The sequence below is a fragment of the Lithobates pipiens genome, unplaced genomic scaffold (genome assembly GCF_037356315.1).
Source record: "Lithobates pipiens isolate NorthernLeopardFrog02 unplaced genomic scaffold, aLitPip1_a1.2 Scaffold_18, whole genome shotgun sequence".
Taxonomy (NCBI): Eukaryota; Metazoa; Chordata; class Amphibia; order Anura; family Ranidae; genus Lithobates; species Lithobates pipiens.
The window spans coordinates 465,740,627-465,984,540 of record NW_027507758.1 but is presented as its reverse complement, the minus strand read 5'-3'; the positions used below and the strand labels follow the sequence as shown (position 1 = coordinate 465,984,540).

Sequence of the window (243,914 nt, the reverse complement as noted above, 5' to 3'; positions counted from 1 at the left end):
TGCCCTATACTGCAGCAGTCCTTCAGCGGTATAGGGACTGACGTACAGTCTGCTAAACACTAATACACAACCTGCTTGGTCCACAAAAGTTCTTATAAGGACTGGTAACTTGGTATAGGGTGCTACGGTACATAGGCTTGAGTGCGGTACAGTCTGCTGTTCTGTAAGGACCGCTATCGGTCCACAATAGATAGGGTTGACGTGCACCACTGCTGACCGCTGCCCTATACTGCAGCAGTCCTTCAGCGGTATAGGGACTGACGTACAGTCTGCTAAACACTAATACACAACCTGCTTGGTCCACAAAAGTTCTTATAAGGACTGGTAACTTGGTATAGGGTGCTACGGTACATAGGCTTGAGTGCGGTACAGTCTGCTGTTCTGTAAGGACCGCTATAGGTCCACAATAGATAGGGTTGACGTGCACCACTGCTGACCGCTCACCTATACTGCAGCAGTCCTTCAGCGGTATAGGGACTAAGAGTTTTGTCACAGGGTCATTTAAAAAATGACATGCAGAGGAAGAGGCAGGCCCTTCCGCAGGGGTGGTAGGGGTAGGGCAGGAGCAACAGGCTTGAGCCAAAGTGGGAAGTTGCAGAAGGTGCGTTCAATTACTTTAAAGGATGCACCAGACTTGGTTGAGTGGCTCGCTCAGCCTTACTCTTCTGCACCCTCCTCATCCTCTCGATCTGCACCCTCTTCTTCACTCTCTGCTATGTGCACCCCCAAAGACACTACCACCAACAACACGACCACCACCACCACCACCACATACCTTCCGCTTGAGTCACTGGAATTATTTTCCGATCCATATCAAGAGGACATTTCTGATGCGCAGCCACTCTTGGTATTGGATCAGGAAGAGGAGGTAGCAACAAGCGCTACTCAGCAGTCTGACGCCAGTACCCAGATCAGCCCAAGGAGGAGGTTGGTCCCCGGTGTTGCTGCCTACTCCGAGATCTCTACTTATAGCGGTGGGGAAGGTGACGTTGATGATGACGTGTCTAGTGATGTCACGTGGGTGCCCACAAGAGAGGAAGAGGAGGGGAGTTCAGAGGGAGATATGGACCAGCAGATAGGGAGGAGAAGCAGCAATGACTTACATTGCACAGCAGGGACAAAGCAGACTGCAAATGTATCAGGAGCGAGTCATCGACCATGTACGGTCACATCTGGCGCTCCCAGGACACCGGCACATGGCTCCGCAGTGTGGGCTTTTTTTAACGTGTCCGCTGCTGACAATAGCGTTGCCATCTGCAATCTTTGCAGTCAACGCGTTAGTCGCGGTAAGCCCAATACTCACCTAGGGACGACCGCCTTAAGAAGGCACATGAGCAGCCATCACCGAGCCCAGTGGGAGCAACGGAACACACAAAGCCACACTGCAGGCTCTCACCGTCCAGCCTCGTCTTCTACTTCTCCTTCTCCTCTCTCCTCACAATTGTCCTCCACTCCACCTTCCATCACGCCAAGCTCACATTTTTCTGCAAAAAGGCAGGCTTCCGTGGGCCTAATGTTTGAGCGTAAAAAAATGATGATGCCGGATAACCCTCTTGCCCAACGGTTGGCGGCTGGCTTGTCAGAACTCATAGCCCGCCAACTACTGCCATATAAACTGGTGGACTCGGAGGCCTTTCGCAAATTTGTGGCCATTGGAACACCACAATGGAAGGTCCCAGGAAGGAAGTATTTCTCAGAGAAGGGCATCCCAGAGCTATATGGCCATGTTCAGCGGCAAGTGAATGTATCTCTGGCACACAGTGTCGGTGCCAAGATACATCTGACCACAGACACGTGGTCTAGCAAACACGGGCAGGGAAGGTATATCAGTTTTACTGCCCACTGGGTGAACCTTCTGACGGCCGTCAAGCATGTAACCCGTGGCACCCGTGTAGATTTGGTTTTACCGCCACGGATTGCATGCAGGCCTGACTCTTCTTCTCCTCCTCCTACTCCATCCTCCTCCCTCTCCTCCTCAGCTGCCTCCTCCTTTTCCGCTGCTAGCGTCTCTTCCACTGCACCGCCCAAGCTCCCCAGAACCTATTCCACATGCCAGGTGAGACGTTGCCATGCCGTGCTGCGTCTGTTGTGCCTGGAAGCAAAGAGCCACACTGGCCCGGCACTCCTTTCAGCTTTGCGTTCACAGGCAGATGAGTGGCTAACACCGCTCAATTTGACAGTTGGTAAAGTGGTGTGTGACAACGGTGCCAATCTGCTTAGCGCATTGAAACAGGGCAAAATCACGCACGTGCCGTGCATGGCACACGTCTTAAACTTGGTCGTGCAGCGATTCCTTGTCAAATACCCTGGGGTCCAGGACATCTTGCGGCAGGCAAGGAAAATCTCGGCCCATTTCAGAAGATCTTACACGGCCATGGCTCGCCTTGCTGACATTCAGCGGCGACACCATCTGCCGGTCAGACGTCTTATTTGCGATTGCCCGACGCGATGGAACTCAACCTTCTATATGCTTGATAGGCTGCTCCAGCAGAAACGTGCAGTTAACGTCTACCTGTATGAACTCTGCGAAAGAAACGGTTCTGGGGAGCTGGGTTTTTTTTCACCGCGCCAGTGGCTGCTCATGCGCGACACATGCAGACTTCTGCGGCCATTTGAGGAGATCACCAAACTGGTCAGTCGCAGCCATGGCGCCATCAGTGACATGGTACCTTATGCCTTCTTTCTGGAGCGTGCATTGCGTCGTGTCATTGATCAGGCTGTGGAGGAGCAGGAGCGGGAAGATGAGGAAGTCGCAATGCTGGATGAATTCCCAGGGGGGGCTACTCTATCTGAGACAAGTCAACAACAGGAGTCTGATGAGGAGTCAGAGGAGGATGGTGCCGGGGCGGATGAGCAGGAGCAAGAAGAGCATGCTTTAAACCTTTCTGGGATCCCTGTTGTGCGAGGATGGGGAGAGGAGAATGAAGAGGACGACATTATCCTGGATGATGAGCAGGAGCCAGGCCACCACACCGCTTCCACTTTAGTGCAAATGGGGGCCTTCATGCTCCAGTGTTTTAATAGGGACCCCCGTATAAAAAGCATGAGGGTCAAGGACCAGTACTGGGTGGCAACGTACTTAGACCCCCGGTACAAACACAAAATGGCGGAAATGTTACCGCCGTCGCAGAGGGCTGTCAGAATGCAGCACTTCCAGGCCTTGCTTCGAGAAATGCTGCATTCTGCTTTTGCGTGCGCTGGCAGAGGAGCAATTCCCACTCCCAGAGAAGGATTTGCGGGTACCAATCCAACAGCGCCTGCAAGAAGAGGCCGGTTTGAAGATGTGTTGGTGACTTCGGATATGAGGTCATTCTTTCAGCCGACCCATCGACAGGTGTCATCCGGATCCAGCATCAGGGAACGCCTAGACCGTCAGGTGTCCGACTACATTGGGTTAACGGCCGATGTGGACGCTCTGAGGAGTGATGAACCCCTAGACTACTGGGTGGGCAGGCTTGACCTCTGGCCAGAGCTTGCCCAATTTGCAATCGAACTGTTGGCTTGCCCCTCATCCAGTGTCCTGTCCGAAAGGACGTTCAGCGCAGCAGGGGGGATTGTGACCGATAAGCGTACTCGCCTAGCTCACCACAGTGTTAACTACCTCACATTTCTAAAAATGAATGAGGCATGGATCTCGGAGGAATTCAACACATGTGACCAGTAGACCATGTATATGTCTATAAACTATTTTTTTAATCAAGCACACAGACCTTCTTAATTCATTTGGCTCACTTCCTTGACCCAAAAAAGCACACCGTACTATATGCCCCTACCCTCCTCTTTGAAGAGGTTGAGCGGTGTCATATTTCTACTGGGGCTGCTTATGATATCCCTGTGCTGTGCTGACTTCCTCCTGGGGGTTCTTATTATGAAGGGATCACACTATCCCTGTGCTGTGCTGACTTCCTCCTGGGGGTTCTTATTATGAGGGGATCACACCATCCCTGTGCTGTGCTGACTTCCTCCTGGGGCTGCTTACGGTGCTGCTGTCAGTGCTGTATGTCACGGTGCTGCTGTCAGCGCTGTATGTCACGGTGCTGCTGTCAGCGCTGTATGTCACGGTGCTGCTGTCAGCGCTGTATGTCACGGTGCTGCTGTCAGCGCTGTATGTCACGGTGCTGCTGTCAGCGCTGTATGTCACGGTGCTGCTGTCAGCGCTGTATGTCACGGTGCTGCTGTCAGCGCTGTATGTCACGGTGCTGCTGTCAGCGCTGTATGTCACGGTGCTGCTGTCAGCGCTGTATGTCACGGTGCTGCTGTCAGCGCTGTATGTCACGGTGCTGCTGTCAGCGCTGTATGTCACGGTGCTGCTGTCAGTGCTCTGTATTACGGTGCTGCTGTCAGATGCCTCTATCACGGTGCATGTGTCATTCCGGTATGTCACGCTGCTGGTGATCATCTCCTGCACCCTCTTCTTTGCCTACCCTGGTCCCTGACCTTCCCTCTCCTCCATTGCCTTCATTAGCTCCATAGTCCTGAATTGTTAGAACAATTTCCCAAATAAAATAAAAATGCTTGTAGTTATCGATCCCAAATTCACCTCATACATGTATTATGTCATTGTCCAGATGGTGGGACTACGTTTTACCCCCTAATAATTACCACGTGGCCGCAAATTCGACATGAAGGTTTGCAAAGTTCGCCTCCCATTGAAGTCAATGGGGCCCGCGGCGAACGGTCGGTTTCGCGAACGTTTGGGTCCGTTCGCATTTCGCGTTCGCGAAACGTCCCGTCGGAAGTTCGTCCATCACTACTCAGTAGTAATCTGAGGTAATTGCCGTAATAAATTGAGACAGATACTAAATAGATTGGTGCATAAGTGACACTCTGAGGTGCTCAAAACAGTACATATAAATAAACAATCTATGCATGGAAAAATTGTGCCTTATGTGATAAACAATTATATTGCATGAAGTTCATATTCACGAGCAAAGATGCAGCATGTGAAATCTTTTCCGAAAGATTCCTGCATTAATCTCCTATGCTGAAAAGCACTGACATTTTGCAAGATGTCTGCTGGATTCCACTTGTAAGTAATCTCCAATGACTTGAAATATGATGTTTCATAAAGTAAAGTTGGCCTCTTACCAGATATGGTGGATCCCTATTACAGAGATCAGACTCGCTGTGGGATATGGCCGCCTGTGTGGATATCACTCTCCTAGGTTTTTTCACAACCAAACACCTCCAAAGATTGAACTCTGGTGATTCAAAGAACAAGGAACTGACTCACTTCCATAGGCGTTCAGCTCATCCACATCACCGCAATTAGCCAGTTTAAACTTCTCAGGTGCAATGATATCTAAACTTTCGCATCTGTTTAAATGAAGATGGAACTCCAAGAATCAAGAAATTATATATAAGGAAAGAAAAAGCCTCAGAGTGATGTGCTGCTGTAACTGTGTTCGCTTAGGCCCCGGAGTGACGAGCAGATTTGTGCCAACCGGCTTGCTTTTATGTTCGATTTTATCTGCTTAATTGTAAGTGTGCTACATTTTTTAATATTAACCACTTTCAGACCGGACCATTTTGCTGGTAAATGACCAGAGGTCTTTTTACACTTTGGCACTGCGCTGCTTTAACTGGTAATTGCGCGGTCATGCAATGTTGTACCCAAACAAAATTTGCGTCCTTTTCTTCCCACAAATAGAGCTTTCTTTTGATGGTATTTGATTGCCTCTGCGATTTTTATTTTTTGCGATATAAACGTAAAAAGACCGCAAATTTTGAAAAAAAATGATATTTTCTACTTTTTGTTATTAGAAAAATCCAATAAACTCAATTTTAGTCATACATTTAGGCCAAAATGTATTCAGCCACATGTCTTTGGTAAAAAAAAGTCAATAATTGTATATTTATTGGTTTGCGCAAAAGTTGTCACATCTACAAACTAAGGTACGTTTTCTGGAATTTACGCAGCTTTTAGTTTACGACTGCCTATCTCATTTCTTGAGGTGCTAAAATGGCAGGGCAGTACAAAACCCCCCCAAATGACCCCATTTTGGAAAGTAGACCCCCTAAGGAAATTGATAAGAGGCATGTTGAGCCCATTGAATATTTTATTTTTTTGCCTCAAGCGATTGAATAATGACAAAAAAATATATATTTTTTTTTTTTACACAAAGTTGTCACTAAATGATATATTGCTCACACATGCTATGGGCATATGTGAAATGACACCTCAAAATAAATTCTGCTGCTTCTCCTGAGTACGGGGATACCACATATGTGGGACTTTTTGGGAGCCTAGCCGCGTACGGGGCCCCGAAATCCAAGCACCGCCTTCAGGCTTTCTAAGTGCGTAAATTTTTGAGTTCACTTCTCACTACCTATTACAGTTTTGAAGGCCATAAAATGCCAAGATGGCACAAAACCCCCACAAATGACCCCATTTTAGAAAGTAGACACCCCAAGCTATTTGCTGAGAGGCATGTTGAGTTCATGGAATATTTTATATTTTGCCACAAGTTGCGGGAAAATTACAAACTTTTTATTTATTTTTTTTTTTTTCACAAAGTTGTCACTAAATGATATATTGCTCATGCATGCCATGGGCATATGTGAAATGACACCCCAAAATAAATTCTGCTGCTTCTCCTGAGTACGGGGATACCACATATGTGGGACTTTTTGGGAGCCTAGCCGCGTACGGGGCCCCGAAAACCAAGCACCGCCTTCAGGCTTTCTAAGGGCGTAAATTTTTGAGTTCACTTCTCACTACCTATTACAGTTTTGAAGGCCATAAAATGCCAAGATGGCACAAAACCCCCACAAATGACCCCATTTTAGAAAGTAGACACCCCAAGCTATTTGCTGAGAGGCATGTTGAGTCCATGGAATATTTTATATTTTGCCACAAGTTGCGGAAAAAATTACAAACTTTTTTTTTTTTTTTTTTCACAAAGTTGTCACTAAATGATATATTGCTCACGCATGCCATGGGCATATGTGAAATGACACCCCAAAATAAATTCTGCTGCTTCTCCTGAGTACGGGGATACCACATATGTGGGACTTTTTGGGAGCCTAGCCGCGTACGGGGCCCCGAAAACCAAGCACCGCCTTCAGGCTTTCTAAGGGCGTAAATTTTTGAGTTCACTTCTCACTACCTATTACAGTTTTGAAGGCCATAAAATGCCAAGATGGCACAAAACCCCCACAAATGACCCCATTTTAGAAAGTAGACACCCCAAGCTATTTGCTGAGAGGCATGTTGAGTCCATGGAATATTTTATATTTTGCCACAAGTTGCGGGAAAATTACAAACTTTTTTTTTTTTTTTTTTTTTTTCACAAAGTTGTCACTAAATGATATATTGCTCACGCATGCCATGGGCATATGTGAAATGACACCCCAAAATAAATTCTGCTGCTTCTCCTGAGTACGGGGATACCACATATGTGGGACTTTTTGGGAGCCTAGCCGCGTACGGGGCCCCGAAAACCAAGCACCGCCTTCAGGCTTTCTAAGGGTGTTACAGTTTTGAAGGCCATAAAATGCCAAGATGGCACAAACCCCCCCCAAATGACCCCATTTTGGAAAGTAGACACCCCTAAATTTAGGGGTACACTAGTGAGACTAGGTAATAAATGGCGGGTGCCCTGAAACTATAAAAAAATAACTAACCAACCAGCGTCACCTGTAACAGTTATATGGTGATCACTGGTGAAAGGGTTAACTAGGGGGCAATCAGGGGGCTTTATGCGGTAGTATATGGGGGTCCCTGGCGCTATAAAAAGCTGCGGCGAACCTAAATACCTACCTGCCTAACTAGCGTCACCTGTGACACTAATACAGCGATCAGAAAAACGATCGCTTATTAGGCTGGGTCCACACTGGAGCGATGCGGGAACGCCACGAATCCGCGGCGGGTTCCCGCATCGCATGCCTCCCGGCGGCAGTTCGCACTGCCCTATGCGAACTGCTGGGAGTGTCAGTGAAATGTTAATGACACCCCCAGATCAGTTCGCATATCGCAGTGCGATCTGCAAACTTGGATCGCATGGTGTGAACACCCATGCGATCCGATTCTGCTGCGGACCAAAAAAAGGGTCCCGTGCGAGTTTGCGGCGGGTGCGACACGAATTCAGCCATACTATCTGTATAGCTGAACTCGAATCGCACAGAGATCGGATGTGATTTGCACTGCAGTGCGGTGCGAATCACATTCGTTCTCATAAACCGCTGCAATGTGAACCCAGCCTTAGTGACACTGGCGACGGGGGGTGATCACGGGGTTAAACCTTTATTGGGGGGGTTAGGGGGGTACCTTAGAACTAAAGGGGGCTAACCCTAACTGCCCTAACAGTTATTACAGTCACAAATGACACCCGCCGGGTGATCAGGGGGTTAAACCTTTATTAGGTAATAAATGGCGGGTGCCCTGAAACTATAAAAAAATAACTAACCAACCAGCGTCACCTGTAACAGTTATATGGTGATCACTGGTGAAAGGGTTAACTAGGGGGCAATCAGGGGGCTTTATGCGGTAGTATATGGGGGTCCCTGGCGCTATAAAAAGCTGCGGCGAACCTAAATACCTACCTGCCTAACTAGCGTCACCTGTGACACTAATACGGCGATCAGAAAAATGATCGCTTATTAGGCTGGGTTCACACTGGAGCGATGCGGGAACGCCACGAATCCGCGGCGGGTTCCCGCATCGCATGCCTCCCGGCGGCAGTTCACACTGCCCTATGCGAACTGCTGGGAGTGTCAGTGAAATATTAATGACACCCCCAGATCAGTTTGCATATCGCAGTGCGATCTGCAAACTCGGATCGCATGGTGTGAACACCCATGCGATCCGATTCTGCTGCGGGCCAAAAAAAGGGTCCCGTGCGAATTTGCGGCGGGTGCGGCGAATGGCTGAACTCGAATCGCACAGAGATCGGATGTGATTTGCACTGCAGTGCGGTGCGAATCACATTCGTTCTCATAAACCGCTGCAATGTGAACCCAGCCTTAGTGACACTGGCGACGGGGGGTGATCACGGGGTTAAACCTTTATTGGGGGGGTTAGGGGGGTACATTAGAACTAAAGGGGGCTAACCCTAACTGCCCTAACAGTTATTACAGTCACAAATGACACCAATGCAAAAAAAAAAAAAAATGACATTGGTGTCACTGTGACTGGGGGGCAGGGGTAATTGGGGGGGGTGATCGGGGGGGTGTGAGTGTGCCTGGCATGTTCTACTGTGTAGTGACGTGTTGGTGCAACTCACCGATCCTCTCTCCTCGGTGTCGGAACGAAAAATACCGACACGGAGGAGAGAATACATCACTTCCTCTCCTGTGTTTACATTACAGGAGAGGAAGTGATGTCACGAACGATTCCTATTCGTCGGGAGCGATCGCGAGGGGGTGGCCATGAACGAATGGCCGCCCCCTCGTCCGGGATCGCTCCCGCACGAATACCGACCGCCGCAGTCACCGGGCGGGGGCCCGATCGGGCCCCCGACCCACGGGAAGGCAGGGACGTACAGGTACGCCCATATGCCTGCCCGTGCCATGCTGTCGACGTACATCGTCGTGCGGCGGTCGGGAAGTGGTTAAAATACACAAAAGATTTTACGCTCTGGAAGCTTTCATTTCTTTTCGGGATCCTGTGACATTATGCCCTCTGTGGGGGATGGAAGCTTATGAAGACGCTGTTGCTGTGTCCATTGAAAGGCCCTGGCTGGGTACAAAGCCGAAAGTGCTTGTGATCCCCTGTAATAAGAGATCATAGGGATTCTGTAAGCAGCTGTGAAATCAGTGGTGTTATCCCTTTACACATCACGTTTCTTGGGTGTATTGTCATTTATTGCCTCGTTGATGTCACTTCACCGGATAGACTTTATTAGTTGTTATCACTCATTTATATTTTGTACTCACAATTTTGATCATTAGCACAACTTTTTTTTTTTTTTTTAAGTGTTTATTTGCTGTGCCTATCTCACAGGAAGTTGCTGCTTTTTATGTACTTATTTCAGACAGCTCAGTAATATCCCTTTCTTTTATGTAAGTACTTGTATAAGAAAGTATGCTGTTCTCTTTGTATTGCTTTCTCTGTGTGAAATCCTTGGTGTACCTTCCAGTCCTTCTGCTTTCCTATTAAAAACTGACCACACTAAGCAGGAAGGCACACAGTGGTCAGTTCTCTAGCTAAGCTAGGAACACGTGTTCTCTCCTCCAATGATCAGACTTGTCCTGACATGCCCCTGCTGCAGAGCCAATCACTGGGAAGCTCAATGTGCTGTTCCTTCTCCTCCCCCCCAGCTCTTATGCAGCTGAGAACACGGGGAATATGATTATTTATTTAAAAATAAATTTAAAAAAAGGGTATTTATAATGTTTTTTTTATATTGATAGAAATGAAATGCAAAACATTTTTGTATTTTAAACTGAATGTGTTGATTTACAAGGTGATCGTTTACAATCACTTTAAGCCTAGTACAAACAGGCCGAATGTCGGGCCACATCGGCCTGTGTGTACTGCAGCTGGTCCGACAGAAGCAGAAGGGCCATGAATGAAAAGGTCTCCCGGTCGGGTTCTGATCAGCACTCTCAGCCACTGGCTGAGAGCGCTCACCAGAGTGTTCTGGCAGGGGGGCAACTAATGTCAAAACACAATAGCACAGCATGGGAGATCACTACACTAACATTGCATAGTTCATACAGTGGTTCCTCCTGAGCTGTCAGGTTTTTTTCCTTCAGCCCTGCTGGGTTGAATAAAAAAAAAACTAGTAGTGTGTACTAGGCTTTAGGCCCCTTTCACACGGGACGGATCAGTAATGATCCGCCCCGTGATGATCTTCTCCCTCAGCGAGGATCGCTCTATTGTCCCCGCTGAGCCGGCGGCGGACAGGGCGGTCTCCGCACACTGTGCCGGGACCGCCCTGTCAGCTCTCCGCTCTCCTCTATGGGGATCGGATGAGCACGGACCGTCTGTCCGTGTTCATCCGATCCGCTCTGCAGACGTATAGAAAAATAGGATTTTCCTCCGTCTGCAGAATCGGACAATAGCGGAGGCGGACGATATCGGGTGTCTGCGGATGTTCAAACGGATGGATGAAATACGGACATACTGTCCGCATGTGTGAAAGGGGCCTTAGACGATAGTTAGACAGATCTAAACGAATGTTACTTCTACGTGGTAAGTCCCTCCAAGTCTGAAAAAAAAAAATGTCTGCGCCCTTTTCCATTTTTATGAACCTAAATGTGACAGATGGGAGATAAAAAAAAAAGGATGTAAATGCAACAACATTCACAGATGCCCTGTTGATTAAAACAGAGGATGGTCTTGTGAAAGCCAGAGTAAGAACCTCGGCCAGGTTTTTATTGTTGTTTGTATTCCTGGTGGGGAGCTTCACCCTCTTTGTCCTGATGTCCACTGTCACCAAGGCAGAAAGTGACGGGAGATATAGACATTTTGAGAAAATCCTCCAATTGGGACATCTGTTCCTATGACAACACATTAATCTTGGATACACATTTTAGCATGAGAGTTTTCCTTTTTCATTTTGGAGCAGTTTTTTTGTGAATTTATATGTGTGTTTTTCAGCCATTTTCAGGCTTGAGAATTTTTGTTATAGCCAATAGAAAGTTGGTTACTAAGAGGAGCACATGGTTATTGGGTGTGAAATTCCATGTATGCACGTTCTTCTGGTGGTACCATTGACATCTTCTGGGGCCAAAAATGTGCAATCATGCCCCAAGGAAGCTCTGGTATGTTTAGTGAACTTTGAGTGACAAAAAGGGCATAATAGATTACCAAAGAAATCTGGTGACATCTTTAGGCCGTTCTCAACACCATTGCTGAACTTTGCTCGCTTGTCCACCACTGAGTTCCAGCTTGGCTAACTTGTACCACACCATAAATCTGAGGAAGTTTGGCTGCAAAATGCGTCATTTGGTGTCCCGTAAACACTTTACACGACAACCAAAATTCTACTAAGCCTTATCTTTTACCATCCTTGGGATGCCTCTGCTGTCCAAATTTTTTTTTTTATCCTCACCCTAAATTTATTTTTAATATCCTAACTTTTTTTCTTCAAGACACCATAAAATGTATGTTATTGGCTTTCACTGGAGTAAAATTAAACATTGCTCTCAGTGAAAAGCCCATGTCAAAGCAATCAGTAGAAATCACATGTCAAAACAACCAGCAGATAAAGAGATTAGGCTTGGAAGCCATATGCAAAATTTGACTTTCATGCGGAATTCAAGCTTAGCCCAGACTCCCGCAGTTTGTTGCTCTCCACTATCAGTTGCTGAGCTTGCTAATCAAATTCAAAGACCAAAAAAGAGGTTCAGGAGGTAGGGCAGTGTCAAACTGAGCTTTTATAAGAAATTCAAGATTTAAATATAACATATGCTGCCTGTGTCCCCTAATCTTTGTTGACATATGGTACTATGTATTTTTGTATTATATGCTTTTGATCACTCAGGTTTTCAATAGGTTTTGTTTAAAGCTGTCTCTTTGCTGAGTAGTTGTGTATTACTGAGCCTAATACACCTTATTTACACCAAGTGTCATGGAAACCTCAGTGGATATCAGGAATGTGTTCTGTGATTAGCATACACTATACTGGGTAGGTACATATGAAAGTCCGTGTATGATTTCACAATTTCATTTCCTGACATTTTTGTTTACAGCAGCAAAGCAAACTCTTTCAAAAGTGTGGTGGTCTTCCAGTCCCATTTTGAGCATGGTCTACTGTACCCGTGCAGCTGGGGTCACACCTTGTCCAAAGGAGAGCTCACCAATGCCCAGGACTAGGCAGAGGCTGTGGTCATGTAAATAATCAAACATTAAGGCAGTCCTCAACTCAGAGATGAGCCACTTCCGTGTAGCAATAATGTGCAGAGTTCCTCAGTGAGATGTCTTTCCCATAACACTACACAGTTATAACTGATGTATTTTTTGCATTCAGAGGGATGTGCAGAGTCTTTGCCCACTCCACCAATCCAGCGTACCTCTGTTACCTCACTCCCAGTAACAGAACGGGGTCCCACCAAGCACATAGAAGGCCCAATGCATGCTCTTTAACTCTTACCTTCCTGTACCTAGTGATCAGGCCTTAGATCTCCATAACATGAATCTGCTCCCGGTGACCACACGAGACAGACAGTTAGGGAATGAGTAAAGACATCGACCCCCTCGTTACCAGAGGACCGGTCACCTGACCAGGTACCTCACCGACTGGTTGCTGTAGCTATTTCTTCTTCTGGTTACCCATGGCAACTACCTCCTCTTCCTTGCCTTGCGAGTTAACCTTTTTATAGCAGTGTTATACATACCCCATGGTACTATTACAGACCCAGGTTCTTTAGAAATATACCAAGACCCAACATGCACCTCTTGAATAACTTCAGATCAGACTTAAAGCAGTTGAACAACTTTTACTGAAAACTCAGCAGAACATGTATAACATGAGAAAAACATCCTTTCCCTAAATATCTTTAGTTGTGGCTGCCCCAGCATACCTCTATAAGTAAAGTCCTTTAGGGTAAAGTCCATACTTGGAAAATCTTGAGTGGCAGTGTCCATAAGTACGGTGTCTTCTTCTTCTTCTGCAGCAGCTCTGTGAAATAGTTGAAGATTACATGCTGTGTCTTGTCTCTCTTTTCCCATGCAGACTGCTCACTGTGCAGTGCCATTGTCCCTTTTTATTTACAGCACAGGTTGAGAGGCAGAGCCCAGAAAAAGCACAAACTTGCAGAAACAGGTTTCTCAGCCTGGGCCAGCCATGACTACCTAATGCCACGTACACACGACCGGACTTTTTGACAGCAAAGGTCAGACGAAACGAGTCCGTCGGACAATTAGATTGTGTGTGAGCTCCATTGGACCTTTGCTTGCCAAAAATCCAGCGGACTTCAGAAATAGAACATGTTTTAAATTTTCCCACCGGAACTCCGACAGACCGAGAAATCCGTTCGTGTGTCTGCTAGTCCGACAGACAAAAACGGACTCTAGGGCAGCTATTGGCTACTGGCTATGAACTTCTTTATTCTACTCCGGTCGTAGGTCATCACGTTCAAATCCGTCGGACTTTGGTGTGATTGTGTGTGGCCAAGTCCGTTCATTCGGAAAGTCCATTGGAACTCCCCCGAAAGTTCGTTGGAAAGACCGTCGGACCTAGTCCCTCAAAGTCCAGTCGTGTGTACGTGGCATTACTGACAGTAGGGAACCTACATACACCATGATTGTGCAAGTATAGCATATAATGATGTGGTTCTTAATCCATGAGAGAATAGCTGCAATTCTCAAGAACTTAGTATAAAAATGCGGATCTGGACCACATGATTTGAACACAACTTCCTTAGAATTTTGAACGGTCCTTGTTGGCCCATTGAGTAGATAAACCCTACAATTGACCCATTCTGTTTTGACTGCTAGCATGGATTCATCCCCTGGTTCCCTCTCCAACCCCTACATTCCTTAATATTAACCTTCCCCACTTGAATCTTTCCATTTCCTCTTTTCTTCTCCATTTTGTCTATCCTTTCAACATTTTAACCTCTTTATACCACCACCTATAACCACCTTCTTCATAGCTTTCACTCCATGGGAACATACGGTAGTCACAAACCCAACGTTGGGACTGTGTGAAGTGTTGGGCCTATGTTTGACAAGCTTATTGTATATGTAAATACAAAGCTATGTATCTTTTGTTCTAATTATGTTTGCATAACTGAGTTTTAAAGATGGTATAGAGATCCGCGATTGTATGTTTCAACTTTCTGCCAATACACTAAAAAGCTTACATTTCTACAATATTGCAAACTTTCAGTGAAACAATATTGAAACAGAAAAGTCTTCTCAATATTCCTTTTAATGGCATTTCGCTGTTCTATTCCTTTAAACTCCCTTATATATCGGATTAGTATTTGCAAATGAAAAGCCTAACCTCTTACTCAGCATTTAACCTTGTAGTATCAATTAGTCTAGGTTTACTCCAAAAACAATTTGGTCTTAAAAAGAGATTGGCAGATAGTTTATCTAACTACTTGGAAGAAGATAGACAGCAGCAGTGTGTGATCTCATTTGGGACATATGTTTCCACCCAGTGCTGTGGTCACTTCTCATTCATGCTTGCAGTTCCAGGAAACCATATTCGTCTGTTAAATAAATAACTGCTAGATGTCCAAGTGATTCACAGAGTAAAGCATGAATCACTTTCTTGACGATGTGAAGAAGATTGAGTAAAATCTGTAACTGATTACACAGTGCTTATCAGTAGTGATCACAAATTTAAACTGTTCTTGGACATGACTGGTGAATTAGTATTAGCAAATTATTGGATCCACTAACCATTATATATACAACAGGAGTTTCCAGGAGTGTACGCAACCGGCAACCCCAATAGGGTCACTTTGCAAACATACATATACTTCAGAGTAAGAATATTTAAAGTGGAACTTTAACGTAGATTTCCAGCCTAACAGTAACAAGTCCTAAAACAGTTCCCTCTTCCTGCTACCTATACTGCCTAACCTGTGTTGAAAAGATCTATATACTTACCTATTTTTTTGGCCACTCTGGTTCGCTCATGTGATCCCCTATGTAAGTTAGCAGTGGCTGTAGGGGAGAATTCCAGGAGACAAAATTCATAGGCTTCAATGCCCCAGCCATTGTTGACGCTCCTTACTCTCCCCTGCAGCCGTCGCTGACTGACACAGTGGATGAAAAACAGGCTGAAAATAGGTAAGTATACACATCTTTTTTACACAGGTTAGTCAGCATAGGTAGCAAGAGAGGGGGAGGGAAACATTTTAAGACTAGTGGAAATCTAGGCTAAGTAATTTTTCTAAAACAATAGACATATTATACTTATCTGCACTGTGCAATGGTATTGCACAGAGTGGCTCCAAACCTTATCTTCTGGGGTCCCCCAATGGGGCTCTTGGCTCTTCCTTACCTGTCTGTGCCCCCATATCAATTTGCTTGCCTGTAGGCTTTCTCATGATCAAGGCTGTGTGCATCCATAGGCACATACAGTGTGGCTCTGCACATGGCTGCAGCATAGTAGGTCAGCATTTTTGTAGTTTAAAACAAGTGGTGAGGAGGTGACATATTGCCTGTTATCGCCTGTCAAACGCCCCCTGAAAAGTGACCCACCATGGATGCAATGATAGAATCGCATTTGAATGAGCCCTTAGAGTCCTTTTCGGTCCCCCTTCAGAACCCCCTTAGATCCATTTAGTTCCTTGCACTCCCCAGAGCCCACCTCCCAGCTTCCATTCCCTACTTCATTCCACTGACATAGATGTCAGTCAGTCCTCCTCAGACGACCCCAGCAATGCAGTGGCATTTTTCACCACTGACACTGATACTGATTTTTCCTCTTAGCAGCACCCTCAATGCATGGCCCTTTTCTCCTCTAGTGACACCATCAATGCTGGGGTATTTTTTCTTTCAGTGACACCACCAACACTGGGGCAATTTTTCCTTTCGGTGACATATTTTACTTTCACTGAAACCACCAACGCAGGGACACTTCTTTCTTTGAGTGATACCAACAACGCAAGGACATTTTTTTCCTTCTAATGATACCACTGATGCAAGGAAAATTTTTCCTTTCAGTGTCCACAGAGAGAATGTGGGGAGATGGGGAGAAATAAGAGTAGGATTGGGGGAATGATGAGGAGGCTCCCACTATTGCTGCCCCAACACCTGCTCTGGAGCTCACAAAGACATTGTTATTTGGGTTCATTGAGTTTCTCTCAAGTTCAAAGACATTGTTTGCTTCTGCCTGCAGTGTTCTCCAGTGGATAGAGATAGAAGATGCATTGTATTGGATTATGAATATTTATTCAACCCAGTGATATGGGCTGGAGAAGAGAATAAATATTTGAGAACTTTCTATAAGAATTTGTGACCCCCAGGTTTTGCCTGGTGAGGATATGAGTGCAGCAGAGTCCAATCCTTACCTCCCAGGCTTCTGCCTGTGAATGGTGTAGCTGCAGAAAGAGTTCAGTCTTTGCCTCCCAGGCCTTGCCTGGAAGAGAAGGTCAGAGTCAAGAGGGAACGCATTCTCTCCTTGAAATCCAGGCTAATAAATAAAAAATAAAAAATAAAGATCTGAAGGAACCTGAAGTCTGTTTGGTCGGTGAGTGGCTGGGTACAGCTACAGGGTAGGTCACCATTAGGAAAAGCAAGATGACCATTAAAATCCAGCAGTTCTTTTGAGGGTCGTTGGTACACACATATTTAAGGTTTGTTGCTACAGATGGCAATATTTTAGTTTCTTGCTCTTTATAGGAAAGTTACTTGCAAGTACTGGAAATTCCACATTGACCAGATTTACGGGGTTTTTAATGATTATATATCTAGATTATCTGTCGTTAGTTCTGCTTTAAAGGAGCCTGAGTGAAATATAGACTGCCATTGCTCCCCTCCTTTTGAAAATGTTTCTACCTGGCTGTCAATTTACTGCATGGAACTGGAACATATTTTACAGTAGGCAATACAAGTCAGAAGGGTTCACTAACATAGTTACATAGTTAGTAAGGTTGAATAAAGACACCAGTCCATCCAGTTCAACCTGAGTGAGTGTCCACAACTGTCCCTTGCACACTCACATTGGTCCCTACCCTCAAGGAGCTCACAATCCAAGGTCCCTATTCATATTTTTGGACAGAAGCCAATTACCATACCTGCATGTCTTTGGAGTGTGGGAGGAAACTGGAGTACCCGGAGGAAGGCCATGCAGGCACAGGGAGAACATGCCAACTCCAGTGTAGTGTCGTGGTTGGTATTCGAACCAGCACCCCCTTTTTACTGCTAGGTGAGAGTGCTACCCACTACACCACTGTGCTGCCCTAACGTTTATCAAATGCAATATTTGCACTTTATAGGAAATGGTACATGCTTGAAATGTCAATGCGCTACAATTAAATACAGCATTTGTGAAAAATATCATAATTATTTGCAGTAAATATCACAATTTATTTTTATTGTACATTAAAATTAATTTGAAAAAAATAAAATACATTCGATAATTATCTCACTGTCTAGCCACTCAGTATTTAATGAATGTACAAGATTAGAGCTGAAACAGCATGACAACCTAGCAATTAGCTTCTCTAGAAGGAGATATCACCATTCGCAGACTTAAAATTTCTCCCAGCATGTATGCTTTAAGTAAATCACATCTCAGTAACTGACATTTCCAGCACAAACTCATGCTATTATTATGTATATTCTCAAAAAGCATATGTCTGTTTTATACATTTTCCTATCAGCCAGGAGAATGATCTCACAGTGCAGAGTGATAGTTTTGTTTAGTCTTCTGTGAAGCCTAGAAAAAATACTGAACAGTGCAATGTACTGCAAAGACAGTTGTAGACCAAAGTACCCTACGGATTCAGAGTTAGAGGATAAATCACAGCTATATTCAGATGTTAAAATAAAGCTGTGTCAACAGTCTTGCTTGGAATGGATAGATGAAGATTAGTAAAATCTTTACTGCCAAAATGCTACAGGCTCTTTTCACTACTACCATATGGCCATGGGTGTAGGACAATGTTTCTCAAACTTTTTTGTCTTGCGACGCACCGAAAAGATCAAAATATTTTGTGGTACACCTGAAAAGATTTAACCATTTTTGTGGTGAAGAACTTATTTATTTCTCTTAAGGTAACACTGTAGAGTAGAGTCTGAGAATCACTGGTGTAGATAAAAGGGGACAGGTGCCTCTAAAGCCCTATACACACTATCAGATTTTCTGCTGATTTTTTCCTTCAGATTTACCAAAACCATATAATATGAGGACAAGCCTTAGGAATTTCAGTTTGTATGCAATCAGGCAGGCCCTTGCACTACATGGTTTTGGTAAATCTGAAGACAAAAATCAGAAGAAAATCTTATAGTGTGTATAGGGCTTAAGTCTAATGCCCCGTACACACACAATCGGATTTTCTGACAACAAATTTTGGATGTGAGCTTGTTGTCTGAAAGTCCGACTGTGTGTATGCTCCATCGAACATTTGTTGTCAGACTTTCCACCAACAAATGTTGGCTATCAGGTTCTCAAATTTTCCACCAACAAAACTTTGATGTCGGAATTTCCGATCGTGTGTACACAAGTCCGACGCACAAAGGTACACGCATGCTCGGAATCAAGCAGAAGGTGCTGCAATGGCTATTGAACTTCCTTTTTCTCGGCCCGTCGTACGTCTTGTACGTCACCAGGTTCCCACGTTCGTAATTGTTGGCCAACATTTGTGTGGCCATGTGTATGCAAGACAAGTTTGAGTCAACATCCCTTGAATAAAAATCCACGGTTTTGGTGGCAGAAAGTCCAATCGTGTGTACGGTGCATAAGACTCTGTAGTAGTAGTATCTCAAAACATTTAATAATTAAAAGAATCTACTCACACGAAGGAAGTATACAGGCACATCATACATAGAAGGTGCTTCCGTGGTGCTGGTGAAGTTGGTAGAGGCTGATAAAAGGCCCATACACACGATCAGGCTTTTTGACAACAAACATGCAAATTAGCTGTTTTGAGGCAACATCCGTCCGTGTGTACGCTCCATCGGACGAACTTTTTCGCTTTTCATCTGACTTTTGTTGGCTGTGCGAACGGACAAACTTTTTGACAACATAAGTCCAATGGAGCAAAGTCTGATCGTGTGTACACAAACCATTGGACTTTTGTACAAAGTACAAACCCGCATGCTCAGAACCAATGCAAAAGATCAGACAACAATACAGAAGATGACCAAAGGTGGTGCTGGAGTAATTGAACATCCTCTATTGAAGAGTCGTTAGTACGTTGAAACGTCACTATGTTCATCTTTGTTGCCTAAAAAGTCATATCGTGTGTATGCAATACAAACTTACGGCCAACGGCCTTTATACAAAAGTCCACGGGAAAGTTTGTACAAAGTCCGATCGTGTGTATGGGGCTATGCAGGTATAGAACTCACACTTTTGGAGAGTTTGAGAAAGGAGAAAGAAGCTGTGCTCTGAAAACGGGCTGTGTCATTTCTTCCCGGTGATCCACTTTCCGACGGGCACTGCGTGTCACGCTGCACTCCAACATTTTCAGACTGCCATCAAGTCCTTCTACCATGGCCCTGTGGGTCTGATGTTCTGACCGCTGTTGCAGTCTTTGCTGGCGGCTCCCGAAATATCCCATGGCACACCTGCAAATCTCTTGCGGCACACCGTTTGAGAATCACTGGTCTAGGACTTTTGGCTAATAATTTCTGTTAGTTATGTGAGCAGGACGGGAGAGAGCCTGTAGCATTTTTTCATCCCAGCAAGGCTGTTAACATTACTTTTGATTACATTTTATTATTGTTTACAATAGTAGTTTTCATCTGTGATCTCTCAGCCCTATAGTTTCTATGACTCATTTTATCAAATTGTTCTTCCACAACACTAAATTAATGATTGCTGGGAAAAGGTCACAAAGATTAAAAAAACTCAAATGGGAAATGTGGTGGGATTTCCTTTTCTTCTTTTTTATAAGCAAGCTGTCACTCGCAGAACCCATTGGGAAAAGAACACAATCGCCTACTAAGTGTAGCATGTACTGTATTTAATAAGGTTTAAAAGGAGTGTTACTCACAAAAAACACAAAACCATAGGCACATAGCACTGTCGGTGAGGGTCCTAGATGGCCTGAAGAAGGAACGCATGCTCCCCAAATGCGTTGCTTACGTCCATAAATCACATCCAGGAAGTGACATCACAGCCGTTCTGCTGTGTGTTCCACCGGTAAAGCCTACAGCAGGAACCCAGCTCTATACACCTGAAAGAAATACTCTGGGATTGTGTTGCCTAGAACCCTCACCCACAGTGCCATGTGCCTATGGTTTTATGTCTTTTGTGAGTAACACTCTTTTAAACCTTACTAAATACAGTACATGCTACACTTAGTAGGCGCTTGTGTTCTATTCCGAGTTGTCCCCCAGAACTGCTTCTTGCTTCAACACTGAGCTGCTACTACAGAGAGCCTTTCTATGGACATTACACTAAGGACTTTCCATACTTCATCATTATTGGGAACTCTTGTCTCTGTAAAGCACCTAAATCTTGTGCCAATATTTTATTTTATTATTGCAAAACCTATTGCAATAGTTTATTCCTCACCCCATGAATCCTTTTTACAATTTGTGGCATGAGGTGTGGCAATATATTTTAAGGATACATTAGTAAATGATTGTGTAAACTCAAAGGGTACTCCAAACTGGGAAATGTACACATGGCATGGAGTAATGTGGGTCTTGCAAGATTCCTAAACCACTACATGTTGCATTTGGCTTTAGTGGGTCTGGTCCTGACTACTACTGGAAAAGCTAAACTTGGTTCTTAAAATGGAACTTTGGTCAGAAAAGTAAGTCCTAATAGATCATTTCAGGCTGGCCCTTTTGCAGGGATAGCTGTAAAACATTAAAAATAAGTGCCTATACTATTTAATATCCACTGTCTCTCCCTGCTCTGCACATGCTCAGTTGCTCTCTATTATATTTTTGCAATGTGCCTAATTTGTACCACCCAATCTGCTGACAGCCTAAAGATTTACTGTTGCTCAGGGGCTCTGGACATTTAGAAAAATGGCAGCCTCCAGCAAGAATAAACATGAACCATGCTGGAGGCAATTTACAGCACACATTCATTTTGCATAATCGTTAATGTGGAATGTATGTTCCTTGCTAAATAACATTATTTTTAATCAAATTGTTATGGGTAAAGTAACATTTTAACCACTTCAGGACCGCCGTATTGCCAATGTACGTCAGCACAATCACGTAGATGTACGTGAATGCCTTCCAGCGGGTGGGGGGTCCGATCGGACCCCCTCCCGCTGGATACGACGGTCCGTTTCCCTCCGGGAGCGCTCCGTGATGAGGGGATGGCCGTTGGTTTTCGGCCACCCCCTCTGGATCGCTCCTGGCCAATGAGAAGCTTCCTCTTCCTGTGTAAACAATACACAGTGGGGAGGAAGTGATGTCATTCTCCTCGGGGCGGTCTTTTTGACCGGACTACGAGGAGAAGACTAATAGTAAGTGTGCACCAACACTACACTGACATGTAGGTACACACAGGCACACAAACCCCCCCGATCCCCCCCGATCGCCCCCCGCCCCCCCTCCCCCCCCAGTCACAGTGTCACTGATTGCATTGATCATTTCTTTACTGATCAATGCATTCAGTGTCAGTTGTGACAGTAAAAACTGTCAGGACAGTTAGTGTTAGGTCCAGCGTAGCCCCCTATCACCCCCCAATAAAGATTTAACCCCCTGATTGCCCCTAGAGTTAACCCTTTCACCCCCTTTTGCCAGTGTCACTAAGCGATCATTTTTCTGATCGCTGCATGTGTCGCTAGGTAGCTAGTTATTTTTTTAGGTTCACCGCCAGGTTTTTATATCGCTAGGTACCCCGATATACTACCCAATAATGGTTTTAACCCCCTGATTGCCGCTAGTTAACCCTTTCACCCCCTTTTGCCAGTGTCACTAAGCGATCGTTTTTCTGATCGCTGCATTAGTGTCGCTACAGTCGCTAGGTAGCTAGTTATTTTTTTAGGTTCACCGCCAGGTTTTTATAGCGCTAGGTACCCCGATATACTACCCAATAATGGTTTTAACCCCCTGATTTCCGCTAGTTAACCCTTTCACCCCCTTTTGCCAGTGTCACTAAGCGATAATTTTTCTGAACGCTGCATCAGTGTCGCTAGTGTCGCTAGGTAGCTAGTTATTTTTTTAGGTTCACCGCCAGGTTTTTATAGCGCTAGGTACCCCGATATACTACCCAATAATGGTTTTAACCCCCTGATTGCTGCTAGTTAACCCTTTCACCCCCTTTCACCAGCGATCACAGTATAAGTGTCACTGGTGACGCTGGTTAGCCAGTTAATTATTTAGGTTCCCCGTCAGGTTTTTATATAGCGCCAGGGACCCCCATATACTACCTAATAAAAATTTTAACCCCCTGATTGCCCCTAGTTAACCCTTTCACCACTGATCACCGTATAAGTGTTACGGGTGACTCTGGTTAGTTTGTTTTTTATAGCATCAGGGCACCCACCATTTATTACCCAATAAAGGTTTAACCCCCTGATCACCCGGCGGGTGATATCAATTAGGTTTTAGGGTCAGGGTCTGCGTCGCCCCAGGCAGCGCTAGGTTAGTGCCAGTACCGCTAACACCCACACGCAAAGCATACACCTCCCGTAGTGCTATAGAATCTGAACAGATCAATATCTGATCTGATCAGATCTATACTAGCGTCCCCAGCAGTTTAGGGTTCCAAAAAAACGCATTGTTAGCGGGATCAGCCCAGATACCTGCTAGCACCTGCGTTTTGCCCCTCTGCCCAGCCCACCCAAGTGCAGTATCGATCGATCACTGTCACTTACAAAACACTAAACACATAACTGCAGCGATCGCAGAGTCAGGCCTGATCCCTGCCATCGCTAACAGGTTTTTTGGTAGCATTTTATATTTAAATCCGGAAGGCAGTGCTTGGTTTTCGGGGTCCCGTACGTGGCTAGGCTCCCAAAAAGTCCCCCACATGTGGTATCCCCGTACTCGGAAGAAGCAGCAGAATTTATTTTGGGGTGTAATTTGACTTCTGCCCATAGCATGTGTGAGCAATATATCATTTAGTGACAACTTTGTGCAAAAAAAAAAAAAAGTTTGTAATATTCCCGCAACTTTTGGCAAAATATAAAATATTCCATGGACTCAACATGCCTCTCAGTAAATAGCTTGGGGTGTCTACTTTCCAAAATGGGGTAATTTGGGGGGGTTTTGTGCTATTTTGGCATTTTATGGCCTTCGAAACTGTGATAGGTAGTGAGGAGTTAAATCAAAAATTTGCACCCTTAGAAATCCTGAAGGTGGTGATTGGTTTTCGGGGTGCCGTGCGCGAGTAGACTCCCAAAAAGTCCCACAAATGTGGTATCCCCATACTCGGGAGAAGCAGCAGAATGTATTTTGGGGTGTCATTTCACATATGCCCATAGCATGTGTGAGCAATATATCATTTAGTGACAACTTTGTGCAAAAAAAAAAAAAGTTTGTAATATTCCCGCAACTTGTGGCAAAATATAAAATATTCCATGGACTCAACATGCCTCTCAGTAAATAGCTTGGGGTGTCTACTTTCCAAAATGGGGTCATTTTGGGGGGTTTTGTGCTATTTTGGCATTTTATGGCCTTCGAAACTGTGATAGGTAGTGAGGAGTTAAATCAAAAATTTGCACCCTTAGAAATTCTGAAGGTGGTGATTGGTTTTCGGGGTGCCGTGCGCGACTAGACTCCCAAAAAGTCCCCATACTTGGGAGAAGTAGCGGAATATATTTTGGGGTGCAATTCCACATATAACCATGGCATGTGTGAGCAATATATCATTTAGTGACAACTTTTTGTAAAAAAAAATTTTTTTTTTTTTTTTTTGTCATTATTCAATCCCTTAGGACAAAAAAAATAAATATTCAATGGGCTCAACATACCCATCAGCAATTTCCTTGGGGTGTCTACTTTCCAAAATGGGGTCATTTGGGGGGGATTTGTACTGCCCTGCCATTTTAGCACCTCAAGAAATGAGATCGGCAGTCATAAATTAAAAGCTGTGTAAATTCCAGAAAATGTACTCTAGTTTGTAGACGCTATAACTTTTGCGCAAACCAAAAAATATACGCTTATTGACATTTTTTTTACTAAAGACATGTGGCTGAATAAATTTTGCCCTCAATGTATGACTAAAATTTAGTTTATTCGATTTTTCTTATAACAAAAAGAAGAAAATATCTTTTTTTTTCAAAATTTTCGCTCTTTTTCCATTTATATCGCAAAAAAAAAAAATCGCAGAGGCACTCAAATACCATCAAAAGAAAGCTCTATTTGTGGGAAGAAAAGGACGCAAATTTCGTTTGGGTGCAATATTGCATGACCGCGCAATTACCAGTTAAAGCAGCGCAGTGCGAAATTGCAAAAAGACCTCTGGTCCTTAAGGTGTTTATTGGTCCGGAGCTGAAGTGGTTAAATAATAATTTTACATTTGCATAAAAGAAAATGATATAACCGATGACATTTCTAAAAAAACAAAAAAAATCCTTTTTGTAATTTATTGTTTAAAAGGTAGCCTTTTTCAGCAGCAAGCTATGGACTTCAGAAATGGGCAAAAACAATTCAAATAGAGCTTGCTTGCTAGTGAGCATTCTGTACATTGTTGGTGTATATTATTCCCTCACTTATTCCCAATACGAACAGCAACAGGTAGGACTATGCAATAAGATTTTCTAAAATTTTTACAGTGTATGTGGCTGTCCCCATTGCAGTGTCAACATCACCACTACACAATTCTATATTCTTCCCACTGCAGTGTCCACATCTTTACTACGTTTTACTCTCTACCCACTTCAGCGTCTGCAGCACTACCATACATTACTCTCTCCACACTGCAGTCTCTATATCACTACTACACAGTGTACTCTCTCCCCATTGCAGTGTACACATCACTGCCTCACACATTACTTTCTTCCCACTGTAGTAGTACTCTGTATCACAGCTACATAGGCTACTCCTTCCTCACTGCAGTGGCTACATTACTACTACAAATGATGCCATTCTTTTCCTACTGCAGTGTCCACATCACTACTACACGTTACACTCTCCGCACTGCAGTGTCCACATCACTACTACAAACTTTACACTCTCTCCACTGCAGTGTCCACATCACTACTACAAACTTTACACTCTCCCCACTGCAGTGTCCACATCACTACTACACATGATACACTCTCCCCGCTGTAGTGTCCACATCACTACTACACGATACACTCTCTCCACTGCGGTGTCAACAGCACTACTACACATGTTACACTCTCCCCGCTGCAGTGTCCACATCACTACTACACGATACACTTTCTCCACTGCGGTGTCCACAGCACTACTACACAACATGATACACTCTCCCCACAGCAGTGTCCACATCACTACTACACACTTAACACTTTCCCCACTGCAGTGTCCACATCACTACTACAAACTTTACACTCTCCCCACTGCAGTGTCCACATCAGTACTACACGACATGATACACTCTCCCCACTGCAGTGTCCACATCACTACTACACACTTTACACTCTCCCCACTGCAGTGTCCACATCATTACTACAAACTTTACACTCTCCCCACTACAGTGTCCACATCACTACTACACATGTTATACTCCCCCCACTGCAGTTTCCACATCACTACTACACATGTTATACTCTCCCCACTGCAGTGTCCACATCACTACTACACGTTACACTCTCCCCACTGCAGTGTCCACATCATTACTACAAACTTAACACTCTCCCCACTGCAGTGTCCACATCACTACTACACATGTTATACTCCCCCCACTGCAGTGTCCACATCACTACTACACATGTTATACTCTCCCCACTGCAGTGTCCACATCACTACTAAACATTACACTCTACCCACTGCAGTGTCCACATTACTACTACACGTTACACTCTCCCCACTGCAGTGTCCACATCATTACTACACATTACACCCTCCCCACTGCAGTGTCCACATTACTACCACACATGTTAAACTCTCCCCACTGCAGTATCCACATCACTACTACACATGTTAAACTCTCTCCCCACTGCAGTGTCCACATCACTATTACACATGTTATACTCTCCCTACTGCAGTAGCCCATGGGGGATAGATGAAGAAGAAGAGGAGTCTTTAAACCGCATCCTGCTCCCCCACTTTTACAGGAGAGCTTCTTGGGATTGAGTGAGCTGAGCAGGAGCAGCAGCGATTTCTGCCATCCAGCCCAACTCTTCACCTGTTAGCTGACACTGTGGCTGCTCATTTATCCTTTCCCTGTGACTGTGTTGTGCGTTGGGTGGGCTCTTTCTCATGGACTATATGCGCTCTTTCACATTTTATTTTGTGAGTATATAATATGTTGGTTCTATGAAAGCCCTTTGATCCTTTTACTACACCAGGAGTCTGTGCCGTTTTCTTCCTTTCCTTACTATTTTCACCAATAGACATACCCTGTTTCCCCAAAAATAAGACAGTGTCTTATATTAATTTTCGCTCCCAAAGATACGCTAGGTCTTATTTTCAGAGGATGTCTTGTTTTTCCATAAAGAAGAATACGGTACATGTTTATTGATTCCCCCCTTCTGATCCTCCTGTGCCATTTTGACCCCCCCCCCCCCTCAAATCCACCCTGTGTCATTTTAAGTGAGTCTCCCTCCCCCCACCCCTGTGCCAGTGGACAGTGGATTATTTAGTTCTCCCCCCCTCCCACCTTCAGACATTTCACCCCTTTTTATCAGACATTTCACCCCTGTGTGTCTGTGGCGGCCAGATTCTACACAATGTGCCCGTCTCCTACCCTGCGCGACTCTCTCACTGTCTAATTGTGAGTCAACCAGACTCTGTCAGGGCAGATCGAGCAGCAGGCGGCAGAAAGTGGTGGCGCCGGATCTCTGATGACGGGTGACGTCCCCCTGCGCAACGTTTGATTGATGATTTAAAGAGACCTCGCACTGCCTGAACAGCTCCAGCTGCACTGCAGCCAATTATGAGCTGCACGGCGGCACCAGCTGCTACGGTCCAGAGGAGTCAGCCGTCTTACGGTAGCTTCGGGGGCCTTATTATTGGGGAGGCTTTATTATCGAGGCCTTACATCTAATGTATTAAGCATTTGTGGTACAGAAGACTGATTACATATGCACACTTGTGGTGCTATGGTTATTGCACTGATAAATGAAGGCCTATACCTAAAGATTGGCCAAGTCCTGTTGCCATATCCTGGCTGTTTGACTTAATGGGAGTAATGAGTGAAGCTGGCTATACAATAGATCAGGGGTTATGCATTTGATATGACTATCTAAAATAATGAGAACAAAAGTTTCCAGATAATATAGTAACCCATTGAATCTACATTTTAGCAAGCACAAGAGCTTCTAGGCTATCTGTTGTCTCATTAGTGATATATACACTCAGAAATCATTACACAGACTTCATTGGTACAGTAGTCGGTCAGCTGCGGGTTTTCCAGCATGCATGTTCCACGTACACACGGCAGAATGTTGGCTGTTTTTTCAACTGTCCAATGTCATCTGATATTTGACTTGTGTATGCCCGGCTTAAGTGACCACCAAAAAGAAAAAGAGAAAGTTACCACCATGAGCTATTTTAAAGTGTTTAGACACATTTGAAAAAAATTTTTGTTGCTGTTAAGAGTGTCATTATAATGCTCTGATATCCTAATATGTAGATTGCGAATAGTGTATCACCCATACTTACATACCATACCATATATACTCTACAGTTATTACAATCAATTAGATAAACAATCATCTTTAAGTTACAATTTATATAACTTTTAACTGGATATGTTCTACCTGTTGAAAAAGAAATAACAGACTTGCTTTTTCTGTGTCTTTTACACTGTTTACAGGTGTTGTTACCACAGGGATAAGAGCCCACTGTCCCTAACCATGAAATGGAAGGGGGAGTGCTACAGGGACAGGACAAAGAGGGGGAAAGCATTGTACCTAGAGTAGGAGCTTTCCTACCAGAAAAATTGCATCCCTGTCTTAAAATATCATGCAGAGTTTTGTCTGCATATAAGAGAGGGAGGCCGTGTTTAATAATAGCAACAATCTGGTTATATTGTTGGGAGTATGCAGTCACAAAATGAACACCTCCCCTCCCACGGGACCATGTCCTCTTGCTAGAGGCAGGAGAGTTCTCAATCAAATCACTACGATCTCTATTTTCTGCCAACATTCTACCTCTATCAAGAGTACACTATTCCCCATTCTCCCAACCTGTTGGAAACAATGTTACATTCTTTGGCAAAATCCTCATGAGTGGAACAATTTCTCCTTGTTCTAATAAACTCACCTGTTGCCAGCAGAAGTGAGTTACCTGCACATTGTTTAATATAGGCTTTAGGAGAGACTAATCCCCTATCCACACATCCCACCAAAGTCAAATCCAAGTAGTCAATGTTAACTGGATCTGCAGTGTGAGTTAACGCCAAATTCAAATGATTGGTATTGAGATAAGCAAAAAATGAATCCAATGCATGGGCTGACCCTTTCTATAAGAAGATCAAATCATCTATACAGCGACAATACCAATCAATGAATTCTCCATATGGGTTAATTTGGAAGAACACTAACTCACTCACTGCCCAAGAGATTACCAATCACTTCAAAGACAAGATTGATGCAATTCGGGAGGACATCTTCACAGTGCATACATCTTTTCCCACCCAACATACATTGCCTAACAGCACATTCAATACTCTCCTCTTTTTAATTGGCTACTACTGTAGAAGTTCCAAAACTTTTCTCAGATGCCCACCTAACCAATTGTCCCTTGGATCCTGTTACCTCACAACAACTATGGTCACCCTCTTCCTCTATCCTATGCTCCCTCATTCACATCTTCAATCTCTCCCTCTCTAGTGGCACCTTCTCCTCCCCTCTAAAACATGCACAGATCTGAACAACTTGAACAACTTAAGACCCATCTCATTGCTTCCATTCACCTGTAAACTTCTAGAGCACTTAGCCTACAACCGTCTTAGTTCTTAACTCAGTGAAAATAATCTTCTTGACCCCTTACAGTCTGGCTTTCACTCGCAGAACTCCATTGAAACTTCCTTACTAAAACTCACTAACGATTTACTAACTGCTAAAACCAACAGCCAGTATTCCATACTCCTACTACTTGAGCTCTCTGCGGCCTTTATACTGTTGACCACCCGCTCCTTCTCAATAAACTACATTCCTTTGGCCTCCGAGATTCTGCTCTATCCTGGTTCTCTGCCTACCTATCACAGCGCTCCTTCAGCATCACCTACAACTGTCTCCTACTCTCCATTGCCCCTTTCTGTGGGGATCCCCCAAGGCTCTGTTCTTGGACCCCTTCTCTTCTCTACATCTCTTCCTGTCACGTACCTGATGGTTGAGCCCACAGATGCAGGGAGTGGCTTCTCGTATTCCTCTGGCTCAAGAACTCCTGGTAGAGCAGACAGATGTTCAGGAGCACAGAAGGGGCACAAGTGCCTGGCAGGTCACAAATGCAAGGGCTGGTCCAGACTCCGAGTAGCAGACAGGGAACCAGATGCAGGCGGGAAACGGGATCAGCGGAGAGCAGGAGCAGCAGGAACACCGGAACAGAGGGGAAGGTGTCTTGTAGATCAGGACACTAGCAGATCTTCAAGCAGGCTGAGTCGGATGCTGGTAGGCAGGAACAGCACCAAGGCGGCAGGCAAGGAGTAGTCGGAGACAAGCCGGGTCATACACAGGCAGACTGGATAGGTACCAAGGCAGCAGGCAGAAGAATAGTCAAGACAAGCCGGGGTCGGTGGCAGGCAACAAACAGAAGGTATAGCAGAGGGGTCTCTCAGGAACGCTGTAGACCAGACAGCAGGGAGGCAAGGTGACAGGTCCCTTTAAATAGCCCCTTTGGCACCAAGATCCGTCATACTGCGCGTCCGCTCACACGCACGCCTGTGCGCACGTACGCATACTCGTGCGTGTTCGCACACTCACATCATTAGCGCGCACCCGCGTGCGCCCATTAGCATTAGCGCGCACCCACGTGCGCCCGACAGAGTTAGAGCCCACCCGCGTGTGCCTGACAGCGTTATCGTGCGCCCGACAGCGTTAGCGCGCACCTGCGTGCGTCCATATGCGTTATCGCGTACTAGTGTGCGCCGGTTGGCTCTTCCGCTGGAGATACTGCAGGTAAGATTTCTGGGAACAGCCGGGCGATCAGAACGTCCTTCTTGACATTGCCCCCCAAGGGGCAGCCTCTGGATGCCCAATTGAGCCATCTTAGTTGGGTGGGCTCTCTTGAAGGACAGAATTAGTCTTTCAGCGTGAATGTTGGACTCTGGCTCCCATGAATTATCTTCTGGGCCGTACCCTTTCTACTTCACCAGGTACTGAACCTGACCACGTCTCTTCCTACAGTCCAGAATTGATTCCACCTCAAACTCAACTTCTCCATCAATCAGAATAGGTTCGGGCGGACCGGTGTTTCTGCCAATGAAGGGATCTGGGACAGTGGGTTTGAGTAGAGCCACATGGAAAACTGGGTGAATCCGGAATGATTCTGGCAGCTGTAGTTTATAAGTCACACTGTTGATCCTCCTCTTCACAGGAAAGGGACCCAGGAACTTAGGACCCAATTTTCTGGAAGGACATGCCAACTTCAGGTTCAGGGTTGATAACCAAACTTGATCTCCAGGCTCCAAGTTAAGTTCCACCCTCCTCTTCTTATCAAAGATTTCTTTATAGTATTCCTGGGTCCTGGACATTGTTTCCTGGAGAAGCTTATTGTTGGCACTGAAAAAGGCTAAGGTCTCTTGAGCCACAGGTACCGAGCATTCCAGAAGGCTATTTGACAGGAACAAGGGATGAAATCTTGGTGGCAGAGTGGACAGAGTTATTGTATGCAAACTCAGCAAGAGGTAGGAGCAGAACCCAATCATACTGAAAGAAAGATGAAAAACATTGCAAGTACTGTTCCAGTGTTTGGTTCTTCCTCTCTGTCTGGCCATTAGTCTGTGGATGGTAGCCTGAAGAAAAGGAGAGATTAATCTCCAGGGAACCACATAACGCCCTCCAGAACTCTGAGGTAAACTGCACCCCTCGATCGGAAACAATTTCTGCAGGGAACCCATGAAGTCTCACAATCTCTCTGATGAAGACCTTGGCTGTTTCGGCAGCAGAAGGGGTACCCTTCATAGGGAGAAAATGCGCCATCTTAGAAAGTCTATCCACAACCACAAAGATGGTAGAGTGGTCTTCAGAAGGAGGCAGCTCGACGATAAAATCCATGGAGATCATCCTCTATGGTCTTTCAGGAATGGGCAGAGGCTTCAGCAGACCCCAGGCTTTGGATCTGCTGCCCTTATTCTGAGTACAGACAGTGCAAGACTCCACGTAATTCCTGCAGTCCTTTGCTACCTGTGGCCACCAAAACATACGCTGGAGCAGTTCAGATGTCTTGTGCACCCCGAAATGGCTGGCTAACTTGTGATCATGGCAGGCACTGAGAACAGCAACTCGCACCTCCTGGGGTACAAAAATGTTATCCTGATGCCACAACAGATCGTCCCTTGCTTGCAGCGTGACATCAGATGGAGGAGAGGCACAAGCAGAAGCTCATTTGATCTGGACCAATAAGTCCTCCTGAAGCAAAAGGAAGTTTCCTGGAGACAGGATGGTGTCTGGAGACGAAGAGGCCTCGAACTCGCTGAACATTCTTGAGAGGGCATCTGGCTTGGTGTTCTTTGACCCCGGTCTGTAAGTAATATGGAAAGAAAATCGAGTAAAGAGTGCCCACCTGGCCTGACGTTGTTTCAATCTCTTCGCAACCTTCAAATACTCGAGATTCTTGTGGTCAGTGTAGATAAGGATTGAATGTGCTGCTCCCTCTAGAAGGTACCACCATTCTTCCAGTGCAGACTTGATGGCCAGTAGCTCCCGGTCATCCACGTCGTAGTTCCTCTCAGCTTCAGATAATTTACGGGAAAAGAACGCAACAGGGTATAAGAGAGCCTTGGGTCCTTGTCTCTCAGAAAGTACTGCCCCTACTGCAATCTCGGAAGCATCTACCTCTAAAATGTAAGGTAACACCGGATCAGGATGCTTGAGGACTGATACAGATGTAAACAGGTTCTTGAGGGCTACAAAGGCTTTCTGGGCTTCGGGTGATCAACAGAAATGACTACCTTGCTTCGTGAGTTCTGTGATGGGGGAGATGATAGCGGAAAATCCCTTAATAAACTTCCGGTAGAAGTTTGCAAAACCCACGAAACGCTGGATGCCCTTCTTATCCGTAGGAGCAGGCCAGTCCAAAATGGCAGAAACTTTCTGAGAGTCCACCTGGATACCCTCCACAGGGATGATTAATCCCAGGAATTGAATGCTCTGCTGCTCGAACACACATTTTTCGGGTTTGGCATATAGACCATGGCATCGCAGTCTTGTTAACACTTTCTTAACGTGTTCACGGTGCTCGGGCAGAGAAGGAGAGAAAATCAGAATATCGTCTAGGTAAACAATAACAAACAGGTCAAGGTAGTCTCTGAAAATATCATTCACAAAGTGCTGGAACATGGCAGGGGCATTACACAGTCCGAAGGCCATGACCAGGTACTCATAATGTCCGAACCAAGTGCGAAAGGCAGTCTTCCACTCGTCGCCACTCTGGATACGGACTAAGTTGTAGGCCCCGCAAAGATCCAATTTGGTAAATATTGCTACCATCCCCAGTCTTTGGAATAGTTTGGGTACCAAGAGAAGAGGATACCGATTCTTGATCGTAATCTTATTGAGCTCCTGATAATCCACGCAAGGACGCAGCAAGTGGTCCTTCTTCTCTACAAAAAAGATTCCTGCTCCTGCAGGGGAGGTAGAAGGCCGGATGAACCCCTTTTCTAGGTTGTCGTCAGTATAAGTCCTTAGAGTACCCAACTCCAGTTCTGTTAAGGGAAAGATTCTCCCAAAAGGAATTCTGGCTCCAGGGAGGAGCTCAATCGGGCAGTCATATGGCCGGTGAGGAAGGAGATTATCTGCGCCCTTCTTGTTGAAGACATCCAGGAAAACGTGATAGGTTTTGGGAACAGATTGGCGGATCTCTTTGTCTGCTTGCAAACATAATAAGGACGAGGGATCTTCAGCAGTCTTTAACAGGCAGTGTTGGTTACAGTAGGGAGAAGGGAAGCTGATTCTCCCAGTAGACCAGTCGATCTGTGGGTTATGGGCCCTCAGCCAGGGCATGCCAAGGAAGATGGGGAATAAAGGGGATTTGATAATGTCCAGGCACAACAGTTCTTGATGATTCTTGGAGATGGTGGTTAACAGGGGCATTGTTTATTGGGTGACTGGCCCGGATTTAAGAGCTGAACCGTCGGCCAAGTGAACAGAAAGTCCTTTTGCTCTGGGCCGCAAAGGAACATGGTGTCTGGTGGCAAAAGTCAAGTCCATGAAACCGCTGCAGGCTCCAGAATCAATAATTGCGGTGACCTGGATATTCCCTCCTGGGAGCTGTAAGAGAGCGGAGACAGCCAGGTGAGAAGCATTGTTAGACAAAGCAGAAACAGGAACAGAGGAAGTGGCGAGGCACTTACGGAGCTTGGCAGGACAGGTCCTCACATAGTGCCCAGGTTCTCCACAGTAGAGGCAGAGGTTGTTAGCTCGTCTGCGTTGCCGTTCCTCCAGTGTAAGAGAAGGACGCAGAAGGCCTAGCTGCATCGGCTTGGTGGAGTCTGGAGTAGAAGTTACTGGAACAGGAGCGGCTGACTGCAGAAAACTGGGTACACGAGGGAGCATCCAGATTGGGCGAGAAGGACCAGCAGAACGTTCAGATCTTCGCTCCCTTAGACACCTATCTGGATGGATAAGTTAATGGGGGCGTCTAAAGTCTCTGGAATACCCACTCGGGCTAATTCATCCTTCAGGGATTCTGAAAGACCCATGCAAAATTGGTAACGCAGAGCGGCGTTGTTCCAGTTGGTATCGGAAATCCAACGCCTGAACTCTGTCACATAGTCCTCCACTGGTCTGCGGCCCTGCTGTAGAGAATGCAGAGTCGCTTCCACAGTGGCTGTCAGTTGCGGGTCTTCGTAGAGCTGAGACATGGCTTGGAAAAAAGAGTTCAGATCATTAAGCGAAGCGTGCTTCTGCTCCAGAAGGCGGTGGGCCTAAGACTGTGGTTCTCCCAGCAGCAACAAGATGACAAATCCTACTTTAGTGGATTAGAGCGAAAATGTCCGGGGTTGCAAAGCAAAGAATAGTTCACAAGCATTGCGAAAAGTACTGAATTTCCCCTGTAAACCTCTCGGGTGTGCGGACCCTTGGCTTGGGTGGCAGCATTACTACAGAGGGAGTGGAGGAAGTCCCAGATGAAGATAGTGAAGGTGCAGACAGGGCCTGAACTCGCTCCTCCAGTCGGTTGTAACCTTCTTGCAGGTCCTTCACAGCTTGGGTAAGGCCGGCAAGATGGCGGCACAGTTCATCCATTGGAGAGGCTCCCTGCAAGGGCTCAGACATGGCTGTCCGGTACTGTCACGTACCTAATGGTTGAGCCCACGGATGCAGGGAGAGGCTTCTCGTATTCCTCTGGCTCAAGAACTCCTGGTAGAGCAGACAGATGTTCAGGAGCACAGAAGGGGCACAAGTGCCTGGCAGGTCACAAATGCAAGGGCTGGTCCGGACTCCGAGTAGCAGACGGGGAACCAGGTGGAGGCTGGAACCGGGATCAGCGGAGAGCAGGAGCAGCAGGAACACCGCAACAGAGGGGAAGGTGTCTTGTAGATCAGGACACTAGCAGATCTTCAAGCAGGCTCAGTCGGATGCTGGTAGGCAGGAACAGCACCAAGGCGGCAGGCAAGGAGTAGTCGGAGACAAGCCGGGTCATACACAGGCGGACTGGATAGATACCAAGGCAGCAGGCAGAAGAATAGTCAAGACAATCCGGGGTCGGTGGCAGGCAGCAAACAGAAGGTATAGCAGAGGGGTCTTTCGCACGCTCACATTATCATTAGCGTTATTGCGCACCCGCGTGCGCCCGACAGCGCTATCGCGCACCCGCGTGCGCCCGACAGCGTTAATGCGCACCCGTGTGCGTCCATATGTGCCCTCGCGCACCTGCGTGCGCCCACCTGCGTTAACTCACACTAGTGTGCGCTGGTTGGCTCTTCTGCTGGAGATTCTGTAGGTAAGATTTCTGGGAACAGCCGGGTGATCAGAACGTCCTTCTTGACACTTCCCTTGGACACATGATAACTGCCCACGGCTTCCAATACCAGTTATACGCCGATAACACCCAAATCTATCTGTCTACTCCTCACTTCACTCCTTCAGTCTCCTCTCATAATACTAACTTACTAACTGACATATCAGCATGGATGTCGCCCCCCACCCGTCCCCCCCTCCCTGACTTTTCCATCAAAATCAACAATGCAACTATCAGTCACTCCCCTCACGCCAGGGTACTAGGTGTAATCCTAGACTCTGACTTGTCATTTCAGCCCCAAGTCCAATCGTTATCAAAAGTTTGTAGAATTCACCTCCGTAACATCTCTAAAATTCACCACTTTTTAGCAAATGAAACCACCAAGCTCCTCATTCACTCCCTTGTTATCTCTCGCCTTGACTATTGCAACTCCCTTCTCATTGGCTTGCCTCGCCATAGGCTATCCCCGCTTCAGTCTATAATGGATGCTACTACCAGACTTCTCCACATTACCAACCACTCAGCGTTTACCAACCCTCTCCTCCAGTCCCTACACTGGCTCCCAATCACCCAGCGAATTAAATTCAAAATACTAACCACAACATACATTCACAACTCTGGCCGAGCTATATCACCAACCTTGTCTCCAAATATCACCCAAATCATCCTCTCCACTCTTCTCAAGACTACCTACTCTCAAGCTCTCGTCTCCACTTCCCATGCTCATGTCCAGGATTTCTCCAGAGCCTCTCCCATCCTCTGGAACTCGCTACCTCCACCGCTCCGGCTACCCCCTACTCTTGTTACCTTCAGGAGATCCCTGAAAACTCATCTCTTCAGGAATATCTATCATGTCTCCAACTAATCTTTTACCACTTCCATCAGCTCATTCCCCACAGTTACCACCTTTTGTACCACCTGCCCCACCCTATTAGATTGTAAGCTCGTCTGAGCAGGGCCCTCTTAATCCTCTTGTATTTTATTGTATTATAAGTGTATTGTCTCCCTTTTATATTGTAAATGCTGCGTAAACTGTTGGGGCTATATAAATCCTGTATTATAATAATAATAATAAGAGAAAAATATCCTCTCACTAACCCATATACAAATTTGCCAAAGAATGGGTGAATTTTGAGCATATTGAGACACCACGGCACTGTAAATAATATTTAGAGTCAAACATAAAATGAAAAGTTGTATTTTAACAGGAATTCTATGGCCATGCACAGAAATTCACTTAACTCCTGCTTATAAAAACTATAGCGTGTAAGGTGATATTTGGCAGCTTCAAGTGCCAGGTGGTGTGGTATGCAGGAGTACAGTGCTTTAACATCCACTGTGATCCAACAATTATTGGACGACCATTTTATCTCGTTTATGTGCCAGATATTCAATAAAATAAGATTAAAGCTTTGCCTACACCAGATACGCAAGGAGATACCTTATATGTCACTGATAACTTGAATGTAAAATGCATTTCAACATATCTAAAAAAGATACTACCACAAGAATTATATGTGTGGAATTTCCTCCTATAACATAAAATAATGTAAACATTACATAAAGGAAATTGCAAATTCTATGTCTCAAATAGTATTAGCTAAAACAAAAAAATGTGAATAAACATGTAAGCCAGTTACTAGCTATCTCAATCATCTTAAAAGGGAAGGAATTCTTCACATATCACTAATAAAGCAGTTGATATCAAATTCAACATTAAGGCCTCCTGGGGTAAGAACTTTATTCTCATAAATCCAGAACGATTCCCTATGACTTAATCATCTGATACAATTACCTCCCCTATGGGGAAAAAATCAACTGCAGCAGAACACATACCAGCAATACTGGTGACTAGTCTATTACCTTCCGATTACTTTTTAGGTAAAGCTTCCACACCACAGGTTCTCTTTAAATCTCTCTAGGATTCCAAAAGCAATATTTTTGCTAATTACCTGCCAATATTATTATAGGGGTGCCACAGTTCAATTTTCAATCTATTTACATCAAAGGGAGCGCAGCAAAAAGTCTAAAATTTTGAAACTTGCCATAAATTGGTTTTAAAGGAACATTGAAAACCTAAAAGGTTGAGAAGCCCATAAACCAATCATTTGGGGTAAGTGCATTAGTGTAGCCACCCACTCAAACATTATAGGCGTACTTGCCTACAGGAACTCATACGCAATTTTCATATCTATTGCACTTGACCTTCTAACCCGATGACAGCAAGCAGACTTATAAAAAAAGGTGTACACGGAATTATATTTGCTACTGGCAGAATCAGCTGAGAAAGCAGTACATTGCTCTAATCATACATATTTTATAAAAAAAGTCAACAAACCGGATATGCAATCTTGATTAGGCTCGTAAGCAGAAACTACTCAAAATCTCGAACTCCACCTACACCAGCAACCTCATTAAAGAATTTCTCACAATTTTCAGTGCTTTATGCATCTTCTGATACTTTAAGAACAACAAGCAGATGCCCTTCTTATACACTTACATTTGCCAACAGTTATGGCTTCACAACAGGCCTGCCTTGATAAAATGATCTCTGTAACTGAGGTAACGCAACAAACATGTCCACGAGTAACCAGCCCAGCGTGCACCAGTTTGTGACATTACAGGGCCACCAGGTGATGTTGCCAGGTGGCCTCGCCCTTCCTTATTTAAGAACTGTCAAAGTGCAAAGGTACTCCCTACCCATTCACATGGGGGGGCCAGGATCTGGGGGCTTCCAGATTCCAATAAGCCCCTGCCCGCAGACCCTGACAACCACAGCCCAGGAAGAGATCCTTGTGGTGACAAGGTGCTTCACGCAGGGGGGACAAGGTGCTTCGGGTGGGGGTGTTTTTTAACCGACAATTTTTTTTCTTATTACTCAGCTGTCAGCAGGGAAACCTATCAACAGCTGATGACTCATCAGTTGTTAAGGACACCGCAGCTGCATTAATGGCCCCGCTCCTTACCCAGAATGCACTGTGTTTGGTGGGATGGGCACCCTGCACTATGCCCTATGTTTGGTGTATGGCGAACGGTCGAAATTTGGGCCAAACTCATGCTCGGGCCGAACCGTTCGATCAACCTTAGCACTAAATGCCCAGGTCCAGATGGGCTGCCAGCAGTTATAAGAAGTTTGTGGAATGCCTGGCCCCCGTCCTTGCTAACACTTTTAACTTCCTTCTTGGTGGCCATTCTTTTTGGCATGAATAACTAGCAGCGATAGTTACAATGATTCCAAAATCTGATACTGACATCACCAACTGGTCCAATGTTCACCTGATTTCCCTAGTTAATCACAATGTCAAGTTGTTGGCGAAGGTGCTCTCTTTGCGTTTAAATATGGTTATAGGGTCTTTGATACATAAAGATCAAGTGGGCTTTATACCAAAACGGCAAGCCCAAGATTACATACGCAGAATTATGTTGTTGCTCCACATTATGCACTCATGTAACATCCCGTCTATCTTTTGTCACGCAAAATTTAAAAACGTACTCTTGTTTATTACGCCTCCACTTATTTCCACCCCAAACCTCCTCTTACGTCTCGACCCATTTACACGTGTCTCAAGCTTAGAGGTCAATTGCAACAACTCAAGAGCCTTGAATGTCACACTACCCGCAGACGTGTGCCAAATTCTAAGTATGTCTTTCCCATTTCAATCATCTCCTCATTTGCTACAATACCTAGGAATACACCTCACTATTCACCCTAGCTCTTTATTTAGGTCAAATTACCCTCCAATACTGGCTCATGTAACCAACTTGATGTCTAAGTGGTCTGCTATCCCAATGTCCTGGTTAGGTAAAATTTCCGCAAACTGTTCTACTATCTTCGCAATCTACTGTGCATGGTCTCCCAGTTTATTTGGGAAACTACCCAGCACTAGGAATGAGTTCGGTGTTCGAGTCGAACACATGTTCGACTCGAACACTGGCCGTTCGCCCGTTTGGCGAATTCAGAACTTTGTGGACCGTTCGCACCATATTCGTGTGGCACGAACGGCCCACAATGCACTACGCCATCACAGTGCATTGCTGGCTCATGATTGGCCAAGCATGCACTGTGACCACGCATGCTTGGCCAATCACAACGCCGGCAGCGAGGAGAGCCATAATTGGCCACAGTCAGGATGCCTGTGGCCAATTATAGCTCAGGGGGTTTAAGTACATGCCCCACACTATATAAGGCTGCCAGCGCAGCAGCCTTGTGTAGTGTGTTGAGGCGGTCAGGGAAAGAGCAGGATAGGCAGGGACAGTGTCTTTGTGGCTTGAAAACCTAGCGCTGTTGCAGTGGGTGTTGCATGCCTCCAGCACAGTATATACCTGAAGCTACCCCTTATTGCTGATGTTGTTCTGTTTCTGTAACACAGGCAGGCAGCTGCAGTAATTACCATAAGTGTACTGTGTCATCTGTTCAGTGTGCACCTAAAGCTACCCAATTTTCAATTTTTCCCATCTTCCTGCAGGCCATTACTATGTCTGGAAGGCCAACAAGGAAAGGCAGACAGTCACGAGCCAATAAAAGAGGGCAAGCAGGCTCTGTGTCCAGAGACAACAGTGCTGGTCGTGGACACGGTGCATCGTCATCAGCACGTGGCCATGGGACACGCTTGTCCTTAGTTTCGGCAGCTGGACATGTTGAGCCACATCATGCTGAAGACTTGGTAGAGTGGATGACCAAACCCTCCTCATCCTCCTCATCCTCTCTCACCCAGGCTCAGGGTACTAGCAAAGCAGCTGCCAACGCGTCATCTTCCCTCGTTTCAATGTCATCAGTCACTTCTTCCCTAGACCCACTATGTCTTCCTGAGGAGTCCCCTGAACTGTTTGACCACAGTGTTGGGTACATGCTCCAGGAGGATGCCCAGCGTTTTAAAGGCTCTGATGATGATACCCAGCTAGAGGAAGGCAGTAGCGTGAGCGCAGAGAGAGGGGATGCTCAAGAAGGACAGCGATCTGGCAGTCATGTTCCATCAGCTGCAGCATACTGCCAAGTTTGCTCCAGTGATGAAAAGGGAGGGGATGATCAAGTCACTGACTCCATGTGGGTGCCTGATAGGAGAGAGGAGGAGGAGGAGGAGGCACATCTCCAACGAGGCCGGATGCCTTCCGGGGGCCAGCTTAGGGGCAGCACACTGACTGAATCACACCGCAGAGCTCCGCCTGTGCAGGGCGCTGCCTCTGCATGTTATTCCAAAAGTTCTTTGGTGTGGGTCTTTTTTGAGACGAGTGCATCAGATCGCACTGCTGCTATCTGCAACATATGTCTCAAGCGTATCTCGCGTAGCCAAAACATAAGCCGCTTGGGCACCACATGCTTGACCAGACATATGTTGACCTGCCATGCAGCTCATTGGCAAGCGTACCTTAAAGACCCACACTAAAGAACAAAGTGGACCTCTCCTTGCTCCTCATCAGCTGGGATCTCCAACCCCACTAGACCTTCAGTCCTCTCTGAAACCTGCATTGAAAGGAATGAAGGTGTATAATTAGGTGTGTCATAGCCAAGTACTTGCGGGCACTCTGCTAGCAGTACACCGACGTCCGATTGTACCAGGCAAATTTCCCTGCCCCAGCTGCTGGACCGTCGAAAGAAGTTCACTCCCAGCCATCCACATGCTGAATGAATGCTAGCTTGGCTAAATTGCTAGCACTTCAGCTGCTGCCTTTTCAGTTGGTAGACTCGGCCCCCTTCTGTGAGTTTGTACAATGTGCGGTTCCTCAGTGGCAGGTCCCCAAACGCCACTTTTTCTCACGGAAGGCGATTCCAGCTCTCTACCGGCATGTGGAAGGCAATGTCCATGCCTCGCTGGACAGGGTGGTCAGCGGTAAGGTGCATACTACCGCTGACTCATGGTCCAGCAGGCATGGACAGGGACGTTACCTATCTTTCATGGCCCATTGGGTCACTCTTCTGGCAGCTAGGAAGGATGCAGGACAAGGTACAGTAGTGTTTGAGGTTGTTCCGCCACCATGCCTCCAAAATGCTACTACTGGTTGTGACACACCTCTCTCCTCCACCCCCTCCTCTTCTTCTTCCTCCATGGCCTCTTCCAGTGCTTTGTCCTCGGAACCAGCGGTGCTCCATAGGCGTTCAAGGGGCTACTCTAGTACGCAGGCAAAAAGATACCATGACATGCTTGCGCTGGTTTGTTTGGGGGACAGGAGCCAGACTGGGGCAGATATTTTGCCAGCTCTGCAGGGGCAGGCCGAGAGGTGGTTGACGCCACGCCAGCTTAAGCCAGAAATGGTGGTTTGCGACAATGGCACCAACCTCCTCGCTGCCCTCTGACAGGGACAACTGACCCATGTGCCCTGTGTGGCTCACGTCCTTAACCTGGTGGTGCAGCGGTTCTTGGGCAGGTACCCGGGCTTACAGGATGTCCTGAGGCAGGCCAGGAAAGTCTGTGTGCATTTCCGCCGATCATTTAATGCCAGTGCTTGGCTGGCTGAGCTCGAAAAGGAGTTGAACCTGCCCAAGAACTGCCTTATATGTCACATGTCCACCAGGTGGAACTTAACATTGGCCATGCTGCAGCGGCTGCACACACAGCAGAGGGCCATCAATGAGCACCTGTGTGACTACGGCAACAGGACAGGGTCACGGGAGCTCATTTTTTTTGACCACACCAGTGAGGCATGATCAGGGATGCATGCACTGTCCTGTCACCATTTGAGGAGGCTGCGAGGATGGTGAGCAGTGACAGTGCATGCATCAGTGACACTGTACCTCTTGTCCACCTGTTGGAGCATACGCTGCGTGAAATAATGGAAAGGGCACTTGAGGCAGAACAGAGGCAGGAAGAGGAGGACTTCCTTGCCTCTCAAGGCTCCCTTTAACCAGGCAGTGTTCCTGCTGTCCCACCCATCATACAGGAAGAGGACGAGGAGGAGGTGGAGGAGCCTTGTGTCAGCATGGAGGTGGAGCCTGGCACTCAGCATCAGCAGCAGCAGTCTTTTAGGGATGATTTACAGTCCCAAGAAACCCGTGGACTTGTACCTGGCTGGGAGGAGGTGGCTGCGGATCATGTTGTCCTTAGTGACCCAGAGGACGCCAGACCAAATGCCTCAGCTAACCTACGCTGCATGGCCTCCCTGATCCTGCAAAGCCTGCGGAAGGATCCTCGTATTCTTTGGATCAAGGAGAGGGACCATTACTGGCTGGCCACTCTCCTTGATCAATGGTACAAGGGTAAGGTTGCGGGCCTTATCTTGCCGTCACAGAGGGAGCAGAGGATGAGACATCTCCGGGAGGCCTTGCAGAAAGGTGTGTGCAACGCGTTCCCAGAGACTGGGAGGTTACAAACTCCTGGTCCTGGACAATGTGTTGCTGAGGCTTCGGTCAGTCACAGAAGGAGCGGTGGAGAAGGTGGCCATCCAATCGATGCGTTCAGAAAATTTTTTAGTCCGCAGCCCCCGTCTGATTTACATGGTGCAGGAATATCTAGGGGCAAGGTCAGACTTGGACACCTTTCCCACCGAAAATCCTCTGGCTTACTGGGTCTTGAGGATGGATCACTGGCCAGAGCTTGCACAGTATGCAATTGAGCTACTGGCCTGTCCTGCATCCAGCCTTCTTTCGGAACGCACCTTCAGTGCTTCTGGAGGCTTTGTAACCGATCACAGGGTGTGCCTGTCCACTGACTCGGTTGATCGACTGACCTTCATAAAGATGAATCAGTCTTGGATCACCACCAGCTACCAAGCACCTGAAGCTGATGTAACCGAATATTTTTTTTTTTTTTAAATGTCACATCCCTTCAAGACTGCCTATGCTGATGCTGAGTTACTGTCCTGTTATGTTGACTGACTATCCTCTTCCTCCTCAATGACCCTGCTGATAGCTTGGAAGAACATTTTTGGTTCATGGTGACTCCACCAGTGCCTAAGGCCCAATTTTTCAGCCCCTGTTTAATAGGAACATGTAATTTCAATTTTTGATGCAATGCTTTGCAGCAGGGCTCATTTCTGCACTCCAACTAGAGTATCTGGGAGAGGTCGCAGTGTCGTGGCACCAGCACCAGTGCCTAAGGCCCAATTTTTCAGCCCCTGTTTAACAGGGGCATGTAATTACAATTCTTGATATAATATTTCACAGCAGGGCCCGTTCCTGCGCCCACCGAGAGTAACTGTGAGGACTTATAGTGTTGTAGCACCAGCACCACCACCACCACAACCCCCAAAGGCCCAATTTTTCTACCACTGTTCAACAATGGCATGTAATTACAATTTTTGATATAATTGTTCACAGCATGGTGCTCCAGCGCCCACCAAGAGTCACTTTGAGGGCTTACAGTGCTGTGGCAACACCAACACCTTAGGCCCACATTTCTGCAGAGCATATAGGGCAGGCCCCTACTTTCAAACATCCAACTTACAAAGTCTCCTACTTGCAAATGGAAGAAGACAGCAGGAAGTGAGATGAAAAAAGACGGACGGCCAAAAAAATTATACAGGGGTGATAACCCTTCCCTACGTTTTCCAAAAAGCTTAAAAATAGATTTTTTGACTGGAGCTACACTTTAAAAATGCACCAGTTCAAAATTACAAACAGATTCTACTTAACACGAAAAAAACCCTGTCTTGTTTGCACCGCCTGTATACTGCTGTTCTGAGTATATAGGGCCTAGGGACCCCACGCCTTTCCTTTTTTTTTCTTTTTGGATACAGAGTTCCCCTTAATATCTGTACAACACCCAAAGGGGCTGGTAATGGGCAGGGGGGCTACCCATGCTATTTTTTTCTCAATGATTTTCATCCGTATTGCCGGAACCAGACATTACATTAAAACCGCAAGCAGTTGACTTTTTTTCGTTAAATGTCATTTTGTGCAGGGACTGTTCTAAACACGGGAAACACATGCCCCTTCACAGGCATACTATAGACACCCCCCAGGCACGATATTTAAAGAAATATTTCACTTTTTTTTACTTTAATCGTCATTAAAATCAGTGCTTCCGAAAAAACTGCAGTTTTAAAAAAAAAAAAATGGCATTGATCCATGTCCCATGTGGCAGGAGCTGGGTCCCCAAACCCTTTTTAGGGCAATATCTTGCATATTAGCCATTAAAATTAGCACTTTTTATTTCGAACATTTGAGTCCCATAGACTTCAATGGGGTTCTAAAGTTCGTATGAATTTCCGGTCCGTTCGAAAGTTCTGGTGCGAACCGAACTGGGGTGGTGTTAGGCTCATCCCTACCCAGCAGCACTCTGAAAAGACCACACTTTTGAGATCTAAACAACCTGTGGAACCAGGCATCCTGAATTATTTTAAGTACTATCAAGTTGCTCAAATTGCCCCCTCTCCCTAAATACCACATGCAACCCCCCTCTGGGTTGAGCTTAAGGCCCTAGATGTCAAATCCCACTCTATAGACACAATTTGCTATGACTTGTTCCTTGCAATAGGGATAATATTCCCAATCCTTTTACACGTCATTCTTTACATTTATGAGACAGGGTGAAACATAAAGCACACCTAATTTCTCCACACATCCCCTGCTGTGATTTCTTCATAATCCTCATTTTTATACATTGGTGGCCTCAACCTGCTCGTTCCAACATTGGACATGTCTATGGTTTACATGACTACATCACCTGGTTACGTCAAAGAGTTTTAAAAACTTCCAAACCTATAAAGCCAATACATACTCCCCAACTCGGGAATCTTCCTGTACCTTCAAATAAAGCATTTTTACTCTGCAACACCTTCCTCTGACATTGATTTCAAAACTGTCTATGTTTGAGCGATTATCTATATCAGATCCCATGCAAAGGGAGCCATTTTCTAACCTTTATATAGCTTTGTTGTCTGCCCCTCAATCCCCCCTCCTCCATATGTAGCTTCAGGGACTAAAGACTTGATTTTGGACCTCGCACCTGACGATTGATCAGATATTTATCAGGCGACGTACAAAGTATCCCAAAATGTTGCCGCATTGCAAACATCCTATAATGTACTCTCAAGGTGGTATTTAGTGCCTTATAGGATAGCAAAATACATTCTGGGTGACCCATCATTATGTTTCAGGAATTTTGGAGAACAGGGCACATATCTGCATATGTGGTGGATTTGTCGTGCAATCTTTTTGGGCAGATTTTTTTTTTTGTATCCTATCCCACCTATTCAAAACAATCCTTCCACCTAAACCCCAGATAACAATGTTGAATGTTGCACCCTCTAAGCTGACCAGGAATCAATCTCACCTCTCCTTTATGTCACGATCACTGCAAAGCAGACCATTGCCAGATCATGGAAGTCGCCAACACTTTGTACAATTGCCACTATAAACAGGGTTACCTAGGCAATGTAGCATGCCAACATCAAGGCAACCCCCCAAGACATGGAGAAGCAATACACTAATGTTTGGCAGCCCTGGATTGCCAAATATCTGCCTTCTGATTTTGATGCCTTCCTCTTGGAACCCTAGGTTCTCTTAACATTCTTTCCCTAGTCTGCGTTTCCAGGATCATCACAGCTGTGACCATTGGAATCACCCCCCCCACCCCACACTCACCCTTCCCCCCCCCTCTTTCTTTCCTTTTTTTTCTTTTTTCCTGATACTGCATATCTTTCCAACATTGTTTGGCTTCTTACATTTGTCTGAGCTATGGCTGGGGTGGACCAAACAAGAGCTTGCACTTTCTTTTACTCTACCTTTACTGAATTATAAAGTTACCATTGTGTCACCATACAGAACCAAATGGATTTTGACATGACTATTCTCTGAAGGGCTCTCACTCTGATCTGTATTGTCATCTGCAAACTTCAATGCACTTCTTCCTGTGTGGAAAGTTTTGCTTTATGTTACCCATGTATAACTGTATGAGATTGAGGTTTTCTTTTTCAAACATTTTATTGGTTATAAAAAGAAAACCTCAAAGGTTTATTAGTTACTTAGTTGTTGTTAGAGTACAAACATTTCCCAGCATGCACTACAGCTATTCTGTATAAAAAGCCACAGATGGCTATATACACCCTTTTGTCTTCTATGTCCTGCTACACACAGTGGTACTCGGGTTCTGTGCATTGGCATAAACACCTATGCATAATATTTTCCGCTAAACGCAGAATTTCTGCTTTCAGGGGTCACATCATACGTGTATGTACGCCAATGCACATAAGCATTGGGATTTTACAAAACAGCATATTTTAATCCTCAAACCTTCCATTTGACTTATGTGTTAATCTTCAACTTGTTAAGGGTTTTTTGTTATATAAATCGGTAAATACAGTACATGTGAATCAAAGCACTTCTTCAATGCACCTGCTTTTAACCTACAATTTTGAAACTGTTTTAATAGGCTTTTTGTGCTGAGCCTGCTGACGAGCTGGGGTGTGTGCCGGAAATTTTGTATTCTGTGGATTGCCTTGACTGTGTATATATTTTCTGTGCTAGTTATAAACTGATCCAATCAGCTGCTATTCTTGCTTAGTTGGTAGTTGATAGGGCACAGTCTGAACGAATCAGTAAAAGGATTGCACTGCTATAATACCCAACTTGTACATTAATAATATTCTGACTTCATTTTTTTGTAATTCTTACTATAATACCAGTCACATTTTCTTACACAAAGTACATTTGGATAGTAAACGTTTCACTAATCAGAAATCAACGATCTTGCATAAAAACATATGGCTTGAATAAAGGTTTAGATGTGGTTTTGGTCACTTTTCTTGCAAACAATGTTTTGGGATTAGTTCAATCGATGTAAACATGCCAACAACACTATTTCTTTCTATCCCCACAGACAAATGACTCAAAACGAATTTCTCAAAGTAGGAAAGTGTTTTCAGAGGTAAATTAGTAACAGATCACAGAATAATTCTGGGCATTGTCATGTTACACATAGTTTGCATGGCCCAGCTTGGACCAATATATATATGACATACCTGGCTGATGCCGCTGGAAGCTGGAAATCATTTAGGAAGACACCACTGGTCCACATAATTCCAGGTCCCAGGCTGAGCCACCAGCCTGATGTATTGTGAATACCAGGGGTTGGACAGTCAGCATTGCCACCATTCATGTTTTGCATTTTCATGCAAAGAGTTCTCTGATTGGACAAGGTGAAGGGAGGGATGTCACATAACAAGATTAAGAAAAGTATGTGGGGGATGTTAGCAAACAATATGTGAATAATTGCCCAAGGGTCATCATCCCAAAATATATTCACAACCAAACATTTTTAAAAAAAGGAACAGGAGTTCAAGGATAAACGCTAGGCACATAAGCACAATGTCACATTTAAAAACAATATTTAGTACAGATATCTTTCATTAAAACATCACAATAAGGGCCGGTTCACACTGCGGGCGATGCAAGGCAACACGACTTGCCTCGCCGCAATCTGACAAGTCGCCCCCGTTCTGTACAATGGAACCATTCTGAGAGGAGCGACTCGAGTCGCTCCGACTCAGAAAAAAGGTTCCTGTACTACTTCTGGGCGACCTCGGGGCGACTTGCATTGACTTCTATACAGAAGTCATTTGCAAATCGCCGCTGAAGTCGCGGCAGGTCGCGGCGAGGCAAGTCGGTGTCGCCTCGCATCGCCCGCAGTGTGAACCAGCCCTAATGATCATAAAAGCATAAGGTAAACGTTGTGAGAAAGAGTGATGTCACCACCCCGTCTCTCGATCTCTCTCAATCAGAGCATACTGAATCTTTCAGTGGTGCCTGTGCTGAGCAGCTACCCTCGTGTGTTCGGAATGCAGAATAGCAGCCGCTCAACACATGTCCCAGAAGCAAGTGGAGATCACTGGAGTACCAAGTTGGACCATATAACTATGTGTAATATGCCAATGGCTGGAATTATTAATTAATATAACAGTAAGAATGGTGTACACAGGGGGCCTGTCCATTAAGGGCACACGGGTGCTGCCTCCCCATCACCACCAGCCCTCCTATCCATGGGTCCAGCCCCTTTCAGGACGCCGGATGCATGGATTCCAATGGGGTGTGGGTGTTTTTTTTTAGCACCGATTAGAGCCAGGGGCTCCAATAGGCTTTAAAATAGGGTGCATTAAGGGTGCTAAGAATGTGCTTGGAGCTCATCCAAGTGTGTGAGAATAGCGAATGAATATTCCCTATTCTTACACTGAATTGCCTCTCCGCCAATCAGGAAGTGTGGGTCTGAGACCTATTTCCAGATTGCCCAAAAGAAGAATCATTCTGATTGGCCGTGGAGGAGGAGGGAGGACATGGAAGCCGCCAAGCAAGGGAAGGAGAAGCTGCTCATGATGCCTCCAGAGAAGAACTGGTGAAGCCGCTCCCGTGATTGCCCGTCATGGATGGGATAAGTGCACGGACCTAGCCGACCTGTTGGGGGGGGTGGGGTAGTGGGTGCACGGTTTTCCGCCCCCCTTAAAAAATAAATTACCACCACCAGCCGCCACTGGGTGTACAATATGCTGGTTTATGGATAATACTATTAGAACTTGAGATTTACTAATTAAATAGAGGCTGTTCACTTAAAGTAAATATGTACTTTGGAAAGTGTATGTTGACTTAGGCTGAGTAAATAAACTGAAGGTTTGAATACCCAATTGTCTACAAGGGCAAACAAATCAAAGTGTTGAGGTGGGCTTCTGGTCAAGCGGTGTGAGACAATAAGGTGGAGTACAAACAGGTAGGTGAATATCCCAACCAAGAAGAAGCAAGGGCAGATTCTGAGTCAGCATGGTGGGAACTGCCAACCAATGAGAGGGACCCTTACATGTTGCCCACTCACATTCGTGGAGAATGTAAACACTGGAATTCACCATGAGCTACATTGGGTCATTATAATGTAAGATTGACCTAACAAATCAAATGTTTAAAGTGCATTAGTCCACACCTTCCAGCTGTTACTTTATTACATTTTAAGGTTCAATGCTAAAGTGGAACTTTAAGCATATATAAAAAAATAAATAAAAAAAACACAAATTAATGGAGTTATGTATTTATTATGAAATCATTAAATGTATTTACTTGTAGCTACTATAATTACCTGAATTTGATGGTGATCTCTGCCCCTTGTAATCTCCATTACAGCAGTATGGAGACTGGAAGAGGTAGGGACATTACTTGAGGCCAGCCAGGAGCGCTACATCTGCATGTGCTGATAAGGACTGGAATATGCTAATAGCAGGAGAGAGCAGAGTGTGGGTAGGTGTAGCGTGATGCAACCAGCAGACAACATATGGAGTCCAAGTGCAGTAACAGGAATATGTTGTAACAAAAGTCCAGCAATACACAGCAAATCCAGTGGGACAGCCACCAGACCGAGAACACTCACAAGCCTCTAACAGAGGTGGAACAGTAGATTGGATACTCAAAGGTGTCAACGCCATCTGTCTCAAGGAGCGCAATGGGGCCTGGCTGGTCCATACCCAAATGGGGAAGCTTCTAGGAAGGATGGAGTATCCCTGCACTTTCCCTATTCCTCTGGAATCTTTCCCTGATAAGAACTGTTCCTGACAGACAGGTATCCTGTCCCTACACGTCACTCACAAAAATGCATGCCAAAGCAGTGATCCAGGGCCTTAAATAGGCTCTGCCCAAACTCAAGATGGTCGTTGACATCACGTGGGGTGCCAGCACCCAATTGGATAGCTCCCTCTCTGCGACCCAGGAAACCATAGAGGAACAAAGTTCCTCTTGACTTCCTCCCCATCTGCATCGCCGCTGCAGTCGCGTGCCACCTGCAATGGAGATTATAGACTGCACCTGGCCAAACTCCCCCTCCCCCCCTTTCACGGATGCCGTCTGCAGCATTGCAACACAGTAAAGAACAACATGAAAACTGCAATAAACATACTTAAAGCAATTGCAACAACATCTCAAACAACATAATCAACTTTGCAAGCAGTTTCTGCAGTTAACCTGCAGGGGCCCTAAATGTCCTTTGTGGGGTCATCTATTGAGTTTAATCTTTTGCTTGTGATTCTGTAGCTTGAAGTTGGGGGTCAACAGGGTCGGCTATACCCCCTTTACCGAGTCCTCGGAAGAGTCCAGGGGTTCAGCAGGACTGGCAGTCTCCTGGAGCAGTGTCTTGGGACTGTCCCTAGGTGCGTCACTGGTGCTTTCCTCCTCAGTATCAGCAGAGGCCACAGGCTCGAGCTCAATCAGAAACAGGTGCAATTCGAAAGGGACTTCCAGTACTGGTGGAAGATCCACAGGGTCATTGTCCCTTCTGTCTACAGCAGGTCTGGCAGAACAAGCTTCACGCAGTAAACAAACAGAGCCTTAGCAGATTGCGGTGGGGCCAACTTTTTATGGGTTCAGGGCCCTCTGAAAACACTTCATATACAGGGGTCAGTGGGAAAGGTTGTTTCTCCACCCAGTAAGGGGTATGCTCCCACGTGGGCTCCAGTTTCTTGCCTCTTTTGCATTTTGGATACTTCACCAACACCTTAGGCCATGGATGCAGTGGCAGTTCGCCTAGGATGGGGTCTTTGTGTCTATCCAGAATGACTTGCTTGGCCTTTTGCAGTCAGTCCTAATGAGCCTGCACCCACGTGCTGGGCATTCAGGAAGTGGAGTGTTTTGGAGAGTCCAGCAGGAGATTATCAGTTAAACAGCTGTAGCGTTCAAACATCAGGAAGAACGAAGTGTGGCCTGTTTATCTATTTACCTTGTTGTTGTAGGCCCAATCCACAGCCCCCACATGCTCGTGCCATTACACTCTATGTCCCTGGTCAAAAGTCTGTAACATGCCCAACAGGGTGCGAATGAACTGTTCACAAGCTCCATTGCCATGAGGGTGGTAAGAGGTAGCATGTGACTTCCAGATACCACTAAGGCGTTACAGCTCAGACATGATCAGTGACTCAAATTCGGGCCTTGATCCAAGAGTATACGTTTGGGATAGCCATGTGGTTGAACCATGTGTTCCCAAAACAATTTAGTCATGGTTAGGGTCATCTTGTCCTTGTGGGAACTACCGCAGTGGACCTGGTGAAGTGGTCAACAAAGACCAGGGCATAATGATAACCTGAGGGGTACTTAACATGTCCAAAGTGGCCGCACCACCTGCACTGCTGGTCTTCATCCGGATCCCTCCACAATAGATTCTTACCCTTAGAAGGGAATGCTGAATTCCGTTAAAATGTGAACATCTCTTATTTCAAGAAATCCACTTCTTGAGCAGGCTTCCTTATTGCCATCTATATGGCCGACAAGGAAGACGGAGTCAAGGCCTCATCTTTCAGGTGAAGCAGTTCATGCCTCTTTGTCAGCGCCCTGGATGCTTTCACATACTCCAGCCTCTCCTCTTACTCAGGAAATTATTAAACCATTTAAACCTAGGCACCAGGGCCAAGGCAACTCCTAACGGGGCCATGATGATCCCTGCTCCTCTGTCTGCGCCCGCTGCTCCGTCCACGCCCACTGCAAAGCGGGGTAAATCCTGCCAACTGCTGCCAAGTTTGGGTAGGTGCAGTGTGATGCGGTGAGCAGACAACACAGGGAGTCCAGTGAAGTAACGGGAATATGTTGTAACAAAAGTCCAGCAATACACAGCAGACCCGATGGGAAGGCCACCTGACTGGGAATACTCACAAGTTGTAACAGTGATGGAACCAAGTTTCTCTTGACTTCCTCCCCCACCTGCATTGCTGCTGCAGTCGAGAGCCACCTGCAGTGCAGAATATAGACTGCACCCGCCTACAAGAGAGTCTGCTCATTAACAGGTTGGAGGTGGTGGGCTGACCTAGCTGTGTGTCTATAACTGTAGCAGAGAAACATGAGGCCACTACCCTGGCTCTGCTGTTTGGTTGGGCTATATAAACTTCTTGATGGATTGACAGAAATATGAATCTTTTGGCAGATAAGACAGCTCACATACCGTATATGTATTTCAACTGTGTATTATGTAGTTTTTCTGAAGGTTTGCTTTAACCTCTAAAATAAAGGCTGGGTGGGAGCACGTCATATGAAGTCACTGGCCCGTTGCTGGTACCATGTGATTATTGTGGCCAATCACAGCAGATGACAGTTGTACACAATAAAAGGCTTTGTTACATGCCTTTCATTGTGTACTTTTGTGATGAGTTCTATGATTGGTCAGTCATCACATGGTACAGACAGAGCCAATCACAGCTTATCTGTATCATGTGATTAGCTGTGACCAATCACAGCTAATCACAATAGTGATCACTGAATAAGTAGCCTCATTCAGAAAAAATGTTTGCTTATAACTGTAAAATTCACAGTTATAAGCAATCATAATGTAAAAAAACAAAGAAAAAAAACATCCTGATCACCTCCCCAGAGTATTACTGTGATAACACTTTATTGCTCTGGTCACTGTATGTAAAGAAAACTTGGAAAAAAAAGAAGAATAAAAAAAAATATATATTATATATTATATATATATATATATATATATATATATATATATATATATATATATATATATATATATAGTTACATAGTAGGTGAGGTTGAAAAAAAGACACAAGTCCATCAAGTTCAACCTATGTGTGTGATTATTATTTTTTTCCACATTTTTATTTTATTTATTTTATATATATATATATATTTTTTTCCATTAAAGTTTTTATTGAAGGTAAGTAGAAATCGTTTTCCAGGTTGTTAAGATACAACAGTATATGCAAAATTACATTGTATTAAGAATGCAAACATGTTATACAATTTCCAGAATAACCGTAACAGTATCAGCTGTAAGGAGCATATGACATGTGAACGTGTTTACATGAGAGAGTTATCCTGTACGACCAGAGGCGATAATTGAGTGAACAGTGTGGTAGAATCTTTCGCATTCTGTGACTATAAGTATGTGTTCTTAGGCTGTCGGAGTCTCGATTTAGATTCTGATTCAGAGGAATGCGTCACATAAGTCTTTAGAGTGTTTGTGGTAAGGTAGGATGGATAGACATCCGCCTGGGATTCGGTCCAGAGTTTCGTGTGTCTCACGTGTCTCATGTTTTGTAGAAGCATTTAGGTAACCAGTCCAGCTAGTTTATTTGGTTATATCCGTTGGATGAGTAAGGGGGGGGGGAGCTGGGTGACGGGGGGGTGGAGTAAGGGAGGAGATCTTTCGCACTTAAGAATTGGATTTGTAGAAGGGGTGTTCCTATGATTAGAAGGTGGGAGCAGATGGGGGGGGAGGAGAGGGAGGAACCGGACGGGTCGGCGGGGGGCAATAGCCGCCAATCTAGCCCCGGACTTCAACCCGTTCCCCCCATCCCCCCCATGGGTTTTTTATGCGTAAAGTCAAAGGGGTGAGGGGTCACGCCTGTTTAGTTAGTGTTTAATTGCATGGTGCGTGCGTAGTCTGGGGTAGTTTTGAAGTGGGACCAGCAGGCCCAACGTGAATTGAGTTTAGTAATGTTTTCCTGTGAGATGGCTATAAGTTCTTCCATTTCAGCAGTTCTATTGATCCTCGTGAACCATTCTTTGATTGTTGGAGGCCTGGAGGTGCCCCAAAGAACAGGGATGCACATTTTAACGGCATTCAACAAGTGCATTGTTAAGGACCTAAAATATGTCCGTCTAGATAATGTGGTGTGATGTAATAATAGTTGTGCGGGGGTGAATTCCAAAGGGTATGAAGTTATCTTTGACGTTAAGTTGTGAACCTCCTGCCAGAATTTTTGAAGTATGGGACAGGACCACCATATGTGGACGTGGGAGCCAGGTTCGGATTTACATCGCCAGCACAAGTTTGAGGTGGTTGGTGAATATTTGTTAATGAGGGTTGGGACTCTGTACCAGCGGTTGAGAATTTTGTATCCATTTTCTTAGGTGGATACGTTTATTGAGCCCTTGAGAGTACATTCAAATATTTGTTCCCATTGGTCTTCTGTGATGGAAATCGTGAGTGCTTTCTCCCAATAATGGCAGTTTTTGTGTTTCCTTGGATGCTTACTAAAAAGGAGCTGATATATGTAAGAAATTAGGTGTCATTATGGTGCAGACTCCGAGCATAGTGCTTCAAATGGAGTAAGGGATCTGGACCAATGTGGCCTGTGTTTGGGGTCTGAAAGAAAATGCTGTATTTGCAGATATGTCCATAGAGGGAATTTTTGATCCTTCATTTGTGATGCTAGCCTTTCTCGTGATGTGAAAGAGTTTGCCTGAAAGAAGTGCTTTACTCTTACAGTGGTGTGAAAAAGTGTTTGCCCCCTTCCTCATTTCCTGTTCCTTTGCATGTTTGTCACACTTAAGTGTTTCAGAACATCAAACCAATTTAAACAATAGTCAAGGACAACACAAGTAAACACAAAATGCAATTTGTAAATGAAGGTGTTTATTATTAAAGGTGAAAAAAAATCCAAACCATTATGGCCCTGTGTGAAAAAGTGATTTGTTAAAACATACTATAACTGTGGTTGTCCACACCTGAGTTCAATTTCTCTAGCCACACCCAGGCCTGATTATTGCCACACCTGTTCACAATCAAGGCATCACTTAAATAGGAGCTGCTTGACACAGTAAAGTCCACCAGAAGATCCTTAAAAGCTACACATCATGCCGAGACCCAAAGAAATTCAGGAACAATTGAGAAAGAAAGTAATTGAGATCTATCAGTCTGGAAAGGGTTATAAAGCCATTTCCAAAGCTTTGGGAATCCAGCGAACCACAGTGAGAGCCATTATCCACAAATGGCGAAGACATGGAACAGTGGTGAACCTTCCCAGGAGTGGCCGGCTGCCCAAAATTACCCCAAGAGCGCAGCGACGACTCATCCAAGAGGTCACAAAAGACCCCACAACAACGTCCAAGGAACTGCAGGCCTCACTTGCCTCAGTTAAGGTCAGCCTTCATGCCTCCACCATCAGGAAAAGACTGGGCAAAAATGGTCTGCATGGCAGAGTTCCAAGGAGAAAACCACTGCTGAGCAAAAAGAACATCAAAGCTCGTCTCAATTTCTCCACAACACATCTTGATGATCCCCAAGACTTTTGGGACAACATTCTGTGGACCGATGAGACAAAAGTGGAACTCTTTGGAAGGTGTGTGTCCAAGTATATCTGGCGTAGAAGGAACACTGCATTTCATAAAAAGAACATTATACCAACAGTAAAATATGGTGGTGGTAGTGTGATGGTCTGGGGCTGTTTTGCTGCTTCAGGACCTGGAAGACTTGCCGTGATAAAAGGAACTATGAATTCTGCTGTCTACCAAGAGATCCTGAAGGAGAATGTCCGACCATCTGTTCGTGTACTCAAGCTGAAATGAACTTGGGTTCTGCAGCAGGACAATGATCCTAAACACACCAGCAAGTTCACCACCGAATGGTTGAAGAAAAACAAAATGAAGACTTTGGAATGGCCTAGCCAAATTCCTGACCTGAATCCTATTGAGATGTTGTGGTATGACCTTAAAAAGGCCGTTCATGCTCGAAAACCCTCTAATGTAACTGAATTAGGACAATTCTGCAAAGATGAGTAGGCCAAAATTCCTCCAGGACGCTGTAAAAGCCTCATTGCACGTTATCGCAAACGCTTGGTTGCAGTTGTTGCTGCTAAGGGTGGCCCAACCAGTTATTAGGTTTAGGGGGCAATCACTTTTTCACACAGGGCCATGATGGTTTGGATTTTTTTTCACCTTTAATAATAAACACCTTCATTTACAAATTGCATTTTGTGTTTACTTGTGTTGTCCTTGACTATTGTTTAAATTGGTTTGATGTTCCGAAACACTTAAGTGTGACAAACATGCAAAGGAACAGGAAATGAGGAAGGGGGCAAACACTTTTTCACACCACTGTATATGTTTGTGTGGCTACACAGAAATAAGAAAGTTTGGGGACATTCCGGGAGGAAAATCTGGGTTGGCTCGAATTGGGGTCATGGAGCCCGGTATTGTTGCTAGTTGCGAGGTGCAGCATGCTTTGTGGAAGCAACGCAAAGTGGGGCCGATAAGAATATGTTTGGAGGCTGTGTTCAGGATGTGATTGGAGGGTAGCCATGGTGCTGTCGCTAGGGGTGTTTCTGCTAACTGTTCTTCTAATTCTACCCATTGTTTAGTGGATGCATGTAGGTTCCAGTCAACTACTCTAGTAAGCATACAGGCCCTGTAATAATTCGACAGGTCGGGTAGACCTGTGCCCCCTCTAGAAGTGGGTGCTGCAAGGAGTTCAAATTTTATGCGGGGGCGTTTATTGTGCCAGAGGAATTTGGAGCATAAGGTTTTAAGTGTAGCAAAGAATGCTGGTGGTAGATGGATAGGTATGGCCTGCATGACATAAAGAAGTCTGGGTAGGATATTCATTTTTAGGATTGCGGCTCTTCCGAACCAGGAGAATGAGGGATTATCCCATTTATGTAGGTCTCTTTTGATCGTATGTAGTATTGGGGAGAAGTTTAAAGAGTATAGGTCCATAAGTTGGGTTGGGAGTTGGATCCCAAGGTATTATATAGCCTTGGTATTCCAGGAGAAGGGAAAGTTGGCTTGGCATAACGCTATTGTCTCTGCTGGTAACTATGTGTGTGATTATATGTCAGTATTACATTGTATATCCCTGTATGTAATGGTTGTTCAGGTGCTTATCTAATCATTTTGTGAAACTATTTTGAAACCCTTGCTTAAACCACCGCCTGTGGAAGGGAATTCCACATCCTTGCCGCTCTTACAGTAAAGATCCCTCTGCACTGTTTAGGTTTAAACCTCTTTTCTTCTAATTTTAGTGAGTGGCCATGTGTCTTATTAAACTCCTTTCGGTGGAAAAGTTCTATCCCTATTGTGGGGTCACCAGTATGGGATTTTATAAATTGAAATCATATCCCCTCTCAAGCGTCTTTTCCCCAGAGAGAATAAGTTCAGTGCTCACAAGCTTTCTTCATAACTAATGTCCTCCAGACCCTTAACTAGCTTTGTACTCCTCTTCATTTTCAGTACATCCTTCCTGAGGACTGGTGCCCAGAACTGGACAGCATACACCAGGGAAGACCAGACCAAAGTCTTGTAGAGTGGGAGAAGTATCGCTTTATCCCTGGAATGAATCCCCTTTTTAATGCATGCCAATATTCTTTTTGCTTTGTTAGCAGCAGCTTGGCATTGCATGCTATCGCTGAGCCTATCATCAAATAGGACCCCCAGGTAGAGATGGCCTAACGGTTCGCCCGGCGGTCGTTTTGCGGCGAATTTCAGCTGTTCGCCATCCTATTTATTTCCTGTTCGACTATTGCCGCCGTTCGCCCGGCGGACTTCCGTGTTTACTGTGTAAAAGAACTTTGACCTATGATGACACATCCATCATGGGGTACAGGACAGCCAATTGAGACATTACAGCACATGGACATTCCCCCTAACTTATAAATACACCCCGATCCGGCGGCCATTTTACATTCTTTCTACTGTCACTATAGGGAGAGGTTGCTGTGTGGAGCAGGGAGAGACTTCAGTGACCCAAATCGCTAGCTATTAGGTCCACAAAAGTTCTTTTAAGGACTGGTATCATGGTATAGGTGTTAGGTGTAGTTCAGGATATAGGTTTGAGGCAGTGCTGTGCTAGTGATTGTTGCAGCAGCCTGAGTGTCTTTTGTCAGTGTAGAGAAAGGGACAGGATGCTGTGTGCTGCAGGGACAGTCAGTTTAATCATTAGCTGTTACTATTAGGTCCACAAAAGTGCTATTCAATTTATTGTTCCAGCAGCCTCTGTTTTGTCAGTTTAAATAGGGACAGGCAGGAAGCTGTGTGTGAGGCAGTGAGGGACAGTCAGTTTAATCAGTAGCTGTTACTATTAGGTCCACAAAGGTTCTTTTCAGGACTGGTATGGTAATAGGCTTGTACACGTATAATATTCTTTCTTCCAAATATAGAAAGAATATTATACTTGACTGCTGCCCTTCTGCTGCAGTAGTCCTTTAGCAGTATAGGGACTGAGGTACAGTCTGCTAATCATTCACAACCTACTTGTTCCACAAAGGTCCTTATAAGGACTGGTAAGGTCTAGGGTACTACAGTACATAGGGTTGAGTGAGGTACAGTCTGCTATTCCTTAAGGACTGGTATAGGTCCACAATTTATATAGGGTTGAGGTGCACTACTGCTGACTGCTGCCCTTCTGCTGCAGTAGTCCTTTATCAATATAAGGACTGAGGTACAGTCTGCTAATCATTCACAACCTACTTGTTCCACAAAGGTCCTTATAAGGACGGGTAAGGTCTAGGTACTACAGTACATAGGGTTGAGTGAGGTACAGTCTGCTATTCCTTAAGGACTGGTATAGGTCCATAATACATAGGGTTGAGGTGCACTACTGCTGACTGCTGCCCTTCTGCTGCAGTAGTCCTTTATCAGTATAGGGACTGAGGTACAGTCTGCTAATCATTCACAACCTACTTGTTCCACAAAGGTCCTTATAAGGACTGGTAAGGTCTAGGGTACTACAGTACATAGGGTTGAGTGAGGTACAGTCTGCTATTCCTTAAGGACTGGTATAGGTCCACAATACATAGGGTTGAGGTTCACTACTGCTGACTGCTGCCCTTCTGCTGCAGTAGTCCTTTATCAGTATAGGGACTGAGGTAAAGTCTGCTATTCATTCACAACCTACTTGTTCCACAAAGGTCCTTATAAGGACTGGTAAGGTATAGGGTACTACAGTATATAAGGTTGAGTGAGGTACAGTCTGCTAATCCTTAAGGACTGGTATATCACGGTGCTGGTGTCAGTGCTTTATGTCACGCTGCTGATTTCAGTGCTCTCTATCACGGTGCTGGTGTCAGATCACTCTATTACGGTGCAGGTGTCATGCTCTATATCATGGTGCTGGTGCGTGTGATCATCTCCTGCACCCTCTTCTTTGCCTACCCTGACCTTCCCTCGCCTCCATTGTCTCAAGAGTCCTGAATTGTCAGAATTTCACATATAATAAAAGAATGCTTGTAGTTGTCGATCCCAGATTCACCTCATACATGTGTTATGTCATTGGCCATGTGGTGGGACTATGTGTGCACAGCTAGTAATTATTTTGTGGCTGCAAATATGACCTGTAGGTTTGTAAAGTTCACCATCCCTGTGCTGTGCTGACTTCCTCCTGGGGCTGCTTATTATGAGGGACTCCCACCATCCCTGTGCTATGCTGACTTCCTCCTGGGGCTGCTTATTATGAGGGGCTCCCACCATCCCTGTGCTGTGCTGACTTCCTCCTGGGGCTGCTTATTATGAGGGGCTCCCACCATCCCTGTGCTGTGCTGACTTCCTCCTGGGGTTGTACCTCTGCTGTGCATATTATGAGGGGCTCCCACCATCCCTGTGCTATGCTCATTATGAGGCGCTCCCACCATCCATGTGCTGTGCTGACTTCCTCCTGGGGCTGTACCTCTGCTGTGCATATTATGAGGGGCTCCCACAATCCCTGTGCTATGCTGACTTCCTCCTGGGGCTGCTTACGGTGCAGGTGTCAGTGCTGTATATCACGGTGCTGGTGTCAGTGCTGTATGTCACGCTGCTGATGTCAATGCTCTCTATCACGGTGCTGGTGTCAGTGCTGTATATCACGGTGCTGGTGTCAGTGCTGTATATCACGCTGCTGATGTCAGTGCTCTCTATCACGGTGCTGGTGTCAGATCACTCTATCACGGTGCAGGTGTCAATGTTGTATGTCACGCTGCTGATGTCAGTGCTCTCTATCATGGTGCTGGTGTCATTGCTGTATGTCACGCTGCTGATGTCAGTGCTCTCTATCACGGTGCTGGTGTCAGATCACTCTATCACGGTGCAGGTGTCATTGCTGTATGTCACGCTGCTGTCAGTGCTGTATATCACGGTGCTGGTGTCAGTGCTGTATATCACAGTGCTGGTGTCATTGCTGTATGTCACGCTGCTGGTGATCATCTCCTGCACCCTCTTCTTTGCCTACCCTGACCTTCCCTCTCCTCCATTGCCTTCATGCGCTTCACAGTCCTGAATTGTCACAACAATTTCACATATAAAAAAAGAATGCTTGTAGTTGTTGATCCCAGATTCACCTCATACATGTGTTATGTCATTGGCCATGTGGTGGGACTATGTTTGCACAGCTAGTAATTATTTTGTGGCTGCAAATTTGACCTGTAGGTTTGCAAAGTTCACCTCCCATTGAAGTCAATGGGGCCCGCCGCGAACGTTACGGTTCGTGAACTATCGGCCGCGTTTGCGGTCCTTGTTCGCGAAACGTCCCGTCAGAAGTTCGTCCATCACTACCCCCAGGTCCTTTTCCATCCTGGATTCCCCAGAGGTTCCCCCATAGTGAGTATATTGTATTCATATTATTGCCACCCAAATGCATTTTTTTATAATTTTTCTACATTAAACCTAATTTGCCACGTAGTTGTCCACCCCATTCATTTGTTCAGATCTTCTTGCAAGGTTTCCACATCCTGCGGATAAGTTATTGCCCTGCTTAGCTTAGTATCGACGGCAAATACAGAGATGGAGCTGTTTAGCCCATCCTCCAGGTCATTTATGAACAAATTAAACAGGATTGGTCTCAGCACAGAATCCTAGGGGGACCCCACTTCCCACACTTGACCATTCAGAGTATTCCCCATTTATCACCACCCTCTGAACTTGCCCTTGTAGCCAGTTTTCAATCCACATTCTCACCCTATGGTCCATGCCAATGGACCTTACTTTATACAGTAAACGTTTATGGGGAACTGTGTCAAATGCTTTTGCAAAATACAGATACACCATGTCTACAGGCCTTCCTTTATCTAGATGGCAGCTCACCTCATAGAAGGTTAATAGATTGGTTTGGCAAGAACGATTCTTCATGCATCCATGCTGATTACTGCTAATGATACCGTTTTCATGACTAAAATCTTGTATATAGTCCCTTATCATCCCCTTCAAGAGCTTGCATACTATTGATGTTAGGCTAACTGGTCTGTAATTTCCAGGGATGTATTTTGGCGATTTTTTAAATATTGGTGCTACATTGGATTTTCTCCAATCAGCTGGTACCATTCCAGTCAGTAGACTGTCAGTAAAAATTTGGAACAATGGTCTGGCAATTACTTGACTGAGTTCCCTAAGTACCCTCAGGGGCAAGCCATCTGGTCCTAGTGATTTATTAATGTTAAGTTTCCCAAGTCTATTTCTAATTCTGTCCTCTGTTAGCCATGAGGGTGCTTCCTGTGATTTGTCATAACATCAAACACTGCAGTTTTGGTTACTGAAGCCCCCCAATTCCCTTGTGAAGACTGAAGAGAAGAATACATTCAATACCTTTGCCATCTCCCCATCCTTTGTAACCAGATGTCCTTTAATCAGGGTAGAGATAACTGACCCGGAGAGCCCACGTTTCTTCAGAATGTGGGTTTCAATAGCCAAGCCGTTAAATTTAGAGACTGTGAGGAAGGATGGAATATTGGTCCCTGTGAGAGCAGATCTGGCTGTAGTGGGAGGGACCATGGGCCCTCCACTGCCATTTATGATTTCTGCATACAATGACCTTCTGAGTCATGCTGGTGCCCCAGAATTACCGGCTTTCTTTCCAGCTTAAACTTGCAAAGAAGTCGAGGCAGCAACTGAATAGGGGGGAATGCATAGACCAGTGAGAACTGATCCCATGGGGTCACCAACGCATCTGTTATGCATGTGAATGGATCCCTTGTTCTGGCCACAAAGTTGACTAACTTCATGTTGAACTTGGACGCTAGAAGATCTCCGTCCGGAGTCCCCCAACCTTGGCAAACAGCCCAAAATATGTTGGGGGTGAAGAGACAATTCCGCTGGGAATAACTGCTGGCGATTCAAGTAGTTCGCCTGCCAATTCTCTACTCCCGGAATGAAGACTGCCTATAGGCACGGAACATTCCTTTCTGCCCTAATAAGAATATGGTTCACCTCTCTCTGTTCTGAGAGATTTTCGGTGCCCCCTTGATTTATATAGGCCATAGCTGTGGCTTTGTCAGGTTGAATCCTGACAGGACAATCCCGTAACCTGAAAATCCAGGTCTTTAGAGCCAGACGTACTGCGCAAATCTCTAGAATATTGTCAGACAATGTTCTTTTTGTTTCTAGACCACTGTCCCTGGACAGTTGTCCCTTCTAGTACTGCTCCCCAGCCTGAAAGGCAGGCATCCGTCGTTACCACTTTCCAGATGACTGGTCTGAAGGATTTTCCTTTTAACAGATTCTGGTTTAGTAACCACCAAGTGAGGCTTTTTTATCAACTCTTGGGGACAGCTGCATTGGCAAGTCTAAAGCTTGAATTGTTTTGTTCCAAGCAGACAGGATACTGTTTTGCAAAAGTCTTAAATGAAACTGAGTATAGGGAACTGCTTCGAATTAAGCCACCATGGTTCCTAGCAACCTCATACAAAGGCGAATGGAGGGATTGCCATTTGACCTGACCCTCCACACCAACTCTCTAATGGAGTTGATCTTTGCCTGAGGCAAGAACACCTTTTCTTGGGCTGTGTCTATGATCAGACCCAAGTACTCCAGCTTTTTTAGCGGTATTTAAGGAAGATTTCTCTAGGTTGAGAATCCAACCCAACTCTTCAAATAGTTGGTTTGTAGTGTGTATGCTTTGCTCCAATGAGCCACCGACTGATCTATTAGTAATAGATTGTCTAGGTACACTACGACTGTTATGCCCTGTGCCCTTAACCTGGCTAGAGGTGGGGCCAGCACTTTGGTGAACACCTGGGGTGCTGTGGCTAGCCTGAAGGGCAGGGCTACAAACCGGAAATGATGCGGTTCTAACTCGAACATCAGAAACCTTTTGATGAGCGGGAAATATAGGGGCATGCAGGTATGCATCCCTGATGTCGATTGATGCCAGAAGTTCTCCTCCTAGAAGGATAGAAACTTCAGGAACTGATTTAGATTTCTTAGATCTAAAATGGGTCTGACATCTCCATTTGGTTTTGGTACCATAAAAAAGTTTGAATAAAACAACAAACCTTGTTCTTTTGTGGGGATCTGTGTGATCACCCCTTGAGATATTAATCAGTCTAGTGCCTGAAACAGATATTGTCTTTCCTCTGGATCTTTGGGAACACTTGATCTCAAGAAGCTAGATGGTGGAAAGTCCAGAAATTCCAGCTTGTACCCCAAGGTTACCGTGGAGATGACCCATCAGTCCTGAATTACTTGTTTAAATTGGTCCTTTAGAGAATGGCAGATGCTTATTGCACCAACTGCAGACTATGGCACCTGCCATGGAATAAAAGATTTTAACAGGGATTCCAATTCCTTATCTGTTGGATCCTTAAGCATCTTGTGCATTGTCTACTGGTTTGTTTATAGAATAGAATAGTGTTCATTGCTTTTGACTGTTAGTAAGGCATTTGTGAGTTTTAGGAGAGCAGTTTCTGTGGAGTGTTGAGGGCGAAATCCAGACTAATGGGGACCAAGAAGGTTATTCTTAACAAGGGGCTCACTCAGTTGGTTGTAAGCCAGGTGTTCAAGGAACTACAATTCCCATCATGCCTAGTCATGCCTGTGAATGTCTGAGTTTTACAATGTGTCATGGGACATGTAGTACCGCAACAGCTGGGGGGCCATAGTTTGGATATTCCTGTTTTAGAGAGTTGCCAGAAGAGAGGGAGAGATTGAAAATGTGGGTTAGAGAGTGTAGGATAGAGTCAGAGGTTGACTGCAGTATTTGAAAGGGAACTAGATCCAGGGGACAGGTGGTTAGGTGGGCATTAGAAACAAGTTTAGCAACCTAGTCTATATTAGCAGGGATGAATAAGGGGAGTGCTGATTGTACCTGTGGACATGGGGTGTTGAGGGGGGGGGTGTTGAGGGGGGGGGGGGGATATCTCTAGAATGGAGATTTCATCACAAACTGAATCAATCTTATTTTTGAATTGATTAGGGATTTTCTGGGCAGTGAGTTAGTGGGTGGAGACAGTGGAGGTTGAAGTAGAGCGTCAAATGTAGGGAAGAGTTGACAGGGACTAGATGAGAAGGTGTTAATGAGTGCTAAAATAGGCCTGCTTGGTAGTATGGAGGCAAGAATTGTATTTTTGGAGGGCAGATTCAGATTTGTCTTTGTGAGACTTAGTCTTACACCACAGACGCTCAAGAGTACCGCTTAGTTTATTGAGACTTCTGGTGTCATTGGTTTTCCAGGGTTGTAGGGGTCAGGGCCAGATTCTGTGTGTAATGAGGGGGCAGGCTCATCTAGGGTGGAGTACAGGGATCTATTGTAGACAGAAGTGGCTAGATTGGGGCAGGACAGGGTGAGATTTTGTCATAGAGGTGGTCAGTAGCAGAATAGAGAAGAGAAGGGTTGAAATGGCGAATGTTTCTATGGATAATTGTTAGGCAGTTGAAGGGAAAGGTGTTAAAAGACAGGGAGAGAGCAAAACTAATAAGGGTGTGATCAGAGAGAGGAAAAGACTTGAAGAGGTTGCATAGGGTACATAAGTAGGAGAATACAAGGTTGAGGTTGTTGCCATCAGAGTGAGTAGAAGCATGTACCCATTGCTTCAGGTCAAGAGGAGGTTAGACTGAAGTTTAGAAGTAGCAGGGGTGTTAGTATGAACAGGGATGTTGAAGTTACAGTGAATGATTGTGGGAATTTCAGAGGAGAGAAAGTAGCAGGCATGTACTGGCCATCCGGACTACCGGGAGTTTCCCGGTGGGCCGATGGCTCAGTGGGCTGGTTTCAGCGACAGACCTGTCACTGTCAAAATAATGGATGCGTGGCTATTTTGAGCACTGCTGTACTGCCCAGGGCCGGCCCTACCACAGGACCAAAGCGGCAATTCAGGGGTGGTCTCGGTCGGGATGGTGCTTCAGTGTCACTGCTTCTGTTGCCGGCCCACCCCCCCCCCCCCCCACCTGTAGCACAGAGCCGATAGGCTCTGCTGCTGCAATACCTGTCTGAAAGGTCACGCTGGTGGGCGGGGACAGAAGTCCACCAATGGCCACTGCATCCTCCAGAACATCCCTGGTGCCAGTGTGTGGGTAGCTGCTCGGTGCAGCTACCCTAGAAGAGGGGTTCGCACACTGGGGGTTCAGCTGTGAATAAGCCAGCTTGTGACACACATCGCTTCCTGCCCCTCTCTCCCTGCCTGTGCGTTACATCGATGAAGAGCAAGAGGCAGCGGGAAGATTAAACAAGTAGCCGACAGCCACATTAAAGCCCCTCCTGCACCATTCAAGTGAGTGAGTTGAACGCTGTCACTGACCAGACCCGGACCCCTCTCTCTGCCCCCCTCCCTCTCTCTCTCCATGTCCCCCTCTCTCTCCCTCCATGCCCCCCTCTCTCTCCATGCCCCCCTCTCTCTCCATGCCCCCTTCCCTCTCTCTCTCCATGCCCCCCTCCCCCTCTCTCCATGTCCCCCTCTCTCTCTCTCCATGTCCCCCCTCTCTCTCTCCCCATGTCCCCCCCTCTCTCTCTCCCCATGTCCCCCCCTCTGTCTCTCCCCATGTCCCCCCCTCTCTCTCTCCCCATGTCCCCCTCTCTCTCCCTCCCTCCATGTCCCCCTCTCTCTCCCTCCCTCCATGTCCCCCTCTCCCTCTCTATGTCTCCCTCTCTCTCCCCATGTCCCCCCATCTCTCTCTCTCTCCATGCTCCCCTTCTCTCTCCATGTCCCCCTCTCTCTCTCCATGCCCCCCCTCTCTCTCTTTCTCTCCATGTCCCCCCTCTCTCTCTCCATGTCCCCTCCTCTCTCTCCCTGTCCCCCTACTCACTCTCTCCCTGCCCCCCTCTCTCTCTCTGCATGTCCCCCTCTCTCTCTCTCCCTCCATGTCCCCCCCTCTCTCTCTCCCCATGTCCCCCTCTCTCTCCATGCCCCCCCTCTCTCTCTCTCCATGTCCCCCTCTCTCTCTCCATGCCCCCCCTCTCTCTCTCTCTTTCTCTCCATGTCCCCCCTCTCTCTCTCCATGTCCCCTCCTCTCTCTCTCTCTCTCTCTCTCTCTCTCTCCCTGCCCCCCTCTCTCTCTCTCTCCCTGTCCCCCTACTCACTCTCTCCCTGCCCCCCTCTCTCTCTTCATGTCCCCCTCTCTCTCTTCATGTCCCCCTCTCTCTCCATGTCCCCCCCCTCTCTCTCCATGTCCCCCCCTCTCTCTCTCCATGTCCCCCCTCTCTCTCTCTCTCTCCCTGCCCCCCTCTCCTCTCTCCCTGCCCCCCTCTCTCCCCCCTTCCCTTTCTCCCTGTCCCCCTCTGCTCTTTCTCTCCCCACCCCCCCCTCTTTCTCTCTCTCTCTCCCTGTCCCCCTCTATCTGGCAGCAGATGATGTGGCATGTGACACACTGCATGTGTTGGCAAGCGATGGTGGCAAGTGACTCGCGGCATCTGGTGGCAGGCGGCGGTGGCAAATGACATGCTGCATCTGGTAACAGGCAATGGTTCCTACTGATTCTGCATTCTGGTGAGTTGAACTATTTCATTATATATTACAATGTAGTAATAGAAATGTGATTTGATCATCATGACACCATATTAAGCATGATGTCAGGATGTTTTGCTTGCCAGCATCAGCCTTTCACCCAAAAAAATCACCCCCGCCGCTGAATTCCCCATCAACCCTGAGACTACATTCCCCCCCTCGTCCTTGGCAAAATTGTCCCTGAATGGCAGTCTAGAAATGTGGTCACAAATGTGGACAAGGTGTCAATTTTCCCCCGGGTCACCCCATACAAAGGCCACACCGCTTCCCTCAGATCCGTCGCAAACTAAATAAGTATCCATATTGCGCAATTGCGTATAGTTGTATAAACTGTTTTTGTGCATGTTTGCAAAATTAAAGTGGGCCACTCTGGGTGAAGTCCAGGGCCAAATTTTTGTCCCAGTCCAGCCCTGGAAAATAGGGTAGCCAGGCTGTGACGTCATCAAGGAAATCTGATACCAGTCCAGGGGGCAGTAGATCACAGCAATTCTTAAAGAAATTGGAGAAAATAGGCATATACAGTGAGCTTCAAATGAACAGAGAAGGAGGAGAGTGAAGAACCTGAAAGCTGCTCGGTGTGGATAGGAGGATTCCCACTCTACCTTCTTTGCATCCACTGGGTCTGGAGGGACCAGTCCAGAGAAGGCCACCATGGGAGAAGGAAAAAAGAGAAGCAGTGTCAGATTCATGAAGCCAGGTTTTGGTGATAGCAACTAGATTAAAAAAGTTAGTGACAAAGAGGTCATGAGAAGAGGTGAGGTTGTTGCAGAGAGAGCGGGCATTCCAGAGGGAACAGAAGAAAGGGGGGGGGGGGGCTGTTTTTTGGAGGAAGAGGAATGGAAACAAAATTGTATGGATTGTTGCCAGAGGGTACAGGGTGATGTGTAAGTTGGGCAGAGTTAAATAAAGGATGCCCAGAGTTTGGGGATATAAAGTATCTCCAAATGTTAGGAGAAGCAGAAGAGTGAGGGAGGTAATGTGAGAGTGCAATTTACATGTGAGGACATTTCTCAGCATCCTGGGGGTTTTATTTGAATGTGGGTTTAGAGTTAGGAGGAGGTGAGTGCAGTAATAAGTAGAGGGCATATGTGAGGGGGATATATACAGATTGTGTAGTGGAGAAGAGGGGTGAAGAAAATAGTTTGAGAAGAGAGGATACAACTGTGAAAAGGAGAGGTAAAGTGTGCATGTTGCAGAGAGGAAGAGAGCTGAATGGGGAAACAAAGTCACCTGCAGTCTGGTGATTTGTAAAGTAGCTTGTTTGTAGATGTTCGCTTCATACAATCACTGAAGTGCAAAAGCCGAAGTGCCACTTAATTAAAGAACGCCACTTTATTGGAAGAACCCCAGCATGCGTTCCCCTGGCATGTGCCCCCCATAAAGGTGCTCTTATTTTATACTGTCTCTCATGCACAATAGAACCAACATATCTACTTACGATACTGGTATCAAATCTTGCTCAACAGTTTTTTTTATTACTGAGCTGGCTTATTTAAAACTAAGCATTATTGCTACAGTTAGCATAACATTCAAACACAATAACGGTGTAGCCATTTGTATAAGCAGCTAGATTTATCCGAGTTAATGGAGCAGCAGGGTTTCTCCATTTTCGGTTGCAGTAATAGAAATGAACTTATGTTGCAATCCTGCACTGTTAATTGTGCTGTAAAGACCTGTAATTAAAAGTGACAGGCTAATTCATCTATATTCCAATACTGAAGACTTTCACAGCAAGCTCATCAGTGCAAGTCATTTCTCTGTCTTTTGCAAGAAGTTAATTAGGTAAATGAACTGTCAACTTTTCCAATCAAATAACAATTAGTGTTCACACATGGAGGAAATGTGGGAGGCAAGTGCTAAAAGAGGACATTGGCCACGATGAAAGGAAATGCTTATGAGATTGTATAAGTATTTTACTGTATAGAAACTATATGTGGCATATTTATGCATTTGTCTAGATTAAATTAAAGTAGCTCATTACAAATCAATTTTAGTTACCCGTCACTAACAACTGCTATAAATCATAAGTGAATGTTTCCTGCAGAAATAAAGCTATAGTAAATTTCCCCATATTTTTTGTATACCATGAATTGGTATTGGTATTTAAATAAAGTGAGCAGATGCAAGTATCAGTAAATGCCAACTCCTACTATTTAAAAGCGAACTCCAGGCAAACAGCTAAATAAAAAAAATTAGTTAAAAATTAGTTATGACGAACGATCTTCCGATTTTCGGATCGTTAGTATGGTGCTTTTGACAGCCGATTCCGTTTTTTCATCATGCAAAAGCTGGATGTGGAAACTATAAAATTGTGTCGTACGTGAACTCAAGGTCCGATTTTCATTTAATAAATCTTGCCACAGATTCTCAATTGGATTTAGGTCTGACTGGGCAAACCTAACACATGAATCTGCTTTGATCTAAACCATTTCATTGTAGCTCTGGCTGTATGTTTAGGGCCTTTGTCCTGCTGGAAGGTGAACATCTGTCTCTATATTGTCTCTATAATGTTGAATCTTTTCTCTCTATGTCGAATCTTTTCTCTCTATGTAGAAAAATCTTGGACTAATGAGTCTTTTGGGGTATGTCTCTACCAGCTTTGCACATCTAGTTGAGTGACATTTTTGCCCATTCTTGCAAAATAGCTCAAGCTCTGTCAGATTAGATGGAGAGCATCTGTGAAACAGCAATTTTCAAGTCTTGCCACAGATTCTCAATTGGCTGTATGTTTAGGGCCTTTGTCCTGCTGGAAGGTGAACATCTGTCTTTTACCCCAGTCTCAAGTCTTTTGTAGACTCAAACAGGTTTTCTGCAAAGATTGCCCTGTATTTGGCTCCATCCATCTTCTCATCTGACCAGCTTCCATGTCACTGCTGAAGAAAAGCATCCCCACAGCACCATGTTTCACGGTTGGTATGGTGTGTTCAGGGCGATATGCATATATTAGTTTTTTGCGACATAGTATTTTGCTTTTAGGCCAAAAAGTAAAATTTTGGTCTCATCTGACCAGAGCACCTTCTTCCACATGTTTGCTGTGCCCCCCACATGGCTTCTTGCAAACTGAAAATGGGACTTCCTATGGTTTTCTTATGGTCATTCTTCCATAAAGGCCAGATTTGTGGATTGCACGACTAATAGTTGTCCTGTGGACAGATTCTCCCATCTGAGCTGTGGATCTCTGCAGCTCCTCCAAAGTTACCATGGGCCTCTTGGCCGCTTCTCTAAATAATGCTCTCCTTACCTGGCCTGTCAGTTTAGGTGGACAGCCATGTCTTGGTAGGTTTGCAGTTCCATTTTCGGATGACGGATTGAACAGTGCTCCGTGAGATGTTCAAAGCTTGGGATTTTTTTTTTTTTTATAACCTAACCCTGCTTTATGCTTCTCCACAACTTTATCCCTGACCTCTCTGCTGTGTTCCTTGGCCTTCGCGGTGCTGTGTGTTCACAAAGGTTCTCTAACAAACTTCTGAGGGCTTCACAGAACAGCTTTATTTCTACTGAGATTAAATTACACACAGATGGACTCTATTTACTAATTAGGCGACTTCTGAAGGCAATTGGCTCCCCTAGATTTTAGTTAAGGGTATCAGAGTAAAGGGGGCTGAATACAAATGCACGACACACTTTTCAGATATTTATTTGTAAAAAATCTTGAAATACATTTATCATTTTCCTTTCACTTCACAATTATGTGCCACTTTGTGTTGGTCTATCACATAAAATCCTAATAAACACATTTACGTTTTTGGTTGCAACATGACAAAAACATACAAAATTCAAGGGGGTATGAATACTTTTTCAAGGCACTGTAATTCCATAGAAAAATATTGGTATATTGGGCAAATACTTTGAGGCTCTCTTTGTTATATGACCTCAACAGAACAGTTGTTCATTATATGAAAAGGGGAACATTTTGGTTGCGCATTTACAGTGCAAAGGTCCAGTACAAATTGAGTAAAAAAATAAATAAATAAATAAATAAAAAAAGGCCAGACAATAAGTGACCCTATTTCTAGTCCATGGTTAAAAAAAGCATGTTTCTACCAATTTATGGATCAGTCCATAACCTAGAAACGAAGATCTACCACGTATCTTTCTTCCCACACTCCAAAGACATGCTGGTAGGTTAATTGGCTTCTGTTCAAAATTGGCCCTAGTATATAAATGTGAGTTGGGGACCTTGGATTGTGGGCTCCTTGAGGGTAGGGACCAATGGGAGTGTGTGATGTATGTGTGGAGTGCTGCGCTATATGGGTACCTTAAATAAATAATAATATAATAGATGAGCCTCTTAACCAGTTTCCAACCGGAGCACGCTGATGTACGTCGGCAGAATGGCACGGGCAGGCATATTGGCATACAGGTATGTCCATTTTTAAATGCCGCCCTGCCATCGCGAGCACGCCACCAGTGGCACGCTCGCGCACTGGTCAGGACCCCCATGAGTCCGGTCACAGGTCATGCAGACTCGATCGCCGCGGGGATACCCACGATCGTCTCATGGGGAGGCTGAATGGGGAGATGCCGTTGTAAACAGCATCTCCCCTACCAACAAGTGACGCTGATCTCTGCTCCATGTGATTGGAGCAGAGATCAGTGTTCACTAACACAAAGCCCCCCACAGTTAGTAACACACCCCTAGGAACACTTAACCCCTACACTGCCACCCCCGGTTAACCCCTTCACTGCCAGTGTCATTTACACAGGAATAAATGCATTTGTATAGCATCGATTGCTGTATAAATGACAATGGTCCCAAAAATGTGTCCGCCACAATAAAAATGCCATAAAACTATCCCCTATTTTGTAAACGCTATAACTTTTGCGCAAACCAATCAATAATCTCTTATTGAGATTTTTTTACCAAAAATATGTAGAATACGTATCGGCCCAAACTGAGGGAAAAAAATGTTTTTTTTATATATTTTTGGGGGATATTTATTATAACAAAAAGTAAAAAAATTATGCTTTTTTTCAAAATTGACGCTGTATTTTTGTTTATAGCGCAAAAAATTTAAATCGCAGGGGTGATCAAATACCACCAAAAGAAAGCTCTATTTGTGGGAAAAAAAGGCGTCAATTTTGTTTGGGAGCCACGTCGCATGACCGTGCAATTGTCAGTTAAAGCGACGCAGTGCCGAATCGCAAAAAGTGGTCTGGTCTTAAGCCAGCAAAATGGTCCAGGGCTGAAGTGGTTAATGAGACACAATGTACAGGGATAGGGAGAATAATTGTAGACACGCACCCACACTCGCTCAGGTTGAACTGGATGGACTGGTGTCTTTATGTAAGCTTGGCATTGCTGAGCCTATCATCTACTAGGACCCCCGGGTCCTTTTCCATCCTAGATTCCCCCAGAGGTTCGCTCCCTAGTGTATAGATTGCATTCATATTTTTGCCACCCAAATGCATTATTTAAAATTTTTCTACATTAAGCCTCATTTGCCATGTAGTTACCCACCCCATTAATTTGTTGAGATCTCCTTGCAAGGTTTCCACATCCTGTGGAGAAGTTATTGCCCTGCTTAGCTCAGCATCATCCCCAAATACAGAGATTGAACCATTTACCCCATCCTCCAGGTCATTTATGAACAAATCAAATCAGATTGGTCCCAGCATAGAACCCTGTGGGACCCCACTTCCCACCCCTCACCATTCCAAGTATTCTCCATTTATCACCACCCTCTGAACTCGCCCTTGTAGCCAGTTTACAATCCATGTACTCACCCTATGGGCCATGCCAACTGACCTTACTTTGTACAGTAAACGTTTATGGGGAACTGTGTCAAATGCTTTTGCAAAATCCAGATACACCACATCTACGGGCCTTCCTTTATCTAGATGGCAACTCGCCTCCTCAAAGAAGGTTAAGAGATTGGTTTGACGAGAACGTTTCTTCATTAATCCATGCTGATTACTGCTAATGATACCCTTTTCATTACTAAAATCTTGTATATAGTCCCTTATCAACCCCTCCAAGAGCTTGCATACTATTTATGTTAGGCTAACTGGTCTAATTCCCAGGGATGTATTTTGGGCCCCTTCTAAATATTGGTGCTGCATTGGCTTTTCTCCAATCCACTGGTACCATTTCATTCAGTAGACTGTCAGTAAAATTAGTTCCCCAAGTACCCTCGGATGCAAGCCATCCAGTTCTAGTGATTTATTAATGTTAAGTTTCTCAAGTCTAATTCTAATTCTGTCCTCTGTTAGCCATGATGGTGCTTCCTGTGATGTGTCACAAGGATAAACACTGTAGTTTTGGTTACTGACGAATAAATTCAATACCTTCGCCATCTCCCCATCGTTTGTAACCAGATGTCCTCCCTCATTCTTTATGGGGCCAATATGGTCTGTCCTCCCTTTTTTTTACCGTTTACATACTTAAAGAATTTCTTTGGGATTTTTTTTGCTCTCCTCCGCTATGTGTCTTTTGTGTTCTATCTTAGCCGCACTAATTTCACCCTTACATTTCTTGTTGTATTCTTTATAAAATCTGAATGCTGATGATCCCTCAACCTTGTATTTTTTGAAGGTCTTCTCTTTTGCTTTTATATGCATTTTTACATTAAGGCATCCAGGACTTTTGTTCACACTTTTAAATTTATTACCCAATGGGATGCATTGGCTAATGAGTTTATTTAATATGCTCTTAAAGTGAACCTATCTCTCCTCTGTGTCCTTTGTTCCTAAGATTTTATCCCAATTTATGCCTTTTAGCAAGGTTCGTAGTTTAGGGAAGTTGGCTCTTTTGAAATTGTGTCTTTGTATTTCCCTTATATTTCCTATTTGTGTGATTTATACTGAAGCCAATTGACCTGTGATCGCGGTTTCCTAAATTTCCCTGTCCATGATCAAGTCTGTATTGTTGGTAATCAGTAGATCTAGTAACACTTTATTTCTAGTTGGTGAGTCTACCATCTGACCCATGAAATTGTCCTGCAAGACATTTAGGAACCGGCGAGCCTTAAACAAATGGGTGGTTCCCTCCACCCAGTCTATGTCTGGATAATTAAAATTCCCCATTAGGATAACACTTCCCATCCAAATTGCGATAGGAAGTCCATCTCTCCCCCCTTCCTCAGGTTAGGTTAGGGGGCCTATAGCATACTTCCAGTATTATTTTCCCCTTAGCTTCATCCCTTTGGAGCTCTACCCATAAGAATTCCACCTCCTCCCTAGCTCCCTTAGTGATGCCACCTCTCACAGTCACTTGTACATTTTTCTTGATATATAGACATACCCCTCCCCCTTTTTTTACCCTCTATCCCTGTGATAAAGGTTATACCCTTGAATGGTTGCCAGACAATCATGAGAGCTGTTGAACCAGGTCTCTGAAATTCCCACAAAATCCAAATCCTCCTCATACAACAGTATCTCTAGTTGTCCCAGCTTGTCCTCCTGGCATTGGTGAATATTCCACGTAGTTTAGACCGGCCGCATACTATCTCCTTATTGGGCGTTCTGAGATTGCAACTAGGACTTGTTACTATACTTACATTGGGTTTATGTGCTTTAGTCAACCTACCAATAATGACCCCAATACTACCCTCTGGACTATGTTCCACGCGGACTATCTTTGCCTTTGGACCCCCCTGTTGCCTAGTTTAAATACCCCTCTAACTTTTGGCCATCTTTACTCCCAGCAGATCTGCACCCTCCTTATTTAGGTGCAGTCTGTCCCTTCTATAGTACTGGTGAATGACTGAGAAGTTGGCCCAGTCCTCCAGAAACCCAAACCCCCCCTTACCACACCAGCTCCTCAGCCACTTGTTTACTTTCCTAATCTCCCTCTGTCTTTCTGGTGTGGCTCAAGGTACTGATTAGTATTCCTGAGAATACTACCTTCATACTCTCACTGGAGGAGTTCTTCCCCTGGCAGCTAGGAGAGTTTCTCAGCTCCAGCAGTGCGGGTCCCCGACTAGTTTCACCAATGTCACTCAATGGAGCCTACTTATTGGCATACTCCAGCCCAGGATCAGCCTCCCTGGCACTCCCTGCTCTATCCTTCCTGTCACCCATCTACTCTGTTCTGGTGCCTGCACCTCTTTGTCTCCACCCGCCTCTGTGCTGACTCCTGCCGGGTATGTTCCCGGCTCTCCTTCAGTATGGAGGGTCTTCACAGTACTGACAGTTGCTTCCCTAGATTCAGAACCTGGGCTTCCAGGGAAACAACATGCTTACATTTTGCACAGCAGTATTCGCCCCGATCAGATGATCAAGGAACACATGTCACAAGATGTACATCGAGTCGCATCTCCACACCCGCCGGGCATCGTACCTACTAATTTAATGAGGATTGGAGATTATACCCTATTCAAATTACCTAACTAGCTTCCTGACACTGGTACTCAACAAATACACAGGTGCTCACAATACACAGGTACTATTGATCCACACAAACTACACAGGTACTTTGACCCCTGTTACAACCTCCTGTTTTCAACTCTGTTTAACTCACCACTTAGTCCAGTTCCACTTGGTCTAAGTTCCAGCAAGCAAAAAGGTGGCAAGCTCAAAGATGAGAAGGGTCCAAATGGAGTTCTACAGAAAGTTATATAGGACTCAAGCACCTGTGACCAGTAACCACTCCCCTTAAATTAGTAGGCTGAAGGTTGGAAAAAAAAGGCTGTTTAAAAAGTGAGAGAAGGGGTGTTAACAAAGCTGCAAGGAAAACCCCCCAACACACCAATCAAAAGCAAAACTTGTTCACACTCCACTCAAGGTTCCCAGCTTCGAACCAGCAAGTCTGGCAAGTCTTACCCTTCACCCCTTTTATAGTATACTAGTGTATGCCTAAGCCTGGAGTTTAGCAGAATTCAAGTTGTTAATTATTGACATATTTCTTAGTTTACCGAGATGGATTCTGTCTTGGCACTAATCACATATTTTTTATCAGGGGGGCTAAAGTGAAATTCAGATCTGTATTTTGTGTAAAGAAATTTGTTATTACGCAAAAGAGTTTCTTGCTGAGAGACTAATATCTCTCTTGGGATTTTGTCCACTGATCTGGCGCCAGTATTTATGAAAAGAAATAAATAGGATAAGCCAGACCAAAAGTGATATTTCCATTGTAATTGGACTCTAATATCTGGCAAGTTTGTTATGGTTCACCATGACAGATAGTCAGCAATAAAATAAATGATTAAAACATGCAATGTAAAAATGATATCATAAAACAATACATTTTATTAAATCACATGATCCTTCCTCCAAACAGCCTTCTGAGTCTTTGAGAATGTCTAGGTGGTTCGGGTTCATGGTCTCCAGAAGGAGGGTTTCTGAGGAAGTGTGTGCCCATTCAGTTAAAAGACCAATTGTGAGATCAGGTACTTGTATTGGATAAGAAGGACATGCTGACAATCAGATTCATCTCAATTGTGTTCAATGGGTTTGAGGTATGTGCTTTGTACAGCTGATGTTGGCCAAAACATACCAGTGAACAAATCATTCACAGTGGATTTATGCCTTGCATTCCTCTGCCATATCCAGATTCAGACCACTAGAGTTCCTCCACAAAAAACTCATCAAGTTATGTCTTTATGGACCCAGTTTTGCACACGGTGGCACGTTCATGCAGAAAATGCCCTTCCTCAAACTGTTATTACATGGATGGACACGCATAATCGTCTGTCTTTGTACAGTATGCATTAATAGCACCCTTCACTAGAAAATACCTAAACTCAAAATTAAGAGGTGTCCACATGCTTTTGTCCATATGATGTGCCTGGCTACAAAATCTATACTCACCGGATTCCCCCCATGAAGGTCCCTCACCGACGTTTCAACCTGCAGGGACTGCTTATCCCAGTGGCATGTTAACCCTCATTGGATGGTCCCCTTCAGTTCTCTAAGTTTTATATTGGTGGTCTTCTGGATCCTAAGAGAACCCCTCCACTGGAAAAAAAAAACCCAAAAAATGGTGCCTTTAAAAACAGACCTTCCCAGGCTGAACATTGCAGAACATCCCGCACTAAGCCCCCCCCCCCCGCCGACTATGGCCCTTCCCCAATTAAAAAAAAAAGAAGGTCTTGCGGCATGCCGTTCACGCCGTTTCTTTCCCTTTTTGTTTTTAAATCCTTTGGCACTCTTTCCCCGAGAAGAGATGCCAGACTTACTGTAGATCTTGCTGCTGACCAAAGGAAGAGAAACTTGCTGCTTCCTGGACACAAACGTGAGCTCTCTGAGAAGCATGAGAAGTGCTCAATACAGCCCCCAGTGGTGGCGGCATATAGGCATGACAACACTTACTAATTTAAAGGAGACATTCATAAGAAAATGTAAAAAAAAAAAAAAACGTAGAAAACTCCACTTACCTTTCCCGCCGCAGGGTTTTCTGTGGTAAACCAACAGACCCAATCTTCACCCTTCATGGTGGGTTTCATTAAACCTTCAGGAGCTGGGTATCCTTGAGGAAACCCACAATGCTCAACCTGTAATAGCACCTCTGCCAGTAAAACTTTATGGCTTTAAAATCAAAAGTACTGGATCCCAAGGTCCAGCTCTCTAAAGAGAAGCATTACAGGAAAAACCAAGTTTCTTCAGATACCAGGTCCGAGTACCATTCAATTTAGCCAAAAAGACACTTTGAATGGATCTGGTCTGCATGGTCTGCCCCAGCAAGGATTGCTCCAGAGGAGCTCAAAACAGCACATCTTCACTCCTGACCAACACCTTAGACACTGGTGAAAAAAAACTGAGGTACTCCCACCAGTGGGAGGGGTTATTTAGGGACTGCACTTTTTAATTTAGGGTGTGTCAGTGTTCATCACCTGAAGGTGGCCTATAACCCACATAGTAACTACTATGACTCTGTGTCCCGTGGTATACGATAAGAAATAGTGTATTATTTTATTATACTGAACTAGGATTGTTGTTGATGAATACAAATGGCATGTCAGCCATAGATGTAATACCACATCCCTCTCCAGACAGCATAAGGGGAGGTGAATATCCCCAAAGCTTCTCTCTTATTGACTAGGCTAATAAAACTGTACCGCAAATTACCTCAATACTCATTTATTTTATAAAGATAGATATAGAAGTCTAAGAAGAGACACAGCCGCACAGTAAGCAAGACACATTGCTGTTCTGAATTTTATAGCCATCATAAATTTGTCTAATTAGCCCAGGTGGGTACATGGATTCCAGGCTCCCAGCTCTACCAATTCATCATCAGTTCATAAATTCATTCTGTACAATGCCAATGACATAATTCCAGCTGTTGCTGTACCAGGAGTCAGATTTCATTGCATGAATTGTTACTTAGGACTGCATTGGGTAATGAATTGTATATTTTTTTCCCTTCTAGATGCGAGATGATGAGGTGTTCGGGGAAAATAAATGTACTACAAAAAAGCAAATCTATAAAAAAGGACGTTAATACAAGGAAGCAAGTAGCAACTATTGTGTAAGGTGTTTACTTCAATATGATATATAAAAATAATCTAGTAATATTTACATACAACCTTTACATTACAATTAAAAAGGGCATTGCTTAACAATGAGAAGCTTTTTAATTAAATATAACCATTAAACATCTTTTACATACTGAATGACCAAGCACCATGTACCTGGCATTCAGACAACTCATATGAAAAAAGGTTGCAAATTCGCCATCCCTGATCTTTCTTATCAGCATTTTCATCCACCTTCTTTTTATGCTAGAGGCTTGGCTAGTGTAAAGTGTAAGTAAAGTCGAACAATACATTTCTCAGATTTCCTACGGTCTATTAAATATACCAGTGAAAGGGTATTTTATTATACTTGTTCAACAAGTGTAACAAAATAGCTGTTCATTCAGCCAGAAATGTGTAAACAGATAAACTGTATTAGGTATTTTGCACCTTAGGTTTGCCGTCACAGCACTGGGTTTTGTAGTTCTTGTTTTGTCATTTGAGAGTTTTGCATAAATGTCTCTTTTGAAATAGGAAAAAGGACAAAACAACACAGATTACTGAAACACACAGAGAGAGAGAGAGAGAGAGAGAGAGAGAGAAAAAAAAATGGAAAAATACACAAGGCGTTTTGAAAAAATAAAATAGTTTATTACTATACTAACCAAAAAAAATCAAAAGCCAGTGACAAAAAGTTTTTATAAACAGCAAACTTCTGTCACATGTTGACACAAAAATCTTCCGATATGTTGAAAGCCATCTGCAGGGTAGATGCAACCCTCGTGGAATTACATTTATGTGATACAACATATTTATTATGCAGAATAATTTGTGCTCTGCAGCATCTTTTTAAATGACAGCTCGCAGTATGCTGACGCATGCAAGGCCATGATAGAAGATGTATTAGCAGTGACTGGAAAACAATCATGTCATTTGTAAAATCTTTATAGGGTAATAAACATTATGTTTGATATTATGTGGGTAGGAAGTGTAAGCAGCACCCATAAGAGGTTAGAACATTTACAGTGTTTATAACTGTAGCCATTTTGTAAGCAGATCATATATCTGTTTTCTTGCAGCTGGTAACATGGAAGGCTCTTCGGGTCGGGCAGGATACATATCGGCACAGTGAGCAGCATCTAAAACAAAGGCCAGACAATAATAAGTGACCTTACTTCTACTCTATGGTTGAAAAAAAAAAAAAAACATGTTTATACCAATTTATGGATCAGTCCAAGACCTAAAAACAAAGATCTACTACATATGAGGTCTGAAGTATTGGGTGTGGTGCCACACTGGTTGTGCAGAAATTTGTGAATTCTGACTTTTGAGACACCATACACAGCAAATTATTCATAATAAAGTCAACATTTTATTAATACAAATGTGAAGAACACATACAATTCCATAGAAAAATACAGGTATATTTGGCAAATACTAGGATGGTCACTTTGTTATGTGACTTCAACAGAATAGCGGTTTCATTATATGAAAAGGGGAACATTTTGTTTGCACATTTAACAAGATGACTTCTTACTTGTACAGTACAAAGGTCCAGTACAAATGGAGTAATAAAACACTCCTGTCTGGACTAAGATGCCTATTATTCTAATGCATGATAGAATCATAACAATGACCTGTTCATCTTGTTGATTCAACATGGCTGATGGATGATAAAAATGTGCTTATAATTCAGAAATTTTAACATTCCTCACATAGTATCCAAAGATGCATGTAATCTGGCTTTCCAAATTCGCCAGACTTCACTTGTAGAGAAGTGGATGAAGTTTTTCTATCAAATGTTGCCAGTCTGTGATATCAACTGTAAATAGAACTTTAGTGCCCTCCCATTTTTTGTTGGCATGCAAATTATGAAATAAAGCTAGCAACGCTCTATAAATCACTAAATGTGATATAAAATGAAGCAAACATTCTATACATAATAGAAAAACCTCTATATAAAACTTCTATATAAAACTTCTATATAATATGATTCAAAGTTAGGTCATAGCAGAGTTGTTTCTTCTTTAACCCTGGTGTGCAAACCTCCACCCTCCACCTCGGCTTTTTGGGAACATGCAAAAAAAAAAAAAAAAAAAAAAAAAAAAGGTGTATTGCACTTATGGTGCCATTACTTCTTAATGCAGGTGGCAGTCATGCATTTTGTCATGCACCAAAACATGCATTTCAAACACACATGAGGCTCTCTGAAAACAATAGTGCAGGAGCTACTTTGACACATTTGTTGTGCGTAGGGCAGCCCATTCAAGTGGAGGGGCTACCCTGTGCTGTCGCACAAAAACTACAAACAATTTAAAAAAAAACACGTGTTGAGTGGTTGTAAATGGGGCCTTAAAGTGATTGGAAAGGCTTTTTCTTAAAATAGCAAACATGATATACTTACCTGCTCTGTGCAATGGCATTGCATAAAAGTGATTGCTTACCTTCACCTCTGGGGTCTTACACTTCTCTGGGTGACCCCCATAGCAAGCTGGCTGCTGTGTGGGCACTCAAACGGGTGTCCTCCCAAGCCGAGCTGTGTGCATCCATAGACACATACAGCATGGCTCAGAACTGTCCCTCTCCTCAATGAATTTGACTGACAGCCGCAAAAGCCTATGGCTCCCACTGCTCTCAGTGAAGCTTGTGAGGGAGAAAATGGGGAAGCGAAGACCACACAACACTGGGTCAATAAAGAAATATGGTAAGTGTTGAGGGGGGTGGGGGGGTTGCGGCTATTGCAACGTTTTTACCCTCAATGCAGAGAATGCATTAAAGGAGTTGTAACGGCAGAAGGTTTTCTTATCTTAATGCATTCTATGATTTTAAGATAAAAAGCCTTCTGTGTGTAGCAGCCTCCTAAACACCCCCTAATACTTACCTGAGCCCCATCTCTGTCCAGCAATGTCCACGAGTCCCTTGGCCATCTTTGACTCTCCCTCCTGATTGGCTAAGACACAGCTGTGGCACCATTGGCTCCGGTAGCTGTAAATTAAAGTCACTTAGCCAATAAGGAGAGAGAGGGGACGGGGCTGAACAGAAGCTGCATGTCTGAATGGACACACAGAGCTGCAGCTCGGCTCGGGTGTCCCCATAGCAAGCTGCTTGCCCTGGGCAGCACTCGACAGGAGGGGGGGGGGGGGCAAGAGCATCAAAGAAGGACCCAAGAAAAGAAGGCTCTGGGATGCTCTATGCAAATCCAGTGCAACAGAGGAGGCAAGTATACCATGTTTGTCATAAAAAAATAAATAAAAATAACACACAACGACTTTACAATCACTTTAAAAGGTGAAAAAGTACCAGTTACTTACCGGTAACTGTCTTTCTGGGAAATCTTCCAGGACGGCACACCTGAGAGATGAGAGGCTCCTCCCTACAGGAAACACAATCAATCGACAGCTGTTTTAAGTCCCCACCCTTCCCCTTGATCCTCAGTTTGTAGAGAAGTAACTCCTGAACCAGGTTCACAAGGGAAATCATTCCTCATAGGTACTCACCTTCTAGTGTTCTAGAATTTTCCCTCCTCCAACGGGCGGGAAGTAGGCCTGCCGTCCTGGAAGATTTCCCAGAAAGACAGTTACCGGTAAGTAACTGGTACTTTTCTCAAGTCATCTTCCAGGACGGCACACCTAAGAGGATAAACAAGTACCTCAGGCCTACCTTAGGGTGGGGCCACTGCAAAACCCTCTTGGCGAACCTTGGCTCTGCAGTGAGCTTTACCTCCACTCCATACGCTCATATGCTTGATGAAGGCATCTTAGCTGGATCATGCGGCTGATCTGCAGGTCTGCTCCACAGATGTTCCTGCCTTTTCCGCTTCAGATGCAGTATCTAGGTGAAATGGGCTCTTAAAAATTGAATCAGAAAACATGTTAAACTTGTAGGTTAGCAATGTTGCCTATCTCACACATCTAACAACCATGGCCTATTATGCCTGTAGGTGCTACTTAGAACCACTAAAAAGATAAATAAGAGACCTGTGTAAGACAAGGACACTACATTAATCAATAAGAGGGCCTGTCTTAACACTATCCTGTTGAGGGAAATAAAACTGCTTCCTTTTTATCTTTATGTCAGCAAAAGACTAAAGGGAAGCATACTTAAGGGAAATATATTAACAGAAGCTTGAACCCTGGGTTTAAGGCACGCCCAATTTATGTCCTTACTTACGCCTGAGAGCCTTCTTCAGGAGATTAAAGTCCCTAGCAGGAGTAGACTACCCATATTGCTATGTCTAGTTTTGCTAAAAGGGCAAAATGAAGGCCATGCACCGAGCCGAAACCTATTCGATCGGGTATACATCTTTATACTTCATCCTTAGGCCCCAATACTCCTCTGAACAGAACTCTCCAAGTTCTTACTAAACAGGGCGATTCATTATCCCCTTCCTCCAGTGTCCCATAACCCTACAGGGCTTCAACCCTAGGAAATGGTTCTGGCATCCCTGAATGCAAGTGGTCAAGGTTTTCTGACATGTGGCAGCTGCAGCCCGAACTCCTGGCCCCTCCATAGAAAAGAAGGCTGAAATACAAAAAGGTGATACATGCATTATTAATATCACAAATAAAATGATCATAGATTGTGGGCACGGCACAATAGATTTAGACAGAAAGGACACAAGCATAGACAACAATGTTGTGTGCCTGAGTGTGACTAGCTAAACCAATATATCAAATATGGGAAGAGACCCAAATCTGAACCTCAACGTAGACAAACAGTCCTCATAGTCTGGTTTTCTGATGTGCTGCCAAGACGTAAAAACATTAAGACTCAAGCAAACCCTAAATGCTGCGTATTTCTTTAGTGCAGCTAGCTAGGTCATAACTGATCTATAAATACGGAAAGGACAGGAACCCCCTTTACTGTTGTGCTTTACCTATGTACAGCAAAACAAGGCTATAAAGACAGAAAGACCCAAACTTCTATGTTGTGTATTTCTGACAAACCACCACAGTTATAAGATTAATATGAACACCAACTCCCGTGTTGTGCATTTTTGCTATGCCACAGGGAAAAATATGGAACACAAGACAATCCTTTCGGTCATGCACTTCTGTAGTGTAGTTCAGATAGAACCAACACTGAGAAAGAACACAAGCAACCTGCAGCATTGTGTTTTCTGAAACAGAAAGCACCAACAAGCTTCAATCTTGAGTATTTCTGCTGTGCAACAACATAAAAGCAGACACTGAGGAAAAAGACAGACAGCCTTTACAGCTGCAATCTTTCTGGTCTGCTGCAAAATAAAATAATAACATCATGATGAGTATTCCTGCTGTGTAGCAAAACCTCAATCAGAAGGGACAGATAAGTTTAGGGTTCCCACACCCGTGCGACCCAACCTGCGACTTGGGACTGCAAGACGCATGAGAAGTCATATACTATGGCTTCCAATGGGTACCATTTGTGTCTGTGCGACACCAGCAGTCCCTGATTCCTGGATCCACAGACCTCAAGATTACACAGGTCGCAGGGAAAAAAAAAAAAAAACAAATAGCAATTTTCAGGTTGAACAAGTAAGGGGTCCCCAATGCTGTGACTCCCTGGAGGATTGCAGCCAACAAACCCCTGCTGTGTATCCCTAAGATGCAGAAAGGTAGATCCATGAGAAACACTGCTTAGCCTGATATACAAACGATAAGGCAGTAAATATAGGACATACAGGACACAAACATTCAATCTTTGTGTATGTCTGATGTGTAGTAATATACCAATACTGAGCAGAGAGGCCACCATCCTCAATGTGTCTCTCAGCTGAGCAGCAAAAACAAAATCAGAAAAAGACAAGCAACCTTCACTGCTGTGTCCTTTCTGATATGCAGCCAATAAGGCAGTATATGCAAGACATAAAAGGACAGACAACCTTCAATCTTGTATATGTCTGATGTGCAACAATATAACAATTCTGAATAGAGATAGCACATCCATATTGAAGCGATTTGGCCTTGCGACTCAACATGTCAAATCGCATGGCTAAAATCAGCACAACACCACTTTGTGGTGCTACATGGATTACCAAAGGCAGTATATGTACTACACCTGGCAGGGGTTCAATTTGTATTTCTACTATGTAGCCCAACAAATTCGAACCATCAATTTTCACTGCTGCCTTTCTGATAAGGCAGTAATACAGGACACAAAACCTCACAGACCTTAATGCTGTATAAATCTGATGTGCAACAATAAAACACTATGAATAGAGATAGCACATCCATATTGAAATGATTTGTCATGCGACTCAACATGTCAAATCGCATGTTTAAACTCGGCAGCCATTGCTGTTAATAGCACTGTCTGAATCAGCACAGCGCCACGCAAATCAGGACCATCAGACTTCACTGCTGCCTTTCTGATAAGTAACCAACAAGGCAGTAAAACAGGACACAAAGCCCCACAGACAGACCTCAATCTTGTGTATGTCTGATGTGCAGCAATATAACCATTATGAGCAGAGATGTCACCAGACTCAATGATGTGCATTTCTGCTGTGCAACACAAAACCAGAAAGTACAGACCACCTTCACTGTTGTATTTTTCTGATCTGTAGCCAAACAAAGCAGTACCTTTAGTATATAAAGGACAGAAAACAAGCTTCAGTGCAGTGCATTTCTGATGTACAGAAATATAGTCCTTATTAAGCAGAGATGTCACAAATCTCAATGTGTATTTCTGCTGTGCCACAAAAACATCCCAGCAAGCACAAACCTTCACTACTGAGGTCTACTGGTGTGCAGCCAATGAGGAGTCATGGTCTATCCCTTTATGAAATAACCAACAGGCAATTTATTTCATAGGCATAGCCTGGGCTGTAGATACTAAACCTTCACCACCAGAGAAGGAACAGATCCTAAAATGGTTGGACACCCTACTATTAGTAGTAGTTGTTGTCCTACCTTACCTCCATAGACTGAGCAAACGCTAGCCAGCACATATCCAGGTGGTGCTGATTAGCAACTAAAGTCTCAATGAGCCCAGCCCTAGAGACCAATTTAAGACCTCTCTAGAAGAGGTGGTTACCAGTTTAGCCTTGGAGGTAAATAGCTATTTGCAGGCTTCAAACAATCAATTATGTAGCTCTTGCATAGGTTTGCACAGAAAATCCTCAATTAAAAGGATGTAGGGAGCGATCTATGGTGAATCGCCTTTAGATCTGCCAATGAGTGGATTGTAGCCCAAACCAATAAAAAAAGTTTCTTCTTACCTCCTACACTATAATATAAACACAGTGTAAAGGTGGAGTGGGAGGTTGGAGCTTATGAAAGTTAACTATAGCAGGCAACCCCCAAAAGGAGGATCTGTGACAAGGGAACCCCTACTGTGCCACACAGTAGCTTGGTCTCTGCCCATCCTTGAATGTTAGGTCAGCTTTTAAACATTGTGAAGCAACTTCAGATTCCTAGCAGCTGGGCTAATAGGGCCGGTAACCTAGTGCACCTGCTGACCAGGGGAGCTTCTGAATCCACCAACCACTGCCCAATAATAACCTGTTCAGTGGTATACCTGGCCTGTAAGTAACTTTGTATCTACCAGGTCCCCTCTGTACGCTATATTCATCCCTACTAAATGTACCACAACTGGGCATGTAGGGAGAGGCTGGCAACCTACTGCTGCGATAACCACAGTGTCTCTGCTGTAAGAGGGAGCTGTGGCTGGTGGTTTTAGCAGTGGCGTCTGCGCTTTTTTTATCCCGACCCCAAGTTCTGCACTGCACCAGTCAGTATATACACGGGGAAGGGGGAGCAATGGCCTACCTACCTCTTTCTCATCTGAGGTGGTTTAGGCACACTCGTTCCTCTGCACCACCTGTCCACCATACAGCTTCTCTGATGTAAGAGGCAGCTGGTGTTTTTAGCAGAAGCTTAAGGGCTATTTGAATCCAGACCCCAGGTGAGATCTCAAATGCCCAGAAACCCTCTGGCTGGAATTGGGGATTTTGCAGCTAATTTCCCACAGCAAAAGGAAAGTAAAGTACTCACCGTTGTCGTCTTCCTCTTTTTGCCACAGCCAGCGGGCTTGCTTTTCCATCCTTATGGTCCACACGCAAGGAGGATAGCCGCCAAAGTGCTCCCCCCCCCCCCAACTGCTGTCCCCATAGGGAGGTGCTAGGTTAGGCTGTGTCCTGCACTGTACCAGTCAGTCAGTCTATATACATGGGGGGGGGGCAATGCCTTCCATTCCTCATTCCCATCTTCATATCTGAGGTGGTTAAGGCAGACATCCACCGTAGTAAACTGGTGCCTCCTCGCTCTAGAGAAAGGAGGATGTGGGCGCCTGCTCCTACTGACTCTCAGCCTTCCCTCCTGGGTAAGAACGCCGCCGCCATTTTCCCGAAGTTTGAAAATTACGCGGGTGCTTGTTGCCACGCCCTCTCCGGCAGCCCACGCGAGCTACCGGGGACCCAGGAGTCGGGGACAAGATCCCCCTGGAAAGAACCGATGGCCAGCACCCCCGTCTGAACAGCCACCTGTACAGGTAAGGAGGGGGAGACAGGATAATGGCCCCTGAAGTTCTGGGTACACCACTGTACCCAGGGTCCTTCAGCTCTCAGGGGGGCTCTTCCAATTTCTGCTGCCCGCCCTGAGGAAAAGATAGGGGAACCCCCCAGGAAGGACAAGAATATCCTACCAGACCCAGAGGCTTCCCAGGCTTGTGGTCCGGCTCCCAGGGGGAGACCACCAGCCCCAGGCTTCGGGTCATTTGGAAAAAAAAAACTAACAGTTTCGCTGTGTAGGGAGAAACACAATCAAAAACTGAGGATCAAGGGGAAGGGTGGGGACTTAAAACAGCTGTCGATTGATTGTGTTTCCTGTAGGGAGGAGCCTCTCATCTCTCAGGTGTGCCGTCCTGGAAGATGACTTGAGAAAACCTTTTTTCGAATTGCTTCAATTGAAATTACTGAGAATAATTACCGATTACGGGGAGTTCCTAGAAGTGGAAATCCCCCCAAATGGTGTGAAAGCGCAAGACATTCATGGGAAGATTAGAGATGCCCTGTTGCAGTTGTGATCTGTAAAGCCACATGCACAGCCAGGCAAGAGGTAATTTCAGCACGCACTCTAGACAGAAACCAGTCCAAGGGTTTTGTTTTTAGTTTATTAGGGGAATCAACTTGGATGGGAAAAGGGTGGTATGGGATTCCCAGAACTGTAGTAAAACAGAACTTGAGAATATGCATCACTGTCTCTGGTTTCCAGAAAAGGGTACAATGCTGTATTCCAGTAGAACAAACTGAATAGCCCAACTGGGAAAGATCAATCCCAAACTGCTTACTACAAGTACTCTCCTTCCTCAGAGTAGTGCCAAACCACCTGGCTCCTCACTAGAATCCCCAAGCAGAGGTGTAGGATAGCTTTGATGGCTTAAATGGCTTTAAGCTGTCCCTTGTAGATAGCTATCTGGGATTGCTCCTTGCTGCACTTACACTTATAGTATATTCATTATTTTTGTTATGCCCTTGGGTACTCTGTTCCCTTCTACCTACTGTAAGTATCTGGGAACTCCTATGCCGCGTACACATGACCGGACTTTCCAGCAGAAAAGGTCCGACTGAATAATTTAATCAGATATTCCGATTGTGTGTGGATTTTATCTGCCTTTTTTTTCAAAAATTCTGATGGACCTAGAAATGGGAATTGATTCCGTCGGAAAGATTTAAAACCGTTCGTCTGTGTGCTATTCCAAATAGACCAAAAAAGGGCAGCTATTGGCTACTGGCTATTGAATTTCCTTTTCTAGTCGCGTCATACGTCATCGCGTTCTAAATGAACAAACTTTGGTGTGAACGTGTGTAGGCAAGTCCGTTTCAGCGGAAACTCCATCAGAAAGACCGTCAGTTTATTCCGACGGAAAGTCTGGTCGCGTGTACGCGGCATTAGAGTATGTACTCCTTAACTTACACTAGTGCGATTTCAGATGTGACTTGTGTTACACAGAAATATAGGACAATGTAAATCACATTGTTTTCAATGGTGCCCACTCACATCAGTGCAACTCAGCATGGTGCGATTTTGAAAAAGATTACTGTGCTATGTGCGATTCCAGTAGGATTTTGGCAACCACATCCAAGTTGCACAACATAATCACACTGAGAATCAGATCAAAATTGGATCGCAGCACTGGGGCCCTACCCTGGAGAAAATAAACTGTGCTACAATATACCAAAAATATAAAATTCATAACTTGAGAGAAACCAATATAAACGCTTTTTCTTTCAAAAGTAAAAGTCTTGCTTAAGAGCAGAGATCACAAGATGCCTGCTATTACCTTTATTAGTCAGGAAGGATTTTTCTTTGATTTAGTTCCTCTCTATTATTCATTTTGTGGTCAGACTTTCACTGACTTCATGGCTAAATTATATCAGCTATCATCCACCTGTAAAGTGAGGCAGTATTTGACCGAAAATGGAAACAGAGGTGCCACTAAAAGTAAAATTAAATTGGAGGAAACTTTTCCAGCTAATAAATGTGGTCTAATTAAAAGCTATATACTTCCTGCAGTCACTAACAAAGTGAAAAGTCCAAAATGCTTCTAGAACCCAAAGACCATGTGATTTTTGTATAAAGTTTAGGTCAAATGTGGAGCTTAGGAACGTTTAGGCTCTGTTTCCACTACTGCGAGTTGTTGTACAACTTGAAACATGTGAAGTCGCATGACAAGTCAAAATCCATGTATTTTAATAGTCCCCGTTCTAATTGGTGAAACTCAAGTTGCAGCGACTCCCCAAAAAGATTTTGTACTACTTTGTTCCGATTTCGGTGCAACTTGTTCTCCCATGGTTCTCACCAGTCGCATGACATTGCATCAAAAAATTGCAATGTGAAGTCGCACTGTAAGTCGCACGACTTTGGGGGTTGCAATAGTGGAAACCGAGCCTTAAGGGAATTTGCCAAGACTGGAACAACCAGAATATTGAGCAGACGTGCATGGTAACCATTCAGCTTGTAGCTTTCATTTTCAAAGCTTAACCACTTCAGCCCCGGACCAATAAACACCTTAAGGACCAGAGATCTTTTTCCAATTTCGCACTGCGCTGCTTTAACTGGTAATTGCGCGGTCATGCAATATTGCACCCAAACGAAATTTGCGTCCTTTTCTTCCCACAAATAGAGCTTTCTTTTGATGGTATTTGATTGCCTCTGCGATTTTTATTTTTTGCAATATAAATGGAAAAAGAGCGAAAATTTTGAAAAAAAAAGATATTTTCTTCTTTTTATTATAAGAAAAATCGAATAAACTAAATTTTAGTCATACATTGAGGGCAAAATGTATTCAGCCACATGTCTTTAGTAAAAAAAATGTCAATAAGCGTATATTTTTTGGTTTGCGCAAAAGTTATAGCGTCTACAAACTAGAGTACATTTTCTGGAATTTACACAGCTTTTAATTTATGACTGCCTATCTCATTTCTTGAGGTGCTAAAATGGCAGGGCAGTACAAACCCCCCCCCAAATGACCCCATTTTGGAAAGTAGACACCCCAAGGAAATTGCTGATGGGTATGTTGAGCCCATTGAATATTTATTTTTTTTTGTCCTAAGGGATTGAATAATGACAAAAAAATTTTTTTTTACAAAAAGTTGTCACTAAATGATATATTGCTCACACATGCCATGGTTATATGTGGAATTGCACCACAAAATATATTCCGCTACTTCTCCCGAGTATGGGGATACCACATGTGTGGGACTTTTTGGGAGTCTAGTCGCACACGGCACCCCGAAAATTAATCAGCACCTTCAGGATTTCTAAGGGTGCAAATTTTTGATTTCACTCCTCACTACCTATCACAGTTTCGAAGGCCATAAAATGCCAAAATAGCACAAAACCCCTCAAAATGACCCCATTTTGGAAAGTAGACACCCCACGCTATTTACTGAGAGGCATGTTGAGCCCATGGAATATTTTATATTTTGCCACAAGTTGGGGGAATATTACAAATTTTTTTTTTTTTTGCACAAAGTTGTCACTAAATGATATATTGCTCACACATGCTATGGGCATAAGTCAAATTACACTCCAAAATAAATTCTGCTGCTTCTCCTGAGTACGGGGATACCACATGTGGGGGACTTTTTGGGAGCCTAGCCACGTACGGGACCCCGAAAACCAAGCACTGCCTTCCTGATTTAAATATAAAATGCTACCAAAAAAACTGTTAGCGATCGCAGGGATCAGGCCTGACTCTGCAATCGCTGCAGTTATGTGTTTAGTGTTTTGTAAGTGACAGTGATCGATCGATACTGCACTTGGATGGGCTGGGCAGAGGGGCAAAATGCAGGTGCTAGCAGGTATCTGGGCTGATCCCGCGAACAATGCGTTTTTTTGGAACCCTAAACTGCTGGAGACACTAGTATAGATCTGATCAGATCAGATATTGATCTGTTCAGATTCTATACGACTACGGGAGGTTTATGCTTTGCGTGTGGGTGTTAGCGGTACTGGCACTAACCTAGCGCTGCCTGGGGCGACGCAGACCCTGTCCCTAAAACCTAATTGATATCACCCGCCGGGTGATCAGGGGGTTAAACCTTTATTGGGTAATAAATGGTGGGTGCCCTGATGCTATAAAAAGCAAACTAACCAGAGTCACCCGTAACACTTATACGGTGATCAGTGGTGAAAGGGTTAACTAGGGGCAATCAGGGGGTTCAAATTTTTATTAGGTAGTATATGGGGGTCCCTGGCGCTATATAAAAACCTGACGGGGAACCTAAATAACTAACTGGCTAACCAGCGTCACCAGTGACACTTATACTGTGATCGCTGGTGAAAGGGTTAACTAGGGGCAATCAGGGGGTTAAAACCATTATTGGGTAGTATATCGGGGTACCTAGCGCTATAAAAACCTGGCGGTGAACCTAAAAAAAAAACTAGCTACCTAGCGACACTAGCGACACCTGTGTGCCTGTGTGTACCTACATGTCAGTGTAGTGTTGGTGCACACTTACTTTTAGTCTTCTCCTCGTAGTCTGGTCAAAAAGACTGCCCCGAGGAGAATGACATCACTTTCTCCTTCCTGTGTAAACAATACACAGTGGGAGGAAGCTTCTCATTGGCCAGGAGCGATCCAGAGGGGGTGGCCAGAAACCAACGGCCATCCCCTCATCACGGATCGCTCCTGAAGCAAACCGGACCACCGTATCCAGCGGGAGGGGGTCCGATCGGACCCCCCCACCCGCTGGAAGGCAAGCACGTACATGTACGTGCTTGTGCCTGCCTGTGCCATTGCGATGACGTACAATGGCAATACGGCGGTCCTTAAGTGGTTAACTGACCAAACTGAAGATAGTTCACTGATAAATATGCATAGCTCAACCGATTCTGTCTGCTCCAGTTTTAGCAAATTCCCCCATTTTGTCTTTTTTAATCATAGGAGGCCAACAGTCACCTTGTGGATTAATGACAGGTCTACTTTAACCCATTGGGGTCGGCCGCATGCAAATATGCAGCCTCTACACATGGAGGTCGCATATTTGCATGAAATACCATCCCCTAATCGAAAGCTCCCAATCGCAAGCAATAGATCGCGTGACCGCAGTGACAGCCAATCATGGCTGATGATGTGATCTTAAAGCAAGGTTCCACCCTAAAGTGGAACTTCCACTGATCGGAACCCTCCCCCCCTCCGGTGTCACAATTGGCACCTTTCAGGGGGGAGGAGGGTGGAGATACCTGTCAAAGACAGGTATTTACACCCACTTCCGGGCATAGACTCCCATGGGAGTCTATGCCTCTTCCTGTCCTGCCGCGCTGTCTGCTGGGACACACACGGGTCCCATAGACAGCGCGGGCAATTCCTATTGCGCTGCACGACTCGCCCATGCGCAGTAGGGAACTGGGAAGTGAAGCCGATTCACTTCACCGCCTGATTCCCTCACCTAGAATGGTGGTGGCAGCAGCCGAGAGCCGAGCGATCGATCGGCCTCGGCATCGCTGGACCCCGGGACAGGTGAGTGTCCATTTATTAAAAGTCAGCAGCTGTAGTATTTATAGCTGCTGGCTTTTAATATTTTTTTCCCCAGTACAGTCCCGCTTTAAGCCCCACCCCACCTCCCCACGTCAAACCTCTTAAGGGGTCGGGAGGTGCCTGCGTGAAGAGGTTAAAGTGGTAGTAAACTCTGTACTACCACTTGTACCTGCAGGTAGGTACTGTGAATATATTCTAAACTTGCACAGTTTAGGATATATTCAGAGTGCATGCAGCCGACATCATCAGCGAATGCGTTTTGAAAGTCCGGCTTACAGTGCATGCGCAGGAGTGACATCATCGTGGCCCAAGCCTTTATAGCACTGGAGAGCTTTGTTTCAAGGTGAGTATTTCATAATGCACTATTATGGGATGCATACTAGCACATTATGCCATTGCCTTGCGTGTTTTATTTTTTAATCGTCTTATTCACACTTGCACTGAACATTTCTACATGCAAATGAATTCTCGAATAGTTTTTTTCAATGGTGCCATTGACACTGTACATTTACCTATGCTTAAGTGTGGTCAGTTTTGCTTTATTTCGAGAAAATAAAATAAAATCTGGGGGATATAAAAATACTGTATTTACTGTATAATTCCCAGGTGAATTCTGTGTTTAGAAAAGCTAAAATACAGTAGTCTCAGTGCGAATGAGGCCTTACACTTATATGACTTTTCACACTACTTATCATTTTAAGTTAATTTGGCTAAAAGGAGATTTATATAGGACAGTAGGTTTTTCCTTTCAGACCAAGGTTAAAGCGGTTGTAAAGTCTCAAGGTTTTTCACCTTAATGCATTCTATGCATACTGCCTCTCTCCTCACTGGACAGATTGCTAGCAACAGAAGCCATTGGCTCCCGCTGCTGTCAGTCAAATCCTGTGACACAGGAGCAGGGGGCGGGGCTGAGACCTGCTGTCTGTCAAAGGACGCAGCAGTGGGACTCGGATGCGAGCCCACATGGCTGCCTCTATAGAAAGTGGCTTTCGTTGGGGGCACCCAATGAAGGGGAGGAGCCAAAAGCGCTGGCGGGGCACTCCAGAAGAGGAGAATCAGGGCTGCTCTGTGCAAATATCTTGCAGAGAGCAGGTAAGTATAACATGTTTGTTATTTTTATAAAAAAACACAAACCTTTACAAACACTAATGCCGCGTACACACGATCGGAATTTCGGCCAGCAAAAGTCTGATGAGAGCCTTTCATCGGAAAATGCGACCGTGTGTATGCTCCATCGGAATTTAGCTGGCCAAATTCCCACCAGGAAAAATTTGATAGAAAGTTTTCCATTCGTAAAATTGAGAACATTCTATTGAAAATTCTGATTGTGTGTATGCAATTCCAAAGCACAAACACTCACGCATGCTCAGATTCAACTACGAGATGGAAGTTATTGGCTACTGGGTATTGAACTTCCTTTTTCTAGCCCTGTCGTATGTGTTGTACGTCACCGCGTTCTTGGCAATCGGAATTTGGTGTGACCGTGTGTAGGCAAAACAGTTTGAGCGGAATTCCGTTGGAATTCCGACAGGAAAACCATCAGAGCTTTTTTCGACGAGAATTCCGATCGTGTGTACGTGGCATGTTGCTCCATCCAAAAAAAGTTGTGATTTTTTTTTTTCCTATTGTATTTAGTTTGGGAAGAATTGCTGAATTTGGACATAAAGTGTGTTTAAATATCACCATCGAAAACACAGACAGAAAAAAAAAAAAAAAAAAACACCTTACCACCCAAGGAAGACAAAAGTTTGGATAGCATATAATTTTAACACAAAAGACACAACGTGTAAGCTGAGGTATTTGCAGTGTTGTGTTCAGTATTTCTGGGGTTAAAGTTTTCTTCTGTGATGATTAGTTAAAGGATAAGTTTACCTTTGTGAAAATAAATGCACATCTTTTTGCAGGTAAAAAAATAAATAAATAAAAAGTGCATGTATTTATTTTATTTAAATTTTACTATGAGCCTGCAAAGCATTGCACCCATAAACAGCAGATCACGGGTGCCATGCAGGGGCTCTTGCAGACTGTAAGCGGTTTACTCAAGCCTCATACGAGCAGGCAGTTATACACACTGACAGGAAGAATTAATGAACTACCAGAGCACTCAACAGCTCTCTGGTATTTAATTGAGAACATACACCACAGTGTGTGTTTTTTGAAACTGATAGTCCTAAATACCTTCTCTCACACCGCCACTGTGCGGTCATGTGATCTCCCTCTGCCGGCCGGCTGATGTCAGAGGGGAATCTCAGCCCCTCCCACTGATCTACTTACATTGGGGAAGGAGAGCTGGGGGTGATCATGTGACCGTACAGCAGTGGTGTCAGAAAGGACATTTAGCGTTATTTAAATAAAAACACACACACACACACACACACACACACACACTGTAGTTTATGTCTTTATAAACAGGAGGGCATAGCAGTGAGATAATAATGTGACTTTACAACCACTTTAAAGCTAAATAGGAGACAACTGTTAAAAAACAGTATTAACCACTCCAGAAGAAGATTTACTCCCTTCATGATCAGGCCACTTTTTGCGGTACAGGCGGTCCCCTAGTTACAAACACCTGACTTACAAACGACTCCTACTTACAAACTGAGGGAGACAACAGGAAGTGAGAGGAAATCTACCCCTAGGAAGGGAATTTCTCTCCTGTAAGAGCTATTATGGGAAAAAGGTGTCTCCACTGATGCTTTATCACCAAAGCTTGTTTCCACAACAATCCAAAATTTTCACTATCCAATTGTCATTGGGACAGAAAGTGAGATGAAATCTTCTGAACAGGGGCACAGGCAGCAAAACAAACATTACAGGGGTGATAACCATTCCCTATGCCAGTGATGGCGAACCTTGGCACCCCAGATGTTTTGGAACTACATTTCCCATGATGCTCGACCACACTGAAGAGTGCATGAGCATCATGGGAAATGTAGTTCCAAAACATCTGGAGTGCCAAGGTTCACCATCACTGCCCTATGCTATCCAAAAAGCTTGAAAATAGTTTTTTTGGCTGGAGCTACACTTAAAAAATGTACATGTTCCAACTTACAAACAGATTCAACTTAAGAACAAACCTACATACTCTATCTTGTTTGTAACCCGGGGACCGCCTGTACAGCATTGCTTTACTTTTACTGACATTTGCACAGACATGCAACAGTGCGCCCAAATAAAATTTTGGTGGTATTTTATCAACTCTGCGTTTTTTTTTTTTGTTTTTTTTTTGCGCTATAAACAAAAAAAGACTGACAATAATAAAAAAATTAAATATCTAATTTTGCCATAATCCCAAACATATATAGGTTGGTTTACAAAATCAATGTTTTTACTAGAAGAGGTGAATTTGAGTCCCTGCTTTGCAGAAACATTAAATCCATCACTTCTTACTGGTTAGGCAGAGCTCCATTCTGGAGTCTCTGCCCAACGATTAGCGGGTGCTGGCGGACATCAAGTGCCCAGCACCCACAGGTCAGCTTCTTCTATGAAGCATATCCCCTGCAGGTCGAAGTGCTAAATACATATACATACACACTTTCTCTACATAAAGATGGCCTAGGCTACAAGAACATCGCCAAGACCCTGAAACGGCAGCACAGTGCCAAGACCATACAACGGTTTAACAGGACAGGTTCCACTCAGAACAGGCCTCGCCATGGTCGACCAAAAAAGTTGAGTGCACATGCTCGGCATCATATCCAGAGGTTGTCTTTGGGAAATAGACGTATGAGTGCTGCCAGCATTGCTGCAGAGGTTGAAGGGGGGGGGGGGTTACAGCCTGCCAGTGCAGTTTACTGAAGACAACCAAGATAAAAACCTATTTGGTTCAGATGCTTTCAAGCGTGTGTGGTGGCAACCAGGTGAGGAGTACAAAGACAAGTGTGCTCGCTCATTCCCCTTTCCTGAACTGTCGGGCTGCACGTTCGGATAAGGGTCTGGTAGGGATCTTGGGGGGGACCCCGCGCCATTTTTTTGGGCGTATGGGATTCCCCCCAAAGGGTCTGGTATTGTCTTGGGGGGGGGGGGGGGTCTCACACAATTTTTTTTTACATTTTGGTGGGGTTCCCCTTCAAGATTCTCAACACACAAGTCATACCGCAAGTAGAATCATCTTGATCTGACTTTTGTTCACAACAATGGGCTCCCATAGGGAACTATTGATTTTGAATAGAGGCAGAGAAACGAGTCTGAAAGCTAGCGTGGCTAAACGCGCATTGACACCAATGCAAAATGCGAATAAAATGTATGAGGCCTAAGAAATAAATAAAATAGGAATTTATACTTTTATTCCCATAGTTACATTAGTCCAGCTTGAACTAATGCAAGTATGAATGTGCTATACCCAGTCAATCCCCATGGAAGCTGGAAATCACTGTAGTAGACATCACCAGATTGCCACTAGATTTCTGGTCCCCTACTTCGTAAAATGAGAGTATGCCATGAGCATAGCTGAATATATTAGTCTGCCTGTGCTTTGTATGAGTTATTTAGAAGCCACTACTTACCAGAATCAACATCTTGAGCTTCGTATTTTCTTTTATTTTCGTTAACACTCCCTAACACTTTCATTTGCAACTACTTCTGTTTTGGTTCAGACTTTCTGCCATAGACAATACTGCTTCCAGCTTGCCAAAAATACTCAAATTCGGTAATGAGTTCAACAGCTATTATAAGTGTGCATGTTCGGTGACATATAAGAGAAACCATACTACTGCAGAAGCAGGGGCGGACTGACCATTGGGCTACTCGGACACTTTCCGAGGGTCCCATGCCACTAGGGGGCCCCATCAGGGTTGCCAGCCTCAGTAAAACCAGGGACGGTATGTAAAAAATTTGTGTTTTTTTTACATCTGTCTTTGAAACAGATTAGCGACATCCTTTTGGTCTAAAAATCCAGAGATTATAGCTGCCCCACCTCTCCAGTACCTTCTAAGCCAATAGAAACATGTCTGTGTGTACTGTGTGATTGTATACTGTGTGTGTGCGTTTGTGTATACTGTGTGGCCCCATAATCTCCTATTGCCCGGGGGCCCCATGAGTTGTCAGTCCACCCCTGTGCAGAAGACAAAAGGGTGCAAAGAAGTATAATCAACATAGCTTAAAACAGAACAACTGTTCCTAGTCCTATCTGAAAATTATTATTATTTTTTATAGGCTAAAGGAAGGCAAGGAGTACATGAAAAGATACAAGAGATATATACAGGGAATTTACTTTGAAATCAAAATCAATAAATCTCAGTGTCAGGTGACGGTTTCATTATTTTAACAGCAAAGCAAGAATATTTAGTGTTTAAAGCAGTGACTGGAAGACATGATAAGACTTGTGATTTGAAAAAGTTGATCCTTCTGCGTCCCATTGTAATAAATCTCACTAGATATGGATATAGATTGAATGCCATGGATGAAAAATATATACGGTTAAGTCAGAATTTCAGACAAGGCTAGCTACATCAATATTAGTCCGCTCACATGAGTCCAGACAATGCAGCAGGGATACATACCACAATATTGTACATTTTAAAAATTATAACCACTTCTATGACTTACAATAGCGATTACATGTCTATAATGGTCTTCATACGCATTACCTTGTATTGGGATAGCCACAACATCAGTACTAAGGCTCATGTTAATCCCCAGTGCATGCCAAGGGTCAATCAGTCCATTTGGAAATACTATTCTACTGCTGTGAATATTAAGGCCACCATAATTTTCATTTGTTTGCTGAACAGCAGCACTGACCATTGATAAATTGAATTCTGAGCCATAAATATCAGCACACTGCAGGATGTGGTAGCTGCAAAAACACAAGAAAACATATTTTATGTATGCATTCAAATAGTTGTATGTTTGTCTGTTGTAGGGGGAAAAAAAAACACCTCTTCATGGGTATGTCAACTTGGGCCAGGCATATATGATTCCTGCTGAATAGGGATGAGCTTTGACCTCACACCTAGATCTCACGGTAGACCGTTCCTGCTGTACTGTTTCTAATCTACTTCAGGCAGGCAGTTTAATATATACACATATATACACACACACACACACACACACACACACACACACACACACACACACACGCTCTGTATCCTGTGTAGCTAGATCTCACTGCAGGGGATTGCTGGTGTATGTTTCCGAATACACTTTCAGGCAGGCAGGTGATTCAGTGATCTGCAGTGCATAAAATATATATACTGTCTCCTACGTATAAATTCACTGTATTCTAGTCTAGCCAAGCCTATATCTGACTGCAGGGAGTTCCTGGTGTACGTTTCCAAATACACTTTCAGGCAGGTGATTCAGTGATCTGCAGTGCATAAAGATAGATACATACATACACACATAATATATATATATATATATATATATATATATATATATATATATATATATATATATATATATATATATATATATAATTTGGCAACATTGCAAAAAAAATGTGCGGGACACTTTTTGGGCTGTAAGCGGAGCTGTATTATAATTAGGGGGGCATGTTTGTAGGCATGACATAGCAAAAAACAAAACAAAAAACGGGCGTGGTTTACGTAAAATAGTGGGCGTGGCTTAAATGGGCATGGCTCAAATGGGTGTGGCTAGAGTCTGAGATGAATGATGGATGGAGAGGAAAAGGGACAGCAGCCCCAGATGCTACACAATAGAAATATGTGCATTCTAGAAAGTTTAACAATCAGCAGATAAAGATACTCTAAACACCTGATGTTAACGCTTCAATCATCCCGGCACCATGATTGTTATGGTGTCAGGATGATTGAAGTGCATTATTTCTATTGTTACATTGTAATATAAAATTAAATCATTCACCTCACCATAATGCCGAATCAGTGGGATCCCTGAGGGTTTCACTAGCCACGACACCTGCCCCCAGCAAAGCCTGTCCTTGCATCAGGTGCCCCCAGCAGCGTCCCTCCTTGCATCAGGTGCCCCCAGCAGAATCAGTCCTTACATCAGTGTCCCAGGCAGAGCCATAGTTACCCCCATACATATTTTCCCCCTGTACATAGTAACCTAGTTATTCCCCCTGTACATAGTATCACCTCCTGTACATAGTTAACTCCCTCCTGTATATATAGTTAACCCCGCTCCTCCTGCATATAGTTAACCCCCCCTCCTCCTGCATATAGTTAACCCCCCCTCCTCCTGCATATAGTTAACCCCCCCTCCTCCTGCATATAGTTAACCCCCCCTCCTCCTGCATATAGTTAACCACCCCTCCTCCTGCGTATAGTTAACACCCTCCTGTATATAGTTAACCCCCCTTCTGTACATTAAAGTTAAATTGCTGCACTGAGACAAGAGCAGAAGGAACATGGCATGAGCGGCTGGCATGCCGTGTGTTCAGTGGAGAGGGGAGGGGTTGATCCGTGCAGCTAACCCCGGCTTCAGTATTGTGAAAGGAGAAGTCGATTCATTGGCTGCATGGATCGAGCCCCCTTCCTCTCTCCGCAGACCACAAGGGGGAATGATCTAGCGGTGGCACCGGTGGCCATTTTATTGGAGCCAGCTGCTCCAAAAATGCAAAAGCAAACATTCCTGATTTCCCTGGGCAAAATCCTGAATCGGGACAGCCTCCGATTGGGATGAGGGTCACAAAATCAACAATGTATATTGTCTCCTACATATATATCCACTGCATTCTAGTCTAGCCAAGCCTATGCCTGATGCAGGCCATTGCTGGTGTAATTTTTCTTGTAAACTTCAGGCGGTGTTTTGCTAATCCAATTTTACAGCATGTCTGGAAGGCCACCAAGTAAAGGCAGACGCTCACAGGCCACTAAAAGAGGGCAAGAAGGCTCTGTGTCTACAGCCAATGTTGCTGGTCATGGATATGGTTCATCCTGAGCATGTGGCCGTGGGGCACGCTTGTCCTTTTTTTTTCGGCAGCTGCCCATATTGAGCCACAACATGCAGAAGAGTTGGTAGAGTGGATGACAAAGCCGCCCTCATCCTCTGTCACCCAGGCTAAGAAAAGTTTGGCTGCCAAAGCGGCCTATTCCATCGGCTCACTGGCATCAGTCACTCCTTCCCTAGCCCCACCACCATCATGTCCTGAGGAGTCCCCCGAACTGTTCAACCACAGAGTCGGGAACATGTGCAGGAGGATGCGCAGCGTTTTGAAGGAGGGAGAGAGGAGAAGCTGGCAGATGTGTTCCCCCAGTTGCAGCATACTGTCAGGCTTGCTCCAGTGGCGAGGGGGGAGGGGATGATGAGGTCACAGACTCAACGTGGGTGCCTGATAGAAGAGAGGAGGAGGAGGCACATCTCTAACAAGGCAGGATGCCCTCCAGGGGCCAGCTTAAGGACAGCCAACTGACTGCATCACACCACAGAGCTCCGCATTTGAAGGGCGCTGCTGACTCTGTGCGTTTTTTCAAAAGTTATTTGGTGTTGGCCTTTTTGGAGACATGTGCAGCAGATCGCACTGTTGCAGTTTGCAACATATGTCTGAAGCGTATCAAGTGTGGCCAAAACAGCAGCCGCTTGGGCAGCACATGCTTCACCAGACATATGTCGAGCTCCCATGCAGTCCGTTGGCAGCAGTACTTAAAAGACCCGCACCAAAAAACTAGGCGGACATCTCCTTGCTCCTCATCAGCTGGGATTTCCAAACCGACTATACCTTCAGTCCTCTCAGAGACCTGCACTGAGAGGAATGAAGGTGTAGAATTAGGTGTCCCAAGCACTTGTGGGAAATCTGCTAGCGGTACACCTAAATCCGATTGTAGCAGGCAAATTTCCCTACCCCAGTTGCTAAACCATTAAAAGAAATTTGGTCCGAGCCATCCACATCCTGATCAGCTGAATGCTAGTTTGGCTAAATTTCTAGCAGGCCAACTGCTGCCTTTTCAGCTGGTAGACTCTGCCCACTTTTGAGAATTTGTGGAATGTGCGGCACCTAAGTGGCAGGTTCCCAAACGCCATTTTTTTTCCTCGGAAGGCCATTCCATCTCTCTACCGGCATGTAGAAGGGAATGTCTTGGCCTCGGACAGGGCGGTCAGCTGTAAGGTGCATATTACCGCTGACTCATGGTCCAGCAGACATGGACAGGGACGTTACCTTTTACGCCTCACTGGGTAACTCTGCTGGCAGCTGGGAAGGATGCAGGACAGGGTGCAGTAATGTCGGAGCTTGTTCCGCCACCATGCCTCCAAAATGCTGGTAGTGGCGATTCTGCCACACCTCTCCTCCACCCCCTCCTCTTCTTCTTCCTCTATGGTCTCTTCCTGTGCAGATTTGTCTTCAGAACCAGCGGTGCACTGTAGGCATTCTAGGAGCTACGCAAGCACTCAGGAAAAAAGATGCCATGTGCTGCTTAAGTTGGTCTGCTTAGGGGACAGGAGCCACACTGGGGCAGAGATTCTGGCAGCTCTGCAGGGGCAGGTTCACAGGTGGTTGATCCCACTCCAGCTTCAGCCAGGAATGGTGGTTTGCGACAATGGCACCAACCTCCTCTCTGCCCTCCGACAGGGACATTTGACCCATGTTCCCTGTTGGCTGACATCCCTAATTTGGTGGTGCAATGGTTCTTGTGCAGGTACCTGGGCTTACAGGATCTCCTGAGGCAGGCCAGGAAAGTCTGTGGGCTTTTACACCGATCATATAATGCCAGTCCTCGGCTGGCTGACCTTCAAAAGGAATGCAACCTGCCCAAGAACTGCCTCATCTGTGACATGCCAACTAGGTGAAACTCAAATGTTGGCAATGCTGCAGCAGCTGCACATGCAGCAGAGGGCCATCAATGAGTGCCTGTGCGAGTATGGCACCAGGACAGGGTCAGGGGAGCTTGGCTTTTTTCACCACACCAGTGGCTAATGATCAAGGACGCATGCACTGTCCTGTCACCATTTGAGGAGGCCACGAGGATGGTAAGCAGTGACAGTGCATGCATCAGTGATACTGTCCCTCTTGTCTTCCTGTTGGAGCACACGCTGCATGGAATAATGAACAGGGCACTTGAGGCAGAATAGAGGGAGGAAGAGGAGGACTTCCTTACCTCTCAAGGCCCCCTTTATCCAGACAGTATTCCTGCAGGCCCGCCTATCACACAGGGATGAGGAGGCGGAGGAGGATTGTGTCAGCATGGAGGTGGAGCCTGGTACTCAGCATCAGCAGCAGTCTTCAAGGGATTGTTTTCAGTCCTCAGAAAGCCATGGACTTGTACGTGGCTGGGAGGAGGTGGCTGCGGATGTCGTCCTTAGTGACCCAGAGGACTCCGGACCAAATGCCTCAGCAAACCTACGCTGCATGGCCTACCTGATCCAGCAAAGCCTGCGAAAGGACCCTGGGATTTGTGGTATCAAGGAGAGGGATCAGTACTGGCTGGCAATCCTTCTTGATCCACGTTACAAGGGTAAGGTTGCAGAACTTATCCAGCCTTCGCAGCAGAGGATAAAACATCTTCAGGGAGGCCTTGCAGAAAGGTTTGTGCAATGCGTTTCCAGAGCCTGGGCGGTGGCAACTTCCTGGTCCTCCTGGACAACGTGTTGCTGAGGCTTCGGTAAGTCACAGAAGGGAGCGGTGGAGAAGGTGGCCATCTGACCGATGCGTTCAGTCAATTTTTTAGTCCGCAGCCCCAAGGTATGGTCGGTTCCAGCAATCATCGACAGCGTCTGATTTACATGGTGCAGGAATACCTTGGGGCAAGAGAAGACTTGGAGACCTTTCCAACCAAAAATCCACAGGGTTACTAGGTCTTGAGGATGGATCACTGGCCAGAGCTTGCACAGTATGCAGTTGAGCTACTGGCCTGTCCTGCATCCAGCATTCTATCTGAATGCACATTTAGTGCTGCTGGAGGCTTTGTAACCGATCACAGAGTTCGCCTGTCCACAGACTCTGTTGATCTGCTCACCTTCATAAAAATGAATCAGTCTTGGATCACCAGCTACCAAGCACCTGATGCTAATGCAACCGATTAATTTGTTTATGAATGTGAGATCCCTTGAAGACTGCCTATGCTGATGCTGAGTGACTATCCTGTTCCTCCTCAATGTTCAGGTTGATAGCTTCTAAGAACATTTTTGGTTCTGGGCACCAGCACCAGGGGCTAAAACCTAAAGTTTCTGCCCCTGTTTAACAGGGGCGTGCAATTATAATTTTTGCTGTAATATTTCACAGCAGGGCCCGGTCCTGCGCTCAACAAGAGTATCCGTGAGGCTTTACAGTGTTGTGTCACCACCACCACCGCCTAAGGCCCAATTTTTCTGCCCCTGTTTAACAGGGGCTTGCAATTACAATTTTTGATCTAATATTTCACAGCAGTGCTTGTTCCTGCACTCAACAAAATCTGTGAGGGGTTACAGTGTTGTAGAACCACCACCACTGCCTAAGACCCAATTTTTCTGCCCCTGTTTAACAGGGGCATGTAATTACAATATGTGATCTAATATTTCACAGCAGGGCCTGTTCCTACGCCCACCAAGAGTAACTATGAGGGCTTACAGTGTTGTGGGAACACCACTAGACCACCAAAGGCCCAATTCTTCTGACCCTGTTCAGAAAAATGTGAGGGCTTACCGTATTCTGGTACCACCAACACCTAAGGCCCAAATTTCTGCAGAGTATATAGGGTAGGCCGTATAGTATATACAGGCAGTCCCCTACTTTCAAACATCCGACTTATAAATGACTCCTACTTACAAACAGAGGGAGACAACAGGAAGTGAGGAGAAATCTACCCCTAAGAAGGGAAATACTCTCCTGTAAGAGTTAATATGGGAAAAAGTCTCCACTGATGCTTTATCACTAATCCTTGTTTCCCTAAAAAACCCAAATTTTCTAAATCCAATTGTCATTGGGACAGAAAGTGAGGTAAATTCTTCTGAACAGGGGCACAGACAGCAAAACAAATATTACAGGAGTGATGATAACCCTTCCCTATGTTATCCAAAAAGCTTAAAAATAGATTTTTTTGGCTGGAGCTACATTAAAAAAAAAATTTACCTGTTCCAAATTACAAACAGATTCAAAGTAAGAACAAACCTACAGTCCCTATTTTGTTTGTAACACGGTGACCGCCTGTATACTGCCGTTTAGAGTATATAGGGCCTGGGGGCCCCACGCCTTTTTTTTTATTTGAGTGTGGGGTTCCCCTTAATATCTATACAAGACCCAAAGGGCCTGGTAATGGGCTGGGGGGTTACCCATGCTGTTTTTATCAATAATTTTCATCCACATTGCCGGGACCCAACATTACATTACAGCCCAAAGCAGTTTAAAATGACTTTTATTCCTTTAGAAATGTCATTTTGTGCAGGGACTGTTCTAAACACGGGCATACTATAGACACCCCCCAGGTACGATATTTAAAGGAATATTTCACTTTTTTCACTTTAAGCATCATTAAAATCACTGCTCCCGAAAAAACGGCCGTTTAAAAACTTTTTTTGCATTGGTACATGTCCCCTGTGGCAGGACCCGAGTCCCCAAACTCTTTTTAAGACAATAGATGATCTCTCACGTTTGAGTCCCATAGACTTTAACGGTGTTCGAATGTTCGCACAAACTTTCAGTCTGCTCGCATGTTCTGGATGTGAAGCGAACCGGGGGTGTTCGGCTCATCCCTACTGCTGAACCAGTCGAGATTGTAACCATTAACGGGCAGGTTGAACGTACCATACAACCAGCCTGCCAGATTCACTTCTGATTAGAGGGCTGGGAGAAGGCAATTGCTTGCCAGGAGGGATTCCCCAGTCAACACTGTCTGTGGTTGCAGGAAAGAATTTCACATAGTCTATGGGCTGCCCTAAAGGGATTAAACCAGATGCTCTAGGTTCTGGAAAAAAAACGAAGACTTTAAACAAGTATGTGTTTAAAAGGGCTGACTGCCAAATCCATAGCCAGTTGCCATGGTGGCTTCCAGCAGCTTGATCAAAGACTCCATATTACCAGCACACCATGTTCATAATTGTGGACAAGGCATTTATTAATCACCCATAAAGTAGGCCCTGAGTAAGGTCTATGGAAATAGCTTCTACTCCTCCTCTTGTCCTGCAACGGACACTTGACAGTTGAGTCCAACTTTAAGATAAAATTAAGAAATAATCTTGAAACTACAAACCAATTCAACATTATCTTTTGCCTTTTCTGAAGCGATGACACAAGAAGAGATAGATAAACAATGTTTTTTTGTTTCAGAAACTAATTAGTAGTGGTAGAGATGGAGCTGAGGATTCATTTACTAACATTTCACTTTAAAAGGGCTGCATTTTAGGACAGTCCCCAAGCATATGTAGATTAATGCCTGCTATCTGGGACAGCTATTAAATCAGTCCTTATTCAGTTCATTTAATCCTTTGGTTATCAATAGATACAGTCAAATAGGCATACAGCTAAGTTATTATAGTTGGAGTAGTTATTGGGGGAGTAGGGTTTTAAATGGCGTTACCACAGTAGGTTCATATCTGCCCAGAATTGGGAAGTATGGAATAAATGCTGCCAAACAATTGTCTTTCAGGCTTTTAGGGGGGCAGAAATTGGAGGTTAAGAAAGTTGGTGCAAAGGCAGGTAACCCAAGTACTAATTACTTGGAGCAGTATCAGAGTGCCCAAAAAGAGGCCCCAATAACTATCCAGGATTATAACAAAGAAGAAAAAAAACACAAAACACCACCACGCAATGGCTGCCCAACAGGCTTGGAAGTTAAAGAGGACCTTCCCTGCCCAGATAAAGGTAATCATATCTAGGAATCTGTGTCATCCAGATGGCATGATTCCTAAATTCAACAAAAAGACTGTTGATATTTACTCAATATTCCATGATGAATGCCTATGTGAAGAAAGTTCATTAACAACTTGTCTGAGATTAAGATGCAGGTAAAAGGGATACATCAGGAGTGATTACCACTTGAAAAATAGTCGAACTGCTGAAGTCACTGTAGTTGAAATTGTATAATAAGCTACTAGGCTTCTGGACTGATCAGGAAAATTAAAGACGAATTCCAACTGGTGCCAAAGTCCAAATGTCCCAAAAGGCATAAAAAAGTTATAAACAGCTTGTAAAGATGTTGCTCTAACATTTCAGTAAGCACAATGTCATATGTGTAGGATGATAACTTCTTCCAATCTTTTTATGATCACATACTTAACTCTTTGTGAAGAATGGATCAGAATATCTAGGCCCTCCTCCAACAGAGCAAACAAACCCAGTAATAAGCATATACAATTTACCTTAACGGAAAACCAGAGGATGGTTGTGAAGTGGAATCTGAAGACTGGAAATAGCCAAATTCTGTACAGGTTTGGTACATCCATTGCCTGCCTGGAAAAACATTGACACATTTAAACAAATATAACCTTTTTATATTGCTTATGATTCTAGCAGTGATATTTATGTTGCTCTGTTGGTAATACAAATATGAAACCTTCCATCTCTGACAATTAAGAGGTCATTAAGCATAAATTTACATCACTTTGCCCCTTTATTAAAAATTTTAATCAGCAGTTTCTTTAACCACTTTCAGACCGGACCAATTTGCTGGTCAAAGACCAGACCACTTTTTGCGATTCGGCACTGCGTCGCTTTAACTGACAATTGCGCGGTCGTGCGACGTGGCTCCCAAACAAAATTGACGTCCTTTTTTTCCCACAAATAGAGCTTTCTTTTGGTGGTATTTGATCACCCCTGCGGTTTTTATTTTTTGCGCTATAAACAAAAATAGAGCGACAATTTTGAAAAAAACGCATTATTTTTTACTTTTTGTTATGATAAATATCCCCCAAAAATATATATATATAAAAAAAAATTTCCCTCAGTTTAGGCCGATACGTATTCTTCTACATATTTTTGGTATAAAAAAAAAAAATCGCAATAAGCGTTTATTGATTGGTTTGCGCAAAAGTTATAGCCTTTACAAAATAGGGATAGTTTTATAGCATTTTTATTAATAATTTTTTATTATTTTTTTTTTTACTAGTAATGGCGGCGATCAGCGATTTTTATTGTGACTGCGACATTGTGGGGGACCCATCGAACATTTTTGACACATTTTTGGGACCATTGTCATTTATACAGTAATCACTGCTATATAAATGCAGTGATTCCTGTGTAAATGACACTGGCAGTGAAAGGGTTAACCAGTGGGTGGCAGTGTAGGGGTTAAGTGTTCCTAGGGGTGTGTTACTAACTGTGGGGGGGTTGGGCTTTCATTTAGTGAACACTGATCTCTGCTCCAATCACATGGAGCAGAGATCAGCGTCACTAGTTGCTAGGCAGAATGGAGAAATGCTGTTTACTCTGCATTTCCTCCATTCGGCCGCTCCGTGAGACGATCGCGGGGATGCCCGCGGCGATCGAGTCCGCGGGTCCCGCGACCAGACTTACAGGGGTCCCGACCAGCGCAGGAGCGTGCCGCCGGCGGCGTGCTCCCGATGGCAGAGCGGCATTGAATATTGGACGTACCTGTACGCCAATATGCCTGCCCGTGCCATTCTGTCGACGTACATCGTCGTGCACTGGTCGGGAAGTGGTTAAAATAATAAAATTCAAATGTAAAATAAAACTTCTCATGAGGGAAACACAGGAATTGCCATTTTGAACTTATCCTAAAAACGCTATGCTTAAATACCCAGAGATGACAGCTCTAGATGTTACTGCTACCTATAACAGCCGGCTACTAGAGGTGATCAGGGTAATGCAGGAAGGCTTAAACAATTGCTAGCAATAAGGGGATCTGTCATCAGGAGAACTGATGGAATAATTTGTCTCTCAGTTTACATCTACCAATTGATTTGAGGTCTCCCTGATGCCCGAGTTCGGCATGTAGTGGACCAGGTTGAAAAATTACTGGGCATGACAGCTGCCTCAGTCCATGTTAGGACTATGACAGGTAGTAAGGAGAGTCCCATGTTACAAAGATATTTTGGCAAATAGAGTACTATTTGCACTACAAAAAAGGTAAGGTTAATACAAGTGCATAGTGCAACAATAGACTAAAGTGTTAGTTTACCAATTCCAGGAGTCTGCCAAGCAAAATAGAGCAGTAAAAACCACACTTGGATCTAATTGGTAGTGCAGAAAAAAAGTAATGGCACCTGTATCTATGTCTAATAGTTGGTTTGAAAGAGGAACTTATTGATGGAGAGTGTGATGGTAATGGTGTGCGAGGGTAGAGTTATATATTGGCAGGTGAACTGCAGAGTTAAAGCGAAAGTAAACCCATCCATAATTTCCGGCATGTGCTGGAAATGTAACACTCCCATTGGTTGTGCTCTCAACCAAACTGTCAAACTATCCAATGGCTGGTGTCATAACTGATCACATGTGCAGCATTATGGCAGTAGTAGATTGAACAGAGGCAAGCTGGTAGATGGTAGCTTCCTTGGCTGAAAACGATAGGGGGTTTACTTAAAATACTGCTGTTTGTTACAGGTCCCCCCCCCCCTGTGCTAATGAGGGGGTAGAGGCTCCTTACATAGATAAAAAAGGGCTAAAGGGGCGGGATGGAGGTAATAATGGGAACTTTCAAAATGCACTCAAATATACCCTGTGTATTGCTGTAGCAGTAAAATGGTGAAATGTATAAAACAATACAAGAAAATTTAGCACTGTTTATAAAAGCCCCAACTAGAAAGTATGCTCTTCTTTACTTGTTAATCTAAAACAATGCTAATCGTAATACAACAAAATACAGAACTGAACTAGGAAGGTTTCAAAATGACTGTATGCAAAACACTACAATATATAATCCAAATTGCAAGAAGTTTAAAAGCCTTATGGAAAATCTATGTGACTCACACCCAGTGTTAAAGTCATAAAAAAAAAATTGAAAAAGGGTATTTAAATAAATGAAAAAATGTTGTAAAGGAACATTTTCATCATTAGAAAGACAAATATTATAACAAAATATGTCAAGAGAAAATCAAGATTGTAAATATTAAAAACAAATGTGTAGGCAGATGCTTACTTCATAATGTGTTTTTTTTGATAATTTAAATCACTGTATGTGCATGTTTAAACATGGGGTTGATGTATGTAGGAGGTTGATGTACTCTGAGATGGTTTCACCTGCATGCGTGTCACTTTTCGTTTTTAGGGCATATACACATGGGAACCGGGCTCATGATGAAGGGTCTGGTGTGCGAGCTGTAGTGTGATGACCGATCTGCTTTCCTGACCACATTACCCTCCTAAGGGACCCATTTCTTAGGGCATCCACATGTATGGACTTGTTGTAAGGTCTACTTTGACCTGAAAGTATGGGCAGCACCACTATTGACAGCACAGTCACAGTCAATCTAAGCTCAGTCATTTTATGCACTACCAAATTCATGCTCAGACAATCAAATACATTGAACATGTGTGAGGATAATGTTCTACATTGCATCATTCTACCTCAATTGTACATTATATACTGTTAAATTAAATTAAATATTGTTCACTAAAACTGAGTAATCATTCAAAAAGAGAACTTGTCTGTCGTTTTCTGGGGGGGGATTAACTATTTTAATAATGTGTAGTTATGGTGCATCACAAAAGATCTGGGAACTGGGAGTGTAACTACATTTAACGTTCTGGGTTTTGAAGAAGTGAGCTGTATAGGCACAAGGGCAACCTAGTCAACCACTGAGCAAACGTGTGTGAAGAGTACCAGAAGGAGAAGCAGCCAACTAAATGAGGAAGTGGTGGATCTGGCAGTGAGGCAACAGCTTAGTACTTCATGTTCCCCACTTAGTGGCAGGGTCTCTAGATTAGAAAATGCTGTGGTACAGGTCCTGCCCAAGGACCAAGCCTGGTGTCATGGTGTGCAAACCTTGCAAAGTGAAGTGTCTTACCTGTATGCCCAAGGGTGGAATATAGTTCAAAGTAGCAGAGTTAAGACATGAGACAAGTTGGTGGAGATAAGTACTTGCTACAGTGATACTTCCTCAAAATGCTTTGGAGTCATGCATCTGATGAGACATAAGTGTCGCCAGGTGTCTGGTTGTTTCCTCAAAAGTGCGGACAAATGGGTTGGGGCATAACAGCATGCAGATTCAGGAGAACATCCAGTCATATCAGCAGTGGCAGCTGGTGAAGTTTTAGGATATGGGGGGGGCACAAGACCCTGCCCTTCCTTTTTGACTCATCGCACTTTTCATAAGCCCCACCCCTATAGAATCCACCCACTCCATTCCTTGTATTCCACTTGTTTCCACCCATAGTGTCAGGAGTATACAGCTCAGCATCACAGGACAGAGTATATAGCCCCAGAATCACAGGACAGAGTATATAGGTCAGCATTACAGATATGGCAGATAAGACTGACAGCATTGCCCATCCTCCCCTTGAGTCTCAGTGCGGGCAGCAGGGGCTTCTGCCAAAGCCCTGGGTATCCAATAGGATCGGCTGGTGCTTTGGCCAAATCGGGAAACACCTGACCTGCCTCCTGATTGGCAGAGAGGCACAGTGGTGTGAAAATTCATTCACTATGGTCACACAACAGAGCCTCTGGCTCTAATCGCATGGTTCAAAGGAAAACCAAAAAAAAAAAAAAAACACCACACCTGCTGCGGCATCCTGAAAGGGGCGGGCGCATGGATAGGGAGATGGTGGCAGGTGGCGCCCATGCGCTCTCAATGCATGGTCTGCCAATGCACTGCAGAGTGCATTGCTTTAACTGTCTCCAGGGTGTCGAGTTTGCAGTGGGGTGGTCCTGCGCCTACAGCCATTCACATGGGTGTTCAGACTCTTCATGCCACTTGCCCGTGGAACAACTGCCATCTGGACTATCAGAGACAGTCTAACTTCTTGTGAGATAGTGTTGCTCCAAGGGAAACAGAAGTAGTTGTTTCTTCTTGAGATTTCTCATAACATTTCTCTAAGTGCCTCCCATTTGCATTAACAATTCAAACTGCAGTCATCCAGTAATCCTCATGTTGCACATTGCAACAGTGATCATTTGGCTGTTACTTCAGCATAGCATATTATAGAATTAATAGTTGCATGCAATGTCGAGTTGCAGTTTATAAAGAAAGGAAATAGTCTCCTTAAAAGATGTCAAGACTCCAGAGAGACAGACATAATCTTGCCTCTGTAAGCATTAAGACCATGTCTGGAATATGCAGTTTAGTTTTGGGCACCAGTTCACAAAAAGGATGTTGAAGAACTGAAGAGAACCCAAAAAGATGGGTAACTAAACTGATAAGTGGAGAAGCTCAGCTATGAGGAGAGATTAGCTGAACTGAATTTAGTCTCCCCTGAGAAGACGCAATTGATGGAGATATGATCACCATGTATAAATATTTAAAAGATCCATATAGTAAACTTGGTGTAGAGTTATTCAATTTAAAATCATTGCAAAAGGACAAGGGGGCACTCTTTGCATCTGGAGGAAAAGAGGATTAAACATCCACATACGAAAAGGCTTCTTCACAGTAAGGGCTGTGAAACTTGGAATAGGATACCTCAAAAACGCATTCTAGCTAGCTTGGTCAATGGTTTTAAGAAAAAGCTTGATACAATCTTAAATGAATAGGTAATTGGATATTAATATAAAAAGCAAAAACATCAGAGATTATTAAAACAGGGAATATCTGATTGCCTTAGGTATAGGATTCTGCTTATGGAAGTGTTCCAGTTGTCTTTTATTATTGGTTGAACTAGATGGACTTGTGGCTTGCTTCAGTCCAACTCAGTGGCTAAGTGGTTAAAACTTCTGCCTGGCAGCACTAGCATTGTTGGTTCAAATCCCAACCATGAAACAACCTGCGGGGAGTTTGCATGTTTTGCATGTGTGGGTTAATTGGCTCCTGTCTAAATTGGCCCTAGTATGTGTATATGTAGTGTATGCCAGTTAGGGACCTTAGATTGTAAGCTCCTTGAGGGCAGGGACTGAATGTATAACAAATATGTAAAGCAATGACGGTGCTATGCAAGTACCTATAATAAATAAAACTATTTACAGTGCCATGAAAAAAGTATTCATACCCCCTTGAAATTTTCCATGTTTTGTCATATTACAATCAAAAACGTAAATGTATTTTATTGGGATTTTGTGTGATAGACCAACACTTTTATAATTGTAAAGTGGAAGCAAAATGATCAATGGTTTTCAATTTTTTCACAAATAAATGGGTTTAACTAAGGACCAAGCCATTTTTTGCGATACGACACTGCATCACTTTAACTGACTATTGTGCGGTCATGCGACGCTGCACCCAAACAAAATTGACATCCTTTATTTCACACAAATTGAGATTTATTATATCTGTGTTTTTTATTTTTTGCGCTATAAACAAAAGAATGACAATTTTGAAAAAAATCTAAAATTACAAAATGTTTTACCTTTTTGCTAGAATACATATCCCAAAAAAAAAAAAAAAAAAATATATATATATATATATATATATATATATATATATATATATATATATATATATATATATATATATATATATATATATTGTGAGGGGTTAGCTCGGCAGCGGGTGTGTGTGACCCCCTGGATGGGTTCACAACACAAAATCAGGCACAGCAGACAGCGTTGTAGGTGCAAAAAAACAAAAGATCCGGTTTATTTATGCTACATGCAGTGATACATATAACAGCCAAACAAAAAATAAAACATGAAAATAAATCCTGGTCAGCTTGACCTCTAACTACACACTTAGATTCCCTGTCTAACAACTGGGTGCAGCCTTGTGCTGTACCAGTCCCTGCCTCTGTTGTAAAGGTTTGCCACACAGGCGTTAACTCACCGCACAGAACAGATATCACACTCCCCAGTCTATACAACACAAAACTGGTTCCAGGATGGAGCATCTCCCTAAGCATGCTGGGGTTTTTTGTAGAGGTCTTAATGAGCCCATTTACTTCAGCTGGGCTCATTAACTCTTCCCCTCTAGTTGTACAAGTCTGCATAAAGCCTGAATCTAGGGCACACATATTTCCCATCCTGGATACAACCAGGTGACTTTACCTGCCTGCTGCCACATACCCCCCCCCTCTTGTTTCAACCTTGGGGTTGTAACACAAGCAGTCAGACACGCATGTATCCGAGACAAAGCAGCCACATTCCCCATTTTAACACCAGGGCGATGCTTAACTGTAAAGTTAAATTTTTGTAGGGCCAGGAACCACCTATTTACCCTTCTATTGGTCTCCTTGTTCTGAGCCATCCACTTTAAAGGAGCGTGATCAGTCACCAGGTCAAAGTGCCTACCTAGCAGATAGTACCGAAGGGAATCTAGAGCCCACTTCACTGCTAAACATTCCTTCTCAATCGTGGAGTAATTTACCTCATGGGACTTCAACTTCCTGCTGAGGTAAATGACTGGGTGCTCTTCCCCGTTCCAGACCTGGGATAACACTGCTCCTAACCCAACGTCTGATGCATCAGTTTGTACCACAAAGTCCTTAGAGAAGTCTGGTGAGTACAACACTGGCTGGCTACATAAGGCTGTTTTTAAGGACTGAAATGCTTCTTCAGCCTCTAGGGACCATTTAACCATGACCGACTCTTTCCCTTTTGTCAGGTTGGTGAGGGGCACAGCCTGAGAAGCAAAATGGGGAATGAATCGTCGATAATAGCCAGCGATTCCCAGAAAGGCTCGTACCTGTTTCTTGCTGTTGGGACGTGGCCAACTCTGTATGGCCTCGACTTTATTGACTTGGGGTTTTATCACCCCCCTCCCAATAGTGTACCCAAGATATTTGGCCTCCTCCTGTCCAATGGTACACTTCTTTGGATTGGCCGTAAACCCAGCTTCCCGGATAGAGTCTAGGACTGCTTGTACTTTTGGCAAATGTGAGACCCAGTCTGTGCTATGGATAATCACATCATCCAGGTAAGCTGCAGCATATTTCTGATGGGGCCTCAGAATCTTATCCATTTTCCGTTGGAATGTTGCCGGTGCATTCTGTAACCCAAACGGCATTCTCTTATATTGGAATGCCCCATCTGGGGTTACAAACGCAGTTTTCTCCTTGGCCGACTTGGCCAGGGGAATTTGCAAATACCCTTTGGTGAGATCAAGAGTTGTCATATATCGGGCTGTTCCCAGCCGGTCAATCAACTCATCTATACGCGGCATGGGGTAGGTGTCAAATTTTGTAACTTTATTCAATTGTCGAAAATCGTTACAAAACCGCCAGCTCCCATCAGGTTTGGGCACTAGTACGATAGGACTGGACCAGTCACTCTGGGACTCCTCTATCACACCCAATTCCAGCATCCTTTGAACCTCCCCACGTATTGCCTCCCGTCGGGCCTCTGGTATTCTATAAGGTTTTAGTTTTACCCTTTCTCCTGGCGGGGTGATAATGTCATGCTCTACGCCAGATGTTTGTCCCGGCAGCTCAGAGAAAACCTCTTTGTTGCGAAGTACAAACTCTTTAACCTCCTGTTGTTGGGCTTTCGATAAGGTGTCTGCTATTCCAACCTCAGGAACTAAGCAATCAGGCTGTGCTTGTGACAAAGTCTCTGCGACTAGGGATTCCCTATCCCTCCAGGCTTTCAGCAGATTGACGTGATAGATCTGCTCCGGCTTTCGCCTTCCTGGCTGTCTAACCCTGTAGTTCACCTCACTAATTTTTTCAATTACTTCGTATGGACCTTGCCATTTGGCCAGAAATTTGCTTTCAACCGTAGGGACTAGCACCAAGACCCTATCCCCCGGGGAAAAAGTACGGGTCTTGGCCCCACGGTTGTACACTCTCTGCTGTGCTAACTGCGCTTGGGTCAAATGTTCCTTTACGATTGGCATTACCTGTGCAATTCTATCTTGCATCAGGGCGACATGCTCAATCACGCTCCTGTGAGGAGAACTCTCATTTTCCCAAGTTTCCTTGGCGATATCCAGCAGCCCTCTGGGGTGTCTCCCATAGAGCAACTCGAAGGGTGAGAAACCTGTAGAGGATTGGGGTACCTCCCTAATGGCAAACATTAGATAGGGTATTAGACAGTCCCAATTCTTTCCATCTCTATCCACCACCTTCTTTAACATTTGTTTAAGGGTTTTGTTGAATCTTTCAACCAACCCATCTGTTTGGGGGTGATACACAGATGTACGCAATTGCTTCACTTTGTACAACTTGCATAGTTCTTTCATAACCCGGGACATAAAGGGTGTACCTTGGTCCGTAAGCAGTTCCTTACAAATACCCACGCGGCTAAAAACAAGAGATAGCTCTTTGGCTATGGTTTTGGCCGAGGTATTTCGAAGAGGAATTGCTTCCGGATAACGGGTGGCATAGTCCAATATAACCAAAATGTACTGATGCCCCCTAGCAGACTTCATTATCGGACCTACCAACTCCATTGCGATCCTCTCAAAGGGGACCTCAATGATAGGAAGAGGTACCAGCGGGTTACGGAAATGTGGCATAGGTGCCGACTTCTGACACACAGGGCAGGAGGAACAATAATTTTCTGTTTCCTTCATGACCCCAGGCCAATAGAATCTCTGCAGTACCCTCTCTCTGGTTTTCTCGGCCCCCAGATGACCTCCCAGAATGTGCCCATGGGCCAATTCTAACACCAACTTCCTGTAAGGTTTGGGCACTACAAGTTGCTCAATGGTTTCTTCTGCCCTTTGAGCCACTCGATACAGCAGGTCCCTTTCCATAGTGAAGTAAGGATAAGGGCAAGTCTTATCTGGGTTCACTAACTCGCCATCTATTTTCACCACATTTTCCCGTGCCTTTATTAGGGTGGGATCTTTTAACTGTTCTGTGGCAAAATTTTCCCTGTGAACCTCAAGATCTGAAAACTCCACAGACGGCATGTTTTCATCTGAAGATGTTGGCTCCTCCCCAGTTTCTCGAGTTTCCCCCGCCAATACCGACAAGGGAAATTCAGGAGAGTCCTCACCACTCCCAGAGGAATTCTGGTCATCTTCCTGGTCTATAGGGGCACCAGTGGGGGGCTCAGGACAATCCCAGAGTTCCCAGAATTTTGGAAAATCCCTTCCCACAATAGCATCATGTGGTAAGTGAGACACTAACCCCACTTGATGAGAGAGGTTACCTTTGGGGGTCTCAAAAAACACTGAAGTTACAGGATACTCTCGGGTGTCCCCATGCACACAAATAACAGCCACCCTGTTCTTCCCAGAGACCTCTGTAGTAACTAATTCAGCTTTTATCAATGTTACCAGGCTACCTGAATCCAGCAACACATCAACATTTCTACCATTAATACACATTTTACATAAATGTTTCTCAGGTCCCCGAATGGCAGTGCATGCAACTGTCGCAAACAGCGACTGACGTCTCTCCCTTATAAAGTCACATTGCATAGGCTCATCCACAACGGGGCAATTGGCTGCAATATGTCCCTCTTGCCGGCAACGGTAGCAAATAATCTTTTTCGCTGTCTCTTGCAGCATGGGCTTCCTGGGCTGCTCCCGCCAGACCTTAGGTAGAACTCCCACCCTCTCACTCTCTCCACCCTCACCCCTTGGAGTCATCTTACCCGCCACTGGGGATGATCTGGTCTTAGGATGGAAAGTCCGTGAGTCCCTGGAAGAGGTGGTCAAGTTCTCTGTAGCCAAGTACCTCTCAACCAGATCCACAAGTTTATCTGCATTTTCTGGGTCTCCATGGCTTACCCATTTTTGGATGGCAGTAGGAAGAGCTCTCAGGAAACGATCCATAACCACACGTTCCACAATGTTTGGTGCGGTCAAAATCTCTGGCTGCAGCCACTTCCTGCTCAGGTGAATGAGATCATACATTTGAGATCTGGGGGGTTTTCCAACCTGAAAAGTCCAATTATGCACACGCTGAGCCCGGACGGCCAGGGTGAAACCCAGCCTTGCCAATATTTCTGTTTTTAGTACCACATAGTCTTTTGCTTGGTCAGGCTCTAGGTCATAATAAGCTTTCTGCGATTCCCCAGTTAACAGAGGGGCCACCAGTCCAGCCCATTGCTCCTTAGGCCACTTTTCCCTTTCAGCAGTCCTTTCAAATGTGGTCAAAAACACCTCCGGATCATCCTCTCCAGTCATTTTTATCAGTAAACGGCTCACACCAAAGGATGCGGTATTATTGTAACCACTTACTTCATTGGTCTGCGGACGTTGCTGTATCAATGTCTCTATTTGCTGTTGAAAACTCTGCTCTTGCTTCTGCAACAGGTCTATGAAGCGGGCTTCAGATCGCTGCTGGGCTTGTTGCTGAGCTTCCAAACTCTGCTGCAAAGTTGCATTTGTCTGCTGCTGATTTGCATTTGTCTGCTGCTGGGCTTGTTGCTGAGCTTCCAGACTCTGCTGGTGAGCTTTCTGCTGAGCTTCCAGACTCTGCTGGTGAGCCTTCTGCTGAGCTTCCAGACTCTGCTGTTGAGCTGCAAGGCTCCTTTGTAAACCCGCATTTGTTTGCTGCTGATTTGCATTTGCTAGAGCCAGCTGTCTCAGTATCTCCTCCATGCTGGCTTTAAAAAAAAAAAAAAAAAACTGCCAAAATTCTCCACCAACTGTGAGGGGTTAGCTCGGCAGCGGGTGTGTGTGACCCCCTGGATGGGTTCACAACACAAAATCAGGCACAGCAGACAGCGTTGTAGGTGCAAAAAAACAAAAGATCCGGTTTATTTATGCTACATGCAGTGATACATATAACAGCCAAACAAAAAATAAAACATGAAAATAAATCCTGGTCAGCTTGACCTCTAACTACACACTTAGATTCCCTGTCTAACAACTGGGTGCAGCCTTGTGCTGTACCAGTCCCTGCCTCTGTTGTAAAGGTTTGCCACACAGGCGTTAACTCACCGCACAGAACAGATATCACACTCCCCAGTCTATACAACACAAAACTGGTTCCAGGATGGAGCATCTCCCTAAGCATGCTGGGGTTTTTTGTAGAGGTCTTAATGAGCCCATTTACTTCAGCTGGGCTCATTAACTCTTCCCCTCTAGTTGTACAAGTCTGCATAAAGCCTGAATCTAGGGCACACATATTTCCCATCCTGGATACAACCAGGTGACTTTACCTGCCTGCTGCCACAATATATATATATATATATATATATATATATATATATATATATATATATATATATATAACACACATTTATTCATCTGTTTAGGCCAGTAAACAAGGCCTTGCAAAAGTATTCACCACCCTTGGCATTTTTCGCATTTTGTTGCCTCACAAACTGTAAAGAACATGGATTGTTTAAGGATTTGCATCATTTAATTTACAGAACATGCCCACAACTTTGAAGATGTTTATTTTTACTGTGAAGCAAACAAAAAATAGTACACAATAACAGAGAAAGTCAATGTGCATAACTATTCACCCCACTAAAGTCAATACTTTGTAGAGCCACTTTTTGCGGCTATCACAGCTCCAAGTTGCTTTGGATAAGTCTCTATGAGCTTGCCACATTTTACCACTAGGATTTTTGCCCATTCCTTCTTGCAAAACTGTTCCAGCTCCTTCAAGTTGGATGGTTTGCGCTTCTGAATAGCAATCTAAGTCGGACCACAGATTTTCTATTGGATTGAGGTCTGGGCTTTGATTGGCCATTCTAACACATGTTTCCTCCTAAACCACTCAAGTGTTGCTTTAGCAGTGTGTTTGGGGGTCATTGTCCTGCTGGAAGGTGAACATCCATCCTAGCCTCAAATCACAGTGGTACAGGTTTTGCTCAATAATATCCCTGTATTTAGCACCATCCATCTTTCCCTCAACTCTGACCAGTTTCCCAGTCCTTACTGCTGAAAAACATTCCCACAGCATGATGCTGCCACCACCAAGTTTCACTGTGGGGATGGTGATGTGATGTGTTGGGTTTGCACCAGACATAGCTTTTTCTTTGATGGCGCCACATGCCTTTTCGCAAACTCAATGTGTCATTTTGTTTTTTGCTGAAAGTAATGGCTTTCTTCTGGCCACTCTGCCATAAAGCCAAACTGTATGGAGCGTATGGCTTATTGTCGTCCTATGTACAGATACTCCATTCTCTGCTGTGGAACTCTGCAGCTCCTCCAGGGTTATCTTAGGTCTCTGTACTGCCTCACTGATCAGTGCTCTCCTTGCCTGGTCTGTGAGTTTTGGTGTGCAGCCGTCTCTTGGCAGGTTTGCCAGTGTGCCATGTTCTTTCCATTTGGTTATGATAGATTTGATGGTGCTCCTAGGGATCAAAGATTTTATTTTTATTTTTTTAAATAACCTAACCCTGATTTGTACTTCTTAACAACATTGTCCCTTACTTGTTTGGCGAGTTCCTTGGTCTTCATGGTGCATCTTGCTTAGGTGTTGCAGCCTCTGGGGCCTTTCAAAAAAGGTGTGTATATGCAATGACAGATCATGAGACACTAAGATTGCACTCAGTTCACTAATTATGTGACTTCTGAAGGCAATTGGTTGCACCAGAGATTTTTATGGGCTTCATAACAAAGGGGGTGAATATATACGCACACGCCAATTATCTGTTTTTTATTTCTGAAAAATAATTTTATGTATCTATTTTTCTAATTTTACTTCACAAACTCAGATTATTGTGTTCTGATCCATCACATAATGCAGATAAAAAAAAAAAAACACAACACACACACATTGAACTAAAGGCTGTAATGTAACAAAATAGGTAAAAAGCCAAGGAGGGTGAATACTTTTGCAAGGCACTGCATGTTCTTGTACATATTTTTGGCATAAAAAAAAATGCAAAAAGTGCAATAGGCCTATATTGATTGGTTTGGGCAAAAGTTATCTGGTCTACAGACTATGGGATAGATTTAGGGACTTTATTTTTTTTTTACTAGTAATGATGGCAATCTGCGATTTTTATCAGGCCTGCGACATTGCGGTGGACAAATCTGGCCCCAAAAGGACACTTATTTTGGGACCAGTGACATTACTACATTGATCAGTGCTATAAAAATGAATTAATCAATGTAAAAATGACACTGGCAGGGAAGGGGTTAACACCAGGGGCGATCAAGGGGTTAAGTGTGTTCCCTAGGTGTGTTCTAACTGTAGGGGGGGTTGGCTCACTGGGACATGACAGATATTACTATTCCCGATCTCTGGGAAGAGAGGGTCTTTGACACGTCATCTGGCAGAACGAGGATCCACTTATTTACACTGGAAGATTCCCATTCTGCCTCTGTACTAGGCGATCGAGGGTTTTCCAGTGGACAGAGCAAGCTCAAACACCGGGCACACTCATGCAGCGTGAGCGAGCACCGGTGCGCACCCGCCACTGCACCTTACAGCTAGGGCAAGTCGCGCAAGAGAGACGACTTGGCGCCGTATAATGACAGCAGCTGGTCGGCAAGTGGTTAAAGTGTGGCGTGCATTTGTATGCAATACTTTGAAGAACCAATACTTTGTAGAACTACCTTAAGCTACAATTACAGCTGCAAGTCTTTTTGGAGATGTCTCTACCAGCTTTGCTAGAGTGATATTTTTTTGTCCATTCTTCTTTGCAAAATAGCTCAAGCTCTGTCAGATTGAATGGAGAGCATCTGTAAACAACAATTTTCAAGTCTTGCCACAGATTTTTTTTTTGTACATAAACATTTTATTGAATACATTTGAATAGAACAAAAAATTGACTATGAGCCCAAAATAGTTACATAGGTAGATATCAGCAGAACAGAAATATACCATGTCTAAACATCTTTAAAAACAGTAAGTCTATCCTCAGATGGGGTAACGATCTTTAGATGTACGTACCCAAGGAGACGGAAAGAAAAACTCACAAAAACACAAACAGCTAACAAAAAAAAAGAAAAAAAGAAAAGGGGGGTTGGATTGGGGGAAATGGAAAGGATGGAAGAATGCACTGTATTAGTCCTGGCCTGGAACAACTTTCTCTATTAATCTCATATATTATTGTGTTAAAGCAGAAATGCATAGGTGAGAGGCCATGATCTAATGCTAATAAACCATGTTTAGCAAGTGGCTCCAAAATTTCCAATCTCCTTTGGCCATGCCCCTCAGTAGCAGGTAAAGATTAGGTGGATCCCCTTACTCTCCAGAACTAGAGGGGAAAAAAGGGGGGTGTAGGGAAAAAGGGGGGAGGAAGAGGATAAGGACGTAATGAGTAGAGAGGGTGAGGGAATCACCGACTACCCTCTACAGCTTCCAGTGGTCAGAATACTAAAGTGCATCGTGCCCAATTCAGATTTGAAAGGTCAGGGATAGTATTGGCCCAGTTGAGAATCAGTTTGCATTATTTATAAGGTCTTGGTATAGTTGGGAGCTTTTAAAGGCTGTCCAGGCTTCCCATATAGCAGTGAATTTGGAATTATTAACCAAGGCAGTATACATCAGTTCCTCCATCTCAGCCACACGATTAATTGAAGATCGCCAATGCAGTCCATTATACACATCCTAGAAAAATTACTCATGTGCATAGCAACCAACTTATAGTACAGCTTTTTTTTTTCAGGTATTTTAGCTTAGATGTAGGAGATACTGTGCAAAACTCCAGCGGGAGCAAGGACACCGTTGTTATCAAGTCGTGCACTTTATGTCAGAAGGGTCGGCGTGCCAGGCAGTCCCACCAAATATGGAGAAATGTACCTGGCTCTTTTCCACAATGCCAGCATCGATCAGAAACAGAGGGGGAGAATTTATGAATTAGGTCCAGGGTTCTATACCAAACGGGGTTTCAATCTGTACCCATTTTCCTGAACCGAGACATTCAAGGACCCTTTGTGAATGTAGAAATGTATACGGTCCCAGCTCGCCTCATCTATCTCTGTACTCAGGGCAGATTACCAATTCCGTTCTGATTGCAAGATTCCCCAAACAATGAAGCATAGATCATAGATATGGGGGGTCAAACGAGAACAGAGCAACTCAATGATTATAGGGGTCTTTATGAAGCCTTTTTTGTTGGGACGGATCATCTGCAACGTGTTTAAGCTGGATATAGGGCCAGGATGGAAACAAACCCATGTCAGAAAGCTCAGCAAGATCAGTTTGCCGCAAGAAGCGGCCTCTTTGGAAAAGAGTGTTTAGACAGTATATCCACGTGTGGCCATTCGGATAAACCAGGTGGAAAGTCTGGGTTGCCCCTCACTGGAGTAATGGAGCATAATTTAGCCGAGACTGCATGTACAGTACAAGCCCTATCAAATTCGTGAAGGGTGGCTACAATTAGGGGATGGGTTAAAGCATTTGGAGATACGTGTTCTCGAGAGAGCCAAGGGGTATAGCGAAAATCAGAGTTCATTATCAGGTATTCTAACGTCATCCATTCTTTACATTGGCTATGCACTCTTCAATCAATGATTTGTGCTAGATGAACTGAACTGGTAATAGCGATGTAGGTCAGGGAGACCAATTCCTTCACATGCCTTAGGGAGCACCAGCTTCATCTTGGGGGTTTATTACACCAACGAAAGGTCCTACATGTGGATTAGTAAAGTCCAAAAAAGGAAGGTGGTAGGCATATAGGTAGTGTTTGAAGTTTGTAGAGTCGGGGGGGCGGGAAATCGTCATTTTAATGATGCATGCTCGCCCAAAACAAGGAGATTGTGGGTTTATGTTTGGAGATCCTGGCGTATACTCTAATTCCATCTGGAAGTTTCTACTGTAGAGCTCTGCTAGGTCAGCAGGGAGTTGGATACCCAGGTAAGTTATGGCTCCCGCTTTCCATTTAAAAAGGGAAAATTAAGTTGACACTGCTCGGCCAGTTCTGTGGGTAGGGACACGTTCAACACAAATGATTTGCAATAATTGATTTTTTAAGTTGGATAGGAGTTTAAAGTGGTCCAGAATTTGCAAAAGATTAAGGATGTTAGCAGTGAAGAGAGAGAAAAAATAAATAGATCATCCGCAAAGGCTGAAATCTTAAACTCACGTTCCCATATCGGTATACCTTTAATATCTGGATTGGCTCGAATGCAGCGGAGTAGGGGTTCTAGCGTAAGTATATAAATGCCAGGTCACCTGAGACTAGGTGACAGATGCACTCCATAGGAATCGAAAGTGCACTGCCAAGATAGTGGACCCTAGGACTGACTACTGCGGATTGTACCCAGGGAGGTTCAGGAAGCAGGTCTACTGGATCATCAACACAGATCCCAGTTGGAGCTAGAGCATTGATTCCCCGGGGTGCGGAGTCTAAGAGCCAGCAGCTGTTCACCAGAGGCTCTAGTGGTGATGATGGACTGCGCTGCAGTCTGCTCCAGGTCGTAGCCCCTAGGATCACACAGCTCACGCTCATGGTAGACTACAGGAGAAGGAAACAGCAGGCTGGAACAACAAGGACAGTAAAGGGATACGGCAGAGGTCAGGGCAACTAGGAGACAGGAACAACAGTACACGCCTAAAGGTTCCGGGTCACAGGCAGACAGGGATAGTTGGGGACATGCCAAAAAGATCAGGGTCACGAGCAGACAGGAATAGTCGAGAACACAAGCAGGAAACAGGAAGCCAAATACACAGCGAATACACAATGGTTGATCAGCACCGCTGGCTTGCAGTTCACAGCTTAATATAGGGTTCCCTGATAGGGTCTGGGGTGGAGCCATGGTGGAAGTGGCTGGTCTCTTAGCCCTTGTACACACGGTCGGACATTACGACAACAAAAATTTTTCCGACGGATTTTGTTCGCAACTGGTGTTGCATACACACGGTCGGACAAAGTTGTTGGAAAATCTGATCGTTCGGAATGTGATGACGTTCGTTTGTTACAATGGGCTCTTGATAGATGCGCTATGGAGATAAGTCCACTTGTGTTATAAATAGGTAATCCAGTCTTGAGTACCAATTGTGCGGGGGGGGAGGGGTGGAGAAAGTGTAGTCTCTGTCTCTGGGGTAAAGGGTCCTCCAGGTGTCATGTATCATCAAGGATGGGATGCAACCTGGAGAGTAATTTGGTGGAGAGCAGAGTAGGGGATGGAGGAAGTCAGTGGCGTACTAAGTGGGGGGCAGTGATCCAGGACCCGGCGCAACAATCCCCTTCTCTCTGTGGTCGCATTGCGCTGTTCTGATCAGTCTCGGCAGCGGCTGTCACTCACAGCCGACTCGCCGAGCAGAGTGAAGCCGCCTCCCCCTCCTCCTGCATGCACAGCACTGTGTAGACATAAAGGAGGAGGGGGAGGTGGCTTCACTCTGCTCGGCTGTGAGTGACAGCCGCTGCCGAGACTGATCAGAACGGTGCAACGCGAGTCACGCGACCACAGAGAGAGGGTGATTGTTGTGCTGGGTCCCGGATCACGGAGCTGACAGGTGTCACTCCACTCGGGTGCTGCTCGCACCTCCCCCCTGCAATGCCACTGCCTTGGGCTCTCCGTGTGTGTTCAGGTACATTATGGGTCTGTAGGGGGGGCCTGTATTGTTAGGGGGGTCTGTGCACTGTAGAGGGGTTCTTTACTGTGGGGGGTCTGCACTGTAGGGGGGGTCTGTACTATTGGGGAAGATTCGGCACTGTAGGGGGTCTGCAGTGTAGGGGGGTATGCACTGTAGGGGGGAGGGGTCTGTACTGTAGGGGAGGATACTGTACTGTAGGGGGGGTCTGCACTGTAGGAGGGTCTGCACTGTAGGGGAGGATTCTGTACTGTAGGAGGGTCTGCACTGTAGGGGAGGATTCTGCACTGTAGGGGAGGATTCTGTACTGTAGGGGGGGGGGTCTGTAATGTGGGGGGGGCTGTGTAACATGCAGGGGGTCCAGAGCTGTGAGGGGCTGTGTAATGTAAAGGGGTGCAGGGTGCTGTGTAATGTAAAGGGGTCCAGAGGTTCAGGGTGCTGTGTAATGTAAAGGGGTCCAGAGGTGCAGGGTGCTGTGTAATGTAAAGGGGTCCAGAGGTACAAGGGCTGTGTAATGTAAAGGGGTCAGAAGTTTCAGGGTGCTGTGTTATGTAAAGGGGTCCAGAGGTACAAGGGCTGTGTAATGTAAAGGGGTCCAGAGGTGCAGGGTGCTGTGTTATGTAAAGGGGTCCAGAGGTACAAGGGCTGTGTAATGTAAAGGGGTCCAGGGGTGCAGGGTGCTGTGTAATGTAAAGGGGTCCAGGGGTGCAGGGTGCTGTGTAATGTAAAGAGGTCCAGAGGTGCAAGGTCCTGTGTAATGTAAAGGGGTCCAGAGGTGCAGGGTGCTGTGTAATGTAATGGGGCCAGAGGTGCAGGGTCCTGTGTAATTTAAAAGGGTCGAGAGGTGCAGTTGTGGAGAGGGGGGTACACAGTAGTGACAAAAAGATATTGAAGGATGCAGAGGTATGCAGGGGGCACAGTGGGGTGTTTTTACAAGTTAAGGTGGGGGGGTGCCAGATATAGGATCCGCTCCGGGTGCCAAATGCTCTAGGTACGCCCCTGGAGGAAGTACCAGTAGAGGTACCTGTTAGGGGATCGATGGGCACATGACTTATTTGGATTTGGGGCAGTATACATTAGCTAACATTACTGGCCTATTTCTCCACAAGCCCCTTGGGAAAATGTATCTATCCTCTGGATCTAATAACTGGCCCTTAATGTCAAAAGGTAATGCTTTAGAGAGCAGTATGGAAACTCGCTTAGTCTTAAAGTCAGGGCAAGTGACATGATAAGCCATAAGAAAGCGATCATTATGGAAGCGTGAGGCTGAGCTCGATTTAAAGTGAGTTTCTTGAATAAAAAGGATTTGCCAGTGTGCTTCTGCGAGGACGCTGCTGCGTTTTTCAGGGATGTTTAGTCTTTTAGAATTAAGAGACTATAGCTGTGACATCTCCCTCAACATAACCCTGTTATGCTGTGGGTCTGTAAGGAGGACCTTCCCCCCCCCCCCCCCCGATTCATGTGGCCCATGACTTACTATAGGTCACGTGAAGCAGGCGACAGTCTTCTAACCAGCATGTATGCAGCATTACCACAGTAGTGTCATACCCATTCAAATATACGCTAGGTGCCAGCGTTGCGAAAAACCTAATGCCACGTACATACAACCGGACTTTCCATCAGAATAAACTCTGACGGTCTTTCCAAAGAAGTTCCGACTGAATGGACTTGCCTACACACGATCACACCAAAGTCCGTTCGTTTCTAACGCAATGACGTACAACGGGACTAGAAAAGGAAGTTCAATAGCCAGTAGCCAATAGCTGCCCTTGCGTCGTATTTGGTCCGTCGGACCAGAATACAGACGAACGATTTTCCCGATAGGAATTGATTCCGTCGGAAAGATTTAAAACATGTTCTATTTCTAGGTCAGTCAGACTTTTTGAAAAAAAAAATGTCAGCTGAAGCCCACACACGATCGGAATATCCGAAGAAATGATTTTGTCTGACCTTTTCTGACGGAAAGTGCGGTCGTGTGTACGCGGCATAAGTGTTACTCATCATACATAAGTAATAATAAAGCAAAAGTGGAAAGCAAGGCGAGTATTCTTAGGCTTGACCCGGCAGGTAGATGGATCACAGAAGTAGTTACCCGAGTTACCCTAACTTTCCATTAGGCCGAGAGGGCCTAGCATTCAGCACATTACAGTCCAGGCCTAAGAGAAAAAAAAAAAAAAGAAGAGACTATATAGTGTTAAATGGCGTAAAGGCCTCCTCAGAGCATTAATGTTTTCTGACCAAGTTAAGAGGAAGACTATCTTTGTGAGGAAATCATTATGTAGGCTAAGAACAGTTAAGGATATTTCAACAGGTTCCAACATATGGATAACATCAGTAATACACTCGGGATCAGCCCACAAGACATCATATGAACTTAGACATCCGCAGAAGGGAACATTATAGCACTAAGCAGTAGTCAGGAACTGTAGGCAGTAGCGGACATGCCAACAAGAATGCAAAAGGGCCAGAGTATAGAACTACTCAGAGTCGGCTGTCTTGGGCTCATCGGTCTGTCTTCCAATGAGCAGATGCGGAGTGAGGATCTTGGGCCACGGGCCATATTATCCAAGCCTCTCCTCGGCGAGTTGGAGGAAGATCTTCGGCGCCTCTGGTGGTTGAGTTGTGAGCAGAGGGGTCAACTCTTGTGTAACATTCCAGGGATCATATTGCATGAAGGAACTGTACCACTCTGGGATAGCAACCACCGGGATGCCCAAGGTGTCACAGAAAGCTTGTAGATCCACTGATGTATGCAAGAATGTCGTATGGTTTCCCACTGTCACTGCCAAACAGAAGAGAACTTCCAGCGATACATAATATGTCGGTCCCGCAAAACATTGAGAAGGGGGCGAAGCTCTCTATGCTGGAGTCTGATAGCAGATAGATCTTGGAAAAATTGTAAGGGCCGGTTCACACAGCAGGCGAGGCGAGGCGACTCCGACTTGCCTCGCCGCGACCTGCCGCGGCCTCAGCGGCAACTTGCAAATTACTTCTGTATAGAAGTCAATGCAAGTCGCCCCGAGGTCGCCCAAAAGTAGTACAGGAACCTTTTTTCTGAGTCGGAGCGACTCGAGTCGCTCCTCTCAGAACGGTTCCATTGTACAGAACGGGGGCGACTTGCGAGAGCGAGGCGAGGCGAGTCGTGTCGCCTCGCATCGCCCGCTGTGTGAACCGGCTCTAAGGGAGAGCCTTCATGTTGCAGCTGCCCTTGGTTGAGAGCCAAGCGTAGCATGTCTTCCTTCTGGGAGAAGCTGACCAGGAAACATTTCATCTCTAGAAGGATCATCGTCCCAACCTCTAGGCCTAAGAGCCCTACGACATCTCTCCATCTCTATGGGAGCATCTGGAGGTCTGCCTAGGAGTGTATTGCATATTGCACACACCACTGGTTGTAACTGGGGGCCTTCTATTGTTTCTGGGATGCCCCTAATATGCAAGTTGCGCCTCCGGCCCCTATTATGAAGGTCTTTGATGTGGCAAAGCAACTCAATGAGTGACCTGCTTTACCTGCCTTATAGCTGCTTCATGCATCATGGCTGCAGATTCCACATTCTCTGGGAGGGAGGCCATCACTCTGAGGTCAGATTTCAGATCTGCGGTTGCGACAGTTAGTGTATTTTTTATGCCCATTGCCGCTATCTGCAGATCCACCATGCTGAGAAGTGGGAATGACTGCGGAACATGCATGGCATCGTTCGGTTGTCCCCTAGTATCCGGTGCACTGGGCTGGCTGAGCTGACTGGCAGCATCGTGGCTTGAGGCCTGCGAGTTTGCTTGCTGGGAGCAGAATATCGCCAGAATGGTCCGGCTGAGCTGCGTGGTTTGGTTCGCCTGGGAGCAGGTGGCAGAGCTGCTTCTACCGGCCATCTCCTCACTGATGAGTTGAAGCTGTCCCCCTTATGGAAGCTGATATGTTAGCCCTAGATGTCGGAGCAAGCTAATTAAGCAGCCATCTCGGTCAGGTGCCAACTTGCCACAGATTCTGGACTTTGACTGTGCCATTCTTACATATGAATATTTCCCAATATTAAGTTGCTCTATAAAGGGAGTCCATGCTAAGAAATAAGATAATTCAACCTCATTAGTGAGTAAATAAAATTGTTTGAATTGAAAAGATATTATAAATAGTCCATTCAAATTGATAATAGAATTGGTCCTGCGCTCCCACGAATAAAATGGAAAATATGGGGAGAAAAAATATCCCACAAAGATGTAACCTTATTTCAATAGTGTAAAAGGGGGAACTTATCCCAAAACATCTGGTAAAACATACCTGTACGAGTTGCAACTCCTGTGAGGATCTTGGCTGTGTGTAATTAAAGGCCCGGGCTGGATATCAAGCCACAGGTTTGTGTGATCTCCAATAACTAAGATCAACAGGAATTTGTAAGCAGCAGTGTGTGAGGAGGTGGAAGGCAGACCTTTTCTCTCATCACCATTGTCGGGTGCATTGTGTGTTACTTTCACAGTGGAGACCAACTAGAAAATTGAATGAACCATTTATAAATATATAATCTGATAAATTTTATTTTACTCATTAATAAGGTTGAATTATCTTATTTCTTAGCACGGACTCGCTTTATAGCATGACTTAATACTGGGATTTGTTGATTAATGTGTGTATCTTGCATAGAAGTCGCAGCCGTTTATATCCACTAATTTGTGATTTAAATCACAAATTTGTGTCACAGACCATTAGGGACAGCACAATAATTTTAAAATATTACTTACACATGAATATGCTTTGATCAAAACCATTCCATTCTAGCTCTGGCTGTATGTTTAGGATCATTGTCCTGCTGGAAGGTGAACCTCCGCCCCGTCTCAAGTCTTTTGCAGACTAACAGGCTTTCTTCTAAGATTGCCCTGTATTTGGCTCCAACCATCTTCCCATCAACTCTGACCAGCTTCCCTGTCCCTGCTGATAAGAAGCATCCCCACAACATGATGCTGCTACCACCATGTTCCATGGTGTAGTCATGGTGATGTGCAGAGTTAGTTTTCCGCCACACATGGTTTTGCTTTTAGGCCAAAAAGTAAAATTTTGGTCTCATCCGAGCAGAGCATCTTCCTCCACATGTTTGCTGTGTCCCCCACATGGCTTATCACAAACTGCAAATGTGATCTCTTAAGGCTTTTTTTCAACAATGGCTTTCTTCTTGTGATTCTTACATAAAGGCCAGATTTGTGGCGTGCACCATCAATAGTTGTCCCATGGACAGATTCTCCAACCTGAGCTGTGGATCTCTGCAGCTTCTCCAGAGCTACCATGGGCCTCTAGGCTGCTTCTCTGATTAATGCTCTCCTTGCCTGGCTGGTCAGTTTAGGTGGACAGCCATGCCTTGGTAGATTTGCAGTTTTGCCATATTCTTTCCATTTTCAGATGATGGATTGAACAATGCTCCATGAAATGTTCAAAGCTTGAGATATTTTTTTTCATAGCCTAACCCTCCTTTAAAACCTCTCCACAACTTTATCCCTGATCTGTCTGGTGTGTTCCTTGGCCTTCATGATGCCGTTTGTTCACCAAGGTTCTCTAACAAACCTCTACGGGCTTCATGGAACAGCTGTATTTATACTGAGACTAAATTACACACCGGTGGTCCCTATTTACTAATTAGGTGACTTCTGAAGGCAATAAGTTCCACTAGATTTTAGTTAGGGGTATCAGTGTAACGTGAACTGAATACAAATTTATGCCACATTTTTCACATATTTGTAAAAAAAAAAAAAAAAAAATATTGAAAACTATTTATCATCATTTTCCTTCCACTTAACAATTATGTGCAACTTTGTGTTGGTGGATCACATAAAATCCCAATAAAATACATTTACGTGCGCGTGTGTGTAGCGGCGACACTTTGGACAAGGTGTCTGCCATGTACAAATTGAGTTTTTTTTCTCAGAACAGTAAAGGGCTGATTATGTAGGTTTAACTTTGGCATCAGTTTGGCTGGGCTGTGTTAGAGTTCTGCCTGGTCATGTGTACAGTTAGGTGCACATGACAGGCCCAGAACCAGGCCTGGTTAGACGCTTTAGGTATCAGTGTTCCCCCGAGCCAATCAGCGTATGCGTCTGGCCCCACTGAGGAGTTTGGGGAAGGGTACGTAAAATGTTGAAGTCACGTGTCCCAGGTTCGTTCGTGAGGCCATAGCTGCCTGTTCCTGGAGCTGGACCGGGGTAGCCCCGCAAGGGGTCCCGGTCACAGAAGCCTGTGACACCCCGAAACATGGTCGGTGTGACTAGCCCCATTAGACCCGCATGGTCTGGGGTAAGGATCCATCTGTTTTCGAGTCTCGGAACCGGCTGGTCCGAGGCACAGTAACTGGAGGATTGAAGGCGTTGAGGTGTGCTCAACTTGGAGGGGCACCGCAGCCCGTGTAAGCGATCGGGGAGGACTCTTCGGAGGAGGGCCAACAAGCTGGCATCCCAAGAAGTGCCAGGTTGCTGGGTTGTCAAGGACACTAACGAATTCATGCTTTTTCAGCACTGCCAAGGAGACAGAGAACATTCCAGGTACTGAGGAAAGGGTTCCTGTTCATTTTCGGTTGAAAGCTTTATTCAAGGTCAAAGACTTTGTAAATTATGGATCAAAGTGCTGACTGCCATAATCTCTAGCCAGTTCAAGGTGCCTGAGTTTATTCACCCTTGCCCTCTGTTCCCATGCGAGACTGTGTTACCCCTGCAAATAAAAACATTTCTAAAAGGACTTTTATGGTGTCAGCGTCCAAAGTTGTTGGGTACTAACCCTGGGAACCCCTAGACATGGAAGAACAAGCCAAGCGGAGGTAACCTGTAAGCCCAAAAGTCAAGGCCTCCCTATAGAGGGTTATGGCCGCTACATGTGTATCAAAATAAAATAAAATTACCACATAAAAATAGCTGCAAACATGCCAGGAGATATTGTCAAATTAAATAGCATTTACATAAAAAAGTATTACACTATTCCAGTTCAAATTCATTCAAACAAAACATGAAACTATAAAAATGTCCATTGTTAATATATGTATTGCAAAAAAGCAGTCCCCCAGGAAAGGATATTAAGACTCCTCCTTAAAAACGGGTAAGCGATAAAGAATCGTCACCATTACCTCCTGAGAAGAACCGCCACCTAAATATTTGGATATACAGTACATTTACCAGAAGTAGATGGCCTAATTGAAGTAAGGTCAATCAACCTATTTGGTATGTAATCTTCCAAAGGGTTCCACTCTAGTTAGTGATATTTACAGGTTTCCACTCCAATATCACATTCCTTGATCGTGGTGGCGGTGGCACTTTTCTTTTCTGTCATTCTCTCCCTCAGCTGACATGGGATGGACTTCATTTGATGACAAACAGAGCTGTGAAACAAAACTAGGTCCAGGTCCTGGGAAGTCTCTTCCCCTTCTTCAGTGCCTGCAGACCACTCTACAGGGTCTACTGTAAAATGTGGTTTTATGATACAAATGGAGAGGACTATGGTTTGTTTGTTCTTTCTGGTTGGCAATGGTGTTATTTATGAACTTTACTATGGGAAGCCTATGTATATAACCCACCAATCCCACAATCATTTTCATTGATTGGAAGCTAAATATGTAGAATATTTTCCAGCATAGTCCAGGCACATCTTCATAAATCCAGCCAATAAGTCTGTTTTTCAAAAGAACAAGCGCTCTTCCAGATGTTATCCATTTTACAGGGGGTGAGAAACAACAATTAACACCAGCAGGGGTGCTTACACTGGGCAGATTTTATGTATCCCAAAAAAAAAAAAAAAAAAAAAAGTTTACTGTTGTAGCGCTGGCTCCTGAAGAGCATGCGCTATATGTTTTGAAATTTAAAGTTACACCTAAACTGCAGTTTGGTTTAGGTATAATTGTTCCAAATTTTGACCTCAGCATTAGTCTGACTGGACTATAGGGTGTTCAGCCTAGCCATAGGGAGCACGGTCTCTTCCGGCAGGCATGGAACCACAGTCTGGTTGGGTGCTTTAAGGTTACTTTCTCTCTGAGCCAGCCCAGTGGGTGGGTCACTCTTGCTGTGCTTTCTGGGAGGGGGTACTTAAGATGCGGATGTCACGTGGTTCGGGATTCCGGTCCAGAAGCAAGTTCTGACTCCATGGTCCTGGTCCTCCTGACCAGCCCCCAGGAAGGCTATGGCCTGGGGTGCGGATCCACCTGACTATGTCTCGGGGCTGGCTAGCCCGAGACAAGGGAACTAGAGAAAGGATTCTGAGGTGGTCTGGTGCTGTCTCCGGTCATGGAGAGGCCCAGCGACTTCGTAGCTATCCAGGGGAGGACTCTTCAGAAGAAGGCCACGCACGAGTTGGTTTCTTAGCAAGAGCCTGGTGGGGCTGAAGTACCTAAGTGAATCCAATCTCGTGGGTATCGCCAAACTGGCTGAGAGATCCAGGTATCACACGAGTGTTCTACAAATCCTAGTTTCCTACGTGTTCTACAACAGTCTGTGGCAGAGACTTATTCCTGATTTAAGAACCTTGTTGGCTGCTAGGCCTTGTGAGAGAGGGACCATCCAACTTGAGTGAACATCCAGCTGTGAATGGCTAAGTTCTTTATTATTGACACTAAGAGTACCTGAACTTTCTTGCTAAACCCTCTGATCCTATATTGAGAGACTGTTCATTAACTATGTTTTTGCAAATAAAAATCCCTTTAAGCTGATCTGTCGTCAGTCTCTAAAGTTTCTGGGCCATCTACCAAGGGAAACCCCTAGACACAAATCGAGGTGAAGAAGGTAACAGTAAGCCCAATCAAACTAACAGCTCTTTCGGGGGTTAGTGCTACACTGTAACCGTGTATAAAATTATTAGTTAGAGTTCAGTTTGTTTGTTAGTGTATTTGAATCTGCTTGTACATTTAACACTCCCCTCCCTCAGGATTAACAATTTTGTCTGCTGTGCCCCTTCATCCAGAGTGGGGGCATACTAATACAGAAAGTGTATTACTAGCCAGATCACCAAGTGACAACAGAGGGGAGAAAAGTCTAAAAAAAATTAAGAATGCAGCCGCCACCCATTACTCCTTCACATTCAGGGTTTGATTGGCTGGAGAAAGGAGGGAGAAAAGCAGGGAGCTATACCACTGCAGCAAGGCTGTCCAATGCATATGGTAGGAATGCGCCCTTGAGGCCGAATATCTTTGTCTGTAGAGTATATATAAAAATGTATATATTTATTGTATCAAACAGTAACAGTTTCTTCAAACTATTTTACGCACTATTAAAGCAGCCCCTTTGTTTATTTTCCATTCACATATTTACTAAAAACAGCCATTTGAAGAATTAATAGTTATATGTGCTGGAATTTTACAAGGAAAAAGCATATTCTTTATTCCTCACTCATGTAACTTTGAATGTGGCAACATATGTAACAGCGCAACAATCGGATGCATGAGAACTTTTCTTTATAGTATATTTTTGGCACATATCACTTCCTTTTACCACAACTGAAATAACACTGCTAAATGACAAACATATGGAGGCTAATGTTATAGGCAGAGAAGCAGTAGGATGTGATGGAAGCAGTACCACACAGCTGGAAGTTGAAGCCAGAGCGAGAACTTCTCAAGGTTTGATTTCTCATGTACAAATAAACACAACTGTGCATATGTTCTAATAAAGAGCAATGTGGGTCATTGAACCCTGAGCGGGAGTGTACTGCATAGGAGAAAAATTAGGACAATGAAATGTATTAATTAGTTCGTTCATTCATTCATGGACACAGGATTAAAGCGGGAGTCCGCCGGGACTCCGCGTTTTTTTTTTTTTTTTTTTTAAAGTCAGCCGCTACAAATACTGCAGCTGCTGACTTTTAAAATAGTGACACTTACCTGTCCAGCGCGCCCGCGATGTTGGCACCCGAAGCAGATCTCTAGATCGACACTCGAGTGCTGCCGCCGCCATCTTGGGTATGGGAATCAGGAAATGGGGCCTTTCGGCTTCATTTCCCGGTTCCCTACTGCGCATGCGCGAGCCGCGCTGCGCAATGAGGACGGTCCCCGCTGCCTCTGGGATCTGTGCGTTTCCCAGCAGGCAGCGGGGCACTTGCGGAAGGGGGCGGGCACTTGCGGAAAGGGGCGTAATGTACGCCCCTTTCCGCAGAGAGCTAGCCCGGAAGTGGGTGCAGTTACCTGGATTATCCAGGTAACTGCACCCCCCTCCCCCCTGAAAGGTGCCAATTGTGGCGCCGGAGGGGGGGAGGAATCCGATGAGCGGAAGGTCCATTTTAGGGTGGACCTCCGCTTTAAGAGACAATCGGAAAATACAATGGCAGAACAAACAAAAGAACCCCCCAAAACATCGATTAGGCTGTTACAACCCCTGCCACTTCCAGCATGCCTTTGTTTTGTGGTAGTGTCATAGAAGCAAGGAGGTATTTACACTATTACTACTGAGAAAAGGTTACCTCTTTTAATATCCATATTCTTCTAGGTTTTATTTGGTGGATGTTCAGGTCCCTCTGATGCCAGCCTTGGCCATAAGGTCCTTCAAGCAGCTCTTTGAGCTGCAGGTCGTCCCTATTTCCCTAGTTTTGCTATGTGGGCTTGTTAGCATTTTGTTACTGTTGCCCACTTCTCAGTTGGACAGTTTAGGACATCCCAAAATGTCTCTGAATCTGGTGTCCCTTAATCAACTCCATTATACAGATTTTAATGGAAAGTACAAAAATAATCTTTCAGCCTAGTGGTTCACTTTTACTTTTTCTGTAATGCAGCATAATAATTTTAGAAACAGTGTTAATGTTTTGGTTCTGGTCTAAAACTCCAGTGGCACTACACAAGCAGTCAGGATCATGAGGTATTGATGGTAATGCACAAGAGTCAAAATTAGATAGGGAGAAGGGTGGCAGGTAAGGATGTAATTGCATTAAAACTTACAGTGCCGACTCAAAAATCTGTCTAGTTTCTAGCAGCACTTTCTCTTGTTTATTTCACCTTGACAAAGGGCTTTTTGCGTGCTTTGAAGCATTGGGTTATTATATCTTGATAAACATGTAGAGAGCTGGCAGATCCAACTGCTCCCCTGAACCATGTACCTATAGTTTGAGGGTTGTACAGTTTGGAAATGAACAAAAAAGGGAAATAAAATATGCCATAGAAAATTAAAATTTGAGTATCTTTAGAACATAATAACTTAATTGCTATATTAAAGTGTAATAAATATCTCTCGCTTAAAAATGCTTCTAGATGCAATTTACCGTGTTTACCAGCAGTTGGCATTTCAAATGCCTCTGAACATCCGTCCTGAATGCTTTTTTGTTTAAAAAAAAAAAAAAAAAAAAAAAAAAATATGCAGTCTCCCCTAGGCTCTCGGACCGCCTCACACAGCTATACATTCTACATAGGACATACCTGACCCCCCAGAAGATAGCACGGTTTAAACCCACATATGATCCAGGATGCCGCTTATGCGACCACACTCCAGGCTCCTTCTATCACCTCATATGGTCCTGTCCGGTTATCCAAACATACTGGATACAGGTAATTCGCTTTCTCCATGACCAGATGGGCTCTCCTGCTAGCCTTGACCCGAAGATGTGTCTGCTTGGTCTCTTACCAGAATTAGAAGCTGACAAGTCCCTTCGCACCTTCCTACATGAAACACTCTTCCTGGCGCAAAAGGTGATTGCTCGTGGCTGGATGCAGGCCCTCCCCCCCACGGTCCAGTGCTGGAAAAAAGAGGTTAATGATACCCTCCCTTATAAGAAATTGGTTTATACACATAGAGGATGTCCACTTAAATACGAGCGGATCTGGGGTAGGTGGTTGGGGGATGGGGAGACGTGTACTTGATATGCTGTTATATTGATCCCTTGTCCCCCACCCCCCTCTGCTTATCCCCTTCGGTGCTTCCTCCACCTTAAGGACCTACTCTTCTTATGTCCCCCTCCCCCTTTTATTTCTCCTTTTGCCTGCTCCCCCTCCCCTGGTTGACACACATTAGCTCTAATGCTGCATCTACCCATGATGGGTGTCGGACCCCTATATTGCGCAGCTAACCCAATGCTCTCATGTATGCAACACTGCCTTGGCCAGATTGGCCCACGTTATTTGATGTATCGTATGTATGCCTGCTATGTATGTTATCTTCCATTTCTTTCTTTTTTTTTCAATAAAGTTTGTTTTTCGATTAAAAAATAAAATATGCCATAGAAAATTTAAATTTAGATGGAAATTTTAAAAAGCCTGGAGAAATACAGAGTATCTTTATAACATAATAACTTAATTGTTATATTAAAGTGTAATAAATATCTCTCGCTTAAAAATGCTTCTAGATGCAATTTACCGCGTTTACCAGCAGTTGGCATTTCAAATGCCTCTAAACATCCATCCTGAATGCTTTTTTGTTTAAAAAAATAAAATTAAAATAATAATATGCTTCCAACCACAACTGCCTGGAAACTACTATAAACAACTTTGTGATAAGATAACATATAATATGCTGATAAGATAACATAACAGAGGAGAGTTCAGGGGCTGCTGAAAAAAAATGACCAACTGCTCCTAAACGTTCATTTATCAGCTGCAGTGTACATGACGCCTTAAAGTGGAAACTCTTATAGCACTGCTTATGGACTCCTGGCAATTCCCTTCGCTATCATGGATAGGCCGCATCAACAAGTTTAAAATGACTGTGCTTCCTAAGATCCTATATTTCTTTTGCGCTTTACCGGTCCGAGTACCTGATTTCTTATGCTCACGCCAAAATAAAAGCTTCATTTGTGCACACAAAACGCCCCAGAGTAGCCCGTACCACTCTCTTTGCCCACAGACTAAGAGGCAGCCTTAGTGTCTTAAACATCTCAAAGTACTACCTAGCTGCACAGCTCTCACAGCTTACAATGTTACACACAACCTCAGACATTCCTTCATGAATGCTTCTGAAAATCGATGTATTGCCAGCATGTAGCTTAACGGTAGTAACAAAAGTGAGTTTTATTTTATTTTTATTTTTTTTGCCCGCAAGTTTTTGATAAATGCAGAAAAAAAAAGTCTGGTTTTAGAAATATTTTAATCATTTATAAATAAATTATCCGCCCGTGTGTGGGCTCCGGTGGACTTTTTTTTACCCAAAAGTCCGGCAGACTAAGATTATAGTTTTGCACATCAATCTGTCCGCCGGACTCACATTTTGGCGCAGAATCCGGCCGTGTGTGTGCTAGTCTGGCAGACGATATGGCCGTGTGTGTGCTAGTCCGCCGTACTTTTGAAATGAACAGACTTTTCCCACCCGGAGGAAAGTCCGCTCACTTTGAGCGCGGCTCCAGGTAGCCAGGACCAGCGAAGGAGGCGTCGCTGGCCTTGTCACCTGGTATAGACTTAAAGGGGAATCTCTACGCCGAACAGTGTGGGGGTTCCCCCCAGGTCCATATCAGATGCTTATCTGAGCACGCTAACCGGCCGGCCAGGAAATGGGGTGGGGACGAGCGAGTGCCCCCCTCCTGAGCCGTAACAGAAATAGGGGGTGCTTTGGGGAAGGGGGGGGCACGCGGCCCCCCAGCCCCCCACCCCAAAGCACCTTGTCCCCATGTTGATGAGGACAAGGGCCTCTTCCCGACAACCCTGGCCGTTGGTTGTCGGGGTCTGCGGGTGGGGGGCTTATCGGAATCCGTGAGCCCCCTTTAATAAGGGGGCCCCCGGATCCCAGCCCCCACTCTATGTGAATGAGTATGGGGTACAATGTGCCCCTATCCATTCACCTGTGAAAAAAAATGTAAAAAAACACAACACACAAGGGTTAAAATGGTTTATTGCACAGCTCCGGGGGTCTTCTTCCATCTTCGGGGGTCTTCTCACCGGACTCCTCCGCTATCTTCTGCTCTTTTACTAGCTCTTTTACTAGTGGAGGAGCCTGGCTTTCTTCTTCGCCGCCGCCCTCTTCTTCCGACTTCGGGGGTCTTGTCGCCCTCTTCGGTTCTTCTCGTCAGAGGATGCTGGGACTGTGACATCATAATGGGCGGGGACATCACCCGGCGATGTCCCTATATAAGTCGCCGCACGCCGCGTCCCTGTCATTGTGACCAGAGACAGCGACGAGGCAACAGCTCAAGAAGAGAAGAACAGAAGGCCAGAAGACAGCGGCGACAGAAGACCGGGCCACCGCTTGTAAAAGAGCTAGAAGGCGCGGTGGCCCTGCAAGAAGAACTGAAGAGGGGGACAAGACCCCCGAAGTCGGAAGAAGAGGGTGGCGGCAAAGAAGAAAGCCGGGCTCCTCCGCTAGTAAAAGAGCAGAAGATAGTGGAGGAGTCCAGGGAGAAGACCCCCGAAGATGGAAGAAGACCCCCGGGGCTGTGCAATAAACTATTTTAACCCTTGTGTGTTGGGTTTTTATTTTTTTTTCACAGGTGAATGGGTAGGGGTACATTGTATCCCATACTCATTCACATAGGGTGGGGGGCCGGGATCCCCATATTAAAGGGGCTCACGGATTCCGATAAGCCCCCCGCCTGCAGACCCCAACGGCCAGGGTTGTCGGGAAGAGGCCTTTGTCCTCATCAACATGGGGACAAGGTGCTTTGGGGTGGGGTGGCCTCCCCTTCCCCAAGGCACCCCCCCATGTTGAGGGCACGCAGCCTGGTACGGCTCAGGAGGGTGGGCGCTCACTCGTCCCCACCCAGTTTCCTGGCTGGCCTGGTAGCGTGCTCGGATAAGGAGCTCATATGGAACTGGGGGGAACCCCCACGCCGTTTTTTCGGCGTAGGGATTCCCCTTTAAGTCCTAACCAGGTGACGGGGCCAGTGACACCTCCTTCGCTGGTCCCGGCTACTTGGAGCCATGCTCAAAATGAACGGACTTTCCTCCGTGTGTGTGTGTGGGTGAGTCCGTTCATTTCAAAAGTACGGCGGATAGTCCGGCGATACGGCGGATAGTGTGGCGGACCTAGTCTGCTGCAAAAGTGCCGTGTGTGGGCAGGTAGCTCGCTCGGGAAGTCCGGCGGTTTGTCCGCCAGACTAAGTCCGCCGGATAGTCTGATACGTGTTTACGCGGTATTAGAATTACACTCCCAAATATATTCTGCTATTGCCGAATATGGGGATACCACACTTTAATGCATACATTAAACATCTAAGTAAAGCTGGCCATAGATGGGTAGAATTTCTGTGAAACTGAGTTTGTTCGTTTTTCTAATCATTAGTGGGTCGATGAAGCATTGGTGTTTGACCACAGAGAAAATAAAAATTTGACGGAACAGGATGCAAAATGTTTCTAATTTCTAACAGAATATGTGACGTTTGTTCAGTAAAGTCTATTCACTCCAAAATCAAAATGTTAAAAACAAAATTACATTTTCCTAGGAATTTTTGTTAGAAATTACTGTATATCCATCTTTGGCCAGCTTAAGTACATTTCTGATATAATCTTCTACCATATTAGTAAAGATCTAATCTTCTGCCTTATGGTGCCAGCTCTCCAGCAGTGTCTTTTGTGTCTTTGCCACAGTGTAGATTCACTTTAGGCTCAAATGGACCCAAAAAGTTAGTGGATAGTTCCAAATAATTTTTTTTTAGTTGCAATAATTTTTTATTTTTTTTAAGCTAGTAACAAGAGGTAATTCATTTTTACTACCAATAACAGCATCTTCACTAAATAGCTAAAACAACTCTAAAGCCATGGCCACCCACAGTACACATCCTCCAACAATGGCCAACCAAAACAGTTTCTTCTAGCAGACAGAAATAAGAAGCTTAGTTAGCAATATAGATAGCCTGCAATGAAAATTGAACAGTAAAAAGGGTGAAAAGCTACTGTGGCTGAACGGTGCAATAAGTGGCAGTAATGTTTAAGGCAGAATGCCCCCTGGAAACAAATACCCTCAATGCAAGAAGTCTACATTCCTTGTGTAGCAAGGTCCCAGGCCTCCTTTAGTCTAATCTAATGATAACCTCCAGAGCCAGGAACAACCGGCATCCTTCTGTATAGAGTGGGTTGCAAAGTATAGTGGGTGTAATGCAAGGTGGCCACGTGTCTTGTTAAACTCCCTTCCGCAAAAAAGTTTTCCTTATTGTGGGGTCACCAGTATGGTATATGTAAATTGAAATCATATCTTCTCTCAAAGCATCTCTTCTCCAGAGAGAATAAGTTCAGTGCTCACAACCTGTCTTCATAACTAATATCGTCCAGTCCCTTTATTAGCTTTGTTGCCCTTCTTTGTTCTCGCTCCAATTTCCAGTACATCCTTCCTGAGGACTGGTGCCCAGAACTGGACAGCATACTCCAGGTGCAGCCAGACCAGACCAGAGTCTTGTAGAGTGGGAGAATTATCGCTTTATCACTGGAGTTAATCCCTTTTTTAATGCATGCCAATATTCAGTTTGCTTTGTTAGCAGGAGTTTGGCATTGCATGCCATTGCTGAGCCCATCATCTACCAGGACCACCAGATCATTTTCCATCCAGAGGTTCTCCCCCTAGTGTATAGATTACATTCAGATTTTTGCCACCCAAATGCATTATTTTACATTAAACCTCATTTGCCATGTAGTTGCCCACCCCATTAAAGTTGTTTGGATCTTCTTGCAAGCTTTCCACATCCTGCGGAGCTTAGTATCATCCGCAAGTACAGAGATTGAACTGTTTACCCCATCCTCCAGGTCGTTTATGAACAAATTAAGCAGGATTGGTCCCCAACACAGAACCCTGTGGGACCCCACTACCCACCCCTAACCATTCTGAGTATTCCCCATTTATCACCACCCTCTGAACTCACCCTTGTAGCCAGTTTACAATCTAGGCACTCACTCTATGGTCCATGTCAATGGACCTTACTTTTTACAGTAAACTTTTATGAGGACCTGTCAAATGCTTTTGCAAAATCCAGATACACCACGTCTATGGGCCTTCCTTTATCTAGATGGCAACTCACCTCCTCAAAAGAAGGTGAATAGCTTGGTTAGGCAAGGACGATTCTTCTTGAATCCATGCTGATTACTGCTAATGATACCTTTTCATTACTAAAATCTTGTATATAGTCTCTTATCCCCTCCAAGAGCTTGCATACTATCGATGTTAGGCTAACTGGTCTAATTCCCAGGGATGTATTTTGGACCCTTTTTAAATATTGGTGCTACATTGGCTTTTCTCCAATGATCTGGTACCATTCCAGTCAGTAGACTGTCAGAAAAAATTAGGAACAATGCTCGGGAAATTTCTTGACCGAGTTCCCCAAGTACCCTCGGGTGCAAGCCACCCGGTCATGGTGAGTCATTAATGTTAAGTTTCTCAAGTCCAATTCTAATTCTGTCCTCTGGTAGCCATGAGGGTGCTTCCTGTGATGTATCACAAGGATGAACACTGCAGTTTTAAAGCCCCTCTGATTCCCTCGTGAAGATGGGAGGATAAGAATAAATTCAAGACCATCTCCCCATCCTTCATAACCAGATGTCCTTCCTCATTCTTTATTGGGTCAATATGGTCAATATGGTCTGTCCTCCTTTTTCACTGTTTACATACTTAAGGAATTTCTTGGGATTTTTTTTTGCTCTCCTCCGCTATGTGTCTTTTGTGTTCTATCTTAGCCACCCTAATTGCACCCTGAAATTTCTTGTTGCATTCTTTATAAAGTTTGAATGTTGATGATGAGCCCTCAACCTTGTATTTTTTAAAGGCCTTCTCTTTTTATTTTATATGCATTTTTACATTGGCGTTAAGCCATCCAGGACTTTTTCGCTCTTTTAAAATGTATTACCCAGTGAGATGCACTGGCTAATGCCCTTATTTAATATGCTCTTAAAGCGGACCCATCTCTCCTCCGTGTGCTTTGTTCCTAAGATTTTATCCCAATTTATATCTTCTAGCAAGGTTTGTAGTTTAGGGAAGTTGGCTCTATTGAAATTCATTGTCTTTGTATTTTCCTTATGTTTCCCATTTGTGCGATGTATACTGAAGCCAATTGACCCTGGTGTTTCCTAAATTTCCTGGTATTTCCACATCCGTGATCAAGTATGTACTGTTGGTAATCAGCAGATATAGTAACGCTTTATTTCTAGTTGGCGCGTCTACCATCTGACCTATGAAATTGTCCTGCAAGACATTTAGGAACTGGCGAGCCTTAGATGAATGAGTGGTTCCCTCCACCCAGTCTGTCTGGATAATTAAAATCCCCGTTATGATAACACTTCCCATCCTTTCTGCTAATCCAAATTGTGATAGGAGGTCTGTCTCTCTCTCTCCTCCTCCCTCAGATTAGGGAGCCTATAGCATACCATTATTATTTTCCCCTTGGCTTCATCCCTTTGGAGCTCTACCCGTAAAGATTCCACCTCCTCCCTAGCTCCCTTAGTGATGTCATCTCTCACATTCACTTGTACATTATTCTTGATATACAGGCATACCCTCCCCCTTTTTTACCTTCTCTATCCCTGCGACAAAGGGTATACCCTTGAATGGTTGCCAGCCAATCGTGAGAGCTGTTGAACCAAGTCTCTGAAATTCCCACAAAATTCAAATCCTCCTCCAATATCTCTAGTTCACCCATCTTGTCCGCCAGGCTCCTGGCACTGGTGAACATTTCACGAGCCAGGAGCCTGGCAAGTGGCATGCCACATAGTTTAGACTGTTGCATACTATCCTCTTAATCCAAGATTGAAACTAGGACTTGATACTATACTTACCTTGGGTTTATAGGCTTTAGTGAACCTACCACTATTGCCCCCCAATACTACCCTCTGGAATATGTTCCGCGCTAACCATCTCTACCTCTGGCCATCTTTACTCCCAGCACATCTGCACCCTCTTCATTTAGGTGTAGTCTGTTCCTTCTATAGTACTGGTGACCGACAGACGTCGGCCCAGGAACGACTTACTACACCAGCTCCTCAGCTACTTGTTTACTTCCCTAATCTCCCTCTGCCTTTCTGGTGTGGTAGTTCCTGAGAATACTACCTTATAGATCCTTTTCCTCAATTTAGCTTCCAAGTCCCTAAAATCATTCTTTAGGACACTCCATCTGCCTCAGACTTTGTCATTGATGCCAACATGCACCATGACAGCCGGGTCTTCCCCAGCCCCTCCCAGTAATGTGTCCATCAGAGCTCCCGGTAGACAGCATACAGTTCAGCGCTTCAGGCCTTTGTCACAGATTGCCCTCTCTGCCCATCTAAGAATTGAGTCCCCTACCACCAGAAACTGTCCATCCTTTCCCTTCGCCCCCCCACTGGAGGAATTCTACCCCTGTCAGCTAGGAGAGTCCCTCAGCTCCAGCAGTGCTGGTCCCTGATTGACATTGGTGAAACCACTCAATGGAGCATACTTATTGGGATGCTCACCCCAGTACTCAGTGATAGGGATCGGCCTCCCTAGCACTTCCTCCTCTCTCCTTCCTGACTTTTTACCCATCTACTCTTTTCTGGTGCCTCCCCCTCTTTCTCTCCACCCGCCACTGTGCTGGTCCCTGCCGGGTACGTTCCCGGCTCTCCTTTAGTATGAAAGGGTCTTCTCATTGCTGACAGTTGCTTCCCTAGATTCAGAACCTGGGCTTCCAGGGAAACAATGTGCTTACATTTTTCACAGCAGTATTCACCCTCGATCAGATAATCAAGGAACACATACATGCCGCAAGATGTACACCAAGTCACATCTCTACACCCACTGGGCATTGTACCTACCAATTTAATGAGGATTGGGATTATACCCTGTCCAAATTACCTAACTAGCTTCCTGACACTACTACTCAACAATACAATACACAGGTACTTGAAGACCCACATGCACTCGCAGTCTGACAGATGAAGGCTTCCTCTAAAAAGGGGCCCAAACACTGAATTTCCACTTTCCCTATACCAGACTATATTGGGAACAGAGCCACCTAGTGGCAGACTAGCTGACTGCACCTGCTAACATACATACTGCCCTAAGGCCCCTTTCACACTGGGGCGGTTTTCAGGCATTACAGCGCTAAAAATAGTGCCTGTGTAGCACCTGAAAAAACTGGCCCCTTTCACTCCAGTGTGAAAGCCGTAGGGCTTTCACACTGGAGTGGTGCGCTAGCAGGACGGTGAAAAAAGTCCTGCTAGCCGCATCTTTGGAGTGGTGAAGGAGCAGTGTATTCACCGCTGCTAAACCGCCCCTAACCATTGAAATCAATGGGACAGCGTGGCTATACCGCCGGCAAAGCGCCCTTTTTCAGCCGCTAGAGGGGGTTAAAACCACCCCGCTAGCACCCGCAGACCGCCGCTAAAGCGCTGCTAAAAATAGCTGCGTTTTACTGCCGACGGCCGCCCCGCCCCAGTGTGAAAGGGGCCTAAGAGCTAGTACCACTCATGCACTGTGCAATCCGGTCCAGCCTCAGCAGCTTTTACCTGCTGAAATTTTATGCACACTCAGTATGCATGAGGCCCTAATGTGGTGGCCATTAAAATGCTTCGACAAACATTATCAAAAATGTGCTCTTTTCCTGATTAAATAAGAAATATGTTTTTTACAAGTGAATACAATATTTAAATTCATATAAAATTACAAGGATGCATTAATTTGTTTATGAACTATGCAAAAAAGTTATCATTGATCTAAAAGAGTCAAGGCATAAATTTCTCACCTCCAGTAGAGGCAGCTCCTTCCCAGTGGCAGTCCCTCATGTCTTGAATGTATGAGCGATAACTTGCCTCAATGCATTTCTCCTGTGCAGCTTTTAGAATGGTGTGGATTACTTTAGCATATCTGTCATATGGCGAGCCCCATGATTTATTAGCCATAATATCACACACAACCTGAATGGTGATATTGGTGGTTTTCACACCCTAAGAAAAGGAAACAAAAAAAAGTGTATGAAGTATACATTAACATTTACAGGTTTATTAAAAAACAAAAAAAACAAACACACAATGGAGAGGTTAACCACTTAAGGACCACCGCCTGTACATATACGTCAGCACAATGGCACATCAACATACCTGGACTTGCCTGCCTTGCCTGCCTTCCAGCCCCCCCCCCCCCCCCCGTGGCATCGGTGGTCTGTTTCGCTTCAGGAGTGATCCGTGATGAGGGGGCGGTCATTGATTTCTGGCCACCCCCCCCCCCCCCCCCCTGGCGAATGAGAAGCTTCCCTGCCTGTGAACTGTAAACACAGGCAGGAGGAAGTGATGTCAGTCTCTGCGTGGCGGTCTTTTTGACCGGAGCGCCAAGGAGAGAAGACATCATAGTATGTGCACAACACTACACTGACACCAGGTACACATAGGCACACTTTCCAGCCCCCCCAATCACCCCCCAGATCACCCTGTGCACCCCCAGTCATAGTGTCACTGATTGCAGTGGTCATTTATTGATCACTGCATTTAGTGTCATTTGTGACTGTAAAAAGTGTCCCCTACCCCCCCCAATAAAGGTTTAACCCCTTGATTACCCCCCAGGTAACCCTTTCACCCCCTTTTGCCAGTGTCACTAAGAAATCGTTTTTCTGATCGCTGCATTAGTGTCGCTGGTGCCGCTAGGTAGCCAGTTATTTTTTTAGATTCACCATGTTTTTATAGCGTCAGGTACCTCCATATACAACCTAATAAAGGTTTTAACCCCCCGGATTTCCCCTAGAGTTAACTCTTTCACCAGCGATCACCGTATAAGTGTCCCTGGTGATGCTGGTTAGCCAGTTAGTTATTTAGGTTCCCCCGTCAGGTTTTTATATAGCGTCATGTACCCCCATATATTACCTAATAAAGGTTTTAACCCCCTGATTGCCCCTAATTAACCCTTTCACCAGTGATCACCGTATAAGTGTTACGGGTGACGCTGGTTATTTTGCTTTTAATAGGGTCAGGGCACCCGCCATTACCCAATAAATGTTTAACCCCCTGATTGCCCGGTGGGTGATATCAATTAGGTTTTAGGGTCAGATAGGGTCTGTGTTGCCCCAGGCGTCAGGTTAGTGCCAGTACCGCTAACACCCACGCGCAAAGCATACACCTCCCTTAGTGGTATAGTATCTGAACAGATCAATATCTGATCAGATCTATACTAGCGGTTTAGGGTTCCAAAAAACGCATCGTTAGCGGGATCAGCCCAGATACCTGCTAGCACCTGCGTTTTGCCCCTCCGCCCAGCCCAGCCCACCCAAGTGCATTATCGATCGATCACTGTCACTTACAAAACACAACACATATAACTGCAGCATTCGCAGAGTCAGGCCTGATCCCTGTGATCGCTAACAGTTTTTTTTTGTAGCGTTTTATACAGTTGCTGACAGCCTAAGTGTTTTTTTACCTTTACCTGTGAATCTCACTAGTTGTACCAGTAAATTTTACCAGTAAAGTAAACTAGTGAAGAGGCCTACACGTTTCTGAGCATGACACATAGTGAAGAGGAGGTCACTCATCTGTCAGACTCAGGCTCAAAATACGATCCTGTAGACGACAGCGGCTCCATGACAGCTCTGGCGACAAAGGTGAGGTCCCTGCTAAGGTCAGGTGTACCCGATCCCGATCTTCTGATGTTGTTAAGGTGCAAGAACCGCAGGTCCCTCGAGCAGAGAACCAGTACTAGTGCTGCTATTCCTTCTCGTGAACTGGCAAGCAGCAGCGGCCTAGTACACCCTGGACGTGCATCCAGCACTGCAGTAACTCTTGGTAACTTGGCGAGTCCCATAAGTGCAGTTCAAGCTGGCGACGTATTGTCCTGCTGCCACCAAGAAGACAAAGGCAGGCCTGTCGTGCCCATAGTGACCTTCCTGCAGAATTCGCCAATCCTGATTGGCTGCCCACCACTTCTGCAGAACCCGTACTTCCCCCATTCACTGGCCAACCCGGTATTCAGGTGGAAACAGCTGATTTTACGTCACTTGATATTTATTCTCTGTTTTTCACGGAAGATCTCTATAGATCTATTGTGGACCAAACTAATTTATATGCTGGTCAGTTCATCACCACTAATCCCCAGTTGCCTTCCTTTGCCAGAGATTGGAAACCAATTACGGTTTTTGAATTTAAGACCTTTCTGGGCCTTTCCTTGAACATGGGCATACATAAATTCATGAAGTTGCGGTCGTATTGGTCTACGAGCCCAATTGACCATATGCCGTGTTCTCTGCCTCTATGTCCAGGAAACGATACAAACAGATCTTGCGGTTCATGCACTTCGACAATGAACTGTGTGGACAATTATTACACGAGCGTGCCACTGTTTAGTCATTTGTTTGATCAGCGGATTGGAGCATGTGGCACCGTGCGATCTAATCGCCGGGGCTTTCCCCAGCAGCTTGTAGATTCCAGTCTTAGGCTGGGGGAGAGAGCCTGCCTGCAGCGTAATAACTTGCTTGCTATGAAGTGAAGGGATAATAAGAATTTTTTCATTCTTACCTCCCTTCATGCAGACACGACAGTCCAAATTACTACGGCGACTGGTGTTGTGGAGAAACCCCTCTTTGTCCACGAATATAACCAAAATATGGGAGGGGTGGACCTCAATGATCAGTTGTCGCCATATCCAATTTTCCCGTATGCCTTCGAGAATATCCCTACCCAACGATACCTAAACCTGCAGGCATCATTCTGGTATAACCATTCAGCCAGTGATCGGCTTTCGCGTAAAAGCAATCCTAGTGGCTAATTAGCCTCTAGACTGCTTTTACAAGCAGTGGGAGGGAATGTCCCTCCTACCAGATATAAACAGCGCCATTGGGAAAGCATTTTATCACACCAAACTTATCTATCTCTCTCATATTTTATATATATATATATATATATATATATATATATATATATATATATATATATATATATATATATATATATATATATATATATATATATATATATATATATATATATTTTTTTTTTTTTTTTTTTTAAATGGAAGGAACAGTTTAAAAATAAAATAAAAAGCAAAATAAATAAAATAAAACCCCAAGCACCCCTGCCCCCCCCCCCGCGCTCTTGCGCAAAGGCAAATGCAAGCGTCGGTCTGGTGTCATATGTAAACAGCAATTGCACCATGCATTGAGGTATCACCGCGAAGGTCAGATCGAGGGCAGTAATTTTAGCAGTAGACCTCCTCTGTAAATCTAATGTGGTGACCTGTAAAGGTTTTTAAAAATGTATGTAGTTTGTCGCCACTGCGCGTTTGTGCGCAATTTTAAAGCATGTCGTGTTTGGTATCCATGTACTCGGCCTAAGATCATCTTTTTTATTTCATCAAAATGTGGGCAATATAGTGTGTTTTAGTGCATTAAAAAAAAAAAAAAGGGATTTTTTCCCCAAATGCAACACCCGCCATTTTAATCTGTAGGGCCTTTGCTTAAAAAAAAAAATTATATATATATATATATATATATATATATATATATATATATATATATATATATAATGTTTGGGGGTTCAAACATAAATTTCTTGCAAAAAAAAATAAAAGTTTTCATGTAAACAAAAAGTGTCAGAAAGGGCTTTGTCTTCAAGTGGTTAGAAGAGTGGGTGATGTGTGACATAAGCTTCTAAGTGTTGTGCATAAAATGCCAGGACAGTTCACATCCCTCCCAAATGACCCCATTTTGGAAAGTAGATACCCCAAGCTATTTTCTGAGAGGCATGTCGAGTCCATGAAATATTTTATATTTTGACACAAGTTGCGGGAAAAAGATTTTTTTTTTGTTTTTGCACAAAGTTGTCACTAAATGATATATTGCTCAAGCATGCCATAGGCATATGTGGAATTACACCCCAAAATACATTCTGTTGCTTCTCCTGAGTATGGGGATACCACATGTGTGAGACTTTTTGGGAGCCTAGCCGCGTACGGGACCCCAAAAACCAAGCATGCCTTCAGGCTTTCTAAGGGTGTAAATTTTTTATTTCACTCCTCACTGCCAATCACAGTTTCGGAGGCCATGGAATGCCCAGATGGCACAAACCCCCGCACAAATGACCCCGTTTTGGAAAGTAGACAGCCCAAGCTATTTGCTGAGAGGTATGGTGAGTATTTTGCAGATCTCACTTTTTGTCACAAAATTTTGAAAATTGAAAAAAAAAAAAAAAAAGTTTTCGTTACTCTTCATTTTCAAAAACAAATGAGAGCTGTGAAATACTCACCATGACTCTCAGCAACAGCTTGGGGTGTCTACTTTCCAATATGGGGTCATTTGGGGGAGTTTTTTGCTATCTTGGCATTTTATGGCCTTTGAAACTAATAAGTAGTGAGGAGTGAAATCAAATTTGCGCCCTTAGAAATCCTGAAGGTGGTGATTGGTTTTCGGGGCCCCCCTTACTTGGCTAGGCTCCCAAAAAGTCCCACACATGTGGTATCCCTGTACTCAGGAGAAGCAGCAAATGTATTTTGGGGTGCAATTCCACATATAACCATGGCATGTTAATAGCTGCAGATGGACACCGGTGGCAAGAAAAAGCGCCCAGAGGCGATTCAGTTCGTATAGGTAGCGCTATATAAGTCATTCATTCATTCATGTGTGTGCAATATATCATTTAGTGACAATTTTTTTTTTGTCATTATTCAATCACTTGGGACAAAAAAAAAAATATTCAATTGGCTCAACATGCCTCTCTGCAATTTCCTTGGGGTGTCTACTTTCCAAAATGGGGTCATTGGGGGGGGGGGGGGGGTTGTACTGCCCTGCCATTTTAGCACCTCAAGAAATGAGATAGGCAGTTAAATTAAAAGTAAATTCCAGAAAATATACTCTAGTTTGTAGATGCTATAACTTTTGCGCAAACCAATAAATATACGCTTAGTGACAATTTTTTTCACTAAAGCCATGTGGCTGAATACATTTTGGCCTAAATGTATGACTAAAATTGAGTTTATTAGATTTTTCTTATAACAAAAAGTAGAAAATCTAAATTTTCTAAATTTTCGGTCTTTTTCCGATTATATTGCAAAAAATAAAAAAATCGCAGCTTTTTTTGTGGGGAAAAAAGGATGCAAATTTAGTTTGGGTACAACATTGCATGACCACGCAATTACCAGTTAAAGTAGCGTGAAATTGTAAAAAGACCTCTGGTCATTAGGCTGACAATTGGTCCGGGGCTGAAGTGGTTAAGCAACCAACTGAAGCCAGGTGTCACATAATCAGTTATATCAGCAAGATTCAGAATTGTTGCTACTAGAATATACACTTTGCTTTTTATCATACTAAATATAGTTCATAAATTAAATATGTACATAAAAAAGGAAGCCAAATTTGCTCATTGCATACTGTACATTGCAAAGTTACACAATGGTTCTGCTTTACTTCTTCATCTGAGTTGATTGACTTTTAAATCAATATACTCTGTGTGGCTGATAGCTTACCAACAATTGTTAGAGCCCAGCTGAACCTTCAGTTTAAATCAGGGGTAGGCAACCTTAAGGCCGGGTTCACACCGCTGCGATGCGGGAACGCCGCGAATCCGCTGCGTTTTCCCGCATGGCATTACTCCCGCCGGCAGTTCACACTGCCCTATGCGGATGGCTGGGAGTGTCAATGATATGTTAATGACACCCCCAGATCCGTCCGCATATCGCAATGCGATCTGCCAACTCGCACAGGAATCGGATCGCATAGTGTGAACCCCCATGCAATCCGATTCTGCTGCGGACCAAAAAAAGGGTCCCGTGCGAGTTTGCTGCGGGAGCGATGCGAATTCAGCCATTCTATCTGTATGGCTGAACTCGCATCGCTACGGAGATCGGATGCGATTTGCGGTGTGAATCACATCCGGATCTCCCCCCGCAGCAGTGTGAACCCAGCCTAAAGCAGTGAAGATCTACCTGAACAACATGGGAGTAGTCAAAAGATCACCGGGCTATGGCTAAGTGTAGCAAACACGCAGGGAAGCTGCAGGTACACTGCACCCACGGTGTGGGTAAACAGCAGTGCATCACTGTGAAAGTAGCTCTATATTAATATGCCTAGTGTATTGCATCACACTGACCTGAAGATCTTCTTTCCTACTGCTAGCACCACTATGAGACCGCTAGCTGGGATAAGAGGTGGAGTGCAATTAGTATCACTCCGCATGGGACAGGAGCCAGCACTGCAGAGGAGGCATTGGCCTATGCGGCTCTCTTTCTCCCTACTACAGCACCAACTTTACAAGTAGTCCCTCTGCATTGCACTCTGTTTGATGCTCTGTAAGCCCAGACCGTGATCTACCAGTCACCTGGCCGCGACACCTGGCCGTCACCTACCAGACACCTGGCCGTAGATTGTGATCTACAGGTACATCACAATCGACAGGTTGCTGACCCCTGGTTTAAATCCACTACATTCCAGGTTGAGCAAAACAAAAATAGGTGCACATTTCCACAGCTCAATTTCTTTCAAAAAGACTTCAGAGAAGGATGCGGGCTCTCAGACCTAGTGTGCTAGAAGTGTGAAAAGATTTTTGTTTGTTTAGTGTAGGTAAACCTGTGCAGGCTGGGCTGGCAGCAAAGCCTGTGTTTTTTTCTGGGTTGGGCATAAATCCAGGGAGAACTTGATGACTCACAGGCAGCATCACCGAGACCTCTGCCCTACTTCTAGAATGTAGTGGAACCTTCTAGAAGAATGGGAGGGGAAGTAGTAAAGGTGGCACCGTCTAGAGTATTCTGAGGGCCTGACCAATCTCCAACTTGGTTAGGCAGGTTCGGATGGAAAGTGGAGATGAAGTGTAAGGCTGTCGGTGGCCTTGGAGGGAGGTCCCCAGTTTGGGGGGGGGTGACCTTGGGCCTGGGCAAGGAGAGGACAGCGTGAGAAGACTGCCAGGCAGGTCTCCAGGAAGACGGGGAACAGCCAAGAAGGCTGGCGAGTGACACACAGTTAGGAGGACTAGGAGGCATGCCTGAGAGGACTGGGATGGGTGCAGAGCCAGTCAGGAGGAGGACTGTGGTGGCATGGGGAGTGGAAAAGGGCAGCATACATATGTACATACACACACACACACACACACACACAGTAGGGATGAGCCAAACACCCTCCCGCGGCAGAACATGCGAACTGACAAAAGTTTTTTTTTTTTTCGGGAGCAGTGATTTTAACAATGCTTAAAGTGAAACAATAAAAGTGAACTATTCCTTTAACTACTTTCAGACTGGACTGGCTTAAAACCAGACCACTTTTTGCGATTCGGCACTGCATCGCTTTAACTGACAATTGCTCGGTCGTGCGTCGTTGTTACTAAACAAAATTGACGTCCTTTTTTTCCCACAAATAGAGCTTTCTTTTGGTGGTATTTGGAAACCCCTGCGGTTTTTATTTTTTGTGCTATCAACAAAAAAAAATGCATTTTTTTTACTTTTTGCTATAATAAATACCCCCCCCCCCAAAAAATATATATATATATATATAAATAATAATAATTATATATATATATATATATATATATATATATATATATATATATATATATATATACACACATACACACACATACACACACATTATATATATATATATATATATATATATATATATATATATATATATATATATATATATATATATATATATATATATATATATATATATATATATATACACATACATACATATACATACATATACATATATAATAAAAAAATAAATAAATAAATAAAAAAAATCGCAATAAGCGATTGTTTGCTGTACGTGTACCTGTACGCCAGTTTGCCTGCCCGTGCCATTCTGCCGAGGTACACCGTCGTGCGCCGGTCGGGAACTGGTTAATTATCGTGCCTGGGGGCGGTCACTATAGTATGCCTGTAAAGTGGCGCATTTTTTCCCCATGTTTAGAACAGTCCCTGCAACAAAATTACATTTCTAAAAGGAATAAAAGTCATTTAAAACTGCTTGCAGCTGTAATGTATTGTCGGGTCCCAGCAATATAGATGAAAATCGTTGGGAAAAAAATGGCATTGTATGGATATTAAGGGGAACCCTGCTCTCAAATTAAAAAAAAAAAGGCATGGGGCCCCCAGGCCCTATATACTCTGAACAGAAGCTTACAGGGAGTCCCTGGGTTACAAACAAGATAGGGACTGTTTTTAAGTGTAGCTCCAGACAAAAAAATATTTTTAAGCTTTTTGGATAACATAGGGAAGGGTTATCAACCCTGTAACATTTGTTTTGCTGTCTGTGCCCCTGTTCAGATGATTTCACCTCACTTTCTGTCTCAATGAAAAATTGGATTTTGGGTTATTAGGCAAACAAGGACTGGTGATAAAGCATCAATGGAGACACCTTTTTCCTATATTAACCCTTACAAGAATTTCCCTTCCTAGGGGTAGATTTCCTCTCACTTTCTGTTGTCTCCCTCTGTTTGCAAGTAGGAGTAATTTGTAAGTCGGATGTTTGAAAATAGGGGGACCGCATTTATATACTATACGGCCTGCCCAATACACTCTGCAGAAAATTGGGCCTTAGGTGTTGGTGGTACCAGAACATTAAGCCCGCACAGGTACTCTTGGAGAGCGCTGGAACGGGCCCTGCTGTGAAATATATCAAGAATTGTAATTACATACCCCTGTAAAACAGGGGCAGAAAAATTGGGCCTTTGGTGGTGGTGGTGCCACAACACTAAGTTCTCACAGATTCTCTTGTTCAGTGCCGGAACGAGCCCAGCTGTGAAATATTAGATCAAAAATTGTAATTGCACACCCCTGTAAAACAGGGGCAGAAAAATTGAGCCTTAGGCAGTGGTGGTGGTGCCCGGAACCAAAAATATTCTTAGAAGCCATCATCATGAAGATTGAGGAGGAATAGGATAGTCACTGAGCATAGGCAGTCTTAAAGGGATCCCACATCCATAGAAAAATCAATCGGTTACATCAGCATCAGGTGCTTGGTAGCTGGTGATCCAAGACTGATTAATTTTTATGAATGTGAGCCAATCAGAGTCTGGACAGGCGCACTCTGATCGGTTACAAAGCCTCCAACAGCACTGAATGTGCATTCAGAAAGAACGCTGGATGCAGGACAGGGCAGTAGCTCAATTGCATATTGAGCAAGCTCTGGCCAGTGGTCCATCCTCAAGACCCAGTAACCCAGTGGATGTTCTGTTGGAAAGGTCTCCAAGTCTGATCTTGCCCCTAGGTATTCTTGCACCATGTAATTCAGGTCACCTTCTTCGGCCACCTTCTCCACCACTCTCTTTCTGTGACAGATCGAAGCCTCAGCAACACGAAAAATTGTAACCTCCCAGGCTCTGGAAATGCATTGTGCAAAACTTTCTGCAAGGTCTCCCGAAGAGGTTTTATCCTCTGCAAAGGCTGGATAAGTTCTGCAACCTTACCCTTGTAACGTGGATCAAGAAGGGTTGCCAACCAATAATGATCCCTCTCCTTGATACCATGAATCCTAGGGTTCTTTCGCAGGCTTTGCAGAGGCATTCGATCCCGAGTCCTCTGGGTCACATGATCCGCAACCACCTCCTCCCAGCCACGTACAACTCCATGGGTTTCTGGGGACTGAAAACAATCCCTTGAAGACTGCTGCTGAGTGTTATCTTCCACCTCTATGCTGACACAATCCTCCTCCACCTCCTCTTCTTCCTGTGTGATCGGCGGGCCCGCAGGGACAATATCTGGATAAAGGGGACCTCAAATGGTGACAGGACAGTGCATGCATCCTTGATCAATAGCTGGTTTAGACCTATATAGAGTTTGTTTTACTGTAACCTGCAATGCGATTGCAATTTGTAATTTACTTGTCGGTCTATATATTTTCTGTATATAAGAATATACTACATCTAACTCTTATTTTTATGGCTTTTTGTTCCAGAAGCCTGCAGTGGATATTCTTTTGGTATTGTGTTTTGTATCCCCGTGACATGCTGGTATGATGGTTGTGCGTACGGCCAGAAAGCCGTAACACAGTATTTATACAATCTGTGATTGCGGCGCAGTGTGCATTGTGGTTGGAGCCCTTGTGGTTCCCTTCTTTTCTCCTCCTAATTGTTTTTTCCACCTTACAGGCCAACCGCCTTCTCTCCCACAATCTCCTCTTTTGCCGTTCCTTCTATGCTTGAAGGGTCACATCTGCTCTAAGAGGAATTTTCCATCAGTGGTAGTGTTGGCCGTTGGCCACTAGGGGAGTGACCCACTCCATAAGCGTGTGGCGCCGTGCGGCGTTGTCTGTGCGCCGCGATTGCGCGCATGCGCTGGGATGACTGCCAGCTCAATTAAGAGCTGTGCATTCTCCCGTTGATGCACGAGGCACGGTCTAGTTTCCATACTGTGCATGCGCTTGCGCTCCATTTGGCGCGTGTGCTACATGCCACGCAAGCCTATGTGGGTGTGCACCTTTGTGTTGGCCGAGTCAGGTGATGTGGCAATTAGCCGCACACATGTCTGGGGTGTGTATATAGAGCAGCCCTGTCTAGCTCTACACTATGGGATCCTTCACAGTTGTTTCCAACTACTTACAAACTTTCTGCAGACCAAGGTGTGTATCCCTTTCATTTTACTATGAGGACTATCTTAGCTATTTTGTTGCCTTTTGGACTTGTTCTTATTAATTCCTAGACTGCTACAATATCTCCGTTTGTTTACCTTTCAGATCCAATCACTGGATACATGTTCCCCTTCAGCTTTATTGCTTTTAGATATTTACTAGCTTTTCTTATTACTAGCACTAGGTATTATATACTAATCTTTTGCCATCATATGTTTCTGTGCTTTAGGTCATTTTGTGGTCTGTTTATATATTTTTTACTACTTTATTAATACTACCCATTACCTGGTTGCCTATGAGAAAGCTCCTGCATGGTTTATGTGTGGAGGTAGTCTTTTGGCTAGCAATACTATTTGCTATTCTCTCTCTCTCTCTCTCTCATCTGTCTTTGTGCAGGAACAGTTTTTTTTCTCTCAAGCTACGATTTTTACTTTTTCTTTTGAATAATGAATGTCTTGACATTGGGGATACACACCCTTGTTTTTTTACAAATATCTATATTTTTTCTGTTTTTCTTTGTTTTATAACTGGCACACCCCCATGCCCAACCTCAAATTGCCTTTTGCATGTCACTTTTTGGGTATCCGCTGCATGTTTACCTTTTGGATGAATTCTGCTAAAAAATGGAACACTCTACTAATGTACTATGTTGGATTATGTATGGTTTCTTTTTTTTTTTTAAATCAAATAAGTTTTTATTGTAAAGCACTTATGGTACAAACCAAACATAGGAGTAAAGTACAGTCTTACAGTAGCATTGGTTTTTACATCCAAAAGTATACAGAGAATATAGAGATACAAATAGGTTCGGTTTGAAAACTGTTGAGACATGGAAAATATCAATAAAACCAAAAAATTAAAGAAGAAAGGAGATAAGGAAAAAGAAAAAAGGAACCAAAAGTAATAACAAAAGTATCGTTCTCTCATAGACCACTCCGCATCAAGAAACAGCCGCATAGGTACCTTACATATATACTACGGCCCACAGCCCAGCACACAGTCCCATTGGTGTCTCCCTACACCCCGTACAATTACCGGATAAGGGAGAGACATAAAATTAGACCCATCCTGGAAACATGACCCTTTATGTACCTCCACATACCGGTCCTAGGACCTTCAGTTAACCCTGTAAAAGTCTGTCCTGTATAAGTTGGTGGGGAGCTAGTCCCGGGACCTCAAGCCACCCCCCCCACATGGCATTAAATTTGTGCGGTGCGTTTCTGTGTTGGTATGTTATCTTTTCTCTGATCAGCATCTGGTTCACCTGTTCTATCCATTGCCGCCCGGTGGGAACCCTGTGGGTCATCCATAGTCTCGCTATCAATTTTCTAGCTACATGTAGTAACCTGATAATGGCTGTATGGGCCGAGGGTGTCAATGATTCCTCATCCAGGGCCCCCAGCAGGCAGACCACCGGGCACCGCGGGATACCAACAGAGAACACTGAGGATATAGTGTCAAAAATTCCCGCCCAATATCGTTTTAGTTTCGGGCACCTCCAGAACATGTGCATAAGATCCCCATGGTCCCGCAATGTATGGTTTCTTATATTTGTATATGCTTATATGTCTCTCCCTCCCCGCTTTTTTGTAGAACAGCAACTAAAGCTCCCGATGAAGCATTCATTTGCGAAACATGTAGAGCAAGCGTGTCACTACATACCAAACACTGTTGCAGGACTAATATGATGTTTGGTATCATTTTTTCCATTGTTTTAGAGAGAAAAAGCAACAAAGTTTTGCATGTATTGATTGTGCAAAATAAAGTATTAATGTACTGTAAATTCCATTTTGTATTGTGAGGGGTTAGCTCGGCAGTGGGTGTGTGTGACCCCCTGGATGGGTTCACAACACAAAATCAGGCACAGCAGACAGCGTTGTAGGTGCAAAAAACAAAAAATGCGGTTTATTTATGCTACATGCAGTGATACATATAACAGCCAAACAAAAATAAAACATGAAAATAAATCCTGGTCAGCTTGACCTCTAACTACACACTTAGATTCCCTGTCTAACAACTGAGTGCAGCCTTGTGCTGCACCAGTCCCTGTCTCTGTTGTAGAGGTTTGCCACACAGGCGTTAACTCACCGCACAGAACAGATATCACACTCCCCAGTCTATACAACACAAAACTGGTTCCAGGATGGAGCATCTCCCTAAGCATGCTGGGGTTTTTTGTAGAGGTCTTAATGAGCCCACTTACTTCAGCTGGGCTCATTAACTCTTCCCCTCTAATTGTTAAAGTCTGCATAAAGCCTGAATCGAGGGCACACATATTTCACATCCTGGATACAACCAGGTGACTTTACCTGCGTGCTGCCACAGTATGTAATAAACGAACGATTATGTTATTTTTAAAATTGGTGCCTATAAAGTCCATTTTTTCTTTGTGTACAAAAGTAGTATCAACTGCACTAGTAGGGGTGCACGGTATTGTGTACACCGCCAGAAGTATAATAACTATGGGTGCACAGTATAGACACAGTAGATACAGCAGCTAACTGAATAACCTGCCTCAAGTATATAACAAAAAAGTACACCAGCAATGGGCAGCATTCAGATATAGGCTTGGCTACACTAGATGCAAAATGTATTATATATATATATATATTTATATATTAATTACACACACACACACACACACACACACACACACACACACACACACACACACACGCACTGCAACTAACTGCTTAACCTGCCTGCCCAATCTAAAATCACTTTCTCCGTCCACGCCAACAATGTCAACTTGGCACGTGTGCCATTCAGAGAAGGTTTTTCATTTTATGAATGAAAGCAAAAAAAGATTTCTCTGACTGGAACAGGTGGCGAGGCAGGGCAGTGATATCAAGCTCTTCATTCAGAATATGCAAAGCATTTTCTAAATTGCACCCATGCTGAGCAGCCGACCTCCTGTGTTCATAATCCATTAGGCCATCCACTCACCAGGACCCAGAAGCAAGTAGAAATCACTGGAGTAGTGGTGTCTACTTCAGCGATTTAAAGCTTCCAGGAGCGTCTACCAGGTATGCCATATACATAGTTACAGTGGGCCAAGGTGTAACTATGTAGAACATGCTGATATCTGTTTGACTTAGCTATTGCATTCAGGCAGCCGCAGCACCTGCTACATCTTGACAAAGGTTCACTCTACCTACAGGGATAATGGGGAGAGACCTCCAGGCCATACATTTCTGAGAGTAGGCCCTAAGCAACGGCAAGAGGTCCAGTTCAAAATAGCAGGACAAGGGGACCCTAAACACCCTCAGGTATTTAAATTTGGATGTCCAGGTAAACGGGGGTACCAGTCTGGGCGTGTTGGCCCGAGGTGTGCAACGAGAAAAGCTGCGACTTTCACCAGTTGACCCTGATGCCCAAAAATAGTCAGAATACATCAACAACTTGAAGGGCTGGTGGGAGAGAGAGAGAGTATATGTCCTTCAGGAACAGGAGGATATCATCTGCATATAGGGATATTTTGTCTACAATTGCCCCTACCTGTATACCTTCAACTGAGGGAGCAGACCTGATGCAGACCGCTAGGGGCTCCATGGCCAGTGCAAATAGGCCCGGGAGAGCAGGCAGCCCTGTCTAGTACCCCGAGTTAGAGCAAAAAGGAGAGGACAATGAATTATTAGTGCGCATTCAAGCTGTAGGGTTATGATAAAAGCAACTGAACCCACTTAATAAACCGAGGGCCAAATTCAAACTTATGTAGGATGGACCAGAAATGGCACCATTCCACAGAGTCAAAAGCCTTTTCGGGATATAGGGAGGCCACCACTTCTGAACAGTCCTCACCCACAATAGAGAGATGTGTATTGCTAGTGCCAGATGTCAAACATGGCAGCTCAATTTCCTCCAGATACTTGGATAGTTACTCCTCCGTACCCACGGTAAAATGATGCAAAACACACATTAATAGGAGGCAGAGTAGGTTAGCAACGACTAATAACCACAAATGCCGGATATAGACACAGGCGAGGAACTCTCCCTAAACCTACCATGCCAGCATACTCCCAGTTTCCCTCCCCCCAACCTCCATGTTTGAAAATGCGCTGAGATTGATGTAAGAGCTTGGTTTTTGATGCAGATGTTTGGAGCAGAATAACATCTCTCAGTGCTGCCGGAAAATCAGAGTACAGTCTGGGAGCCCTTGACAGGGAGTACTCCACCTCAAGTGCAGCCACTCTTTCATCAGCCCTCAGTAGATCCTCCCACATGTCCCCTACGGATGTGTGACTGCAGGCGGCCCCTGGAGAATACTTTAAAACGCGTCCCAAGAGGTGGACAGAGATATGGAGCGATCCTGGTCCTGCCAGTAGTGCCTCACGTCAGATCTATAGAGCTCAGAGACCCTCGAGTCAGACAACCAGAACCTGGATAAAGGGCCACAAACTGTTCCTTGGTGCTGTGGACACATTTAGTTTCAAGGCAAGGGGGAGCATGGTCCAAAATGCCACAAGGGAGGATTGATATGTCCTGAATCCGGCAGAAAGTCTGTCCATCCCAAAATCCGGGACCATATTGAAATCTCCAAGAATCACCACATTATCTATAGAGTAGGCAGCAATTTATGTGATCAATCAGTCTCATGGGGGGGGGGGGGGGTAAATACAGCCCCATCACCACCAATTCCAATCTACCCACCATAGCATGTAATATGACATAACGGCTGTCCGGGTCCAGCTCCAGTGCCAATGCGAGAGACTTATGAATTAAAATGCTGACCCCTCAGGAATAATTGGTGTATGAGGCCTGATAATAGTGTCCTACCCAGGATCTCTTAAGACTTAAGAGTTTACTACCCACCAAGTGGGTCTGCTGTAGAATGCAAATCTGGGGATGATATGAATTTAGAAATTGAAAAACCAGTGCCCTTTTCATGGAAGAGTTCATGCCCCTGGTGTTCCAAAGACACTATGCTACAGTCAGCCATTTGCATTATAGACCTAGGCAGAATTTCTAGGATAGGGCCTAGGAGCAAAATCCGGACCACCTCGTAAGACAGTGCATGAAAAAAAAAAATAATGTACATTGCTTGTAAAATTAAAATGCAAGAGAAAAGGTATAACAAACTAGTCCCAACCAACCCCCCCCCCCCCAACCGCAGCGTACAAATTCAGTACTCAATTCGGGGACCGGTTCATAAAAATGGGTGCCGTCTCCCAGCAGCCAATGGGGGTACAAACTTGAGCAGCGTAGCTAGCTGTATAGGGCAACAATTGGGAAAACAGAGGCCATAAGATAAGGTGGGGGGGGGGAGTGGATAGTTTGACATCCAAAACAGGAGTGTCAAAGGGTGTGCGCAAAGGGATGGCAAGGCAACATCTCCCGTCCTATGGAGAGCCATAGGATTTGTGTTCCGGCAATGGGAAAAAGATAAACTTAGGGAGCAGATCAGTGGCCAGTGTAGAGGAGGTGCACGCCTTTAAAGGCACTAGCTATCCGTGACCCATCAGTAATGCTCATCTGCAAGCTAGGGTGTCAATCAAGGCTTCCTCAGGGCATGTAAAAAAAAAAAAAAAATAAACACAGACAGATTCGCCTTCTCCTACTTGCAGTCTGGCCGGAAACAGCATGCTGTATTTTATATGTTTGGAGCGGAGCCTGGCTCTCATCGCGTCAAAGGATTTTCATTGCCTCTGCATTTCCAGCGAATAATCCAGGAAGATCAGGAATCTGGCATTCTCAAAGCGCAGTTAACCTTGCGATCTAGCCTCCCTCATCACCAGGTCATGGAAGTGGAGCAGCTTAAAAGAAGAAGGTGGGAGGCGGTTCTCCCAGGGGCCCCCTGGTGGAGGGTATACGGTGATCTCTCTCCACAGTAAAAAAAAAAAAAAAAAAAAAAAGAAGGAGAGAAACGTGCAGAGGGAAGCAATTTTTGCAGAGGAAGTTCAGCAAGTGTGGTGGGTCAGCACCCTCAGGGAGGCCCAAATTGCGCAGATTGTTCCTTCTATTACAGTTTTCAGCATCTTCCGCCTGAGCCGCCAATGCCTTAACCTAAGTTTTTAGGGTGTGCAAATAAGCCCCATGGCCACATACCATGTCTTTGTTCTGAGAGACCCTCTGTTCCACCTCAATCATTCGGCCACGGAAGGAATCAAAATCTGTGGATGAATTCCACATTGGCCTGTATGTGATCCACCTTTTTGGTCAGTGTAGTGAGCGCCTGCATGACCACTTTGAAATCCGCCACTGTAGCAGGCGAACTTTAGGGGTCCTCAGCCTGGCTCTCCATGTGGGCAGGGGTTTTAGGTGAGGCCCACAGCTGCGGTCTTACCCACAGTGTTAAGCTCTGCGGCCCTATGATGGGGTTTTGCCTGCGATTTCTATCTTTGAATACCCTGGAGGTGTCACTGGGGCCAGGGGGACACAGGCTCGTTTTGGGTCGGGTCTGCACCCGATAAAAGCTGGATCTAGAGCCAGTCTTCGGAAGCTCAGACACTACACGTCTGCTCCCAGTGCCATTCCAGACACACCACCCCAATTCTGTCTTTACATTGGATTCTTGCACTCCTCTGTATAATTCAGAGTGGAATATGGAAGAGCCAGCACCCATTTGGAGTTTTATTGCTCTGCACAGTGTTGACAATAATACTGTAAACACGCTTAGAGGAGGTGAATGCAACATGAATGCGTTCCTGTTCCCATATGGTACAATTACCAGGCTAAGGGAAGAGAGGTGGCTAAGGAGGCAAGGCCGGCTAAGGAACCAGCCCCTCAGCAATTTTCCTGCGGTCACCCATAACATGTTGAACATGGATGTTTGTAGCTATAAGATGAATGTATATGGACATACAAACTTTGATGATGAGCCAATGATTTTTTTTATTTTTATTTTTATGCAAACCAACATAAATGTCATAAATGTCTTCACCATGTTCAGTGCTTGGCTGAAACTAATGTCAGGTTAAGAATGTGTTTCAAAGTTAAAAGAAAGGATTAGAATCACGGTTATAAAAAAAAAAAAAAAAAAAAAAAAAAAAAGGGGGGGGGGGGGGGGGGGACAGATCCATCAAACTAACTGCTAAAATGTAACACTGTAGAAACAAAATTTGTTACAACACCACGATGAGCAATCAATTACCAGGTCTTCTGGGAAAGGAGCACAAGTTGTTTTACAAAAATTAAAATGTCAATATTATGTAAATTTCTGTCCCATCTGTGACCCAAATATTGCACTATTCAATTCATCCACGTTTAGTCTAGATTTCATTGAGAATAAAGGAAGTTTCACAACATTTCACAGACAAAGTTGGAAGGTTAAGAGCAGATCAGATTTTATAAACTAAAGACCTTAATCTTCCACCCATGCAGATTTTAAGAGGCTTCATATCGTTGCACACGCCATTCAGTCCAACACAAAACACAAACAGTACAAATTTGGCTCCTTTCCTCCTTAACATGGGAAAAAAACATTTCATTTCATGCTGGGATACATTGTTGGAAGGAACAGAAAACCACAATGTTCTGTCTGGAAATAAGAAATACTAACATCAAACATATGATCAATTTAAATGTCAGAGGAGCTTGGAAAGTGTTCCAGGAGCTTAGGGAACTTAACACTCCTTAATGTTGCAATAGGAGAATGAACAGTTTGCAATACAAGGAAGTCACGTAGTAAGAAAACAAAAAAGGAAAAAAAAAAAAAAAAAAAATACCTTATGGGTATATACAGTATGTGACATATGATGCAAAAGCTGAGGAATAAGATTGTCACTACATTTCAGAATCAGTTTTTTAAATGGAACATGCCAAAATATATATGGAATATATTCACACTTTATCTAGTAGTGGTGCAATATAGATTTTCTCCCAATCGCAAGAGGTAAACAATTCTTGGGTATAAATTAAATATTGTAAAATGAAAATTTGTGCTCTAAGGTGGAACTCCATGTAACTGTTAGAATCCAGTTTTCAGAAACAGGTCTTTAGAACAGCGATTCCTCTTAGCCTTAAGCTAGCCATACATGGATAGAAATTCAGCCGGTTCGGCAGGGACATGTAGAATTTTGATCCATGTATGAGCAGGTTGTACAGATCAGATGTCATTTGGTAGAGTGACTTTTGTACAATAGCCCTTCTGAAAAAAAAGTTTCTGCTCCATCAGCTATAGCCGGCAGCGCTGATCAGTGTATTCTGATGGCGGGGAAGTCTCCCTACTGTCAGAATACAAAGGCACGGCTTCTGTGTTTAGAAGTAACAGAGACCCTCTCCTGGTGAGTCCACTAAACCATCCCTGCTCTGCACATTCTTTGAGAGCCAAAAAGAGGGGGCAGCAGATGTATATAGTGACTAGGGATGGGTTAACTGTTCAGGCAGAGCATTGGTTTGGTGCCCATTCGGACGTTTGCTAAACACACAAATGTTTGGGGTGCTTGGTGAGAGGTTTGCCCACCAAGCACATAGTAATTAGCTGCCAATGGTGAAGAAGCAGGCTGGGAAGGAACAACTGATGAGTCATCAGCTGTCAGCAGGTGCTGACAGCGAAAGACAAAAAAAAAAAAAAAACTGCATGCAGGTCTCCTCCCCCAACCCATATCAGGCCCTTTGCGCAATATTAAAATCACTGCTCCTTTAAAAAGTATGAAAATAAAATTATGATATATATATTTGATACATGTCCCCCAGGGAAGTACCCGAGCCCCCATACCCTTTTTATGCTCAATAACTTGCATATAAGCCTTCAAAATGGTTACATTTTTGGTTGTAAAGTGGGCAGTGAGTAATGCACTCCTAAACTGTACACTCTGTACGTAGTTCAATCCTGAACTCTGTACATAGCACACTCCTGAACTCTAGGCATGCGTTATTCATAAACTCTATACACTGTAACATAATGCACTCCTGGGGGGGGGGGCTGGTGTATTGGCGATTGCAGAGAGGGAGGATAGATGGACAATAAAATATAGAATAATAATATTATTATTATTATTATTATTATTATTAATAATAGGAAATCCACACACCAGACCAGGAGCACAGGAAAAATCTTCCCATGGGGACACTAGCTCAATCAGGGATCCTCTCGCTTTGGATGGCTTTTCTCTCCCTTCCTGTTTTTGCTATTGGATAGGGACAGGAAGGGAGATGGCAAAAAAAAAAAAATGTACAGGGGGTTTTAAGATTCCCTTACTCTATCCAAAAGGGGGGGGGGGCAAAAACACAGCCCCCCCCCCCCCCAAGCACACACACACCTATAGTTCTACCTTAAGGTACCCCACAATTCACTGGGTTTCTTTTGTCATATATTAACCCGGCTGTGCAAAACAACGTAACTGTACTTTGTTCGCTCTTCCTGGCACACGCACCAATAGCGACTCGCTCCGGTTGTGATTGGACACACCAGGAGCCAGTCAGCGGGTCCAGCCATCTGAGATTGTTTGGGGGAACAAGGCAGATCGTTGTGTCAGAGAGGAAGCGATAGAAATGGAGGAGATCTGCGATTCCTACTAATCAGGAACACAGATCTCTATCTTCGTCTAGTGTCAGCATCCCCCACACAGTTAGAAAGCACACATAGGGAAGGGAACACATTTAACCATTTGCTTGCCCCTGATGTTAACCCCTTCCCTGCCAGAGTAATTTATACAGAGCCAGTGCATTTATTTTTTCTAATCACTGAATTGGTGTTACTGGTCCCCAAAAAGTATCCAATTTGTCGCAGTCCCACTAAAAATCACTGATCGCCGTCATTACTAGTAAAAAATCCCTAAATCTATCTCATAGGTTTGTAGACGCAATAGCTTTTGTGCAAGCCAATCAATATACATGTAGCACTGACCCCTGAAGGAGCGGCTGATTTGCTGGGCTTACGGTTACCTTCTTGACCTCGTGTACGTCTAGGGGTTTCCCGAGGTAGATGGCCCAAAGAATTGTAGAAACTGACACTGGATCCACTTTTGGGATTTTTATTTGCAAAAAAGAATAGTAGACAAAACACACAGTCTCTCAATGAGGGCTAGAGGGTTTAGATAGAAAGTTCAGATACTCTTGGAACTACTCAAGATAGGAAGTCTCACTATAGAAATCCAGAGAATAGCCACTAACAACTGGATTCTCACAGCTACCGGATAAACCTGCTCTCACTAGGCCTAGCAGCCGATAGTGTGTTCAGATAAAGCGAAGCCTCTGCCACAGACTTGCATATGGAAAGTTTGAATAAAGTCTCTGTCACAGACTTGTTGTAGAACACTTGTAGTAAACTAAAGGACAAAATTTAGAGAGCCCTCATACAGTACCAGCATCTTGCAGATTCGTTTGGGGTCTTTCAACTAAGCCTCCAGGCTCCTTCTGAGAGCCAGCTTTCAGCGTAGCCTTCTCCCGAAGAGTCCTCCCCTGGTTGCTTCCTCAGTTGCGACGGCACCGGACCACCTCTGAATACTCCCTATAGTTACTTTGCCTCGGGCCAGCCAGCCCTAAGACTCGGAATTGGATGGATCTGAACCCCAGGCCATGAGGGCCACGGGGGGTAGTCAGGAGGACCAGGACAAAACAGACAGAAAGATCTTCTGGACCTGAACCCATACGCACTTAATGTTAGTACCTTAAGTACCCTCTCCCACAATGCACAGCAGGATGACACTCCCACTGGGCTGGTTCCAAGAAAGAATGGAACTCAATGTGTCCAGCTGAACTGCGTTCTCACACTTGCCAGCGATGACAGCGCCACCTGTGGCCAAGCAGAACACAGTGCAATCCGGCTAGACTGGTACTGAAACCATAATATGGTGTAATTAAACCCAAAACCAAACTGCGGTTCTGGGAACTTTAAAAATAGAGAAAAACACCTTGCGCTTGCACTTCAGTAGTCGGTGCTGCATACGCCAATTGGCTTTTTTTTTTTACCAAAAATATGTAGCAGAATACAAATTGACCTAAATTAAATGAAGAAATTAGATTTTTACATATATTTTTATTGGATAGGTTTTATAGCAGAAAGAAAAAAAAATTTTTTTTTTGTTTATAGCGCAAAAAATAACTGCAGGAGGTGAACAAATACCACCAAGAGAAAGCTGTATTTGTGGAGAAAGAAGGACATCAATTTTGTTTGGGTACAACCTTGCATGACCACTCAATTGTCAGTTAAAGGAACGCAGTGCCTTATCGCAAAAAAATGGCTTGGTCATGAAGGGGGTAAATCCTTCTGGGGCTGAAGTGGTTAAACTAATATTATATTGATTGTGAAAAGGAAAGTTTGCTTCCACAGTACAAGTTTAAATTGAAGGATAGTACAGAGAATACATTGTTCATCAGATCTTACAGCCAAAATGGTTATAAAATACAGAGCCTTGCAAAAGTATTCACCCCCTTGGCTTTTTACCTATGTTGTTACATTATACCCTTTAGTTAAATGCTTTTTTTTTTTTTTATCTGAATTATATGTGATGGATCCGAACACACAATAGTCTAAGTTGGTGAAGTAAAATATATACATAAAACTATTTTTTCAGAAATAAAAAAAACTGATAATTGGCATGTGCGTTTGTATGCAACCCCTTTGTTATGAAGCCCATAAAAAGCTCCGGTACAACCAATTACCTAGAGAAATCACATAATTTGTGAAACGATGTCCACCTGTGTGCAATCCAAGTGTCACATGATCTGTCATTACATATACACACCTTTTTGAAAGGCCCCAGAGGCTGCAACACCTAAGCAAGAGGCACCACTAGCCAAACACTGCCATGAAGACCAAGGAACTCTCCAAACAAGTAAAGGGCAGTGCTGAGAAGTACAAGTCAGGGTTAGGTCATAAATATCCAAATATTTGAGGATCCCTAGGAGCACCATCAAATCTATCATAACCAAATGGAAAGAACATGGCACAACAGCAAACCTGCCAAAAGACTGCTGCACACCAAAACTCACAGACCAGGCAAGGAGGGAATCAATCAGAGGCAGCACAGAGACCCAAGGTAACCCTGGGGAAGCTGCAGAGTTCCACTACAGAGGCTGGAGTATCTGTACATAGGACGACAAGAAGCTGTACGCTCCATAGAGTTGGGCTTTATGGCAGAGTGGCCAGAAGAAAGCCATTACTTTCAGCAAAAAACAAAAAAATGGCACATTTTGAACTTGTAAAAAAAGGCATGTGGAAGACTCCCAAAATGTATGGAGGAAGGTGCCCTGGTCTGATGAGATAACAGCTTACCTCTCAGGCTGGTCCACACCTCCGACAGATGCGGTTCGCAGCAGGCGTCTGGTGAGTCCCTGTTCTCCGTTTCAGGGACGAATCAGGGCCAGATTTTTGCCTGAAGCCAAAGGCGCTCCTGTGCAAGCTGCTCCACAGCCAAATCAGAGATATGTGAACCGGCTCAGTAGAGAGCCAGTCACAATCTCCTGTCATGCGAAATGGATGTGGCGAAACACTCATCCAATTCGCATAGGTGTGAACCCAGCCTCAAGGAGTAAGAGTGGTAAAAAGAGGGGAAAAGCATGTATTCTAGAGAATCGTTTATCATCTAACCCAATTGAAAACTCCAAGGAAAGGACTTGGCTTGTATGTAAAAGGCACGTATAAGTGTAGAAAACATAAATGTTAATCTTGGTAATATTAACATAAATACAACGCCATGTGTTAAACCATGATACAACATAACTGGAATAACAGTAAATATATTGCAAATTAGAAATGTAATTTAACCGCTTGCCGACCACCTCACATAGGAGTACGACGACAGAGCGTCTCTCTGTGCCTGATCACAAATCTAGTACGTAATCCAGCACTTCCGGGTAGGGGGCACCCGCCATGCCAGCTGTGCTGTGATTAGTCTGAGAATCTCAGATGTAGTGAGAATGTAGTGAGTGGTACAGAATGTACCAAATTCATGTACCTGTCTGAACTGGGTATTTGATTTTGGCGCAATACTTTTCTATTTGTCTGCTGCTCTATTCTTATCACACTTTGGCGTGAATGCAGTTCAAATTGTTGCACGTCTCTTCTGAGGGGAACTGATGCATTAAGCTTTCTATTGTGTTTGGCACATTGCTTTTAAAATGTGGCACGGCTCTTCCACTTTAACTTTCCTATTGCTCTGTCTACGCCAGACTTTATGAATTCCAGGGGCTGAATTTGCGATTTGTGTTTGGCAGACATCCCAACCTGCAAAACTAATTTCAGGGAGGCGGGCGTAGCTTAAACCGTGCTACATATTGGGCGTAGCTTAAATGGGGTGTGGTTTAATAGAGTCTGAGATGACTTACATGCAGAATATAGTAATGTTAAATAGGAATTATACAGTGTGGAGTGTATGTGCAGGATGGTGTCAGTAGTTCTTTATTATTATTTTTTTATAATTGTATTTTTTTAATTATTTTTCACAATGATTGGGGGTGAGGGTAGTGGACAGTGCCAGTTTTTATTATTTTCTCAATTTTTTACAATTTTATTATTTTCTTTAAATCATTTTTTTAAATATTTTTTTCACAGTGCTTCTGGGGAAGGGGTGAAGAGTATGTGGTGGTGACAGTTTTTTTTTTTTTACAATTACATTTTTTCATTTTTTTGTTGTTGTTCATAATGTGTTTTGGGGGGGGGGGGGGGGGTTGGGGCAGTGGACAGTGTTGGTAGGGCAGGGGGGTGGTGTCAGTAGTATATTATATACACACACACTTTTTATTATAATATTCATAAAAATGAATACACTGAGCAGAGTAAAACACACAGGTTACTCTGCTCAGTTTTCACAGGACACCGGAGCAATCTTGCTCACTGTGTCCAATTCAGAAAAGGAAGGGGCTGGTAAAGGACCAGTCCCTTCCTCCGCTCGCTATCCTGACAGATCCCTACAGCTGGCAGAGAGGAGGGAAGCCGGAGGACAGGGAGCTGAAGAACAAGGGAGAAGGACACGGAGGGGTGCTGGAGGAGGAAGATACAAGGAACAGTCAGGGGATGATTGGTGCAGCAGGAGGGACAGCTGTGATCACGGATCTCCCTTTATAGCCGACAGCCACAGGAGGGAGAGAAGGAGAAGGAGAAGCAGATGTCAGCTATACAGAGAGAGCGGTGTGCATAGCTGTCCCTGTTGCTGCACCGATCATCCCCGGCTGTGAACCAGGGGACAATCCAGGATCAGCCCCGTGGCCAGGATATCAGACAGCACTTGCGGGTGTCTGGGAGCCAGCCCCAAAATGCGGGAGGTTCCCGCACCTCGCGGGAGACTTAGGAGGTCTGGTTTGCGGGGATTAAGAATATATTGACACCCACAGCAGATCAAAGTGCAGGAAATGTGCATAGATCACAGGCTTCTCGCATCATGTTCCACTGTAACCGGACCGTGATTAAAAAAAAAAAAAAAAAAAAAAAAAAAAAGAAGTTTAAAGTCTGTAGGAAGTTACTATGCCCACACAGGAGGAGATTTTGGTTTTAAAAACACAGCAGGAAGCCACTGTTAGGAAAAGTTAAAGTGGTTGTAAAGTCTCTCCAATCCCCACTGTTAGATAATATGTTCCCCTATGTGTGTCATAAACCAGATGTCACCAGAACTGTGTGAAGGCAACAGAGTGAACCATACATAAATAGGTGAAAGTTTATTATAGTAAATGCATACAAATGTGAACACACCATCAATACAAGCTGAGTGAACAAACCAAACAACCAAACAGTGAAACAGTGATAATAAACCAACCAGCATATGTAGCAAAATGGAGTACCAGAATCGTAGTCAAGACAGGCCAGGGTCATAAACAGGAGATCAGTAGATGGGGGGCCAGGAGTAAAACAGACAGGGAACAAGATGGAGGGATCAGGCTGAAGGGCAAGGATCCAGGAACAGATACAACAGGTTCAGGAATCAGAATAACAGGTAAACAGGCTGCTGGTCAGGGCACAAGGACAATACTGTGGCAAGGTGTGTGTTGTCATGAAAAGGTCCACCCGTTGGCTGTCTCTTGGATTGCAGTACCAGTATCCACCAGCGAGTATCTTCTAACACCCAGGGCCTGTAATGAGAGGACCTACCCTCCTGGTGGCACTGTTGGATCCTTGAGCTGTAGTACCGGTGCCCACCAGCGGGTGTACTCCGGCAGTGTGGAGCAGACCGCACCTTCTGCGCTCAGCTGTTACGTGAGGTTAATCATTGGTAGTCTTATAAATACCCGGCAAGCCCTCACATGCTTGCCTTGGTATTGCTCTCTCCATATGCCCTGACCTTGTTGCCTGTATCTACCCGACCTGATCCCTCCCGATCCTGGACCTGTCCCTCTTGTCTCCTGTTACCTAAAGATCCCTGCTCTGCAGCCCATCCATCTGTTCTCTTCCCTCTCCTGCTGGTTCCCCATCCTTACCCATCTACTGATTCCCCCGGTGTATGACCTCGGCCTGGCTTTTGTTTACGACTCTGGTATTTCCCATTTCTTGTATATATTACTTGTTGTTTGTGGTTGGTAGTGCACTGTTTATTATAAGTGACAAGAAAGTGAAAACAAACACTATTGTTATTTCACCTATATGCGTTTTGGGTTTCCTCTGTGCAGTCCACACAGTCTGGTCTAATAAATCCCTGATAGTATACCAAGGCCATCCCCGACCAGACGTGGCTGCATTGAGGAACCATCCTGACCTGTTAGTCTGCCAATATGGATTTCAATGAAATCACTTATTCTCTGCTGGCAGAAGAGGGTGGTGAATATTGTCGTCAGCTTCTAAAAAAGGTGGACTAGTGACCAGCTGATGGAAACCATCCGATCAGCTCATTCCCTGGTGGATCAGGGCTACATGTTATTTGAGGATGTTCAGCCCTTAATCCAATTATGTGCAAAGCCAGCCCTGTCACGTTATCCCGAAGGAAGTGATGATTTTTCTCCCCCCTTCAATTCTGGCCAAGTGGAATCTCTGGTGTGGTTGTTAGAGAGAGGATGATCCAGCCTTTTTTCATGGAATGTTATTCCTCTTGTCCACAGCAGGTGTTGTCTGATTGCATCCATTCAGTGCAATCTCTGGTTAGTCAGGCTGTGTGTAAATCAGCATTTGTTCAACCTGTGCTACAGGCATGGTCAGATCTCCTGCATTTAGCTAAGCCACAGCATTCCAGCCCTGTCATTAATCACCTGCTTTCCCAAGTATCTATCTCCCCATTGCCTATGGCAACCTCAGCTACAGCCCAGTTTACTCCACTTCCTACCAAATACTATTATTGTGTCACCAAGTGTAGCACCTATCCTGCCTTCAATCCACCTGCCTCTTCTCCTCCACCTGTAAAAATCCCACAAAACCCTCCTCCAGCCACTATTCCTTGGTCTTCCTTTTGCCCAGATACTTTTTCTTACAGCCCTGCAGTGGCTAAGCCAAAAAAGAAACAAAAAAGTTCTTTACGACCCGCACAATCCTGCCAGTAACCCAACCCACATCCGCACCAACCAACCCGTTCCAGCTTGCATGCATGCCAGTTGAACCCGATGGCCCACCTAAGCCCGACATCCCACTTCCAGCTACCCAGCCCGACGCCCCAGTTCCAGCTACCCAGCCCGACGTCCCAGTTCTAGCTACCCAGCCCAACGTCCCAGTTCCAGCTACCCAGCCCAATGTCCTGCTGCCTGCCTTCCAGTCCAACGTGCCAGCCTTCCAGTCTGATGTCCTGCTGCCTGCTTTCCAGCCTGATGTGCCAGCCTTCCAGTTTGATGTCTCTGCCTCCCAGCCGGTTTTGATATTGATGTTCCAGTCTGAAGTGCCCGTGTCTCAGCCTGAAGTTTCAGTGCCCGTTACCCAGTCTTCTCAACCAGAGTCCATCACCTGGCCTGTTAAGCTTGTGCCCGTTATTCAGCTTGCCGGACAAGCGCCTGGTGTCCAGCTTGCTGAGCCGGGGCCCATCACCCAGCCCGCTGGGCCGAGGCATGTTACCCAGCTTGCTGAGCTGGTGCCTGTGATCCAGCTTGCCCTTTACGGTACTTGCTGTTTGGCCTAAGGTCCTGGAACCTGCTGGCCAGCCCGACGACCCAGAGATTGCTGGCCAGCCCGACGACCCAGAGATTGCTGGCCAGCCCGACGACCCAGAGATTGCTGGCCAGCCCGACGACCTGGTGCCCGCTGTCTGCCCTGACGTACCCGCTGCCCAGCTTAACGTACCCTCATCCGTTGTGCGGTTTGAGGCCATTAACTTTGGACAATTACATCTAGTTGGAGCGTCCAGAGGCCGCTCCTTTTGAGGGGGGGGTACTGTCATGAAAAGGTCCACCCGTTGGTGGCGCTGTTGGTCTCTTGGTTTGCAGTACCAGTATCCACCAGCGGGTGTCTAACACCCAGGGCCTGTAATAAGAGGACCTACCTCCTGGTGGCACTGTTGGATCCTTGGGCTGTAGTACCGGTGCCCACCAGCAGGTGTACTCCGGCAGTGTGGAGCAGACAGCACCGTCTGCGCTCAGCTGTTACGCGAGGTTAATCATTGGTAGTCTTATAAATACCCAGCAAGCCCTCACATGCTTGCCTTGGTATCGCTCTCTCCATGTGCCCTGACCTTGTTGCCTGTACTCGCATCTTGAGCCTGTATCTACCCGACCTGATCCCTCCCGATCCTGGACCTGTTCCTCTTGTCTCCTGTTATCTAAAGATCCCTGCTCTGCAGCCCATCCATCTGTCCTCTCCCTCTCCTGCTGATTCCCCATCCTTACCCATCTACCGATTCCCCAGTGTATGACCTCGGCCTGGCTTTTGTTTACGACTCTGGTATTTCCCATTTGTTGTATATATTACTACTTGTTTGTGGTTGGTAGTGCACTGTTTGTTTTCACTTTCTTGTCACTTATAAACACTATTGTTATTTCACCTATATGCGTTTTGAGTTTCCTCTGTGCAGTCCACAGAGTCTGGTCTAACAATTCCCTGATATGTGTGCACTTGCCGGGTATTTATACTATAGCTGCTATCAAACTCAGGTGATGCCTGATTGCAGAAGGTAGTACCTGCTCCACACTGCCAGGATCCTTCCGCTGGTGGACACTAGTACTGCGGCTCAAAGGTGACATAATACCAGCAGGGAAAAGCTCTGACAGCTCCATACTGCCAGGAGACACCAGCTGGTGGACCTTAGTACTGCACGCCAAATGATGGATATTACCAGCGGAGGGAACCTTTCCTGACAATGTGTGTGATTTAAAAAAAAAAAAACCCCACTAAAAACGTATTCCATAGCGCCAATCAGCACTCATGTTACCACCCGCCTCTCTCCTCTCCCAGGCAGACAGCTACAGTGGTAGGGACCGGGAACTCACGCTGACGTCAGCCAGGAGGAGGAGAGAGCTGGGCAGTCATGTGAGCGCCAATCGGCACTACAGAATAAAAAAGGTACACCGCAGATTTTTTTTCAAAAATTATGAGAGAATGAGAGAGAATGAACACACACACACACACACACACACACTCCATTATCCAACAGAGGGAACTGAAGAGACTTTACACTGTTATTCTATCATTAGGAGGGAAGGATCGGGACAGAGGACACAGGAGAGCCACAGATGATGGAGGTTTTTATTGAAGCTTCATATGACAAGTGGTCGGCCGGGGACAAAGAGGTAGAGGCGTTACCTACTGGAACTAGTCACTGCATATACTGCTCTAATGTGTCATCATTAGGTTACAGGTAAAGTAACCAATTCAAATTAGTACTCAGCTGGTGTTACAAAGAAAACATGGTATTTACACTCAAATCTGATGTAAAAAGTTAGGTCCAAATCGACGGCCGGAAAAAAAATAAAAAAAATCTGATACACCAATTGAACTTTGAGCAAACTCGACACATCAGTCAAAATCATTGTATAGTTACAAGACAGAGACAGAGACAATCACAAAAGTGGGTAAGATCCCACTCAATATTTAACCCATTGGGTATACATGTTTTCAAAAGGAAAATCCAAAAAGACCTCCCGCTTGCACAGCAACCTAAAAGACATGACCTCCCCTAGGTGTTCTTAACTCTTTCAATCCAGTGTTTGTAGAGCTGTGAGATAGCAACATTTGTAGCGTGGTTCTTCTGTACATCATACACATGATCATGGAGGCAGTCCTGCAATCTCCTTGTTGTTCTGCTCACATATTGTATGTGGCAGATTTTACATGTAACCAAGTATATCAAATATTTGGTGTTACAGTTTATAAAATCAGACACTGTAATTTCTGCTGTTAATTGAAGACTTAAATCCTTCTCCCTTAATCAAACATGGGCAACAAGGGCAATCTTTTGAGCAACACTTGTAGTTCCCCTTAAAAACAAGCCAAGTAGTCCCCCGCTTATTACTAGATGCAAAATAGCGAGAGGAGTTGCCGAGAGAGGGCGCACGTCAAGAAACTATTCTAAGCCCACCGGAGAGGATTTGGGCGTACATACCATCATTATATAAAATTGGTAATTGACGTTCAACAATATTTTTATTCTTTCTAAACGCCATACTGAATGGAGAACACAGGTAGCCCTTGCTTTTTAAAATCACGTGTTTTACACCTAATAAAATGACTCCTCTCAGTTTTTCTAGCTATATTAAATAGCCCTATTGACTGAACCTTCAGGGTAACCCTGCTGTAAAAAAGGATTCCTCATATTAAAGAGGAAGTAAACCCTGATGAGTTTACTTCCTCTTTTTTTCCCTGCAAAGGCAAAGCATAATAGACTACTATGCATCGCATAGTAGCCCATTATGTGTCACTTACCTGACACAGGAGCCAGCGAAGTCGCGCTGTCCCCTGTAGTCCGCCGCATCCATCTTGCTGGTGGCGTCTCGCAGCTCCGCTGCTGTCATTCGGCGAAGCCGCGATGACGTCACTCCCGCGCATGCGCACGGGAGTCGACAAATGCGGCAGCTCCATTCTTGGAACTGCCGCGTTCAGTGCGCCTGCGCGCCGCTGTCTACGGCGCATGCGCCGTAGACAGCGGTGCCCGTTTTCGGGCAAATATCTCCTAAACCATATAGGTTTAGGAGATATTGCTTGGACCTACAGGTAAGCCTTAATCTAGGCTTACCTGTAGGTCAAAGTGGTTTGTAAGGGTTTACAACCACTTTAAGAGTCTCCCTTTCAAAATAAGCATCCCTGCTACATATTCTTTGTAAATATAAAAATTGGCCTACAGGAATGCCTCTAAATGGTATGTGTGGAAAGACATGAGTCTGCCCTCAATATACCGTTTCCAGACAAGGGCTTCCTTTAAAGGTTAGTGACAACATGACCCTCACAGCCTTCCAAGGTTACATTTCGAAAATCTATAGAGTATCTATTTGTCCAGTGAAACTGAGATTTAAAGAATTATCATTCAAATCGGCCAAAAAGAATCTGGTGTGTGAACGAAAGATTATCCGACGCAAAGATCTTCACCCTCTCCCACCAACCCATGTAAAGTTGGCAAAAACCTGCCTCCCATTGACACTCCACACCTTTGGAGAAAAAAAAATCCCCATCAAATGTCAAATTATGGGTTAGAAGATAATCTAGGCATTCCAAAATGAACACTTTCTGCTCTTGAGTACAAGCATTGAACTAGGAAAAAGGAAACTGCTTTAATGCCCAGAGAGTGCAGGATTTTAGAATATAGGTGGGACACATCACATGATCCACATGTCGCCCTCCATCCACTCATGATCCTGACATCTCCTCAAATGATTTGTGTCATGCAAATAGCTTGGCAACCCAACAACTAAAGGCTGGAGTTGGTGGTCTAACCATTATCCCATCCTTTTATTCATAGACTCAATGCTAGCCACAATGGGTCTACCCACAAGGGGATCTAGTTATTTATTTACTTTAAGTACTTCAATAATGGGAGCTATAATTAAAGGGTTCCAAAAGCCAAATGTAGATTTATAGCCATTGAGTGGGACCAATGATATATATTTTTACGCCATCCCAAATTACTCAACTGGTCAATATGTAAATTTTACACATTGAAGCCTTCTGCCTTCATTTGACAATTGTATAAATTATAGATAAGAGAAAGTGGAAATACAACAGATAAAATATTAGTTCTTTTCTTTTAAGATGCACAAGAAGAAAAAAAATAGAAATCAATGTAATTCTAGATATTTATACGCAGTGATAACATATCTCCTTTATAAAATAGCTTGATATACCCTTTTATATACATTTAGTTTTACATCACACAGTTTTATCATGCAACATCTTGTTTTTTTTGGCATTTGTTTGACAAGTTGTGCATTGCTACCTTGGTTTAGATAAGAACATGATCCATAGTTCCTCATACTCAGAACAATTATCTTGTCTATTATACAACCAACAAGCAAATCTCCCAAATTTGTGATTGCATACAGATGTTCCCTTCAATAAAGTTTTCCCTTCTGTTATACTCAAGAGAAATAAAGACGTCATTCAGTAGTCTCATTCTAACATCTCACAAACAAATACATTCCTTCCCATAGTGGGAACACAAAAACTCCTAATCTTCCTCCTGAGATTCTGCATTTGTCATGGAGGTCATCATCATTTTATATATGCATTCATGGGACTTAGTACATTTTAATTATCCAGGAACTGTAATTTAATTAGCTGCAGGGATAGTTTGTTAGTGTAGATCCTGCAGGCCAATAACTACTTTAGCTTTCATCCAGAGCACCTTTGAAAACACATATTTCTGCCCATGAAGCCTCTTCTGCACTTCACTTCCTGTGTGTGCAGCAATTCAGATACCTAAAGTTGTCAGGAAGTTCACATTTTATGGTTTACATATTCCAAAAAAAAAAAAAAAAAAAAAAAAAAGGCTTTACCTAGCCTGAAATTGACTGTAACAATGGCACTGCTAGTACTGTAAAAGGGCAGAAATGTAAAAACCTATTACATGACAATACAGTTCATAGAGGCCAAAGCTAGAAATTATGCTTTGCTGGACCTGTCCATCTCAAACCATGCTCAGAAAAAAAAAAAAAAAAAATAATAATAATAATAATAATAACAACAATAATGTGGAGCATCTGGGTAGAAGTGACCATAACATGATTTAATTTAAAAAGAGAAGTTTGGGGGTTTTAAAACACCTTGGTGGATCCGATGCTGCATCTGTCCCCAGCCAGCTCTGCAGTGATAACTGAGCGATCAAACATCCCTGATTGCTCAGTTTTCCCCCTATATTCTGGAGCAGAAAGCTGGGACTGTCATTCAGCGGCTCTCTGCTCTCCCCTCCAGCACTCACTGGAGCACTGGACTGTGGAGGGGATGGAGGGGCTCGCTCCGGCTCTCAGTGGATTGCCGAGAGGCTGAGTCAAGTGTCAGTCCAGGCTTCTGGGCAGATACCAACCATATGGTTGAGATTTTTCCTGAGCCTGGATGAGTGAAATCTTTAGCCCACTGTTAGCGGATGTCACTCAACCAGTGACATCATAGGGGAAGCTCAAGTCCTTAACAGGTACAGTATGGACATAACCCCAAATGATCCACAATGGCTCAAAATCAACATGGGCTAGAACCAGTTAGAGATTTTTTATTATTAATTTTATAGATCTCACACTAGACCACATATCTTACACCCTCGGGTCCTCAAAGCTGAGCTCTTTTTGTAAGCCATCATTCCCGATTTTGTAGACACTCTTTAACCAACAGTTGTGAGCTGGACACAAGATAGCTTAAAGGCAAGCCAGAGCCCTCTGCAAGAGTACCAATGACCCAGAGAAGGAGAGAAACTGTATACAGGGAAGATGGCTTCTTTACTGGGCACTTAAACCCCCCTCCTGCCCAGATAATTTTTTTGCTTTCAATGCTGACGCACTTTGAATGACATACAACACTGTACCCAAATGAATTTTTTTTTTTTTAAAGCACAAAAAACACACACAACCACGTTTCATAGTTTGTTATAACATTTTGCAAACAGGTAATTGTTCTTCATTGATATGAGCTAATGAGGCGGCACTGATAGGCTGCACTGATGGGGTCAGATAAGGTGGTACCGATGGGTGGCACCGTTGATGAGGCACTGATGGTTGGCACTGGTAGGCAGCACTGCTGTGTACTGCTAAGTGGCACAGATGAGCTGGCGGCAGTATTCTTTGATCGGGACAGATTGCCCTCTCACAGCCAGCTTTTTTTAGCCGATTACCAGCCCCGTTTACATCACATGATAAGCTGTCATTGGCTGACAGCTGATCACATGGTAAGGGGTGGGGATTGACCTCTTACTCCGATCAGCCGAGTCTCAGACTCGCTGATCACAGAGCGTGCCTCACACACCTTGCAGGGGGCACGCAAGGAAGTCAATAGATGTACTCCTGGCAAAGTAGGTCCGTGCCGTAGCCATCATTCAGCTACAGATCTAGAAGTTAAAGTGTTGTATGCTGCTATCACATGTGACTACTGTGGATCATTCATGCTATGCGATTGACAAAGTACTGTCAAGTGAACCTGGATAGTAAGTCTATGTCAGGGATATGCAATTAGCAGACCTCCAGCTGTTGCAGAACTACAAGTCCCATGATGTGTAGCAAGACTGACAGCCACAAGCATTACACCCAGAGGCATGATGGGACTTGTAGTTTTGCAACAGCTGGAAGTACGCTAATTGCATATCCCGATCTATGTGATGTTACTTCAAAAAGATGGCATTTAGAGTCACATCAGTAAAGTGCAGCAACTATACTTGTGTAGACATTCCTTTCTTCAGACCATAAAGGCTAATAATCAGGGATGTCATGGGAAGGCAAGGAGTTGGGCACAATATGGCGGAGGTTTAGGGTTTTAAGCAGGTGGCTGGTTGTTCTAGCAAGAAAAAGCAGGGCAGGGACTTGTACCAGTTGGCTCATGACATCAGCCAATTACAAGCCCCCTTACACTCAGGTTTCCCAGGAGGCCATCACCAGCACCTAGGTAAAAACACACTGGAGTCTACGATTAGGAACTGTTAAGAGTTTAAGTTTTGAGCTCATGATACGCTTTAAAAAGATCATATTGAAAAATGTATTACCAGCATAACAGACTGCTAATACTGAAAGTTTAACAGGATGCAGAGGACATCTAGGGGTAGGAATGGAAAATGCAATCCTCATGCGATAAGAAAGACAGTCATGGAAGAAATGCACTGGCTACCATTGCTGACCACATTCTGAAAATGCTAGCAGCTGGCTGTCCCCATCTTCATTACATTCTGAGTCACTGACCTGAAACTAGTATACAGTCAGTATGTCTGATCTAGAGCATTAATAAGGGGAGATCAATGCGCAAACCAATACGAGAAAAAAAAAAAAAAAATCAACAGACAGCTGACAAAATCAGGGTGTTCCTTACACCAAGACAACAAGCTACTATTTATGGGTATGAATGTGGCGCTTACCAATCTCTAATCTGACAATACATATAAATATAACTATACAAATGGTCCTCTGAAGGTACTATGAGAAAAAAAAAACAGCATCTGGGGCTTGATATCTTATAGATAATGGAGACGGCAATCAAATAGTAACAGCCTCCACTAATCAATGAACAATACTCTTCTTCCCCTTCAAATCACACAGTTGTGAGGAAGCAAGGAGAAAACAGACAATACACACTCTTATAGACCTCAAACTCACTGTCAGTCGACTGATAGCTAAATTGACTCAATAAAAAATAAACCTCAATAATCAATAGAACCTCAGTGATCCATATAAATAGACTCTCATAATAAAGGAAGTGTTCTCATAAAAATATATTAATCCTCAATAATATTCATGCAACTAAAAATGTAATAAAGATAAACAAATGATTACAAAAAAAACATTAATAAAAATTTTTTTTTAAAAATTGTGTGTGTGTGCAAGTGCAATTATGCAGAAAAAAACAATATGAATATAAATCATTCCATCGTGCAAACAGCTAAAACAAAAGTTTGTGCAAAAAGTCCCATACACAGTGCAATTTAAAATCGGTTCACACAAGAGCACGGAAGCCATTTGTGGAATTTCCGAATAACATTGGAAAATATCATCACAATTGAAATTGCACGATTTGAATTGTACTGTTTACGGGACTTTTTGCACAAACTTTTGTTTAAGCTGTTTTCACGATGGAATGATTTATATTCATATTTATTGGTTTTTCTGCATAATTGCACTTTATGTAGGGTGCACATCTTTTTGCTTATTTGCAAATTTTTGCTGACTTGCACGCTATTTGTTATTTGCACTAATTCACATTTGTTTACATTATATAAATTTAAGAACATTATCATTTAGTCAGCTATTTGCCGATTGTGCACTTTGTTTTTTGCACATTTATATTGGATGATTATTGATTTTAGGTATATATGTAGCGGCGACACTTTGGACAAAGTGTCCGCTATGTACAAATTTAGTTTTTCCTCAGAACAGTAAAGGGGTTCTGAGGGTTGATTGTGCAGGTTTAACTTTGGCATCAGTTTGGCTGGGCTGTGTTAGAGTTCTGCCTGGTCATGTGTATGGTTAGGTGCACATGACAGGCCTAGAACCAGGCCTGGTTGGACGTTTTAGGTATCCGCGTTCCCCAGAGCCAATCAGTGGGTGCGTCTGGCCCTGCTGAAGAGTCTGGGGAAGGGTACTTAAGATGTTGAAGTCACGTGTTCGAGGTTCGTTCGTGAGGCCATTGCTGTCTGTTCCTGGATCTGGACCGGGGTAGCCCCACGAGGGTCCCGGTCACGGGAGCGTGTGCCACCCTGCAACATGATCGGTGTGACTAGCCCCATTAGATCCGCATGGTCTGGGGTAAGGATCCCTCTGTTCCAGAGTCTCGGAAACCAGCTGGTCCGAGGCGCAGTAACTGAAGGAGGATTCAAGGCGTCCGGGTGTACTCTCAACTTGGAGGGGCACTGCAGCCCATGTAAGCAATTGGGGGAGGACTCTTCGGTGGAGGGCCAACAAGCTGGCATCCCAAGAAATGCCTGGTTGCTGGGTTGTCAAGGACATTAATGAATCCACGCTTTTACAGTACTGCCAAGGAGACAGAGAGCGTTCCAGGTACTGAGGAAAGGTTCCTTTTCCTTTTCGGTTGCAAGTTTTACTCAAGATCAGAGATTTAACAAGTTCTGGATCAAAGTGCTGACTGCCATAATCTCTGGCCGGAGATTTGTTCAGCCTTGAAGTGCCCAGCTGCGAGTGGCTACTCTCTGGGTTGCATTAGAGACTTTCTGGTGATTAGCAGTTCAAGGTGCCCGAGTTTCTTCACCCTTGCCCTCTGTTCCCATATGAGACTGTGTTTATTGGATGTTACCCCTGCAAATAAAAACCTTTCCAAAGGACTTTTATGGTGTCAGCGTCCAAAGTTTTTGGGTACTAACCCTGGGAACCTCTAGACGTGGAAGAACAAGACAAGCAGAGGTAACCCCAAAAGTCAAGGCTGCCCCATTGAGGGGTATGGCTGCTACATATACACACACACACGATTTATTATTATTGTTTTTAATTAATGGGTTTTTTTTCGTAATTATTTGTTATTTATCTTTATTACATTTTTAGTTGCATGATTATTATTGAGGAATAATATATTTTTATGAGAACACTTCCTTTATTATGAGAGTCTATTTATACGGATCACTGAGGTTCTATTAATTATTGAGCACTATTGAGTCAATTTAGCCATTTAGAGAGTCTATTGACAGTAAGTTTGAGGTCTGTAAGAGTGTGTATTGTCTGTTTTCTCCTTGCTTTCTCACAACTGTGTGATTGAAGGGGAAGAAGAGTATTGTTCATTGATTAGTGGAGGCTGTTACTATTTGATTGCCGTCTCCATTATCTATGAGAGATCAAGCCCCAGACGCTTTTTTTTTATTCCTGTGGAGCTACTTTTCTCATAGTACCTTCAGAGGACCATTTGTATAGTTATATTTATATGTATTTTCAGATTAGAAATTGGTAAGCGCCACATTCATACCCATAAATAGTAGCTTGATCTATATAGTGATTCAAATTATAGTAGCTAGAGTGATAGGCAAATTCATGACCAGGCTGGCAATGGAAACACCAACAGGTTTCTTTTAACGTTTTAGTCCTGTAATCCTTTTTTCAGAATAGGTGGCCTTCCGTGTGGTGGCGCAGAAAACCTACCTGTGGCGAGTGCATACAGACAGATTTTTCACTCCTTTTTATACATTTTTTCAGATTCATGAGAACATATACCATAATCACTCTTCTATTAAGGGCCACCAAGATGAAAAAAAACTTTCAGGTGTAACCTCGATCTTCTGAACCACTTCGTTTTAAAAAAAAAAAAAAAAGTTAGTAGCTACTGCAGAAGCTTGCTATACGATGAATGAAAAGAAGCAGTCTGCAAAAAATTGCTCCACTTCTGATCAAGTAATGCATACCATATGCTACCAATGTGTGATTAAATATAATGAACTGGAAAAAAATAAAAATAAAAATAAATGAAATGTATAACTATATGGAATATTGGGGAGATGTTCTATGCAAATGCTAGGTTTCCCAATACTTTTGGTAGTATAGTGTATGTGACACCTGATTAACACACAACTCCTAGGTTTTTCTATTTATAACAAGACTGGACATAAATCACACATAAGCTCTTAAAAGTTACTACTCAGCAATTATTAGAGTTTCTAACTACATCGTTGGTTAAAAGTCACCTTTGGATTTGTTATCTGATCTGCACTGCTTTGGGTAGGCTTTGGTTTTACGCTAGAGGCCCAAATATATATTTTCTCTTTCCAAAAAGTACATGTATTATAAAAGTAAACAAAGTAAAAAGGTAAATACATTATTCATATTGCATTTTTATTACACTTTGTCAAATTTTATAATCGCTTGATTAACTACAGAGCTGTCTAATGAAACTCTTACCTCAAACTCTCGGTTGTCATTGTTATACTGAACAACATCCATAATGTATTCAGCTGTGGTATCAAGGAAAAAGGCCATGTCCATTTTTGAGTTGATTTCCAATGGTTTGCACAGGCTTTGCGAAAGAAAAATCAAAAAACAAACACTAAAATTTAAAAAATATCTATACTCCATCTCCAAAAAGCGAGTACACCCCTCACATTTTGTAAATATTTTATCATATCTTTTCATGTGACAAGACTGAAGAAAATTACACTTTACTACAATGTAAAGTAGCGAGTGTACAGCTTGTACAACAGTGTAAATTTGCTGTCCCCTCAAAATAACTCACACAGCCATTAATGTCTAAACATTTGGGAACAAAAGTAAGTACACCCCTAAATGAAAATGCCCGAATTGGGCTCAATTATCCATTTTCCCTTCCTGGTGTCATGTGACTCGTTAGTGTTACAAGGTCTCAGGTGTGAATAGGGAGCAGGTGTGTTAACCACTTGCCGACCGCCGCACGACGATGTACGTCGACAGAATGGCACGGGCAGGCATATGGGCGTACATGTACGTCCCTGCCTTCCCGCGGGTGGGGGGGCCCGATCGGGCCCCCCCCCGGTGCCAGCGGTGGTCGGTATCCGTTCAGGAGCGATCCGGGATGAGGGGGCGGCCATTTGTTCATGGCCACCCCCTGGCGATCGCTCCTGACGAAAGGAAGTGAAGCGTGACATCACTTCCTCTCCTGTAATGTAAACACAGGCAGAGGAAGTGATGTAATCCCTCCTCCGTGTCGGTATTTTTCGTTCCGGCACCGAGGAGAGAGGATCGGTGAGTTGCACCAACACTACACAATACAGTAGAACATGCCAGGCACACTCTCACCCCCCCTTCACCCCCCGATCACCCCCCCAATCACCCCTGCACCCCCAGTCACAGTGACACCAATTGCATTTTTTTGGCATTGGTGTCATTTGTGACTGTAATAACTGTTAGGGCAGTTAGGGTTAGCCCCCTTTAGTTCTAGGGTACCCCCCTAACCCCCCAATAAAGGTTTAACCCCGTGATCACCCCCCGTCGCCAGTGTCACTAATGCTGGGTTCACATTGCAGCGGTTTATGAGAACGGATGTGATTTTGCACCGCACTGCAGTGCAAATCACATCCGATCTCTGTACAAATCGAGTTCAGCCATACAGATAGTATGGCTGAATTTGCATTGCACCCGCCCCAAACTCGCACAGGACCCTTTTTTTGGTCCGCAGCAGAATCGGATCGCATGGGTGTTCACACCATGCGATCCGATTCCTGTCCGAGTTTGCAGATCGCACTGCGATATGCGAACTGATCTGGGGGTGTCATTAACATTTCACTGACACTCCCAGCAGTTCGCATAGGGCAGTGTGATGCGGGAACCCGCCGCGGATTCGTGGCGTTCCCGCATCGCTCCAGTGTGAATCCAGCCTAATAAGCGATCGTTTTTCTGATCGCTGTATTAGTGTCACAGGCGACGCTAGTTAGGCAGGTAGGTATTTAGGTTCGCCGCAGCTTTTTATAGCGCCAGGGACCCCCATATACTACCGCATAAAGCCCCCTGATTGCCCCCTAGTTAACCCTTTCACCAGTGATCACCATATAACTGTTACAGGTGACGCTGGTTGGTTAGTTAGTTATTTTTTTTATAGTTTCAGGGCACCCGCCATTTATTACCTAATAAAGGTTTAACCCCCTGATCACCCGGCGGGTGATATAAGTTTGAGGGTCAGATAAGGTCTGCGTCGCCCCAGGCAGCGTCAGGTTAGTGCCAGTACCGCTAACACCCACGCGCAAAGCATACACCTCCCTTAGTAATATAGTATCTGATCAGATCTATATTAGCGTCGCCAGCAGTTTAGGTTTCCCAAAACGCATTGTTAGCGGGATCAGCCCAGATACCTGCTAGCACCTGCGTTTAGCCCCTCCGCCAAGCCCAGCCCAGCCCACCCAAGTGCAGTATCAATCGATCGATCGATCACTGTCACTTACAAAACACAACACACATAACTGCAGCGTTCGCAAAGTCAGGCCTGATCCCTGCGATCGCTAACAGTTTTTTTTGTAGCGTTTTGATACAGTCGCTGACAGCCTAGGTGCTTTTTTACCTGTGAGTCTCACTAGTGTACCCCTAAATTTAGGGGTGTCTACTTTCCAAAATGGGGTCATTTGGGGGGGGGGGGGGGGTTGTGCCATCTTGGGATTTTATGGCCGTCAAAACTGTTATAGGTAGTGAGGAGTGAAATTACAAATGTATGCCCTTAGAAATCCTGAAGGCGGTGCTTGGTTTTCGGGGCCCCGTACGTGGCTAGGCTTCCAAAAAGTCGACCACATGTGGTATCCCCGTACTCAGGAGAAGCAGTAGAATGTATTTTGGGGTACAATTCCACATATAACCATGGCATGTGTAAGCAAAATATCATTTAGTGACAACTTTGTGTAAAAAAAAAAAAAAAAAAAAAAATATATTTTTTTTTGTCATTATTCAATCGCTTGAGGCAAAAAAATAAAAAATATTCAATGGGCTCAACATGCCTCTTATCAATTTCCTTAGGGTGTCTACTTTCCAAAATGGGGTCATTTGGGGGGGTTTTGTACTGCCCTGCCATTTTAGCACCTCAAGAAATGAGATAGGCAGTCATAAACTAAAAGCTGCGTAAATTCCAGAAAACGTACCTTAGTTTGTAGATGTGACAACTTTTGCGCAAACCAATAAATATACAGTTATTGACTTTTTTTTACCAAAGACATGTGGCTGAATACATTTTGGCCTAAATGTATGACTAAAAATTGAGTTTATTGGATTTTTCTAATAACAAAATAGTAGAAAATATTTTTTTTTCAAAATTTGCGGTCTTTTTACGTTTATATCGCAAAAAAAAAAATAAAAAAAAAAAAAAAAAAAAAAAAAAATCGCAGAGTCAGTCAAATACCTTTAAAAGAAAGCTCTATTTGTGGGAAAAAAAGGACGCAAATTTTGTTTGGGTACAACATTGCATGACCGCGCAATTACCAGTTAACCTCCCTGGCAGGACGATTATTTCGGATTTTAGGTGCTAAAAGCGGTACCATTATTTTGCATGAAAATTTGGCGTTTTATATTGTAGTCCTGCAATTCTTAGGAATAACTCTCTTAAATCTGTCCAAACCAGAGTCTAGCAGACATCCCAGGTATGATAAAGTTTGAAAAATTAAATCATAAATTATAATATAATAAATAATTATAAATAATTGTACCAAATAATAATATAACAATAATAAAAATTATTCAATAATGTAATCTAATCAAAAACACTGAAATTTGCTGAGTTGCAGAATTGTCACTGTCATTACTTTTCACTATTTGATGACGGATCTCCCCACAAATCGCTATCGCTCAATTCTGCGAGTCATTCTAATTTATTATCGCTGTTTTCTAGCTGGTCTAAAATCATTTTTGATGTACAGTGACAGTTTTGGTTGCTATGGACAATCTCCAGTTTCCAGGCATAAAGAACAGTTTTTACAATATAAAACTGCATGCAGGACACTGGGCAGACCACTAGGGACAAAGGGGATGTGAAATATTTACATACAGCAATGTAATCTGTAAGATTACATTATACTGTATGTATACTGTTTATTTCACTTTTTGAATTTGGCGCCGATCTCCGTGCCCGTGCGTCGCAACGCTCGCAGGGCACGGAGATCGCCGATGTGATAGATCGAGCGAGGCACGGCTCGCTCGTACAGCGGGGAGACATCGCTGGATTCGAAGGAGAAGGTAAGGAAACCTCCTCCTGGATCCAGCGACGCTGTCCCGAGTCTGACTCGGGGATACCGCTTTTGGTATAAAAAATCCACCCCGAGTCAGACTCGGGAATACCGTCAGGGGGGTTAAAGCAGCGCAGTGCCAAATTGTAAAAAGACCTCTGGTCATTGACCAGCAAAATGGTCCGGTCTGAAAGTGGTTAAAGTTGGTGTTTTTGCTCTCACTCTCATACTGGTCACTGAAAGATCAACATGTCACCTCTTGGCAAAGAACTTTCTGAGGAGCTGAAAAAAAAAAAAGAATTGTTGCTCTACATAAAGATGGCCTAGGCTATAAGAAGATTGCCAAGACCCTGAAACTGAGCTGCAGCACGATGGCCAAGACCATACAGCGGTTTAACAGGACAGGTTCCACTCAGAACAGGCCTGTGATCAGCATCATATCCAGAGGTTGTCTTTGGGAAATAGACGTATGAATACTGCCAGCACTGCTGCAGATGTTGAAGGGGGGGGGGGGGGGGTCATCCTGTCAGTGCTCAGACCATACACTGCAGCAAATTGGTCTGCATGGCTGTCATTCCAGAAGGAAACCTCTTCTGAAGAGGATGTACAAAAAAGGCCTGCAAAAGCAGACGAAGGACATGGATTACTGGAACCGTGCCCTGTGGTCCTATTTGGTTCAGATGGTGTCAAGCATGTGTGGCAGCAGCCAGGTGAGGAGTACAAAGACAAGTGTGTTTTGCCCAAAGTCAAGCATGGTGGGAGTGTCATGTCTGGGGCTGCACGAGTGTGCTGGCACTGGAGAGCTACAGTTTATTAAAGGAACCATGAATGCCAAAGTGTACTGTGACATACTGAAACAGAGCATGATCACCTCCCTTCGAAGACTGGGTCACAGGGCAGTATTCCAACATGATAAACAACCCCAAACACTTTCAAGGTGACCACTGCCTTGCTAAAGAAGCTGAGGGTAAAAGGTGATGGACTGGCCAAGCATTTCCCCAGACCTAAACCCTATTGAGCATCTGTGAGGGCATCCACAAATGGAAGATGGAGGAGTGCAAGGTCTCCAATATCTACCAGCTCCGTGATGTCGTCATGGAGGAGAGGACTCCTGTGAAAGCTCAGATGAACGCTATGCCCAAGAGGGTTAGGGCAGTGCTGGAAAAGAATGGTGGCCACAGACCCAATTTGGACATTTTCACTTAAGGGTGTACTCTTAATATATCTTTTCATGTGACAACACTGACGATATGGCACTTTTGCTATAATGTAAAGTAGTAAGTGTACAGCTTGTATAACAGTAAATTTGCTGTCCCCTCAAAATAAATCAACACACAGCCATTAATGTCTAAACCGCTGGCAACAAAAAGGGGAGTACACCACCAAGTGAAAAAAAATGTCCAAATTGGGCCCAAAGTGTCAATATTTTGTGTGCCCACTTATTTTCCAGCCCTACCTTAACCCTCTTGGGCATGGAGTTCACCAGAGCTTCACATGTTGCCACTGGAGTCCCCTTCCACCCCTCCATGAAGACATCACAGAGCTGGTGGATGTTAGAGACCTTGCACTCCTCTACCTTCTGTTTGAGGATGCCCCACAGATGCTTCATAGAGTTTAGGTCTAGAGACATGCTTGGCCAGTCCATCACCTTTACCCTCAGCTTCTTGGGCAAGGCAGTGGTCATCTTGGAGGTGTGTTTGGGGTCGTTCTGTTAGAATACTGCCCTGCGGCCCAGTCTCCCAAGGGAGGGGGATCATGGTCTGCTTCAGTATGTCACAGTACATGTTGGCATTCATGGTTCCCTCAAACTGTAGCTCCCCAGTTCCGGCAACATTCATGCAGCCCCAGACCATGACACTCCCACCATGCTTGACTGTAGGCAAGACACACTTGTCTTTGTACTCATCTGGTTGCCGCAACACACACACACACACACACACACACACACACACTTGACACCATCTGAACCAAATAGGCTTATCTTGGTCTCATCAAACCACAGAACATGGTTCCAGTAATCCATTTCCTTAGTCGGCTTGTCTTCAGCAAACTGTTTGCGGGCTCTCTTGTACATCTGTAGAAGAGACTTCTTTCTTGGATGGCAGTCATGCAGACCAATTTGATGCAGTGTGTGGCGCATTGGTCTTAGCCCTGACAGACTGACCCCCCCACCCCTTCAACATCTGCAGCAATGCTGGCAGCACTCATACATCTACAGTATTTCCAAAAGACAACCAAGGCCATCTTTATATAGAGCAACAATTATTTTTTTCAGATCCTCAGCAAGTTCTTTGCTATGAGGTGCCATGTTGAACTTCCAATGACCAGTATGAGAACTTCAAATTTAACACACCTGCACCCCATTCACACCTGAGACCTTGTAACACTAACAAGTCACATGACAGGGAAGGAAAATGGATAATTGGGCCCAATTTGTACATTTTCACTTAGGGGTGTATTGTTGCCAGCGGTTTAGACATTAATGGCTGCGTGTTGAGTTATTTTGGAGGGGACAGCAAATTTACACCGTTATACAAGCTGTATACTCACTACTTTACACTGTAGCAAAGTGCAACTTCTTAAGCGTTGTCATGTGAAAAGATATAATAAATATTTACAAAAATGTGAGGGGTGTACTCACTTTTGTGAGAAATTGTGTATATTATACATACAGCAAATTGCATATTTCTCACACTTAAATGATTCAGATCAAATAAATTTTAATATTACACAGAGATAACCAGAGTAAATTTAAAATGCAGTTTTTAAATGTATTTAATTATTAAGGGAAAAAGCTGTTCAAAAAAACGAATTTCTCCCTTGCATGCTGAATCATGAATCACTTGCCACACCCAGGTCTGATTACTGCCTGACCTGTTAAATCAAGAAATCACATACATAGAAGCTGTCTGATAAAGTAACAGATGCCAACAGATCACAAAAAGCCACAATCTAAAAAAAAAAAAAAAAAAGGTCATGTACATGTATCGGTCAAGGGAGGGTTTCAAAGCCATGTCTAAGGCTTTGGAACTCCAGTGAACCTTCCCAGGAGTGGCCGGCCTACAAAAATTACTACAAGGAGCACAACGATGACTCATCCAGGAGGTCATAAAAGAACCCAGAACATCTAAAAGAACTGCAGGTCTCACTTGCCTCAGGTAAGATCAGTGTCCATGATTCAACAATAAGAAAGAGACTGGGCAAAAACGGCATTCATGGGAGAGTTCGAAGGCCAAAGCCACTGCTGGGCAAAAAGAATCATCTCACATTAATCAAAAAAAATAAAAAATCTTGCTTATCCAAAACGTAAGCAAAATATTTTGTGGGCTGATGAGACAAACATTTAACTTTTTGGAAGGCGTGTGTCCATCTGGCATAAAACAAATACAGCAGCAGTTCATAACAAGAACATCATACCAACAGTCAGACATGGTGGTGGTAGCATGATGTCTGGGGCTGCTTTGCAGCTTCAGGACATGGATGACTTACCATAATTGATGAAACCATTAATTCTGAGCTTTACCAGAAAATCTTAAAATAGAATGTCAGGCCATTAGTTTGTGACCTCTACCTAAAGTGCACTTGGGTTATGCAGAAGGACAATGATCCAAAACACAACAGCAAGTCCACCTCCAAAAGGGTCAAACAAAGCAAAATGTTGGTTTTGGCATGGCCTAGTCAAAGCCCGGACTTAAATCCAATGGAGATGCTGTATCATGACCTTACACAGGCCCTTCATGCTGGAAAACCCTCCAATGTGTCTGAATTAAAACAATTTTGAAAAGAAGAGTGATCCAAAATTGCTCGACACCAATGTGAAAGACTCATTGGCAGTTATCGCAAACGCTAGATTGCAATTGTTGCCAAGGGTGGCGCAACCATTTAATAGGTTTAGGGGGCAATTCCTTTTTCACATAAAGCCAGGCAGGTTTGGACAGCTTTTTTGCCTTAATAAATGAAACCATCATTTAAAAACAGCATTTTGCATTTAATCAAGTTGTCTTTGTGTAATAATATTTGTTTGACGATCCAAGTTTTTTTTTTTTTTTTTTTTTAAACCCACACAGGCAAATACTTTCGCACACAACTGTAAAAAAAATTATATATATATATATATATATCCCCTACACAAAGGTTTCTATTGTCATTGTATTCGTTTTTAATGTATTTAATTGGCATTCCACGTTACATGGTGAGATACATACACACACACAACCTTCAATTAAACAAGATTAAGGGCCGGTTCACACAGCAAGGCGCGGCGAGGCGTCTCCGACTTGCCTCGCCGCGACCTGCGGGGAGCTCAGCGGCGACTTGCAGAGGACTTCTGTATAGAAGTCAATGCAAGTCGCCCCCGAAGTCGCCCCGAAGTAGTACAGGAACCTTTTTTCTGAGTCGGAGCGACTCGAGTCGCTCCTCTCAGAACGGTTCCATAGTACTGAATGGGGGCGACTTGCGGGAGCGAGGCGAGGCGAGCCGTGTCGCCTCACCTCGCCTCGCTGTGTGAACCGGCCCTAAGCCTGGGTACGTACGGGCCAAATATCAGTCAGTTCAACAGGAACCGTCCAAAATTCTGGCAGTGTGTACAGCTGTCTTTCCATCAGAAGCCGCTCTAACAGCCAGATTTTGTCTAAGACATGCTGGAAAGCCAGCATCCAATCAGCACTTGTAGCCAATACAACCAATTGTGGGGTTTGAGCATCTAATCATAGGACGGGTGCATTCGCAGGTGTGAATGCACCCCTACATTTTGAACTCATGCACCTGCCAGTTAAAAGCAGAGGCTCGTTTTAAAAGGCCAATTTTCTTACCATATTGTAACTGACAGATACAAAGCTGTTCATTCGCAGGTTCACTACTGTAAAAAAAAAAAAAAAAAAATGAGTGTAACAATCTAAACTACACAAAAGCCACTTACTTGAAATCACGTGTGATTTTCTCGTAGTTTTCTTTGTGGGCCAGAAGCTCTATCAATGAATCTGAAGCCACTTTAATTGTCTTGGGGCAGTCAGAGTAATTTCTAGCCAACGATGACTGCACCACATCAAGGTATTCTGCAAATCAATAATGGAAAGGTTACAATAGCCAAAATAGGTGGTTGGTTTTCTATACAGTGAGACGTAAGAACTGTCAAGTCTTTATTGCTCTCAATGCCCTTGTTGGAAGATATACCCTTCCCTTCCTGTCCTTGTGAAGGGTGGAACATTTCTCCAACAGGGGCTTAAAAGACCCTAGATACTTTTTCAAATTATATAAAGTTAAGGCGATTCCATCTATTGAGACGGTCAGTTAATTGTAAGTGTAAGCTTTTGACATTGAAACACAAAGTGTCCTCACATATTCTAAAAGCTATCATTTTCAAATTTAGTTAGCCAATAACTTCCAATCTTTTTACTTTTATGACTTGAAATTATTTAACAGTACTATGCTGTTGCTCCAAAACGTGAGAATTTTTTGGAGCTAAAAGTAAAATAACACCTTCCAGCAGGAGTAGGGTTGCCACCTCATCCCTTTAAAAGCAAACATTAACTGCACGGGTTCTGTAGCTGATTAAAGGTGGTAGTTAAAACTCGCTTGGTGCCTTATTTGCATTCAATTTGATTCAGAACGCTGTCAGATATCAGAGAAACTATTCGTCTCTGCACCTGGCGCAATCCTCTTTCTTGGAATCAGTAAAAGGTATTATCTCGCAAACTTATACACAACTGTTGGCCCATATACAGTCGCCTGATCTTTTACCTTACAGGGAGAAGTGGGAAAGAGACATTGGCCCTATTGATGGGGAACAATAGGAGAAAATACTTAAACAGGACCCCTAGTGTCAGTATCTGCGGCACAAAAATGATTGCATTTATTTTGCATAGAGTATATAGGACTCTGGTGCAGCTGCACGACTGGGGAAGACTAGACTCACCCATTTGTTCTGAATGTCAGATGCATTCCGGTGGCCTTAACTAGTTTGAGACATCTCCACTAGTGATGGAAACGCGAAACGCGAACGCGGCCCATAGTTCGCAAACCGTAACGTTCGCGGCGGGCCCCATTGACTTCAATGGGAGGCAAACTTTACAAACCTACAGGTCAAATTTGCAGCCACAAAATTATTATTAGCTGTGCACAGTCCCACCACATGGCCAATGACATAACAAATGTATGAGGTGAATCTGGGATCGACAACTACAAGCATTCTTTTTTTATATGTGAAATTGTGACAATTCAGGACTGTGGAGCGCATGAAGGCAATGGAGGAGAGGGAAGGTCAGGGTAGGCAAAGAAAAGGGTGCAGGAGATGATCACCAGCACCGTGATATAGAGCACTGACACCAGCACCGTGATATACAGCACTGACACCTGCACCGTGATATACAGCACTGACACCTGCACCGTAAGCAGCCCCAGGAGGAAGTCAGCATAGCACAGGGATGGTGGGAGCCCCTCATAATATGCACAGCAGAGGTACAGCCCCAGGAGGAAGTCAGCACAGCACAGGGATGGTGGGAGCCCCTCATAATGAGCAGCCCCCGGAGGAAGTCAGCATAGAACAGGGATGGTGGGAGCCCCTCATAATGAGCATAGCACAGGGATGGTGGGAGCCCCTCATAATATGCACAGCAGAAGTACAGCCCCAGGAGGAAGTCAGCACAGGGATGGTGGGAGCCCCTCATAATAAGCAGCCCCAGGAGGAAGTCAGCACAGCACAGGGATGGTGAACTTTACAAACCTACAGGTCATATTTGCAGCCACAAAATAATTACTAGCTGTGCACACATAGTCCCACCACATGGCCAATGACATAACACATGTATGAGGTGAATCTGGGATCGACAACTATAGGCATTCTTTTTTTATATGTGAAATTCTGACAATTCAGGACTGTGGAGTGCATGAAGGCAATGGAGGAGAGGAAAGGTCAGGGTAGGCAAAGAAGAGGGTGCAGGAGATGATGATCATCATCAGCACCATGATATAGAGCACTGACACCTGCACCATGATAGAGTGATCTGACACCAGCACCGCGATAGAGAACACTGACACCAGCACCGTGATATACCAGTCCTTAAGGATTAGACTGTACCTCACTCAACCCTATATACTCTAGTACGCTATACCTTACCAGTCCTTAGAAGGACCTTTGTGCAACTAGTAGGTTGTGATTAGCAGACTGTACCTCAGTCCCTATACTGATAAAGGACTACCTGCAGCAGAAGGGCAGCAGTCAAGTATAATATTCTTTCTATATTTGGAAGAAAGAATATTACACGTGTACAACCCTATTACCATACCAGTCCTGAAAAGGACCTTTGTGGACCTAATAGTAACAGCTACTGATTAAACTGACTGTCCCTCACTGCCACACACAGCTTCCTGTCTGTCCCTATTTAAACTGACAAAACACAGGCTGCTGCAACAATAACGTGAATAGCACTCAAAACTATATCCTGTACTACTACACCATACCAGTCCTGAAAAGGACTTTTGTGGACCTAATAGTATAGTTTGGTGATCTCCTCAAATGGCGGCAGAAGTCTGCATGCGTCGCGCATGAGCAGCCACTGGCGTGGTGAAAAAAACCCCAGCTCCCCAGAACCTGTTCTGCCGCAGAGTTCATACAGGTAGACGTTAACTGCACGTTTCTGCTGGAGCAGCCTATCAAGCATATAGAAGGTCGAGTTCCATCGCGTCGGGCAATCGGAAATAAGACGTCTGACCGGCAGATTGTGTCGCCGCTGAATGTCAGCAAGGCGAGCCATGGCCGTGTAAGATCTTCTGAAATGGGCCGAGATTTTCCTTCCTGCCGCAAGATGTCCTGGACCCTAGGGTATTTGACAACGAATCGCTGCACGACCAAGTTTAAGACGTGTGCCATGCATGGCACGTGCGTCATTTTGCCCTGTTTCAATGCGCTAAGCAGATTGGCACCGTTGTCACACACCACTTTACCAACTGTCAAATTGAGCGGTGTTAGCCACTGATCTGCCTGTGAACGCAAAGCTGAAAGGAGTGCCGGGCCAGTGTGGCTCTTGGCTTCCAGGCACAACAGACGCAGCACGGCATGGCAACGTCTCACCTGGCATGTCGAATAAGTTCTGGGGAGCTTGGGCGGCGCAGCGGAAGAGACGCTAGCAGCGGAAAAGGAGGAGTCAGCCGAGGAGGAGAGGGAGGAGGATGGAGTAGGAGGAGGAGGAGGAGAAGAAGAGCCAGGCCTGCATGCAATCCATGGCGGTAAAACCAAATTTACACGGGTGCCACGGGTTACATGCTTGACGGCCGTCAGAAGGTTCACCCAGTGGGCAGTAAAAGTGATATACCTTCCCTGCCCGTGTTTGCTAGACCACATGTCTGTGGTCAGATGTATCTTGGCACTGACACTGTGTGCCAGAGATACATTCACTTGCCGCTGAACATGGCCATATAGCTCTGGGATGCCCTTCTGTGAGAAATACTTCCTTCCTGGGACCTTCCATTGTGGTGTTCCAATGACCACAAATTTGCGAAAGGCCTCCGAGTCCACCAGTTTATATGGCAGTAGTTGGCGGGCTATCAGTTCTGACAAGCCAGCCGTCAACCGTTGGGCAAGAGGGTTATCCGGCGTCATCATTTTTTACGCTCGAACATTAGGCCCACGGAAGCCTGCCTTTTTGCAGAAAAACGTGAGCTTGGCGTGATGGAAGGTGGAATGGAGGACAATTGTGAGAAGAGAGGAGAAGGAGAAGTAGAAGACGAGGCTGGACAGTGAGAGCCTGGAGTGTGGCTTTGTGTGTTCCGTTGCTCCCACTGGGCTCGGTGATGGCTGCTCATGTGCCTTCTTAAGGCGGTCGTCCCTAGGCGAGTTTTGGGCTTACCGCGACTAATGCGTTGACTGCAAAGATTGCAGATGGCAACGCTATTGTCAGCAGCGGACACGTTAAAAAAAGCCCACACTGCGGAGCCATGTGCCGGTGTCCTGGGAGCGCCAGATGTGACCATACATGGTCGATGACTCGCTCCTGATACATTTGCAGTCTGCTTTGTCCCTCCTGTGCAATGCAAGTTATTCCTGCTTCTCCTCCCTATCTGCTGGTCCATATCTCCCTCTGAACTCCCCTCTTCCTCTCTTGTGGGCACCCATGTGACATCACTAGACACGTCATCATCAACGTCACCTTCCCCACCGCTATAAGTAGAGATCTCGGAGTAGGCAGCAACAACGGGGACCAACCTCCTCCTTGGGCTGATCTGGGTACTGTCGTCAGACTGCTGAGTAGCGGTTGTTGCTACCTCCTCTTCCTGATCCAATACCAAGAGTGGCTGCGCATCAGAAATGTCTTGATATGGATCGGAAAATAATTCCTGTGACTCAAGCGGAAGGTATGTGGTGGTGGTGTTGTTGGTGGTAGTGTCTTTGGAGGTGCACATAGAGAGTGAAGAAGAGGGTGCAGAAGAGTAAGGCTGAGTGAGCCACTCAACCAAGTCTGGTGCGTCCTTTAACCACTTGAGACCCCCGCTATAGCCGAGTGACGGCTACAGCGCAGATCTCCTTTGCCGGGACTACGTCTATTGACGTCGTCCCGTGCACGAGCGGCCTGCGCGCCCCCCCTGAGGGGCGCGCGCGGTGCGCTCTGATCGGTGAGTCTATGATCCCGTCCCCTTATCACGTGATCAGCTGTCAGCCAATGACAGCTGATCATGTGATACAATGGAGCCGTAATCGGCTATTATTCCTCCTCGCGCTGACAGCGCGAGGAGAAAAAAAAAAAAAAAAAAAGAGCCGATCACCAGCGGCCATGATCGGGACATCAGTCCCGATCACGGCCAGCCCTGCCAGTGCCCACCTGCCCCCTGCTTTGCCACATCAATAAAAAATGTGTCCCCCCGTCAGTGCCACCCAGCAGTGCCCAGTGCCACCCAGCAGTGCCCACAGGGCCACCCAGCAGTGCCACAATCTGCCTCAACTAAGGTGCTGCACCCCAGTGCCACATATCTGTGCCCATCAGTGTCATCTACCAGTGCCCATCAGTGCCGCCCAGCAGTGCCACCTATCAGTGCCACCCATCCGTGCCCATCGGTGCCGCCTTATCTGTGACTATTAGTGCCGCCTTAACTATGCCTATCAGTGCAGCCTATCAGTGCACTTCAATGAAGGAGAAAAATGACCTGTTTGCAAAATTTTATAACAAACTATTAAACATGATTTTTTTATTGATTTTTTTTGCATCTTTTTTTGTTTGTTTAGCAAAAAATAAAACTCCCAGCTGTAATTAAATACCACCAAAAGAAAGCTCTATTTGTGGGAAAAAAAAAATGATAAAAATTTCATTTGGGTACAGTGTTGTATGCCCGCGCAATTGTCATTCAAAGTGCATCAGCGCTGAAAGCTGAAAATTGGTCTGGGCATGAGGGGGGTTTAAGTGCCCAGTAAGCAAGTGGTTAAATGAACTGAACGCACCTTCTGCAACTTCCCACTTTGGCTCAAGCCTGTTACTCCTGCCCTACCCCTACCACCCCTGCAGAAGGGCCTGCCTCTTCCTCTGCCTGTCATTTTTAAATGACCCTGTGACAAAACTCTCAGTCCCTATACCGATGAAGGACTGCTGCAGTATAGGGCAGTGGTCAGACAGCAGTAGTGCACCTCAACCCTATGTATTGTGGACCTATACCAGTCCTTATAGAATGGCAGACTGTACCTCACTCAACCCTATGTACTGTAGTACCCTATACCTTACCAGTCCTTATAAGGACCTTTGTGGAACAAGTAGGTTGTGAATGATTAGCAGACTGCAGCAGAAGGGCAGCAGTCAAGTATAATATTCTTTCTATATTTGGAAGAAAGAATATTATACGTGTACAAGCCTATTACCATACCACTGATACCAGTCCTGAAAAGAACCTTTGTGGACCTAATATATTAACAGCTACTGATTAAACTGACCCTCACTGCCGCACACACTGCTTCCTGCCTGTCCCTATATAAACTGACAAAACAGAGGCTGCTGGAACAATAACTGGTTACTGGAATAGCACTTTTGTGGACCTGATAGTAACAGCTAATGATTAAACTGACTCTCCCTGCAGCACACACCGTCCTGTCCCTTTCTCTAAACTGACAAAAGACACTCAGGCTGTTGCAACAATCAGTAGCACAGCAAACCTATATACACCTAACACCTATACCAGTCCTGAAAAGAACTTTTGTGTACCAAATAACTAGCGATTTGGGTCACTGTAATCTCTCCCTGCTCCACACAGCAACCTCTCCCTATAGAGGCAGAAGAAAGAATGTAAAATGGCCGCCGGATCAGGTGTATTTATAAGTTAGGGGGAATGTCCAAGTGTCCATGTGCTCTAATGTCTCAATTGGCTGTCCTGTACCCCATGATGGATGTGTCATCATAGGTCAAAGTTCTTTTTCACAGAAAACACGGAAGTCCGCCGGGTGAACGGTGGCAATAGTCCGCCGATCGGGCAAATCGCGAACAGCCGAAATTCGCCACGAAACGACCGCCGGGCGAACCGTTCGGCCATCCCTAATTGCAACAGTGTCATTAGAATTATTAAGAATGTATATCAAGTTCAGTTGTCTGTGGATCCCTTGGTAGAAGAATCATAGTCTCTCAGAATATTCTAAGTACACATTGCTCTCCTTAGACTAGTTTGGCTAGAAAGCTTATAGTGAGATATTGGTAATCTGCCCAGACTCCAACGATTAAGCATCCAGGATCCAGGCGGTCAATAACATACTTATCCATGAAACAAATACCCATCATCATAGGAAATCACCTAAGAAGTAAAAAAAAAAAAAAATGTTGGTTGGGTGCTCCAGATGTAGCTCCTCCACAACTGGTCCTTAACAGGCTGCTGCAATGTTGATGGATCAGGACAGTTGGGTTTAACATTGAAAGAAGTGAACAATGACTGACAATTCATACCAGGATGCTGTCGTTAAGCTGCTTTTATTGTGGTGTATACTCATAAATGAGGTTAATATTCCAAGAGAAGAGTTCATGGTTATTGTTAGTTGGTACTGTTCTGTCTGCATTAACAGCAAAAGGCAGTATCATAGACGGCAATGTCAAGTTATATAAAACTAGGTATACTGATGTCTTCACTACTTTTGTTCATTGTAAAATTGGTTCTATTGTATGTATGGACTGTACATGGGAATATCCATAATGGAGGTGCCTTTTGTTATCGATTTTATTAAAAGGAAAAGACTTATAACCTGTGTAATTCATATGTGTTCGGTTTTAAAGGGATGAGGTGGCAACTCTAGGCAGGAGTGCCTTTTCAGCAGCTGGGGTGCAATTAGAATCAGAAAAGAACTGAATTGTGATGTTTACTAGAGAGGGCAGAAGGTAAGACTTGCTAAATGATCTATGCAGCTGTAAACTGATTTCTGCATACATTTACCCGTTTAGTTGTAGATGCCTTACTTTTGCAAAAAAAAAATAATAATAATATTATTATTATTATTATTAATAATATATACCAGACAGTGCTGGTTGGGAACAAATGGCCTTCTGCATTTGGACTCAAAACTGAAGGAAATAAAGTATTTTGGTTTTCTGCTCTAACCAATCAAACCTCTGACTTTCTGACCTGAGCTAGAAAATTACATCCAAAATTTGATAGTCATGAATGCTTGGCAGCCTATGTTCACCTGGAGTAGCAACTAGGGTTGCCACCTGTCCGGGATTCACCCGGACAGTACGGGTTTTGAAACATGTGCCCGGGTCTCTGACCACCTGAGACCCGGGCACATTATTCATTTCAGACCCGTCAGTGGCTCTCTTCCTGCGCAGCCGTGTCTCCTCAATTTCGGGGTCCGCAGTGGTGTAGCGCTTATTAATATCTGCTCCTGTTTAGCTGTCTGAGACTGAGTACAGGATGGGAGTCGGGACACAGAGGCAGAGGCGGAGCCTCCATGGTGCTCTCCTCCAATCCCCTGGCTGGCTGTAGAAGGGACAAGGAGGTGGTCGGAGCCTCCATGGTGCTCTCCTCCAATCCTCTGGCTGGCTGTAGAAGGCACAAGGAGGTGGGCGGAGCCTCTCCATTCCCTGCTGCTCTGGAATGTGTGCAGAGATCGCGCTGGGACTGCAGCCAAGATTGTAAGGTAAGTTTTTTCATTGTGAGGTTTTCAAAGTACTCTCACCTCTCCTCCCCCCCCCCCACCATACACTATACATACACACCTCCCCCCACCATACACACACCCCTCCCCCCACCATACACTATACATACACCCCCACCATACATTATACATACACCCCCTCCCCCCACCATACACTATACATAAACCCCCCACCATACACTATACACACACCCCTCTGCCCTGCTGACACCGTCCACTGCCCTAATGACACCATTTACTGCTCTATTGACACCGTCCACTGCTCTACTGGCTGACAGGGTCCACTTTTAAGGTAGGCTATTTTCACTGACATTTCTTTTATTAATCGAATCATATTTTATGGGTACACTAAATGCTTTTGTTTTATTTAATCATGCCCCTTTAAGTCCCCCCACTTTTAATGCAATTTGGCTGTAGCAACTGTTCACTGTAGCACACTTCATTACTACTCTTTTTGGGTAACCCAAGGTATTTTACAATCCTATAGCGTGTACTACAAAAAAATTGCCATGCGCCGTGAAAACGTTCGGGTTTGGCTTGAAGAAAAGGTGGCAACCCTAGTAGCAACTCATGATAAAAATCAGAAAAGATTGTGAGATCACTCAAGAAAATAAAAAACCCCAACACACACACACACACACACACACACAGTGATGTGCTAGTGAAGATTTCTATATGCTTGCATATTGCTGGCGCCATCCATCTCACTTTAGCACCCGCCTCACCCCCAGGACACACTTCAGCTTTTAGTTCATAAAAAACAAAAAATGTGAAATTCTCTAATTTCTTACCATAAAAATTCAGCACAGCTTGTACCGGGGCACTGCTGGCTACAGCTGCATAGGCCAAGTGAGGGAACTTTAATCTGTACCATGCTGCAAGACAGCCAGGATACGATCCACCAAATACAATCCATTTCCTGTTACCTAATCCAAGTTTTTCAGTCATCACTACCTGAAAGTGGGCAAGGTCTGCCAAAGCTTGTTGACTGCTCAGATAATGGAGGTTGGCCACAGTCATATTCCTGCAAGAAGAAAAAGGTGGATGTGACTAGCAGATAAAAAAAAGAAAAAAAAAAAAAAAAAAAAAAAGAGAGAGAGAAGAAGAAGGAGTTTAAAAGTGTTAAAAAAAAAAAAAAAAAAAAAAAACCCTGAAATAAATAATGAACAAAGCACCACTCCATCGCATGTACTTGCCTTAACCCGAATTACCTAGTGTGATTTCTGTCTACTCTGTCATTCCTGTGCAATCTGCATGTGCCACTTCTGACAGTCTATGCCAACACCACGCAATCTCCTGAGATGCCCCTCTACTCCCAGCACATAGCAATGGATTTACAACCTCAGTTCTGCAGATTTCCCTATGAGACTGTGTAGAGAGGGCGTGTCCTTTTCCTCCACACAGGTCTCATATTACACTCAGCTCAAAGTGTTACAAACCTAATATGAAAATAGTACACCTGCCCCCACCAGTGCCCAGGGCTTATAAATCTTTTTTATATTAAAATACTGCCACTATAAATCTTTTTGGCCGAGCTGTATACCACGATCACATGATAAACTGCAGGGTCTGCCTGAGTGCTCAGATAGGAAGGAGGAGCTTTCCACTACAGCCCGTGTCCTCATGCTATTATGGGAGGTGGATCATCATTTAATCAAGGTGCGATATCCCACCCACTGTGTTCTTTAGTTACTGGGCATGGAGAAGGGGGGGGGACAGGAGATGGACTGGGCAGTCATTTAGGATCTGTATACACGCCCACATATGTGATGTCAATATCATGTGACCTGGCTAGCTCTGATCAACAAGGAAATGTTCTCTCCAGCAATCAAGACCAAACTGAGCAAGTGCAGTATTTTTTTTGTTGCAAAATCTTTTATTGAAGCATACACATGGTACAGAGAATGTAAATACTGACAAACAGCTGAGCAACCAAAATTGGTTAAAGAACAATGCTAACAATAGAACGTAGCAGACAGAAACCACTTATACAACAACACGTAATAGGTATCTGGCTGTAAAAAAATGCAATTTTGAGTAACCAATCAATATTTCAATTGTAAAACCGAGATTAAACAACGATTGCCACTCAGATTTAAAAGCATCCATGGAGGACTAGACACCTGATCACTGTCGGAATGGTTGGAAAAAAAACTATAGGAGGGGACTACATAAGAAGGGGTCTACGGCCGGCTCAAGCGGGCAGGGAAATCAGCGCCCACTCTAGCATTGTGAGTATTTATAAGAGGGCTGCACGTGCGACAAGTGGCTATATGAAGGAGAGAGAAAAAATAAATAAATAAATAAATAAAATAAAAGGAAAGAAAAGAAACCCCCCAAGAAGGGAGAACCAATGGACAACTGATTGGATTTGGAAACCTCATGGTGGTGAGACTCCGGTTAACAATTGGAGACATTCTGCTGAATTACGGAAGTGATGCCAACAAGCCCAAGTCGCCCAATATTTAGAGGGGGCATCCCTAGCTTGACCGATTAAATCTTCCATTGCAGCTACATTGGAGACTCTGTTAATCCAATTAGCGATGGAGGGCGGTGTAGTGGATTTCCATAAAACAGGGATACACATTTTAGCGGCGTTAGGTAAATGCAATACGAGAGAGCGGTGATATGTTTTGAATGGGAGTGTCGAGTGATGAAGGAGCATTTGGACCGGGGTGAAGTCAATATGGTGTGTGGTAATTTGACAGATTAGGCGGTGTACCTCTCTCCAAAAAGGTTGCAGCAGTATACAGGACCACCAAATGTGCAGGAAGGAACCAACGCCGTCTGCACATCTCCAGCAAACCGGGGATATGGTAGGATTACGTTTGTGCAAATTGTTAGGTGTGAGATACCATTTGGTAAGAATTTTAAAGCTATTTTCTTGAATCGAGACATTGGATGAACCCTTGTGAATGTGAGTATAAATGTTAGACCAATCGGATTCTGATAGCGATAGAGATAACTCAGTTTCCCAACTGCGAACTGCCAAATTGTCCTTCGAGCTATGAGCCGAATAGAAAAGTGCATATATGACTGAAATGAGGTGGCGTTGCGGTTCCGATTGTGTGCACAATTGTTCAAAAGGCGTAAGTTGTCTAGCAAAATCCGGTTTAAATTGGCGGTCTGTCAGGAAATGCCTAATTTGTAGGTAGGCCCACATTGGAAAGGGACGTCCCGAGGGACGCGTAGGGAGATCGGAAATCGATAATAGTCTGGAATTAGAGAAAAAGAATTGAGCCCTAACCTCGGGTGTATTCCATAAGTCGGAGAGGAAGGTATCAGATTGTCCAGCCGGGAAGGCTGGGTTGTGTTTAATAGGGGTTAATGGACCCTGAGGAGTAGAAATGTGATGAGCTCGACATGCCGAGCGATATGCATGTAACGTACCCGCAATTAGCGGATGTAGTGTGCAGGTTTGAGGAACATGTTCAGGGAGTAACCAAGGTAGAGATTTAAGCGGGATCTGGGAAAAAGCGCCTTCTATGTTTATCCAAGCTTTGGTCTCCGAATGGAGATTCCAATCAACAATTCTGGCTACATGACTAGCTAAATAGTATTTCTTAATGTCCGGAAGGCTTATACCACCTTTGCCTTTTGGTAGAGACAATCTGGAAAAGCTTAACCTGGCTCTTCGTCCCTTCCAAATAAAATCGGTACAGAGGGATTGGAAAGATTTAAAAAAAGCCGGAGGCAGTTTTATCGGTATCGTTTGAAAAAGATATAACAAACGAGGTAAGATGTTCATTTTAATAATCGAGGCTCTTCCAAACCAGGAGAACATCCCGGTAGACCAGGCGGCCAGATCTGCCTTGATGGTTCGGAGGAGAGGGACAAAGTTTGCTGAGTATAAGTTTCCCAGATTGGCAGGTAATTGGATGCCTAAATAAGTGATGGCTTTATCATTCCATCGAAAGGGAAAGTTTTGGCGGCATAAATCAAGCATTTCAGAGCTTAAAGATATGTTTAGAGCTTCAGATTTTGAAAAATTGATCTTTAGATTGGATAGTACATTAAAGGCTTCAAGGTCCGAAAGGAGGTTAGGTAGGGAAATGAGGGGTTCGGAGAGGAAAAGGAGAATATCATCCGCAAATGCGGCAATTTTATGTGTCATAGTACCAATCTGAATCCCCTTAATGTCCGGGTTCGAGTTCAATTTATGAAGGAGGGGTTCTAAGGTAAGGAGGAATAATAGGGGAGAAAGTGGACAACCCTGACGGGTCCCATTGGACACGGAGAAGGCGTCCGACAAATGAACATTAACCCTGACCTGGGCTGTAGGGGACGTATATAGAGCCATGACAAGTGAGATCAGGCGACCAGGTAATCCTACTTTTTGCAGTACCTCTTCCATATAGTCCCAGGCCACTCTGTCGAACGCCTTCTCCGCGTCCAGAGAGAGAAAAAAAACCTTTTGTGTAGAAGAGGAGGTCAGCCAGTGGTGTATAGAGAGCGCTTTTATCGTGTTGTCTCTGCCCTCCCTTCCCGGCACGAATCCCACCTGATCCAAGGAAACTAGCTGGGGAAGGAGGGGGAGAAGGCGATTAGCCAGCATTTTTGCGAAGATTTTCAAATCCACGTTCAGTAAGGAAATGGGTCGGTAGTTTGACACCTGTGACTCATCTTTATGAGGTTTGGGAATCACCGTTATGTGCGCCCTAAGAGTATCTCTGGGGGGAGGTTTATCCGGTGAAATTGAATTAAATGCCGCTAAGAAGTGTTGTTTTAAAGAAACTATGAAAGTTTTATAATAGCTGGAAGTGAGGCCATCGGGCCCGGGGCTCTTCCCCGGTTTCAGCTGTTTGAGGGCCGCCTCAAGTTCTGAGGCAGTGAGTGGACCTTCCAAGGAAGTCGCTGCATCCTGTGAAATAGGGGTAGGAGCTTACTTGTGTAAAAATTCGGCAATGATCTCCCTTCTGTGTGTCCGGCCCACCTGTGGTAAATGTTCCCTAAGGTTATATAATTTAGAATAATATTGAACAAACTGGTTTGCAATCATCTGGTTTGAGACCACTTTATTACCCTTAGGATCGGTGAGTGAATGTATAGTTCTAGTGGCCCTTTGCTTTCTAAGTGCTCTGGCAAGAAATTTACCTGATTTATTACTGTATTCGTAGAAGAATTTACGTGAGAGCATATAGTTCCTCTTGATGCGGACATTCAAAATTTGAAGCAATTCATGTCTAGCTTGAGTTAGGTCAGTTAGGGTGTCTTTAAGTCTGGTAAGTTTGTGAGCCCTTTCCAATTTTTTAATGCGGTTGGAGAGCTGAGCTATAAGATTATTCCTCTCTCTTCTAAGTTTGGCCGCAGCTGCAATCAGCTCCCCCCGAATCGTACATTTGTGGGCTTCCCACACTAGCATGGGGTCCATATGTGGAGATTGGTTCTCTTTGAAATAGTTGGTTAGGTTGTCCTGAATAGAGGCAGCAATTACGGGATCAGAGAGTAGAGACGGGTCTAAACGCCAAATCGGTGTAGTGTGGAGGTTATCCGCTATTTGTAAGGTCATAGTAACCGGGTGGTGATCGGAAATATACATTGGCTCAATAGATGTGGTCCTGAGGAGTGGTAAATCTCTTTGTGAGAGAAATAGGTAATCCAATCGGGAATACCGATTGTGAGGTGTAGAGAAGAAGGAATAATCTCTCCCTTGTGGGTTCAATGTACGCCAGGAGTCATGAAGGCCTAAGTCTTGTAGATGACGATTAATGGAGCGCAGCGCTTTATATTGGAGAGCCGACGAACCGTTAGAAGAGTCTAGGAGCGGGTTGAGAGTGACATTGAAGTCACCCCCCAAAATAAGGATACCCTCCTGGAAGGAAGCAAGTTTGGAACTGACTGTCCCAAAGAAGGAAGGTTGTCCTGTGTTGGGGGCATAAATGTTGGCTAGTGTGAAAAGTTTACCCCTCAGTTTGCCTTTAACAAAGATATATCTCGCCTCTGGGTCCAGGATGGTATCCAAAATCTGGAGGGGGCAGTGACGTGACAGGAGTATCGAAACCCCTTTAGATTTAGATGTTGGGTTGGTGGCATGCACGCCGGACGGGAAACGATGGTTGGAAAATTTCGGGGTGTGGTCAGTCCTAAAATGGGTTTCCTGTAGGAAGACTATGTCCGCCCTACAGGTATGAGCAAAAAGTAATACTTGAGATCGCTTCTCAGGTAGGTTAAGTCCTTGTGCGTTCAAAGAAACAATTTTAAGGGCATCACGAGTGTTCAATTGGTGTGAAGGAGCCATACTAAGAACTCGGTAGAGGTGTAGAAATGACCCTGTGTAGAGAAGTGTCCTTAGGGGCAAGATGAGCAACTATGAGTTGGGTTGAATTAATTGCGAATATAAACCGGTGACCGTGGGGGAGAGGAGGTATAAAACTACTATGGAAGATTAAGGGCAATAAACCGGAGTCTCACCACACAATGTTCTGTAGAGGCCTAAAGAGATAGGGTGTAGACAATTGTGTAAGGGTTATGGACCCTTAAGAGAAGAGAGAAAAAAAAAAAAAAAAAAAAAGGGGGGGGGGGGGAAGAGGGTAGGTGAGTCAGATATCTGTAACGAATTAAATCCACTACAACTAGAAGTAGAAAAAATGAAATAAAGTGACACCGTTGAAAAAACACACGCAGATAGCTGGTACTAGGAGGTGCGGGGAAGGTTTCCCCAAAAGGAACTCCGGAGAGGTGTAAGACCTGCTTACACTTCCACTGCCGATTTCTAAACGAGTAAAAATCGACCAAAGTCCGGAAAAAAAAATCGGTGTCAAGTCCAAGTATATGAGCCGGGGAGTCTATACTAATGAATACCACCGTGAGGCATGGGGTTCTGGAGCAACCAAAACAACAAGGAGGATTGAAAAACATAACATATCCCGCTGACAGAGGAATGTAAAACATAGGCCCCCTGTAACCGGGAGCCTCGCAATCTGAGAGGCTATCTGAGGATAGGTTGAAAAGAACAAAGGAATAAATGCATGTCATTTTCCCAAACAATATATATTAATGTGTTAGGCTATCAAACCGAGTGTGGTAATATAGGATCATATTATTGAGACCAGCAAGTATTGGTATAAGAAAAGTTCATAAATAAGTATAAACTGCAACCCAAAGGCAAGCCAAACCATCTGAACGCATGGGTTGCCCCTATTGTATGCAACAACTAGGGTGGGGTGGTAAAACACTACCGTTAGATAACGGGAAAAACTGAACATACCTGTTTCCCACCTGAGAACCATGTTAACTGGTTGAGCAACCCATCAAGTAAAGTAATAACCAAAAGTATGGGAGTGTTCTCCTTTTCAAAGAAGGGAGAAAGAAACAAGTGGGGTGGGGAAGGGAGGATGGAATGGATGGTAAAAGGAAAGGGAGACTGGAGGGGAGTATCTTTTGAAGTCTCCCCGAGCACTTCTTTAACCTATGCAGTATTCCCGTATAGGATACACAATTATCCATTGCTAATGGCATTTATAATAATGGACATATTTACCCCGAGGAGGGTGAGACAGAGGAAAGGAGCTTGTAAGCAATGCACATAGGCTGAGAAGAGAACATTATCTCTATATGCATGAATAAACGTGCATATAGGAACACGTTCGGGTACTCAAAATTATACCCCTAGTACAAGTGTGATTTGAGGGGGCTAATTACACGAAAAAAAAAAAAATAAATAAAAAATTTCCTTTTTTTGTTTTTTGACGGTAAAATACTGAACTGTCCTAATTGAGCTCCACTCCTCTATCTCCCCCCCCCCCCTCCGGGAAGGCATAATACAACCTGGAACACAAACAGATAGACTATGCTTAAGCCATCCCCAAAAGAACGTCATACAAGGTGCAGCAAGAGAGGACATCCGCGCTTGGTGTAGGAAGAGGCGGTGACTAACACGAACGGTAGTCCGTCACCTTAGCAAGGGAGACATCCGGAGAGGCACAGTACGACAAGCAGAACGAACGAAAAAAGAGAAGGTGGGGAGGAAAAAGGCGAGCAAGGAAAGGGAGCAGTAATAAAGGGGACAAGAGAGGAAAAGGGGATAGCAAGTGAGAAAAAATAAAAGAAAGAGGCTAAGGGAATGTACTTAGTAATAGAACAGTCAAGGTGTCAGTTCACGACTCAGGTCTCATTCAGCGGTCTCTGCGGGCTCTCCGGGGCAACGGTGCTCTCTGAGGGCTGTCATCTGGAGCCACTCTGAGTCTGATAGGATGAGCTCTGGACTCCGAGGGAGAACGGCGTCTTCGAGAGCGAGTATCCTGGTACTCCATGGGCTCTTGCGGGGAGTGCATGCGTTTGGCCATCGGGGGACGAAATTCCGCATACCAATCCGGGACCTCAGTCACTGGTATAGCGAGCGTGTCACAGAAGTGACGCAGGTCCTCAGGAACTCGTAGCAGTGCAGATCTCCCACCAGAGGTGGCCGAAAGAGCAAACGGGAATCGCCATCTATACGGAATGTTCCTGGCGCGAAGAGTTTCCAGCAAGGGGCGGAGCTCTCTGCGCCTTTGCAGAGTTATTGCTGAAAGGTCTTGGAATAGAGATATGGTAGCTCCATTATAAGAAAGCGGACCTGGTGCTCGTCTAGCTCTGTGGAGGATCTCCTCTTTTATGTTGTAGTCAATTAAACAGCACACCACATCACGGGGTGGGTCAGATTCTTTCCCCTTAGGTCGAAGGGCTCTGTGTACACGCTCTATACCAATTGGAGTATCAGGCGGCCTCTCCAGGATAGTATTGAATAGATTGGTGACTTCTGTGGGTAGACTGTCCGGGTCAGACGATTCCGGTAGGCCTCTCAGGCGAATATTATGGCGTCTGCCACGGTTATCGAGGTCCTCTGTGTGACGGTTGAGGTCTCGCAGCTGTAGGGTATGGGTGTCAATAATCTGACAAGATCTCCTCAGAATAGATGAGTGAGTGGCGGCAGTTTTTTCCACATCAGACACTCGAGATGCCATTGCTTGTATATCGAGCCTCAGATCAGCTATCGCTCCAGTGAGGGCCGCAGTGAGAGACTCTTTAATGTCCTCTGCTATAGATCTCAAATCCTGCAGGCTCGGCTGATGATGTGGGGAGAGGACAATGTCTTCCGCTCTCGGAACACTCCTATGCGCGGGACTCGTGGTCTGAGCGGCCTGAGAGGATTGACTGCGCGCGGCCGCCATGTTTGAGCTGTAGGAGCGAAACATCTCCGGGATATTTTGAGAGATCCTGCCTGAATCGCCTCTCGGGGATCTGGACCGAGACGCTGATGAGCTTCGGGATGAAGTTCCCATGATCTCCGGGTAAGATTAAGGGCGAAGTGCCTCTGTAATAAGCCGAGTGTATCCTCGTCAGCGGGAGCTGGGAAATTAGGCTGCCATTCTCAGCTGCGTCCAGGCCACGCCCCCCTGAGCAAGTGCAGTATTACTACCCACACTGTGTCTTATCTGGCCTTGCCAAGAGACCCTGCAGGAGGGAGAGGAGCTGTGCATACAGGATCAAACAGCAATTTTACACAATGCAGAGGATTAACCCCTCAAGTTCCACAGGGAGTATAACAAACATGCTATTCTCTGCACATAACAGATTTTACTGTTGTGGGTTTAGTAACACTTAAAGTGTTTGTTAACCCCCACAAAAAAAATAAAAAAAAATAAAAAAAAAAAAAAAAATTTTTTTTTTTTAAAAACAAACACACACACACACACCTGGTGGCACTTCCTGTATGCCCACTCTGCGCTGACCATTAAAATCGGGGTGCTCCGCCCTGATCACCATAGTCAGGGTACGTGCCTGCATCATACAGATCTGTCACCTCTACTCTCCTCTCCTCCTCACCCACCTCCTTCCTGACTGTCAAGTTCCTCTGGCGTCTCTGCCCCCCCCCCCCCCCCCATGCTATTCTTGTAAAATAAAGTCCTAAAATTGTCACTGCCAGCTTCTCTAGTAGAGGTTGGCATAGCACATTATGTCAGTTTGGAAAAACTAGTGTTCCAAATACCAAATTTGAGCTGTCCTCAGGCCGGTCATGTGACTCGTGGCCACTTTCCAGCTACGATACAAAGCTTCTGCGGAGGAGACAAGCAGCCACACAAACAGAGGGAGACCACAGCCCCTCCCACAGAAGCAATCCATTGGAGTTGTAAAGCGGCTGCGAGTCATGTGACCAGCCTGAAGACAGCTAAAATTAGGCATTTAGAACACTCTTTGTTTTTAAAACGACTGACATAGTGTGCTATGCCAGCTTCTAATAGTAGTAACTGGCATATTTTTATATAGATGGGTTAACAAACCCTATAAAGCTGAACAGTGTGCAAATGAGATCCCTGCACTCTGGAGTTGAGGAAAGCTGTGCAATTCTGTACTCTGAATGGCTATAAAGGGAGAGAGGACTGCAGATAAACAAGTGCAGCTTATGTAGAAGGATTTGTTTCATCTCCTTGTATCACCTTAGGCTAGTCACCGTTGTTGGTATATGTAAGGGTTTATCAACCACTTGAAAGCATCTTCAAGTTGACCTAGTATGAGATACAATTTTAAAATGTATACATTTATATTTAGGTGCATTATTACATCTTAACCACTTCAGCCCTGGACCATTTGGCTGCCCAAAGATCAGAGCGTTTTTTGCGATTAGGCACTGTGTCGCTTTAACTGACAATTGCGCAGTCGTGCGACGTGGCTCCCAAACAAAATCGACGACCTTTTTTTTCCCACAAATGAGCTCTTTTGGTGGTATTTGATCACCTCTGCGGTTTTACATTTTTTGCACTATAAACAAAAAAATAGGGAAAAAAAAAAAAACCCCACGCAATAAGCGTGTATTGATTTGTCTGCACAAAAGCTTTAGCGTCTACAAAATAAGGGATAGTTTTATGGCATTTTTATGATTTTTTTTTTTTTCTTAACTAGCAATGGCGTTGATCTGCGATTTTTATTGTGACTGCGTCATTATGGTGGATCGGACACTTTTGGTGCTATTTTGGGACCATTCACATTTATACAGCACTGATTATTGTGTAAATGTGACTGGCAGTGAAGGGGTTAACCACTAGGTGGCGCTGCAGGGGTTAAGTGTGTCCTAGGGCGTGATTCTAACTGGGGGGGGGGGGGCTGGGCTACGTGTAACACGATACTGATCACCACTCCCCATCACTAGGCAGAACAGGAAATGCTTGTTTACATTAGCATTTCCCCATTCTTCCTCTCTGTGAGACGATCACAGGTATCCCCGCGGACATATAGTCTGCAGGACCCGTGATCACGTCACGGAGCTCGCCGGCGGCGCATGCATGCCCACAATGCCACGTCTTAAAGGGTAATGTACAGGTAAGTTAATATGCCTGTATGTGCCCTTCTGCCGGCGTATATTAGGCATGAGCAGGCCGGCAAGGGGTTTAACTACTGATGGTAGATCAAATCTGGGAAGATCCACCCAAGGGTTCAGCAAACCTTGTTCAAGAGTCGGAAAACCTGAACCGAAGGCAAATCCCTTTGAAGTCAATCTTGATACATTTTTGGCCATTCAGGCAAACTATTGTTAGATATACAGTATCTCACAAGCGTGAGTAAACCCCTCACATTTTTGTAAATATTTTATTATATCTTTTCATGTGACAACACTGAAGAAATGACACTTTGCTACAATGTAAAGTTTGTATAACAGTGTAAATTTGCTGTCGCATCAAAATAACTCAACACACAGCCATTAATGTCTAAACTGCTGGCAACAAAAAGAGTATACCCCCAAGTGAAAAGTTTCCAAATTGGGCCCAAAGTGTCAATATTTTGTGTGGCCACTAGGGATGAGCCGAACACCCCCCCGGTTCGGTTCGCACCAGAACTTGCGAACGACCCCCGCGTTCGGTACGAACGTTAGAACCCCATTGAAGTCTATGGGACTCGAACGTTCGAAATGGAAAGTGCTAATTTTAACGGCTAATATGCAAGATAGTGTCCTAAAAAGGGTTTGGGGACCTGCCTCCTGCCTCAGGGGACATGGGTCACTGCAAAAAAAAGTTTTAAAAACTGCCGTTTTGGCGGGAGCACTGATTTTAATGACGATTAAAGTGAAAAAAAAAAAAAAGTGAAATATTCCTTTAAATATGGTGCCTGGGGGGTGTCTGTAGTATGCCTGTGAAGTGCCACGTGTTTCCCGTGTTTAGAACAGTCCCTGCACAAAATGACATTAAACGGAAATAACACCATTTAAAACTGCTTGCGGTTTTAATGTTATATCTGGTTCCTGCAATATGGTTGAAAATCATTGAGAAACATGGCATGGGTAGCCCTCCCTGCCCATTACCAGCCTATTTGGGTCTTGTACGCATATTAAAAAAAAGGAAATGCGTGTGGCCCCCAGGCCCTATATACTCAGAACAGCAGTATACAGGCAGTGCAAACAAGACAGGGACTGTGTAGGTTTGTTGTGTTAAGTTGAATCTGTTTGTCATTTTCAACCGGTACATTTTTAAAGTGTAGCTCCAGTCAAAAAAACGATTTTTAAGCTTTTTGGAAAAAACATAGGGAAGGGTTATCACCCCTGTATAATTTGTTTTGTCGTCCATCTTTTTTCATCTCACTTGCTGCTGTCTCCTTCCGTTTGCAAGTAGGAGATGTTTGTAAGTTGGATGTTTGAAAGTAGGGGCCTGCCCTATATTATAGCAGTATGTACTGGGTACAGAGCACGCAGACAGCACGCACTATCTCCTAACACTACTGACTGCAAGCTCTATTATTAACCACTGGGCACTTAAACACCCTTAATAACCAGACCAATTTTCAGCTTTCGGTGCCCTCACATTTTGAATGACAATTACTCAGTCATGCAACACTGGACCTATAGGAAATGTTTGTCCTTTTTTCACACAAATAGAGCTTTCTTTTGGTGGTGTTTAATCACCTCTCAGTTTTTTATGCTATAAAAGAAAAAAGACCGAAAATTCTGCGAAAAAATGAATTTTTCTTCGTTTCTGTTATAAAATTTAGCAGATTAGTCATTTTTTCTTCATAAATTTGGGCCAAAATTCATACTACTACATATCTTTGGTAAAAATAAGTACAAATTGGTGGATATCATTTGGTCTTTGTGAAAGTTATAGAGTCCACAAGCTATGGTGCCAATATCTGAAAATTGATCACATCTGAAGTACTGACGGCCTATTTCCTTTTTTTCACAAAATTGTCATATTATCAGGTTATTTCACACACACAGCATATGCATACCACAAATTACACCCCAAAACACATTCTGCTATTACTCCCGAGTACGGCGATACCACATGTGTGAGACTTTTACACAGCGTGGCCACATACAGAGGCCCAACATGCAGGGAGCGCCATCAGGCGTTCTGGAGCACCCAGGCCAATTCTGACATTTCTCTCCTACATGTAAAAATCATCATTTATTTGCTAGAAAATTACAGAGAACCCCAAAACATTATATATATATATATATATATATATATATATATATATATATATATATATATATATATATATATATATATTTTTTTTAGCAAAGACCCTGGAGAATACAATGGTGGTCGTTGCAAATTTTTATCTCACACGGTATTTGCACAGCAATTTTTCAAACGCGTTTTTTGGGGGGAAAAAACAGTTTTGTGCTTAAAAAACAAACAAAAAAAAACAGTAAAGTTAGCCCAATGTTTGCATAAAGTGAAAGATGAAGTTATGCTGAGTAAATAGATATCAAACATGTCACTCTTCAAAATTGCACATGCCCGTGGAATGGCGCCAAACGTCGCTACTTTAAAAATCCCCATAGGCGACGCTTTAAATTTTTTTTTTACTGGTTACATGTTTTGAGTTGCAGAGGAGGTCTAGGACTAGAATTATTGCTCTCGCTCTAACATTCTCTGTGATACCTCACATGTGTGGCACATGCGAGCACATGGGGACATGGGCGCTTTAATTTTTATTTTATTTTTTTATTGTTCATTTTACTTTATTTATTTATTTTAGTTTGACATTTTTTTCCCCAAAAATATATTTTTGATCACTTTTATTCCTATTACAAGAAATGTAAACATCCCTTGTAAGTGAAATCTGGGGGGTCAATATGACCCCACATCTCACCTCTAGGCTGGGAAGCCTGAAATAAAAAAAAAAAAAAAAAAAAAAAGATTCTGGCTTTGATCGTACTGGCGAGTTGGTAGAAGCAACGGAGGGCGGTGAGGGGTGGGGGGCGTCTATGGCTGGGTATTTCAGGGTATCACCGAGTATGGCTGGGTATCTCTGAGTATGGCAATTTATGGCAGGGTATCTCTGAGTATGGCTGGGTATGGCAATTTATGGCAGGGTATTACAGAGTATTGGCAGGGTATTGGCGGGGTACTACAGAGTAATAGCAGGGTACTGCAGAGTATTGGGGGGTACTACAGAGTAATGGCAGGGTACTGCAGAGTATTGGGGGTACTGCAGAGTAATGGCGGGTACTGCACTGCAGAGTAATGGCGGGTACTGCAGAGTAATGGGGGGTACTGCACTGCAGAGTAATGGTGGGGTACTGCAGAGTAATGGCGGGGTACTGCAGAGTAATGGCGGGGTACTGCAGAGTAATGGCGGGGTACTGCAGAGTAATGGCGGGGTACTGCAGAGTAATGGCAGGGTACTGCAGAGTAATGGCAGGGTACTGCAGAGTAATGGCAGGGTACTGCAGAGTAATGGCAGGGTACTGCAGAGTAATGGCAGGGTACTGCAGAGTAATGGCAGGGTACTGCAGAGTAATGGCGGGGTACTGCAGAGTAATGGCGGGGTACTGCAGAGTAATGGCGGGGTACTGCAGAGTAATGGCGGGGTACTGCAGAGTAATGGCGGGGTACTGCAGAGTAATGGCGGGGTACTGCAGAGTAATGGCGGGGTACTGCAGAGTAATGGCGGGGTACTGCAGAGTAATGGCGGGGTACTGCAGAGTAATGGCGGGGTACTGCAGAGTAATGGCAGGGTACTGCAGAGTAATGGCAGGGTACTGCAGAGTAATGGCAGGGTACTGCAGAGTATGCACTGGTATTGCAGAGTATTGGCAGGGAATTGAGGGGTTAAATTCGGTGAGCAGCGATGTGGGCACTGCAGATGCAGCCCACATCGCTGCTGACACCGATCTCTTTCCCCTCCGCTGTACCGATCGGTACAGAGAGGGGGAGGGAGGAACCGGCGTCATAACATGACGCCGGTTTGTTTCCAAGTGATCACTCCGTCATTTGACGGAGCAATCACGTGGTAAACGGCCGCTATGAGCGCCCGTTTACCGTGATCCGTGATGCGCCGGGTCCTGTGGACCCGGCGGTCACGGATGCTCTCGAGTGCGCGCACCTCGGGGCACGCGAGAGCAGAATTCTGGGAGGCCGTTAATTAACGGCCTCTCAGAGTTAAACAACCGCCCTGAAGCCGTTAATCGGCAATGGGCAGTTGTTAAGTGGTTAAAGCTAGATCACTAGCTATATAGGTGAGGTGAATATAGTGGTGTATACTGCAGTCAGGGCACAGACAACAACCACTACACAGCAGCAAGATAGGAAATCAGCCAAAAACGATTGGTGTGTACTGTGTTGAAGGTACACAGAACACCCACTGCTTCAGATGCTAAGTAACACACTACACGAGGCCGCCTCAAAGGCAGCCTTATATAGTGTGGGGCGTGCACTACACAGCCTGAGCTATGATTGGCCACAGGCAGGATGCGTATGTGGCGTATGGTCTGAGCACTGATAGGCTGACCCCCACCCCTTCAACCTCTGCAGCAATGTCGGCAGTACTCTGTTTCCCAAAGACAATCTCTGGATTTGATGCCGAGCATGTGCACTCAACTTCTTTGGTCAACCATGGCGAGGCCTGTTTGGAATAGAACCTGTCCTGTTAAACTGCTGTATGACCTTGGCCACCTTGCTGCAGCTCAGTTTCTGGGTCTTGACTATCTTCTTATAGCCTAGGTTATCTTTATGTAGAGCAAATTCTTTTTTTCAGATCCTCAGAGAGTTCTTTGCCATGAGGTGCAATGTTGACCTTCCAGGGACCATTATGAGAAAGTGAGAGCTATAAACACCAAATGTAACAAACCTGCTCCCCATTCACACCTGAGACCTTGAAACACTAACAAGTCACATGACACCAGGGAGGGAAAATGGCTAATTGGGCCCAATTTGGACATTATCACTTAGGTTTACTCACTTTTGTTGCCGGCGCTTTAGACATTAATGGCTGTGTGTTGTTATTTTGAGGGGGCAGCAAATTCACACTGTTATACAAGCTGTACACTCACTACTTTATATTGTAGCAAAGTGTAATTTCTTCAGTGTTGTCACATGGAAAGATAATAAAATATATACAAAGATGTGTGGGGGGATGTACTCGCTTTTGTGAGATACTGTAGGTATGGAAAGCTTGACCCTGCCATAGGAGACATGTACTAATGCAAAAACAAAATTAAAAAAATACCACACAGTAGGGAGATTTTCATGTGGCTTCTAGGGCTGTGCAGGGTGTTACAGAGCAGTACAGTTTTCACAGATAGACAGCAAGTGTATGCTGTCACTGAGACTAAAATTATTTCTTTGTTACAAATAGCTTGGCTGACCTACAGCAGCAGCACCCAAATCCTATTCATAGCGGGAACAAACATTTAACAGTAATAGGCCAACCTTTGACTGGCAGATAGAAATTGGCTAGTAGCTTACTGTGGTGATCTCTCTTCTTACTAAAGTAAAACTCTCCTGCTGCTGGACAATTTTGATCAAGCTTTAATTAAAAATGATGGATGGATGGATGGATGGATTTTAAAGCATATTTACTGGTCTAGTTGTAGGTATGCATATGCCATACCTGTGGGGTGCTCGTGGAAGCTGGAAGTCACTGAAGTAGTCTCTGCTACTAGAGTGATCTCTGCTGTCTTCTGAGGGTCACCACTTGCCACAGACAACATTCACAAAAAAAAAAAAAAAAAAAAATAAAAAAAAATTGTATTTTTTCTCTCCGTGAATACAAGTCGATCTGATTGGACCAGGTGGAGATTGTGACATCACCTTCCTGCCTCTCCACCTCAAATCAGAGATCGCCTTGCATTTACTGATAAAAAAAACAAAAAATAAAAAAAATGCAAGGCATTCTTTGACTGGTGCCTGTGCGGAGCGGGCAATCTCCCCTGGTTACTATGCAGCGGTTTGGGACATGACCTATAAGACAGCTATCACTGATTTCCGGCTTCCAAAAATTAAAAACAGAAAAATAAAGCCCACTAAAAATGTAAAAATCCCCAAAATACCACATTTGAAACAAAAGCAAACACTATATTAGTTTGCCTTGTACTCACAGATCATATGTTGATGCTTTTCCATTACAAGTGCTACTGTACGTGATCTTTGCCTAATAAGGTTAGTGGCTAGTTACCTCCCTTCTGTGGCTCCTGCCTTATACATGCCTGTGTACATGGGATGATGGCACCATCTGTATAGCACTGGGAGGAAGAGGTATGTTGACAATCCAACAGGTAAAATCATTGCAAGGTTACTGTAATATAGATATGTAGCCCCGTTCCCAAAAATGGGGCTAGAAGGTAAATTTACTTTTTGGCTGAGCTGTAACCAGCTCAGATTGATTGTACATAGATTTATTTGGATCTGTCCTAAATCTGATTGTGTTGTGCATGTCCCACTGTAAGCTGTAATGAATATTCTTTTCTTTTTCCAGAAACAGCCCAGGAGAAGGTTCCTGCTGCTGTGCATTCTGGGAAGGGGTATTTATTGGACAGATGCCATGTGCTTTAGTCAGTCTTCCCCTCATGGCCCTTCTGGCCTGAGGCTATGCTGCTGCAAGCTGTGCAAGTAGGCCCTGAAACCTGTCTGGGGCCTACTACTTCTGAGGTGGTCCTTAGGCTGTCTAGCCTGAACGGAAGAAGCCGAGCCAAGCTGAGGAAATCCAGGGAAGGATTCTTGCTGGAGAGAGCCAAGATGAAGGGTGATCTCTCAGAAGAGCTTGGTGACTCGTTTGGAGGACGCATCTACATCTACCTACCCTCACAGTACTGCCAGGTCGGCTTAAAGGTTCTGGTACTACAAAGCTGTTCTACAATCCAATCAAGGTAACAAACTCCTGGCTGCTAAGTTTGTGAGAGAGACTTATCCAGGCATTTACTGGTTGCTAGGTCTGAGAGACCTACCCAGATATTCAAGATCTGCTATAAGAAAGCTGTGTGTTTTGTCCTTTAATCTAAGGCGTCTGCAAGTAATCTGCTACAAAAAGGTATCTGCAACTTCCCCTCAACCTCTTTAATACTACTTCTTTCAAGTTATTCTTTAGAACATTGAAAACTACTTAAAGTGGCTGGCACCCATATTTGTTCTAACTTCCCATTATAGCCATGGACTCAGGCCTGGGGTGAATACCCCAGGATACCCGGGGGCACTACAGAAACAATTAATACCCAGTACATGAATGACAGGCAGAACCCATCTACAGTCAGGGATATAGAGAAGCAGAATGGCAGTGACAAGGCAGCATTTGCTGGCATATTTTCTAATGATAAAAGGTTATGACAGGTTTTCTCCAAGTATGTAACACAATGTGCATGGTGTTCAATGCCCATATTCTTACTCTGTTGGGTGACTTTTTCCATAAAATCTGTGCTCCAGCAGAAAACAAAGGGCCCGCATTTTCTCAGCATACGTCATCCATGTCCCTTGAGTCATCCAAGCTGGATTAGCAGTTCCTTCACCTCCAATCATCATGAAAACGGGGCCATCGTCACTTGTGAAAGAGTCATTCACATAATATCTCTACGAAGAGAAAACAACAACAGGCTTAACATTTCACAATTGACAACACACAACGAGAAGAAATTACTAAGACTGGAGCATCTTTGGCAAACTGTTTCTAGCATTCATTTTCAAAGCTTAAAGAGGTTGATAACCCTCGTGTTTTTTCACCTTAATGCATCCCATGGCGGGGCCGAGTTTGGCATGCTGGGTGAATGTACAGACACAGGAGCCGCCGGGTGACCCCAGAAGTCAAGGATCAGGGCCACTCTGTGCAAAACAAACTGAGGAGGCAAGTATGACATGTTTTTTTTTTTAAAGGAGTGTTTACAACTCCTTTAACCACTTGCTTACTGGGCACTTAAACCCCCCTCAGTCCCAGACCAATTTTCAGCTTTCAGCGCTGATGCACTTTGAGTGACAATTACGCGGTCATACAACACTGTACCCAAATGAAATTTTTATCATTTTTTTCCCACAAATAGAGCTTTCTTTTGGTGGTATTTAGTTACAGCTCGGAGTTTTATTTTTTGCTAAACAAACAAAAAAAGATGCAAAAAAAAAAAATCATGTTTTAATAGTTTGTTATAAAATTTTGCAAACGGGTCATTTTTCTCCTTCATTGAAGTGCGCTGATTAGGCGGCACTGATAGGCTGCATTGGTGGGCACTGATGGGCTGCACTGGTGGGCACTGATGGGCTGCACTGGTGGGCACTGATGGGCTGCACTGGTGGGCACTGATGGGCTGCACTGGTGGGCACTGATAGGCATAGTTAAGGCGGCACTAATAGGCACAGATAAGGCGGCACCGATGGGCACAGATAAGGCGGCACTGATGGGCAAAGATGGGCACAGATAAGATGGCACGGATGGGTGGCACGGATGGGTACCACAGATAGATGGGACTGATGGGCACTGATAGGTGGCACTGCTGGGCACTGATGGGCGGCACTGCTGGGCACTGATGGGCGGCACTGATGGGCGGCACTGCTGGGCACTGATGGGCGGCACTGCGGTGCAGCACCTTTGAGGCAGATTTTGGGTGGCACTGTGGTGGCACTGTGGGTGGCACTGTGGGCACTGCTGGGTGGCACTGACAGGGGGGCACTTACTTTATTTCAGGATGGCACTGCGGGTGGCAGGTGGGCACTGGCAGGGGGCAGGTGTCCGCTTGAATTGCTGGCCGTGATCGGGACTGATGTCCCGAACACGGCCGCCGGCGATCGGCTTTTTTTTTTTTCTCCTCGCGCGAGGAGGAATACTAGCCGATTACCGGCTCCGTTTTATCACATGATCAGCTGTCATTGGCTGACAGCTGATCACGTGATAAGGGGTCGGGATCGACCCCTTACACGGATCGGTGATCAGGCGAGTCTCACGGACTCGCCGATCACAGAGCGCGCCGCGCGCGCCCCTCAGGGGGCGCGCAGGCCGCTCGTAACCGGGACGACGTCAGTAGACGTAGTCCCGGCAATCTAGGTCCGCGCTAATGCCGTCATTCGGCAATAGCGCGGTACCCAAGTGGTTAACAAGTTGAAGTTAATAACCAGTCAGCTGCTCCAGATCCCGTCTGCTCCAGTTTCAGCAAATTCCCTCCAATAAATGGAGCCAAAATGTTGATTTAAAGATTTGAAAAAAGTATCCTGTTCTCTTTTTATTGCTTCCTTACCATGTGCTCCTGCCAGTCCCTCTGCTTTCTTATAAAAAACAAAACAAAAAAACTGACCATACTAGGCATGAGAGCACAGTGTGGTCAGCCCTCTAGCAGAGTTGAGAACAGAGCCTGCACTCCACCAATGATCAAACTTATCCAGACACTCCCTCCTACACAACCATTCACTGGAAAGACCAGTGTACTGCTGCTTCTCCCCTTAGCTCTCTGAGAACAGAGATTATATGATCACTAAAAAGGAGGGGGCAGGGGGATTATGTTGTGCCTTTCATTTTGGTTTTAAAATGGAATGGGTTGTTTTTTTTTTTGTGATTTTTAAAAGTATACAGTCAGCAAAGCCAGAACTTGTGAACTACAGTATAGTATATATTTGTCTGGGGGAAGGCCTTCAAGTAACGAAATCAGCATGACAGCCCCACAGGTCCATTTACCACAATGCACATTAAAACAGTTTTCCTGAAAATATATAAGTTTAAATGCATGCATTCAAGTCAAGGGACACTGTTCTCAGGAATGTCATGTAGCACTTACCCCCGAAGGAGCGGCTGGTTTTAATGGGCTTACCGTTACCTTCTCTCGCTCGCTCCTCATGTCTAGAGGTTTTCCGTGGTAGATGGCCCAGAAACTTTAGAGAATGACGACAGATCAGCTTAAAGGGATTTTTTATTTGCTAAAACGTAGTTAAACAACAGTCTCAAATGTAGGATCAGAGGGTTGGGTGAAAAGTCCAGGTACTCTTAGTATCAAAGTCAGTAATAAAGATCTTTCTTACTTTGAATGGCTATTCTCTGGATGTATTCACAGCTGGATGTTCACTCTAGTTGGACAGTCCCTCTCTCACCAGGCCTAGCAGCCAACAGGGTGCTTAAATCAGGAACAAGTCTCTGCCACAGACTCTGTTGTAGAACATGTAGGAATAAATCTCTGCCACAGACTGTTGTAGAACATGAACAAGAAAACTTGAATACTTGTAGAACACTTGTGTGGTACCAGTATCTTTCAGCCGGTCCGGCGATACCGCACGAAATAGGATTCACTTGGGTCGTTCAGCTTTACCAGGCTCTTGCTAAGAAGCCAACCCTTGCGTGGCCTTCTTCTGAAGAGTGCTCCCCTGGATAACGACGAAGTTGTTGGGCCTCTCCACAACCCGAGATGGCACCGGACCACCTCCGAATCCTTTCCTTAGTTTCCTTGCCTCAGGCTAGCCAGCCCAGAGACATAAAGTCGGGTGGATCTGCACCCCAGGCCATAGGCGCCCTGGGGGCTGGTCAGGAGAACCAGGACCATGGAGTCAGAACATATTTCTGGACCGGAACCCCATGACATCCGCATCTTAAGTACCCTCTCCCAGAAAGCACAGCAAGAGTGACACTCCCACTGGGCTGGCTCAGAGAGAAAGTAATCTTAAGGCACCCAACCAGACTGTTGCCATGCCTGCCAGAAGAAACAGCATCCCCTATGGCCAGGCTGAACACCCTATAGTCCAGTCAGACTGATGCTGAGGTACAAATGTGGAAGTACACACCTGAACTGCAGTTTAGTTCGGGTAACGCTAAATTTCAAAACACATAGTGCATGCTCTTCAGGAGCTGTCACTACAGTCACGTTAGGTAGAAAAATAGTGGTAGTGTATCTTGGAGAAGTGGGGGGAGGGAAGTTTTTTTGAACTTTATTGCTTTGGTACATGCCGATGTCCTATATCCTCTTAACATCCTGTCCCGGTCCTCATGTACTACATTGTTAACCGGTTCCAGACCCACCCACACAGATTTACTGTGGCAGAATGGCACTCCAGGGCAAAATCCCGTATGGGTATGTCCTTCCCTTTAGCAACCACAAGAGGGCACCGGCTGCACATCGGGGGACCCGATGCATGTGGCCAGCAGGTACGACCACTCTTGTGTGCACAAGAGCCAGCATGAGGATTTGTGTGTGTAAATACACAAATCCCTGTGCCATCAGGGGAGAGGAGACATATGGTTTGTTCCTAGTAAGTAGGAACAATGATGTGTCTCCTCCCCTAGTAAGTCCTATCCCCATACAGTTAGAACACACATTTAATCCCTTGATCGCCCCCCCCCCCCCAGTGTTAACCCATTCACTGCCCGTGAGATTTACACAGTAATCAATGCATATAAAATGTCAATGGTCCCAAAAGTGTCCAATTTGTCCATCGCAAAAAAAAAAAAATATATAATTATAAAAATGCCATAAATCTTTCCTATAGTTTGTAGACTTTTGCGCAAACCAATCAATATATGCTTATTGCGATTTTTTTTTTTTTTAACCAAAATATGTAGAAGAATATATATTGGCATTAACTGATTTTTTTTTTTTTTTTTTTATAAAATAAAATAATTGGGTATATTTATTATAGCAAAAAATTAAAAATTAAGTATTTTTCTTTCAAAATTGTCGCTCTTTTTTGTTTATAGCGCAAAAAAATAAAAACCGCAGCCGGTGATCAAATAGCACCAAAAAAATAAATAAAAAGTACAGCATTGCATGACTACGCGCAATCGATGCAGTGCCAAATTGTAAAAAGTGCTCTGGAAGGGGGTAAAATCTTCTGGGGCTGAAGTGGTTAACAAGAGTAGGAATTTGCTGCTAATATTACAGTATTATGTACAATTCTGTATTAATCCAGACCAGAAGAAGAGACGTTAACTGAAGAAGGGAATTGTTCCCATGTTCTGGCTGTTTAGCTGTAGCTGCCCATTAATTTGTTGGTGTGAATCCTAGTGATAGACAAGTCTCTGACCTATTGTTAGCATCTCATATGCACAGTGCCAGATAGCCAAGTCTTTGCTACTGTATGTAGTGTTCACCTTCCAATATGTACCGGATGACATTTTGGACAAAATGTCACTCATGTGTAAATTTAGTTTTTGCCTCAGAACCATAGGGGTTCTGAGGGTTAATTATGTAGGTTAACCTTGACATCAGTTTGGCTGGGCTGTGTTAGAAGTTCTGCTTGGTCCTGTGTACAGTGAGGTGCACATGACAACTCAGAACCAGGCCTGGTTGGACGTTTTGGGTATGAGCCTTCTCTGGACCAATTAGTGGGTGTGCCGGGCCCCGCTGAGGAGTCTGGGAAGGGGTACTTAAGATGTGGAGGTCACGTGTTCAGGAGAAAAGTTTGTGAGGCCCGCGTGGTCTGTACTGGTTCCAGGACTGGGGTAGCCCCGTGAGGGGTCCCGGTCACGGGGTGTTCGACATCCCGCAACATGCTTCTGTTGGTTACCCCCAATAGACCCTGCTGGTCTAGGGTAGGGATCCGTCTGTTCCCCGAGTCTCGGAACCGGCTGGTCCGAGGTGCAGTAACAGAGAGGATTCAAGGTGTCCGGGTGTGCTCTCGCTCGGCTTGGAGGGGCACCACAGCTCGTGAAAGTGACCGGGGGGAGGACTCTTCAGAGGAGGGCCAACAAGTGGCATCCTGTGAAGTACCTGGTTACTGAGTTGGGAAGGACATTGCTCCATTACTGAAGAAAAAGGTTCCTGTCCACTTGCAGTTATAACTTGTACACCTTCAGAGGTTTTGACAAGTTCCAGATCAATGTGGTGATTGCCATGGTCTCTGGCTAGAGATCTGTTAAGCCATGAGGTACCCAGCTGCGAGTGGCTACTCTCTGGGTGATATTAGAGATTTTGTTATGTCTGCAGTTCAAGGTGCCTGAGCTCTTCACCCTTGCCCTCTGTTCCTATATGAGACTGTGTTATTGGATGTTACCCCTGCAAAATAAAACCTTTCAAAATTGACTTTATTGGTGTCAGCGTCCAAGTTGTTGGGTACCAAACTTGGTAACCCCTAGACGTGGAAGAACAAGCCAAGCAGAGGTAACCGGTAAGCCCAATAAGTCAAGGCCGCCCTACAAAGGGTTATGGCCACTACAAATATATGAGTAGGTGAACCTGTTTATTACAATAAAGTTTATATGCAGCTATAGCTAGTTTTAGATTAGGGTTCAAACACTAGAATACTGTAGGTTAGAGCCAGGTTAGGCATCTGATGGCCATTTCTGGTAGAGGTCTGGTTGCATGACAGATTAGAAACTACCAGGGAGAGATTAAAGAGCAGAGCAGATAGGCTGACTGAGTTCTAGTGCCACACCATGGTTTTTGCCAGTGAGAAGCTGCATTGAAGGATCTCCCCATCACTGCTGATCTTGTCGTCAGGTCTCCGACACAACGCGGGAAGCTGCATCATCCTCAGGGGACCTTGCAACTGGACTTTACTACAATATTTATCTAAAAATAGTAGCTCTATTAATAATAAAATTATATATATATATATATACATATATATACACACACACCACACACACACCACACACACACACACACACACACACACACACACACACACACACACACACACACACACACACACACACACACACACACACACACACACACACACACACACACACACACACACACACACACACAGTGGTGTGAAAAAGTGTTTGCCCCCTTCCTCATTTCCTGTTCCTTTGCATGTTTGTCACACTTAAGTGTTTCGGAACATCAAACCAATTTAAAACAATAGTCAAGGACAACACAAGTAAACACAAAATGCAATTTGTAAATGAAGGTGTTTATTATTAAAGGTGAAAAAAAATCCAAACCATCATGGCCCTGTGTGAAAAAGTGATTGCCCCCTAAACCTAATAACTGGTTGGGCCACCCTTAGCAGCAACAACTGCAACCAAGCGTTTGCGATAACGTGCAATGAGGCTTTTACAGCGTCCTGGAGGAATTTTGGCCTACTCATCTTTGCAGAATTGCCCTAATTCAGTTACATTAGAGGGTTTTCGAGCATGAACGGCCTTTTTAAGGTCATACCACAACATCTCAATAGGATTCAGGTCAGGACTTTGGCTAGGCCACTCCAAAGTCTTCATTTTGTTTTTCTTCAGCCATTCGGTGGTGGACTTGCTGGTGTGTTTAGGATCATTGTCCTGCTGCAGAACCCAAGTTCGTTTCAGCTTGAGTACACGAACAGATGGTCGGACATTCTCCTTCAGGATCTCTTGGTAGACAGCAGAATTCATAGTTCCTTTTATCACGGCAAGTCTTCCAGGTCCTGAAGCAGCAAAACAGCCCCAGACCATCACACTACCACCACCATATTTTACTGTTGGTATAATGTTCTTTTTATGAAATGCAGTGTTCCTTCTACGCCAGATATACTTGGACACACACCTTCCAAAGAGTTCCACTTTTGTCTCATCGGTCCACAGAATGTTGTCCCAAAAGTCTTGGGGATCATCAAGATGTGTTGTGGAGAAATTGAGACGAGCTTTGATGTTGTTTTTGCTCAGCAGTGGTTTTCTCCTTGGAACTCTGCCATGCAGGCCATTTTTGCCCAGTCTTTTCCTGATGGTGGAGGCATGAAGGCTGACCTTAACTGAGGCAAGTGAGGCCTGCAGTTCCTTGGACGTTGTTGTGGGGTCTTTTGTGACCTCTTGGATGAGTCGTCGCTGCGCTCTTGGGGTAATTTTGGGCGGCCGGCCACTCCTGGGAAGGTTCACCACTGTTCCATGTCTTCGCCATTTGTGGATAATGGCTCTCACTGTGGTTCGCTGGATTCCCAAAGCTTTGGAAATGGCTTTATAACCCTTTCCAGACTGATAGATCTCAATTACTTTCGTTCTCAATTGTTCCTGAATTTCTTTGGGTCTCGGCATGATGTGTAGCTTTTAAGGATCTTCTGGTGGACCTTACTGTGTCAAGCAGCTCCTATTTAAGTGATGCCTTGATTGTGAACAGGTGTGGCAATAATCAGGCCTGGGTGTGGCTATAGAAATTGAACTCAGGTGTGGACAACCACAGTTATAATATGTTTTAACAAGGGGGGCAATCACTTTTTCACACAGGGCCATGATGGTTTGGATTTTTTTTCACCTTTAATAATAAACACCTTCATTTACAAATTGCATTTTGTGTTTACTTGTGTTGTCCTTGACTATTGTTTAAATTGGTTTGATGTTCCGAAACACTTAAGTGTGACAAACATGCAAAGGAACAGGAAATGAGGAAGGGGGCAAACACTTTTTCACACCACTGTATACACACACATTAGATAATACAAACACATATCTTTGCTGGAAATACCAATTTGTATACTGGATATATGTACAGTTATTGATTCATATTAATTAAAAAGTCAGATTTAAATTTTTTTTTATATATAAATTGTATTTTATAACTGGAGTTTTCGGCTAAGTGCATCCTGCATCTTCGTCAAAATTTCCATTTAGTGCACCTCTAACAATTCTACATTACAGTGTGATACTAACTGCTGACAGTAGAGGGCAGCAGATCCCTGCACTTGTATTATTTCTACCGGTATAGTGATGTGCAGCTATGTACTTCTAGTTAATGTGATATGCTGGTTTCAGTAGTTCTTCTGCTCCCAATTATTTTCATTGTTTTACAGATTATTTTTCCCAGGAAGAGAATCCACTCTGTTCAGAGGCCCTGTGAGTATATAGACTCAAATAAAAAATAAAATTATATATGGCTTCCAAGAGGTGGACGTGCATATATGGAAAGAGCACCAGACCAAAAAAATAAATAAATAGGAGTCCAAATTAATTAATTGATGTTGTGCTAAAAAGACAGCCAACGCTGTCAAGGGCAGCTTTTACCATGCGTTGAAATGGGAGCAGCAGCAGAGTCAATAGTTTTGGCAAGATGGCTATAAATATCTTTCTATTCCCTCTATAGGATGTAGTACTCAAAATGTACTCAACAACTAAGCGACACACATGCTGTCACACTGCCTACCATTTCCCTTCCCTTTTCCCAGTGGCTTCTGACCTAGAAATTGTTATTACTTCTTAGCAGCGGCGGCATTTTTATTTTTTTGGGGGGGGGTGAAACCCCCCCCCCCGGGTCGGTCAACTTACCCCAATCACGTGCAGCTTCCCTAGCTCTCCTCTGCGGACATCTCCTTCCTCCTCCTTGGCGGCCAATCAGAATGCTTCTCCTTTCGCCCAATTATGAAACACACCCACTCTTCCTGATTGGCGGAGAGGTAATTCAGTGTTAGACTAGCAAATTAACATTTGTTACTCTAACACACCCGGGTGTGCTCCGAGCGCAATGCTCTGTGCCCAGAGCCCACCCCATTTTGAAGCCTATTAGAGCCTCTGGCTCTAATCAGGTGCTAAAAAAAAATTTGGAAAAACCCTGCCGCTGTAATTCATGCGCACGGCATCCTGAAAAGGGGTCGGATGCATGAATAAGGGGTGGCGGCGGTTATGGAAAGGGGAGGCGACGCCCCTGCTTCTTAGACTAGTCCTAAATGGGTCGAATTCTTTTACACTGGACTGTCAAAACTGTCAGTGACAATATTAATAGACTGTTGGTGATGGTTGAATAAAACCTATTGGTTTTAGTGGTGGAGAAATCTTAGGCTTCACGTACACAGGACATTTTAAAACCTCTCCTGAATGATTTAACTTGTCAGATAGTAACTGACATAAAAAAAAAAAAAAAAAAAAAAAAAAAAAGGAGAAGGTCAGTTGTGCTCTATTTATGTTTAGAAGTGTTTTTTTTATATTGAAAATAGTAAAAAATAAATAAAAATCCCAACCGCTCCTAAGCCCTGGTTCACATTGCAATGATTTGGTATGTCAAATCGCATGCCAAGGTCGGCGGCTATTGCACCGTCTGAATCGGTGTAATGCCGCATATCGCGGCACTGCACTGATCCCCCAAAGTCATTTCTGTACTACCTTTGTAGATGTCGGGGTGCGATTTCAATAGGCATCTGTGCAGAAAATCGCCCTCCAAGTCGGGACTGACATCAGCTGAACACACACACACACACACACACACACACACACACACACACCTCATTTCATTCCCGCTGTCTGTGTGAACCTGGGCTAAACGTTTGTTTACCAGCAGCAGTGTACACAAAGCAAAAAAATAATAAAAAGGAATGTTGTGGCCAACATTACTCACAGCAAATCATATTTTTTTTTTTATTTACTAAAGTGAAATCACAGAAAATGATTTCCCATGGGTTGCTGTGCGTTTTTTTTTTTCTCCCCTTCTCCCCCTCTATACCTGAAGGTGCTCTGTTAACAGAAGTAGCTTTTGCTGTGTATTTTACAAGACGGTAGGTTAGACTAATGCCCTGTACACACGGTCGGACATTCCGATGACAAAATGCATCATATTTTTTCCAACGGATTTTGGGCCAAACTTGTCTTGCATACACACGGTCGCACAAAGTTGTCGGAAAAATCGGATTGTTCAGAACGAGGTGACGTAAACCACGTACAACAGGACTATAAAGAGGCCAGTAGCCAATAGCTTTCGTCTCGTAATTTATTCTGACCATGCGTGGCACTTTGTCCGTCGCAATTGTCTACACACGATCGGAATTTACACAATCAGATTTTGTGGTCGGAAAATTTTAGATTCTGCTTTCAAACTTTGCGTGTTGGAAATTCCGACGGAAAAAAGTCAGATGGAGCCCACACACGATCGGATCGCACATTTTCCGTCAGAAAGTCCGACCGTATGTAAAGGGCATAATACATATAGCTTATAGGAGAGACATGATTAAACCCTTGAAATACATAAAAAAAAAAAAAAAAAAAAAAAAAAAAGGGAGGTGAATAAGGTTTGAGAGGGCAGGATTTTCAATATGAAGCCAAGATCAAGAACGCGAGGTCAAGACATCAAACTAGCAGGAGGAAAGTTTGAAAACCAACATTTAGAAAGTATTGTTTTAGCGAATGAGTAGTTCATACTTGGGATAGACTACCAGCAGAGGTAGTGAGTCAGTCAACAGAAAATCAATTTAAATTTGTTTGGGACGGTCAGAGATCTATTCACATTTCTCAGAATTGTTCACGGTCTGCCTCCTGAAATTCGCACACCTGTCCACCTCACACAGGACAAAAAAAATAAAAATAAAAAACACGGATCAAATTCGCAGTACATCTCATCGCAGTAGTGTGAACCTAGGCTGAAGCAGGACAATACACCCGGCTAAGCCTAGGTTCACACTACTGCGATGAGATGTACTGCAAATTTGACTTGCGTTTTGAGGTGGATAGGTGCAAGTTTACCACAATTTTCAGGAGGCAGACAGTGAACAATTCACAGAGATGTGAACTGTGTGCTGTGCATTCAATTGAAGCCTATGAAGGAATAGTTCACACTACACCATAGGAATTTGCATCACATCCGCAGTCAATATGCACAGGACCCCCCCCCCCCCCCATTCACAATGCATAGATGTGAACTAAAGCCATGGAATGATTTTTTCATGACCTGCGAATCTGTGTGTTCCTAAACGCATCAAACCCGCATTAGTGTGAACCCAGGCTAGCGCTACATTAAAAACACACCTACACACATGGATAGATCGAAATGAACCTTAAGATTTCACTTTACTGCTGCCAGACGGATATAAAAAGGATTCCCGCTGACTGCTCTAGGTATCATACTTTGCTCCCTTTACGGTTTTCTTGATTAATTTTAAATGAGAAAAAACGAAATCACGGCATGCTTTTATGGGGCAGGTTTAAAAAAAAAAAAAAAAAAAAAAAAAAGAAGAATTAGATTTCCAGGAACAAATGGGAATCCTGGATTGTCCAAATCAGGATTGGGAACTGTTACTCTGCAAGGACACTTGTCTAATCTTCATAAACTTGCCTGTTTCCAAACTCTGGTGTCAGCTCCATTGAAGTGATCCAACCTCTGCTCAAACCAGTGATCCTGCACTGTCACTGGCATTTCAGAGGGTCTTCTGCTAAACCTTCGATTAGTGAAACCGCTACAAAGAGAAGCCCCCAAGCACAGCAAGACAAACAGCTGTGCACGAGCCATTGTCCTCAGTGGTGTTCAAAGGATGGTCACATGACCTTTTATCAGCTGACTTCCCTTCCGTCTGCTGGGTGTCAGCTGTCTCAGCAATCTCCACTGCCTGCTTAGGAACCTATGACACAATACGGAACACTGAAAGCATAGCACTCAACTCAACTCAAAACCGAACACATATGAATTACACAGGTTCTGTGGCTGATTACTCACTTGGTGCCTTATCTTCAATAAATTGGCCTCAGAACCTGTGTAATTCATATGTGTTCGGGTTTAAAGGGATGAGGTGGCAACTCTAATGCCCTGTACACGTGGTCAGACTTTCCAAGGGAAAATGCGCGATCGGATCTTGTCGGGAAAAAATCTGATCGTGTGTGGGCTCCATCAGACTTTTTCCGTCAGAATTTCTGACACACAAAGTTTGAGAGCTGGGTCTAAAATTTTCCGACAACAAAATCCAATTGTTTAAATTCCGATTGTGTGTAGACATTTCCGATGGACAAAGTGCCACGCATGCTCAAAATAAATTACGAGACAAAAGCAATTCACTACTGCCCTCTTTATAGTCCTGTCGTACGTGATTTACGTCACCTTGTTTGGAACAATCTGATTTTCTGACCGTGTGTACGCAAGAGACGTTTGGGCCAAAATCCGTTGGTAAAAATCCGAAAGATTTTGTCGTCGTAATGTCTGACCATGTGTAGAGGGCATAACTCAACTGTCCCTAATTTGGAGGGACTGTCCCTCTTTTGGAAGAAAGTCACCCTTTCCTTTTGGTCTGAGGTGTATACCTATAAAATGCAACTATTTACCAGTGTTGCCAACCTACTAGGCTGAATTTTACTGATACAACGCCCAAAATTTACTGCCACGGCCACGTTTTTGGCCAACAAATGTTGGATGGCAGGCTAGTAAATTTTTGGTGGACAACGGTTTGACATCAGATATTCGTACGGTCAGTACACAAATCTGTCATACAAAAGTCAAAAGTACAAACACGCATGCCCGGAATCAATGCTCACCAAACATGAAATTAGCAGAAGGGACCCAAATGGTGGCGCTCAAGAGCTGAAATTCCTCGTAGTACGTCACTATGTTTGTGTTTGTGGCACGACAATTGTGTACCGTTGGAATGCAAGACAAGATCCTGGCACACGCCCTTAAGACAAAAATCAGGCGCTCGTTTGGCCAACAATCGCACCATGTGTATGAGGCTTTAGTGAACACAGGTGTTGGGGGGGGGGGGGGGGAGAATATTTAATATTAGTTAGGTTTATCTCGGATGTCCACTTTAAGTCAGAATGTTGATCTTTATAATTGGTATTGATGGGTGGTTCAAAAAACATTAAAGCTGAGCATCACACAAAAAAAAAATGCACAAATGAATGCAGCTCTCTATTTATAAATAGGTAATTTAACCTATATGTAAGCAGTGTAAGTACCTAAATTTCAGTAGAAACCAGCCTCTTGCATTTCCTGTACAACAGAGCTAAGACTTGGGCAGGGAGAAGCAGTATAAGGAGCCAATCAGTTGTGTTGCACTTGCAGTGCTAATGTGCTAACAAGAGACATGTTGATAGAAGAGAAAAACCGGACTTTCTGCCGTGCTGTACATGGCTGCCCTGTGTCATAGCTCTCAAAACTGGATGGACACATACAACTTCTTAAGTCTGTGAAACATATACTGTGTGTTTTTCATGTATGTATTAGCATGTATGTTTGCTTGGAGTTCAGTGGAGTAGCTCCACCTTTTGTTGAGAAAAATAAATAAATAATCCTATCTGGGTAATTTATGTACATTGTAAGGATTCCTACATGTTTCTGCTCTGGAGAAAAAGCTTATTTAACCATGTCTCTTGGATACTGCTTCTAAATGAGAGGGTCTGGTTCAATATAATCAGCTGGTGCACTGTCAGGGTTCTGATGAGGAAAGTTACAGTGTCTGCATCCCTTTAGAAGTAAGTAACCCTTAGGGAGTATCCAAAAAAAATACACTTCTGCTGCTAGGGATGCCTACAATCGGAATCTGAGCCAATCACACAAGCAAGAAGTCTCACTTCCATAAAGGTAACATTTGAAAGTAAACTTTTTCAAAAGGAAATAAGGAGACTATCATCACTGACCTCCCTCTAAAAACAAAATGCAAAATACCAGGCTGTTATGATGATTCTCTGGCTTCCATAATTTCTGAGCCACTGACAAGTATGCATATAAGAAAAGTCAGAGGGAAGTCATAAGTCCTGATCTTCATACTTGTTCTGGGTTGGCGACTTAAGGTATTGAAACATGACAGCCAGGCAACCACCATTTGCAGAATAAGAAGTTATAAGAGAATTAGCCTTGATGTTTTTCTCAAGAAAGGTTTCCTTTAACCACTTGCTTATGGGGAATTAAACCCCCTCCTGTCCAGACCAATTTTCAGCTTTCAGCGCTGATGCACTTTGAATGGCAATTGCGCGGTCATATAACACTGTACACAAATTACATTTTTATCATTTTTTTCACACAAATAGAGCTTTCTTTTGGTGGTATTTTAACACCTCTGCACCTTTTTATTTTTTGTTAAAAAAAGTTTAAAAGACCAAATTAAAAAAAATATATATATTTTTTTTATATTTTGTTATAAAATTTTGCAAACAGGTAATTTTTTTCCTTCATTGATGTACGCTGATGAGGCTGCACTGATGGGCACCGATATGCGGCACTGATGGGTGGCAAAGATGGGTGGCATTGATAGGTGGCATTGGTGGGCACTGAGAAGTGGCACTATTAAGTGTCAGTGATGGGCACTGATAGGTTAAACTGAAAGGCAGCACTACTAGGTGGCACTGATTGGCACCACTGGTGGACATTGATAGGTGGCACTTGTGAGCACTGATAGGTGGCAGTGGTGGGCACGGTGGGCTCTGGCAGGTGCAGAGGAGGAGGCAGATGTGCCTCCTTCCTCTTCGGGACCATTGTCCCTTAAGCATAAGCCGGCAAGCAGATTACCAAGCTTTTGTTTACACACGTGATCAGCTGTCATTGACATGGGATCGGCCCCTTACGCGGATCGGTGATCACCCGACTCTTGGTGACTCAGTGCGCGCCCTGCAGGGGGCGCATGGAGAGAGCGCAAAGGGGAAGATGTCCTTATGACGGCCTCACGGAAATTCAGGTCCTCGTTGTGGCCGTCATTTGGCTATAGCGCGGACCTCAAGCGGTTAAAGCCCATCTTTAAACTTTAAAACTGCAAGCGTTAAATGCTTGTTAGGGGAGAGGAGAACAGCACATGGCACTTCCTCACACAATTAACCCTTGCAGTGTGGGCACTTCCTCATGCAATCAACCCTAGCAGTGTGGGCACTTCCTCACGTAATTAACCCTTGCAGTGTGGGTACAGCCCCACTGCAAGGGATCATATTTAGTTTTGCTGGAGTTGGGCTTTAAAGGTTTAACATATCTACAGTGCAAATTTCAGTAGAAACAGAAGTTCTATATTACAGTTGTGCATAGGTGTGAGCAGCCTATTGCATTAAAGTGTGCACCCCAAAACTCAAACACATGTGCCTTTCTCTGCAGCCTCAGCTGCACAGGACTGTGAATGAATGAAGTGATCTGTGCCGAGCGACTTCCTGTTCATTCACAAAATGAAGCATAGTAAACATTGTTTATTAGGCTTCATTTATGAATGAACACAGTGTTTGAGTGTGTTCATTCATAAAAGGAAGGGGCTGGTAAATACATATTTACTTTCCCCTACTCTCCATCCTGAAACAGGGAAACCAAGCAGCAATGCGGGTGGGGGGCCAACATGGGGGGGGGGGGGCTAGGCAGTGCCTGGGCAGACCTGGCACACCCCATGTGCAAGCCTATGCCAGTGTGGCATCTTTGAATGAGATTCCATTACAGTTTTTGGGCTCTGATATGGCTGCACTGACAGGCACTGATGAGGTGGCACTGATGATGGGCTCTGATAGGCAGCACTGGTATGCGGCACTCATAGGTACTTATGGGCAGGGTCGTCTTTAAGGCAGGGCAACAGGGGCAGCTGCCCTGGGCCCTGTCATTGTTGTGGGGCCCAAAGCAGCTGCCTCATACTTGCCAACTATCCAGGTTTAAATTCCCTCGTCCTTTGAAATTTTAGTCCTGTGCTGTGTCCAGATATCTCAGTGTGAAGTGCTGGTACTAATGCTACCCAGCTCTGCCCTATTGTTGTGTACAGATGACTCACCTGCAGACCCTGTGTTTACATGTAAATAACCGGCATTCATATCTAAATAGCGGTGGCAATACTGAGTAAATAGCTGTGGCGGGCGGCATTGATATGTGTATCATGCTCCCCTGCAGTGAGGAGATGATGTGCTGTAACCTCTAACAACAAATCAGTGAACCGTAATGTGTGCTGTGACCTCTAGCAACCAGTCAGTAAGCAGTAATGATATGCTGTAACTCCTGCAACCAAACGCAATTGCTGCCTGATCTGATCAAGTAAACTGATTTTAAGTCTAGCTGCTATTTATTGTGCGTCTCAGAGCAGGTGGAGAGTGAAATTGCATGGGGAAAATTTTTGCCCATGGTCCAATAAATATTAAAGATGGCCCTGCTTATGGGTGATAGGTGGCACGGATGGGCACTGATGGTCACTGATTACACTGGTGGGTGGCATTGCTGGGAATCACAATTTTTTTATTTCTGTAATGGTGCCAGTTAGAGTCCATTTGTGGGCACTGATTGGCATGTATTGGGCATTTTTTTTTTATATGTGGATGGCCATGGGGTACATACCTGGCTATCTATATGCTGGGGGCTTCCCTAGTCTAGTGGTCCTGGCGGTCCGATCAGCTCTCCTCTACTTGCGTCCGTCAGGCGCGAGTGAGGAAAAGCTGATCAATGGCTTTTTCTGTTTACATCATGATCAGATGTGATTGGACATGGCTGATCATGTGGTAAAGAGCCTCCGTCGGTGTAGCGGTGTGTCTGACTGACACTGCACCACCGATCGCCGCAATGAGAGCCCCCACAGGCATGCAGCGGCTGTTATCCTGCAGGAGGTCATATGACGCCCAGTAAGGATAACTGAACCACTGCCGTCATTCTGCTATAGGCCGGGCGGGAAGTGGTTAAGCATTTGTGAAACTTTTTGGTTCTGACAACAATGTAAAAGTCAAGCTTATTAAGGCTAACTCTCTTGGTGTACAGAGAGAAAAACTGGCTAAAGCCCCATACATCAGATTTTCTGCTGATTTTTGTCTTCAGATTTACTAAAACCATGTAGTGCAAGGGCCTGCCTGATTGCATACAAATTGAAACGCCTAATGTTTTACCTCATATTATATGGTTTTGGTAAATCTGAAGACAAAAATCAGCAGAAAATCGGATATTGTGTGTGGGGCTTTAGACATATTTCACGAAAGCGTCTCACGTGCATTCTAAAAGTCGCGCAGCAGAAGCCAAATTCAAGTATGCGTTAACCACTTTTAAAATGCATGAGAGACACATTTGCAAACTGTGCCTGCATCAGGCTTTATGAATTCCAGGGACTGTATTTAACCAGCATATTTATGTAATTTCTGAATTCATTTAATCATACTTGCATGAACTATAAAACCTACACTCAGTGACTAGAGCTGAATGATTCATCGTTAAAGAATCGAGATTGCGATTTCCCCCCCCCCTCACAACTTAAAACAGCATTTCCTCGATTCAGTGCAAAGAGTTCTCTGCTCACTGCTGACAGCTGTAAAACAAAAAACACAGGTAGCCTGCCAAGTTTATCACAACATCGCTTAGGTGGAGATAAACAGTAAAGTTAGCCCAATTTTTTTTATATTGTGAAAGATAATGTTACGCCGAGTAAATTCATACCCAACATGTCACACTTCAAAGTTACGCCCACTCATGGAATGGCAACAAACTTTTACCCTGAAAAATCTCCAAATGCGACAAAAATTTTGTTTTGCATTACAGAGGAGGGCTAGGGCTAGAATTATTGCTCTCGCTCTAACAATTGCGGCGATACCTCACATGTGTGGTTTGAACATCATTTTCATATGCGGGCGCTACTCACGTATGCGCTCGCTTCTGTGCACAAACTCAGCGGGACGAGGTGCTTTAAAAATAAAAAAAGTTCTTATTTATTTTAGCTTTTTATTGAAAATTTTTACACTGTTCTTTCAAAAAAAAAAATTGGAAATGTAAACATCCCTTGTAATAGAAAAAAAGCATGACAGGACTTCTTAAATATGAGATCTGGGGTCAAAAAGACCTCAGATCTCAGATTTACAGTAAAATGTAATAAAAAAAAAAATTAAAATGTAATTTGAAAAAAATTAAAAAAAAATGTTGCTTTAAAGTGGAGTTCCACCCAATTTTGAGAGGTGGTCTTAAACGACCGCTCCACCCCTTGTTTTTGGATATTTAAACATTTTTTTTCCTTTCTCTGGTACCTTTTTTGGAAATATTAAGAGTACTTCCGATCCAGCTGGACCATGGCCGAAGACATCACATCCTCTTCTGTGGCGAATATATTGTAATGTTCTTTGTTTTCATGCAGCCTGTGGGCTGAATGAAAAAGAGATTGATCGGTGGATATGCCAACCATTAGAATATTGCTCTTAATCCATCCACATTGATCTCCTGCGCTAGTCCCGTCTACCTGTGGCCGCATTCAAAATGAACAGACTTTCTTCCGTGTGTGGGCAAGTCCGTTCATTTCAAAAGTCCGGTAGACTCCCGCCATAGTCCGGCGGTTTGTCCGCCGCACCTAGTCCGCTGGAAAAGTCCGCTGGTTTGGAAAGTCTGGCGGACCTCCGCTTCAAAGTCCAGCGGTTTATCCGCCGGATAGTCCGATCGTGTGTACGCAGCATAAGATTTGCCATACCTGCAAAGCAAATACACTAAAACATAGTACAAATAAAACATTGCAATCTGTGCCTAAAAAATATATGCCGAAGCATGGGGGCAATCTGCCCCTAATGTTAGGAGTAAATCGCTCCTCCACCCCTGCTGCCCCCATGCTTCAGCATATATGCTCGTTTTTTTAACTGTGGTGGTGAAATCACCTCCAACAGCGCTGGAGTCACGGCTTTATGTATCATGGGAGCAAAGCTGTTGCTGTCAGAATAAATAAACCCGTGCTGCATCTGAATGGCGTACCTGCTAAGAAAATGATGGTTAACAATAAAACAAACATTACAGTATAACATACCATACCTGCAAAGCAAATACAATAAAACATAGTAAAAATAAAACAGAGAGAGAATAATAGATAGATACAGAACAGTTGTGAGCGGACAGTAGAGAGTGAACATAAGAGAGAGAACAATAGAGAGAGAGAAGAAAAATAAAAACACAATTATTATTATTTTTTTTGTGTGTGTGTGGTCTTTTTTTTTTTCACTTTTTTCACTTTTATAAAAACTGTGTAAAAAAAAAAAAAAAAAAAAAATGTAAACTGAACGTTGGCCATCGCATCTTTCGAGACCCTGTGTACGTGTGCCTAGGACTGTGCAATGCTGTACCCTACGCTTATACTCCACTAGTGTGTGGTGGCGTTCGAAACAGCCACCAACGCAAAGACCAGGTTGGTCAGGACAGGAGGGACAATAAAAGCAGATGTCACGCCTATATCCGCGTTTTCTACAGACACAACTTCTTCATTGAGTATTTCTTTAGGTAGGGGTACCAGGGAGGACATAAGGGAAATGCCTCTCATGCAGCCAGATAACTGCATTTGGATTGGGAAGTTGGGCCACAGCACCGTCTGGAAACAGAAGGGCTGTGATGAATTCTTCCTGGAATTTAAGGAAGGATCCAGTTCGTCCTGAAGCTTTGTATAGCACATAAGCATTCAACAGAGCCAATAGAAATAGTATACAGACACTTTTTTTGTACCAGCGTCTGGCCTTACGGGCAATTAGGTACAGCGCCAACAACTGGTCGTTAAGGTCCACCCCTCCCATATTAAGGTTATATTCATGGACACAGAGGGGTTTCTCCACAACACCAGTCGCCGTAGGAATTTGGACCATCGTGTCTGCGTGAAGGGTGGACAGAATGAAAACATTCTTATTATCCCTCCACTTCACAGCGAGAAAATTATTACATCTCAAGCAGGCTCTCTCCCCCAGCCTAAGATGGGAATCTACAAGCCGCTGGGGTAAGTCCCGACAATTAGATCGCACCGTGCCACATGCACCAATTTGATGATCAAACAAGTGACTAAAAAGTGGCACGCTTATGTAATAATTGTCCACATTCAAGTGGTACCCCTTTCCAAATAAGGGTGACTCCAAGTCCCACACAATCTTACCAGCGCTCCCTGTGTAGTTTGGGCAGTTCTCTGGCTTTATGTAACTAGCTCTTCCCTCGTAAACCATAAAATTATATGTATAGCCTGTGGCCCTGTCACAGAGCTTATACATCTTGGCCCCATATCTGGCACGCTAGCTGGGAAGATACTGTTTGAATGACAAGCGGCCAGAAAACGTAATCAGGCACTCACCAATGCAGACAACTTGATGGGGAGTAAACAAGGCTGCAAAACGTTGGTTGAACTGGTTTATGAGAGGCCGAATTTTGTAAAGCCGATCAAATTCAGGGTCACCCCCCGAGAATGACAGAGTTCATTATCGTTGAAGTGCATGAACTATAAGATCTGCTCGTATGGTGTCCTGGTCCTGGTCATAAATTTCTATTCCTTCCGGATGTAAAGAATGCCTCCTTGTCCTCTTCTAATGACCTGAAAGTAAATAACTTAACACCAATTCCACCATATGGACCACTTATGTATTTATACATGATGATCATATCCACTTAATCTTAAGAGTGAATAAATTCAGTTCACCTAATCTATACTCATAGCTGAGCTCCTCTATGCCTTTTATCAGTTTGTTTGCCTTTCTCTACACTTTTTCTAGTTCTGTGATATCCTTTTTGTGAACTGTGCCCAAAACCGAAGTGCATATTCTACTGGTTTGCTCAGGGGCAAAATTATATCTTTCTCTGCTGCTCATACCACTTTCAATACAAGAAGTATTTTGCAAGCTTTAGAAAGGAAGCTTGACACTGCATGCTTATAATAAGTCTATGATGTACCAGAACACCCAGATCCTTCTCCACCATTGACTCACCCAGCTTTTCTCTTCCTAGTGTGTATGATGCTTGCGTATTCTTAGCCCCCAAGTGCATACATTTACATTTATTAACATTAAACCTAATTTGCCACAACTTTACCTAATTAAACAGTGCATTGAAGTTGGCTTGTAAATTGGAGACACCCTGTAAGGACGTAATTCCATTCCATATTTTCTAGCAAAAACTCTTCTATATGGTCCCAGATAGCAAGCAATTGTGCTGCAAGTTTGAAAATTACTTCCTAAGCTATTGCTGGACTTTCCAGGCTTCACAAGTTTGTTGCACAATTGCAGCAAGTCCACATTGCATGACTCAAGATCAACTTTCTTTGCAAACATTCTGCAAGTCTTCTGTATTTTCTGGTTCAGTTATGTTGTGTAATGCCGAGCACACACGAGTGGACTTTTTGACAGCAAAGGTCCGACGGAACGAGTCCGTGGACAATTCATTTGTGTGTGGGCTCCATCAGACCTTTGCTTGCCAAAAATCCGGCGGACTTTAGAAATAGAACATGTTTTAAATTTTCCCGCCGAAACTCTGCCGAACCGAGAAATCCGTTCGTGTGTATGCTAGTCCAACGGACAAAAACCAACGCTAGGGCAGCTATTGGCTACTGGCTATGAACTTCCTTATTCTAGTCCGGTCGTGCATCATCACGTTCGAATCCGTCAGACTTTGGTGTGATTGTGTGTGTCCAACTACGTTCATTCGGAAAGTCCGCCGGAATTCTGCCGAAAGTCCGTCAGGAAGACTGTCGGGCCTATTCCGTCAAAAAGTCTGGTCGTGTGTACGTGGCGTAATAGTCATCCTGACAACAGGGGTCACTGTGGCTGAGTTTTCATACTGTAAACTCACCACTGCAACTTTGCTATGAATTGGAAAAGTGTCAACTAGAACTTGTTCTTCAAGTGCTCTGCACGTGTACAAATTGCCAGTTACCATGTGCGGCAAGTTAAGACTTACAATTCAACATTGCCACAAATCTGTGGCAAGCTATCCTTGATATCTGTGGTCCTTTATTGAACTCTCAAGTATCTTCCTGACTATAGACGTTAAAGTAAAACTATTGGCAAAGCTATTTTTTTCCCCCGTTTTAGATAGAGAAAGGATTGGTTATAACCTAAGCCATGTTTTTTTTTTTTTTTTTTTTTTTTTTTGTCATCTGTGCCTATTGCAGAGATCTCCCTTCACTTCCTCTCCCATAGCCAAACAGGAAGTGAGAGGAAATCCCTGAAAATTAAGGGAATTCCTTGGGGAACCTCATGTCACCCAAACTAATGTCCCCATTGGAATATTTCCCCTTAATTACTTTTATAGGGACAACCCAAAATTTGGAATTTTCTTTTACTTTCACTTTAAATGATAACAGTAAACAGGACAAATAGAGAGGGTGAATCTCCTTGGGGGGGGGGGGGGGGGGGCACAGGCAGCAATAAGAACTGACAAGCGTTCTAATCCATCTCCAATCTATCCAAAACTTAAAAAAAAAGAAAAAAAAAAAAGAAGCCTTGCCTTTAGTTATACTTTAACTTTACCAGTCTGTAGCTACCTGGTAAAGACTTAGAGCCCCTTTTAAAAAAAGGCACCACATTGGCCTTATGCCAATCCAGTGGTACCATGACATTTTTAATAGGAACGGTAAGATGTTTGTTTAGGATTGAGATGGCAGAGTCTACTACTTTTTTTCACTGGATAGAGTTAAAGTGATTGTAAAGCTTTGTGTGTTTTTTTTTTTTTTTAAATAACAAACAGATCATACTTAACTTGCCTCCACTGTGCAGCTTGCTTTGCACAGAGTGGCCCTGATCCTCGATTTCTGGGGTCCCCCAGCGACTCCTCCACATATCAGATAACCCCCAAGGGGGTTATCTTGCGGGCGCGCTCCCGAGTCCAGCATTTGCGATCATAGACACGACTGCCCCCCCCCCCCCCCACGCCTGCATCATTGGATTTGATTGACAGCAGCGGGAGAAGGATATGTGGTGTAGAAATAGGGGTATTTATGTCCATGAAGGAGTACACAGCAACCTGATGTAGACTGCCCTGTAGTGAAGTTCTTATGGCAAAAGAGCAGCACGCTTTGCACAGAGTGGCCCCGATCCTCAATTTCTGGGGTCCCCCGGTGGCTCTCACGGCTCCTCCCCACATCAGATAACCCCCTAGGAGAAGTGATCTCCCGAGGGGGTTACCTTGCGGGCATGCTCCCGAGTCCAGCATTTGTGATTATAGACATGAATGCCGGACTCAGCCCTGCGTCATTGGATTTGATTTACAGCAGTGGGAGCCAATGGCTGCGCTGCTATCAGTCTATCCAATCAAGTGCCAAGAACCCCAGAGAGATGCACAGCGTGTCCTCACCGTTAGAAATTCCAGGGCTCAGGTAAGTAAAATGGGGGGGCTGGAGGGCCGATGACTGACAGAAGCTTTTTCACCTTAATGGATAGGATCCATTAAGGTGAAAAAACCTGAGGGTTTACAGCCCCTTTAAGCAATGATCCTTTGAAGGGTAAAACAATTTTTTAGAAGGACACACTAAAAATAGATTCTATGTGTTCATGAATCTGTTTCTTATCTTCCTGTACCCAATGGGCATAGCAAGACAGAAGAGAAACAAGTGCGACAATGCCCAAGCTTTTGCACACAACAGCAGCAGACATATCAACATTAGCCAGGATATTGCATTAAGCCATAGCCTCAAGTGTAAAGGAAAGTGAGAGCAGAGCAATATTCTGTGGCCTTCTCTAACATCGCCTCCAGGTCTTTTTCGTTCCTCTCAATGTCTGGGTCTTCTGGAACAGACAGATACGATTCTGACTCGGCTAGAGACAGTGGGGAAGAGGCATTTTGCTTTTGAGCTCTGGACAGATATGGCTGTATTAAAGTTGTTAATTGTCCAAAAAATTGTGACACAGTTGCAGAAGAAATCTGCCTTAGGTAGACTGCTTGCTTCACTCCTGATACAGAGCTAGATTTGGATACAAAGACCAGTGTTAAAATAGGGTCCTGCTCCGGTACAAAAGAAGGATCTATACTATGAGCAGTTTGAGTGTTCTGCAGGCTTTCGGCAAAGTGTATGTTAGCCAGAGATTTTGCTGTGCCCGTTTTCCATCATTGCCATCAGTAAGGGTATTCTCTTTTGGATTACTCAAGGATATGTGGTGTAGAAATAGGAGAATTCATGTCCATGAAGGAGTACACAGAAACCTGGCTTAGACTGCCCTGTAGTGAAGTTTTTATGGTAAAACAGCAGCAGGAAGTGCCTGAGCACCTTATAAAGGCTCAAAGTTGAAGTGACATTAAACTGTGACTGGTGTTGTTATGCAACACTTGGTCATCCACCTGACACTAAGCTCTGAATGGTGGAGCTTTGAGACACCAAGTTTCAAAAGTTAACACTGTATAGGTGGAATATGTTTCAAACACATTTCCCAGTTTTGGAATTTTTTGTAGAAACTAATACTAGGGTAAACATATAAGTGTAACAGAGTGCTATTTCTTATATATGCAATGGGGCCATGGTACAGTCTAATAAACAGGGAGACCCTGTCTTACCTTTTTCTGCCACTGCTCCCTGTATAGAGTTCAAGCTTGACCCGTCACATTGGGCATGCCTCTAAAGGGGGTTTTCACATTCTGGGTCCTATAGGGATCGACCGCAGCCTTGGAACTTTATAAGACCCCATGGTTAACTATATACATTGCACCAATGGTGAGCTCCTAACACAGGATCCAGTGTCCGAAGCAACATTACAGGCCATGCCTACAATGTGGGGTCTGGGTACAGCTCCCAAACTTTTACTGATCCAGATGCACTGCTTCTCCTGTACTAGAAGACAATGAAGAGTTGACTGAATAATCCAGAGACAAATAATAAATTAGGCTTATTATTTTCTCCTTGAAGGAGAGTAGGTCCATCACCTAGACTAGCGCATGGTTTCTCAAACTTTTTACCTTTGAGGTACCCTTGGAAAAACGTTTGAGATCTCTAGGAACCCTGG

General features: G+C 44.4%; 1 protein-coding gene across 1 annotated transcript; it reads right to left on the bottom strand.

Moving 5' to 3' along the window:
• Positions 1-79,064: 79,064 nt before the first annotated feature.
• On the bottom strand, positions 79,065-230,848 carry LOC143988602 (putative serine protease K12H4.7). Its single transcript, XM_077488286.1, has 9 exons — positions 230,635-230,848; positions 219,117-219,298; positions 201,335-201,567; positions 192,354-192,489; positions 183,666-183,780; positions 145,143-145,344; positions 106,594-106,684; positions 97,992-98,200; positions 79,065-79,574 (listed from the first exon to the last, which is right to left on the bottom strand). Exons 1-9 carry the CDS (start codon positions 230,806-230,808, stop codon positions 79,465-79,467), a joined length of 1,452 nt encoding a protein of 483 aa, XP_077344412.1. The 5' UTR covers positions 230,809-230,848; the 3' UTR covers positions 79,065-79,464.
• Between the last annotated feature and the right edge of the window lie 13,066 nt (positions 230,849-243,914).

Excerpts from the sequence above, each read along its gene's own strand:
- LOC143988602 (XM_077488286.1), bottom strand. The coding sequence starts at position 230,808 with ATGGCTCGTGCACAGCTGTTTGTCTTGCTGTGCTTGGGGGCTTCTCTT. Across the intron at positions 201,568-219,116 it reads GGAAAAAGTCACCCAACAGA|GAATATGACTGTGGCCAACC; the intron begins GTAAGAATATGG and ends TTCTTCTTGCAG. Across the intron at positions 192,490-201,334 it reads AGCTGTGCTGAATTTTTATG|AATACCTTGATGTGGTGCAG; the intron begins GTAAGAAATTAG and ends ATTGATTTGCAG.